The sequence below is a fragment of the Ambystoma mexicanum genome, chromosome 1p, assembly GCF_040938575.1.
Source record: "Ambystoma mexicanum isolate Mex_15411 chromosome 1p, UKY_AmexF1_1, whole genome shotgun sequence".
Lineage (NCBI taxonomy): Eukaryota > Metazoa > Chordata > Amphibia > Caudata > Ambystomatidae > Ambystoma > Ambystoma mexicanum.
The window spans coordinates 97,432,628-97,720,985 of record NC_090921.1 but is presented as its reverse complement, the minus strand read 5'-3'; positions in this window follow the sequence as shown (position 1 = coordinate 97,720,985).

The window sequence follows — 288,358 nt, the reverse complement described above, 5'->3', positions numbered from 1 at the left end:
GACTATGACACATTTTCCACATGTCTCAACAGTCACCGATGCAACTGTTACAGACAACAAGTACAGGGCAGTTACTGAATTCTGGAATGAGAAATAACAAAGGTGATGGAGGAAGTCCATTCACTCAACATGGGACAAAGTTATCTATGGACTAGGACAGCTCACTGGGAAACCTGTTGTGTTTGATCCTGTCAGTGACACCAAACCCTTACGAGGAATCAACGGTAGATGTCGTTATAGGGGATAAAGAATATTCCTTCTTAGTTCACACCGGTGCAACACGTTCGTGTATACGTGAAGGCAAGGTTTCCTTGTCTGGCGATGCCATACTCAGGGCTTCACAGGAGCAACAAGTCGTGTTCCTTTTACAAAAGAACTTCCAGTTTCCATAGGAGAATGTGACATTAATGTGCCACTGCTATATTCAAGGCAAAACCCAGTGAATATATTGGGACGAGACCTAATGACGATGTTAAACATGACAATCTCGTTCACGGAGAAGGGCATAGTATGTTCAACTCCATTATTTGCATTATTTGAACATATGCGAAATGATTAGAGCATACGCAGGACAAACGGCTATGAGAGCTGTTCCACTGGAACCAGAATTATTCACGCGTGGAGTGCGTATATTAATGGCAGGGCTACCAGGCCTTGCAGGCAAAACCATGAGAACCCCCGATGATATGATATGATATTTTATTTATATTGCGCTCGTACACAAGTGTTTCAGAGCGTGACCAAGCAAAGGGAGGGGAACAAGGGAGAACAAAAAATAAAAACAACGATCTTACTAGGCCCAGTGACATTAAGAACGCGCAAGTGCATGGAGAAGGGAAAGGGGGAAAGTGCGTGGAAGGGGGAGAAGTGGAAAGTGCAGAACAGAGGAGAAAAAGAATAAGTTAAATAAATGAATAAATACAGACAATGAAAAGGTGGTAGAGCAGCCAGTGGCAAGTGCAAGATTAGTCAGATAGGGTATATCTGATAAGTGCAGAGGAAGAGTGGGGGGCTGTATGGTTACAGATACAGAACCCAGTGCAATGGGAGGCAAGGAGGCAGTGCAGGAGGGAGGCAGGGTGAGCATATACCTGGGCCCGAAGGACAGATGGTGTCCAGGTGCACAGTGCCATAGAGAAAAAAATAGGTCAGCAGGGGAGAAGAGGGGCAATGGCGGAAGCGAAGAGGATTTTCTTGAGGTGCTTCTGGAACCGGAGATGGTTCTCCTCAAGTTTCAAGGTGGCTGGTAGGCTGTTCCAAAGGGAGGCCCCAGCCGAAGACAGAGATCTGCCCCCAGCTCGTTACTTTGAAATACGACTGACCCTGAGGGAGTTAGAGCTAGAGGAGCGAAGGGCTCGAGATGGGAGGTATTTGCGGAGGGATAGCTGAAGGTATTTTGGACTCAGGCCCCAGAAAGTCTTGATGACAATGCAGAATGTTTTAAATGTAATCCTTGCATCCACTGGGAGCCAATGAAGGGATTTCAGAGCTGGAGAGAATCGATCCCAGGGCTTGAGGCCAAGGACAAGTCTTGCAGTCCTGTTCTGGATTAGTTGTAGAGGGCGGAGAGTGGAGGCAGGTAGATGTAGATTTAGAAATAGGCTGTTAAAGTAGTCCAACCTGGAGAGAACCAGAGCTTGAGTGACAGTGAGCTTCTGGGGTAAGGAGAGGAAAGGGAGAGTACCTCTGAGGAGGTGAAGTAAGAAGTTTGACTTTTTAGAGACATCAGAAATGTGTGCAGAGATTGAAAGTGTGGAGTCAAAGATGACCCGAGGTTCTTGGCCTCGCAGGTGGGGGTAGGAGGAGGGCCAAGGGAGGCCGGCCAGAGAGTAAGGGGAAAGGATGGTAAAGGTGTACCAATGAAGAGGATCTCAGTCTTGTTGGCATTTAGACAAAGATCATTGGCAGTACACCAATTTTGAATGGCAATTAGGCAATCAGAAATGAGGGAGGGAGAGGAGGTGGTTGAGGGCAGCCTGAAAATCAGTTGAGTGTCATCAGTATAGCACTGGAAGTCTGAGCAGAAAATGGAAATGCAGTAGGCGAGAGCTGCCAGGTATTGGTTGAGAATCCAGGACGAGAGGTTAGACCCCTGGGGAACACCACAGGTAGAGAGGGAGATCAATGAAAGGAAGGACCTAAATTGGATTTAATGGAGGAAGAAATCGCTTCTGCACATATGAGGCTTCCAGTCTATTACCATCTATTTCATCTTTCTGTAATCGGTCTAGCTCCCTCCTAAACCCAAATATCTTCTCAACATACTCAAGTTCTTTCTCCGCAGTGTCCATTGTGCGAGCAAGGACATTCAAGTCCCTCAACCCTTGTGGGACATTCATGTCCGTCAAATCACTCCAAATATCAGCCAAATGTGTTCCCATCCCCTCTATCAAAATAGTCTGTTCGGGAATACTTTCTTGGACAGAAATCACAACTAAAACAGCAGATTCTTCACCCTCTTATATATATTTTTTAGCCCAGATATACAATTCTCTTTTTCGAGCTTTTGATACTGTAGCACGAGTCACTATTCTTTTTTTTTAATTTTAATAATTTTTATTGTTTAAATATTGAGTATGATACAGATGTCAACTATTTGCAGACTTTGAATAAAACAAGAACCATAAAGAAATTACATAGTAAATGATTCTGGTCGTTTGTAATAGTATTTCTATATAGTTAAGTCATTTGTTAAAGCATTTGTTAAAATCACTTACGAATTTCATATGTACTATAGTAGTTATAAACTGCATTAACATAACAAGTGGTCTAAAATTAATAGTAGTATAGGTCTACAAAGAGTGACTTATATGTAATGAATATAGAGATTAGGGGGGAGACGTACTGGGAGACAGACAAGAGACGTATAAGAATTAGGAGGGTAGAGGATAGGGGGGGGGAATGGGTATATTGGATTATTGCATCAAAATTAAACTAATCATTTCGAATATTATTAAGTACAAGCATTTCAATTTGAGTGTGAAAATACAGATAAAGATGCATATATATGGGTGTAGATTCATGTTCCATGAGCTGTTGCATTAAAACAGTTAAGATATCTGGTGAAGTAATACCACTTAGCATTATATTTGGGAATTGTGTTATGGATATTGGCCATGCACATTTCCAGTTTATGAGTGTTACAAATAGTGTTCCACCAGATTTTGGTAGTAAGCAAACTAGAGTCTTTCCAGTTGGCAGTGATGCATTTTAGAGCTATACAGATAAATAAGTCATATAGTCTAGCAGAGTTAGATGGGAAATAAGATGTAATAGCTATACTTCCTAAGAATATGTTAACAAAGGTAAAGGGCACATCAACACAGAAGATACGCTTGAGAAGCATCCAAATTTCCTGCCAAAATTTAACAGTAAATGAACATTCAAAAAACATATGCATATACGTGGCTGGAGATATGCCACATGACCAACATTTTGCATTATAATTCGGATTAGACTTAGCCAGTTTGGCCGGAGTAATGAATGCTCTATGCATGAAGAAATAGTAGTGTTGTGATATATTTGCTGATACCGATATTTGTTTGATCTTAGCAAACAAGCGATGCCAAGTTTGGTCATCAAACATGAAACCCAAATCAAGTTCCCACTTCAGACGTATAGGACATATCTTAAAAGTTGAGGTGAGCATATTGTATATTTTAGAGGCTCGAACTTCACCAACTATAGTAAGATGCATTAGTCTGAGAGCATCTGGAGTGAGAATTTCATTGGAAAATTGGGCCAGTGCATCTAGACAGGAATTAATTAAGTTGTTATAAAATTGAAAGTCCTTCTTAGGAATGTTAAATGTGATGGAGAGTTGCTGGAAGGAGAGGATACACGGGTCATCTATAATGTGTTGGATGAATCTGATACCTCTTTGGATCCATATTCTGCGGTTGAGGATCTTATTATTGATTACTATGTTTTTGTTATGCCATAATAGTGGGGAAAGATGCTTATGAGGAGTTATAGTGTGGGGAAAGAGAAAGGTTTGTAACGCTGAGATTGAAGCTTTAATAGGGTCTAACATTTTTTTAGACGAATGTTTAAATATGTATATATAGTCTGTGATGTCGTGTGGTAGAACTACTTGTTTTTCTAATGTACACCAGGTCGGGATATCAGCGGATATAGGGTCCATGAACCATTGTCGAGACTGCTTTATAAGAAATGCAAAGTGATATGACTTAAAGTCAGGAAATCTAACTCCTCCCATGTCATAGGGGGCTTTCAGTTTCGTCAGAGCAATTCTTTTGCTTTTTCCTTTTCCCCAAAGAAAATTGAGTAGAGTAGAGTAAACAGATTTGAAAAAGGAAAGGGATAATGGGACGGAAAGAAGTTGTAAGTAGTATAGAATTATGGGAGTGAGCATCATTTTGATGGTATCTAAGCGCCCCCACCAGGAGAGGTATAATGGGTGAAGGTGAGCCCGCATGTGTAATGTTGTGCTCACACTTGGGGTTTTGTATTTTTCACTATGTGCGCCAAATGAATGTGCGTTTATAAAAGAAAAGAGGCTTTCCTTTTGATGGCGATACTTGCAGATGCCGAGACTAGCATGAGTTGTTGAGAATGTCCATATAGGGATAGTAATTGTAAATTAGACAGAGGCCTGTTTAACCTGACAAGAGCTTGTTTTGCAGAAGGATTGTGCTTGGTCCATGTGTGTCGAAATGAGCTGAGTCTAACTGAAACTGTCTGCAGGATGCGGGTGGGGGGAAGGAATGAGTAAGCACAGCCTCGTGCACAGAGATAAGGACACAGAGGGGCACGAGAGAGAGCGAATAACAGATAACAGGAAACCACAATAGCAGATGTTGAACTGTTGACCGTTGATGCAAAGTCATGACTGGGAGGAACCGCCTTGTGGTGGACATAATCTATGTGCAGCAATGTATGACAATGTAAAACAGATGGGTATAAAAGGACCACGATGTGCAGGGGAAAGGGCGTCACTTTGACGACTTGCTTTGCGAGACGGTTGAACTTGTGGCCCATTCGCGAATGCTTGTGTGTTAATAAAGCAATGTTTACTCAACTCTTTTCTGTTTGAGTTTTTATAGGGTCCCTCTTGTACTGGTTATGGTGACGGCGAGAAATCGCACCCACAATTTTGGTGTCAGAAGTGGGATGCAAAGGAGCGACAGTCCGTCACTGCGTGAGGAACGCCGCGGCGGAACCGGAGAAGGAATTGATCACGGGGCCCCAACAACTGAATCCGCACCTTTGATTGCAACCAACGCGTCATCCTTGTTTTTCCGGCTCCGTCGGCGGTGGAACAGCAGGCTGTCGCCCTTCGGGTCCGGAACACTCTGGCGGGACCCTTAAGATAAGTGGTATGGACGGATGCATGATGGAATAAGGAAATAATGATTCAGGGTTTGTGAAGAGGACGGTGGTAAGTCCGTCTATGAAGAAGTAATGTTGAAATGATGATATGATATGTTAGATACGCCAGGAGGATGTATTATTATTGTTAGCCAATAGGTGCATATTTGGGAAAGGTGAGTGTTTTAGGCAATTGCGGTATACCGCCAAGATGGGTAAGACGGCTTCCCACAAGGGAGGTATAGGCAAGAGACACTATGCCCCCCTTGAAGGAACCCCTGCATTTGATATGTTGATTAAACATGGATTGAACTCGACATTGTTTTTAAGGGAGTGGTCTGAATATACAAAAGATTCGATTGAACATAATTGGCCAGATACCGGGTCCTTTGACATAGACCGCATTTCCAAAATAGAAATAGAGTTAGTAAAAAGACGGGTTAGACCCGCACAGTTTGAGGCTATACGACTATGGAGGGTAGAAGCAATGCGCAGGCGCAATGCTCAGAATAAACAAAAAGCAAAGGAGCAGAAGAGAACGGTAAATCAAAAATTACATGATCTAGAGATAAAAGAGAAGGGTGAGAGGCTAGATCAGTTGGATAGACATATGATGATTAAGAACAGTGGGGGTATGTATCCTGCCGTGCCTCGATATGAAGATGTGATAGGGCTAGAAGCAGAACAAACAACGACTGTATTATTGTTTCCAGGAGCTACAGCTCCACCGGCAGACAGTGAGGGTGAAAGGGTGGAATTCCCAATGAAGTATGGAGACCCAGATAGGTTGATAGACCATAGGAGAACGACTACTGTAGAAAAGGATAGAGATGGAGACTTGCAAATCCTTATGACCGGGCTGTATGGCATACCCCTCAATGACAGCCTAGGGGACCAATTGGGGCGTTTGACACCTTTGGAATTTAGGACAGTGGCCACTAAACTATATACCTTTCATGAGGGTAACTGTAAATTGAGAGGACAGAGTACTGCGGATCTGCCCTCAGCATATCAGGACGCTGTCGCGTTACTACCAGTGACTGCGTCCAGTGTTCAGTTATGGGGATGTATGTCCGACATAATAGCGGAAGTCATAAGGGGCGGTGTTGAATGGGAGAAGGAAAAGAGGGCATGGGAAAGAGAGGTGAGGGAAAGAGAGGCTAAACTCAAAGATGCAGACCAGGCGGGCCAAAACGTAGCTAATCGTATGATAGCATCCATACGCTCGCAGTCCATGTCCACCCTGGTGAGTCTGATGGAGGGCCTTGGCTGGCCTATACAAGTAAACGTAATTAAATATCTTCTTATTAGGGTGGATGATATAGAAGAGGAAAAGGAGCCTAGATATGTGTCCCAGTGGAATAGGATTAGGACGGAATTGGATAAGAAACTGCTATCTAATATAAGAGTGGATGATTCAGGGGCGGAAGAATGGAGGATGGCTAGGGTGGAGAAACTATTAAAAGATTATAAAAAAATAAAAGAGAAAGCTCTTAGTCATCAATCCTCTGTTTCGCCACCAGCGCAGGCCCCTGTGAGTGAACAAACGAATACGGAAAAGTTATTATTAATGCCAATGAGAGAGTGCCAACCCACCATAGAGGCAGCCACTGGTAACATGATGCGCACCTATGTGTATGTCCCTTTATCCCGAATTGAATTAATGCATATCACCAAGTCCATCCCCGACCCCCGTATAGACCCGGCAGGATTCTACAAAGAAGTAGGAAAGTTATTCAGACCAGGGTTATTTACCGTAGAGGATGTAGATAACATATTGTTAGCCATTGTCCCAGAAGAAATATGGACCCCCTTTCGTGCCAAAGACAATGATACAATAAAATGGAAAGATGTAATGGAGGCGAGTAAAAATAGGAAACTGCATGAGGAATATCCCGAACCCCTAAGGGGGCATGGCATGGCAGTCCTGAGGGCTCTAGAAAAGGTATTACCCCCATTTGATGTGAATGTGGAGAAACTGTCCGCTGTGATACAGGGTGCAAGTGAGGAAGTAGCACAGTACTTTCTGCGTTATGAAGCAGCATTCAAAGCGCACAGTGGGCTAGAGATAGGGTCTGAAACGGGCCAACGGTACTTTGCCACAAACTTTGTAGAGGGGCTCCACGGGCCAATTCAGGAGAACATTAGGAGGGCAGAAAGTACATGGATGACTAGAAACCCCCGGGATCTCCTCGAAATGGCTAGGTATTACGAAAGAGGGGAAAGAGTGAAGGGACAACAAAAGGCACGACAAGAGAAGGATTTAAAAACCAAAGTGTTGATGCAACAGTTGCATCAAGGGCCCCAAGGCAGGTATAACTACAATTATAACGGCCCGTCACAGGGCTATAGTAGCAACATGATAGGGGGCCAAGGGACAGGAAGAGGTACAGTGCAAGGAGGTGCGCTATATGGGAGGAGGGATGGGCTACCCCAAGATGTATGTGCCTTCTGCAAGAGACCCGGACACTGGAAATCCCAGTGTCCCCAGAGTGGTGGGAGAGGAAGGGGCGTACGGCCCCCTTCACAGACAACATTTGCCCCAGGAAATAGGACTGGTGGGTATGGCAACCAAGACAATAGAATGTTTAAACCCCCTCAACCCAATGCCTTTGACGGACAAGCAAGAGGGGATGTTCCCTGGCCGGCCCCGCCTCCCCCCAATCTACTGTATCAGCCACGACAAACGACACAAGTACAAGGTGTATGCCAGGGTGAAGAATGTGGAGAAGGGGTATACTATAACGATGATTTTCAGGATAACACAAGCGATATGTCCTGAGGATGCCGGAATGAGATAGCGGGAGTGGTGCAGGTTCCTATAGACCAAAGGGGGCCTTATGCCTCTATTAGGATCGGCCCCCACCGAAACTTGAGATGTCTGGTAGACACGGGAGCTGGAAACAGTTCCGTGAATATCAGAGCCGTCCCCGCTGTCCCATTATCGGATAAAAGCAAGGTATCAGTTGGATTTGGGGGAAATCCAATAAAGACTCCTGTAAGTGAAATAGTAGAAGCAGAACTTCATGGGGTAAAATGGGAGAAAGGGTGGCTGTTGACCAATCACTGCCCAGAAAACTTGTTAGGTATTGATGCATTAAAAACGCTAGGGGCCACAATATATTGCTCCCCCCAGGGAGTGAGAATGACCATAAGCAAACCTATGAGTATGATAGGAGTAATGCAAACCCTGCCCCCGGAACTCCAAGACATCCCGAACGAACTATGGGCCACTCATTGGAATGATGTAGGAGTGTTGGATGTTTCCCCAGTAGTAATCAAACTAAAGCCCGGTGCCAGGTTGCCCAGGATAAAACAATATCGCATATCACACGAGGGAGAGCAGGCACTATATCAAATAGTACAGGACATGATACGGTTAGGGGTGGTAGAGCCAACAAATGATAGCCCTTGTAACTCTCCGATCCTTCCAGTACACAAGAAAGGTGATGAAGCCGTACCCTATCGTTTTATTATTGATTTGAGAGAAATAAACAAAATAGTAGAACCCAGATATCCAGTTGTCCCTAATATTTCAAGTGTACTCACTTTAATTCCCAAAACAGCGAAATGGTTTACGGTAATTGATTTGAAAAATGCCTTCTTCAGCATTCCTATTGCCGAAGAAAGCAGGTACCTGTTTAGTTTCACTCTTCGAGATAGACAGTATTGATTTACTAGAGCCCCGCAGGGATATACAGAAAGTCCCGCCATATTCAGCCAAGCACTAAAAACACAGATGGATAACCTAGCCCTACCCGCTAACACTGCTCTGATACAATATGTTGATGATTTGCTATTATGTGCAGCCACCGAAGAGGAATGCCATTATGTGACCAGATTGGTGCTAATGCACTTAGCAGAGAATAAGCACAAGGTAGCCCTAGCCAAAATGCAGTATGTAAAACAAAAGGTCCATTATTTAGGCTTTGAGCTGTCCGAAGAGGGGCGAACCCTGTCTACTGATCGCATTGCTTTGATACAGTCCATAAAAGGTCCAGACACGGCAAAGGGTCTCCGAAGGATAATTGGTGTTTTATCCTACTGTAGGCACTGGATTCCTGAATTCTCTGTATTGATCCAGCCCATGCTAAAAGCCTTAAAAGAAGTACAAGAAAACGGCCCATTAGAATGGACACCTGAGATGGAAAAAGCCCTGACAGCTATGAAAGATGTTCTATGCCACGCACCGGCCTTAGGCACACCTGATTATACTAAGAGATTTTGCCTTTTTGTTGATGAACAGGAAGGTTGCGCTGTGTCAGTCTTGACACAGGAACAAGGGGGTAAACAGAGACCATGTGCATATTTTTCTAGCACTCTGGACTCAGTAGCTCGAGGCCTACCCCCATGCATGAGAGCAGTAGCTGCAGCAGCGACAGCCCTAAAACAAAGTGCAGGTATCATCCTAGGGAGTGAAGTAACAGTAAAGGTTCCACATACGGTAGATGTTCTTCTGAATAGAGTGCATACACAGCATTTGACTACAGCTAGACTCACACAGTATGAGATGATCCTGTTTGCCAGTAATGTAAAAATTGAACGGTGTAACACTTTGAATCCAGCGACACTGCTTCCTTTGCCCACCTCACCTGATGACATTAGGCATGATTGTGTGATTCAAATGGAAGAACACACTAAGGGTAGAGCAGACCTGCAAGACACCCCGCTGGTTGATAATGAGGGTATATTATTCTGTGATGGTTCCTGTTTCAAACTGCCAAATGGGGAGACAACAGCAGGGTATGCAGTAACTACAGGGGAACGGTTGATTGAGAGTGGGAAAGTGTGTGAAAAATCGGCCCAGGCAGCAGAATTGATTGCGCTAACGAGAGCATTAGTGTTAAGCAGCGGTATGAAAGTGACAATTTATACTGATTCAGCCTACGCGCACGGGGTGGTTTCCAGTTTTGGTAAACTCTGGGGAGAGCGTGGGTTTTTTACCTCCCAAGGTGATACTATTAAACATGCCCGATTGATTGCTGAATTATTGCAAGCCCTTACGCTGCCCAAAATGGTGGCCGTAGTGAAGTGCTCAGCGCATAAAAAAACACTGGATTATGTCACGCAGGGAAATTCTTTGGCTGACCAGATGGCTAAACCAGCTGCCACAAGGGACACTCGGTGGGAAGCCCGACAGCTCATAGTGGGGAGGGATGTGACTATGGAAGGGACGAAGGAGCGCGTAAAGGAAATCCAAGCAGATGCAACCATTGAAGAAAGACTATCTTGGCACAAGGATGATCAATATGAGGAGACGGTAGAGGGACTATGGGCACACACCAAAACGAACACCTGGGTACTACCTGACGCATACTTACCTGTGATAGTGAGCGTGGCTCATGGTCCAACCCACGTTAACGCAAGAACTATGGAAGAAGTTTTAAGTACTGTGTGGTACAACAAATGATTGGGAATGTATTGTCGCCAATGGGCAAAACAATGTGAAATATGTGTTTTATATAATGTGGGGAAAGGTGTACCGGCCCCGGTGGGCCACAGTAAGTTACCCACCTGCCCTTTTGAGGTGGTGTATATGGACTTTATACAGCTGGAGCCTGTAAATAAACATTCCTACTGTTTGGTGATGAAATGTGGGTTCTCAGGATGGGTGGAAGCATATCCCCTGCGGGACAATAGTGCCACCTCCACAGCACAATGCATATTGAAACACTGGTACTATGCCTAAGCGTACACATGGTTTATCTCCTTTCGAAATTGTTATGGGGTGCCCACCAAGTATTGGGACCCCCATATCACCTAAGAGATTGTCTGAGCAAGCATGGCCTGCATTACAACAGTACTGTATTGGGTTAACTAATGGACTGATTTCTATTAATGCACAGGTGAACGCAGTAGCTCCATCTCCTCTGATAGGAGAAGGTCACGACGTGCAACCGGGTGACTGGGTTGTTATAAAAGCCTTCGATCGCACCAGCGGACTGCAACCCAGATGGAGGGGCCCGTTTCAGGTGCTCCTCGCAACACAAACTGCGGTAAAAGTTGATGGCAAACCGCACTGGTACCACGCAAATCATATTAAGAAGACGCTGCCACTATTGATTCCTCCAGAAAAAGGAACCGACAAGCCGCAGGTTGCAAGTGTACTGCCAGATGCCAGTGACAGGTGTGCCCATCGCCTCCGATCCCGTGACGTGTATGTGCCAAGCAACGTGTAAGGACACTGTTTTGAACTTTGATCATTAGGGAGATGAACATTTGGACTCTCTTGTTGGTTTTAGCAGAATTGTGCCTTACTGAAGACGACGGGCTTGTAGCCTGAAGGGCCTTCGGCGTTCCCCTCCTGGGACAGGCACTACGAGACGTGGGACAGATCGGATGAAGGTTTTCAGTGAGACCTACCACTATTAGAGTAATAAGGAGACTGGTGCTTTAAATAGGGGATACAGCAATATCGCTAGGTTGCATCTGATACGCATACGTACCTATAATTGAGCCACATACTGAACTATGTCTACACCCGTGTATGCTGGTTTAGTCCCTGAACGGATAAGTGTATGCTCCTCAAACACAGAAGGTAAGAGGAAAATACCAGTTTGTACCACAAGAGGCAACGTTTTGTTTTCTGTATGCACGATACGTAACACGCCTAAATGCAACAAACAAAAGCCATGTACAACAGGAATGCCTGGACATGGGAGGCCTGGAGAAGATTATGGTATACACATTATGTGATGATTAGAAATGCCTAAATTGATGCTCAAGTGTGAGCAAAAGGGTGGATTGAAGGTGAGCCCGCATGTGTAATGTTGTGCTCACACTTGGGGTTTTGTATTTTTCACTATGTGCGCTAAATGAATGTGCGTTTATAAAATAAAAGAGGCTTTCCTTTTGATGGCGATACTTGCAGATGCCGAGACTAGCATGAGTTGTTGAGAATGTCCATATAGGGATAGTAATTGTAAATTAGACAGAGGCCTGTTTAACCTGACAAGAGCTTGTTTTGCAGAAGGATTGTGCTTGGTCCATGTGTGTCGAAATGAGCTGAGTCTAATTGAAACTGTCTGCAGGATGCGGGTGGGGGGAAGGAATGAGTAAGCACAGCCTCGTGCACAGAGATAAGGACACAGAGGGGCACGAGAGAGAGCGAATAACAGATAACAGGAAACCACAATAGCAGATGTTGAACTGTTGACCGTTGATGCAAAGTCATGACTGGGAGGAACCGCCTTGTGGTGGACATAATCTATGTGCAGCAATGTATGACAATGTAAAACAGATGGGTATAAAAGGACCACGATGTGCAGGGGAAAGGGCGTCACTTTGACGACTTGCTTTGCGAGACGGTTGAACTTGTGGCCCATTCGCGAATGCTTGTGTGTTAATAAACCAATGTTTACTCAACTCTTTTCTGTTTGAGTTTTTATAGGGTCCCTCTTGTACTGGTTATGGTGACGGCGAGAAATCGCACCCACATGGGGACCATTTGGATGTTAGATCCTTAAGGGTGCCTAGTAGGGTTTCAGTATTGAGTTTAATCGTATTTGGGATAGTTGGGGCAAAATGAAGACCTAAATATTTGATAGAGCTACTGCACCATTTGAGGCCAAAAGTGGCAATATCATGTTTAAGGCAGTATGGATTTAGGGGCATAACTTCCGATTTCTGTGTATTTAATTTATATCCTGAGACCTGACCAAATTGCGATAATACACTCAAGAGGTTGGGAATATGAAGTTTGGGGTTTTTAATTAATATAAGAATATCATCCGCATATGCAGCAATTTTATTTATTGAGGTACCTACTTGAATTCCCGGGATATTTTTGTTAGATCTTATCAATTCGAGAAGTGGTTCAAGAGAGAGGATATATAGTAATGGTGAGAAGGGGCAGCCTTGACGCGTTCCTCTTAGTAAGGGAAAGGAGGAGGAGGTTTGACCATTTAAGTAAATAGCGGATTTGGGGGCAGAATAAAGAAGTTTAACCAATGAAATAAATTTATCACCACACCCATGCCAGCGTAGAGTTTGAAACATAAAATTCCAGTCAACACGATCGAAAGCCTTTTCCGCATCTAATGCGATGGCCGCATAGCCTTGAGTGTCTCTTTTGTCATTGGCTGCAAGGTTGATGGCATTTAGTAGGAGTTTTGCATTGGAGGATATGTTGCGTCCTTTAAAATAACCTGTTTGGTCTGGTTTTACTAGACTTGGGAGAGAGGACTCGATTCTATTGGCAAGTATTTTAGCAAAAATTTTGCTTTCAATATTGATAAGGGAAATGGGTCGATAGTTGCTAGGAAGAGTTGGGTCCTTTTCTGGTTTTGGAAAGATGATAAGTAAGGCTTCAGAGAAGGATCCAGAGGAACATTTTTGTGATATGAAATATGCAAAAAGGTTATTGAGCTTAGGTGTTAGGAGTTGAGAAAATGTGTTATAGAATTCTGTGGATAGTCCATCTGGGCCAGGTGCTTTACCTTTTCCGAGGCCATGGATGGCTTTGGTAATCTCAAAAGAGGTGATGTCCTTTTCTAGATGAGATAGATCAATTTCGGGGTAGGTGGTTCTGCTTATGTTTTTCAAAAAGGAATCAACGTTTTCTTTGGGAATAGCATGTTCTGGAGTATATAGATCCGTATAAAATTTTCTGAAGCATTCCAAAATTTCATCAGACCTATGATGCATCTTGCTCAATTTGTCCTGAATGTGAGAGACTTGAACTTTTTCTTTCTTGGTTTTTAAATAAGAGGCTAGCATTTTACCTGCTTTGTTAGATGTTTGATAGATCTTAGTTTTATATTTAAGAATGGTACCTGCAGCTAGCTCAGTGATTTCTTTATTGATTTCAACGCGTATCTTAATGACTTGTCGTAGGTTTGATGAGTTGGTGTCAGTATAGTAGTTTTGTTCTGCAATAGTGAGTTTAGCATAAAGATCATCGAGATGTTTTTTCCTAATTTTTTTATTAATTCCTGATAGGAACATTATGTGACCACGAAGGGCCGCTTTAAATGCATCCCAATTATTGACAGTGGAGGTATCTTGATCTTGGTTTTCATTAAAGTATTGTTGAATGAAAGTATTGATGGATTGAACAGATTTAGGATCATTTAAAAGAAAATTGTTGAGTTTCCATCTGGAAGAAGCTTTGTTCATATCTGTAAGGGAGAAGGAAGTGACGACTGGAGCGTGGTCAGAGATAATGATATTGGATATCTTGGAGTCTATAATGGATCCAGATAAAGTCTTTGTAGCAAAAATATAGTCAATACGTGACAGTGTGTTGTGTGGGGTGGAGTGGTAGGTATAATCCAGATGGGAAGGATGAGATATCCTCCACGAGTCAATAAGTCCTGTCTCTCCTAGACATTTTATAAAGGATTTGTGAGTTTTGTTGGGTTTAAATGGACAGCTGGATTTACGATCTAAAAAAGGATCAAGGACCTGATTGACATCGCCACACATTATTAAGTTAGTGAAGTCATTTTTCTAAATCATTTGTTTGATATTATTCTAAAAGGATGGGTCAGGTTGTGTAGGTCCATAAATATTGAGAATAGATACTTGTGTCGTGTCAATTTGTAATTTTATCCAAACCCATCTACCGCTTGTATCTGCGTCCTGAGCAAGGATTTTGTAGGGTTGTTTCCTACTAATTAGTATTGCAACACCATTTTTCTTGGATAAAGCTGGACTAGCTATCACCTCTTTCACCCAGAGAGACTTGAGTTTCATTGTTTCTTTAAGGGATAGGTGTGTCTCTTGTAGACAAGCTACTGTTGGTTTAAATTTATTCAGGTGAGATAATACTTTGGATCTTTTAATAGGATTTTTGCAGCCCTTAATATTCCATGTTATGCATTTAAAGATCATTTAACTGGAGTAGGTTTGATATTCATACACCTTATGGCTATAGTACAGAAAAAAGCATATACCATTGTTATTCGATTGAAATTATGTTTACACCAATATTTGTTCAGAGGGAAGGAACATTGGGGGTCAGGGAGGGGAGAGAGGGGTTTGATCACGCTGTGATGGTTAGTATACCTTGGCGAGTGAATAATTTTAGAGATCAAACAGGACATGGGAAAAGGAGTTAAAGGGAGATATATATGGGGGATAGGAAACGCCTACCGAGTCGCTAACTAGGAAAAAGCGACTACCTGTGGAAGATGGACCCAAAAGAGCGCCCACCCCACATAGTTAATATCAATGTAAATTCAAAGCATTAGGTAATTAGATACTTATGAGTGTAAAAGTCAGGTGATGAAGATCCATTTTCAAGTAGTAGATGAATTAGAGGCCGCCGCTGGAGAAGAGGTGTCCATGCTTTCATTTTTGATGGATTGTATGAAGAGCCTTAGGTCAGCGGGATCATCATAGACTGCAGAGCGTCCTTTGTATGTAACTTTAAAGGAGCAAGGGTGGAACAGGCCATATCGGACATTAAGTTGTTTAAGGGCAGGCCGGAACGCCAGAAAGACCTTTCTTCTTTGTGCTGTACTTCTAGCAACATCCTGTGAGATAAATAACTTACTACCATGCCAGATTAGAGATTTACGTTCTTTGACTGTGGAGATGATAAGTTGCAGTTGAGAATATTCCAACAGGTAAAATATGAGCGTTCTTGGTGGCTGACGAGCTGAGGGAGAAATTGAGGGTTGACCAATCCTATGGGCTCGTTGTATATTAAAAGTGGTTTCCAAAGGCAAATGTAGTATGGCCGGTAGGAATTTTTGTAGGAAGGCAATGGGGTCTGTGCCTTCAGCTCCTTCAGGCAGGCCAGAGATGCGTAGGTTATTACGCCTACTTCGATTTTCCAAATCTTCGTTATGCTTTTGAAGTTCTTTGATGGATTTCTCCATTTGTGCTACCTTAGGTGATAAATCTTCAAGCACGCCAATTCTTTTCTCTGCCTCATCTACTCTGTTGATAACTCCCATCCACCTTTCATCTAGTTGCTGTAACTTAATGTTAGTGGTTTCCATAAAGGGTTTGAGTGCCCTAATTTCAGCCAGAATGGTTTCAATCGCGGAGTCTGAGATTCCAATTGGAGGTGGGGAGTCACTTTTGGGTCTTTTTAGAGTAGTTGAGGAGGCGGTGGCGTCTTTGGTAGAGGTGCCATTTTTTTGGTTTGCTTTGCTGGTTGCCATATCTGAGAAGATGATATATGTACGAGTAGTTATGGCGTGTAATTCTTTGTGGAAGATAATTATGCTGACGAGTAGTATATAATTATTACATCCATATTACTCCCAAAGCTTACCTCTGACCTGGAGAGACCAAAACGTGGAAAAGCCCAGAATAATAAGGAATATACTACCGAAGGTTGCAATGGATTTGTTGTTTAGAGCTGTTGTCCATAGATAGAGGTTTGGACCAGTGGAGCTGTAGGTATAAACCGGCTGTGTGATTATAATCCTGCTTGACAGTACAATATCGGTAAGTTGCAGCAAGAAGGCAAGGTAGTGATTAAGGTTAAAAGGAGAAATGGGTTTTTGTAGAAGGGAGGTTAACTGACGTGCTCAGTATTGTGATTTTCTGTGTGACTTTGTAGAGTAGCCTGTTCGCCCCTTTAATAACTTATAGCTTCCTTAATAAGGTTGGAGATCCATGTTGCCACTATTATACATCAAACTTTTCAGTCTTTCTTGTTAATTTTAAAAGTTATTTATTTATTTTTTTTTTCTCCTAAGCCTTTTCCTTCAGTATGCTATTATATAAAATGTTAATATGTTCACTTAATAGCTATTTCTTACTGTAATGATGTTATTTTATCCTCCAGCAGGTGGAGTTCTTGTGGAAACGTGCTTGAAGTTTAGGCCCAGCCTGCGGTGTCAGCTGATGAAGAACGCCGCCCCTCTCCTCACGAGGGGCGGTTCGCGTTCCGACGTCCTTCCGATGCGGAAGCCCTTGATTGAAGCTGCAGCGTATGAAGCCCTTCCTGACTCCGGAGCCGCGGAGAAGTTCCACCGAGTGCGAGCGGGATGTTTATAATGCTCGGTATGACGAAAAGGTAAGTTTTTTATATATTATTATGTGCCCTAATGCTATTTTATTTTAATGTGAGGCGGAGCCGATCCTCTAGGCGGCCATCTTGCCTCGGCGCCTAGCCACGCCCCCCCACGAGTCACTATTCTTGAATCAGCTCCCACCCCTTCAATCTCTACAAGTGGAGCAGAACCACTTGGAAAGGAAAGTTCAGACAAATCGCGTTCAATAGGTAGTGGAGACACTACCGCTGGTGGTGGAGACGGAATTAAATGAACGGCAACTGTCGTAAGGGTGGAGATACAGGAGGGGGGGGCAAAAATAGGAAGAGGAACCATGGCAGGAAGGGGAACAGCAAAGGGGGGAGGCACAGCAGCAGGAAGAGGCAAAATAATGGGGAGGAGGTGCAGTTGCAACAGTTCTACGTTCATTCAATAATTATTTTAATTAATTCATCTAATGCATGAAAATCCTGAGACGGATATATCTTTTGCACATCAAGTGAAACAGCCCTTTCCATACTTCTAATAGATTCTGACTGGTTCTGCTGATCATGCAATAGTGCTTTTTCTGGATTAGTCAAGTGCCTACCTGCATGCTTTTCTTTACTTCTGAGTTGCTGCATAGCTTCCTTTCTCCATTCTTTAATTACATCAAATGCTGCAGGCCTAGCCTTTTGCTTCAACAATATACATTCTAAATACTCTAGGCGAACAATTTCAAAACTACCATGAACTGGCCACTGAAGTTCAGAAACATATCTAGTTTGTCTGTGCCAAATATCATTAAATACGATCCCATCTAGGCTGTACTTACAGTATATTAAATAAGCCGGCAACCCAACAGGTGGCGCTGATTGGCCTTGTACCAAAGATTGTCTATCTCTGCAGAATAATACCCTGGAAAAGGATGACAATTTTCCAGGCATGTCAGATTACTGGTGTTACCTGGTGTCGTTTGTACTTGCAAACACAAAATTGCAAACAATATCAGGATTCCTAGGAATCAGGGCACGACTCACCTGATTTCAAATTCTAAGGAGGTCCGATCGTATTACAAAGGATCCTCGTGTTTGACGATTTCGGGAAAAATACCCGCCTCGATATCGGGACCCTAGTCAAGATGCCCTCTCAAACATGCTTGCTCACCATCCAGGGATCGGATTGTGCAATACTGTCGAGGTGTCGCGTCTCATACAAAGGGGCCCCTTCACTCTCCGATCCCGGTCTGATAGCCTTGTCTCCTGTTCAGTGAGGTGACATCAATCTTGAGGGTCCCTATTCGGGCGCCATCTGAAAGACCAAAGAAATATCGAGGCTTAGTACCATAAAATGAAATACGCCAATCACGGGTTCAAAGATACAAGTATCTTTATTTCTGTACAGATTCAAAGGCAAAATTAGATAGCTATCTAATGCACTGCTAGCACCAACAACTCGCAGTGTGTACCAGCAGACATTGTGAGGGGAGTGAGTGCAGGACATCAAAAAGCATGCTTAATTTATACAGTCCCAGTCCCTTAGTCCAGCCCTTCACCAAACTAATAAGTTACAAAATAGGGTTCATGCCCAGTTCACATGACAAATAAAACAATATTGTTTTCAGACTTAAGACATGTTTTTCCTACAGACAGAATACAATAGTAACAACTTTTTTTAACTTGGCCATGTTGATCTTTCCTTATCCTTGAGCTTAAAGTAAGTCCAGTTTCAAGAGATGAACACAAAGGGTTTCTGCCAAAGCACACAGTTTTAGTTACTTAGCATTCTGTTCCATTGTTTGAATGAGGATGAAGCTGTGGATGCAGACAGCACTTAAATTGCAGTTCATTTTGGCTACAAGGTTTCTTTGCACAGAGCAAACATTCTGCTTTAGGCAGCCTAATCCAGTTTGAGACAGAAACAGAAACTAATCAAAATGGCGGACGTTTCTAAAATGGCGACTTTCGTCAATTCTATTCAGGGCATTTTAGTCGCAGTTTTTTGTACAATGCGAATGTGCTTAAGCCAATGTTCATAACCAGATGGTATTCTGCGAATATGGTTTAACAACAGGACCAGTGAAGGCATTAGGGTGTGCTAATCAAAATGCAGACTGGCAGAAGCAGCTCAGAAAGCACCCGTGCACAGGTAGGTTACCATGTTCTGAATGGCACTGGGTAGGTGGCACTTGTGGTCTTCAGTCACTAAGAACAGGTTCCTAAGAGAAGATAGGACCAAGATTAGGATCCAATAAGGAAGGACCTTATGAAGGTGCTACTTGAAGAGAAGCAGGGTAGTTTCTAAACATTGTGATGCCCAGAGAAAACAACTAAAATCCATGTTCCCAGTGCTGTGCAGCTCGCTCCAATAGTGCAAACTGCCCCAGAACACAGAGGGCCAGATTCCCAATTAAGAGCCCAAATGAAAGGCGTTGAGAGGATGCACTTGTTTCATTTGCGCTTCTTTCTGAAATGCTCAGGTCACCCTATTCAGAAAGTTGAACTGAGCATCTCCAGGGGCTGGACTGCAGCTCAAAGATGCGCTGCCCAGCCGCCTTGCATACAATACTGTCTTGAGTGTGGTCCTGACACTAATGTATAACAGTTCACAAGCAACCAAATGGAGAGCATCTTACAGCCCATCTCTGTGAAGTACCATCCTTCTTGAGAACACATTAGTTGCTAATCTTTACTTTCATGGATTCTTCCCCTCTTTTAAAACCTGTTACTCAAAGGGATCGGAATATTTTGTTTGTAAAATAAATCCTCGCTGAAATTCAATATTAGAATCTCAACTTGTCGCTTAATTCCCGGCCATATCACCAGGGGAGTTCCTAGGTCTGGAAAAGACCCGGGGCTAAACTGATGTCGGAACTTTTGGGACTGGGGGCTAGCTAGTCTTTTGGCTGTAGCTCCTGAGATTCTATCCGGGGCTACAACCAAATGATCAGGGGCTATAGCCCCCTTAGCCCCCCCTAGCAACGCCCCTGCATATCACAATCCATACACAGCCCAGCCACACAACAGAGGGGCTCTCCCCTTAAGTCCAATGAATGGTACCAGGAGGAAAGGGCTTTTAGGAGAGCATTAGATGCTGCAAGCTTGCAGATCCAGCACAAAACACCAACTGGAAGCAACAGCTTTGCACAGAGGGTTCACTGAGCAGAAGTGTGAGGGAGGCACCTGCAAAAGGACAAGGCCTAGCCAGGACAACAGAGTCAGGGTCCTGAGCAGCAGGCCATTTCTCCAACAGACCGCCTGGTATATTCATAGATGAATCTGAACAACAGCCAATGGTTTCCTTAGTGATGGACCTGTCAAATGAGAAATTATATCGTGCCTCCTATTGCAACGAATATATGTACATTGGCCTACGCCAAGCTGCTTGTAAGCCACTTGCGAAAGAATCTGTGTTGCAAGGTCCTGACCTTAGAATCAATGTAAGCTGCCATTTTAGGTCAATCCGCCATTTTAGGAACTCTCTGTAAAGTCACCTTGTGAGTTAAAATGGTGGACAATGTCATTCCGAAATACAACATGGCTGTCTTGACTTCTGTGTGTAATTAATATGTAACTTGCCTGCAGGCCACTTATTGGGGTCGTGAACTGAGACCTTATTACTCGTGCAATGAAACTAATCTACGAGCATATGTTAAGAACAATGTATCCAAATACTGAACTAAGAACACTTTTTTAACTACATTGTATTAATGTTTGAGAAGACCTGTATGGGAAATCCCAAAATTGCTGTGTGGGCTTGTTGACGTATGTATTAAAGGCAAACTAGTTGCATGTGGATATGCAAACTCAGCATGAACCCTAGATGAGTAATGTATTAGAGGAATATTAACCCGAAGTAGGGTTGGACATCATGTTCGCAGATGGTATAAAAGAGTGACAAATTCTAATGTACAGCGTCTCTCACTGAACACACTGAACCACGCTGGAGTTCGTTGTGTTGTACTGAGGGCCGATAGCTATTATTTTTCTCTGTAACTGTTCAGTATAAAGTAAAGATCTTTGTGTGTTCCTTTATAACCCGTGTTCAGTGTATTTCCTTTTGGGGTACTCAGCCTCGATATTTTGATTTTTGTTTTCACAGTTGGCGCCCGAATAGGGACCATCAAGATTGATGCCAGATTATCGAAGGTTGACCCTCGCTATCGGACCGGGATCGGACGGTGTGACAAAATAAGGGGCCCCTTCTGAACGAGACACGACACCTCAGCAGCGCTGCACGACCCGATCCCTGGACGATTAGCTTGTGGTCCGAGACGGCATCTTGACGAGGGTCCACTTATCGAGGCGGGCAGATTTGCCAAAATCACCAAACACGAGGTAAGATTAGTTATGTAAGATTCTTTGTAATCCGATCGGACCTCCTTAGGAATCGATCAGGTGAGTCGTGACCCGACTCTTAAATAATCCTGATAATTTGATTTTGGCATATTGTATCTCCAGACACAATTATTGACCAGGTAACACCAATAATTTGATATGCCTGGGAAATTGTCTACCTGCTTCAGGGCGTTGTTCCGCAGCGATAGACAATCTTTGGAATTTAGCCATCCGGCACCACAGGAGGGGTCGCTGGCGTGTACTATGTACTGTAAGCATGGCATTGGAAGTATAGTGTTTAATGATATTTGGCACAGACAAACCAGACATACCTCCGAACGTCAGTGGCCAATCAATGGTAGTTTTGAAATCCCTCGTATTGAATATTTAGAGGCAATTCTATTAAAGAAAAAGGCTAGACCTGCAGCATTTGATGTTTTGCAGAATTGGAAAAAAGAAGCGTTGCAGCAAGTTAAGAGTAGAGAAAAACATGCGCACCGTCATAAGAAGAACGCTAAAAAAGAATTATTATATGACCAAGATAAACATTCTGAGTTGACTAGGAATATGGATAGGGCTTCCTCATTTGGAATTCAGAAAATGTATCCTTCTAAAGACCTTCATGTTTCCGAAGAATTCATCGACAAATTGTTAAATGAACGAAGGCCTGGTGCATCTGCGCCACCTCTGTATGTTCCTCTTCCTGCTGCTTTGCCTCTTCCTCCTGTTATTCCTGCTCTTCCTGCTGTTGTTCCTGTTGTTCCTGCTCCTCCTAATGTTCCTCTTCCTCCAGTTACTGTTCCTCCACCTATTCCTCCACCTCTTCCTATTGCACCAGTAACAGTACCTCCATTGAATTTGCCTGCTCCCCCTCTTCCAAGTGGTCTTGTACCGCTTATAGCTGATCAAGGTGCGGGGTCGAGGGTTGTCACTCGCAATACTGTACCGCCAGAGAAGAAACGTGATTTGATTGCATGGGCTAAGCATTGTATGGAGAGAGATGATCAAGCTAATGTTTTTGCCACACTTTTTAATATGGATAATTTTCCTGAGAAAAATGTTTTTATTGAAGGTTTAGGGATTAATTTATGTGTAATGTGGGACAAATTAAATTATACAGATCTCCCGCAAGGGTTAAGGGATCTAAACACTTTAGCGTTTTCAAGAGACACTGTTGAGAAAGTAAATGAGCATGTCCAGAGGTTATTTGAGTATAGAAAGGAGTTGGAAAGGTTACAGAATGAGGATGACGAGGGGGAAAGTATGTATGTACAGAAACAGTTCCTTCCTTGTCGTAAATTGATATCTAGGAAGCACGAATTTGTACGAAAGACACGCTTAGATGGATTTCAGATATGTCGATAACTCCAGTTGAGGTGTATGACACATACAGTCAGTATATGCCAGAATGCAGAGGAAAGTGATACAGGTAATGATAGAGTACCTACAGGATGATTGTGTAAAGAGAATATTAGTTGTCCCACAGATTTATTGAGTATTTATAAGAGAGCTTTTTCAATTGACACTTCTTCGACTGCTTTAGCGCTCGACTTAGCTCTGTTGCTTAGTAAGCGTTTGGAGTTGCCTACTTCTCAGTTGCCTATGAGAGAGGTTCCTCCGACATTTGTCCCGAAGGTTGAGATTGCGGCCGATGCTGCAGCGGGTTTAGTCGCTGTGGACATACCTGCACATTATGTATCACTGTTTGTTTATGTCCCATTCTCAAGACAGGAAGTGAATACTATAAGACAATCTATTCCTGATATTAGGAAAAATCCGACAGGGTTCTATAAAGAAATAGAGTCCATCTTGCGGTCCTCAGTATTCACCCTAGGTGATATTGATTTGTTATTGCCTGTACTCCTGCCCATAGATTTGTCGAAACAAGTTAGAACTATAGACGACGTACCAGCGTTGGGAGATACATGGGCGGACATAACTAGATTCGATGGAGAAAGGCCAGCTGGTGAAAGACCGCCCCAGGTAATACTAACTTTGCCTGACAGAATCATTGCAACATTGAAAACCATAATTCCTTAGAAAAAAATTATTTGGGACAAACTTACGGCCTGTGTCCAAGGGAAGTCTGAGGGTGCCACCGAGTTCTTTAATCGGTCTGAACAGGGATTTCAGCAGAGAAGACTTAGGCACAGAGTCTGAGAAAAGATTATTTGTGGACAAATTTGTGCGTGGATTGCTGCCCCGACATCCAGTCACAAATTATGTCTTCTGAGAGCACTTGGCAGGCAAAGTCCCAATCAGAAGTAATTCACATGGCTCAGTACTACGAGAAGTGTGTCAACAATGAAAAAGATAGAGTTGAAAAACGAAAAGGTGATTTAAAGACTAAAGTATTATTACAGCAAATTGTTAGAAGCCCCAGAGGGGGTAGTTCGCAGATTAGAGGTCAGTATGTTCCGCAAGGGAATGTGCCCTTGGTTCCTGTAAACATTAACCAGTGTGCCTATTGTCGACAAGACGGTCATTGGCGTGCACAATGCCCCGTCCTTCGACAGAGGTCGAATAACACATTTGGGAATATGGGTAGACGATCCAAAGGTCGCCTGGGTGTAGGGGGCCCTGGTAGATGTCAGTTTGCACAGGATCCTCAGCAACCTTTTTCACAGGATAATCAGACTCCGAGTGTGGATACTAGGAAAATATTTGATCATCCTTCTGCTGCATATCTATCTGAAAAGCTTCCTTTTGATGATATTCTGTTTCGTTAGGATTGCCCGAAGCAGGATTTGGAACCTACACCTATTCCCGTCAATCAGAAAGGTCCCTACGTTGAAATGGTGGTGGGAAATAGGAAACATCAGTTTCTGATAGATACTGGAGCACAGAAGTGTTCCATTGATCATTCACGGGTTCCAAACATTCCACTGTCAGGGCAAACCAATGCTTCTGTAGGGTTTTCTGGCACACCAGTTGTTTGTCCAGTTTCTTCTCCGATACCTATTTCTTTGGGTACCTTTACAGACCACTGTCCATTCCTTTTGACTTCGAAATGTGGAGAGAATTTGCTGGGGTTGAACCTGTTAAAGGAATTGAATGCAGTAATTTATTGTTCTTCCGATGGAGTGCGCTTGACAATTTCACCACAGCAACTTTCTGTCTCTCAATTCTTAACTAGACCTTTGCCACCAGAATTCAGTGATGTACCAGAGTGCTTATGGGCTGTTGACGACAATGATGTCAGTGTTTTACAGATTGAGCCTGGTAAGATAGTCTTGAAACATGGAATTGAGCTGCCACGTATTCCCCAGTATAAGATTTCAGTTGAGGGCGAGCAAGATTGAAATGCATTGTTTCTGATTTTGTGCATCGGGGGGTGATTGAGGAAATTTCATGAAGTTTGTGCAATAGTCCGATTTTACCCGTGCACAAGAAAGGCGATAATGCAATTCCATTCCGTTTCATAATTGATATACATGCCATTAATAAAGTCGATGCTCCGCAATTTCCAATTGTGCCTGATGTGGCGTCAATATTAACCATGATTCCAGCTGCAGCTACTTACTTTAGTGTTGTGGATCTGAAGAATAGTTTCTTTAGTATTCCTATACACAAGGATAGTAGATACTTGTTCGCTTTCACCTTAGGGGGACGTTCGTTTACATTTACTCGTGCACCTCAAGGTTACACAGAGAGTCCTAGCATCTACAGTAGGGCTTTGAAAGAACAGCTTCATACTCTTGAATTGCCCTCTACTTGTACATTGCTTCAGTATGTTGATGACTTGCTTTTAGCTGCAGAATCTGAAAGTGCCTGCAAGGAGGGCACTGTGTTGTTGCTTATACATCTAGCTAAACATGGTCACAAAGCTTCGCTTAAAAAGTTTCAATATTGTTGCCAGGAGGTCGTCTATTTAGGCTATCTCCTGTCAAAGGAGAGAAGAAGATTGACACCTGAAAGAATAAAACACATTTCTGGCAGGTCTGTCCCAAATACACAGAAGGAAGTTAGAGCCTTGATAGGTATGGCTTCTTACTGTAGGTTGTGGATCCGGAATTTTTTTACTAGTGATCAAACCGATGTTGGCTTTGACAAAGAAGGGCATTTCTTCGCCATTGCCGTGGAACGCGGAACACCAGCAATCAATTGATTTGCTCAAGACTGCATTATGCTCGGCACACCAAACTATGAAAAGGCCTTTGTGTTGTTTGTGCATGAATGTGATGGATGTGCTTTGGCTGTATTAACGCAGGAACATGGAGGGAAGAATAGGCCATGCGGTTACTTTTCTTCCGCCCTTGATCCTATAGCATGCGCTTTGCTAAGATGTTTGCGAGCTGTCGCTGCTGCTGCTGCATCTGTAAAACAGAGTGAGGGAATGGTCCTAGGCCATGATCTAACCCTGATGGTGCCTCACTCTGTAGATGTTCTCTTGAACCGAACCCAAACGCAACACCTCACTTCCGCACGGTTGACGAGATATGAAATGATCTTGTTTGCTCCTCACATCCAAATTAAGAGGTGTTGTGTTCTTAATCCGGCTGAACTCCTACCTTTCGCGCAAGGTACTACTTGCGGCGATGAAGAGTCACATGACTGTCTGTATACTATCGAACAAGAGACAAAGGGTAGAATTGAGAAGAAAGACACTCCTTTGAACAATCTGCAAGGAGAGCTGTTGTGTGATGGCTCCTGCTTCAAACTTCCGGATGGTACATCCACAGCTGCTTAGGCAATCACCACATTAAGCACGGTCCAGGAAACCAAGAGAATCACGCATAACTCTGCGCAGGCCACAGAGATTATAGCATTGACCCGAGCTTTGTCAAAAGAGAAATTATATCGTGCCTCCTAATGTAATAAATATATGTATATTGGCCTACGCCAAGCTGCCCGAAAGTCGCTTGCAAAAGAATCCGTGTTGCAAGGTCCCGACCTTTAGATCAATGTAAGCTGCCATTTTAGGTCAATCCGCCATTTTAGGTTCGCTTTGTAAAGTCACCCTGAGAGTTAAAATGTTGGACGATGTCATTCCAAAATACAACATGGCCGTCTTGACCTCTGTACATAGCTAATATGTAACTTGCCTGCAGGCCACTTGTTGAGGTCATGAACAGAGACCTTGGGCCTCATTACGAATCCGGCGTTAACCGAGGCGGTAAAACCGCCTGGTTAACGCCGGACTCGTATTACCATTCCGCCTCCGTGATTCCCGGAATTACCGGGGCATCACAACCCCGGTTTTCCGGGAATCACGGAGGCAGAATGGTGTAAATCCCCATTCCCATTGAGTCCTCTGGGACTCAATGGGAATCGGGATCATGGAAACACCGGCAGCATCTTGTAATGCTGCCGGTGTTTCCTCGTCCGCCTGCAGGCTGGCGGTGTTAAACCCGCCAGGTCAGACCTGGAGGGAACATCACCTCCCGCCTGCAGGGGTCGGGATCAGGCGGTCCGGAAACAACGGTGGCGGCGGGTTTACCGCCACCGTTATTTCCGGACCGCCACGGTCGTAATGAGGCCCCTTGTCTTCGTTGACCTGTGTGTAAGGGATTACTTGTGCAATGAAACTAATCCACGAGTATACGATAAAGACAATGGGCCTCATTACAAGTACTCCGGTCCGGAATTAACACTGCCGGCAAAACCATAAGGGCACCGTTTCCATGTCCGCCCAATCATGACCCGCGGCCCCGGTAATAGCACCACCCTAAACCGCCACCGTGGAAATAGGGGTCCCGTTAAGTCCGTCTGCACGGAAACCCCTGCGTTACCGTCAACACGAAACACCGTGAGCATCACAACTAGCGCGGACACGGAAATACCGGCAAAAAAATGACATAAATACCGTGATCACGGTGGCGGAACCGCCGCCACCGCGAACATGGCGTTATACACTGCCTGCTGAACTGAATCAGGGCACAGGTGCACAAAATCAGCCCAGCTGGACCTAGCAGGCCACTGGGAGCCTACAAAAGGGCCACACCCAGCCCAACACAACACAGAACCATGCAGGCAGCAGGTCTAGTAGCACTGGGACTGGGCCTACTCAACCAACAGGCAGCACTTGTCATGATGCCCGCTCCCGGGGAGACGTTTCCAGCCCGGCGTCCCCAAAAGCGAACATCCAGTCCCCAAGGAAGGACCCAGCAACCCCATATAGAGGCCCTTTGGACAGTGTCCTGGTGCCTATGGCGCCAGGCTCATAAAAGACATCAGTCCTGGCGCCATAGGCGCCAGGCTCATTATGGGAATGCTTGGGTGCACTTACCTGATGCAGACCATGCTGCAGGATCCCGGCCTCCTTGAGGACTGAAAGGAACTACTTTACTTGTGGGACTAATTTACCATCCGGGCGTGGTCGGGGAAGGATACATACCTGATTGGAGGAAGGATACTGCTAGTGTTATTCTGCTGCACAACGGCCGCCTCGAGTCCTGCCTGCCTCGCAGTTACACCATCACGTGACCTCGACCCTAAAAGACTAACGCATACACGAATGTCCTGTACTTTAGCCTACCGCATGATCCACGTCCTAGCCTCTCTGCTAACTGCCTGCTACTGAAATGTATATGTAGCTACACCATTAGGTCTCCACTCGTTATGGTATTGAAACTTGTACTTTGGAAGTGTCCCTCCCCAATGTCTGCCCACTATGCATGTCCATTTGTGTTCACCTCTACATCGTGCTCTCGCTCTAAACTCTGCATCTTAGCACGTCTATCAGCCTAGGATGCTCCCTGCGTGCTTGCCTGTAATACTACTAGGGTCAGCAACTGAATGCCTTACAACTGCATCTAACTGTATCTCTACTGTATAACTCAGGCTTACTCCAAAGTGCTGTTGTGCACCTGTACTTGTATCCACTACCTAATTGCAAATACTCCACTCTAGGCACCTCTGAGAATGTCTGTGGCCTTGCTTTAATATTGTATTGTGCACCTCTAACGTATTACAGAACAGTGCACAAACCCTTTATGATCAGGCTATCCCGACTCTTGCATTAGGATTTAACCCGTCGCATTTTAGCCTTGCTCCTCACCCAAAGTGTCGCTTCAAATGTATACTTTTTTACTGGTATAGACTCTGTTGCTTGCCTTCTTTAATGATGTATTCATGAATCCGCTTGCTTAGCTCAGCACCATTCCTTGGCAATAACCCATTAACTGACCCATATTAATTCAGTGCCTGCCTTACCAACTCTGCATCCCAGCACATTACCTCACCAATCTGGATACTGTGTCACAGGCATCTGCCTTGGTCAGCACACACTGCTCAATCCGTGAGGTCTAACCTCACCACCATGCTCCACAGGACTCTCCTTATCCTTTATTTTTGCATGATTGGACCTACTGCCTTTACTGTTCTGCCACTTCTTGGGATATCACTCTCACACCTACTACATGCCCCCTCGCCATCCTTCCTCTCCTTACCTGACACATCCGGTACATATCCCGGCCCCCACTACCAGCTGCCTCCTAGCCCGGACCCTACCATGGCCTACCCCAAGGATAACCCCCTTGCTCAGTGCTACAGTAGCAACAGAACCAATCAGTATCTTAACAATCCTGCCCTCTGGCTAGAACACTTCGCAAAGAAACCAACTCCGAACCTACCTTGCTCCCTCCTGATTAGAAATAAGAGACTTGGCTCTAGATTCCGCCCAGCTCCCACCCATAGGTACATCTCTAAGCAATCTATTCACACACCACCCCTCTCTCCTTCACATCGCAGCATGGCGAAACCCAACACAACAGCTGCCAAACCACCACAAATCAAGGGCGCCCTCATTAACGCCAGATCCCTTCCTGCTCACGCTCTAGACATCGCTGACCTCATCACAACCCACGAACTTGACTTTATTGCCATATCGGAAACCTGGCTACATGCCGCCTCTGGTCCTGCCTTAGCCCTGGCCTTACCGCCTGACTATGGCATCACGAGATGCGATCGTACCACAACCCACACCAGAGGTGGTGGTGTGGCCTTCATTCACAAAAACTCTCTTGGGCTTAGAGTGTTAACTAATTCTAAGCTAGAATCAGCCGAACTACTTTCAGTCAAACTTCCTCTCACGCCCAACCAAACCACCACCCTTCACCTTATCTACAGACCCCCTGGCCCGGCTCCCTCCTTTGTGGGTGATATGTCCTCCCTACTCCTTGACAAAACCAAAACTAAATCGCAAATTATAATCCTAGGGGACCTCAATCTAGGACTTGGGGACCCCAAAGACTCTTCTGCATCCGACCTTGAGAACGCACTGACTGACCTAGGCTTCTCCCTACACATCCAAAAACCTACCCACTCCAAAGGGAGAACTCTTGACTGGTTAGCCAGTTCCAATTGTAACATTAATGTCCTCTCCAACCCCCCCTGTCTATGGTCTGACCACCACATCATTACCTTCAACATTGAAGCAGCCCCGCGCGCCCCAACCCTATTTGCTCCGGCCCTCCCCACTAGAAATAAAAGAGACATAACGAAGGAGAAACTACTCCCACTGCTACTCCCTTCGCTCAATGCCGCCACTTACTCTTGCACTGACCCCACGTCCCTGGCAGACACCTATAATCACACTATGCTCTCTGCCATCAACTCCATCGCCCCTATTAAACTTAGAAAATCCAAACCACGTGCACATCTCAACTCCTGGTTTACACCACAGTTAAGAGTGCTCCGTAAAGCTAAACGCTGTGCTGAAAATCGCTGGAAAAGTCACCCTTCTGACGCGCATAAAGACGGCTTCATCCTCGCCTCCATCATCTACAAAGATGCCATTATCTCAGCCAAAAAGGACTCCTTTAACAACCGTATCCTCCAAGCCGACTCAAACACCAAAGAACTCTTTAAAATTTTAAAAGAACTCGAATCCCCAGCCACCCCCCCTGACACTTGCGTTAAAGACAGCAAATGGTGTGCCAATATTCAGTCGGCCCTTCTGAACAAAATCTGTACTCTCCAATCTAAAATCAAAGACAAACAAGACAGTTTGAAGATGGACAACCGTCCACCCACCTACGCAAGTGCCCCCCCCTTGACTCCCCTAATATCAAACCGTTTGCCTTCTCCTCTCTCACCATCGCTGAGGTAGAAGAAATCATCACGAGAATCAAACCCTCTAACTGCCAAGGTGACCCGTGCCCTGCTGCTATCGTCAAGGACTCGGCCCACGACCTGGCCCCATTCATCACGGCCTTCATCAACTCCTCCTTTAAAACTGGGACAGTCCCTGACAACCTCAAAGACGCTTGGGTGATCCCACTGCTCAAAAAACCAGCTCTAGACCCTAGCATACCCACTAATTTTAGACCCATAACCACAGTCCCATTCCTGCTTAAGATTCTGGATCGCGCAGCATATCTGCAGATCCAAGACCACTTGGAATCCAATAATCTCCTTGGCTCACGGCAATCTGGATTCCGCCCTAGACATGGGACAGAAACGGCCTTGATAGATTTAAAAACCCAAATTGAGATCTTGAAAGATAATGGAAAACTAGCTCTGCTTCTTCTCCTAGACCTCTCTGCAGCCTTTGATTTGGTCAATCACCAAATCCTATGCCGGCACCTTCACACTGCTGCCCATTTCTCAGACTCCGCCTCAGCTTGGATCAAATCCTTCCTGAGCAACAGATCCATGAGGGTCTTCTCACCTTCTGCAGCCGCTGACCCTGCTCCCATTCACTGTGGCGTTCCACAAGGATCTTGTGTGTCACCGACACTTTATAATGTTTTCACTAAGCCGCTCTTTGATGTGCTTGATTATCTGGGTGTCTCATATACTAACTATGCTGACGACACTCAGATACTCATTCCCATCACAGGCGACTACCTAGTTGACACTAAGGCTCTGAATAACATTTATTTGGTCATCCAGGCCTGGATGGCCCAACATGAATTATGTCTCAATGACGACAAGACAGAGCTTGTCATCCTGGGTTCACCGCAACGTCTTGGTAAGCTAGATCCGTCCTACCAGGCATTCATCATAGATGGTAACTCCATCAAAGTCTCCAAAGACACTAAAACATTAGGTTTTTACCTGGACGCCACCCTCTCCTTGACCCGACAAACTAATGCTGTTAGATCAGCGTCAGCATACACGTGCAAACTCATTGCAGCTTGCAGACCATTCCTGACCACCCCGAACAGTATCACCTTGGCTAGAACGCTCATCATGTCTAAGATTGACTATTGTAGCGCGCTATATCTAGGGACCAGCAAAGGGAATCTAAATAAACTCCAAGTCACCCAGAACAATGCCATCAGGGCAGCCTTAAACATTCCCAGAAACCACCACATCTCCGAATCTAGATCCAACCTACACTGGCTTCCTGTCAAACAAAGAATAGCACTGAAAACACTTGCCCTCACGCACAAATGCCTAGCCAGCAAGGCCCCCCCTACCTGTGCAACAGGCTCTCCTTCCACTCCTCCACCCGACCGCAAAGAACTGCTCAGCTCCATAGCCTCGCTATCCCTAGGTTCAAACTGCAAAAAGCTAAAAACCAAACTTTGGCTTTTTGATCAGAACTAGGCTCCTCTGCCTCTAGGCCTATCTGCGAACTCTTACTGTTAGATGTATATAATCATGTTTGCACATTCACTTGTATATAACAATCTTGTATGTAAATTTTGTATTTAACCATGTATGTTGACTTCCTGTATGTATATTAACCTAAGTTGCGCCCAGATGCCCTTGGGCCTGATGGTGCGCGTTACAAATAAATAAAATACAAAAATACAAGATACATACCTGGAACTTCTTCCAAGGCTATTTAAACCCCACCCGAACAGCCACACGTGCTTCGCGTTGTTCTGCATCTAGCAGCTGGACTCTCACCGTGTCTGCTCCTGCATCCTGACTTCTGCCACGCCTGCCAGCATCCTGGATCACCTGCAAAGGAAGAGAAGAAGAGAACAGAAGAAGGAAATGTCCTTACCTGCTAAATCCGCATCCCGGAGACATCTCGCCAACAAACCTGAAAAGGAAGACTTTAATTTAAAAGCTCATCGCGTCGATCGCTGCAGCGCCGCATTCCACTCACCTTTACAGGGTGCCTCCATGTTCAGCAGCGATCATCCGGATTCGCAGTCACGCCCCAGCGCCTAGGGAGAAAAAGACCAGAACAAAAGGTGAGAGAGAGAAGGGAATAAGGAAAGCTAAATCTCCATGTTAAGACTTACCTGTTGATTCATTCCCTCTTCATTTCGGGTCCGCGCCGCATCCTGGCATTTCCGGACCACGGCCCCTAAGGGGAAAAAGAGACATCAGCGTTAATGAGCGAATGAAAAGACATTACCAAAAAACGCTCATTAAAGACTTACCTGATTTCTACAAGGATTTCACCTCTCATCTCGGGTTGGTGCCTGTTCCCCGGCATTCCGTACCCCGGCCCCTATGGGGAAAAAGACACTAGCATTAGTACATTAATGCATGGACACAAGGGGAACCTCTTATCAAAACAACTTACCTGGAAGCCAAGCAAGTTTGGTTCTCACCAATCCGAAAATCCAGTGAAGTAACTGGATACCAACGCGCCCCTGCATCAGAAGCAGGATGGAGAGCTCGTCCTTCCAGACCCTAAGGTGAGACGCTATGAGAAATCAAAGAAGGGTTTCAAGGAGGGTGAGAGGGGAAAGTGGGAGGCCGATTGCATTACCCCGCAGACAGTTAATCCCCTATTTTCGCCTACAGAAGGATACTTCTGTGAGCCAGACAAGCCAGATTTGGGGGCCCGGTCCAGTCCGTCTTCCGAACCCTGCGCATCACCTTAGAAGAGGTCACAGCAGCGCGAACCAGGCCAGCGCCTCCGTGGGAGTCAGGTGAGCGTAACAGAACGCAAAGCCTTCCTACAAATTCCCACCCAGGCGCTATGGAAAGTTCTGAGACTGATCAGTTGGCCCAATTACTGGGGGAATTACAGGCCGAAGTACATGCCGCTCGTCAAGAGACTAATGCCCTCAGGAAGGAATTAATAATATCAAAGGAAAGAACTGATGACCTGGCCAGACAGCTTTTGCAAGGTCAAGCTCGGCAAACTCCTCTACCCGGTTCCGGAGTGAACCCCGCTCCTGTGGTTTCCAGTAGCCCTGTACAGATTAATCTACCTGGAAACATGCCGCTGGCCCCACCCGAACGCTTTGCTGGGGACCCCAAACGATTCGCCGTATTCATGAATCAGTGTTGTTTGCACTTCCTATGCAGACCTGGGGCCTTCCCCAATGATCAGACCAAGGTAGCCTTTGTATTGTCATATCTCAGCGGCTGCGCTGCCGATTGGTCAGTTCCACTGGTTACTCAAGATGACCCGATTCTCCGTGATTTTCAAAGGTTTCAAGCAAGCATGGAAAGGTTATTTGCTCAACACTCTCAGGGGCAGGCTCTGGATGACAAACTTCTATCCCTGCGACAGGGCAATCAGGACCTCCTATCCTATATTGCAACCTTTAATATACTAATTGTGGAAACGGGAAGGCCAGAGGATAAAAGAGTCACGTTGTTTTATCGAGGCCTTCGCGGAGAACTTAAAGATGTCTTGGCCCAAGTTGTAAATCTGCCCCAAGAATGCACAGAGTATATAGACTTAGTGGTCCAATTGGATCACAGACTTCAAAACAGAAATGCAGATCGGTCCAGGTTTGAGACCCGGGTGTTGGTCAAGACCCATGCTAATCCCAAGGGAGTTGATGTCTCTGAGCCTATGCAAATTGGAGGGGTTAAAGGACCCTTAACTCAAAAGGAACGTGAAAGGAGGCGGCAGTTAAAATTATGTCTTTATTGTGGGAATTCTGGACACTTTCTACGAGATTGCCTGGCAAAACCGCCCCGAAAGGCGGTAGGAGCCGCTGATAAAAACCATGAAGACTCTGTTTCGGGAAACGAGGCCCGCCCGACAAGTGTAGGGGTCCGCTTGCCGAGCTTGAAAACGAACTCTCAGACCTCGCATTTCATTGTGCCAATGGTTCTCGTAGATCCAGAACAGCCTAAGCGGTTGCATGCAATAAAGGCATACATCGATAGTGGGGCTATTGGAAACTATGTGGATCGTGAATTGGTCTCTAGGATTAACCTCCCTCTCCGTCCTAAAACCAGCAAAGATGTCATCACCACAGTCGATGGAACTGAAATTGCCTCTGGACCGGTAACACATTCCACTAATAAGGTGACTCTTATTGGTCCCAACGGCCATCGGGAGGGTGTTGTGTTTGATGTAATCAAGGCTCCACAGTTTCAGGTTATTCTTGGAATCCCTTGGTTAGAGACACATAATCCTCGAATTGATTGGCGAGCTAAGAGAATAACCTTCCCGGATTGTACACAAACCTGCTACCCAGAAAACCTGAAGATTAATCTAGCATCTGTAACCTCTGCCTCCATGCAACTACCTCCGGAATATCAAGACTTTCAGGACGTCTTCCAAAAGGAACAGGCCAACACGTTACCTCCTCACAGATCGTACGATTGCCAAATCGATCTGGTGCCCGGTGCACAACCCCCTTGTAGCAGGATTTATTCCCTTACCGAACCTGAGAATCTGCATTTGAGACAATATTTGGATCAATACCTAGCTAATGGTTCTATTCGCCCGTCAAAGTCCTCAGCATCATCGGCTTTGTTCTTCGTGCCCAAAAAAGAAGGCGACCTTAGAACTTGTATCGATTACCGCGCATTGAACCAGATAACAGTTAAAAACCGTTATCCTCTGCCTCTGATCCCTGAACTCCTTGACCAGGTGAAGGACGCTTGCATATACACCAAGTTAGATCTCCGGGGGGCTTATCATCTGGTACGAGTTAAAGAAGGCGACGAATGGAAAACTGCCTTCCGTACTACATACGGATTATTCGAGTACCAGGTGATGCCTTTCGGATTGTGTAATGCGCCGGCTGCCTTCCAATACTTCATGAATGATGTCCTTCGGGAACTCATCAATGTTTGTGTTGTCGTATATATCGATGACATTCTGGTGTACTCCTCTTCGGAATCTGATCACAGAAAACACGTCAAGGCAGTACTTGAAAAACTGCGCCAACACAAACTATTTGCTAAATTGGAGAAATGTGTTTTCCATACCACAGAAGTCGAGTTTCTAGGTTTCATCCTGACACCCAAAGGAGTCCGAATGGACTCATGAAAAGTGGATGCCATCCTCAAATGGCCGTCACCTAGCTCTGTAACAGGGGTTCAAAGCATGCTCGGCTTTGCCAATTTCTATCGCAGGTTTATCCCGGAATTTTCACGCGTGGTACAACCCATTACTGCACTCTTGAGGAAAAATAAACGTTTTGAATGGTCTGAAGAAGCCGAGCAGGCCTTTCAGGATTTAAAAGCTAAGTTTACCTCTGCACCTATATTGAAACACCCGCGTCCAGATCTCCCTTATGTCGTCGACACTGACGCATCCAGCCTAGCCATGGGAGCTGTCCTGTCCCAAAGAGATCCCGAAACCAACCAACTGCATCCCGTAGCATTTTGGTCCCGAAAATTCTCGGCACCCGAGGTTAATTATGCAATCACGGACAAAGAACTGTTAGCCATTAAGTCCGCTTTTAAAGCCTGGCGGCATTATCTGCTTGGCGCTCGACATACCATCACAGTGATCACTGATCACTGGAATTTACAGTATTTGAAAACCGCCAAGGCTCAGTCATCACGGCAGCTCCGATGGGCTTTGTTTTTCGCTGAATTTGATTTTGTGATTACCTATCGACCTGGCTGCAAGAATGGCAAAGCAGACGCCTTATCCCGAATTGGAATGGGAGAATCTGATACAAACTCAGAACCAGTACCAATAAATTCTGAACAGGATTCTAGGCATGACTTCGTTATAGACGCTTGAAGACATTCAAGCCAGAGTGAAACAACTCCTGGACCCTACAACCTTACAGGAATGGATACAAAAGGGATCAGACTTTACCATAGATAATGGTTTACCTTATTTCCAAGGACGCTTATTCCTGCCACATAAGGAATTACATGAACTAGTTATTTCCGGTTATCATGATACATTAATAGAGGGACACCCCGGTATTGCCAAGACAGAGGAAAAGGTGAAACGACAATTTTGGTGGCCCTCTTGGCGAAAAGATGTTAAATCTTTTGTGATGTCCTGTGGTGTTTGCGCCCAAAATAAAAGTCAAAAGAAAAGACCAGCCGGTCTCCTTCAACCTCTAGACATACCACCAGCACCCTGGCACACCCTATCAATGGATTTTATTACAGACCTGCCTCTTTGTTCGGGGTACAATACTATTCTGGTAATTGTGGATTTGTTTTCCAAAATGGCCCACTTTATTCCTTTGAAAGGTTTACCTTCAGCTTCTGTCCTAGCCAAAGAATTCCTCAAAAATAGTGTTCGGCTACATGGACTCCCATCTATACTAATCTCTGACCGGGGAAGCCAATTCATTTCCCACTTCTGGCGCAAATGTTGTCAAATGGCACAGATCGACGTAAGATTATCGACCAGTCACCACCATCAGACCGATGGTCAGACCGAGAGGACAAATCAGACCCTTGAACAGTACTTACGGTGTATGTTACAGCAATCTGAAAGCAACTGGAAAGACATTCTTTGGATAGCAGAATACGCATATAATAATTTGGTACACTCTGGAACTGGCCACAGTCCTTTTTATACTTTGTTTGGGCATCACCCTCTAACCTCAAACCTTGACTCACCTCAGAACCTCGGAATGCCTGCAGTAGAACATCTGCATTCTACAATTACTCAAGCCTTCAAAGAGGCAACTACGCATTTACAACAAGCCAAGGGAAAGTACAAGGAGAATGCTGATCTACATCGGAGTGAAGCACCTCCGTATCAGATTGGGGATCAAGTGTGGTTATCTACCAGACATTTACCACTCAAAGGGCCTCGAACTTTTAACCCAAAATATCTGGGACCTTATTCTATTACGGCAATTACGGCAATAATTAACCCAGTGTCTGTTAAACTTGATTTACCAGCCAGTATGCAAATACACCCTGTTTTTCATGTGTCACTTCTGAAACCAGTGGTACCCGGAACCCGACTACTCAAACCTCCAGAACCTATTCTAATAGATGGGGAGCCCGAATTCGAAGTGAAGAACATTTTAGACTCAAAAATGTTTAGGTCAAAACTGTTCTACCTAATTGATTGGAAGGGGTACGGACCTCAGGAGAGGTCGTGGGAACCCAGCGCCCATGTGCATGCACCTCGATTAGTCAGGAAATTCCACCGACTCTTCCCAGACAAACCAAAACCCCCGGAGGGAACAACCTTGGGAGAGGCCTTGGGGGGGAGTGCTGTCATGATGCCCGCTCCCGGGGAGCCGGTTCAAGCCCGGTTTCCCCGAAAGCGGACATCCAGTCCCCAAGAAAGGACCCAGCAACACCATATAGGGGCCTTTTGGACAGTGTCCTGGCGCCTATGGCGCCAGGCTCATAAAAGACATCAGTTCTGGCGTCATAGGCGCCAGGCTCATTATGGGAGTGCTTGGGTGCACTTACCTGATGCAGATCATGCTGCAGGATCCCGGCCTGCTTGAGGCCTGAAAGGAACTACTTTACCTGTGGGACTAATTTACCATCCGGGGGCGTGGTCGGGGAAGGATACATACCTGATTGGAGGAAGGATACATACCTGGAACTTCTTCCAAGGCTATTTAAACCCCACCCGAACAGCCACACGGAACCTCTTATCAAAAAAACTTACCTGGAAGCCAAGCAAGTTTGGTTCTCACCAATCCGAAAATCCAGTGAAGTAACTGGATACCAACGCGCCCCTGCATCAGAAGCAGGATGGAGAGCTCGTCCTTCCAGACCCTAAGGTGAGACGCTACGAGAAATCACAGAAGGGTTTCAAGGAGGGTGAGAGGGGAAAGTGGGAGGCCGATTGCATTACCCCGCAGACAGTTAATCCCCTATTTTCGCCTACAGAAGGATACTTCTGCGAGCCAGACAAGCCAGATTTGGGGGCCCGGTCCAGTCCGTCTTCCGAACCCTGCGCATCACCTTAGAAGAGGTCACAGCAGCGCGAACCAGGCCAGCGCCTCCGTGGGAGTCAGGTGAGCGTAACAGCACTGCACATGGTGGCAGTAATGGCGCAGAGGAGGAGGCATAGGCGGAGGAGGCGCAGGCGGCAACCAGCCAACCCTGCAGCTATGGCAAACCCCATTACCCAGCCAGCCCGACCCCGCCGCCAGCCAGCAATACCACGCATCTGGGCCTCACCCTGGAACCTCACCCCAGGACAGATCCACACACTATACCGGCTGGAGCGTGCAACAATCCTGCACATCACCGCCATGATTGAGGACAACATCAGCAGCCTAATTGACACCCTCACCGCCACCCCCCCCTCTTGAAGGTTGTCTCAGTACTGCATTTCCTTGGCCCTGGCACCTATCAACACACGGTTGGTGAGCTGCACGGCATATCACAACCCTGTTTCTCCAAAATCCTGGTACAGGTACTGGATGCCCTGTTGCGCCATGTCTTGGAACACATAGCCCTACCCCGCACCCTCCCCGATGTCATTGTCACGAGGTTGGCCTTCCATGCCATAGCAGGCATGCCAATTTGCATAGGCGCAGTTGACTGCACCCACGTTGAGCTGACAGTACCACGTGCAATTGAGGCGGTGTTACGCTATAGGAAACAGTATCACTCTTTGAATGTCCAGATGGTTTGTGATGCCATGCAACTGATTACACACTGCTGCGCACGTTTTCCAGGCTCATCACATGACTCAATGGTACTGCGGAATTCCACGTTGCCACGGTACATGGAACGCTATGCCGGACAAAGCACATGGCTATTGGGTGAGTACAGCTGACGATGCTACAACCCTGTCGAAGTGGTGTGTGTGTGTCCATGCCAATGAGCATTGTGAGTGTGCCGCTGTGACCGCACATGCATCACCCCCCTTCCATCTACCAAATACACAGCGGATGCCAAACATCATGAAGGAAGACATTACAAGGCACCACAATGTGCCCGTGCACACGCTGGCACAGCTAATCCCATCACTGTCCCATGAACCTTGTGCCACTGCAGACGCCCACCCTCAATTGAAACACTGCCTCAAAAGGCACGAGAGGCGTTTAAATGAGACGACGTGTATTTACTACTTCCGTACAGTGGAGTCACTCTGCCATGTGTGGACAGCACTGCACCGTGACATGCACACAATCAAATGTCACCCGCAGGGTACAGTAAACATGCAAGTTAATGTGTAGGCCCATATCCAGTTAGCGACATACATCGTGATGCCCAAAACATACCTCCATACACTGCATGGTACATATGCATGAATGAATGATGATACAAGAATGCACATCAGCAGATGAGGACATGATGCCACAAACACTGACATGTTCCCCCATCTACATCTCATGTAGGTGATGCGGGATATGCACTCAAGCCATGGATGATGACACCTGTACGGAGACCAAGGAACAGGCATGAATAGGCATACAATAGGGCACATATCCGCACACGTGGAATGATTGAGAGGACTTTTGGACTGCTGAAGGCCCGTTTCCGCTGTCTGAGCAGATCTGGGGGATCACTGCTGTACAGCCCAGTGAAGACGGGTAAAATCACGTTCGTATGTGCCATGCTGCACAATATATGCCTGCGCAGGAACATCCCAATGCCACCAGACGCAGATGAGGAAGATGGGGATGGGGATGGAGATGGGGATGGGGATGGGGATGGAGATGGGGATGGGGATGGAGATGGGGATGGGATAGCACCGCCTCCCCCTGGGGGTCCACATGATGGCCAGAGAGCACGGGATGCCCTGATTTGCATTTACTTTTGAGTCACAGCACATTCACAGAAATGCACGAACATGGTGACGACAATGAATTAATAGTTGCACTGCAAAATAAATGATCAATGTCCACACATGTATGTCTTGATTCAAAATGGTGATGTATTGATGTAATAACAACAGGGAAGGAGGTGCATTGGTTAGGGAAGCTGTACACCCGGGGCCACTCACCACCCAAACGTGCCCACCCCCACCCAGACCCCATTGTTCAAACCCCCAAAACTACCTACCCCACCACCCAAACGTGCCCACCCCCCACCCAGACCCCATTATTCAAACCCCCAAAACTACCTACCCCACCACCCAAACGTGCCCACCCCTCTCACACCCTTGTAGTCCACATGTGTCCTGCACTGCCCCACACACATGCCATCACTTCCGTGTGCGCTTCTGTGCCTGTGCAACCTTGCCCGAGGGACCCGTTAGCCTACTCGAGCGCCTACTTGGACTGACAGTAGTGGATCTGGATGGGGTGGTTGTGTTTGATTGGGCAGAATCTGGGATTGAGGGCATCCATGCCAGATTTGCTGTTGGCCAACCAACATGGCCTCGACAAGCCTGGAGGTGTGGTCGCTGCCCTCCCGCACATGGCGTGCAAGTGTCACTATAGAGCTTGCAAAGCGTCCGATGGACCTCGACAGGTGACGCACTGAGGCGCTGTAGCTCTCCCTCTGCAGCCTGGATTCCTCTAGCTGCCTCTCCACCAGCTGGGTGAGGGTAGCCTGCAGGTCCTCCATCTGCTGCATGCGGGCATTCAGTTCGGCCATGGATGGGGTGGGCGACCTCATGGGACTCCCCAGTGATGTGGGGCTGAACTCCAGCTCATGGAAGGAGCCCAGGTTTTCCAATGTGGGCATCTCCCCCTGTGGCCCCGTTTCCGAGTGCTCTTGCGGGGCACTGTTATCACTGCAGGCCGCCCCCTCTGCAGTGCTGCTGCCTTCGGTGTTGTGTTGGGTGGCCATGATAGGTTCCCGTGGCACCTGTCTAGACTCAGGCAGTGTGGAGACGGTGGGGATGTCGGTGGTGGTGGTGGGCCGCACATCTGTAGTGGCTGGTAATGTGGCCAGAGGTGCAGAACTGCCGGCAGCATCCTCCTGTGTGGTGGCGGTGGCTTGTGTACTTGCCGGTGCAGATTGGCTGGCCTGTTGTGCAGTATCACTGTCACTTGAAACGGCTGTGGGGACACAAAGGGCATGCAATTAGTGTTGTTGTGGTGGCAGATGGGTGCATCACATGCGTCATTAAGATTGTACGTTGAACAGTGTTAGTCACATGCATCTGATTGCTGGTGTATGCATTCTGTGATATTGGTTGCCATACGGATCATGATGGGTCCTCTGGCCCACACATGCACTGCCTGGGGGGGGTTGTTAATGGGTCCTTTGGCCCACACATGCACTGCCTGGGGGGTTGTTAATGGGTCCTTTGGCCCACACATGCACTGCCTGGGGGGGGGGGGTTGTTAATAGGTCCTTTGGCCCACACATGCACTGCCTGGGGGGGGGTTGTTAATGGGTCCTTTGGCCCACACATGCACTGCCTGGGGGGGGTTGTTAATGGGTCCTTTGGCACAGTACTCACAACTGCATATTTTCATGTGGCATTCATGTTTGGGCACTTACCGGCATCTGCAGGTGGGCTCACTCCTGCCTCAGCCTCCCCGATCCCATGGATTCCCTCTAGGTGGAGGACGCTGCTGCAACGCTCCTCCCATGCTTGCAGCCTCAGTGGGGAAGGGGATCCTCCGCCTGTCCCACTGCTGCGTTGGCGGTACGTGGAAATGAGGTTGCGTACCCTCAGCCTCAGGTCATCCCACCGCTTGTGTCAGTCCTTCACGCTCCTCGCTGTCACGCCCACAGCGGTGCACTTGCGTGCAGCTTTGGCCCACACCTCCTTCCTCTGCTGCTGTGTGGCATGCCGTTGGTCGGCGCTGAACAGCATCTCTGCATTGTCCACAATGTGCTCCACCAAGACGGTTAGCTCCGCCTCGCTGAAGCGCTGTTTGCGCTGCCTCTGAGCAGGAATCCTGGCAGACATGCTGGTGATCCCTTTTGGCTTCTCAGAGTTAGGATTGTGCTTGTGCTGGCTCTGGATGGCAATGGATTGTGCTTTTATATGATGGCCGCCTCTCTGTTTCCTGTTTTGGCGATCATGGTATTTCCGGTTCCCTGTCCGTGGCGGCAGAGGCGGACACGGGTTTTGCGCCACTTCTGGCTGAGTTATTTCCATTTCCGTGGGGTTTTCCGTGACGGCGGTAACAACGTTTCCGAGTCCGTGTGGTGCACGCGACCGACAGCGTGTAATCGGACGGTTATTCCGCAACCTTGCGGACACGGAAACGTTTTTACCGCCGTCACGGATTTTGCACGGTCTCGGACTGGCAGGTTGTAATGAGGCCCAATGTATTCAAATACTGAATGTAAAGCTCTTGTTTAACTACATTGTATTAATGTTTAAGAAGACCTACATGGGAAATCCCAGAATACACAGTTGCCGTATAGGCTTGTTGATATATGTATGAAAAGTAAACCAGTTATATGTGGATGTGCAAGGCTTGGCATGAACCCTAGATCGGTGATGTATTAAGTGGAATATTAACCCGAAGTGGGGCTGCACATCGTGCTCACAAAATGTATAAAAAGCCAATGCATTCTAATGTACAGCGTCTCTCACTGAACACATTGAACCACGCTGGAGTTTGTTGTGTTGTACTGAGGGCTGATAGCTATCTGATTTTGCTCTGTTTTTGTAACTGGATTCAGTATAAAATAAAGTACTTTGTATGTTCCTTTGTAACCCGTGTTTGGTGTATTTCCTTTTGGGGTACTCAGCCTCGATATTTTGATTTTGTTTTCACAGTTGGTGCCCGAATAGGGACCCTCAAGATTGATGCCGGATTGTCGAAGGTTGACACACGCATTCGGACCGGGATCGGACGGTGTGACAAAAAGGGGCCCCACTGAACGAGACGCGACACCTCAGTAGCGCTGCACGACCCGATCCCTGGACGATTAGCTTGTGGTCCGAGACGGCATCTTGACGAGGGTCCACTTATTGAGGCGGGCAGATTTGCCGAAATCACCATACACGAGGTAAGATTAGTTAGGTAAGATTCTTTGAAATCCAATCGGACCTCCTTAGGTTTTTTCAGGAGAGTCGTGACCTGACTCTTAATTCAACCCTGATAATTTGAATTTGGCGCATTGTATCTGCAAACACAATTATTGACCAGGTAACACCAATAATTTGATATGCCTGGGAAATTGTCTACCTGCTTCAGGGCGTTGTTCCGCAGTGATAGACAATCTTTGGAATTTAGCCGTCCCGAACCACAGGAGGGGTCGCCAGCATGTACTATGTACTGTAAACATGGCATTGGAAGTATAGTATTTAATGACATTTGGCACAGACAAACCAGACATGCCTCCGAACTTCAGTGGCCAATCAATGGTAGTTTTGAAATCCCTCGTATTGAGTATTTAGAGTCAATTCTATTAAAGAAAAAGGCTAGACCTGCAGCATTTGATGTTTTGCAGAATTGGAAAAAGAAGCGTTGCAACAACTTAAAAGTAGAGAAAAACATGCGCGCCGTCATAAAACGAACGCCGAAAAAGCTTTAATGTATGACCAAAATAAACATTCTGAATCGACTAGGAATATGGATAGGGCTTTCTCACTTGGAATTCAAAAAATATATCCTTCCAAAGACCTCCATGCTTCCGATGAATTTATAGATAAATTGCTAAATGAACGAAGGCCTGGTGCCTCTGCGCCGCCTCCGTATGTTCCTCTTCCTACTGCTTTGCCTCTTCCTCCTGTTATTCCTGCTCTACCTGCTGTTGTTCCCGTTGTTCCTGCTCCCCCTAATGTTCCCCTTCCTCCAGCTCCTCCAACTCTTCTTATTGCACCAGTTATAGTACCTCCATTGAATTTGCCTGCTCCCTCTCTTCCAAGTGGTCCTGAACCGCTTGTAGTCAATCGAGGTGCAGGGTCAAAGGTTGTCACTCGCAATACTGTACCACCAGAGAAGAAATGTGATTTGATTGCATGGGCTAAGCATTGTATGGAGAAGGTATCGTGAATCTCCCCCGTCTCACCTGAGATCGCTTCTTGCAGGGATCCGCAGGAAGATTCTTCTTGAGGGCAGATCGGGTTTTGTACAGGCAGGCACGAGTCTCTTCCGACTCCAGTGTGCGTTCAGTGTCCAGGATACTTGCGGGTTCAGGACGTCCAGGAAGGAAGAAGCGGTCGCAAGGGTATGTGGATTCCAGGAACAGGGTGGAAAGGAGAGGGTGGAAGCAGTGGGAATAAGGGTCCAGGAACTTGGATAACAGAAGGGTTCACCAAGCTGCGAAGTACACGTCTAGTCACTACCTGTTGATAGCGTTGAGACGTGTGGGTCCGCGGGGGCGTGGCATATTTATGGGACATACTGCGTCCGCCGTGAAGGCTGGTGTGAGGCGTATCACGTGATACGGCCATGTTGAGAGAAACAATGAATGCAAGCCCCACCGCGATAACGACCAGGAAGTCCAGAAGGGGCGTGTTCTGTGGGTCATGACAGCATGCCTCCTCTGAAAACCTGTTCCACCAGGTTTGCCCAGGTGTATGAGATGATATCTTCGGAGCAATCGAGGGGTGTTCAGGTTAGTAAGTGGTTCCCAGGTTTTTTCACTAGGAGGATATCCTTTCCACTCAACCAGGTTTTGAAGTTGACCGTGTTTATACCTGGAATCGCATATTCTGGATACTTCATATTCCAGATGGTCATCCACAAACACGGGACTAGGTCTGCAGGATTTCCGGGAGGATGTAGGGTTTCAATAAAGAAGAGTGAAAAACTGGGTGAATTTTCTTCCAGAAGTCTGGTAGCTTGAGCCGGAATGAGACTGGATTGATGACTTCTTTTATAGAAAATGGCCCATAGTACCGGGGGGCCAATTTCTTTGGTCGTAAATGTCATGGTAGTAGTATCAAGGACAACCAGACTTGATCACCAACGGAATAAGAAGGCCCTGGTCTTCTCTTGGAATCCGCATAACGCTTAGTGTGTGTTTGGGCCTTTTCTAATTGTTCTTTGGCTTCCTTGTGTATGTTGATGAGAGTTTCGATCCAGGAGTCGACAGTAGGTACTGGTGTAGGATGTGGAAGAACAGAATGTAAAACTGATGGGTGGAATCCTTGACTGCAATAGAAGGGGCTGGTCTTGACTGCTGAGTGATCGGAATTGTTGTAGGCGAATTCAGCCACAGGTGTAAGGAACGACCAATCATCCTGTACCTTGGTGGCGAAACAACAAAGGTATTGTTCCAGCGTCTGATTTACACATTCCATAGCTCTGTTAGTTTGTGGGTGATAACCTGATGAAAGAGCACATTGGATTCCTAGAATGCGACAGAGATGTTTCCAGAATTGTGAGACGTATTGAGGTCCTCAGTCTGATATGATCTTGGAAGGAAGTCCATGAAGGCGGAAAATGTGTTCCAGGAAGATTCCAGCGAGCTCTGATGAGGATGGTAGTTTGTACAGGGGTGTAAAATGAGCCACATGAGTGAACAAGTCAATGGTGACCATGATAGTCGTGTATCCCCTGGAAGGTGGTAATTCCACAATGAAGTCTGTAGCGATGAATTCCCATGGCCTTGTCGGTAGTGTAGGTTGCAGTAGGAGACCCGCCGGTCCCTTGTTATCGTGTTTGTTTTGACTGCAGATAGAGCAGGCTCGGATGCACAGTTGTACGCCAGTCTTCATTCTAGGCCACCAAAATTCTCTTTGTATAAGACGGAGACTGTTGGTGATGCCACGATGTCCGGAGTGGAGGGTATCGTGGCAGAGGTTTATTATCCTTTGTTCTAGTTTCTGTGTGGGAATGACTAGAGCATTATCTTTGAACAAATATCCGTCCTTGGTTCTCAGATTCCATGGATTCTTCCTTTAAATATCCTTCCAGAGCTCAGAGGACTTGGTTTGCATCCGGACTTCTTCCAAAAGTCTGACTGCTTGAGCTACAAAAATCGTGTGGGGAAACATCTTGGGATAGGCTCGATCTTCAATAGTTTCATAATCAGGACGTCGAGATAAGGCGTCAGCAATTATGTTTTGTGATCCAGGAACATGACTGATATTGAACTGGTACTGGGCAAAGAAGAAGGCCCCATGGGCCTGACGACTGTTCCTACACTCCAAGGATTGTAGAACTTGAAGGTTTCGATGGTCCGTGCGAACCTGGACTGGATGTTTAGCTCCCAGGAGTAGATGTCGCCATTCTGTGAAGGCTTGGCGGATGGCTAACAGTTCCTTTTCCAAGACGGAATAATGTGTCTCACTGGGAGTCAGCGTTCGTGAAAGGTAAGCAATGGGGTGTTCCAACTTGTCATCAAATTCTTGCTTCAAGACTGCTCCTATGGCGTAGTTAGAGGCATCCGTCTCCACTAGGAATGGCTGATTTATGTCGGGTTGGGCTAGGATGGGGGCTTGAGTAAACGCTGTCTTTAGGCGTTGGAATGCCTTGTCTTGAGGTGCAGACCAGAGAAAGGGAGTGTCTTTCTTCAAGAGAGCGATGATCGGTTGAACAATCGCAGAAAAGGAGGGTATGAACTTTTGGTAGAAATTGGCAAGCCCCAGGAAGGATTGAACTTGTTTCACGGAAGTGGGAGCCGGCCAAGATAGTATGGCCTTTACCTTCGAATGATCCATACCAATTCCCTCTGGACTAAGGACAAATCCTAGATAATGAACAGAAGTAACGTGAAACAGACATTTCTCAGGTTTGGCTAGGAGTCTGTGTTCATGTAGTCGTTGTAAGACTGTCTTTACATGCTCTTCATGCTTTAAAATGTCCTTGGAGTAAATCAAGATATCGTCCAGGTAGACGATGACTAAGAGAAACAGCATGTCAGAGAACACCCTATCCATGAATCGTTGAAAGACTGCAGGGACATTAGCAAATCCAAAGAGCATGACCAGATATTCGAAGTGTCCAAAAGGTGTTCTAAAGGCTGTTTTCCATTCGTCTCCTTCCTTTATACGAATCAGATGATAGGCACCCCTGAGATCCAGTTTCGTGAAGATTACAGCTCCTCTCACCACTTCCAGGATATCCGAGATCAAGGGTAAGGGGTAGCGGTCCTTGAGGGTGCATTGATTTAATCCACGATAATCGAGGCAAGGTCTAAGTTCCTTGGTGTCCTTCTTGGGAACAAAGAACAGCGAGGCTCCAGCTGGGGATTTCGTTGGTCTTATGGTGCCATTTTCAAGGTTGGTATCCAAGTATTCACGGAGGACCTTTTTTCAGGTTCGGATAGGATAAACATCCTCCCAAAGGGAATCACTGCTGAAGGCTCTGTGTCTATGGCGCAGTCTTCAGGTCTGTGAGGGGGTAGAGCCTGAACTATGGCAGTTGAAAACACATCAGCATAACTTTGAAAGGCCTTTGGGACCTGAATGATATTGGAAACCATGAGTGCCTCTTGTTGATCTGCTGAATTACTTTCAGACGATATCGAGGAGGGATCCAGGGATAAACAATGAGACCAACAATACTCTGAACCAAGAAACAAGGATCCTGCTGTCCAATCGATGTATGGATTGTGTTTCTGCAACCAGGGCATGCCTAGTACCATGGGGTAGTGGGATGATTTGATGATATCAAACTTGATCAATTCCTGGTGATGGTTTATTGAAAGTTGTATTTCCTTGGTCTGCAAGGATATGGGTCCTGAACTGAGGGGTCTTCCATCAATTGTGTCCACAGGTTGCATTACACCCTGGGATTCATATGGAATGTGGTGCTTAAAGACCCAATCTTGATCAATGAATACTGCCATAGCCCCACAATCCACCAAGGCCAGGATGGGGTAGGTCTCCTTCTTTGATAACGATAAGAAGGCTTGTAGAACCACTAGGTTGTTCTGTCCAGGAGAGTTCAAGGATGGAATAGATGTGGAGCAAACATCTCTCTCCTGACACCTCGCTCCATCTAGGATCGGGAGCTGGCGTTTCCCGAACACCGTGGAGGGGCTAGAGGACATTCTCTAACCAGGTGTTTATCTGATGCACAATACATGCACAAGCCTGTGTGGATCCTTCTCATCCTTTCTTCTGGGGAAATGGGTCCACGGAAGGCTCCTATTTGCATGGGTTCCGGGTCAGTGTCAGGGGTTGGAACAGGATCAGTTTTTACTGAAGTCTCAAGAGAACCTTTCTGGAAGGGCATCTTGGTCTTTTTTCTCTCTGCTTTTCTTTCCTGGATACGAAAGTCTATCTGCATGGCTAAATCCATAAGAGCCTGGAATGAGCTAGGCTGAGCCACTCTGGCTAATTCATCTTTTATATCCTCATTTAGGCCCCTACGGTAGAGAGTGAAACTTGCTTCTGAGGACCAATCTGCTTCCTTGGCCAATTGTTTGAATCTTGTGACATACGTTAGCATGTCCTGGGATCCTTGCCGAAAGTCAAGTAGGCGTTCCTGGGCACTATAAACCTGTTCTGGGTGGTCGAACATGGTTTTGAGAGCCTGTATGAATCCGTCATAATCATCTAGGAGGGCATCTCCAGAATTGACGAAGGGAGTAGCCCAAGTCAATGCATTTCCTGCGAGGTGTGAGATTATAAAGCCCACCTTTGCCCTGGAAGTTGAAAAATAATAGGGCTTAAAGGTAAAATGCACCAAACAGGAGTCCAGGAATCCACAAAGGGATTTTGAAGACCCATCATACTTGTCTATGACACCACCCAGTAGCACACTCTCTTTAGTAGTAGAATCGCGAGACAAAACAAATTGCTTTAATGCGGCATACTCCGCTTTTAAGTTCTGCACCTCGGTTGTTAGTTCTTGCATGCCACGCATGAGATCCTTGACGGCCTTTTCCATATCGGTTTCAATGTCGGTCGTTCAGCGTCTCAAACTGTCATGAATCTCCCCCCATCTCACCTGAGATCGCTTCTTGCAGGGATCCGTGGGAAGATTCTTCTTGCGGGCGGATCGGGTTTTGTACAGGCCGGCATGAGTGTCTTCTGACTCCAGCGTGCGTTCAGCGTTCCAGGATACTCGCGGGTTCAGGACGTCCAGGAAGGAAGAAGCGGCCACAAGGGTACGTGGATTCCAGGAACAGGGTGAAAAGGAGAGGGTGGTAGGAGTGGCAATAAGGGTCCAGGAACTTGGATAACAGAAGGGTTCACCAAGCTGCGAAGTACACGTCTAGTCACTACCTGTTGATAGCGTTGAGACACGCGGGGCCGCGGGGGCCGCGGGGGCGTGGCATATTTATGGGACGTACTACATCCACCATGAAGGCTGGCGCGTGGCGTGTCATGTGATACGGCCATGTTGGGAGAAACAATGAATGCAAGCCCCGCCGCGATAAGGACCAGGAAGTCCAGAAGGGGCATGTTCTGTGGGTCATGACAGAAGGATGATCAAGCTAATGTTTTTGCCACACTTTGTAATATGGATAATTTTGCTGAGAAACATGTTTTTATTGAAGGTTTAGGGATTCATTTATGTGTAATGTGGGGAAAATTAAATAATAGAGATCTCCCGCAGGGGTTAAGGGATCTAAATACTTTAGCGTTTTCTAGAGACACTGTGGAGAAAGTAAATGAGCATGTCGAGAGGTTATTTGGGTATATAAAGGAGTTAGAAAAGTTGCAGAATGAGGAAGACGAGGACGAAAGCATGTATGTACAGAAACGGTTCCTTCCTTGTCGTAAATCTATATCTGAGAAAGTACGAATTTGTACGAAGGACGCACTTAGATGGATTTCAGATATGTCGATGACTCCAGTTGAAGTATATGACATATATAGTCAGTATACGCCAGAAATGCAGAGGAAAGTGATACAGGTAATGATAGAGTACCTACAGGATGATTAAGTAAAAATAAAGATTAGTTGTCCCACAGAGTTATTGAGTATTTATAAGAGAGCTTTTTCACTGTGAACATTCCTGCACATTATGCATCACAGTTCGTTCACGTGCCGTTCTCAAGACAGGAAGTGAATACTATTAGGCAATCTATTCCTGATATTAGGAAGAATCCGACATGATTCTATAAAGAAATAGAGTCTGTCTTGCAATCCTCAGTGTTCACCTTGGGCGATATCGATTTGTTATTCCCTGTACTCCTGCCGGTAGATTTGTGGAAGCAAGTTAGAACTATAGACGACGTGCTAGGGTTGGGAGATACATGGGTAAACATAACTAGACTCGATGGAGAAAGGCCAGCTGATGAAAGACCGCCTCAGGTGATATTAACTTTGCCTGATAGAATCATTGCAAAATTGAAAACCATAATTCCAGAGAAAAGAATTATATGGGACAAATTTACGGCCTGTGTCCAAGGAAAGTCTGAGGGTGCCACCGAGTTCTTTAATCGGTCTGAACAGGGATTTCAGCAGAGAAGACTTGGGCACAGAGTCTGAGAAAAGATTATTTGTGGACAAATTTGTGCGTGGATTGCTGCCCGACATCCAGTCACAAATTATGTCTTCTGAGAGCACTTGGCAGGCAAAGTCCCAATCAGAAGTAATTCACATGGCTCAGTACTACGAGAAGTGTGTCAACAATGAAAAAGATAGAGTTGAAAAACGAAAAGGTGATTTAAAGACAAAAGTATTATTACAGCAAATTGTTAGAAGCCCCAGAGGGGGTAGTTCGCAGATTAGAGGTCAGTATGTTCCGCAAGGGAATGTGCCCTTGGTTCCTGTAAACATTAACCAGTGTGTCTATTGTCGACAAGACGGTCATTGGCGTGCACAATGCCCCGTCCTTCGACAGAGGTCGAATAACACATTTGGGAATATGGGTAGACGATCCAGAGGTCGCCTGGGTGTAGGGGGCCCTGGTAGATGTCAGTTTGCACAGGATCCTAAGCAACCTTTTTCACAGGATAATCAGACTCCGAGTGTGGATACTAGGAAAATATTTGATCATCCTTCTGCTGCATATCTATCTGAAAAGCTTCCTTTTGATGATATTCTGTTTCGTTAGGATTGCCCGAAGCAGGATTTGGAACCTACACCTATTCCCGTCAATCAGAAAGGTCCCTACGTTGAAATGGTGGTGGGAAATAGGAAACATCAGTTTTTGATAGATATTGGAGCACAGAAGTGTTCCATTGATCATTCACGGGTTCCAAACATTCCACTGTCAGGGCAAACCAATGTTTCTGTAGGGTTTTCTGGCACACCAGTTGTTTGTCCAGTTTCTTCTCCGATACCTATTTCTTTGGGTACCTTTACAGACCACTGTCCATTCCTTTTGACTTCGAAATGTGGAGAGAATTTGCTGGGGTTGAACCTGTTAAAGGAATTGAATGCAGTAATTTATTGTTCTTCCGATGGAGTGCGCTTGACAATTTCACCACAGCAACTTTCTGTCTCTCAATTCTTAACTAGACCTTTGCCACCAGAATTCAGTGATGTACCAGAGTGCTTATGGGCTGTTGACGACAATGATGTCAGTGTTTTACAGATTGAGCCTGGTAAAATAGTCTTGAAACATGGAATTGAGCTGCCACGTATTCCCCAGTATAAGATTTCAGTTGAGGGCGAGCAAGATTGAAATGCATTGTTTCTGATTTTGTGCATCGGGGGGTGATTGAGGAAATTTCATGAAGTTTGTGCAATAGTCCGATTTTACCCGTGCACAAGAAAGGCGATAATGCAATTCCATTCCGTTTCATAATTGATATACATGCCATTAATAAAGTCGATGCTCCGCAATTTCCAATTGTGCCTGATGTGGCGACAATATTAACCATGATTCCAGCTGCAGCTACTTACTTTAGTGTTGTGGATCTGAAGAATAGTTTCTTTAGTATTCCTATACACAAGGATAGTAGATACTTGTTCGCTTTCACCTTAGGGGGACGCTCGTTTACATTTACTCGTGCACCTCAAGGTTACACAGAGAGTCCTAGCATCTACAGTAGGGCTTTGAAAGAACAGCTTCATACTCTTGAATTGCCCTCTACTTGTACATTGCTTCAGTATGTTGATGACTTGCTTTTAGCTGCAGACTCTGAAAGTGCCTGCAAGGAGGGCACTGTGTTGTTGCTTATACATCTAGCTAAACATGGTCACAAAGCTTCGCTTAAAAAGTTTCAATATTGTTGCCAGGAGGTCGTCTATTTAGGCTATCTCCTGTCAAAGGAGGGAAGAAGATTGACACCTGAAAGAATAAAACACATTTCTGGCATGTCTGTCCCAAATACACAGAAGGAAGTTAGAGCCTTGATAGGTATGGCTTCTTACTGTAGGTTGTGGATCCTGAATTTTTTTACTAGTGATCAAACCGATGTTGGCTTTGACAAAGAAGGGCATTTCTTCGCCATTGCCATGGAACGCGGAACACCAGCAATCATTTGATTTGCTCAAGACTGCATTATGCTCGGCACACCAAACTATGAAAAGGCCTTTGTGTTGTTTGTGCATGAATGTGATGGATGTGCTTTGGCTGTATTAACGCAGGAACATGGAGGGAAGAATAGGCCGTGCGGTTACTTTTCTTCCGCCCTTGATCCTATAGCATGCGCTTTGCTAAGATGTTTGGGAGCTGTCGCTGCTGCTGCTGCATCTGTAAAACAGAGTGAGGGAATGGTCCTAGGCCATGATCTATCCCTGATGGTGCCTCACTCTGTAGATGTTCTCTTGAACCGAACCCAAACGCAACACCTCACTTCCGCACGGTCGACGAGATATTAATTGATCTTGTTTGCTCCTCACATCCAAATTAAGAGGTGTTGTGTTCTTAATCCAGCTGAACTCCTACCTTTCGCGCAAGGTACTACTTGCGGCGATGAAGAGTCACATGACTGTCTGTATACTATCGAACAAGAGACAAAGGGTAGAATTGAGAAGAAAGACACTCCTTTGAACAATCTGCAAGGAGAGCTGTTGTGTGATGGCTCCTGCTTCAAACTTCCGGATGGTACATCCACAGCTGCTTAGGCAATCACCACATTAAGCACGGTCCAGGAAACCAAGAGAATCACGCATAACTCTGCGCAGGCCGCAGAGATTATAGCATTGACCCGAGCTTTTTCAAAAGAGAAATTATATCGTGCCTCCTAATGTAATAAATATATGTATATTGGCCTACGCCAAGCTGCCCGAAAGTCGCTTGCAAAAGAATCCGTGTTGCAAGGTCCTGACCTTTAGATCAATGTAAGCTGCCATTTTAGGTCAGTCCGCCATTTTAGGTTCGCTTTGTAAAGTCACCCTGTGAGTTAAAATGTTGGACGATGTCATTCCAAAATACAACATGGCCGTCTTAACCTCTGTACATAGCTAATATGTAACTTGCCTGCAGGCCACTTGTTGAGGTCATGAACAGAGACCTTGTCTTCGTTGACCTGTGTGTAAGGGATTACTTGTGCAATGAAACTAATCCACGAGTATACGATAAAGACAATGGGCCTCATTACAAGTACTCCGGTCCGGAATTAACACTGCCGGTAAAACCATAAGGGCACCGTTTCCATGTCCGCCCAATCATGACCCACGGCCCCGGTAATAGCACCACCCTAAACCGCCACCGTGGAAATAGGGGTCCCGTTAAGTCCGTCTGCACGGAAACCCCTGCGTTACCGTCAACACGAAACACCGTGAGCATCACAACTAGCGCGGACACGGAAATACCGGCAAATAAATGGTATAAATACCGTGATCACGGTGGCGGAACCGCCGCCACCGCGAACATGGCGTTATACACTGCCTGCTGAACTGAATCAGGGCACAGGTGCACAAAATCAGCCCAGCTGGACCTAGCAGGCCACTCGGAGCCTACAAAAGGGCCACACCCAGCCCAACACAACACAGAACCATGCAGGCAGCAGGTCTAGTAGCACTGGGACTGGGCCTACTCAACCAACAGGCAGCACTTGTCATGATGCCCGCTCCCGAGGAGCCGGTTCAAGCCCGGCGTCCCCAAAAGCGAACATCCAGTCCCCAAGGAAGGACCCAGCAACCCCATATAGAGGCCCTTTGGACAGTGTCCTGGCGCCTATGGCGCCAGGCTCATAAAAGATATCAGTCCTGGCGCCATAGGCGCCAGGCTCATTATGGGAATGCTTGGGTGCACTTACCTGATGCAGACCATGCTGCAGGATCCCGGCCTACTTGAGGACTGAAAGGAACTACTTTACCTGTGGGACTAATTTACCATCCGGGCGTGGTCAGGGAAGGATACATACCTGATTGGAGTAAGGATACATACCTGGAACTTCTTCCAAGGCTATTTAAACCCCACCCGAACAGCCACACGTGCTTCGCGTTGTTCTGCATCTAGCAGCTGGACTCTCACCGTGTCTGCTCCTGCATCCTGACTTCTGCCACGCCTGCCAGCATCCTGGATCACCTGCAAAGGAAGAGAAGAAGAGAACAGAAGAAGGAAATGTCCTTACCTGCTAAATCCGCATCCCGGAGACATCTCGCCAACAATCCTGAAAAGGAAGACTTTAATTTAAAAGCTCATCGCGTCGATCGCTGCAGCGCCGCATTCCACTCACCTTTACAGGGCGCCTCCATGTTCAGCAGCGATCATCCGGATTCGCAGTCACGCCCCAGCGCCTAGGGAGAAAAAGACCAGAACAAAAGGTGAGAGAGAGAAGGGAATAAGGAAAGCTAAATCCCCATGTTAAGACTTACCTGTTGATTCATTCCCTCTTCATTTCGGGTCCGCGCCGCATCCTGGCATTTCCGGACCACGGCCCCTAAGGGGAAAAAGAGACATCAGCGTTAATGAGCGAATGAAAAGACATTACCAAAAAACGCTCATTAAAGACTTACCTGATTTCTACAAGGATTTCACCTCTCATCTCGTGTCGGTGCCTGTTCCCCGGCATTCCGTACCCCGGCCCCTATGGGGAAAAAGACACTAGCATTAGTACATTAATGCATGGACACAAGGGGAACCTCTTATCAAAACAACTTACCTGGAAGCCAAGCAAGTTTGGTTCTCACCAATCCGAAAATCCAGTGAAGTAACTGGATACCAACGCGCCCCTGCATCAGAAGCAGGATGGAGAGCTCGTCCTTCCAGACCCTAAGGTGAGACGCTACGAGAAATCAAAGAAGGGTTTCAAGGAGGGTGAGAGTGGAAAGTGGGAGGCCGATTGCATTACCCCGCAGACAGTTAATCCCCTATTTTCGCCTACAGAAGGATACTTCTGCGAGCCAGACAAGCCAGATTTGGGGGCCCGGTCCAGTCCGTCTTCCGAACCCTGCGCATCACCTTAGAAGAGGTCACAGCAGCGCGAACCAGGCCAGCGCCTCCGTGGGAGTCAGGTGAGTGTAACAGAACGTGAAGCCTTCCTACAAATTCCCACCCAGGCGCTATGGAATGTTCTGAGACTGATCAGTTGGCCCAATTACTGGGGGAATTACGGGCCGAAGTACATGCCGCTCGTCAAGAGACTAATGCCCTCAGGAAGGAATTAATAATATCAAAGGAAAGAACTGATGACCTGGCCAGACAGCTTTTGCAAGGTCAAGCTCGGCAAACTCCTCTACCCGGTTCCGGAGGGAACCCCGCTCCTGTGGTTTCCAGTAGCCCTGTACAGATTAATCTACCTGGAAACATGCCGCTGGCCCCACCCGAACGCTTTGCTGGGGACCCCAAACGATTCGCCGTATTCATGAATCAGTGTTGTTTGCACTTCCTATGCAGACCTGGGGCCTTCCCCAATGATCAGACCAAGGTAGCCTTTGTATTGTCATATCTCAGCGGCTGCGCTGCCGATTGGTCAGTTCCACTGGTTACTCAAGATGACCCGATTCTCTGTGATTTTCATAGGTTTCAAGCAAGCATGGAAAGGTTATTTGCTCAACACTCTCAGGGGCAGGCTCTGGATGACAAACTTCTATCCCTGCGACAGGGCAATCAGGACCTCCTATCCTATATTGCAACCTTTAATAGACTAATTGTGGAAACGGGAAGGCCAGAGGATAAAAGAGTCACGTTGTTTTATCGAGGCCTTCGCTGAGAACTTAAAGATGTCTTGGCCCAAGTTGTAAATCCGCCCCAAGAATGCACAGAGTATATAGACTTAGTGGTCCAATTGGATCACAGACTTCAAAACAGAAAAGCAGATCGGTCCAGGTTTGATACCCGGGTGTTGGTCAAGACCCATGCTAATCCCAAGGGAGTTGATGTCTCTGAGCCTATGCAAATTGGAGGGGTTAAAGGACCCTTAACTCAAAAGGAACGTGAAAGGAGGCGGCAGTTAAAATTATGTCTTTATTGTGGGAATTCTGGACACTTTCTACGAGATTGCCTGGCAAAACCGCCCCGAAAGGCGGTAGGAGCCGCTGATAAAAACCATGAAGACTCTGTTTCGGGAAACAAGGCCCGCCCGACAAGTGTAGGGGTCCGCTTGCCGAGCTTGAAAAAGAACTCTCAGACCTCGTATTTCATTGTGCCAATGGTTCTCGTAGATCCAGAACAGCCTAAGCGGTTGCATGCAATAAAGGCATACATCGATAGTGGGGCTATTGGAAACTATGTGGATCGTGAATTGGTCTCTAGGATTAACCTCCCTCTCCGTCCTAAAACCAGCAAAGATGTCATCACCACAGTCGATGGAACTGAAATTGCCTCTGGACCGGTAACACATTCCACTAATAAGGTGACTCTTATTGGTCCCAACGGCCATCGGGAGGGTGTTGTGTTTGATGTAATCAAGGCTCCACAGTTTCAGGTTATTCTTGGAATCCCTTGGTTAGAGACACATAATCCTCGAATTGATTGGCGAGCTAAGAGAATGACCTTCCCGGATTGTACACAAACCTGCTACCCAGAAAACCTGAAGATTAATCTAGCATCTGTAACCTCTGCCTCCATGCAACTACCTCTGGAATATCAAGACTTTCAGGACGTCTTCCAAAAGGAACAAGCCAACACGTTACCTCCTCACAGATCGTACGATTGCCAAATCGATCTGGTGCCCGGTGCACAACCCCCTTGTAGCAGGATTTATGCCCTTACCGAACCTGAGAATCTGCATTTGAGACAATATTTGGATCAATACCTAGCTAATGGTTTTATTCGCCCGTCAAAGTCCTCAGCATCCTCGGCTTTGTTCTTCGTGCCCAAAAAAGAAGGCGACCTTAGAACTTGTATCGATTACCGCGCATTGAACCAGATAACAGTTAAAAACCGTTATCCTCTGCCTCTGATCCCTGAACTCCTTGACCAGGTGAAGGACGCTTGCATATACACCAAGTTAGATCTCCGGGGGGCTTATCATCTGGTACGAGTTAAAGAAGGCGACGAATGGAAAACTGCCTTCCGTACTACATACAGATTATTCGAGTACCAGGTGATGCCTTTCGGATTGTGTAACGCGCCGGCTGCCTTCCAATACTTCATGAATGATGTCCTTCGGGAACTCATCAATGTTTGTGTTGTCGTATATATCGATGACATTCTGGTGTACTCCTCTTCGGAATCTGATCACAGAAAACACGTCAAGGCAGTACTTGAAAAACTGCGCCAACACAAACTATTTGCTAAATTGGAGAAATGTGTTTTCCATACCACAGAAGTCGAGTTTCTAGGTTTCATCCTGACACCCAAAGGAGTCCGAATGGACTCATGAAAAGTGGATGCCATCCTCAAATGGCCATCACCTAGCTCTGTAAAAGGGGTTCAAAGCATGCTTGGCTTTGCCAATTTCTATCGCAGGTTTATCCCGGAATTTTCACGCGTGGTACAACCCATTACTGCACTCTTGAGGAAAAATAAACGTTTTGAATGGTCTGAAGAAGCCGAGCAGGCCTTTCAGGATTTAAAAGCTAAGTTTACCTCTGCACCTATATTGAAACACCCGCGTCCAGATCTCCCTTATGTCGTCGAGACTGACGCATCCAGCCTAGCCATGGGAGCTGTCCTGTCCCAAAGAGATCCCGAAACCAACCAACTGCATCCCGTAGCATTTTGGTCCAGAAAATTCTCGGCACCCAAGGTTAATTATGCAATCACGGACAAAGAACTGTTAGCCATTAAGTCCGCTTTTAAAGCCTGGCGGCATTATCTGCTTGGCGCTCGACATACCATCACAGTGATCACTGATCACCGGAATTTACAGTATTTGAAAACCGCCAAGGCTCAGTCATCACGGCAGCTCCGATGGGCTTTGTTTTTCGCTGAATTTGATTTTGTGATTACCTATCGACCTGGCTGCAAGAATGGCAAAGCAGACGCCTTATCCCGAATTGGAATGGGAGAATCTGATACAAACTCAGAACCAGTACCAATAAATTCCGAACAGAGGATTCTAGGTATGACTTCGTTATAGACGCTTGAAGACATTCAAGCCAGAGTGAAACAACTCCTGGACCCTACAACCTTACAGGAATGGATACAAAAGGGATCAGACTTTACCATAGATAATGGTTTACCTTATTTCCAAGGACGTTTATTCCTGCCACATAAGGAATTACATGAACTAGTTATTTCCGGTTATCATGATACATTAATAGAGGGACACCCCGGTATTGCCAAGACAGAGGAAAAGGTGAAACGACAATTTTGGTGGCCCTCTTGGCGAAAAGATGTTAAATCTTTTGTGATGTCCTGTGGTGTTTGCGCCCAAAATAAAAGTCAAAAGAAAAGACCAGCCGGTCTCCTTCAACCTCTAGACATACCACCAGCACCCTGGCACACCCTATCAATGGATTTTATTACAGACCTGCCTCTTTGTTCGGGGTACAATACTATTCTGGTAATTGTGGATTTGTTTTCCAAAATGGCCCACTTTATTCCTTTGAAAGGTTTACCTTCAGCTTCTGTCCTAGCCAAAGAATTCCTCGAAAATATTGTTCGGCTACATGGACTCCCATCTATACTAATCTCTGACCGGGGAAGCCAATTCATTTCCCACTTCTGGCGCAAATGTTGTCAAATGGCACAGATCGACGTAAGATTATCGACCAGTCACCACCATCAGACCGATGGTCAGACCGAGAGGACAAATCAGACCCTTGAACAGTACTTACGGTGTATGTTACAGCAATCTGAAAGCAACTGGAAAGACATTCTTTGGATAGCAGAATACGCATATAATAATTTGGTACACTCTGGAACTGGCCACAGTCCTTTTTATACTTTGTTTGGGCATCACCCTCGAACCTCAAACCTTGACTCACCTCAGAACCTCGGAATGCCTGCAGTAGAACATCTGCATTCTACAATTACTCAAGCCTTCAAAGAGGCAACTACGCATTTACAACAAGCCAAGGGAAAGTACAAGGAGAATGCTGATCTACATCGGAGTGAAGCACCTCCGTATCAGATTGGGGATCAAGTGTGGTTATCTACCAGACATTTACCACTCAAAGGGCCTCGAACTTTTAACCCAAAATATCTGGGACCTTAATCTATTACGGCAATTACAGCAATAATTAACCCAGTGTCTGTTAAACTTGATTTACCAGCCAGTATGCGAATACACCCTGTTTTTCATGTGTCACTTCTGAAACCAGTGGTACCCGGAACCCGACTACTCAAACCTCCAGAACCTATTCTAATAGATGGGGAGCCCGAATTCGAAGTGAAGAACATTTTAGACTCAAAAATGTTTAGGTCAAAACTGTTCTACCTAATTGATGGAAAGGGGTACGGACCTCAGGAGAGGTCGTGGGAACCCAGCGCCCATGTGCATGCACCTCGATTAGTCAGGAAATTCCACCGACTCTTCCCAGACAAACCAAAACCCCCGGAGGGAACAACCTTGGGAGAGGCCTTGGGGGGGAGTGCTGTCATGATGCCCGCTCCCGGGGAGCCGGTTCAAGCCCGGTGTCCCCGAAAGCGGACATCCAGTCCCCAAGGAAGGACCCAGCAACACCATATAGGGGCCTTTTGGACAGTGTCCTGGCGCCTATGGCGCCAGGCTCATAAAAGACATCAGTCCTGGCGTCATAGGCGCCAGGCTCATTATGGGAGTGCTTCGGTGCACTTACCTGATGCAGATCATGCTGCAGGATCCCGGCCTGCTTGAGGCCTGAAAGGAACTACTTTACCTGTGGTACTAATTTACCATCCGGGGGCGTGGTCGGGGAAGGATACATACCTGATTGGAGGAAGGATACATACCTGGAACTTCTTCCAAGGCTATTTAAACCCCACCCGAACAGCCACACGGAACCTCTTATCAAAAAAACTTACCTGGAAGCCAAGCAAGTTTGGTTCTCACCAATCCGAAAATCCAGTGAAGTAACTGGATACCAACGCGCCCCTGCATCAGAAGCAGGATGGAGAGCTCGTCCTTCCAGACCCTAAGGTGAGACGCTACGAGAAATCACAGAAGGGTTTCAAGGAGGCTGAGAGGGGAAAGTGGGAGGCCGATTGCATTACCCCGCAGACAGTTAATCCCCTATTTTCGCCTACAGAAGGATACTTCTGCGAGCCAGACAAGCCAGATTTGGGGGCCCGGTCCAGTCCGTCTTCCGAACCCTGCGCATCACCTTAGAAGAAGTCACAGCAGCGCGAACCAGGCCAGCGCCTCCGTGGGAGTCAGGTGAGCGTAACAGCACTGCACATGGTGGCAGTAATGGCGCAGAGGAGGAGGCATAGGCGGAGGAGGCGCAGGCGGCAACCAGCCAACCCTGCAGCTATGGCAAACCCCATTACCCAGCCAGCCCGACCCCGCCGCCAGCCAGCAATACCACGCATCTGGGCCTCACCCTGGAACCTCACCCCAGGACAGATCCACACACTATACCGGCTGGAGCGTGCAACAATCCTGCACATCACTGCCATGATTGAGGACAACATCAGCAGCCTAATTGACACCCTCACCGCCACCCCCCCCTCTTGAAGGTTGTCTCAGTACTGCATTTCCTTGGCCCTGGCACCTATCAACACACGGTTGGTGAGCTGCACGGCATATCACAACCCTGTTTCTCCAAAATCCTGGTACAGGTACTGGATGCCCTGTTGCGCCATGTGTTGGAACACATAGCCCTACCCCACACCCTCCCCGAGGTCATTGCCACGAGGGTGGCCTTCCATGCCATAGCAGGCATGCCAATTTGCATAGGCGCAGTTGACTGCACCCACGTTGAGCTGACAGTACCACGTGCAATTGAGGCGGTGTTCCGCAATAGGAAACAGTATCACTCTTTGAATGTCCAGATGGTTTGTGATGCCATGCAACTGATTACACACTGCTGCGCACGTTTTCCAGGCTCATCACATGACTCAATGGTACTGCGGAATTCCACGTTGCCACGGTACATGGAACGCTATGCCGGACAAAGCACATGGCTATTGGGTGAGTACAGCTGACGATGCTACAACCCTGTCGAAGTGGTGTGTGTGTGTCCAGGCCAATGAGCATTGTGAGTGTGCCGCTGTGACCGCACATGCATCACCCCCCTTCCATCTACCAAATACACAGCGGATGCCAAACATCATGAAGGAAGACATTACAAGGCACCACAATGTGCCCGTGCACACGCTGGCACAGCTAATCCCATCACTGTCCCATGAACCTTGTGCCACTGCAGTCACCCACCCTCAATTGAAACACTGCCTCAAAAGGCACGAGAGGCGTGTAAATGAGACGACGTGTATTTACTACTTCCGTACAGTGGAGTCACTCTGCCATGTGTGGACAGCACTGCACCGTGACATGCACACAATCAAATGTCACCCGCAGGGTACAGTAAACATGCAAGTTAATGTGTAGGCCCATATCCAGTTAGCGACATACATCGTGATGCCCAAAACATACCTCCATACACTGCATGGTACATATGCATGAATGAATGATGATACAAGAATGCACATCAGCAGATGAGGACATGATGCCACAAACACTGACATGTTCCCCCATCTACATCCCATGTAGGTGATGCGGGATATGCACTCACGCCATGGATGATGACACCTGTACGGAGACCAAGGAACAGGCATGAAGAGGCATACAATAGGGCACATATCCGCACACGTGGAATGATTGAGAGGACTTTTGGACTGCTGAAGGCCCGTTTCCGCTGTCTGAGCAGATCTGGGGGATCACTGCTGTACAGCCCAGTGAAGACGGGTAAAATCACGTTCGTATGTGCCATGCTGCACAATATATGCCTGCGCAGGAACATCCCAATGCCACCAGACGCAGATGAGGAAAATGGGGATGGGGATGGAGATGGGGATGGGGATGGGGATGGAGATGGGGATGGGGATGGAGATGGGGATGGGATAGCACCGCCTCCCCCTGGGGGTCCACATGATGGCCAGAGAGCACGGGATGCCCTGATTTGCATTTACTTTTGAGTCACAGCACATTCACAGAAATGCACGAACATGGTGACGACAATGAATTAATAGTTGCACTGCAAAATAAATGATCAATGTCCACACATGTATGTCTTGATTCAAAATGGTGATGTATTGATGTAATAACAACAGGGAAGGAGGTGCATTGGTTAGGGAAGCTGTACACCCGGGGCCACTCACCACCCAAACGTGCCCACCCCCACCCAGACCCCATTGTTCAAACCCCCAAAACTACCTACCCCACCACCCAAACGTGCCCACCCCCCACCCAGACCCCATTGTTCAAACCCCCAAAACTACCTACCCCACCACCCAAACGTGCCCACCCCTCTCACACCCTTGTAGTCCACATGTGTCCTGCACTGCCCCACACACATGCCATCACTTCCGTGTGCGCTTCTGTGCCTGTGCAACCTTGCCCGAGGGACCCGTTAGCCTACTCGAGCGCCTACTTGGACTGACAGTAGTGGATCTGGATGGGGTGGTTGTGTTTGATTGGGCAGAATCTGGGATTGAGGGCATCCATGCCAGATTTGCTGTTGGCCAACCAACATGGCCTCGACAAGCCTGGAGGTGTGGTCGCTGCCCTCCCGCACATGGCGTGCAAGTGTCACTATAGAGCTTGCAAAGCGTCCGATGGACCTCGACAGGCGACGCACTGAGGCGCTGTAGCTCTCCCTCTGCAGCCTGGATTCCTCTAGCTGCCTCTCCACCAGCTGGGTGAGGGTAGCCTGCAGGTCCTCCATCTGCTGCATGCGGGCATTCAGTTCGGCCATGGATGGGGTGGGCGACCTCATGGGACTCCCCAGTGATGTGGGGCTGAACTCCAGCTCATGGAAGGAGCCCAGGTTTTCCAATGTGGGCATCTCCCCCTGTGGCCCCGTTTCCGAGTGCTCTTGCGGGGCACTGTTATCACTGCAGGCCGCCCCATCTGCAGTGCTGCTGCCTTCGGTGTTGTGTTGGGTGGCCATGATAGGTTCCCGTGGCACCTGTCTAGACTCAGGCAGTGTGGAGACGGTGGGGATGTCGGTGGTGGTGGTGGGCCGCACATCTGTAGTGGCTGGTAATGTGGCCAGAGGTGCAGAACTGCCGGCAGCATCCTCCTGTGTGGTGGCGGTGGCTTGTGTACTTGCCGGTGCAGATTGGCTGGCCTGTTGTGCAGTATCACTGTCACTTGAAACGGCTGTGGGGACACAAAGGGCATGCAATTAGTGTTGTTGTGGTGGCAGATGGGTGCATCACATGCGTCATTAAGATTGTACGTTGAACAGTGTTAGTCACATGCATCTGATTGCTGGTGTATGCATTCTGTGATATTGGTTGCCATACGGATCATGATGGGTCCTCTGGCCCACACATGCACTGCCTGGGGGGGTTGTTAATGGGTCCTTTGGCCCACACATGCACTGCCTGGGGGGGTTGTTAATGGGTCCTTTGGCCCACACATGCACTGCCTGGGGGGGGGGTTGTTAATGGGTCCTTTGGCCCACACATGCACTGCCTGGGGGGGGGGTTGTTAATGGGTCCTTAGGCCCACACATGCACTGCCTGGGGGGGGTTGTTAATGGGTCCTTTGGCACAGTACTCACAACTGCATATTTTCATGTGGCATTCATGTTTGGGCACTTACCGGCATCTGCAGGTGGGCTCACTCCTGCCTCAGCCTCCCCGATCCCATGGATTCCCTCTAGGTGGAGGACGCTGCTGCAACGCTCCTCCCATGCTTGCAGCCTCAGTGGGGAAGGGGATCCTCCGCCTGTCCCACTGCTGCGTTGGCGGTGCGTGGAAATGAGGTTGCGTACCCTCAGCCTCAGGTCGTCCCACCGCTTGTGGCAGTCCTTCACGCTCCTCGCTGTCACGCCCACAGCGGTGCACTTGCGTGCAGCTTCGGCCCACACCTCCTTCCTCTGCTGCTGTGTGGCATGCCGTTGGTCGGCGCTGAACAGCATCTCTGCATTGTCCACAATGTGCTCCACCAAGACGGTTAGCTCCGCCTCGCTGAAGCGCTGTTTGCGCTGCCTCTGAGCAGGAATCCTGGCAGACATGCTGGTGATCCCTTTTGGCTTCTCAGAGTTAGGATTGTGCTTGTGCTGGCTCTGGATGGCAATGGATTGTGCTTTTATATGATGGCCGCCTCTCTGTTTCCTGTTTTGGCGATCATGGTATTTCCGGTCCCTGTCCGTGGCGGCAGAGGCGGACACGGGTTTTGCGCCACTTCTGGCTGAGTTATTTCCATTTCCGTTGGGTTTTCCGTGACGGCGGTAACAATGTTTCCGAGTCTGTGTGGTGCGCGCGACCGACAGCGTGTAATCGGACGGTTATTCCGCAACCTTGCGGACATGGAAACGTTTTTACCGCCGTCACGGATTTTGCACGGTCCCGGACTGGCAGGTTGTAATGAGGCCCAATGTATTCAAATACTGAATGTAAAACTCTTGTTTAACTACATTGTATTAATGTTTAAGAAGACCTACATGGGAAATCCCAGAATACACAGTTGCCGTATAGGCTTGTTGATATATGTATGAAAAGTAAACCAGTTATATGCGGATGTGCAAGGCTTGGCATGAACCCTAGATCGGTGATGTATTAAGTGGAATATTAACCCGAAGTGGGGCTGCACATCGTGCTCACAAAATGTATAAAAAGCCAATGCATTCTAATGTACAGCGTCTCTCACTGAACACATTGAACCACGCTGGAGTTTGTTGTGTTGTACTGGGGGCTGATAGCTATCTGATTTTGCTCTGTTTTTGTAACTGGATTCAGTATAAAATAAAGTACTTTCGATGTTCCTTTGTAACCCGTGTTTGGTGTATTTCCTTTTGGGGTACTCAGCCTCGATATTTTGAGTTTGTTTTCACAGTTGGTGCCCGAATAGGGACCCTCAAGATTGATGCCGGATTGTCGAAGGTTGACACACGCATTCGGACCGGGATCGGACGGTGTGACAAAAAGGGGCCCCACTGAACGAGACGCGACACCTCAGTAGCGCTGCACGACCCGATCCCTGGACGATTAGCTTGTGGTCCGAGACGGCATCTTGACGAGGGTCCACTTATTGAGGCGGGCAGATTTGCCGAAATCACCATACACGAGGTAAGATTAGTTAGGTAAGATTCTTTGAAATCCAATCGGACCTCCTTAGGTTTTTTCAGGAGAGTCGTGACCTGACTCTTAATTCAACCCTGATAATTTGAATTTGGCTCATTGTATCTGCAGACACAATTATTGACCAGGTAACACCAATAATTTGATATGCCTGGGAAATTGTCTACCTGCTTCAGGGCGTTTTTCCGCAGTGATAGACAATCTTTGGAATTTAGCCGTCCCGCACCACAGGAGGGGTCGCCAGCATGTACTATGTACTGTAAACATGGCATTGGAAGTATAGTATTTAATGACATTTGGCACAGACAAACCAGACATGCCTCCGAACTTCAGTGGCCAATCAATGGTAGTTTTGAAATCCCTCGTATTGAGTATTTAGAGTCAATTCTATTAAAGAAAAAGGCTAGACCTGCAGCATTTGATGTTTTGCAGAATTGGAAAAAGAAGCGTTGCAACAACTTAAAAGTAGAGAAAAACATGCGCGCCGTCATAAAACGAACGCCGAAAAAGCTTTAATGTATGACCAAAATAAAAATTTTGAATCGACTAGGAATATGGATAGGGCTTTCTCACTTGGAATTCAAAAAATATATCCTTCCAAAGACCTCCATGCTTCCGATGAATTTATAGATAAATTGCTAAATGAACGAAGGCCTGGTGCCTCTGCGCCGCCTCCGTATGTTCCTCTTCCTGCTGCTTTGCCTCTTCCTCCTATTATTCCTGCTCTACCTGCTGTTGTTCCCGTTGTTCCTGCTCCCCCTAATGTTCCCCTTCCTCCAGCTCCTCCACCTCTTCTTATTGCACCAGTTATAGTACCTCCATTGAATTTGCCTGCTCCCTCTCTTCCAAGTGGTCCTGAACCGCTTGTAGTCAATCGAGGTGCAGGGTCAAAGGTTGTCACTCGCAATACTGTACCACCAGAGAAGAAATGTGATTTGATTGCATGGGCTAAGCATTGTATGGAGAAGGTGTCGTGATTCTCCCCCGTCTCACCTGAGATCGCTTCTTGCAGGGATCCGCAGGAAGATTCTTCTTGCGGGCAGATCGGGTTTTGTACAGGCAGGCACGAGTCTCTTCCGACTCCAGTGTGCATTCAGTGTCCAGGATACTTGCGGGTTCAGGACGTCCAGGAAGGAAGAAGCGGTCGCAAGGGTATGTGGATTCCAGGAACAGGGTGGAAAGGAGAGGGTGGAAGCAGTGGGAATAAGGGTCCAGGAACTTGGATAACAGAAGGGTTCACCAAGCTGCGAAGTACACGTCTAGTCACTACCTGTTGATAGCGTTGAGACGTGTGGGTCCGCGGGGGCGTGGCATATTTATGGGACGTACTGCGTCCGCCGTGAAGGCTGGTGTGAGGCGTATCACGTGATACGGCCATGTTGAGAGAAACAATGAATGCAAGCCCCACCGCGATAACGACCAGGAAGTCCAGAAGGGGCGTTTTCTGTGGGTCATGACAGCATGCCTCCTCTGAAAACCTGTTCCACCAGGTTTGCCCAGGTTTATGAGATGATATCTTCGGAGCAATCGAGGGGTGTTCAGGTTAGAAAGTGGTTCCCAGGTTCTTTCACTAGGAGGATATCCTTTCCACTCAACCAGGTATTGAAGTTGACCCTGTTTATACCTGGAATCGCATATTCTGGATACTTCATATTCCAGATGGTCATCCACAACCACGGGACTAGGTCTGCAGGATTTCCGGGAGGATGTAGGGTTTCAATAAAGAAGAGTGAAAAACTGGGTGAATTTTCTTCCAGAAGTCTGGTAGCTTGAGCCGGAATGAGACTGGATTGATGACTTCTTTTATAGAAAATGGCCCATAGTACCGGGGGGCCAATTTCTTTGGTCGTAAATGTCATGGTAGTAGTATCAAGGACAACCAGACTTGATCACCAACGGAATAAGAAGGCCCTGGTCTTCTCTTGGAATCCGCATAACGCTTAGTGTGTGTTTGGGCCTTTTCTAATTGTTCTTTGGCTTCCTTGTGTATGTTGATGAGAGTTTCGATCCAGGAGTCGACAGTAGGTACTGGTGTAGGATGTGGAAGAACAGAATGTAAAACTGATGGGTGGAATCCTTGACTGCAATAGAAGGGGCTGGTCTTGACTGCTGAGTGATCGGAATTGTTGTAGGCGAATTCAGCCACAGGTGTAAGGAACGACCAATCATCCTGTACCTTGGTGGCGAAACAACAAAGGTATTGTTCCAGCGTCTGATTTACACATTCCGTAGCTCTGTTAGTTTGTGGGTGATAACCTGATGAAAGAGCACATTGGATTCCTAGAATGCGACAGAGATGTTTCCAGAATTGTGAGACGTATTGAGGTCCTCAGTCTGATATGATCTTGGAAGGAAGTCCATGAAGGCGGAAAATGTGTTCCAGGAAGATTCCAGCGAGTTCTGATGAGGATGGTAGTTTGTACAGGGGTGTAAAATGAGCCACATGAGTGAACAAGTCAATGGTGACCATGATAGTCGTGTATCCCCTGGAAGGTGGTAATTCCACAATGAAGTCTGTAGCGATGAATTCCCATGGCCTTGTCGGTAGTGTAGGTTGCAGTAGGAGACCCGCCGGTCCCTTGTTATCGTGTTTGTTTTGACTGCAGATAGAGCAGGTTCGGATGCACAGTTGTACGCCAGTCTTCATTCTAGGCCACCAAAATTCTCTTTGTATAAGACGGAGACTGTTGGTGATGCCACGATGTCCGGAGTGGAGGGTATCGTGGCAGAGGTTTATTATCCTTTGTTCTAGTTTCTGTGTGGGAATGACTAGAGCATTATCTTTGAACAAATATCCGTCCTTGGTTCTCAGATTCCATGGATTCTTCCTTTAAATATCCTTCCAGAGCTCAGAGGATTTGGTTTGCATCCAGACTTCTTCCAAAAGTCTGACTGCTTGAGCTACAAAAATCGTGTGGGGAAACATCTTGGGATAGGCTCGATCTTCAATAGTTTCATAATCAGGACGTCGAGATAAGGCGTCAGCAATTATGTTTTGTGATCCAGGAACATGACTGATATTGAACTGGTACTGGGCAAAGAAGAAGGCCCCATGGGCCTGATGACTGTTCCTACACTCCAAGGATTGTAGAACTTGAAGGTTTCGATGGTCCGTGCGAACCTGGACTGGATGTCTAGCTCCCAGGAGTAGATGTCGCCATTCTGTGAAGGCTTGGCGGATGGCTAACAGTTCCTTTTTCAAGACGGAATAATGTGTCTCACTGGGAGTCAGCGTTCGTGAAAGGTAAGCAATGGGGTGTTCCAACTTGTCATCAAATTCTTGCTTCAAGACTGCTCCTATGGCGTAGTTAGAGGCATCCGTCTCCACTAGGAATGGCTGATTTATGTCGGGTTGGGCTAGGATGGGGGCTTGAGTAAACGCTGTCTTTATGCGTTGGAATGCCTTGTCTTGAGGTGCAGACCAGAGAAAGGGAGTGTCTTTCTTCAAGAGAGCGATGATCGGTTGAACAATCGCAGAAAAGGAGGGTATGAACTTTTGGTAGAAATTGGCAAGCCCCAGGAAGGATTGAACTTGTTTCACGGAAGTGGGAGCCGGCCAAGATAGTATGGCCTTTACCTTCGAATGATCCATACCAATTCCCTCTGGACTAAGGACAAATCCTAGATAATGAACAGAAGTAACGTGAAACAGACATTTCTCAGGTTTGGCTAGGAGTCTGTGTTCATGTAGTCGTTGTAAGACTGTCTTTACATGCTCTTCATGCTTTAAAATGTCCTTGGAGTAAATCAAGATATCGTCCAGGTAGACGATGACTAAGAGAAACAGCATGTCAGAGAACACCCTATCCATGAATCGTTGAAAGACTGCAGGGACATTAGCAAGTCCAAAGGGCATGACCAGATATTCGAAGTGTCCAAAAGGTGTTCTAAAGGCTGTTTTCCATTCGTCTCCTTCCTTTATACGAATCAGATGATAGGCACCCCTGAGATCCTGTTTCGTGAAGATTACAGCTCCTCTCACCACTTCCAGGATATCCGAGATCAAGGGTAAGGGGTAGCGGTCCTTGAGGGTGCATTGATTTAATCCACGATAATCGAGGCAAGGTCTAAGTTCCTTGGTGTCCTTCTTGGGAAAAAAGAACAACGAGGCTCCAGCTGGGGATTTCGATGGTCTTATGGTGCCATTTTCAAGGTTGGTATCCAAGTATTCTCGGAGGACCTTTTTTTCAGGTTCGGATAGGATAAACATCCTCCCAAAGGGAATCACTGCTGAAGGCTCTGTGTCTATGGCGCAGTCCTCAGGTCTGTGAGGGGGTAGAGCCTGAACTATGGCAGTTGAAAACACATCAGCATAACTTTGAAAGGCCTTTGGGACCTGAATGATATTGGAAACCATGAGTGCCTCTTGTTGATCTGCTGAATTACTTTCAGACGATATCGAGGAGGGATCCAGGGATAAACAATGAGACCAACAATACTCTGAACCAAGAAACAAGGATCCTGCTGTCCAATCGATGTATGGATTGTGTTTCTGCAACCAGGGCATGCCTAGTACCATGGGGTAGTGGGATGATTTGATGATATCAAACTTGATCAATTCCTGGTGATGGTTTATTGAAAGTTGTATTTCCTTGGTCTGCAAGGATATGGGTCCTGAACTGAGGGGTCTTCCATCAATTGTGTCCACAGGTTGCATTACACCCTGGGCTTCATATGGAATGTGGTGCTTAAAGACCCAATCTTGATCAATGAATACTGCCATAGCCCCACAATCCACCAAGGCCAGGATGGGGTAGGTCTCCTTCTTTGATAACGATAAGAAGGCTTGTAGAACCACTAGGTTGTTCTGTCCAGGAGAGTTCAAGGATGGAATAGATGTGGAGCAAACATCTCTCTCCTGACACCTCGCTCCATCTAGGATCGGGAGCTGGCGTTTCCCGAACACCGTGGAGGGGCTAGAGGACATTCTCTAACCAGGTGTTTATCTGATGCACAATACATGCACAAGCCTATGTGGATCCTTCTCATCCTTTCTTCTGGGGAAATGGGTCCACGGAAGGCTCCTATTTGCATGGGTTCCGGGTCAGTGTCAGGGGTTGGAACAGGATCAGTTTTTACTGAAGTCTCAAGAGAACCTTTCTGGAAGGGCATCTTGGTCTTTTTTCTCTCTGCTTTTCTTTCCTGGATACGAAAGTCTATCTGCATGGCTAAATCCATAAGAGCCTGGAATGAGCTAGGCTGAGCCACTCTGGCTAATTCATCTTTTATATCCTCATTTAGGCCCCTACGGTAGAGAGTGAAACTTGCTTCTGAGGACCAATCTGCTTCCTTGGCCAATTGTTTGAATCTTGTGACATACGTTAGCATGTCCTGGGATCCTTGCCGAAAGTCAAGTAGGCGTTCCTGGGCACTATAAACCTGTTCTGGGTGGTCGAACATGGTTTTGAGAGCCTGTATGAATCCGTCATAATCATCTAGGAGGGCATCTCCAGAATTGACGAAGGGAGTAGCCCAAGTCAATGCATTTCCTGCGAGGTGTGAGATTATAAAGCCCACCTTTGCCCTGGAAGTTGAAAAATAATAGGGCTTAAAGGTAAAATGCACCAAACAGGAGTCCAGGAATCCACAAAGGGATTTTGAAGACCCATCATACTTGTCTATGACACCACCCAGTAGCACACTCTCTTTTGTAGTGGAATCGCGAGACAAAACAAATTGCTATAATGCGGCATACTCGCTTTTAAGTTCTGCACCTCGGTTGTTAGTTCTTGCATGCCACGCATGAGATCCTTGACGGCCTTTTCCATATCGGTTTCAATGTCGGTCGTTCAGCGTCTCAAACTGTCATGAATCTCCCCCCATCTCACCTGAGATCGCTTCTTGCAGGGATCAGTGGGAAGATTCTTCTTGCGGGCGGATCGGGTTTTGTACAGGCCGGCACGAGTGTCTTCTGACTCCAGCGTGCGTTCAGCGTTCCAGGATACTCGCGGGTTCAGGACGTCCAGGAAGGAAGAAGCGGCCACAAGGGTACGTGGATTCCAGGAACAGGGTGAAAAGGAGAGGGTGGTAGGAGTGGCAATAAGGGTCCAGGAACTTGGATAACAGAAGGGTTCACCAAGCTGCGAAGTACACGTCTAGTCACTACCTGTTGATAGCGTTGAGACACGCGGGGCCGCGGGGGCCGCGGGGGCGTGGCATATTTATGGGACGTACTACATCCACCATGAAGGCTGGTGCGTGGCGTGTCATGTGATACGGCCATGTTGGGAGAAACAATGAATGCAAGCCCCGCCGCGATAAGGACCAGGAAGTCCAGAAGGGGCATGTTCTGTGGGTCATGACAGAAGGATGATCAAGCTAATGTTTTTGCCACACTTTGTAATATGGATAATTTTGCTGAGAAACATGTTTTTATTGAAGGTTTAGGGATTCATTTATGTGTAATGTGGGGAAAATTAAATAATAGAGATCTCCCGCAGGGGTTAAGGGATCTAAATACTTTAGCGTTTTCTAGAGACACTGTGGAGAAAGTAAATGAGCATGTCGAGAGGTTATTTGGGTATATAAAGGAGTTAGAAAAGTTGCAGAATGAGGAAGACGAGGACGAAAGCATGTATGTACAGAAACGGTTCCTTCCTTGTCGTAAATCTATATCTGAGAAAGTACGAATTTGTACGAAGGACGCACTTAGATGGATTTCAGATATGTCGATGACTCCAGTTGAAGTATATGACATATATAGTCAGTATACGCCAGAAATGCAGAGGAAAGTGATACAGGTAATGATAGAGTACCTACAGGATGATTATGTAAAAATAAAGATTAGTTGTCCCACAGAGTTATTGAGTATTTATAAGAGAGCTTTTTCACTTGACACTTCTTCGACTGCTTTAGCGCTCGATTTAGCTCTGTTGCTTAGTAAGCGTTCGGAGTCACCTACTTCTCAGTTGCTATGAGAGATGTTCCTCTGACATTTGTCCCAAAGGTTGAGGTTGCGGCCGATGCTGCACAGGGTATAGTTGCTGTGAACATTCCTGCACATTATGCATCACAGTTCGTTCATGTGCCGTTCTCAAGACAGGAAGTGAATACTATTAGGCAATCTATTCCTGATATCAGGAAGAATCCGACATGATTCTATAAAGAAATAGAGTCTGTCTTGCAATCCTCAGTGTTCACCTTGGGCGATATCGATTTGTTATTCCCTGTACTCCTGCCGGTAGATTTGTGGAAGCAAGTTAGAACTATAGACGACGTGCTAGGGTTGGGAGATACATGGGTAAACATAACTAGACTCGATGGAGAAAGGCCAGCTGATGAAAGACCGCCTCAGGTGATATTAACTTTGCCTGATAGAATCATTGCAAAATTGAAAACCATAATTCCAGAGAAAAGAATTATATGGGACAAACTTACGGCCTGTGTCCAAGGAAAGTCTGAGGGTGCTACCGAGTTCTTTAATCGGTTCGAACAGGTATTCTCGGATTTCAGTGGACAAGATCTAGGCACAGAGTCTGGGAAAAGGTTATTTGTGGACAAATTTGTGCGTGGATTGCTGCCTGACCTCCAGTCACAAATTATGTCTTCTGAGAGCGCTTGGCAGGCAAAATCGCAATCAGAAGTAATTCACATGGCTCAGTACTAAGAGAACCATGTCAATAATGAAAAAGATAGAGTTGAAAAACGAAAAGGTGATTTGAAAACTAAAGTGCTATTGCAGCAAATTGTTAGAGGCCCCAGAGGGGGTAATTCTCAGATTAGAGGTCAGTATGTCTCACAAAGGAATGCGCCCTTGGGTCCTGTGAACATTAACCAGTGCGCCTATTGTCGCCAAGAGGGTCATTGGCATGCCCAATGCCCCATCCTTCGACTAAGGTCGAATAACACATTCGGGAATATGGGTAGACGATCCAGAGGTCGCCCGGGTGTGAGGGCCCTGGTAGAGGTCAGTTTACACAGGATCCTCAGCAACCTTTCTCGCAAGATAATCAGATTCCGAGTGTGGACTGCAGGAACATATTTGATCATCCTTCCGCTGCATATTTATCTAAAGAGCTTCCTTTTGATGACATTCTGTTTCGTTAGGTCTGCCCAAAGCAGGGTTTGGAACCTACACCTATTCCCGTCAATCAGAAAGGTCCCTACGTTGAAATGATGGTGGGAAATAGGAAACATCCGTTTTTGATAGACACTGCAGCACAGAAGTGTTCCATTGATCATTCACGGGTTCCAAACATTCCACTGTCAGGTCAAACCAATGTTTCTGTAGGGTTTTCTGGCACACCAGTTGTTTGTCCGGTTTCTTCACTGGTACCCATTTCTTTGGGTCCCTTTACTGACCACTGTCCATTTCTGTTGACTTTGAATTGTGGAGAGAACTTGCTGGGGTTGAATCTGTTAAAAGAATTAAATGCAGTGATTTATTGTTCTTCTGATGGAGTGCTCTTGATGATTTCACTACAGCAATTTTCTGTCTCGCAATTCTTGACTAGACCTTTGCCACCAGAATTCATTAATGTACCAGAGAGTTTATGGGCTGTTGACGACAATGATGTCAGTGTTTTACAGATTGAACCTTTTAAGATAGTTTTGAAACACGGAATTCAGCTGCAACGCATTCCCCAGTATGAGATTTCAGTTGAGGGCGAGCGAGCTTTGAAATGCATTGTTTCCGATTTTGTGCATCGCGGGTTGATTGAAGAAATTTCAAGAAGTTTGTGTAATAGTCCGATTTTACCCGTGTACAAGAAAGGCGATAATGCAATTCCATTCCGTTTCATAATTGATTTACGTGCCATTAATAAAGTCGTCGCTCCACAATTTCCAATAGTGCCTGATGTAACGACAATCCTAACCATGATTCCAGCTACAGCTACTTACTTTAGTGTGGTGGATCTAAAGAATGCTTTCTTTAGTATTCCTATACACAAGGATAGTAGATACTTGTTTGCGTTCACCTTAGGGGGACGCTCGTTCACATTTACTCATGCACCTCAAGGGTACCAGAGAGTCCTAGCATTTATAGTAGGGCTTTGAAAGAACAACTTGATACCCTTGAATTGCCCTCTACTTGTACATTGTTTCAGTATGTTGATGACTTGCTCTTAGCTGCTGACTCTGAGAGCGTCTGTAAGGAGGGCACTGTGTTATTGCTTATCCATCTAGCTAAGCATGGTCACAAAGCTTCGCTTAAAAAACTTCAATATTGTTGCCAGGAGGTCACCTATTTAGGCTATCTCCTGTCAAAGGAGGGAAGAAGATTGACACCTGAAAGAATAAAACACATTTCTGGCATGTCTGTCCCAAATGCACAGAAGGAAGTTAGAGCCTTGATAGGTATGGCTTCTTACTGTAGGTTGTGGATCCCACATTTTTCACTAGTGATCAAACCGATTTTGGATTTGACAAAGAAGGGCATTTCTTCGCCATTGCCATGGAACACGGAACACCAGCAATCGTTTGACTTGCTCAAGACTGCATTATGCTCTGCACCAGTTTTGGGCACACCAAACTATGAAAAGGCCTTTGTGTTGTTTGTGCATGAATGTGATGGATGTGCTTTGGCTGTATTAACTCAGGAACATGGAGGGAAGAATAGGCCGTGCGGTTACTTTTCTTCCGCCCTTGATCCTGTAGCATGTGCTTTGCCAAGATGTTTGCGAGCTGTCGCTGCTGCTGCTGTGTCTGTAAAACAGAGTGAGGGAATGGTCCTAGGCCATGATCTAACCGTGATGGTGCCTTACTCTGTAGATGTTCTACTGAACCGAACCCAAACGCAACACCTCACTTCTGCACGGTTGACAAGATATGAATTGATCTTGTTTGCTCCTCACATTCAAATTAGGAGGTGTTGTGTTCTTAATCTGGCTGAACTCCTACCTTTCCCGCAACATAGTACTTGCGGCGATGATTAGTCACATGACTGTCTGTTTACGACCGAACAAGAGACAAAGGGTAGAATTGATTTGAAAGACACTCATTTGGATAATCCGCAAGGAGAGCTGTTCTATGATGGCTCTTGCTTAAAACTTCTGGATGGTACATCCACAGCTGCTTATGCAATCACTACATTAAGCACGGTTGTGGAAACTAAGAGAATCACGCATAATTCTGCGCAGGCCGCAGAGATTATAGCATTGACCCGAGCTTGTGAACTTTCCAAAGGGCTTGCAGTAAATATATATACTGATAGTCAGTATGCCTTTTGGTTGGCTCACAACTTTGGGAGACTTTGGTCAGAGAGAGGGTTCCTAACTTCAAATGGCACCAAAATCCAACATGGCTCCCTAATAGTACAACTGCTCTCAGCGCTTGCGCTCCCTACTCAGTTAGCAGTTATGAAATGTGCAGCACATCGAAAGATTACAGATGACATAGGGAAAGGGAATGTTTTCGCTGATCAGATAGCTAGACAAACTGCTACCGATCCCCTTACGGAGATGTATGTTTCAAGGGACACTGTAAATGCCTATGCAATGGATGAGGGTGTTGGGTCTGTACGGGATATCCAAGCTGATGCCACGTTAGAAGAATCCAAGAGGTGGGCTGAAGGCTTGGGGAAACTTGATGATGACGGGTGTTGGGTGGATATAGCGGAAGGGAAATGGCTACTCCCTGACACGTATGTAATGATGATGGTCATCATGGCCCATGGTCCTACACATGTATGTGCCCAGAAGATGACTAAAATGTTAGAGAAAGTTTGGGTAAATGATAAAATTTCGAAAATTTCCCAGCGCTACGTCCAGGATTGCATCATTTGCCTACAACACAATGTGGGAAAGGGGACAGTAACTCCAAGGGGAAGTTTTGGGCCACCATCTGTCCCCTTCGAAGTTATCCACTTTGACTTTATTGAAATGGAACGATGTGATAATAAAAAATATGTGCTGGTGGTTATCTGCACTTTTAGTAAATGGGTTGAGGCTTTCCCTGTTAAAGATGCTACAGCCATGACTACTTCAAAAACCATGTTAAGGGAATACTTCCCGCGGTTCGGGCTACCAAGAGTTATCTGGTCGGACAATGGTCCACATGTTGTCGCTGCTGTAATTCTGCAGATATGTGCGGCATTACAAATTGACAAACGATTCCATTCGGCCAGACATGCTCAGAGCGCCGGACTAGTAGAAAGACACAACGGTATCATCAAGAACAAGCTCGCTAAGACGTGTGCCGGCACCAAACTAAAATGGCCGGACGCCTTACCGATCGTGTTATTATCCATGCGTACAACCCCTCAAACTAAGACTGGGCTCTCTCCATTTGAGGTGGTAATGGGGAGACCCGCCAATATTTGCAACCTTCCTAAATGCAATTCATTGAGAAATGTTGAAAATGTATTACTTTCAGATTATTGCAGCCAGTTGACTAAAAACCTGTATTTGATTTATCATCAGGTACGAGAAGCTTTACCTGTGCGATACGAGGGCCCGGGCCTCAGTATACGGCCTGGAAGCTAGGTGCTCGTCAAAGCATTTGAGCACTCTTCCTGCCTTGCGCCTCTCTGCCGTGGGCCGTTCCAAGTCCTGTTGGTCACCCAAACAGCGGTGCAGGTCTCTGGGAGAAAGAACTGGATCCACGCATCCCACATCAAGAAACTTCCTCACCCTGTGCCGCACGTTACAGAAGAAACAAAACCTCTCGCTAATACTGCAACCAACGATCCCAAAGCAGTAAGTAGCACTGAGAGTGTGTCAGAGAATCTCTCTGAGCCCGTGAGGCTTGGGGAAGCTGCCGTTTTGTCTCCACACTCTCCAAAGGTTTTGCATCCGGAAACTGCTATTTCAAATTCGGCATCTTCACCTGTCTCTGAAACGTTGCTTCCAACAGGAAGTGACGACATATTGTTTCCGGATCAATCAGTACCGGGAAAAGTTAGGTACAATCTTCGTCAAAGAAAATAGACTTATGGCGCGGTTTTGCTGTGCATCTGATAGACTTAAGGCACGGTTTTGCTGTGCATCTGATAGACTTACGGCACGGTTCGGCTGTGCATTTGAAGAAGAAAAGGATCATCGAGGGCTTGTTTTTGCCCAAATTTGAGAAAGGGGATTCTGTTGGCTAGGGTTGTGGAAGGACTAAGAAGTCGCTCGACCGGGAGGTCGCCTGCAACGAACATTGGGGTATCCTTTTGAAGACTACAATGCCTGCTACTGCTACCGCTCGTATGGGACTTGTAAATGATGGGATGACCAATCGGGACAATGGACAAAATGCCTAGGCCCCGGAAATGTATTTCTGTGTTTTTGTAATGATATTTCGGTTTATAATAGTCACTGTCCTAGGATTGTACCTTGAGGAAATGCATCCTTTAGAATCCTTGTTGACCACTGAAAGTATACCTGCTGTTCCTACTCCCTTTGTACTTTTGCATACTCTGTGTCCTAGGGACTCTCAGCATAGACAAAGGTACCACAATAATACTCTACTACTTATCATGAATGCTAGGCATGCCATTTTTAATAAGTCTAACTGTTGGGTCTGCTCACATTTACCGCAACACGGGGATAAGGGGTTAGGTTGGTACATTCATCCTTTAACTCTGACAACTGCTTGCTATGCTTCTCTTACAGCACTGTTCTTTGGCCGTTGGAATGATAGCATCTCAGGGAACTTTGATGGCACCAATTTGAATAGTTTTGAGAAACGTGTTTTAACTCCCCTGAGATGCTCACTTTTCGCAAACAGGAGTAAACTAACATCGTTTCTATTAGGCCTTCTGATAAACTGTCTCGTCCTTTCCAATCTTTGATTTCTTTTAAGATGGCTCCAATAGGCAATAAGGATGCCATGCCTCCTTCTTACACTGTTAATCATAGTCCCGATTCAGTTTCTTTTTGCTTACAGAGGAATGGAACTCAGTCAATGGGAGATTTTCTAGGTTGTGCCAATGTTGCAAATTTGACTGGGGAAAACAGACCTTTGTATGTAGGCGAACCTGTCTACTTTGTCTGCGGCAATGTAGCATTCCCATGGTTGCCCAGGGATTGGCAGGGAACCAGTTATTTAGGGATCCTGTTACCTTTATAGCTAGTACAAAAGAAGTTTCAAAGGCTCGTCCACGGCGGGACGAGAATGGTGACACCCAAGACCAAATCTTGGGAGATATAGCAAAATCCGTTGTGCCATTTTGGGGGCAGATACCGAATTCCAAAGATATCAGAAGACTAGCGCGAGTACTGGAGAGAACCATCAACCGGACCACGGACATACTCTATAATATGACATTAGAACAGAAAGCGATAAGATTAGTAGCGCTTCGGAACCGGATGGCATTAGATGTCATTCTGGCTGAACGTGGTGGAGTGTGTAAATTAGTGGGGTCCGCTTGCTGTGTTTTTGTGCCAGATTCCTCCCCAACTATCTTCAAGGCAATACAGAATCTGCACGTCCTTAGTTCAGAAGTGCATGTTCCCGAGGGAAACTGGGATCTTAGCGCTTGGTTCTGGGACTTCTTGCGATCTTGGGGTTGGAAGCTACTTTCGGTCTTACTGATTATTTTGGGAATTCTGTTGTTCCTTTGTTGTTGTATCCAGTGTCTACCTAGTATATGTTCGATGCTAGGGGGATGTAGCGCAGAAGCGATAGGTACGATAGGACATAAAGGGCCTCATTACACGGTATGCGGTAACCATGGCGCTATTAGCGCCATGGATGCCGCCGGTATTTTACTGTGTCCGCCTTGGTGGATGGCGGAATTACCGCCCTACTCCAAGGTGAGCAGGGGCGGTAATTCCCCATTCACCAAGGCACTTCCCCATTTTTGCCCCCATAGGGCTCAATGGGAATGGGGAAGGAGCTAATTGCGGTACCGTAATTAGCACCAAGGTCCCTTTGCGGGCCCGTTCCTTAACGGCTGCTAAAACCAGCCATTGAGGTCGGGTCTGGTAAAGGGATCTCGTAGTAAGGCGGTAAGGGTTTACCGGTACCGCTGCCCTTACCGGTACCGGTAAACCTTTAACGCATAATGTGTAATGAGGCCCGAAGTGTATGCCCCGGATAAAACCTCCAAGGAATACGTGTTAGAGGAAATTTAGCGAATGATCTGATGGCAATAGATATTTCTGACAGCGATTCAGGGTGCATGGAAGATGATGTATGGAGTTATTTGCAAGGAGATCCGAAGTAGTTTAGCACTTGGCATAGGCCAAAAGGAGGGTTTGTCAAATGAGAAGTTATATTGTGCCTCCTATTGCAACGGATATATGTACATTGGCCTATGCCAAGCTGCTTGTAAGCCACTTGCGAAAGAATCCGTGTTGCAAGGTCTGACCTTAGAATCAATGTAAGCCGCCATTTTAGGTCAATCTGCCATTTTAGGATCTCTCTGTAAAGTCACCCTGTGAGTTAAAATGGTGGACGATGTCATTCCAAAATAAAACATGGCCGTCTTGACCTCTGTGTGTAATATGTAACTTTCCTGCAGGCCACTTGTTGGGGTCGTGAACTGAGACCTTGTCCTTCGCTAACCTGTGTGTAAAGGATTACTCGTGCAATGAAACTAATCCACGAGCATATGTTAAGAACAATGTATCCAAATACTGAACTAAGAACACTTGTTTAACTACATTGTATTCATGTTTGAGAAGACCTGTATGGGAAATCCCAAAATACACAGTTGCCGTGTAGGCTTGTTGACGTATGCATTAAGGGCAAACTAGTTGCATATGGATATGCGAACTCGGCAAGAACCCTAGATCAGTAATGTACTAGAGGAATATTAACCCGAAGTAAGGTTGGACATCATGTTCGCAGATGGTATAAAAGAGCGATGAATTCTAATGTACAGCGTCTCTCACTGAACACACTGAACCACGCTGGAGTTTGTTGTGTTGTACTGAGGGCCGATAGCTATCTGTTATTTTTTTGTCTGTAACTGTTCAGTATAAATTAAAGATCTTTGTATGTTCCTTTGTAACCCGTGTTCAGTGTATTTCCTTTTGGGGTACTCAGCCTCGATATTATGATTTTTGTTTTCACAGACCCTTTAAGAAAGGATTCAGTGACAAGAATGGTCTACTATGTCTCAAAACACTACTCAGATTTGAAATTGGTTATTCAGATGCAAGGACACATCCTTTTATCACTTAAAAACATTTACACTGATAGAGGGCATTCTCCTTGCATGATTTAAAGCTGTTTAAACTAACACAAGACCATTGCCCACCAGTACCTATGAAAGACACACTGCTACACTGACTCACTGACACCTCCAGTCACACTGTCATGAAGAACCCTGCCAACCAATGGGAACCTCTAATGGGGTGACCAATGGGAAGGAGTGCTTCACCAAGGTAGATGATTGGCTATGGGGAGGTATGGAGTGAATCCATTGGTCGCTTCACTTTGCTTCCATCTCAGGGCAGGGGAAGCTATGGGAGGCCGGTTAAGGGTGCTGTCCCTTGAAAGGAGACAGCCCTCCATATGAAGAGCCAGAAACACATGGAACCAATAAAATCGAATTCCTACTATTCCCAAACAAAGATGCTGTATGGGTTTCAGGGGCACAGGAGTCTGTCTGTAAAAACGGTCCCTTTAAGAGAATTGAACACTGAGCAAGGAAAACAATGTAGTGAATACAATGAATCTCTTTATCACAGAAAACAAACACCCACTCAGACATCAGAGGCACATTACATCTTTCTCTAGCCTTTACTCTGCAATCCTGCCCAGACACTAGAGGCGCACCAGAGTTCATAGCACCCATGCTCCAAGTCCATACATACGTCAGAGACAAACCAGATATTGTTTTGGCTCCAACACAAACCACAGAGACAAACACGTCTTTGCTACTATACTTGAGCAATGTATTTGTATGTTCTATGTATTAAAGCTTATAAAGCACCTTCGCTAACACGCTGTATAGTTTCATTATAATGGCACAAGCAATGTAATATGCAATTCAAGATGAAAACAAGGGAAAAAACAAGCAAAGGAAAGAAGTAAAAATGTAGTTTGTTTGTTTGTTTATTCACTTATTACGCGCTCCAGACCCGGAGGTAATAGGGCGGCACAATATGAAGATACAAGGCTTACATAGTTATACAATATGCAGAAATATGCAAATATAGTAGAAATTACAGTAGGTGCAGAGCACAGGTCAATGTGCGAATATGGCACATTACAGTAATATATAGTGTACAAATATACAAATTCCGGATCATTCACTCTATGGATCCCTCGGACTCACAGGTAGAATGGAAACATATAAGTTACGACAATTACCATATGTTGCACTACCGTGTAACAGTTAGACTCACAGGTGGAACAGATTCCACGTATGTTTCAATAGTAACATGAAGTTAAGTAAGGATAGAGGGAGAAAGGCCTGAAGGGGAGTAGAACGAAGATCTGCTTTAAGACGAGTGCAGAACAAATGCAGTGAGGGAGTAAAGGGATCAGAGGGAGAGAGTTCCAAATTGTGGGTGTCAGGATTGAGAAGCAGCAGAAACGAGAAGAGAAACAAGGAGGAATGGGGCAGCAAGGAGAAATACAGAGAGGGGCAAGCACTTAAAGACGACAACTAGGAAGTCAAACAGGAGGTGAGAAGAAAAGAGATAGACAAAAGGTAAGAGATGGTGAATATGCGTGGAGGCAGGAAGCGAAGACGGATGACACTATTCTCGATAGCACAGAGGGGTGTACGATGAGAACTAGGAAGACCGACTAACAGGGCAGCAGAATAGTCCATGTGGGAGAAAATAGGTGAACCAGTAAGAAGTTTGGTAGCAGAGAAGAATAGAAAAAGGTGAGCATACAGAGATTATAGAGACGAAGGCAGCAGACCCGAACCGTGTTGGAGGGTATCCAGTCAAAATATCTGAAACAAAACAGAGTGGTACATTTCAGAGTGGACAAAAACTTAGAAACACACAGCAACCATTTATTAATTAAATGAAGGGTAGTGAGGTAAAGGGGTTAAAATGGGTCAGGTTGGGTGGTTTTAAGGGTTAATAAACAGGGGGTTTGCGGTAGGACCCCCAAATAAAAAAATGAAGACAAATCTGTGTTTTTCAGTATTTTTTCTACAATGAAATTTACCACTCTGTAATCGTGGTCGGTAAGATCACATATAACCATGTTGGACATGTGAGAAGAGAAGGAATGAGAGGGTTCAAAAACGACAGCTATATTTTTGGCAGAGAATGATTAGGAAAGAGGTAGGAGGGAAGAGGGCACAGGATGGAGAGAGAGGAGGAGGTTGAGTATAAGCTCTAAAAAAGAGGAGCTCAGTTTTAGTTAAGATAGAGAAAGAGAGAGGTCATCCAAAATTGTATAGCAGAAGCAGCTGGAAACAGTAGAATGGAGAGAGTCAGAAAAAGATGAACATTAAAGAATATTTGAGTCTCATCAGAATAGAAGTGACAAGATAGATTGAAAGAAGAATTTCGATCAGGTAGCAGAACAGTGTAAAGGGGGAAATGAAGGGAACCGAGGACTGTCTCTAGAGCAGGGCTCAAGTCGATGCGGGTGGCAGAGCCACCCACTGTTTTTCAGAGGACGGACTAAGTCCCCCGAGCTAAAATGAGAATCACTAAATGTCCTCTTTGCATTTATGAATAAACGCCAACCTCCAGGATCTAACCACAGTTGTCAAGTCTGTTTGCCGGACACTTCACCACTGCCCCACTTCACTATATACCTGATGAAAAATAGCAAAACAAGTAAAGGTGACATTTTCCATTTCAGTACTGTAAGTTCCAGGGAACGCATTTGTATTGGTTTCGGAGTTTAAACATGCACACTTTTAGAAGAAAATATCCTCTCTTTGTTTTGTGTGTTGATTTTATGAAAGGCCAATGCTATGCAATTTGGGTGGTTATGCAAAGCCAATTTAATGAAATTTGCATATTTCACCTTGATATGCTAATTTCTGGTGATGTTGCATCTCATCGCGTTTGTTGATGAGTCGCCCCATTTTAATTTTTAGGACTTGACCTCTGGGGATGGGGCATCAGGGTATGCTATTGTAGGGCAAAGTATCAATGGTGGTAGGGTGAGAGGCTGGATAGTCAGTGGTGGTAGTCAGATGGTCTAAGCTTGCAAGTAGGCATTTATCTGAGAGTGCAACAACATTATTAGCATGAGCAGGTGTGCATAAAGCATCTGAGTATTCTGTGGGTGCAAGACATATTGGTAAGCATTTTTTAGGCGCAGCATCCAATGACAGAGAGCTGGCGATCAGACATGTAGTAGCGTCAGAATTTAGGGTGTTAGCATAAGCGGGGGAGTATTTCCCAGTATCCAGACTATTCGAAATATCAATTGTACTAGTGATATAACATGGACAGTTTACCAAATCATCATCTAGCGCATTATGGCATGGGGTACATTTTTAGCAATACCAAAGACTTTAGGTTTGATGACAGCAGTTAAATCAGGACAATAGCGTAAACATTTCATAAACATTTGCAATTTCATATGTATCAAAGTGTAGCTATTTATGGATGGGATGTTACTTTTAGTGTTACTGTTGTCTAAAATGGATACATATTAGCTTGCACATCTGCAGAAAGATAAAATGTTAAACGCACCAAACTGTAAAAACAAACATTCACGTTAATAAAATACATTGTGAATTCATGAACCTCAATATAGTGGGCGTTGGAATCCATATAAATGATCAAATAAAAAAAAAATAGTATGGTAGATTTGACCGAATTTTCAGCTGAAGGAAAAGTGCCAACAGCTGAATATTTCGATCAAATCTACCATTCGCCGCAATTGTAGTGAACAAGGGAAGTCGGAGTTGCAGGGGTAACCACCGCATCCTTGTTCACTACAATCGCATGGTAGGTTGCCGGGAAGTCCCCTGTGACCTAGAAGATGAAGTTGGGGGGAAAAAAAGATTCTTGCTGCAACAGTTCCCATGCACTTAAGTGATGGGAACCAGCATCGCAAAGGGATGGCGGAGTCGGCAGCACACAGCGATGTGTGCTGCTAGAAGGTAAGTAAGGAGTTGGGGGGAGTGGGTTGCAAGAAATGTCAGTCGGAGACAAAACTAAAAGTTCTTTTGGGTAAAATAACTTTAGGTTTTTTCTCCCGCAGACATTTGGTATTCGAACAAATCACTGTAATCCGTGGGGTTTTACAAATGAATCATAACCACAGTAGTCGGCGGCTGTTTTGCAAAGTAAACCTAGAAACTGGTTTGGTGAGGTTTTAGAAGACATGGGATAGGTGAATAAGTAACTTCATAATCTTTGCGGTCATCTCAGCTGCAGGAACCAGCCATGAGTTATATGGTCTGATAAGTATCATAGATAGATAGTAGATGTAATCTCATGATGCCTGAGAGCAATACACAGGGGTTTTGTTATTTTGTATTGGAAAGTTTCAATGGAACAGTGATCTTGGGTTTGAATTAGTATTGCTAACTCAAAGAGAAATTACTTACATAACCTTCAATACAGCTTGAAATATTTATGCAAACCATGTGCAAATTAAAAGTTAAGGCTAAAGAGATTAGGCCAGTTATTACTAGTAATCAATTATGTTTCAATACCAATGTTTAACCATGTGCTGATGTCATGACCTAGCACAGACACATCCTAAGAAGGGGCGTGTTCTACATATGATCTGAAGATGACAATTAAGATAAAACTAGCCAATGAAAACATAGTAATTGGGAAAATATGAGGTTTCTTTGAAGAGGCATTTGTCCAATCACTTGTGGGGGGTGGATTGTAATAAAGTATCTGGGAGTATTTTAACTGTTGCACACATGTATATAAGATGTGAACTGATGTGGTTTGCTGAGATTTGGGTCAGTTTGGTCTTACAATGCCAGCTAACTGCTCCCCGGATAATTGTACAATAAAACTTTCTTTATGTACAAAGCTCGCACTCGTTCAGCAGGTGGGGGACCTTGTTTGGGCTATGATAATTAGGGGCCGGTCCCACACTTTAATGACAGCTAGTCAGGTCCAACAACTAGGTTGGGTAACCTTACAATAGCAAATGTTGGTACTGGTTGAAAAGAGGGAGGGAGAGTTTGGTAAGAGTGAAGAGGAAGGGTCTAACATAGATCAGAGGTATACCGCTTTCTCTGGGAATGGTCGTCTCTAATCCCATAAGGGGCTTCATCTACCATTTGATCCTCTCCCGGTGCACCACCCATAGGGGGACTATTGTACTGTGGACAGACTTCGCTTGCTCCATGGGAAAAATCTCCCATAGGGGAGAAGGGACGACATCCACAGATTCGTCTCAACACATATTAGCTATTGTTGCAGGGCCTAGCGGTTCTCAGGAGCTTTAAGTGGAATGTAGAATGGCAGTTTGTGTTCTTGACGATAGCTAAGGACAGTGGTTGTGAAGGACATCTTTTGGTGTGAACGAAGCCTTGAGTGGAGACATTGCCAGAGCATCAAACTAAATTGTGGTCGTGGTTATACTGCCCCCTAGCGAGTGTTGGGACAACTGCAATAGAATGGCTTGGTAGCACAAATAAATATGAGAAATGAATATCCATGGTGGAGCCTCAGATATCTTGTTTATGAAGCCACCCGGTTCCCATGAGATAGCCGGAAGAATGTGTGCCTGGATAGCAACATGTTTCAAAACAGGAGTTGCAGAAAGTGTTGCAGAGTAAACTGCTACCAGTCCTGGGAACTGTCTGGATTGTCGAATTGGCCAAGCTCATGGGAGAGCATATTACTGTGTCTAATTTGCTGACTTCACTGCTCACACTCACTTCATGATTGGGTCGTTTTGGTGGGACTGCACATAATAAGTTAGACGAATTTGCTTTGCCCAATGAGGGTATGCCAGTTTAGTAAATGTTACATGTATAACTTAACCAAATCAGGATGGAGTATTTTCTGCTAACTGCACAATTAGGTCATTTGTAAGGGGCTGCACTTAAAATGGCCATGGGTAATGGGCCATCCAATAGAGCGTACTAATGTATATTGTGTTTAGATTTCTACATAAGTGAGAGCCTATAGGAAACGTTGGATTAACATGTACTTCATACTTGATGTGTTTTCAAATATTATGCTTTTTTTGCCTTTAAATACTGTAACTCAATGTCGACGGGTTGAGAGCTTTTTCCGTTTTCAGTTCTAAGGAGCTGACTGAACCTTGCGGCTGTTATTTGCATGCGTTAAAGCAATTTTTCTTGCAAATCGTACCCTCTATTATTGCTTTGGGTTGTTTTTTGGGCCTACTGTACAACACAAAGCACATGTCAAGCTCAATGAACATACCACAAGGCAAATATACGGGAGCACAACAAGCAATGCACATAATACAATGTACATTTCACAACAGAACAAATAAGTTAGCATACAATGCACATATCATAACAGAGCAAACAATGTAAACACCACAATATAATACACATTCCACAAAATGCACATACCACGAACCCCACACAATGCACATGGCAAGGCACAACACAATCACCTAAACTTAACACACTGCTCTTCCGAGAACACAGAATGATCATATCACACACCAAATAGATCAGTCTTGGTCGCAAGGAGGTATTCCATGGGTAGTTTACTTCCCTCTGCATGATGTGTAAAGTGGGGTGCCTGCTTAGAGCCCAGAACCTGGGAGCCACCCAGAATCATCACCTGGCCTATTGCTGGGGTGTATTGTATTGTATTGTATCCGGGTTATTTATACAGCGCTCTTTCCTCATTTGTATGGCCTCAATGCGCTTTGTGATTGGAACGCCGTCCGTGACCTCAGTCAATGTGGTGGAAGGTTCAAAGAGTTTAGATTAAGAGATGCTTGTGTGCATTCTCGCCGGGTTAGGATTTAGGTAGCTGGCTAGGCTCCACTAAGCAGCCCAAAGATCAGGCACGTGGGTGGGCGCTGTTGGTGGTTTTGGATACAGTGCCATTGCTGAAGATTCGATGTGTGCCTAGCTATATCGAAGTTCTTTGGCTGGTAGTTGCTGTATGCTAGTGGCAGAGGTGTTGAGGTACGTCAGGGGTTTCGGTGTGGAGGGCTATGTGTGCTACTAGACCGGAATGACCTCTGCTGATGAGGTTTCAAGACAAGTCCGATCTATGAAAGTCTCGGCAAAACAGGTCCACCCCTGTTCCTCCAAGACTATCAAGGACCACATAGACTCCCTGGCTCCTGCCCTTGCTGACTTCTGCAATCACTCCTTTGCCTCTGGCGTCTTCCCATCCCCTCTCAAACACTCCCTTGTGCACCCCCTTCTTAAGAAACCCTCTTCCGACTCTTCCTGCCTGGCTAACTATCGCCCAATCTCTATCACCACCTTCCTGGGCAAGCTCCTGGAGAAACTGGCCATCTCCCAGCTCAATCTCCATGCTGAATCTGTTGGTAGTCTTCATGACCATCAGTCTGGCTTCAGAGCTGCCAGAAGCATGGAAACTGCTCTCCTGAACATCCGTGAGGACCTTCTCTCGAACCTTGACTCTAACATTCCATGTGTTCTCATTTTGCTTGATCTCTCTTCTGCCTTTGATGCTGTCAACCATACCATGCTGCTCAACCGTCTCCGTGATAATCTGGGTATCACTGGTCAGGCTCTGGCGTGGCTGACCTCTTTCCTCTCCAATCGACCCTCCCAGGTCCAACTGGGGTCTTTCCTCTCTGACATCTTTTTCTCTACCTGTGGTGTCCCCCAGGGATCTAACCTCTCTCCCTGGCTGTTCAACCAGTATCTGGCACTTCTCGCCCACCACATCGCCGCTCTCTGCCACTACTTTCAGTGCTATGTGGATGATACCCAGCTCATTTTCAGTCTACCCTCGGCCTCCTCTTCTCCTTCCCTCATCTCTGGCACTTCTCGCCCACCGCATTGCTGCTCTCTGCCCCAACTTTCAGTGTTATGCGGATGATACCCAGCTCATTTTCAGGCTACCCTTGACCACCTCTTCTCCTTCCCTCATCTCTGACTGTCTTTCTGCTATCCAGGAATGGTGTGCCGCCAACGACCTCTGCCTTAATGCCAGTAAGACTGTGATTCTACTCATCGGCACACCCACTCCCTCCTTCCCTGCAGCTCTCTGGCCGGCCTCTTTTGGCCCTCTTCCTGCACCTACCTGCAAGGCAAAAAACCTTGGGGTCATCTTCGACTCCACACTCTCCTTCTCTCCTCACATATCCGACGTCTCTAAGAAGTCACACTACCAGCTACACCTCCTCAGAGGTATCCTTCCTTTCCTCTCCTTCCCCCAGAAGCTCACTGTCTCTAGAGCCCTGGTTCTCTCGAAGCTGGACTACTGTAACAGCCTCTATCTAAATCTGCCCGCCTCTACTCTCCGCCCTTTGCAACTCATCCAGAACAGGACTGCAAGACTTGTCCTTGGCCTCAAGCCCAGGGACTGTATCTCTCCAGGACTGAAATCACTGCACTGGCTCCCAGTGACTGCGAAGATCAAGTTCAAAACCCTCTGTATTGTCCACAAGGCCGTCTGTGGCCTTGGGCCAAAATACCTTCAACTCTCTCTTCCTAAATATCTTCCTTCTCGAGCTCTTCGCTCATCCGCCTCCAACTCCCTCAGGGTCAGCCGCTTCTCCAAACAACGAGTTGGGGGCAGATCCCTTTCCGCTGCAGGGGCCTCTCTCTGGAATAGCCTTCCTGCCTCCCTGAAACTTGAGGAGAACCATCTCCGGTTCCGGAAGCACCTCAAAACCTTCCTATTTGCCTCTGCTTTCTCTCCCCCTCTCCCCTGCTAATACTACTGAAACTGCACTGAATCTGCAACTGGGCCACTCACCGTTCTCGGTCCTTGGCCCAGCCACTCTCCCCTGCACTACGGGACTGTGTCTGTATCCCTACAGCCCCCCTTCGCAGCACTTGTCTGCACTTACTTCGCACTTGCCACCAGCTGGCCCTTGTTATTTATCCTGTTTGCTGTATGCTATTAACTCTGTACTGCACTTTCCCCTCTCCCTTTCCCCCTTGCACTTTTCCCTTTCGCTCTACCCTTTGCACTTGCGCGATCTGAATGACACCTGGCCTACTAGGATCGTTGTCTGTCTCCCCTTGTTCCCCCCCTGCCTTGTCGCGCTTTGAAACATTTGTGTATAGGTGCGTTACAAATGCCATGTCATATCATATCATATCATAGCCATAGCTGCATTCTATGATGCATGGATGTATGGCCGTGCCTGTGGCCTGTGTCCACTTACGTGGTCTAAGGTGTACGTACTGTATGCTTTAATGTAGTTCGGCTGTAGCGTTCTTTCTTTGTCCAATGTGGACGGCATGGCCTCATTGTTCATGGTCTCTGTGGAACCAAAGTCTGAGCAACGAGAGCGAGTGAGTTTATTGTGGTGTGCCTTAGCGAATGCTGCTGGCTTCTCTGTGTATTTATTGGGTAGGAGTGTTGTTGTGCATGGGGCGATAGTTTGTCAGGCTGAGTCGATGTGAGCGCTGCCTATTATCGGTGCTGTGATTGGAGGAGGAGTAGGGTTTATTGCGGTGTGCCTCAGCGAATGCTGCTGGCTTCCCTGCGGTATTAATTGGGTAGGAGTGTTGTTGTAAATGGGGGCGATAGTCTGTCAAGGTGATCCACTGCAAACGCTTCGGGCATCTTTGCTGTAATTGGTGTATAGGAATGTTGGGTGCAGCAATGTAGTTTAGATTGGTGTAGCGGTTCAGGAGGATGTTGGGAAAAGCAAGGTTGTTAGCGCCTTTCCGAATTTCAGTTGATTTTCAGTATTGCAAATGTGTAGGGGTAGGGAGTTCCAGATAATCAGCGCTTGTACGGAAAGCGAGGATCCGCCCAGCCTGGAGGTGTTGTGTACTGGGACCACTAGGGGATGTGCTGTGCATGATCTGAGACTCCTTGAGTGCTGGTAGCGCAGGATTTTGTCTTGAAAGAATTCCGGACTGGTTGTGTAGATGGAGCGGTGGGTGATGAACATGGCTTTAAAGGTAGCGCATCGACCTATCGGGAGCCAATGAAGGACTTTTAGTGTAGGGCTGATGTGTTCTCTGGGAGGTAGGTTAATGAGCAGGCGCGCAGCACATTTTGTATTCTTTAGAGTTTCTTTAGATGAAACGCTGGCGCGCCTAGGTAGAGGCAGTTTGTGTAGTCTAGGAGCGACAGGATGATGGAGTTGATGGCCGTGAAGCAGTGAGGTAAGGGAAAACGTGCCTGCGAATGACGACTACACCAGGCATGTGAGGCTATGACTGGTATAAGATGACCGTAACTATCCATATGAGGATGTACTGGCATATAAAGGCAGTGTACCAAGATTTTCATGGGTGTGCATATGGCATATAAAGGCAGTGCCCTTGTAGGGTTGGTAATTAAATGGGCTATTGTCTCCTTTAGTATAACTATGTCTTGTTTTATTTATCCTTATTGTGGGTTTTTACATCAGTGATGTCACTTCATGTGACGTTGTTATCAACAACGGTCACATGACCCTTCTTCCTGTGATTTCACCGAGATCAAATAGCAAGTGATGTAATGATGTCACTGACGCTACCCCTGGCATTTTAGTGAATTGGCGTCCCTGTAGGTTGGTGAGATAGGATGGGTAGAGGCTTTTCTGCATTAAGGGAGTTCGTCCCATGGGGCCTGGTTCAGGTCTGTTGAGATCTCCAGAGATCTGTGTGGAGCCTGGGTGCATATGTTCGACTTCCTGAAGAGTCATTTCTGCCTCCCTTCCGTCCACCGTCAATGAAATGTGTACCCCTTAGTTGTGAAATAGTGACAAGGTTTATTTATTGGGCAATAGAGTTACCCTGTAGTGACATCCTCCCCGTTGTGGGGGTGCAAGTTCAAATGAGAGCTCATCAAGACGAGTGGGCCACGTGTGGTGTTATTGTCTCCCACTTTGGATTACTAGATGTGTCTGGTTTATGTGACGTCAGGATGGTTAGTCTGGTGTGATGCAATGGGGCAGGATGTGGGGTGGTGTGATAGTGCATGATGTGATCAGGCATAGTGTGATGCGTTGGAGTGTGATATGTGGTTGGACATGGTGTGATTTGATGAGGCATAATGGGTTGTGGTGCAATGTTATGTTATGGGTTGCAGTGTGAAGTGGTAGGTGGGATGTGGTGTGTTGTATTGTGATGTGGTGGGATACCATGTGATGGAGTATGATCTAATGAGACATGACGGGATATGATGAGACATGGCGGGATATGATGAGACATGGCAGGTTATGATGAGATATGGCAGGATGTGATGGGACATGGTGGGATATGATGAGATATGGCGGATATGATGGGACATGGCAGGTTATGATGAGATATGGCAGGATATGATGAGACATGGCAGGTTATGATGAGATATGGCAGGATGTGATGGGACATGGCCGGATATGATGAGACATGGCGGATATGATGGGACATGCTGGGAAGTGATGGGGCATGGCAGGATATGATGGGACATGCTGGGAAGTGATGGGACATGGCGGATATGATGGGACATGCTGGGAAGTGATGGGACATGGCAGGATATGATGGGACATGGCGGGATATGATGGGACATGCAGTGATGTCACATGGCATGAAGTGATGTGCTTTGCTTGTATGAGCTGGCATGTGATGTGAAGTGCAATGTGAGGGGAGGGTGCAATGTTAGTCAGATGTGTTAGGGTGTGTGTCTGGTGGTGCTGTTGCATTTGTGTACATTGTGCTTTTTAGGACAGTCCACCATTGTCAATCCACTGGTTTTTCTCAGGCGGGGTCTCTGTGACCGGCATCATTTGGGAACATCCAGTTTTGTAGACAAAACCTGATTAATCCAGGCAGCCATAGATCTGTTTTTTTTTTTTTTTTATAAAAGATAAACGGAAATCTTTAGTTGTGTGCTTATTTGACAGAATTTAAGTTATTCAGAGTGTTCTGTTGGCTTCCCATCCTTTGCAGGAAACTGCTGCGGTGGTTGGGTGTGGGATAGTTGGGATACCAGGAGAAAGCAAGCACGGGCATGTCTCTCCCAGAGTGTAACACAACAGCAGCGTCGGGTGGGAGATCATTTCTGCAGCCCTCACCTAGGACAGTGTGTTTAGGGAACGTCGCCAGGGTGTGGGCTCTGTCTGTGTTGAGCACCTGTTTCGGGATTGTGGGGGTGTGGATTGACCTACGGCTAGCCACCCTTAACCTAAGCCACCGACCAAGAACCTTTCCAGCAACCCAGACAAACCACTTAAAACCTTTTGACTCTCCCCTAACATGGGATAGTTATACTGTAAGAAGCGTTGTTTGCAAAATGATGTGATGTCTGCAGTGATGCCTTGATGGTCTTGCTAGGTGTCTTGTCTACATTGTGTGCACGTCATCCTGTTACTAACAACGAACTCTCAAGCATGTACCATAACTGACACGAAGGTGTCTCTACACTGAACACCCACCACTCCTCACAAGCCACTCACACCTAAAAAATAGCAAAGCCCTTCGCTCACCCTGCACCCTCACCTTCTCTTTCACCATTGCGCTACACACTCACCACTGTGCTAACAATCACTGATGCTTACACCCACTAAGGCTGTGGTGATGTCTCTGAAGACTCAGGTGCATCAATTCAGCTGTATATTATAATAGGTTTGTCAATCGCAATCACTATTCTCAATAGGACATCTTACTCCACCAACAGGGAAGTAGATTGTGTATCGCAATAAGGAGTAAGATGACATCTAACTACAAAAATCACCTTGTCCCCTAATACCAGCCACCCGCTGATGACCCGGCACACCCAATCCGGAAAAGATTGACTGTGTGCAGTAATATCTTATTTATAGAAAATATATTTATTAATTCAAAACAATTCAGTTGTCTAAAACATGAGATGGACCCTAACCGCACAAAATGTGAACAAAAACTACTAAAACTGAATCTAAATCAACATAAACACAAGTATACAAGACACAAAAGAGTTCACATTACAACATACAACATCCTAAATGGGTCATAAAAATAGCAATCCCAACATATTTCTGTTCATCAAGCCCAAAGTAGGGAGAACATTCTTCAGGGGAGTGTTTGTAAAAATTCATAAATTTCTTCAACACCGTGTTGAGGGGGTCTTTTAACACCAACAGTGAAGGGCCATTATGCCTAAAAATAAAAACAAAACAACGGAAACTGGTTTATTACGGGGCAAAGTACTGTTGGGAGACGTTGGACCCCCACCAGGGCTTCTGGGGGTCTCGGGGTATGGGTGGCCCCAACACCTCCCATTTTGCCCAAGAAGGAAATGCAGCAGAGTCCAAGAAAGAAGCAGCATGTTCCAAACTGTTTTATTTCTGGGCAGCAACAAAAAAAACACGCACAGGGCTTTGTGCACAGAGAAAAATCCAGGCACCGTCTCAGAGAGCCTGGCTTGCAAGCCAGCTTTGTAACACACTGCAGGCTGACATCACAAAATTGGACCAGCTCCCAGAAACCTATCTCATCCTGAGATTGGCTGCTAAGTGATTGGTCAAATATAGTCCCCTTATAGGAACTCTGATCATTGGACCTTTGGACCTTCGTGTCAGAGGGCTGGCTTGGCTGCTCCTCCCCCATTCCCTAATTCTAAAATTGTTGCATTGTGAATTTGTTCTCATTAGTTTTAGCTGAGCAGGCTTTTCGCCCCTGGGCCCGCAGCGTTCAATGGCCAGAGCCGAGCCATTCTTGTTACAATTATGTTTCAAATGATGTCTGGATCTTGCGAAAATGTCTTTCTTTGCCAGAGAAAAAACACTGGGCCCTGGGTGTTCTGCTCTGAATTACTCGAATTTATGAAGAATTAAAAATGCTTGTCTGCCAGAGTTCAGTCGTTCAAAGAAAATAATCTTATCTTGCTGCAAGGCCGTGAGCTGCTCCTGGGTTTGCAAGGCGCATTCCTGAAGCCAGCACGAATCCCCAATGCGGCTGGTGATCAGTGAGACAAGTGTACTTGGCTGTAATTTTCCTGAAGCATGGCTTTACACTGTGTCATTGGCTAATGCATGAATTGATTAGTTATAGTGCTGTTAGGTTAATTCATGTGAGCATCTGCAAGCATTTAAACAATAATTCTTGTGTTTTGTAAATTCTGCAAGGTGGTACTGCCGCATATAAGGCTAGGTTGCAGTGTTGGTGAAATGGGTATCTTTCAGCATATTTGTCACCCATGGGCGCACTGGGGCCTGGTGCAAAATGATGAGTGCCCTCCTTATTCTTCCTGCTGTTCTCTCTGTTGATGTGCCTGGGGCGAGGGGGCAGGAGTTTGATCTCAATTTTCCCTCTTCAGTCCCCCCTCTGGTCGACTTGTCGACCACACCACCCTCAACATTCATCTTCTTCTGGTCAGCTTTTCTTTGTCAATTCTCTGAGGTGTCCATAACTGTTCACATAATTGTGTAGCACTAGTACATTTAGGAGCATTCTCCTTCAGAGTTCCACCACACTCACTTCCCTTTGTACTTCCTCGGATCACAGGGAGTGTCCACCTTTATTACTACTGGAACCAGGTTGCGCACTGCTATCTTCTGCCTTAGACCGGCTCTTCCTTTTACCATGTCTTTTATTTGCATTCCGATCACTTCTTCTGCTGTTCTCTCACATCTTGCAATGGATCTTGATCTTGCACAATGATGCTGCGCTCAGTACTAGTGCTACAGTTATCATTTTCAATCCACCAGCCAGTCATGATGGCATCCATGACCATGGAAACGCTAGCCAGTTCTTGTCTTTCTCTGTTCACATGTGTTTTCTGCTGAACAGTCTTTTGTGTGCTGGTACTTCATCCAATGTTGCTTCTTATTCGTTCCAGAAGTAGTTCCCCACTTTTTTCACTCCTCAGTCTGTTTCTCTTCTTCCGTTGTTTGGGCTTTTGGTGCTTTGTTCAGTCATCTCTTCTTCCTTCGGTTGTTTTCCATTTTGGGGAAGTCGTCAGGCCTCACATCTTCCTTGGGCATGCGGATTTGCACCAATGAACAGTCACCTCCCTAATTCAGTGGCAGTTTCTCTTGGTCTTTAGATCCATATGCTCAATAGTAGTCCTTAAGCACTACTATTCCTGCTCTCATCTCTCTCTTGATCTCAACCTTCTTGCATCCAACATTTACGTCCACTTCTTTTCACTGTTGTGCTGGTAACATAAGGCCGGTGCTTTCAGAGTGTTTATTGGCATAGGTCCTTCTTCATTCTTCACCCAAGTCACCATCTTCGCACTCTTGCCCCACTCCGTTAGGCACTTACCTTTTTTTTTTTCTTGCAGCTTGCTCACTGGTGCATTTGCTAGTTGTTCCTTCTGTCTCTGGCCCCATTGCTGCATACAGTAGTTCTTCATTTAGCTGCCAGTAGTTGTTCATCATGGGTAGTGTCTTGATGTAATCTTCTTTCATAGGGGATTGCCTCTTTTTACATCAATCTCAATGTTGCTGTCTTCCTTTGCAATCTTCTTCACGTTTGGAACACTTTGAGATACATGGGCGTCCTGCTTTGCAGTAGGTATTTCTGTTGCAATCAATTCTCTCAAGGCACTCAAGGCATAGGGGATTAAAGAGCAGACAGGACAGTTCTCCCCAGTGGTGCCCCTACCAATTTTGTACATGTGTGCATGTTGTTGGTTACTTCTGCTATGTGTGTGAGGTGTATGTTTTACTCCCTTCGTGTCTGCAGTTACACTGCGCTTACCTCTCCTTACTTTGGCAGCAGTCTTTTCCTCACCTTCTGACTGTTACGAACCGTTCCCAACGGTGGTCTTTTCTGCGCCGGTGGCGCTTCATGCCATCTATTCACGCTGTCACTCCCAAGATGGCGTCGCGGAATCGAATGGACGGTCTAGAACCCATTCCATCCATTGAGGAAACTCCGCCCGGTGATTTGATCACGTTACTTAAACCGCCGGAATGGAAGACTCAGCGCGTTGCTACTGTTGTTAGTGGTCACGCTCCGTAAGTCTTCGCTTAGGAGAAATACTGGAATTTCGTTTCCGAATTGGTTCCAACCTTCCACCTCCTCGCTTTATTGAAACCTGCTTGTCTATCCTCTTTTCTCTTTCCCAGGCTGACCGCAACCAATCACTGTCACTTCATAGCATTCAAGAGCTCATTACCGGTGAAGTCGCCTTCAGACCTGCTCACAGTCCGTAGGTTACCTCCCCTCTCCCTTCGATTCACATTTCATCACACAGGAAGCCCCGTTCTATACTTACCTCTCATTGTTTCCCCCTCGTGTCTATTCATTAGGAATCTCCGAACTACATCTCCCATCATTCATCCCGGGAATCTCCATTCACATCCCCCTTCGTACTCAGACTGGGTAGGTGGAGCCAAATCCCTTACATATTCCTACAACCTGTCTTCTCTTAAAACATCACTGACCTTGTTTTCTTCCTCTCCCAAAGTTCCCGCCGGGGTCGAACCTCTCAACAAACCCACCTCCGAGAATAGGCATAGCAATCGGCGAACTATCGGAGAACCTTCGGGAGAAACCCGCACGCTGAAACATTTCCACCTCGAGGCTGCAGCAGAAGTCTTGTCAAATCCCATTAACTCAATGCTCTCAAGCGGCACAGGGTTTTTTCCCCTTTACAAAGGGTTTCCCTGCCGCATCCTTCATTTGCTGAGTTAGAGGCGAAGGGAGGGTGTAACAGGTGAACTCCTGATAGCCTCATCTCACTATTGAAGACAAGGTAGGAAATCTCCAGTTGTTGTGTGGTGATGGGGGAAACTGGGTGAGCCATTACGTTCCCACAGTTACAACTAACTCTAAAGTTAACAGATAGCAAAGCCTGTGGGTAGTAGCTGGGTAGCGTTTTGACTCTCTTGGTGCTCCCTACCTCACCGCAAATTAGTATGGAGCAGCAGGTCCAACAGTTGATGTCGGCTGTACAAGCCCTCTCAGGGGAGGTCCAACAGCTTAAACAGGAAAACCAAATATTGCAACAACAGGTGGGTCGCTCAGCCCATAGCTCAGAGGTTCCCCCAGGTCCACTTCCATTCGGAAAATTCGATGGAAATCCACATGCCGTTAAGGAATACCTAGAGGCTTGCACAGTTCAGTTTGCTTTTAAGGCAGCCTTTTTTCCTACGGATCGCGACAAGGTGGGCCATATGATCGCCCAAATGACGGGCGCAGCATTAGCATGGGCTACCCCCCTTGTCACTAATAATAACCCGATTCTGGACTCCTACCCCGCCTTTTGCAACAGTGTCAAAAGCATGTTTGGCAGGCAAGAAATCACGATAGCCTCACAAGAGAGGCTGTTGGACCTTAAGCAGGGAAGTCAGGACCTCTTGACATACATTACTAGGTTTAAGCAGATGTCCGCCGACACCTCCTGGGCAGACGACACTCTAGTTACCATATTTCGACGAGGGCTATCTGAAGACCTAAAGGACGAAGTTTCACAAGTCCCCCGTCCTCACAACTTAACGGAATTTATTGCATTAACAATGCAACTAGACTATCGCCTCCAGGAAAGACAGCGAGAACGACGCAAGGGTCGTTCACAAAAAGCCTTTTCTGAAGGGACAGTCCCTCTACCCAAGACTTCAGTAACAGAAGAACCGATGCAATTAGGTTCCACTAGAGGTCCTCTTTCTCCAGAAGAAAGGTCCAGAAGAAAATCGTTAAGTTTGTGCATGTATTGTGGGGCTAGTACACATACTGTAAAGGAGTGTCCCCTTACTCCCAAAAGGAAATCGGGAAACGCCAGCGCCCGGCCGTGAGGGGAACAACGGTCCAGGGCTCTTTGACAGTTACCGGTTCCCTATTGGCCATACACTCGGATCCCGACCCTGTCCCAGAAAGCGCCATGATTGTGCTAGAAGTGACCCTATCCTGGGACAACATACGGCTTCAAAGAGTGTCTGCTCTCATAGATAGTGGAGCTGCAGGGAACTTTATTGCCGATGTCTGGGCGGCACAACATGGTATTCCGAGAAGAGCAAAACCCATAGCAATCCCAGTGGAAAGCGTGGATGGTAGCCCCTTAACCTCAGGACCCATTACTAATCATACTGGCCCTTTAAATTTGAGCATTTCTAAACACCATGAATCACTGGTGTTAGACATTATCAAAACAGCCCATTACCCGTTAATCTTAGGGTTACCTTGGTTGAGGAAACACAATCCTTACATAAATTGGGCTGCCGGCACTTTCTTCCTAGGCTCGGAACACTGTGTTCAACACTGCTTAGGATCAAACAACCCGTCCCTAAACCAATACACAACCAACCAGGGGCTCCACCAGGTGAAGATTCTTCCCCCTGTCTACCAACAATATCAGGAAGTTTTTGCACAGACAGAGTACTCCTCTCTTCCACCACACCGCAGAGATGTCTGCGCTATCGATCTAATCCCTGACAGTCCTCTCCCCTTTGGGAGAATGTATATACTATCTGCCAAGGAAAAGTAAGTACTGAAAGATTACTTACACACACATGTACAGAACGGGTTGATTACTGAGTCTAATTCCCTGGCAGCAGCTTCTTTGTTTTTTATGCCGAAAAAAGACTCTGCCGAACTTCGCCCATGTATAGATTATCGAGGGTTGAACAAAATTACAGTCCCAGACAGGTACCCTATGCCCTTAATACCTGACATATTGGAGGCGGTCAGGGGTGCACAGATATACACCAAGCTAGATCTCAGGGGAGCCTACCACTTGATACGCATAAAATCCGGGGATGAGTGGAAAACAGCCTTCCGCACCCCTTTTGGTCACTACCAGTACCAAGTTATGCCCTTTGGTCTTACCAACGCTCCCACAGTGTTCCAAAGGTTCATGGACCACTTGTTCGCAGATATATTGCTACATTATGTTATCATCTATCTGGACGATATCCTGGTCTTTTCTCCCAATGAAACTACACACGTTCAACATGTCAGAAGTGTCCTTTCCCGTCTGCAAGATAACCATCTATTTTGTAAAATAGAAAAGTGTGAATTTCAGCAAACTTCTGTCACTTACTTGGGGTATGTCCTTTCACCGCAAGGAATCTCTATGGACCCGACAAATATCTCCGCCATTAGGGACTGTCCATCCCCCAAGTCCATCAAAGACATACAGAGGTTTTTGGGATTCGCCAACTTTTATAGACGGTTTATTCCACACTTCTCTTCTCTTTCTCAATCACTTACACATTTGCTCAAAAAAGGGGTCCCATTTGTTTGGACTCCCGAAACCCAGACCTCCTTTAACGCTTTGAAATCCATGTTCACTAGAGCACCCATTTTGGCAGTTCCAGATCAAAACCGACCATTTATAGTGGAATCTGACGCTTCCCATTCGGCACTTGGAGCGGTCCTATTACAGCCGGATGCACAGAATATGGAAAGACCAGTAGCATATTTGTCAAAAACCCTCACTCAAGCGGAGCTCAACTACACAGTCTTGGAGAAGGAGCTCCTGGCTATAAAAAGAGCTTTTGAGGAGTGGCGACATCTGCTGTTGGGAGCGCAACACCCTATAGAAGTGAGGACGGATCACCAAAATCTACGAACCCTGTAGTATGCACAGACATGCAATAGTCGCCAAGCTCGATGGGCACATTTCTTTTCACTGTTCCGAATTACTTTTACCTTCATTCCAGGTAGAGTTAATTTAAAAGCGGATGCTCTATCTCGACGGGAGGGCAAGGACCATAAGAGCTTTAAACCGGAGCCCTTGTTCCCCGTTGCTAAGTTCATTCCAGTCATACATATTTTTATACAGAAAATCCGAGATCATACTCAGAGGATGTTGACGGTCAATCCAGACATTACCACTCAGCAAGAGTTATCAGTTAACAACGGACTCCTATTTAAAAGAGATAGGCTATTCATCCCCAATGAAACCCTTCAATTGGAGGTACTGCGACTATGCCACGATTCACGGATCGCTGGGCATAGAGGAATCTCCAATACCGTAGAACTGATCCTCAGGCATTTTTGGTGGGCCACGGTTAAGGAGGATATACGAGAATACATAGCTTCCTGTGCAATTTGTCTACAGACTAAAGTTCCTCGCAGACCACCTGTGGGGAAATTGGTGCAAATGCCACTACCCAATAGACCCTGGCAAATTATATCCATTGACTTTATTGTGGACCTTCCAGACTCGGACCATTGTTCCACCATTATGGTCACCGTGGATTCGCTAACTAAAATGGCACATTTCATCCCCTTTCCATCTGTACCTTCTGCCCTACATATGGCCCAAGTCTTTTTGGATCGTATCTTCTCTTTACATGATCTTCCCGACACGATTATCTCTGATCGGGGTCCTCAGTTCACCTCCCGGTTCTGGAAACATTTGTGTAACACCTTAGGAGTCTCACGTGCTCTGAGTTCGGGCTTCCACCCTCAATCTAACCGACAAACGGAACGCCTAAATCAGACGCTAGAGGGATACCTCCGATGCTATATTTCGGCAGCACAAGACAATTGGAAAGACCTACTACCTCTTGCAGAATTTGCGTATAATAATGCTGTGCATTCGGCCACAAAAGTCAGCCCTTTCTACTGTACCTATGGCTTTCATCCTTCCGTTTTTCCATCAGTCTCCCCTTCTTCCTCAATCTTCCCGAGCTTGGAGAAGCTTTCGGACTCCGTTCGACAAGGACACCAAAGGGCATTGGAAGCCTTGAAGGTGGCACAGGATTGAAGCAAGGCACAGACGAACAAACACAGATCCCCAGATCCTCCTCTTGCCGTAGGGGATCGTGTATGGTTGGCCAGGACGTTTTTGCCCCGGAGACTCATCCATTCTAAACTGTCCCCTAAGTACTTTGGACCTTTTAAAGTGCTTGAGCGGAAGGGATTGCCGGCCTTCAAATTGGAGCTACCCAGGTCATGGAGCAGGATCCACCCTACTTTCCATGTCTCTCAGCTGAAACCGGATATTCGGAACCGTTTTCATCTTGTCCCTACTGGTCACCCCTCCGATACTTCGGAGTTCTGGCCCTGAATACGAGGTATCAGATATCTGTGATGCACGTTTTCACAGGGGGTCTCTGCAGTTTTTGGTCGATTGGAAGGGCTATTCACCGGCTGAGAGATCCTGGGAGCCCGCCTTTGCGGTACATGCTCCGCGCTTGATTCGCGCCTTCTATCGCCGGCATCCGGGTAAACCGGGTGCCGCCTCCTTTGGCAGGGGGCATACTGTTACGAACCGTTCCCAACGGTGGTCTTTTCTGCGCCGGTGGCGCTTCATGCCATCTATTCACGCCGTCACTCCCAGGATGGCGTCGCGGAATCGAATGGATGGTCTAGAACCCATTCCATCCATTGAGGAAACTCCGCCCGGTGATTTGATCACGTTACTTAAACCGCCGGAATGGAAGACTCAGCGCGTTGCTACTGTTGTTAGTGGTCACGCTCCGTAAGTCTTCGCTTAGGAGAAATACTGGAATTTCGTTTCCAAATTGGTTCCTACCTTCCACCTCCTCCCTTTATTGAAACCTGCTTGTCTATCCTCTTTTCTCTTTCCCAGGCTGACCGCGACCAATCACTGTCACTTCATAGCGTTCAAGAGCTTGTTACCGGTGAAGTCGCCTTCAGACCTGCTCACAGTCCATAGGTCACCTCCCCTCTCCCTTCGATTCACATTTCATCACACAGGAAGCCCCGTTCTATACTTACCTCTCATTGTTTCCCCCTCGTGTCTATTCATTAGGAATCTCCGAACTACATCTCCCATCATTCATCCCGGGAATCTCCATTCACATCCCCCTTCGTACTCAGACTGGGTAGGTGGAGCCAAATCCCTTACATATTCCTACAACCTGTCTCCTCTTAAAACATCACTAACCTTGTTTTCTTCCTCTCCCAAAGTTCCCGCCGGTCCCGAACCTCTCAACAAACCCACCTCCGAGAACCGGCATAGCAATCGGCGAACTATCGGAGAACCTTCGGGAGAAACCCGCACGCTGAAACATTTCCACCTCGAGGCTGCAGCAGAAGTCTTGTCAAATCCCATTAACTCAACGCTCTCAAGCGGCACAGGGTTTTTTCCCCTTTACAAAGGGTTTCCCTGCCGCATCCTTCATTTGCCGAGTTAGAGGCGAAGGGAGGGTGTAACAGGTGAACTCCTGATAGCCTCATCTCACTATTGAAGACAAGGTAGGAAATCTCCAGTTGTTGTGTGTTGATGGGGGGAAACTGGGTGAGCCATTACGTTCCCACAGTTACAACTAACTCTAAAGTTAACACTGACATAGTAGGTCTTCCTGCTTGGGTTAGGGATTGTTAGTAGGGGGCACAGCGGTAATGCTCCCTAGTACACATAATTTTCAAAGGACCACCCCCTCCATTATTCCGTTCACCATTAACAGTCCCATCATGAGGATAAGAGTCCTTATTGGCTTGCCCATAACCACTTACGCTGCTGGGTCCTTGCAGCTGATGAGATGATAAAGTTGCCCGCATGAAAATCGCAAGAAAGGCGTTAATACGTTAGTACTTGTTAGTAACCTCAAGCTCCCCAAACTAAACAATCACTGAGGGCAAAAATGAAACCTCCCCCCAGACATTTCTTGTTGAGGGTTTCTCAATGTGGGTCGGACAGTATATGCACTGTATTCAAGTTGGGGAAAAGTTTGGGCTATGTATTCAATGGAAACAAGGAAATATACTTCAGGAAAACGTGCTCTAAGGGGTCTGGGTTTTCTGATAGAGTGGGCAAATTGAGTGGGAAAGGCTTCAGAATGGTTGAATGAGTAGGACTCAGGATGATGAATGGGAGGCAACATCAAGGAAATTTCCTACATAATTCTAACAACACACATAAGCAACAACCTGCATGTGCGAGGGAAAGAGAGAGAACAAAACAGTGTTACAGCTGTCGGGTGCACAAAATAGAATTTGAAACTTATTATTATCCCTCTGCTACCACAAACTATGCACACAGGGGTGTCGGTCCTATTCTAGCTACTTGTGTGCGTTGGACTATAGAATGGCCAGGTCTCCCTAACTCGAGAGTGTTCGTGTTGTCTTGTAGTTCATGAAAATCTGTTGTGTTGGCCCTGTTGATTGTTGCTCCCTCGTTGGCTGGGTGGCCACCGCTTTGTAGGGCTTGACGTCTTACACATCTAACAATGTCTGTCAGGTGGCCCAAACTAGTCCCTAGCCATTGGAATTTAGTTGTCCATTGTCTTCAGGCCTGCCCTGGGTCCTTTGTATCTGGCGAGAAATGAAAAAGAAGCGCTTGAGACCTGAGAATTGACATATTCTTCAATTTCTTGACCTAACCTCTCTGAACTACTCTTACACTATTCAGTGTCCTAGTGGGAGGAGACAAGGGTACATTTATGCACCATCCTGTCACCACCTGGTGGGCGTTCAATAACTTGTTGCACAATTCGAAATTTACCTGGAAAATGGGTAGACAACCACTATCCTGTAGCTGTATCCTTAACACATCTGGATCATTGGCACTTAATTTAGGTAAAAATAATCATTATACACTTGGATCATAAACACACAATTTAGGTGGGGGTGTACAAATGAGCCTTTGAGTCTCTGTATTTACTGTACTTTACTTTAAGCTATTTATATTGCGTGCCTTTATCCCGGGGGCATTAGGCGCTGACAAGCTAAGCAGGAAAACATAAGCTTGATATTGTAACTGCATTCTCTGCAACATTGCAAAAACGTATGCGCCCGTATGCCCCTGGGCCTGGTTGCGCTTTATAAATAAACCAAATACAAATACAAATAAGGGTGGTTAATCTGTCATATAGGGTGGCTGTGTGTCTAAATTAAGAGGATCATGTTCCTTAATTAAGAGAATCGCAGGGTTTTTAGATCTTTCTTCTATGGCTCCTCTCACAACTTCTCAGGGCATGCCCCGCAGTGAACTGCAGGCACTTTAAGCTGGTACTAATGAAATTTGCTACTAAGTATTCACTACCTGTCCCCCCCTTTTTATCTCTTTTTTGTTTTTGTTTTTGTTCTCTATCAATCCCAACCATCACAATTTACTCCCATACTCTGTATCCCACGCCATGTCCACTTGTTAAACCCTACTATGTTAATTACTCATTTAAGCCTGGCATTGTATTACTCCACTACTTTCATTACTGTTGCAGTTAGACAATATCAGGGTAATTCATAGAATTTCGCACAAAAGTGGCGCATGCCGCTGCCGCACAGTGTGCGCGTGCGAATGTCTGCGCCAGCCACGTGCGCTAAAATCGATATCCGCGCACAGCGTATTCATGGATTTCAGCCTCCAAAACCAGCCGTGGCGCAGAGTGGCGCAGCGACCCTGCAGCTGCGCCAGTTACACCCCCAAGAACGCCCTCGCGCAAAGAAAAGCCATCAAAATTCACAATTCATCGCAAAGGGCTGCGCTAACCCTGGACCAGTATACAGGGCTGCCAAACAGCAAACGGCGAGCGGGGAACGTGTATTACTGGGGTGCGCGGGAAGTTCCACACGCGATTTCAGCAGGGTACGTGTATTGCTAGGGTGCGGGGAGGTTCAACACGCGATTACAGCAGGGTACTTGTATTACAGGGTTGCGCAGGAAGTTCCACACGCGATTCCAGCAGGGTACGTGTATTTCTGGGGTGCGGGAATTTTTACATGCGATTTCAGCAGGGTACCAGTATTACTGGGGTGCGCGGGAAGTTCCACACGCGATTTCAGCAGGGTACGTGTATTTCTGGGGTGCGGGGAACTTTTACATGCGATTTCAGCAGGGTACCTGTATTACTGGGGTGCGCGGGAAGTTCCACACGCGATTTCAGCAGGGTACGTGTATTTCTGGGGTGCGGGGAACTTTTACATGCGATTTCAGCTGGGTAGGTGTCTTACTGGTGTGCGCCGGGAAGTTACACACGCGATTTCAGCAGGGTACGTGCATTTCTGGGGTGCAGGGAAGTTTGACACGCAATTTCAGCAGGGCACGTGTATTACAGGGGTGCGCGGGAAGTTACACATGCGGTTTCAGCAGGGTACGTGTATTTCCGGGGTGCGGGGAAGTTCAACACGCGATTACAGCAACTTCCCCGCACCCCAGAAATACACGTACCCTGCTGGAATCGCGTGTGGGACTTCCCGCGCACCCCAGTAATACAGGTACCCTCCTGTGATCGTGTGTTACACTTCCGCGGGGTGTGCGGGAAGTCCCACACACGATTCCAGCAGGGTACGTGTATTTCTGGGGTGCGGGGAAGTTTCACACGCGATTACAGCAGGGTACGTGTATTTCTGGGGTGCGTGGAAGAGTAACACGCAATTACAGCAGGGAATGTGTATTTCTGGGGTGCGTGGAAGTGTAACACGCGATCACAGCAGGGTACCTGTATTACTGGGGTGCGCGGGAAGTCCCACACGCGATTCCAGCAGGGTACATGTATTTCTGGGGTGCAGGGAAGTTTCACACGCAATTTCAGCAGGGTACCTGTATTACTGGGGTGAGTGGGAAGTTCCACACGCGATAACAGCAGGGTACCTGTATTACTGGGGTGCGGGCAAGTTTCACACGCGATAGGCCCTGTGCGAGTGGGGTACGTGTATTTCGGGGGTGCAGGGGAGTCCTACACATGAATTGGCAGTGTGGGTGTTCCGTCTACACCCTCCATGGCCCCTGCAGGCAGACCACACCACAGGGGACTACCCTGCACCCCTGGTCATGTCCCGCAGGCAGTCCATCCACCATGGGCATGCCCCCCCAGCCAAGCCACATGTCACCTTGCACTAGTGATCACCAACTGATTACCCCCTTCCACCCCCACCACACAGCAGTACAGGGCACCTGCCAGCAGGCATACACTCATCTCCCCCAGCACCCCCACCCCCCAGCAGTGTGGGGCACCTGCCAGCCGGCCCCCACTCATGTCCCACCCATGTCCCCTTGAACCCCCACCCCCCAGCAGTGCGGGGCACCTGCCAGGAGGCCCCCACTCATGTCCCCTTGCACACCCACCTCCCAGCAGTGCAGGGCACCTGCCAGCAGGCCCCTAGTCATGTACCACTCATGTCCCCTTGCACCCCCACCCCCCAGCAGTCAGGGGCACCTGGCAGCAGGCCCCCACTCATGTCCCCTTGCAGCACCACCCACCCGCAGTGCAGGGCACCTGCCAGCAGGCCCCCACTCATGTCCCACTCATGTCACCCTGCACCCCCACCCCCCCAGCAGTGCGGGGTACCTGCCAGCAGGCCCCCACTCATGTCCCCCTGCACCCCCACCCCCCAGCAGTGCGGGGCACCTGCCAGCAGGCCCCCACTCATTTCCCCTTGCACCCCCACCCCCCAGCAGTGCGGGGCACCTGCCAGCAGGCCCCCACTCATGTCCCACTCATGTCCCCCTGCACCCCCACCCCCCAGCAGTGCAGGGCACCTGTCAGCAGGCCCCCACTCATGTCCCCTTGCACACCCACCCCCCAGCAGTGTGGGGCACCTGCCAGCAGGCCCCCACTCATGTCCCACCCATGTCCCCTTGCACCACCACCCCCCAGCAGTGCAGGGCACCTGCAAGCAGGCCCCCACTCATGTCCCCCAGCACCCCCACCCCCCAGCAGTGTGGGGCACCTGCCATCAGGCCCCCACTCATTTCCCCCAGCCAACACGTCATGACAATCCAGATCCCTGGCCCTTACGGCCAGCCTCCACATGCCAAAGACCCACCCAAGTATTGCATCCACCCACATAGAAATGCCAATTACATGACACAACCCCAATGGCAAGTATGTAAATGAAGACATGTCCCTCACACACACACAATGGTTGCAAGTGAATCTCAAAACCCATATCATGACATGCATGAAACCAATGAGATAATACCACACATCGAAGTTTGAAGAAAAAAAATGTATTAAAAGCAACATGAATGGAATTAAAATCAAACAAAGGACAATGGAAATTAAAAAAGAAAAGCTGCATGTCTGTAAAATAATGAAAAACAACAAATCATAATCCAAAGGAAAGGTGTCCAAAGTCACAGTTCCAAAAATGAAATCCAAGGGAAAAACAAAAGTGAAAACCATTGCTCCATGGGGAAATCCAAACAAAAAAGTAGAATCCAACAGTCAACTATATACAGATGAACAATCCAGGGTCCATGATCCCAACTGAAGAAATTAAACCTATCAAAAACTCCTACCTAATAAAAAAACTATATACAAAAATGTGGTCCATTGTCCAAAAGGTCCAAAATAAAGAAATAACCAAAGGAAACCTAATACTAACTAAATAACTATTTACAAGGGCAGCGGGCAGGTCCAACGGCTCACATGTTGATGTTCCGGGCCAGGGCATCATCGAACTACTGCTCGATGTCCCGGAGGCAGTCCTCTTCCATGACCCCGAGGGTTTGCAGGGACGATGACATCTGGAACTCCAGGTCCCTGTGAATGGCCTCGAGGCACTCGGCCCGCCTCAGGGCCCTACGCATGGAGTTCTCCGCCCTGACCATCGTGAGCCGTTGCTTCTTCTGCCCGCTGCCGCTCTGCATCTATCGCATGGCCCAACCGCTGCCACACGGAAGACACTTCCCATCCAGGGTCCTCCTGCCCTCTGGCCGATGCCTGCCCCTCCGATGTTGATGGCCCCGAGCCATCATTGCTCCCACCTACAGCCTGCTCCTGCTGCTGCTGTCCATGTGCCCTGTCCGATGGTGCCTGCACATCCTCCATCTGCTGGTCTCCAGTTGTGGTGTCCACCCCTGCTGGACCGCGGACTCCCGACTGTGGCAGGGATGTGAGCTCCACCAAGCTGGCTGTGTTGGTCAGGCCAGGTCCACAGGGGGCCCTGGTGGAATCTGGTCCGGAAGACGATGTGGAGAACGACCGCATATAGCCTCCACACAGGAGGAGAGTTCCGACAGAGTGCGCGTCACATGTAGGAACCCTCCGACCAGGGCCCCTCCCAGCAGTGCCACGTCATGACGCTGCTCTTCCTGATGGCGTGCGTTCTCCGCCCAGGAAGAACGCACGTCATCACGAATGACACGCGTGCGCAACGCGACACCCACCAGGACGGATCCCATACAGTCGCGGGACCCCTCGTCCGCAGGTAGTGGAGAGGCAGGTAATATGGCACTCTCCCCTACCTACGGACGGGCCTGGGACGGGGCCTCCCTGCTGGTGCATGATGGTGCAGTCACAGGGTCAAGGACAGCGACATGCACAGGCCCCTCCGCGGTGACCTGTGCTGCCTCCTGACCCTGGCCCTGGACTGCACCACTTGCACCAGTGGTACTACCCCCACCAGGCCCCATGTGCGGCTCAGTAGCGGGATACACCTCCTCTATGGAGACCACCAACCTGGATGTCTCCACACCGTCTTCTGCCATTGGAAGCCCCTGTGGGGGCTCACCCGGCCCTTCCGCCACAGCCGTTGAGGCAGACGCAGCACCAGCCCCCTCCCTCCCGGATGATGATAATTCCTGGGAAGGTAGCTGGGCCTTGCGTCGCCGCCCAGTGGAGGCATCCCCGCCGCTTGCCTCCACAGCGCCGTCTCTGCCCTCTTCTTCGCTTGACGCTACGTAGAGGGAGACATAGAACACAAGCATCAGGGTACAGTACAAAATACCCTAGACAGGAAGCAATAACACATGAGTGGCACTGTCAAATGTCACTTCCATCCTGTCATTCCACAACACATGGGTGAATGCACACAACACACATGCAGAAAGAGTCCGTGCGCCTGCAATCAACATCAACATCCATGTAGAAGGGCCCCTGTAAACAAAGATGTTGCCTTCAAAGTCACATGCATCCATGGCGTTTCAAAGTCACACACACACACTTCTCAGGCACACACACACACACATGTGCACCATACATGTACATGCCATCAGCACCCATTCCTCACCCCCCCTCCATGTCCAGGAACAGAGACAGCCATGCATTCATGTGTGCATTCCACCTAGAGCTCCCCATGTTGCTTTAAAACACATGCACCAACCATGTGGCTCACACATAACTGGTCTCACATGCATGACCATGATGTCCCTGCACACACACATATCCATACATGGCCTATGTCACACATACAGGCAAGCATCAGACTACCAGCACACTGCAACATGCACTGTCTCACACAGCAATGCTTGGCCACTTACCGCTCAACTCCAGACGGGTCTGCCTCCGAAGGATCTGGGCATGGAGCACTGGGCCTACGCGTTCCAGGACCCTCATCTGGATGGCACTCAGGCGTGCCGGCCCCCCTCCGTGAGGCGCATGGCCTTGTGGAGGGTCCTGGACCTGAAGTCCTCCCAGCGCTTCTTGACGTGCTTGATGTCGCGGGTTGCCACCCCCTCCGCGTTGATGGCAACCACTACATCGTCCCAGATCCTCTCCTGTCCTTCCTTGTTGGCGCGTGATGTTCCGAAGAGGGCATTATAATGCCCCAGGACATGCTCCACCAGGACACCAACTTCGGTGGCAGTGAAGCTGGTGGCCCTCTGCCTCTCTGGCTGAGGGTTGCAAGTGGTGCCAGATGGTGTAGTGCCCGACATGGCAACCCCAGAGGCAGGAGTGGGTGGGCAACTGGGTCCTGGGGCTGGGCTGTGGAGCGATGGAATCCCAGTCGGGAGTCTTTTGTTCCAGTAGGGGTGGACACAGCAACTTGACCCCTGCAGATGGCTGACGTGCAGGCACCAAATAGCAGGGCACGTGGGAAGCAGGCAGACAGGCAGCAGCAGATGGCTGGTGGGAGCGTGCTCGGGGCTCTGGGGGACAGGAAAATGGCCTTCTGGGCAGGAGCGTGGTCTTCCGTGTGTGTACGCGTGGCCAGCTTGATACGGAGTGATTTGGCACGTGAAAATCTTGCACGTCAGCGTGTAATTCGAGGAAAGGCCCTTAGCGCGTAAGCGCGTCACCACACGTACGCGATATCATTGGACCAAAGGCCCTTAGCGCGTGAGCGCGTGAGCACATGTACGTGATATCATTGGACCAAAGGCCCATAGCACGTAGGCGCGTCTGTGATGTATTGTGCACGGGCGTTGCCCTTTCGCGTGTAAAACTTGCCGCGCACCCCTGAAATTCACGTACTCCCTCAACCAGATCCCTTTCACATGTGAAACTTCACGCGAACACCGTAATACACATACCCTGCTGAAACCTTGGGTGAAACTTCACGCAAACCCCAGGAATACACGTACCCCGCTCGCTCGCACAGGGCCAATATTCCTGGGGTCACATGAAGTTTCATACGTGATAGGCCATGTGTGAGTGGGGTACGTGTATTTCAGGGGTTCGCGTGAAGTTTCACACGCGATATGCCATGTGCGAGTGGGGTACGTGCATTACTGGTGTTCGTGGGAAGTTTCACCCGCGATAGGCCCTGTGCGAGTGGGGTACGTGTATTTCAGGGGTTCGCGTGAAGTTTCACACGCGATAGGCCATGTGCAAGTGTGGTACGTGCATTACTGGTGTTCATGGGAAGTTTCACCCGCGATAGGCCCTGTGCGAGTGGGGTACATGTATTTCAGGGGTTCTTGGTAAGTTTCACACGCGATTTAGCTGTCAGAGCTGGGTATGTGAATTTCGGGGGTGCACAGGGAGTCCTACACGTGAATTGACAGTGTGGATCCTCCCAGGTGTTCCCTCTACACCCTCCATGGCCCCTGCAGGCAGACCACACCACAGGGGACTACCACGCACCCCTGGTCATGTCCCGCATGCAGCCCATCCACCATGGCCATGCACCCCAGACAAGCCACCTGTCCGCTTGCACCACTGATCAACAACTCATGTCCCCCTGCACCCCCACCCCCCAGCAGTGCAGGGCACCTGCCAGCAGGCCCCCACTCATGTCCCACTCATGTCCCCTCAGGCTGATTGTTTCGATCCCCCCACTTTCACTACGCATTTCTCAGCCCTATTGTCAAACGTTATGTGACATGCCTGTGGTACATGCCATCTGTGTGATGGCATGTGTCATGTATGTGGATTGGGCATGCCACTCACAGGCCAATGTGTGATGGCTCTGCTAGCCAGCATGCAGCTAAGGTGTTGCTCTTCCATCTTGGTGTCATCAGTGTCTGACATTTTCCTCCCCTTCAAACTCAGTGACAGTGCATGCATGGGAGGGTTATAGTCATGTGGGACATGTGTCAATCAAGTAATGGTTCTGTAGCTTGTGAGGCCTAATTGTGTGCCATGGTGCTAATGCCTGTTTCCATTTTTTGTCTTTCATGTTTCTGCAGGGGATGACGCACTTGATGCTGTTGAGGGTGAGGAGATGGTGCAGACCCAGGAGGGATCTCAGGCACGACCGGGCACCAGTGTGGGACGGAGTGTGGTGGTGGGTGAGAACCCACTCTTGCTGCAGACCGTTCTCTCGAGCGGTGTCTCTGGGTGCACCTCCCCAGACCTCTTTTCGGGTGTTGATTCGGATGATGAGACCTATGTGGCTTCGCAGGTAGGTGTTTATGGGAGGGATTCTGTTCTGTCCGACCCACCTGCACCAGGGGTCCAGCCCACTATGGGGATCTCAGTGTTGGTAGGTCCGCCTTTGGTGGTTACGGATGCAGGGCCACCCTCTGCAACATCTGATCCTGTTCCTGGGCCAGCAGATCAGAGGGGGAATGCAGTCCTGCATCCTCAGGCAGTGCCGACACAGCAAGGCACAGTTCGCCTTGCCACAGACAGATGTGGTGCCCGCCAACGCGGTGGCTGTACGCCACCAGGCAATACCGCATGGGAGAAATCCATATACGGTATGGCAAACCAACAGGCAGCAGCATCTGAGATGATGGCTCAAGCTATGGAGAGGGCGGCCACTTCCATTGTCCCCCCAGAAAGGCAGATGGAGCAACTACAGCAGGCAACAGACTCCATTTGCCAATCACTCAGGGAGGACATGTTGGCGTCCAACAGGGACAGACGGGCGGCCCTGGACACTCTGCGGGAAGCCATTTCTTTAGAGTCCCAGGGCCAGAGGGAAGCCCTGAGGGTAGAAGTCTGTCACCTCAGGCAGACTCATGTGGAGCTTGAGGCTTCCACTGTCACGAGGACAGAACAGCTGCTGGAGCGGGTCACACGTAAACTCTCAGCAGAGATGCAGGCAACTCGGGAGGAGGTCCGGGCATCACGTCAGGTGGTGCATGGGGATCTCCGCACCATATTCCTCCAGAACGCGACTTTCCACACCTGCATGCTTGCTGCCATGGAGGACCAGACTAGGGCTTTGCGTGGGCTGCCTCCCATAGCACCACCATGACGTGGTGGCGGCAGCAGCACAGGATGATGAGAGCGACCTCACCGATTCTGAATCTCTCACGATACCGTAGCCGTGCAGGCCATGAGCCCATGGAGGTGTTTTTTTTTCGCAACATCCACACAGGTGGCTGTTGGTGTGCACCTTGTCCTCGGACCTCCTGGGTGGCCTCCCCCACCCCCCAGGGTCCCCACATGGCCATTTTTGATTTTTGGTTTTTGATTTTTGAGTTTTTGTTACAGTGTGTTGCCTTGTGTGGCTCCCGTGGGCATCCACTGTATTCCGGCTGGGCACATGCAGGCTTGTCCTGAGTTTGGGTTAGATGCTTGGGTTCGTGAGACACACACCCCTCCTGCTTCCCGTTACCATGGGCTTGCAAAGGGTGTGCCCAAGTGACAGTAACTTACACAGTGATGTTGGACTCCCATGACATGTTTGGGCAGTCTGTAGTCAATACTGTGTATACATTCCTAGTGCATATTGTTGTAGTATTGTACACTGCATGGTGTATTGGTGTGTGCTTATGCATCCATGTCTCCCTCCTAATTTGCAGGTTCATTCCTCATGTCTTCACAAGGCCGTCTACTTTGGAGATGGAGTTCATGTTGTAAGCAGTGCACTTCTAGATTTGCTTGGCACCAACACTGTACAGTTAGAAGTGGTCGATGTGCTAGCATCACCAGATTGTAAGACTACGTATCCTTTAACTTAGTACTGTCATGTGAATGCTATGTTTGGGGTGGCTAGCTGCATTGTATTGTGGTAAGTCTTTGGTCATGTGTGTTGTCAGTTCTACATTAATGGGAGCATATTGTGTGTGGCCATTTTCCATTCGGGACACTGTACTTTGTGACACTTGTGTCATGTTTTGGGGATTCCTTTGTTTGCTCTCACATAGCATGACATGCCATGGTGTGTTGGGTGGTGGTGCTGGGGAGGTGTTGGGTGACATGGCACTGTTGTCATGTTGTATCTTGCAAGGGGGTAATGATTTTAGCAGCATAGAAGTGTGTCTTTTGATGACACAGCGTTGGTGGTGTTTGTGTAGGTAGGGATGCACACAATGGAACACTACCAGGTGAACAATCCCAGGCTGGTATAGTTGTGACAGTTGACTGTCACTTGACTCATCATCATTGATAGTCAGCTGGTATGTGCCAGGGCTGTGTGCACTCCACAGGGGTGTGATTTTAGGTGAAGTAATTAGCCACCAGCTGCGTACGGGCCGCCTCACCCCGTGCCCTTTCCCCTCCCATGCGCAGCAGGCGTGCATGTGGTTGGGGATGTGGGGGCACCACCATGTCCACGGGCAGGCCCCGGCATGTTGCAACGTTGTGCAGGACACATGCTGCCACTATGATCCTGCACACTACTGGGGGAGCGTATAGCAACTGCCCGCCAGAACGGTCAAGGGAGCGAAAGCGTGACTTGAGCACTCCGAATGTGCGCTCCACTATGCCCCGTGTTGCAATATGGGCTGTGTTGTATCTTACCTCGGGTGGCGTGGTGGGGTTCCGAATTGGCGTCCTCATGTGGGTGCTCAGAGGGTAGGCACTGTCCCCTGGGGAGGTGGTGATGGGTATCATTAGTGGGGTTGTGACATTACTCAGTATCTGACATGCATGCATGTGCTGTGGCATTTATACTCACCAATCAGCCATGTATCGCCATGCCGACCAGCTTCTAGTTCCTGGTTTAAGGTTGACATTCTGTAAATGAAACTGTCGTGGGTGGACCCTGGATAGTTGGCATATACTGAGGTGATGATTCCTTTGGCATCACATACTACCTGGACGTTGATGGAATGCCAGTGCTTGCGGTTTCTATAGATGTGCTGAGATGCCCTGGGGGGACGTAGAGCCACATGAGTGCAGTCAATGGCATCTAGCACTTTGGGGAAGTGTGCCACCCCATAAAAATCCTGGACGACAGCCTGCCTTTCTGCAGGTGTTCTGGGCAGGTATACGTGCCTGCGTACTGATGGGCTTGCAGTCATGATGGCCAAGACCTGGTGTAGGCAGCGTGACTGCGTGGCCTGTGACACCCCCCCCACTATGGCACTTGTCCGCTGAAATGATCCGTACTCCCTGTGGCCAAGAAGTGCAGTACATTAAGGACCTTCTCCAGGGGGCTGAGTGCTTGGGAGCAGAGGGTGGGTGATGTGAGGTCATCCTCCCACTCACTGACCAGGTCGAGTATTATGTGAGGTGGAAACCTGTACCTCCCATACACGTGGTCATCAGGCATCCCAAAAAGGCTGGTTCTGGGTGTAAAAATTCTGGCCCTGACTATCCTCCTCCTCCTCCTGCGGTATCCCACGGCCACTGCTGCTAGGAACTGTATATTCATCCTGGCGTCTGAGCTTGTTTGTTGTTTGCGTGCACTTTTATGCTGCGCGGGTCGACGGACGCCTGCTTCCTGCTTGCGCACGTGTTTCCGGATTAGCGTGTCTTTTCTGGCATGTGCGTGTGGGTGTTCCGCGCATTTGCCTCCTGTACTTCCACACCCACCACAGTAATACACGTACCCCGCTCACCCAGGCCCAATCGCGTGTGAAACTTCCCGCGAGCCCCGGAAGTACACATACCCCGCTCGCCCAGGCCCAATCGCATGTAAAACTTCCCGCGAGCCCCTGAAGTACACGTACTCCGCTCCCCCAGGCACAATCGCGTGTAAAACTTCCCGCGAGCCCCTGAAGTTCACGTACCCCGCTCGCCCAGGCACAATCGCGTGTGAAACTTCCTGTGCACACCCGAAATACACGCTATTTTTGACACAGCAGGTGTCCGTGTTTGTTGCGTATCCCTTTGCACATCATTTGTCCTAGAGGGCCACAGTATGGGACATTCATCTGAGCTGTATATACGGCTTTTTGTTAGCGCCATTTTTTTAATGCGCAGGGACGCTACCGCCTGCCTTTGTGTGGCGGACATGTGTTGATGTACATAGTTGACTTTTGGTTTGTGTCGTGTGATCGCCATTTCACTGCTGGGGGGTGGGTGTGCAGGGGACATGAGTGGGGGCCTGCTGGCAGGAGCCCCGCACTGCTGGGGGGTGGGGGTGCAAGGGGACATGAGTGGGAGCCTGCTGGCAGGTGCCCCGCACTGCTGGGGGTGGGTGTGCAATGGGACATGAGTGGGGGCCTGCTGGCAGGTGCCCCGCACTGCTGGGGGGTGGGTGTGCAAGGGGACATGAGTGGGGGCCTGCTGGCAGGTGCCCTGCACTGCTGGGGGTGGGGGTGCAAGGGGACATGAGTGGGGGCCTGCTGGCAGGTGCCCCGCACTGCTGGGGGGTGGGTGTGCAAGGGGACATGAGTGGGACATGAGTGGGACCTACTGGCAGGTGACCTGCACTGCTGGGGGGTTGGGGGAGCAAGGGGACATGAGTGGGACATGAGTGGGGGCCTGCTGGCAGGTGCCCTGCACTGCTGGGGGGTGGGGGTGCAAGGGGACTCAGTGGGGGCCTGCTGGCAGGTTCCCCGCACTGCTGGGGGGTGGGGGTGCAGGGGGACATGCGTGGGGGCCTGCTGGCAGGTGCCCTGCACTGCTGGGGGGTGGGGCCCCGCACTGCTGGGGGGTGGGGGTGCAAGGGGACATGAGTGGGGGCCTGCTGGCAGGTGCCTCGCACTGCTGGGGGGTGGGTGTGCAAGGGGACATGAGTGGGGGCCTGCTGGCAGGTGCCCCGCACTGCTGGGGGGTGGGTGTGCAAGGGGACATGAGTGGGGGCCTGCTGGCAGGTGCCCAGCACTGCTGGGGGTGGGTGTGCAAGGGGACATGAGTGGGGGCCTCCTGGCAGGTGCCCTGCACTGTTGGGGGGTGTGGGTGCAAGCGGACATGAGTGGGGGCCTGCTGGCAGGTGCCCCGCTCTGCTGGGGGGTGAGGGTGCAGGGGGACATGAGTGGGGGCCTGCTGGCAGGAGCCCTGCACTGCTGGGTGGTGGGGGTGCAAGGGGACATGAGTGGGACATGAGTGGGGGCCAGCTGGCAGGTTCCCCGCAGTGCTGGGGGTGGGTGTGCAAGGGGACATGAGTGAGGGCCTGCTGGCAGGTGCCCTGCACTGCTGGGGGGTGGGGGTGCAAGGGGACATGAGTGGGGGCCTGCTGGTAGGTGCCCCGCACTGCTGGGGGGTGGGTGTGCAAGGGGACATGAGTGGGGGCCTGCTGGCAGGTGCCCCGCACTGCTGGGGGGTGGGGGTGCAAGGGGACATGAGTGGGGGCCTGCTGGCAAGTGCCCCACACTGCTGGGGGGTGGGGGTGCAAGGGGACATGAGTGGGGGCCTGCTGGCAGGTGCCCCGCACTGCTGGGAGGTGGGTGTGCAAGGAGACATGAGTATTGGCCTGCTGGCAGGTGCCCCGCACTGCTGGGGGGTGGGTGTGCAAGGGGACATGAGTGGAGGCCTGCAGGCAAGTGCCCCGCACTGCTGGGGGTGGGTGTGCAAGGGGACATGAGTGGGGGCCTGCTGGCAGGTGCCCTGCACTGCTGGCGGGTGGGGGTGCAAGGGGACATGAGTGGGACATGAGTGGGGGCCTGCTGGCAGGTGCCTCGCACTGCTGGGGGGTGGGTGTGCAAGGGAACATGAGTGGGGGCCTGCTGGCAGGTGCCCCGTACTGCTGGGGGGTTTGGGTGCAAGGGGACATAAGTGAGGGCCTGCTGGCAGGTGCCCTGCACTGCTGGGGGGTGGGGGTGCAAGGGGACATGAGTGGGGGCCTGCTGGCAGGTGCCCCGCAGTGGTGGGGGGTAGGTGTGCAAGGGGACAAGAGGGGGGCCTGCTGGCAGGTGCCCTGCACTGCTGGGGGGTGGGGGTGCAAGGGGACATGAGTGGGGGCCTGCTGGCAGGTGCCCCGCACTGCTGGGGGGTGGGTGTGCAAGGGGACATGAGTGGGGGCCTGCTGGCAGGTGCCCTGCACTGGTTGCGGGTGGGGGTGCAAGGGGACATATGTGGGACATGAGTGGGACATGAGTGGGGGCCTGCTGTTAGGTGCCCTGCACTGCTGGGGGGTGGGGGTGGAGGGGGTCATGCGTTGGTAATCAGTAGTGCAACCTGACATGTGGCTTGCCTGGGGGGCATGCCCATGGTGGATGGGCTGCCTGCGGGACATGAAGTCTCCTGTGGTGTGGGCTGCCTGCAGGTGCCGTGGAGGATGTAGAGGGAACACCTGGGAGGACCCACACTGGCAATTCACGTGTAGGACTCCCCTGCACCCCTGATTTACACGTACCCCACTCGGACAGGGCCTGTCACGTGTGATAATTCCCGTGCACCCCCGAAATACACGTACCCCGCTCGACCAAGGCCAATCGCATGTGAAACTTCACGCGAACTCCAGGAATACACGCACCCCACTCGCACAGGGCCTATCGTGTGAGACTTCCTGTGAACCCGAGATTCACACGTAACCAGGCCAATTGCGTGTGCAACTTCACGCGAACCCCAGGAATACACGCACCCCACTCTCACAGGGCCTATCGCGTTTTAAACTTCCCGCGAACCCCTGGAATACTTGTATCCCTTTCCCCCTTGCACGATCGCGTGTAGAAATTCACGCGCCCCGCTCCCCCAGGCCCGATCGCGTGTAAAACTTCCCGCGCACACACGAAATACATGCAGAAGCTAATTTTTCACACAGCGGGTGTCATTGTTTGTCGCGTACCCCTTTGCATGTCATTTGTCCTAGGGGGCCACAGTATGGGACATTCATCAGAGCTGTATATTCATGCTTTTTGTTAGCGCACATTTTGGCGCACATTTTTTTCCAGTGCAGGGACGCTACCGCCTGCCTTCGTGTGGCAGATGGGTTTGGGTCAGTGCGTGTCTTTGCCCGTGTGCTGGTTTGACCTATTAAATTCCATGAATACGTGTTGTAGGCAAGCGTGTGGGCGTTCCGCGCACTTGCCTCCTGTACTTCCCCTGTGACGGCCACATTTTCACAAGTTGTTCCCCATTCCGAGTGCTAGTTTGTTATGTGCGCCGCGCTACGTGCGCTTTCGCTGTGGTCTTAGCACACGCCGTTAGATGACCTGTGCGCCGGCGTGCGCCGCGCACTTTTTCAGCGCACATCCCTGATTTTACTCGTGCACGGACTTCCATGAATAGATGTGCGCTGGTTTCCCTGCGATATTCGCACTTGCACTGCGATTTTCGCTCTTTCACTGCGAATCGCACGTTTTCGCACGCTTGCGCACATTAATTCCATGAATCGGCCTGTAAATTTCTCCCCTCATGATCTACTCCCAAATTTGAATACCACCATAATTCTCCAATTCGTGCAGCAATGACCTCTTTCCCTGCGTGTGTTGGCTAATGCATTTGTGACAGTGCTGTGTTCAAAAGCGCTGGTGGCATTACTACTTGCACTGTGTTATTTTGTCGCCAAAGGGTGTCTGTTGGGAACATGGATCATCCACCCCTTACCCAGAGTTCTCTCCTCCCGGGGTGCAGCTCCCCGCAATTCCATGATGTGTGTCTCTCGTGTATTGTTGTACCCCACTCACATCACCACGTTCCTCACTCCTCTCAGGGCAATGTATCTCTCCTTCAATTTTCTGCGCTGTGTTCTAGTGCCAGTGTGAGAGCCACTAGTTTTGCTGTGTGTGTTTAATAATGAGATGGCAATCGTGCACCCCTAACCTTCTCACTTGTCCTGCTTTCCCTCAGTCTCATTACAGCATTTCCTAACCTCTTGACCCCATCAGTCTGACCAATAGTGAGCCGTCAATGAAAGGCACGCCTCCCCCCAAGTGCATCTATCTCCTCCTTGTGTGTCTCATTGAATTGCTCTGTGTTATTTGCGTATGCATGAGCCCAGTCTCCTCGCTGAAAAATGTGCGCTCAGAATGTAGCTGAATTTACTCTGTTTCAATGCATGCATCTTTACGCACCCACCTTTGTACCGTGCTGCACCCACACTATGCCTAAACAATCTTCCTTACTTTCAACATGTGTATGCCTGGTGTTGAACAAGTTATGGCTTTTTATGTGATTAAAATGGTCATATCCAGTCTGCTCATGATGTCACAAATGTCCCTTCCCTAATGGATGGGCTAGTCGCCCCACTGTCACCCAGAAAGGAAAATGTTTTGTTACCTATCGCCACCCCTATGCAATTATCCTCCGCAGGATTGAGAGTGTGTATCAGACACATCAAGTTTATCCTCTGCTATCAGGGGGCTGTCCTATTAAGAGTATAATGTCAATCCATTTCCTTTGAAAGGGTTGATCCCCACTGAGATGACCCCTCCCAGTCATCTAACCGGTACTGTTGCTATTGTGTCAGTGCTCTGTATGTGTGCTGACTGCTGTGCAGTGCCCCTGTGTTGTGATGCTTGTAGGTCCTGGGGTAGTGGTGCTGTCATTTGTTGTGTCTATGTCTGTACCTGTAGTGGTAACAGTGCCTCTGTTGGTGCTTGTGGTGTCTGCTGAAATGATCCCTGTATCTGTCCTTGCTGCTACTGGCCCTGGGCATAATAATTTCCCTCTGCCCCTGCATACTATTGTTGTTCCTGATTCCCCCCCCCCCATTTTGCTTTGCTCCCCCAAAATGACAGGTTCTTGAAACATGTCCTAATTGCCTGCAGATCCAGCACTGTAGTGACTTCCTCCCCTGTCCTGAAACACCCCATGGAATGTTTCCTGCATTCTGTAGTCCCTGATGTCCATATCCCCGAAATCCTCCCTGATTGTGGTGCATCTGTGGTCCAAACCTGCGCCCTCCTTGGAGTTCCCCCCCTTCTTTGAACCCTTGCTGGAGCCCACCCTGCCCCATGTATCCTCCCCACATGGGTGGTGCGTATTGTGGTGGTTGTTTATACTGCTATTGTGGTGCTGGTGCATATGAGTTGGGGCTGGTTTACTGCCTCTCCCATTGCATACTTTAAGAATTTCTTTTGTACCAACTTGGCCTCATCTGCTTTTCTCTGCCTCTGCCATTTGTTTAACCGTCTTCTCTTGCCACAATCTACAATACACACAGTCAATTTCTACCAGGCTATACTTGCTGCCTCCCTTCCATAACCCCATGCATGCTGCTCCACTCCGACTGAGCCTCTTCCATGACTGGCTGTGCTGTCTTGTTCAGTCGTTCTCTCCTCCTCCCATCTCTTCCTCTCCCATTCCCATTCCAGTGCCACCTACTCACTGGCTGCCTTCATTGCCAGCTCATCCTCCTGCTTTTTGTGCCCATGCCCTTGCCAGTCTTTGTAATTGCAACTTTCTTTGTTCCCTTTCTGCTAGCTCACATTTTTCTTGCTCCGCTATCTCGCTCCTCCTCTCTTTTCCCTCTAGTTCCCTTCCTCTCGTCTCTTTCCACTCCTTCTCTACACTCTCCCTTTCCTTCAGTTCCCCTGCTATCCCTTCTCCATGCCCTTTCCCCATAACTCCCACTCTTCCTTCCTCCTCCATTTCCTGTCTTCCCTTTCCAGTTCCTCTATTCTCTTCCTGTCTCTCACCTAATGCTGCACCTTCATTACCCGGTCCCTCTCCCTTCTCTCTTCTCCCTCCATTTGCTCTGCCTAGTCAAGCTTTTTACGCTCCTTCTCCCCACTCTCTATTGCTGGTCACTCCTTCCACCTCCCCCATTGTCTTCCCTTTAATTTTGAAACAAATACTTGTGCTGCTATTTGTTCCTCTGTACCTGTGCCTTCAACTCTGCTTTCATGCACTGCAGCCCACCCTGGCTTGCTCTTGTGCTGCTAGTGGGTTGTTCTGCACCTTCCTGTTTTTCCTCTTTAGTGTATTGTGATTGTTTGTATGTGGTGTATAAATGTCCTTCTGCTGCTTTCAGTTCTCTCATGGAATGCATTCCTTGCTTATCATTTGTGTCATCAAATATTACACTCCTGGAAGTGCAGAAGGGTGAGACCCCCCTTCCCTCTGCTAGTGCTGGTTCAGCATCTGCTGACGCCTCGCCACTTTCCTTTCCTTCATGCGCCACAGTTCAACTGTAGCCAGGCGCTTTTTTCAGCCTCTTTCCTGTGTAAGTGCTGTGTACGTGTGTCAGTAGCAATTGCTGCACGCCTCTGGAGAAGCCGCCTATGGGCGGTCATGTTCTTATTTATTTGCCTTCAGTACTTTTGAACCATTGTGCAATATGTTTTACTAACTTGTCTTGGCATGGAGGCAGTGTCCTACATAACAGTTTAAGGGGAGTCATGTCTCTGCTACCCCTAAATGCATTATGCTTTTACCTCACCTCAAGTTGAGAATTTCAATAATCCGCTGTTCAGGGAGCAAAAGTTCAAAAATAATGTAAAATGTCTCTTTTGGTTTATTTATTTTTTTCACCGGACCCCTTCTTCTGCAGGGCTCTCAACTGCCCATAATCTGGATATTTCCAAGTGGCCCCCGATGCCTTTACCCGGTTACATGTCTTCCGGTGGTCTTCAGGTGCATGCGAGGGTCCTTCAGCTTCTTTGGGTCGGCGGCAAGGGGGCGGTCAGTTCAATGCAGGGCTTGTGCAGGCAGTGCCCATCCACCAAGGGCCTTAAAATGAGCAATGAGCCTCACAGAGGGCACCAACTTGTTGGGGAGAAGTTGGACCCCCACCAGGGCTTCTGGGGGTCCCGGGGTATGGGAGGCCCCAACACCTCCCATTTTTCCCAGGAAGGAAATGCAGCAGAGTCCAAGAAAGAAGCAGCATGTTCCAAACTGTTTTATTTCTGGGCAGCAAAAAAAAAAAAAACGCACAGGGCTTCGTGCACAGAGAAAAATCCAGGCACCGTCTCAGAGAGCCTGGCTTGCAAGCCAGCTTTGTAACACACCGCAGGCTGACATCACAAAATTGGACCAGCTCCCAGAAACCTATCTCATCCTGAGATTGGCTGCTAAGTGATTGGTCAAATATAGTCCCCTTATAGGAACTCTGATCATTGGACCTTTGGACCTTCATGTCAGAGGGCTGGCTTGGCTGCTCCTCCCCCATTACCTAATTCTAAAATTGTTGCCTTGTGAATTTGTTCTCATTAGTTGTAGCGGAGCAGGCTTTTTGCCCCTGGGCCCGCAGCGTTCATTGGCCAGAGCCGAGCCATTCTTGTTACAATTATGTTTCAAATGATGTCTGGATCTTGCAAAAATTTCTTTCGTTCCCAGAGAAAAAAAACTGGGCCCTGGGTGTTCTTGTCACAGCTGCTGGCGACTGGCATGTGTGGAGGAGGTGGAAACAAGGACGCCATTAGACTGTGCCGCCACGCTCCATTTTCTACGTGTTTGATGGTCTAGTTTTTTTTGCAACATGGCCGCCGCCGATAATATTTACCATTCGTCTGTCGGCGGCTCGGCGCGTTGCAACTGTGTTTATCCTCCATTACGTGCGCTCGTTTGCTACCTTCCCGGCAGTGTTCTAGTTTAACGCCGCCCGCTACTTCCAGCTATTTCCTCACCCTCTTTCTACTCCCTGGTTCTCTCCCCCTTCCCTTGTACCTGCCTCCCTTTGTCTTGCCTAGCATTTTATTTTGCTTCCTTCCCCGTTTGCCTTTCCTATAGGATTTCTCACCTGTTCTCGCTGTGTTTTCTCTGCTCTGATCTACTTACCTACATTTCCACCTTCAAGAAGCTGGCTGCAGAGGCTGGCTGGCAAGAACAGGCCCAGTACACCATTTTCTGTAGGGGTTTGCGGGAAGAGCTAAAGGGCGAACTTGCCCAGATCCCTCGTTCTGACACCTTCTCGGATCTTCTAACAGCGGTTCTAAGAATTGATTTCCGTCTGACAGAACGGAAGAACGAAAAGAAAAAGACCCGAAGCTCTACTCCTTTCTCAGAGACACACGCTTATACCTCCTCACCTGCTACACGAACTGCCCGAGATGAACCCATGCAGAATGGGACTACCAGAGCACCATTAACTGCAGAAGAAAAGAAAGAAGAGGTGACGATCAAGGATCGCTACCCTATGCCCATCATTTCAGAAATTTTGGAAGCTGTTCAGGGCTCAGTGGTATTCACTAAGCTCGACCTACGGAATGCCTATCATCTGCTCTATATTAGGACCGGGGATGAGTGGAAAATGGCCTTTCGCACTCCCTACAGTCTGTTCGAATACCAGGTCATGCCATTTGGCCTAGTCAACGCACCCTCGATCTTCCAAAGGTTTATGGACCGTTTGTTCTCAGATTTGCTGGGTCAGAACACGGTGGTCTACTTGGATGATATTTTAGTTTATTCACGCAACCAGGAAGAACATACACTACATATGAAAGAGGTTCTACGCAGACTACAGCAACATCATCTTCTGGTGAAACCGGAGAAATGTGCGTTCGCTCAGTCCTCCCTATCCTACCTGGGATTCATCTTGTCTGAGAAAGGGATTACCATGGACCCGAAGAAGGTAGATGCCATCATGTCCTGGCCACCACCCTCATCGGTCAAAGACATCCAACGGTTCCTTGGACTGGAAAATTTCTATCGGAAATTTATTCCAGAATTTTCCCAACTCACTCTTCCCATAACCACTTTGCTAAAGAAGTCCTCCAGTCCTTTCATTTGGTCCAAAGAGGCTGATGACAGCTTTCTCAGTTTAAAGTGAAGATTCTGCACAGCCCCCATATTGAGACAGCCCGATCAACAACGACCTTTCATTCTGGAGACGGATGCTTCTGCTGCGGCTGCGGGAGCCGTTCTTCTGCAATGTGGCAAAGACCATTAATATCCAGCAGCCTACTTTTCAAAGACCTTGAGCCCCAGCCAATGAAATTACTCTGTCATCGAAAGAGAACTTCTTGCTATGAAATTGGATTGCCTAGAGTGGAGGCATTTGCTCCATGGGAGTCTACATCCTTTTCAGATACGGACTGACCATAAGAATCTCCAAATACTCAAGCAACAAGAATGTTATAACACCCGAAAAGCCAGATGGGCGCATTTCTTTGCACAGTTTCATTTTTCCATCACATTTATTCCAGGCTCCCAAAATCAGATCGCTGATGCCTTATCCCGCAGAGACGATGTTAACCAGACCTACAAAAAAGAACTGATGTTTCCCCATACTCTGATAATTTCTGGTGTGACCAATTTTTTGCAAGAAGTAAGAGAATCGCCTCTGGATGAGCTAACCCTAGGCCCTGGAAACCAACCAGTCGATACCAGAGACGGTCTGCACTTCATACGCGGAAGATTGTTCTTTCCGTCCCAAAAACTCAGACTACGAGTCCTTCAGTGGTGTCATGACACTAAGACTGCCAGACATCGAGGAGTATGTGGTACCCTAGAATTGCTTCAAAGATCTTTCTATTGGCCAAATATGGAGGCTGATACCCAGGCCTACGTACAGTCCTGTCTGGTATGTTTACAGAGCAAGCACTCGACCCTACAGCCTTTGGGGTTGTTACAACAAAACAGATCCCTCCGGGTCCCTGGAAATACATCTCAACTGACTTCATTGTTGAATTACCTATTTCCAGAGGCTGCACATGTATAATGGTAACTGTGGACTCTTATACCAAGCTTGCGCACTTCTCTCCACTGTCCAAGATACCGTCAGCCTCAGTCATGGCCGAAGTCTTCCTCAAGGATATCTTTAGGCTGCACGGGCTTCCCCAGAAGATTGAGTCAATACACCTCCAGATTTTGGACCGCCTTGTGCAACCTACTGGGTATTGAGAGAGCACTTTCTTCGGGATTCCACCCCCAAACCAATGGCCAGACCGAAAGGTTAAACGGAACCTTGGAACAATACTTAAGGTGCTTTATCAACCAGCAACCGGACAACTGGGTAGACCTGCTTCCCACCGCAGAGTTTGCATACAACAACTCAGTCCATACTGCTATTGGTGTTAGCCTTTCTATTGTACCTACGGTTTCCATCCTCAATCTATCGTACCTATTTTTTGGAGAGAAACAAACATCCCATCATTAGAGACTACACTCGAGCAGCTTAAGGAAGCCCATAACACAGCCAGACAGAGTCTACAAGAAGCCAGCAGACGCTACAAGGAGCAATCCGATAAACATCGGAAACAAGTACCTGCTTGGGATAAGGTCTATAAGGTGTTGCTGTCCACCAAGTTCTTGCCTCGTTGGGCCCGTCCATCCAAACTATCTCCCCGGTACATCGGTCCCTTTGAAATACTGTCAAGGATCAATCAAGTTGCCTATCATCTAAAAATGCCCAAGACTGTTAGGCAGATCCACCCAGTATTCCATTCCTCTCTGCTGCGCCCTTTTGTTCCTGATACCCGGAAGCAAGTAACTTCCCAACTATGGACCTTGGCCACACCAGCCTCTGATGAATATGAAGTCTCTCAAATCCTAGACTCCGGTATCACCGATGTCGCCTGGAATACCTTGTTCACTGGAAAGGATACCCTTCTGCAGAGGATACCTGGGAACCTCATTCTCACATTCATTCTCCCTGTTTGTTACTTAAGTTCCACAGACTCCATCCAGGAAAGCCAGGAGGAAAGGGCCTTCGGAGGGGGCATACTGTCACAGCCGCTGGCGACTGGCATGTGTGGAGGAGGTGGAAACAAGGACGCCATTAGACTGTGCCACCACGTTCCATTTTCTACTTGTTTCTACTTGTTTGACGGTCTAGTTTTTTTTCCAACATTATTTACCATTCGTCTGTCGGCAGCTCGGCGCATTGCAACTGTGTTTATCCTCTGTTGCATGTGCTCATTTGCTACCTTCCCGGCGGTGTTCTTGTTTAACTCTGCCCGCTACTTCCAGCTATTTGCTCACCCTCTTTCTACTCGCTGGTTCTCTCCCCCTTCCCTTGTACCTGCCTCCTTTTGTCGTGCCTAGCATTCTATTTTGCTTCCTTCCCCATTTGCCTTTCCTATAGGATTTCTCACTTGTTCTCGCTGTGTTTTCACTACGTGGATCTTCCACCAGTCATCCTCCAGGAGTGACGATCCTGTGCCTCTTCTTCCAGTGGACGTTCTCGGCACGGGTACGTTCCTCCACCCGCTTCTCCAACTGTGGACACTCCCAAGATCCCAGCCAAGTCTTTTGAGTGCTTCTCCGGCGTCTACTCACCTCCGCAATAAGGGTTTTTTTGAGCAAAGGCTTTTTCCCCTTGCAACATCTGGCTGTCACGGAGGGGAGACACTGTGGATCTCTTGATCTAGAGTCATGGTGGATTCCTTTCGAGGCAGACTCTATCTACTCAAGAAAAGGAAGCCCAACGCTCGACACACCCGAAGGAAGAAGTTGGACTATTCAACCTCATCAGGTGAGGAGGAGGAGGGGAGATCGGGGGAACTCTGTTATTTAAGTGAAGAGGAAGATATTGCTGAACCTTTAGCTGGTGTTCAGTGAGACAAGTGTACTTGGCTGTAATTTTCCTGAAGAATGGCTTTACACTGTGCCATTTGATAATGCATGAATTGATGAGTTATAGTGCTGTTAGGTTAATTCATGTGAGCATCTGCAAGTCTTTAAACAGGAATTCTTGTGTTTTGTAAATTCTGCATGGTGGTACTGCTGCATTTGAGGCTAGGTTGCAGTGTTGGTGAAGTGGGTGTCTTTCAGCATATTTGTCATCCATGGGCGCACTGGGGCCTGGTGCAAAATGATGAGTGCGCTCTTTATTCTTCCTGCTGTTCTTTCTGTTGATGTGCCTGGGGTGAAGGGGCAGGAGTTTGATCTACATTTTCCCTCTTCAGTACACAACACATCAATCATTTTCTATAGATCGATCACACTGAAAATTAATATCAGTATACCGACATACAGTAAGGCAGGCCTCCCAATAGGCCCCCCTCTACTAGTTACCAAACATGCAACACGGAACTTTCAATGGTATTTCTTTCTGGCGTCTTCTAATTAATGATTGCCTTGTGTGCCACAAATGGGACACATTTCATTTATAAACGGTGTCTAAATACACTGGGTATTTGAGAGGTCCTGTAGTAAAAAACAACAAACAGAGCTACAATACTCTGTATCAGTACCATCATCCACCATACCAATATCATGGCGAGATTAGTCAGATTCCATAGAATAACAACAATACCATTGCATCCACGGGTTTCACACGGGACACCTCAGTTCTTCAAGAAGTAGAAGGTGTAAGTTGGCAAATAAACTCAAATTGTCTAGGTATCCACGCGTGCACCTAAAGAATAAAAACAAACAAATGTTTTAAGGATAGCACACTACATTGTGTATCCGTGTTACCCTCAGCGCCCAAGGGTGATCTAATCCATAGCGTAAACACGGAACACCAAAGGGACTCCAGTGAACGTGAGGTTATGACGTCAGTGCTAGATGGATGCATGGATGCTGAGACGTCATGCATCCTGAACAAGCTGTATATTACAATGACCCCTCAAGTCCTGATAACTGGCTAGACAACAAACTCTCCACGTGGTTACCAACCATGCCTACATCGAGACGTGACTTGCACGCATTTTCCATCACCAAAGTAAATAAAGTGCAATGTCATTTCTGACTCCAGGCTCACCTGTGTGTTAGGAAGTTCAACTTCTTCCTAACGTGGGCACAAAATGCCAATAGCGATACTCTGCCCGAAATGGCACTCTTGCTGACACCGAGCTGCGTGCTCTAAATACAACGTCAGACCCGGGGTTGTCAACATAAAGAACGGCTCTGAGTAGAGCGGCCTAAAGGAAATCAACAAGGTGACTACTTGCAGTAGTAAAGCAGCGCGCCATATTCACAAAGGAAAGTATGCACAGAAAGGGCCTAGAAAAACCAAACTTTCAACCATGTAAGGGGGATGTTTCAATAAATATCACCTCACAGTTATGGTGTTGAAGGAATCTATAAAAGACCTTGCTGTCTCAGGAAAAATGTACATTTCAAATACATATAATGTATTTCATACCTAGCATTTTCACAAACAATACATTGTACCATTATAGGTCACAATATCTTTACATCTTCATATGGGTTTCGACTGGATATCCATATACACAAACTATGATGTATCCACCAAAGGCATACATGAAACACAGTATTCAATAGAAAATCTACATTGAGTTGTAAAGACATGCAGAGATCATTGTTCCAGAATACATAAAAGGGTTATATTAACAGCAGGCATTACATTGCATTATAGATATTCATGTTAAACTGACCACAAGCCAATCAATGCTCTCATTAAGCCCAAATCTATGACTTTGTAACCTCAAAATTGTTTTCTGTTCGAAATTTGATAATTTCCGATCAATCTCAGCTTTATTATTGCCACAAATCTTCTTTAAAATGAGCCATGTGGACTCATTGTGGCCATGTTTTAGTTCAACAAAATGTTTAACCAGAGGTGCTGTGATTACTTTATTCTTAATTCATCTCCGGTGTTCCACCATGCGAACCCGGCATTTCCTATTGGTCTTGCCTATAAGTAAGGCACAAGGACAAGTGATCATGTACACCACATTCTGGGTGTTTCAGTTGGTCATTTCCTTCAATTCCCACACTTAATCTGGCATAATCTGTATGGATCTGCTTTCTTCAATTTGATCGCACATGCTACACTGCCCACAAGGAAAATGTCTTTTAACTTCTGGCAGACCCCACAGTCTGGTCTGTCGAACAGGCCTGATCTGGACTTCTGTAACATCATTTCTGATTAGCATGTTTCTTAGGCTTTGACTTTTCTTAAAGGACACTAAAGGGGGCCACACACCTTTTCCATGGTACACTTTCTTCCATGTTTTCTTAATTATAGTTTTGATCTTATATGAAAAGTTGGAATATGTATTAACAAATACTGTACTTATCTCTCTGGGTGTTTTATTAGTTTTCTTTAAAAGAGCTTCACGATTGTTACTATATGCTTTTTTAGAGGCATCTTTGATCACACGAGATGGATATCCCTTCACCAATAATTTCTGAGTCAAGGCATTAGCGCTCTTACAGTAGTCCTCTTTCATAGTGCTGTTTCTTTTGAGCCTCAAGAATTGTCCAAAAGGCAAATTCATCTTCATGTGCTTGGCATGATGGCTGTTGAAATGCAACAGCGCATTTTTGTCAGTAGTCTTATAAGGTTTTATTTTTTAGTAATCCCATCGAGTGGAAAATGGTAATATCCTGAAAGTGAGTCTCAAATTCATTGATGGACCTGGTGAACTTAAGAAACCAATTTTGTTGGTTTAACCAGTCCACAAAACGGCTGGCTTGTTCCATGGAGCCATCCCATATGATTAACACGTCATCAAATACCAAAGCCACTTTATATACCTGGTGCCCGGGTATATAACAGATTTCTCAAAAAATTCAACATATAACTTTGCTAGATTAGGGGTCATGGCCAGCCCCCATGGCCATACCTTCAATTTGTTGAAAAAATGTACCTTGAAATTGAAAGAAATTCTGCGTTAAAGCAAATTCAGTGCACCATAGAATGAAGCCATTGCTTACAGGATGTCCATCTTCTCTATTGAGAAATACTTCTTCAATCACATCGAGAGTATCTCTCTGAGGAATCATGGTATATAAGGATTGGATATCCAAACATATCAATAGAGAATTGCCTGGGATGTATACTGATCACACGAGTGATCCCTTTACACATAGGTCAATGAAGGACGAGGTCTCAGTTCATGACCTCAACAAGTGGCCTTCAGGCAGATTACACATTAGCTATGTACAGAGGTCAAGACGGCCATGTTGTATTTTGCAATGACATCATCCACCATTTTAGCTCACAGGGTGACTTTTCCACAATGAATCCTAAAATGGCGGTTTGACCTAAAATGGCGACCTACATAGATCAAAGGTCAGGACCTTGCAACACAGATTTCTCTCGCAAGCGACTTTCGAGCAGCTTGTCGTAGGCCAATATTAAATATATTTATTACAACAGGAGGCACAATATACTTTCTATTTCGACAAACCCTCCTTTTGGCCTATGCCAAGTGCTAATAACTATTTTGGATCTCCTTGCAAATAACTCCATGCATCATTGTCCATGCACCCTGAATCACTATCAGAAATATCTATTGCCATTAGGTCTTTTGCTAAAATATCCTTCAATATGTATTCTTTGGCAGTCTTATCTGGGGCATACATTTTATGTCCTAACGAATCTATCGCTTGTGCGCAACATCCCCTAGTATCGAACACATACCAGGCAGACACTGAATACAACAACAAAGAAACAACAGTATTCCCAAAATAATCAATAAGACCGAAAGCACCTTCCAATCCCAAGACCGCAAGAAGTCCCAGAACCAAACGCTTAGATCCAAATTTCCCTCGGGAACATGCACTTCGGAACTAAGGACGTGCAGATTCTGTATTGCCTTGAAGATAGTTGGGGAGGAATCTGGCACGAAAACACAGCAAGCGGACCCCACTAATTTGCATACTCCACCACGCTCAGCTAGAATGACATCTAATGCCATTCGATTTTGAAGTGCTACTCATTTTATCGCCTTTTGTTCTAACGTCATATTATAGAGTATGTCCGTGGTCCGGTTGATGTTTCTCTCCAGTACTCTCGCTAGTCTCCTGATATCTTCTGAATTCGCTATCTGCCCCCAAAATGGCACAACTGATTTTGCTATATCTCCGAAGACTTGTGCTGGGGTGTCACCATTCTCGTCCCGCCGTGGGCGAGCCTTTGAAATTTCTATAGTACTTGCTATGAACACCCCATGTAACAAGATCCCTAAATAACAAGTTCCCTGCCAATCTCTGGGCAACCATGGAAACGCTAAAGTACCGCAAACAAAATAGACAGGTTCGCCTACATACAAAGGTCTGTCTTCCCCAGTCAAATTTGCAACATTGGCACAACCTTTAAAATCTCCCATTGACTGAGTGCTATTCCTCTGTATGCAAAAAGAAACTGAATCGGGGCTATGGTTAACAGTGTAGGAAGGAGGCATGGCATCCTTATTGCCTATCTGAGCCATTTTAAAGGAATTCAAAGATTGGAAAGGACGAGGCAGTTTATCAGAAGGCCTAATAGAAGCAACATTCGGTTTACTCCTATTTGCAAAAAGGGAGCATCCCAGGGGAGTCAAAACACGTTTCTCAAAACTATTCAAATTGGTGCCATCAAAGTTCCCTGAGACGCTATCATTCCATCGGCCAAAGAACAGTGCATTAAGAGAAGCATAGCAGGCAGTTGTCAACGGTAAAGGATGAATATACCAACCTAGCCCCTTATCCCCGTGTTGCGGTACATGCGAACAGACCCAGCAATTGGATTTATTAAAAATGGCATGTGTAGCATTCATGATAAGTAGTAGTGTGTTATTATGGTACCTTTGTCTGTGCTGGGAATCCCGAGGGGATAAAGTGTGCAAATGTACAAAGGGAGTAGCAACAATGGGTGCATTTTCAGTAGGCAACAAAAGTTCTAAGGAATGAGTTTCCTGAAGGTACCATAATCCTAAGGCAGCGACTATAAGAAACCCAAATATCATTACAAAAATACAGCAATACGTTTTCGGGGACCAGGCATTTTGTCCATTGTCCCGGTTGGTCACCCCTTTATTTACAAGTCCAATACGAGCGGCGGCGGTAGCAGGCATTGCAGTCTTCAGATGGAAACCCCAATGTTCATTGCTGGCAACCCCCGGTCGCGCGTTTTCTTAGTCCTTCCACAACCCTAGCCAACAGAATCCCCTTTCTCAAATTTGGGCAAAAGCAAGCCCTCGATGACTCTTTTCCTTCCTTGAATGCACAGCCGAACCGTGCCATATGTCTATCAGATGCACAGCAGAACCATGCCGTATGCCTATTTTCTCGAATGTAAGTGGCACCTGGCTGTTCCTGGTACTGATTGATCCGGAAACAATGTGCCGTCACTTCCCGTTGGAAGCAACGTGTCAGAGGCAAGTGAGGAGGCTGAATTTGAAACAGCCGTTTCCGGGTGCAAAATTTGCAGAGAGTGTGGAGACAAAATGGCAGCTTCCCCAAGCCTCCTGGGCTTAGAGATATTCTCCGACACACTCTCAGTGCTTCTTACTGCTTTGGGATCATCAGTTGCAGTATCAGCGAGGGGTTCTGCTTCTTCTGTAGCATGTGGCACAGGGTGAGGAAGTTTCTTGATGTGTGACGCGTGGATCCAGTTCTTTCGCCCAGCTACCCGCACCACTGTCTGGGTGACCAACAGGACCTGGAATGGCCCACGCCAGTGAGGTGCGAGGTAGGAGGTGCACTCAAATGATTTGACGAGCACCCAGCTCCCCAGTCGTATGCCGTGGCCCGGGCACTCGTACCTGGTGGTAAATCAAATACAGGTTTTTAGTCAATTGGCTACAATAATCTGAAAGTAGTACATTTTCAACATTCTTCAAATTTCGACATTTTGGAAGATTCCAGATATTGGCAGGTCTCCCCATTACCACCTCAAATGGAGAGAGCCCAGTCTTAGTTTGAGGGGTTGTGCGCATGGCTAGTAACACAATCGGTAAGGCATCCGGCCATTTTAATTTGGTACTGGCACACGTGTTAGCGAGCTTGTTCTTGATGATACCGTTGTGTCTTTCTACTAGTCCGGCGCCCTGAGGATGTCTGGCCGAATGGAACCGTTTGTCAATTCGTAACGCTGCGCATATCTGTAGGATTACAGTGGCGACAAAATGTGGATCATTGTCCGACCAGATAACTCTCGGCAAACCGAACCGGGGAAAGTACTCCTTTAACATGGTTTTCGCAGTGGTCATGGCTGTAGCATCTTTAACAGGGAAAGCCTCAACCCACATATTTTAGATTGTTGCATCGTTCCATTTCAATAAAATCAAAGTGGATTACTTCGAATGGGACAGAGGGTGGCCCAAAACTTCCCCTTGGGGTTGCTGTCCCCTTTCCCACATTATGTTGTAGGCAAATCATACAGTTCTGGACGTAATGCTGAGCAATTTTTGAAATTTTGTCGTTTACCCAAACTTTTTCTAACATTTTCGTCATCTGCTGGGCACACACATGCGTAGGACTGTGTGCCATTACAACCATCATCATCACATAAGCATCAGGAAGTAGCCATTTTCCATCAACCGTGTCCACCCAACACCCATCATCATCAAGTTTTCCCAAGCCCTCAGCCCACCTCTTGGATTCTTCTAATGTGGCATCGGCTTGGATATCCCGTACAGACCCAACACCCTCATCCATTACATAGGCATTTTCAGTCTCCCTTGAAACATATATCTCCGTAAAGAGATCAGTGGCAGTTTGTCTAGCTATTTGATCAGCAAAAGCATTCCCTTTTCCAATATTATCTACAATCTTTCGATGTGCTGCACATTTTACAACTGCTAACTGAGTAGGGAGCGCAAGCGCTGAGAGTAGTTGCACTATTAGGGAGCCATGTTGGATCTTGGTGCCATGCGAGGTTAGGAACCCTCTTTCCGACCAAAGTCTCCCAAAATGGTGAACCACCCCAAAGGCATACTGACTATCAGTATATATATTCAGTGCAAGCCCTTCGGAAAGTCCACAAGCTCGGGTTAAGGCTATAATCTCTGCGGCCTGCGCAGAATTATGCGTAATTCTCTTAGTTTCCACAACCGTGCTCAATGTAGTGATTGCATAAGCGGCTGTGGATGTACCATCTGGATGTTTAAAGCAGGAGCCGTCACAAAACAGCTCTCCTTGCGGATTATCCAAAGGGGTATCTTTCAAATCAATCCTGCCCTTTGTTTCTTGTTTGGTCGTATACAAACAATCATGTGATTCTTCATCGCCGCAAGTAGTATCTTGCGGAAAAGGTAGGAGTTCAGCCGGATTAAGGACACAACACCTCTTAATTTGAATGTGAGGGGCAAACAAGATAAATTCAAATCTCGTCAACCGTGCGGAAGTGAGGTATTGCGTTTGAGTTCGGTTCAATAGAACATCTACAGAGTGAGGCACCATCAGGATCAGATCATGCCTAGGACCATTCCCTTACTCTGTTTTACAGACGCGGCAGCAGCAGCGACAGCGCGCAAACATCTTGGCAAATCGCATGCTACAGGATCAAGGGCGGAGGAAGAGTAACCGCACGGCCTATTCTTCCCTCCATGCTCCTGCGATAATACAGCCAAAGCACATCCATCACATTCATACACAAACAATACAAAGGCCTTTTCATAGTTTGGTGTGCCCAAAACTGGTGCAGAGCATAATGCAGTCTTAAGCAAGTCAAACAATTGCTGGTGTTCCGGGGTCCATGGCAACGGCAAAGAAATGCCCTTCCTCGTCAAGGCCAGCATCAGTTTTATCACTAGTGAAAAATTTGGGATCCACAACCTACAGTAAGAAGCCATACCTATCAAGGCCCTAACTTCCTTCTGCATATTTGAGACAGACATGCCAGAAATGTGTTTTATTCTTTCAGGTGTCAATCTTCTTCCCTCCTTTGACAGGAGATAGCCTAAATAGGCAACCTCCTGACAACAATATTGAAATTTTTTAAGCGAAGCTTTGTGACCATGCTTAGCTAGATGAATAAGTAATAACACAGTGCCCTCCGTACAGGCACTCTCAGAGTCAGCAGCCAGAAGCAAATCGTCAACGAACTGAAGCAAAGTACAGGTAGAGGGCAATTCAAGGGTATCAAGTTGTTCTTTCAAAGCCCTCCTATAAATACTAGGACTCTCTGTGTACCCTTGAGGTGCACGAGTGAATGTAAACGAGCGTCCCCCTAAGGTGAACGCGAACAAATAGCTACTATCCTTGTGTATAGGAATACTAAAGAACGCATTCTTTAAGTCCACAACACTAAACTAAGTAGCTGTAGCTGGAATCATGGTTAGGATTGTCGTCACATCAGGCACAATTGGAAATTGCGTGCCACAACTTTATTAATGGCACGTAAATCAATTATAAAACAGAATGGGTTTACATTATCGCCTTTCTTGTACACGGGTAAAATCGGACTATTACACAAACTTCCTGAAATTTCTTCAATCACACCGCGATGAACAAAATCCAAAACAATACATTTCAAAGCTCGCTCGCCCTCAACCGAAATCTTATATTGGGGAATGTGTGGCAGCTCAATTCCATGTTTCAAAACTATTTTAACAGGCTCAATCTGTAAAACACTGACATCATTGTCATCGATAGCCCACAAGCTCTCTGGTACATCAATGAATTCTGGAGGCAAAGGTCTAGTCAAGAATTGCGAGGCAGAAGTTTGCTGTGGTGAAATCATCAAGCGCACTCCATCAGAAGAACAATAAATCACTGCATTTAATTCTTTTAACAAATTCAACCCCAGCAAGTTCTCCCCGCAATCCGAGGTCAACAGAAAAGGACACTGGTCCATAAAGGGACCCAAAGAAATAGGTACCGGCATAGAAACCGGATAAGCAACTGGCGTACCGGAAAACCCTACAGAAACATTGGTTTGCCCTGACAGTGGAATGTTTGGAACCCGTGAATGATCAATGGAACACTTCTGTGCGCCAGTGTCTATCAAAAACTGATGTTTCCTATTTCCCACCATCATTTCAACGTAGGGACCTTTCTGATTGACGGGAATAGGTGTAGGTTCCAAACCCTGCTTAGGGCAATCCTAACGAAACAGAATGTTATCAAAAGGAAGCTCTTCAGATAAATATGCAGCGGAAGGATGGTCAAATATATTCCTAGTGTCCACATTCAGAGTCTGATTTTCCTGCGAAAAAGGTTGTTGAGGGTCCTGTGTAAACTGACCTCTACCAGGGCCCCCTACGCCCGGGCGACCTGTGGATCGCCTACCCATATTACCAAAAGTATTATTCGACCTCTGTTGAAGGACGGGGTATTGTGCTCGCCAATGACCCTCTCGACGACAATAAGCACATTGATTAATATTCACAGGACCCAAGGGCACATTCCCCTGCGGGGCATACTGACCTCTAACCTGAGAGTTACCCCCTCTGGGGCCCCTAAAAATTTGCTGCAATAGCACCTTAGTTTTTAAATCGCCTTTCTGTTTTTCAATCCTATCTTTTTCATTATTGACACGGTTCTGATAGTACTGAGCCATGTGCAGTACTTCTGATTGTGATTTCGCCTGCCAAGCGATCTCAGAAGACATAATCTGTGACTGGATGTCAGGCAGTAATCCACGTACAAATTTGTCCACAAATAATCTTTTCCCAGACTCTGTGCCTAAATCTTGTTCACTGAAATCTGAGAATACCTGTTCAAACCGATTAAAGAACTCAGTAGCACCTTCAGACTTTCCTTGGACACAGGCCGTAAGCTTGTCCCAACTAATTCTTTCTTCGGGAATTATGGTTTTTAATTTAGCAATGATTCTATCAGGCAGAGTTAATATCACCTGTTGTGGTCTTTCGCCAGCTGGCCTTTCCCCATCGAGTCTAGTTACATTCGCCCATGTATCTCCCAACCCGGCTACATCGTCAATAGTCCTAACTTGTTTCCATAAATCTACAGGCAGGAGTACAGGAAACAACAAATCAATGTCACCTAAGGTGAACACTGAGGATTGCAAAACAGATTCCATTTCTTTATAAAACCCTGTCGGATTTTTCCTAATATCAGGAATAGACTTTCTAATGGTGTTCACTTCCTGTCGTGAAAACGGGACGTGAACAAACTGTGATACATAATGTGCGGGAATGTTTACAGCGACTATACCCTGTGCAGCATCGGCCGCAACCTCAACCTTCGGGACAAATGTCGGAGGAACCTCTCTCATAGGCAACTGAGATGTAGGCAACTCTGAACGCTTACTAAGCAACAGAGCCAAGTCGAGCATTAAACCAGTCGAAGAAATGTCAAGTGAAAAAGCTCTCTTATAAATGTTCAATAACTCTGTGGGACAACTAATCTTCCTTTTTACACATTCATCCTGCAGGTACTCTACCATTACCTGTATCACTTTCCTCTGCATTTCCAACGTAATATACCTCAACTGGATTTATCGATATGTCTGAAATCCATCTAATCGCATCTTTCTTACAAATTCGCATTTCCTCCGATATCGGTTTACGACACGGAAGGAACTGTTTCTGTACATACATATTTCCCTCTTCATCATCCTCATTCTGTATCCTTTCTAACTCCTTTCTATACCCAAATAACCTCTCGCAATGCTCATTTACCTTCTCCACAGTGTCTCTGGAAAGTGCTAAAGTATTTAGATCCCTTAACCCTTGCGGAACATCCACATTATTTAATCTACCCCACATTATACATAACTGAATCCCTAAACCTTAAATAAAATCATTTTTCTCAGGAAAATTATCCGTATTAAAAAGTGTGGAAAAACCGCTAGTTTGATCATCCTTCTCCATACAATGCTTAGTCCATGCAATTAACTCACGTTTCTTCTCCGGTGGTACAGTACTGCGAGTGACAACCTTTGACCCTGCACCACAATCGATTACAAGCGGCTCAAGACCACTTGTAATAGAGGGAGCAGGCAAATTCGATAGAGGTGCTATAACTGGTGCGATAAAAAGAGGCAGAGGAGCAGGTGGAGGGACAAAAACCGGAGGAGTAGGAACAACAGGTTGAGTAGGAAGAGCAGGAATAACAGCAGGAAGAGGTACAGCAGCGGGAAGAGGAACATACGGAGGTGGTGCAGAGGCACCAGGCCTTCGTTCATTTAATATTTTATCAATAAATTCATCAGAAACATGAAGATCTTTGGAAGGATAGATTTTCTGAATACCAAGTGAGAAAGCCCTTTCCATATTTTTAGCCGACTCATCCTGGTCATGTAACAACGCTTTTTCGGCATTCGTTTTATGACGGTGCACATGTTTCTCTCTACTCTTAAGCTGTTGTAATGCTTCTTTTTTCCAATTCTGCAAAACATCAAATTCTGCAGGTCTAGCATTTTTCCTAAAACAAGACTCACTCGAAATATTCAATGCGAGGGATCTCAAAACTGCCATTGATTGGCCACTGAAGTTCAGAGGCATGTCTAGTTTGTCTGTGCCAAATATCATTAAATACTATACTTCCAATGCCATGCTTACAGTGCATAGTACATGCCGGCGACCCCTCCTGTGGTGCCGGACGGATAAATTCCAATAATCGTCTATCACTGCGTAATAATGCCCTAAAGCAGGTAGACAATTTCCCAGCCATATCTCAAATTCTTGGTGTTACCTGGTCAATAATTGTGTCTGCAGATACAATGCGCCATAATTCAAATTGTCAGGGTTGAATTAAGAATCAGGTCACGACTCACCTGACTAAATCTAAGGAGGACCGATCAGTACTTCTAAGAATCTTACCTAACTAATCTTACCTCGTGTATGGTGATTTCGGCAAATCTGCCCGCCTCGATAAGTGGACCCTCGTCAAGATGCCGTCTCAGACCACAGGCTAATCGTCCAGGGATCGGGTTGTTCAGCGCTGCTGAAGTGTCGCGTCTCATCCAGGGGCCCCTTACTTTTTTTTACACCGTCCGATCCCGGTCTGATAGCGTGTGTCAACCTTCAACAATCCGGCATCAATCTTGAGGGTCCCTATTCGGGCGCCAACTGTGAAAACAGAAATAAAATAGCGAGGCTGAGTACCCCAAAAGGAAATACACTGAACACGGGTTACAAAGGAACATACAAAGTACTTTATTCTCTACTGAATTCAATTACAAAAACAGTGCAAAGTCAGATAGCTATCGGCCCTCAGTACAACACAACAAACTCCAGCGTGATTCAGTGTGTTCAGTGAAAGACGCTGTACATTAGAATACATTCGCTTTTTATACATTTTGTGGGCACTATGTCCAGCCCCACGTCGGGTTAATATTCTACTTTATACATCACCAATTCTAGGGTTCGTGCCGAGTCTCAAATAACCGCATATAACTGGTTTGTCTTTAATACATGTAACAACAAGCGTATGCATTAACTGTGTATTCTAAAGTTTCGCATGCAGGCCTTCTTAAACATAAATACAATGTAGTAAGACAAATGTTCTTCGTTCAGAATGCAAACACATTATCTCAATATATGCTCGTGGATTAGTTTCATCGCACGAGTGATCCCTTTACACATAGGTCAACGAAGGACGAGGTATCAGTTCATGACCTCAACAAGTGGCCTGCAAGCAGATTACACATTAGCTATGTACAGAGGTCAAGACAGCCATGTTGTATTTTGCAATGACATCGTCCATCATTTTAGCTTACAGGGTGACTTTTCCACAACGAATCCTAAAATGGCGGTTTGACCTAAAATGGCGGCCTACATAGATTAAAGGTCACAACCTTGCAACACAGATTTCTCTCGCAAGCGACTTTCGAGCAGCTTGGCGTAGGCCAATATTAAATGTATTTATTACAATAGGAGGCACAATATACTTTCTATTTCGACAAGTTCTCTATCTGTTTGATGGCATCAGTGGTGTCCCTCAGATAGCTCTTCATCTCAAGAACAAAAGGTCTTAAGTATAAATTGGCGAATTTTGACAAGGGTTCCAAGATGGAATTAACTCCAGGCACAATGGGGCGTCTGGGAGGATTAGTAAGGCTCTTATATATCTTGGGTAGGATGTAAAACACCGGGACTCTACCCTGTTCCCTAACAAGGCACTCATATTCTTGTTTACTAATCAATCATTTCAGATTAAAATGCCCTTAAGACTTTTTCTTTAATGATCTTCATAAGTCCAACAGTTGGATCATTGTTCAATTTTAAGTAGCTGGTCTCATCCGATAACCTCTCACATTCATTAACATAATCACTTCGATTCATGAGTACTATAGCTCCCCCTTTATTAGCCTGTCTTATAATAAGGGTCTTGTTTTTAGCAAGCTTCATGATGGATGCTTTTTGAGCACTACTCAAATTAGAGTTCTGAAGTCTATCACGGAACTCACATTTCTTGATTCCTGCTAATACTTGTCTTTCAAAAACCACTGATTCAGGGGTATATGAATGGCAGGGAGCACAAAAGGTGAACAATAGCGCAGCTCACTATAGTTGATATTGATATATTCCCCATTCTCACTGAAAAACTCATTCAGATGTACTTTGGGCATAAACGCAAAAAATTCAGTTCTGAATTCAAAAGGATCATGTGGTTTAGTAATGACAAAATTAAGTCCTTTATTGAGAATGACTTCTTCATGGCTCAAAGTATAGTTGGAGAGGTTGATTACCACTGATTCTTTTATCGGCTTCTTGTCCTGATCTGGTTGTCCCAATCCCCTCGGTTCAGACCCTGTCCTAAAAAAGCCCTCCTTTGCCTTTGTCCATTGGCCCCTCTCTGGCCTCTTCCTCTCCCTCTACTCAGGTTTTGTTCAGTATCTAGTCCCCTTGCACCTGTGCTTCCTTCATCGCTGGAACTGTAGGATGTGTCCCAAAAATGCACTTGTCTGTTATTTTTAGGAGCTTAAAACGTATTTCCAAATCTACCACATAGGGGAATGATTTTTCATGGCAGAAATAAGTGAGGTCTTTTTTCATCCTTTTGACTTTTTCTAGTGTTGTCTCTTTCTTTAAATCTATTAACCCCTTCAAATGTTGTTCCAATTTTGCTTTGAATGTTTCTAGATCTAAATCTTTCGTAATTTCTTCTTGCAATCTGTTGATATCTATCTCTATTTGTTTGGAAACCTCAGTAGCTGTGTCGATGGATAGGACTAACCAATCTCGCCCACACTTGTAAGAGATGTAGTTCCATTTCAATTTAAATTCTTTGTTGTCTTAAAACAGACGGGGCTCATTTCTTACTATTAGGCCTTGAGGAAGTGCTTGATTTTTTAAATACTCAAGCATAATAGCTCCCTGTAACTATGTACGTATAAGACGTTTCCTTAGTTGAATGGATTCATACCACTGATCATTATTATTAATACTGATCTCATTTTCACTTGTACCTAATAGTACTGATAGTGATTCTAACAATTTTTTGACATAATCCTCGCTGTATGCTAAGCATATGTTTGATGAAGTAGCCATAATTGCTGATACTGATAGAAAAACTGCTGACCATCCAGGGAGATCTCCCAGACAAGACACACATCAACCTTGGACTCTTCGCTTGAGTAATCTAGTGACCATCTTTGCCTCATACTAACAGAGGCTTCACTGTGCAAGATCCAAGAACATAACCCATAGGGCAGCCCCAGAGAACAAGAAAAAATGTGTGGCCCACTAGGATCACGCCCTCCCTGATCACTCCAACTTTCACTCAGCCTGTCTTAACCCTCCATGCTCTCTCCTTCAAGTGTTTAGCAAATATTTAGCGGGTGCGAGGGGGAAACACCCACAAACGATGCAACTAGAATTTCAAGGGGGGGCCATGTGACCCAAGAAGAGGCGTAGGGAGCTCGGCAGAAGCAATACACATGTAAAGAGGTTTTCACACCAGCAGGTGGGTGGGGGATCCTCGTTTATTTTATTTTACTTATTTATTTTGCAATTTTTATAGCGCCCCCAACCCGTAGGCGTCTGGGCGCTGTTCTTGACATTTACATAGTTGCAAGGTTAGTAAAGTGTACTTGAGAATAATACATACAGAAATTCTTGACGGTGACAGAGTAACTACAAGGTGACATATTATTATAGTGCAGTATAAGAAGTCCTCCCTCTTTTAATGGTTCTATGTGATGTTTCTGTCACACTCGTGTGCGTTGGAAGGGACAACAGCGCAGATCGGTCTTTCTAAATCGAACTGTCAGCCCCTCACGACGCACACGAGTGCGGGTGGAAAAATTACAGATACCCATTAAAAGACGGAGGACTTCTTATCTTTTTCCCGGGAAAAAAAAAATCTGCTTTTTAGCTTAATACCTTATTTCTGATGTCATACAAAGGTTTATGTATGGGAACCCAGGTTTCTGTGGTGTGGGGCACCCAAACCACATGTAATCTCTTACATTTGTTTCCAATTGAGACCACCTGCAATGAAAGTCCCACCCCGTGTAGGATCTGAGGAGCTTTCAAAGGGATACTTAGTGGCCCAGCCATCAAGACATTGTACTACACAATGAGTTGATAATTTTGCAATCGAGCAAGGGTAATATTGGAGTCCATCTAGGGACAGGGGTCTGCTACCTTTGGCTCTCCAGATGTTTTGAACTACAGATCCCATCAGCCATAGCCAGTAAAGTCAATGTTGAGGGTTCATGGGGGTCGTAGTCATAAACCTCTGCAGAGCTGCAAACCCATGAAGGGTGTGTCGTGGTACATAAACGGCACACTGTTCAGAAACACAGGAAGTGCACAGTTGCATAGGGACACCTTGGAGAAAGCAGACTCGGGCAACTTTTAAACACTCCGTTTTGACATGCCTTGTCCAACGTATTCACGAAAAGCACAATGGTATCATCCAGCTACAATCTGTTATGTTATGTTATGTTAAAGGTTCTTATAACGTGCACTGTTGCCACCTGCGTGGGTCTTGGCACTCAGGCGGATCTGTAAAGCAAGGAGGGAGGTGGGTAAGTGAGTAGGACTGAGCGGGAGAAAAGAGCAAGAGAGCTGTTATGTGTTGTTGGCAGCTTCAGTTCAGTGACACCATTGAGGTAGGTGTATTTTTCGGTTGGTAGCCACCATGTAGTGTTGGGCGAGACTGTGTTTGGTTTGTTTCGTTGTGGTGAGTGGATCTCTCGTTCCTCTGCTATCCCAGTTTCTTCTTCTGGGACCTAAATTCATCAAAAAGCCACCCGTAGCAGCCATGGCATCACATGCCCTTTGGCACTCCTCCCACAGGGCGTCACATTACTTTGATCCTAAGAACACCACAGGAAGTAATATTGCTCAGGTAAATTCATGCCTTCTGCATGTGGAAATGGCTGTTGCTTTGCGTGTCAGTATACCCTTCTGGGATGTATTCTGTCAAAAGTATTCCCTAAAAATACTCTTGTTTCTAATACCCCATGTGCTATGCTCACTAGGGGGTCATGAGTGAGCCTTTTGGAAGGCTAGCCATTCAAGTATTCAAGCTAAAATTGTGTGACATTCTCAAGCCAGTATGAGAGGGCGGTACTGTTAGGTTCTCAATGAATTGAAGGACTGGGTTGGCCAGGTCACGCTCTCCGATTAACACAATATTGAAAAAGGTAAAAGTAGATAGCTGTCAGTCACAGTGTAAACAGTGCTGAAATCATTTAAGGAGTGTTGTGGTTTGTGTGGTTCACAGTTTAATGCACAACTGCAATACATGTAGAGTAAACACATTAAAAAGCAAATGTAACAGCAACATTTTGTGTGCTTACCCTTAAATGTCCCCTCTCAGACTGGAACCTTTGGGCTGAAGAACAGTTTCATCTGGCCTATGCGGCTAGTCCAAAGTCTCACAATGCCACTGAGGGGGGTGCAGGGGTTGCAAGCAATGTCCCAGGGCACCCAAGCTGGAGGTCAGCACTGCACCTCAATGATGTCCATGATATAGTCACAAGTTTTGCAATGCTGCCATGACATCAGTGTCTTCACACCTCTCCCACTGACACCATCCTCCGGTAACAATTGAAGACAGGAGGCACTTACTGGGCTTTGGCACCCTTCAAATGGCACATCCATAATAATTCCAGTTACTCTTGGAGGGAGTGGTATTGTGACCTGATTCTGGGGTGGGTAACATATTATAAGAGTTCAAGGTCTCTTTAAGGTCAGCAATCAGTTGAGTTCAGAGCGTGTACCATCTCATTTTGCGGATGGGGAAAACTCCCCCAAATCCTGGGCCAACTTTTTGGAAGGTTCTCATGTCTTTGACTAAATGGAATGCATCTCAACATGCAATGTTCCTGGTTTTGAAGACATTTTCGAGGACTGAATATGAAGTGCTTGAAGACAATTCCACGGATGACACTGTGGGGTGCATTTAAAGGCCCCAAACAGAAATCCCTTTCATCGGAAAAGCCGCATTTAAACACTGCCACCAAAAAAACGACCTGCTTTGCTTTTATTTCACATGAGTGGCAAGCATTTGAACACTGCAAGCAAAAACGGCCCTGCTTTGCTTTCCCTGTCACATGAGTGGCAAGCATTGGAACACTATAAGAAAAACGGCCTGCTTTGTTTTTACTTCACCTGAATTACAAGAAGTTATACACTGCATCCAAAAACAGCCTTGATATACTTTTAATTCACATGAGGGGTAAGAATTTCAACACTACAATCAGAAACAGCTTTTGCTTTCCCTTTTACTTGAACTCAGCCATTTAAACACTGCAAATGAAAAACGGCTTGGCTTTTCTTTTGTTCACGTCAAATTAAAGGACCATGTGGAAGGGGGCCCACACCTGATTATCAATGGACCAACAGCAAATGCAAATTTGCTCAAAAAGGAGAAATCAAAGAATCCTGTGACTTGCAAGACAAGATTTTAAACATTTGGAAGTAAAAAGCCTGCACATGTGTGAAAAGAAAAACGGCTTTAAAAAGCACTGCTCACACAGAAAATGTCAGGGAAATATAATGGGGGTGGGGGATTTTCCCAAGCAAATGTACATTACCTTCCAACTCACAAGACTCCAGTCACCTTTGAAGAGATACTTACTACAGGAAAAACCAGTCTGGGCTGAGGCAAGAAACTTCACAATTAAAAGCCCTGCTTCCAACTGGAAGTCGCACCTACCAGTGAACCATCCCGCAATAAAATGTGATGCTGCTGAGGGCATCATAATTCCCTGCTCTGCCAGACAAGAAGGCAGGAGCCCAGAGATTTAAAAGAAAGCAAAGAGTGGCTGCAGCATGACCAGGAGGTGTGAGCTATTCCTGCACCCACCTCAAAAAGCCAACTTCAAAGTTCAAAGGGACTAATAAAAATCTCTGGTCACTGGCTGAGCCCAGAGGAAGACTAATGGCTGTGGGGGATGAAGCGGCCCTCCCACAGGGGCGGGGGACCGACACTCCCAATTGACATTAACCCTTTAAGTGCCATGGGTATTCCCCCCCCATTGCCAGGGCCTTTTTTGGCGATTTCGGTATGTGGCCATTCAATGCCTTGTAACGTTTTTGTTACATGAGATATCTCAATTTGGCTTCTTTTTTCCCACATGTAGGCAGTCGTAACGCCTCCCAGGAATCCTAGGTTTCTGTAGGGGGGTGAGAGAAAATAAGCAAAAAGGGCAAAAATGTTGGGTTTTTTCAAAAAAGGCCAATAAAATGATGTACAAAGAAGCCTGTGGTTTTTTCCTTGTAAGATCTAGGAACAAATGGTATGCTGTGTTGAATTCCCCAATTTCATGGCTTTCAAGAACAGGTTGAGTGGAAATGAAAAAAAAATATTTTAATGTGGTTATCAACTGTTTTGTGAGAGGTAGGCGATTTTGGCCATTTTTGCCAATTGGACATGCATGGACGGAATGGAAGAAAAGGTAGGAAAGCCGAATTGGAGGACAGAAAGGCATACATTTCTGAAAAGTATACAAAATTCCAAGTTTAGTAAGGGGTGATTTGCGTAGGTCAGGCAACAACTAGGTAGGGGAAAATGCCATAGATTGGGGGAAAAGTGGGAAAATTACCAAAAAAAAAGGTCTGTGTTGGACATGGTTGGCTTGATACGGCAATGGCTTCTATGAATTTTGAGAAAAGCAATGCTCTGCTACATTCCCCTGACTCTTGCAGTTAGGAAAGCACACATTTTTTGTAGTGTTTTACAAGACAAACAATATCACAAGCCAAACACTGGGCCATGGTACACAGGACTTTCATGCTCATGGCCTGAACAGACGCACTTAGCATGTGTAAATCAGGAAAACCAATGTGGTGAGGAATGGCAAGCATACATTTTTTGAAAGAGCACAGGCAGACCTTTTCAAGGGTAGGTGACTTGTGCAGGTTACAAATGTGTATGGTGCCTAAAGCAGCTACTAAATATAGGTCACATTTGGGAAATGAAAGGGTTGTGTGACAAAGGGCACCAGCAAATGGGTCAAAATGTTATGAAAACCACACAAACACAAGAAATGTTATACCTTCCTGCATTCCCACAGGTATCCCGATGAAAACGGTACCTCACATGTGTGGGTGCACCTACCTGGGCGCCAAGGGGAAAGCCTAAAACACAAGTAACCCCAAGTCTGTTTTCACACCTGAATTTCACACTCTCTGCAGACGGGCACATCATACAGATATGGGCCTCGGGTGTCCAAGCCACGAAGGAAAACAGGGAACGCCATGCATTTCCAAAAAGAGGACACCCGTGGGAATTTACAGAGGTATGATTTGCGCAAATTGGCCCAGAATGTATTACCCAGACACCCCCGCAAAGTCCGATATGTGGGAAACAAATGCATTTTCCGCACATTTCACTCAGCTCACCCATCAAAACATGCCGCCAACAACACGTGGCCTACCGTCCCGCATTCCCACAGGTGTCCCGATGAAAACGGTACCTCACATGTGTGGGTGCACCTACCTGGGCACCAAAGGGAAAGCCTAAAACACAAGTAACCCCAAGTCTGTTTTCAGACCGGAATTTCAGACGCTCTGCCGACCGGAACACCATACAGATATGGGCCTCGGGTATCCAAGCCACCAAGGAAAACAGGGAACCCCATGCATTTCCAAAAAGAGGTCACCCGTGGGAATCCGCAGAGGTATAATTTGCACAAATCGGCCCAGAATTTATTACCCGGACACCCATGCAAAGTCCGAAATGTGGGGGAAAAAACAATTTTCCGCATATTTTGCTCGGCTCACACAGGTGTCCCGATGAAAACGGTACCTCACATGCGTGAGTGCACCTACCTGGGCGCCAAGGGGCAAGCCCAAAACACAAGTAACCCCAAGTCTGTTTTCACACCAGAATTTCAGACTCTCTGCAGACGGGCGCATCATACAGATATGTGCCTCGGGTGTCCAAGCCACCAAGGAAAACAGGGAACCCCATGCATTTCCGAGAAGAGGACACCCGTGGGAATCCGGAGAGGTATGATTTGCACAAATTGGCGCAGAATTTTTTACCCAGACACCCCTGCAAAGTCCGAAATGTGGGGAAAAAATGCATTTTCCCCACATTTCACTCGGCTCACCCATCGAAATACGTTGTCAACAACACATGGCCTACCGTCCCACGTTCCCACAGGTGTCCCGATAAAAACGGTACCTCACATGTGTGGGTGCACCTACCTGAGCGCCAAGGGGTAAGCCCAAAACACAAGTAACTCCAAGTCTGTTTTCACACTTGAATTTCACACTCTCTGCAGACTGGTACATCATACAGATATGGGCCTCGGGTGTCCAAGCCACCAAGGAAAACAGGGAACCCCATGCATTTCCGAAAAGAGGACACCCGTGGGAATCCGCAGAGGTATGATTTGTGCAAATCGACCCAGAATTTATTACCCAGACACCCCCGCAAAGTCCGAAATGTGGGGAAAAAAACATATTTTCCGCACATTTCACCGGCTCACCCATCGAAACACGCCGCCAACAACTAATGGCCTACCGTCCCACGTTTCCACGGGTTTCCCGAAGAAAACGGTACCTCACATGTGTTGGTGTACCTATCTGGGCGCCAAGGGGAAAGGCTAAAACATAAGTAACCCCAAGTCTGTTTTGACACCTGAATTTCACACTTTCTCCAGACCAGCACAACATACAGATATGTGCCTTGGGTGTACAAGCCACCAAGGAAAACAGGGAACCCCATGCATTTTCGAAAACAGGACATCCGTGGGAATCCGCAGAGGTATGATGTGCGCAAATCAGCAAAGAATGTATTACCCAGAAGCCCCGGCAAAATCTGAAATGTGCCGAAAAACCCACATTTTTCACATTGTCAGGGGTTCTGGGTAAAACATTCTGGGCCGCTTTGTGCAATTTGGACCTCTGTGGATTCCTACTGGTGCCCTCTTTTCAGAAATGCATGGGGTTCCCAGTTTTCCTTGGTGGCTTGGACACCCTATGCCCAAATCTGTAGGTTATCTCCCCAAACCCTTTTGTGGTTATCAGTGGGTTAGCATTTTTCTTTTGCGGCTAGATTGGTGAAGCAACACATGTGAGGTACCGGGTGTCTTCTTTTGGGAAATGCATGGGGTTCCCTGTTTTCCTTGCTGGCTTCGACACCCTAGGCCCAAATCTATAGGTTGCCCACATGAACAAAATGGGCTGCTCCGAAAGGCTTGGGGTTACCAGCGGGTTACCCTTTTACTTTTGCACCCCCAGTAGGTGCACCCACAAATGTGAGGTACCGCTTTTCATCGGGACACCTTTGGGAACGCAAGAAGGTATGATATCTGTTGTTGGCGACGTGTTTCGGTGAGTGGACACAGGGAAATGTCTCTGAAATTGGCTGGAAATGAAGACAATTCTCAGACTTTTCTCTCTGGCCACCCACTGAAACATACCGCCAACAACACATAGCCTACCTTCCCGCGTCCCCACACGTGTCCCGATCAAAACAGTACCTCACATGTGTGGGTGCACCTACTGGGGGCACAAAAGGAAAAGGGTAACCCACTGGTAACCCCAAGCCTTTCGCCACTGCCCATTTTGTTCATCTGGTCAACCTACAGATTTGGGCCTAGTGTGTTAAAGCCAGCAAGGGAAACAGGGAATCCCATGCATTTCCCAAAAGAGGACACCCGTGGGAATCCACAGAGGTCTGCCTTGTGCAAATTGCCCCAGTTTTTATTAGCCAAAATCCCTGACAAAATGTGATATTTAGTGGGGAAAAAACACAATGTTCACTTTGTCTGGGGTTCTGGGTAATACATTCTAGGCCACTTCACGCAGGTCAGACCTCTGCATTCCCACGGGTGTCCTCTTTTGGAAAATGCATGGGGTTCCCTGTTTTCCTTGCTGGCTTCGACACCCTAGGCCCAAATCTGTAGGTTGCCCATATGAACAAATTATGCTGTGGCGAAAGGCTTGGGGTTACCTGCGGGTTACCCTTTTCCTTTGGCACCCCCGGTAGGTGCACCCACATATGTGAGGTACCTTTTTTGTCGGGACACCTGTGGGAACGTGAGAAGGTATGACATCTGTTGTTGGCGATGTTTTTCGGTGATTGGACACAGGGAAATGTCTCTGAAATTGGCTGTAAACGAAGACAATTCTCAGACATTTCGCTCTGGCCACCCACCGAAACACACCGCCAACAACACATGGCCTACCTTCCCGTGTCCCCACACGTGTCCCGATGAAAACGGTACCTCACATGTGTGGGTTCACCTACCGGGGTCGCAAAAGGATAAGCGTAACCCACTGGTAACCCCAAGCTTTTCGCCACTGACCATTTTGTTCATGTGGGAAACCTACAGAGTTGGGCCTAGGGTGTCGAAGCCAGCCAGGAAAACAGTGAACTCCATGCATTTCCCAAAAGAGGACACCCATGGGAATCCACAGAGGTCTGACTTACGCAAATCGGCCCAGAATTTATTACCCAGACCCCCCAGCAAAGACCCACATGGGAGAAGGGTGCCCAAGGCCAGGGATAGTACCGCAGATTTTGCTGGAGCCCTGGCTGCCCTGCGTTACAGCTTCTCCCCACCAAGGAGTCTCGGCAGTGTGCCAATACCTCCCCGAAGGGAAAAGCTGTAACGCAGCCCAGCCGCAACTCCAGGACAGATGGAGGTGATCTGCCCAGACGGGCCATTCCCACCCACACCACCAACAATCCAGCCCCAGTCTCACCCACCCCACTGACAGTGGACCCTAACCATAGAATAATAAAAAACAGTACTCACATAACGTTGCAGCTGCTCAGGTAGAAAAATCTGTAAACAAAACAAAAACCATGTGTTACCTATGGTCACACCAGCAACATGTAGCCCTCCCTGGGGCAGATAAGGGGGGGGCTGTCCTGCACTCCTCCCTGGCCTCAGGTGTCCCTTCCTAGGAGCAGATATCTGGTCCCAGGGAGGGCTACATGACATGGCACCCACTCCATTGCGGGTGGGGGATGGGGAGGTCAACGCCCCATCCCATTGAGGTGCCCCACAGCCCCCCCTAAAATGCGTTCCACCATTTTCCCTTTTTGCCTTTGGTAACCCAACTCCCCTTGGCGCAGAGGGGCGCATTGGTGTGCCAATCAGGCCCTGGGTGCCCAAACCTTACCGTCCCACCCACTGGGGGCCTGTCCCACAATTTCTGGGGGCCCTCACCCCAAATGGGTGGCGGGGGCACCTCATGCAGGCCTCCCTTGGCCTCCTACAAACGGCTGCGTGAGTTACACCCCCCCTCCATTTGGGGTAGGGGGGAGAGGGCCCCCAAAAATGGTGGGACAGGCCCCTCAGTGGGTGGGGCAGTAAGGTTTGGGCACCCCGGGGTCAGATTGGCACACCAATGTGCCCCTCTGCGCCAAGGCAAGTTTAGTAAACAAAGAAAATAATTCAAAATGCCAGGCTGCCCTTTAGCGGGGGGCTGAGGGCCTCCCTACACCGCTCGGGAATTTTCTCATGTGAAGAGGGGTGCACCTCTCCACCCCCTCCCCAATTGGAGGGGCGGCGCATCACATGTAGCCCTACCCGGGAGCAGATAAGGGGGCTGTCCTGCACTCCTCCCTGGGCTCAGGCGTTCCTTCCTAGGAGCAGATATCTGGTCCCAGGGAGGTCTGCATGACATGGCACCCACTCCGTTGCGGGTGAGGGGAGGGGGTCAATGCCCCATCCCATTAGAAAATTCCCCATCCCTTTGGGGGGCCCCACAGCCCCCCATTAAATGCATTCCACCATTTTCCATTTTTTCTTTGTTTACGAAACTTGCCATGGCCCAGAGGGGCACATTAGTGTGCCAATCTGGCCCCAGGGTGCCCAACCCTTACTGCCCCACCCACTGAGGGGCCTGTCCATAATTTATGATGGCCCTCTCCCCCCTCACCCCAAATGGGTGGTGGGGGCACCTCATGCAGGCCTCCCAGGGCCTCCTACAAATGGCTGTGTCAGGAACACCACCCTCCATTTGGGGTGTGGGGGAGAGAGCCACCAGAAATGTGTGGGACAGGCCCCTCAGTGGGTGGGGCAGTAAGCTTTGGGCACCCTGGGGCCAGATTGGTACACCAATGTGCCCCTCTGCGCCAAGGCAAGTTTCGTAAAACAAAGAAAAAAATGGAAAATGGTACACTACACTTTAGGGCTGGCTGAGGGGCACCCTAAACACCCAGGTAATTTTGTAATGTAATGGGGGGGTGACCCTTTACCCCCCACACCAAATGCAGGAGGGGGCAAATCATTCAGCCTTCCATGGGGGCAGATAAGAGTGGGGCATCTCTTGCAGCCCTCCCTGGGGTCAGATGCCCCTTCCCAGGAGCAGATATCTGCCCCCGAGGAGGGCTACAAGGGGTGCCCCCATTTCCCCTTGGGGTGAGGGGGAGAGGGACACTCCCCTTTTCTGTAAAATATATCCCTGGTGGCTAGTGGCCCCCCTACTCCCACCCAAAATTCCCTTTTGTTTTTGTGCATTTCATATTTAATTTTTTTATTTGGCCCCCTTCCCTGGGGGCAGATGATCAGCCACCTGCCCCAAGGGGGGCCTAACCTGCAGGCCCCATCCTTTGGGGGCCCTGCACACTTATTCTGGTGGCCCTCCCCCACCCCCCAATTGGATGGGGGGGCCACCTCATGTACTCCTGCCTGGGGGCATAAATCTGCCCCCAGGGAGGGCTATGATATGATATGATATGGCATTTGTAACGCACCTATACACAAGTGTTTCAAGGCGCGACGAGGCAGGGAGGGGGGAACAGGGGGAAGACAGACTACGATCCTACTAGGCCAGGCGTCATTCAGATCGCGCAAGTGCAGGGGTAGGGGGAAGGGAAGAAGTGCAAGGGGCTAAGTGCAAGGGGGGAGGGGGAAGTGCAGTACAAGGTAAGTAGAATAAAATAAATAATAAATAAATAAATAAGGAGGGCCAGCTGGTGGCAAGTGCAAGGTAAGTGCAGGTAAATGCTGGGAAGGGGGGGCTGGAGGGATACAGAGACAGTCCCGCAGTGCAGGGGTTGACAGGGAGGCAGTGCAAGTGGAGAGTGGCTGGGCCCAGGGTCGGGGAGTGGCCCAGTTGCAGATTCAGTGCAGATTCAGTGCAGTTTCAGCGAAGAATTAGCATGGGAGAGGGAGAGAGAAAGCAGAAGCAAAGAGGAAGGTTTTGAGGTGCTTCCTGAACCGGAGATGGTTCTCCTCAAGGGCTATAAGGGGTGGCCCCCCTTTCCACTTGTTGTGGGAAGGAGAGGGCCACCACCATTTCAGGGACAAAAAAATCCCAGCCCCCACCCCCGTTCATTTCATTTTTTTTGCCCCCTTCCCTGGGGGCAGATGATCAGCCATCTGCCCCCAGGGTTGTACACATATGTGTCCCATGCTTTGGGGGTAGGGGGGTGAGGGCTGCTTACTGTAAGCAGCCCCCACTCCCCCCCGCATTCAAAGACATCCCTGGTGTCTAGTGTGCATTGCTGCCTGTGCATCGAGCGCCCTGCGCCCGATCCGCGGGCAGCAATGCTGTCACACAGGGTGTCCTTGGAAAGGGGAGAATCTCCCATTTCCAAGGACACTATTTCTGAAAAAATCCCTGGTGGCTATGGCCCCCAAACCCCCCCCTTCCGATCAGGTTTTTTTTATTTTTTATTTTAATTATTTTTTTGCCCCCTTCCCTGGGGGCAGATGATCAGCCACCTGCCCCCAGGGTTGTACACATATGTGCCCCCATGCTTTGGGGGCTGGGGGTCGAGGGCTTCTTACTGTAAGCAGCCCCCACCTCCCACTGCATTCAAAGACATCCCTGGTGTCTAGTGTGCATTGCTACCCGCGCATCGAGCGCCCTGCGCCAGATCCATGGGCAGCAATGCTGTCACACAGGGTGACCTTGGAAAGGGGAGAATCTCCCCTTTCCAAGGACATCATTTCCGAAAAAAATGGCTAGGGTCCCCAAACACCCTCCCCCCTTCCCATCACGTTTGTTTTTTCTGTTTTTTTTTGCCCCCTTCCCTGGGGGCAGATGATCAGCCATCTGCCCCCAGGGTTGTACACATATATGCCCCCATGCTTTGGGGGCCGGGGGACGAGGGCTGCTTACTGTAAGCAGCCCCCACCCCGCCTTCAAAGACATCCCTGGTGTCTAGTGTGCATTGCTGCCCGTGCATCGAGCACCATGCGCCGGATCTACGGGTAGCAATGCTGTCACACAGGGTGACCTTGGAAAGGGGAGAATCTCCCCTTTCCAAAGACACCATTTCCGAAAAAAATGGGTAGGGTCCCCAAACACCCTCCCCCCCTCCCATCACGTTTGTGTTTTCTGTTTTTTTTTGCCCCCTTCCCTGGGGGCAGATGATCAGCCATCTGCCCCCAGGGTTGTACACATATATGCCCCCATGCTTTGGGGGCCGGGGGACGAGGGCTGCTTACTGTAAGCAGCCCCCACCCCGCCTTCAAAGACATCCCTGGTGTCTAGTGTGCATTGCTACCCGCGCATCGAGCGCCCTGCGCCAGATCCATGGGCAGCAATGCTGTCACACAGGGTGACCTTGGAAAGGGGAGAATCTCCCCTTTCCAAGGACACCATTTCCGAAAAAGTCCCTGGTGGCTAGGGCCCCCAAACACCCTCCCCCTTCCCATCAAGTATTTTTTTTTTACCCCCTTCCCTGGGGACAGATGATCAGCCATCCATCCCCAGGGTTGTACACATATGTGCCCCCATGCTTTGGGAGCCAGGTCTCGAGGGCTGCTTACTGTAAGCAGCCCCCGCTCCCCCCCTCATTCAAAGACATCCCTGGTGTCTAGTGTGCATTGCTGCCCGGGCATTGAGCGCCCTGCGCCCAATCTGCGAGCAGCAATGCTGTCACACAGGGTGTACTTGGAAAGTGGAGAATCTCCCCTTTCCAAGGACACCATTTCTGGAAAAATCCCTGGTGGCTAGGGCCCCCAAACCCCCTCCCCCCTTCCCATCACATTATTTTTTTCTTCATTTTTTAAATTTTTTTATGCCCCCACCCCTGGGGGCAGATGGTCACCTGTCTGCCCCCAGGGGTCATTATATATGTGCGCCCATGCTTTGGGAGTCAGGGGAGGAGAGGGCAGCTTACTGTAAGCTGCCCCCCTCCCCCCACATCACAAACGCATCCCTGGTGACTAGTGGGCATTGCTGCCCGCGTATGGAGTGCCCTGCGCCAGAATCTCCCCTTTCCAACGACACCTCCCTCAATCTCTGGCTTGAAATACAGCTGGAGATCGAGGGGGAGAAAGGTGAACACCCACCTTTTATTTTCACTGCAGCAGCCCGAAATAGCTGCTGCGGTGAATTTACTTTCAGTTTCACGCCGACGTGCTTTACGCACGCTTTACGCACGCTGACGTGAAACTGAAGGTAATCCAGCCCGCTGGCAGTGAGGGGGTCCTCCCCCTAACATAGCCCAGGGGTTGGATTACAGTTTTGTGTGGGATCACACAAAACAAGGTGCCAAAAAGGACGAGCTATCTCGTCCTTGGCACTGCGCATGCAATTGCAAGGATGAGATACCTCGCCCTTGGCACTGAAGGGGTAAAAAGAGTGATTTCATTTTATGCATTTTTCCCAGTACTCAGAATGAGAATTAATTGTGTTTCATGCTATTTTTTCATATCATTTCCACACAGTTTTAAAGGTATTAGTTGCATTTTCCTCAGACTTTGGGGACTGAAAGGGACAGTTAAGACTAGTTACTGGCTGAACGGAACATGTGACAATTATGAGATTTCATGAAAAGATGGAAAATGAAATTAGGAACATGCTTGATCATTTGCAGATTCATAACATTTGTACATTTTATGAAACTGACAAAATGTGCCAAATGGCCATGCTACATCGTTTGGAGTTGGCGATCGGCTTACATAATTCCTCATGACCAGCTAAAACCGCATAACTGTTTCATATGGTTGTGGCAAGTATAAGTATGAAGTTATGAGGCATAACTGTTTTCTGCCAAAACATGGTAATGAGAACAAAGAATGGTAATAAATGCAGACAGATGGTGCTCTCTTCCCTTGAACCAATCATGCCAGGGGGAGGGTGGGGAGAGAAACTTTCCTATTGGGTGTGTAGGGATAATTACAGGGTACTCGCCCTAGATTGTAAATTTAGTGATGTCATTTGTGCTATATAAGGGGGACTGTACTAGGAGACACACAAAAAAAATCCGACCAGACCTCTTGCCCTAGCTGCCCAGAGTGTCCTGGTATCTAGCTGGCTTTCCTGAATCCCAAACCAAGGCTTGCTTTGTAAGTAGCATATACCACAGCCCTAAATTGCATAAGCCCTTCATTTTTGTAGCATTGCATCCAATATTTCTCCCATTGAAACCCCCATTGAAAACCCCAAAAATTGCCATTGTAATTCAGTCACCTTCTCACAGAAGTATCTATTGTTAGCCTTGTATGTTAGCAGATCTCCTTTAAAAAACTCTCAGTTGTCTGTGTAAATTCCTAGTATTTTTTTAAGTAAATCAATTAATTCCCCCATTGAAATTCATGGTTCAAGATTGTTGAAGTTCAAAATCAACCATCTTGTCCCTGGTGTTGTATTTAATTATTATAGTCATTAAGGTGTTACCTCAAAATAATTAGTCTCCTTGTAACTGAAAAATGAATTTGTCAGTGTATTATGTGCATTACCAAACAAATCCCTATTTGCATCTGTCCGTTTAAACCCCAACTGGTTCTATTATTGTGAGCAATCCCTTTTGCCTAGAAGTGTACCTGTTATGTGCCTCTGTCCTTGTCACTGAAAACCGATGTTCCTATTGTAAGCTAAGCCCCTTCCCTGAGCTACCTGTCATTGTAAACCCAGTTTAAACAAATTTCCATTTGCTACTGTATTTTTTCCATTTGCATTTGCTTTCTCCCAAAACCGATTTCACCATTGAATCTCTATTTTTGCCCTGGTGTGCTGATTAGTATTCTATAAACTTTCCTAATATCCTAAGTGCAAGCAATATGAATTTCCTTTTATTCTGTCCCCTAGCAGTTGTGAGTAGTAATCAAAATCCTATTCCGCCATTTTTCTCTAAAACGGGTTTTCACTTTCTTTGCTAGTTTCCCATCTTGTGGTGGTGGGCTTTACCCATAATCCGATTTTCTCTCTCTATTCCTACTCCTTGCCACTGCCTTCCATGCAAAAGAATCAAGTTTACCTGATGTTTGGGGGTGAATGTTGCAGGGGGGGAGTATTTAACTGTTGGTACTATCATTTTGTGATTAATTATTCTTGTTCTGTTCTGCCATTTAAAAAAAAAGAAACAACTGTGATAGTGTATCTTAACAGTGTTGATTTGTAGAGATTATTGCATTTTGTGTTGCCACAACATTGGTGGCTGTGAAAATGTTTGATTTTCCCTTTTCATTAAATAATAAATTAATTAATATTTTATTGATACACACTGGCCTGGTTCCTAGTCCATTGTGACACGGGTGTTTGTGGAGGTTGGGTGCAAGACAGGTTGGAGACCTACTCAAAAAAGAATTAATTGTATATTAAAAAATAAACAGCATTTTATAGTGCACCACCTCCATTGTAGGGGAAGGAGTTCCATAGCTGGCGTGTGCTGTGTTATAAACCGTGTCAACACCTCCTACGATGGCATCGCCAATCCCCAGGCCCTGTGGCACTTTGTACACAGCCACAGATAGGGCCTGTACATTCTCAGGAAATATCAGAATGAAAGGCACATTGGTGGCAGAACTGGGATGGTGGAAGTTGCCACACAGCACACCGCTCCTAGGAATAGAGAGTGTGTTTCCAAATATTCTTGTAATGGCTTTGTGGATATTTTTGCAAAGCCTTCATGACAGACTAAAGGTTTTTAAAAGTGTCTATTGCTCAGTGTGTCTGCTCCTCCGATCTTCTCATCCATTTTCATCGGCCAGTGTCTGACATGACGCAGCAGAGTACTGCAGATGTTGCATTCATGGCAGTACCACAAATGTTGCATTAGTGGCAGATGCTGCATTAGTGGCAGCACCACAGATATTGCATTAGTGGGAGCACCGCAGGTGTTGCTTTTGTGGCAGATGTTACATTAGTGGTAGTACCGTCTCAGAAGCGTGTTCGGAATTCTATACGAGGGAAGCATGGAATGCTTAAAGCAGATAAGCATTTGTACAAGTATCTTTATAGGTTACTCGATATCCAGTCAAAATATCTGAATATCAAAATATCTGAGTGGTTAATTTCAGAGTGGACAAAACCACTGAAAACACAGCAACCAATAATTAAATAAATAAAGGGTAGTGGGGTAAAGGGCTTACAATGGGTCGGCAAGGGGTGGGGGATGTTTTAAGGGTTAAAAAACGGGGGTTTTGGGAGTGGGGAGCACTGCCACATTAAAAAACCCAATACAAATTGGTGTTTTTTGGTATTTTTTCCACAATGAAATTTACCACTCTGTAATTGTGGTCGTTAAAATCCCATATAACCAGTTACTCTTCTATATGATAGAAGACCAGTCATGGAATCACACATCTATGGAATAATGTATGTAGAAAAAAAAACATGCACAAATTTTCTATTTCCCTCGAGGGTTAACAAGTCATCTTGTACTGACATCTGAGACATTTACCCATGGTTGCTCATCTGCATGTGGTGTAGTGGGCATATGAGAAGGCACAGAAACAGAAATGAAAGGCTCCCCTGAGTAAGTGTTTAGAAGGTATAAAAGACATTGCACACACTTAAGATTATTAAATTGGACTGAAACATGTTCACATCTCCCCGCGGCCTAGACAAGACGTAAAGTTATTTAAACCATTTAAGTCAGCACATATTTTTTAACCCCACTCTTGATCACTCACTTTTAATGCCATCCTTTGCATGTTTTGTCATTTACTCGTACACATGCCTTTTAATTTCAAGTGTGTGTCGCGGTTTATTATACAGTCACCCTCAAGTCCGGGAGCTCCTCCCCCCACAAAGATTGTGGCGCACAATGAAAAGGTGGTAAGGCCTCCAACCCGTCTCGCACACAACCCCAACAAAAACCTGGTGCCACAATGGGCTAGAAACCAGCCCGCTGTGTATTCATAATATATTTATTCATTTATTTATTTAGCCAAATATCACAATTAGATTACATCAGCCACCAACGTTTCGGTTTCCGTAAAGGTACTGACATCAAGATTTTCTAGCACAATTAATTCCTTTTAAATCACTCACCAATACAAGAAAAGAACAGTTCATGGTACACAGTAAATTCAAACAGGGTTATGCTTTTCTCCCAGCAACTCTCACCATCCAAACATCATTTAGGCTTCATTATTTTGAATGGAAGGCAGTGGCAGGGAGTGGGGAAACAATGGGAAAATCAGATTTTGAGTAGTACTCACAAAAACAATATGGGAGTCAGAAAGTTAATGGGAAAATTCGTTTTGCAGAGCACAATGGTAAAATTGGGTTTGAATTATTTAGCAGGCCTGCAATGCGAAAGGATAGAAAGAAATGGGAAATTTGTTTTTCTATACCTGAAAAGGGCAGGCAGGGCTTTGTGATATTAGTCAGCACACAAGGGGAAATCAGTTTTGAATTAGTTAGCGCAGCTGCAATTGGAAAACAAATGCAAACAGGAAATTCATTTTACAGAGCACAATGGGCACACAGGGGCAATTTCGTTTTGGCACCTTGCATATGCACAGGGACTACTGGGCTTCCTACTTCAGGTTTAACTTGAGGGGATCAATGGGGAATTTTGTTTTTACACCCTGTGCACACATGTGGAAACAGCGATGGGGGGCAGGGGTAATTCTTTTGACTAGTATTTATAACTATACGGGCTCACAACACACTGGGAAAATATTGTTGTTTTCGAGTGCCACCAATACAGATCCCATGAATTCAATGGGGGAATTATTGATTTACTTTGATAAATATGCTATTGATGTGCACAGGAAAACGGGATTTTTCAATGGGGAAATAACTAACACAGTGCTGTAAAATATACAAGGCCTGCACACTCGATGGCTTTTTGGGGCAGTTCTACTTACAGGAGAGGCCTGGACTGGGCATCAGCGAGCATCACATTACCAACGCTTCATGATTCCTGCGAAAGGGATTGGCCAGCCTCTACTACCCTCCTCCCACCTGGGTGATGATAGGACAAGGGGACCGGGGAGTGCTTTGGCTTATCAGTGGGAGGAGAGAGCTTCATCGTCTCACTTTGACAGATGGGCTCTGTCATGTGTTTGGACTCAAAATATCTCAACAAAGCAAGTACCCTTAACTTCCAAAACATTATGTGTATGAATACATTTTTGACACCTATATTTTAAGGCGAATCAGATGATACTAGTATGGAATATGCACGTCCTTTCTGTACAGGGATACCGTTTTTCTTCATTTACTCGGGAACCATATTAAAGATAAATATGGCACTTTACAGGCATCATATGAATTATGAGTGGAATGCTTTTATCAACTTTATGCATCTCTGGTAATCACGTGTTCAACATGTTGTGTGCTTTGCCCTTAAATTGTCCCCTCTCAGACATCTGGGCTGAAGAACAGTTTTATTTTGCCTATGAGTCTAGTCCAAAGTCTTACAATGTCACTGAATGGGGTGAAGGGGTTGCAAGCAATGTCCCAGGGGAACCAAGCTGGAGCTCAGCACTGCACCCCAATGGTGTCCATGAGATAGTCACAAGTTTGCAAGGCTGCCATGACATCAGTGTCTTCACTCAAACAGACTCAGCCCGCCAGTTGAAGACAGGAGGCACTTACTGGGCGTTGGCACCCTTCAAATGGCAAATCCATAATAATTCCAGTTACTCCTCAAAGGAGTGGTCTTGTGACCTGATTCCGGGGTGGTTAACACATTATAAAAGTTCAAGGTCTCTTTAAGTTCAGCAATCAGTTGAGTTCAGATCGGATACCATCTCATTTTGCAGATTGGCAAAACTCCCCCAACTTCTGGGGCAAGTTTTTGAAAGGTTCTCACGTCTTTGACTAAATGGAATTTATCTCAACAGGCAACGTTCATGATTTTGGAGAAATCTTTCGTGGACTGGATATGAAGTGTTTGAAGAAAACTCCACAGATGACACCTCCTGCGATGGCATCGCCCACCCCCAAGCATCCGTGGCACTTTGTACATGGCCACAGATAAGGCCTGTACATTCTCAGGGAATATCAAAATGAAAATTACATTGGTGGAAGCACTGGGATTGTGGAAGTTGGCACAGAGCATGCTGTTCCTAGGAATGGAGAGTGTGTTTCCAAATAGTCCTGCAATGGCTTTGTGAATATTGTTTGCAAAGCCTTCATGATAGAATAAAGGTTTTAAAAAGTGTCTATTGCTCAGTGCGTCAGCTCCTCTGATCGTCTTATCCAATTCCAACAGCCAGTGTCTGACATGACGCCGCAGAAGTTACATTAGTTGCAGATGTTGCATTCGTGGCAGTGTTGCATTAGTGGCAGATGTTGCATTAGTGGCAGTGTTGCATTAGCAGCAGAAGCTTCATTGGTGGCAGTGTTGCATTAGTGGCAGACGTTACATTAGTGACAGTGTTGCATTAGTGGCGATGTTGCTTTGGTGGCAGATGTTGCATTAGTGGCAGTGTTACATTAGTGGCAGTGTTGCATTAGTTTCAGATGTTGCATTGGTGGCAGATGTTACATTAGTGGCAGATGTTACATTTGTTTCAGACGTTGCATTGGTGGCAGACATTGCATTGGTGGCAGTGTTGCATTATTGGCAGTGTTACATTAGTTGCAGATGTTGCATTAGTGGCAGACGTTGCATTAGTGGCAGACGTTGCATTAGTGGCAGTGCAACATTAGTTGCAGAGGTTGCATTAGTGTCAGATGTTGCATTAGTGGCCGTGTTGCATTAGTGTTAGATGTTGCATTGTGGCAGTGTTGCATTAGTGGTAGTGTTGCATTAGTGGCTGTGTTGCCTTAGTTGCACGTGTTGCATTAGTGGCAGTTTTGCATTAGTGGCAGTGTTGCATTAGTGGCTGTGATGCATTAGTTGCAGATGTTGCATTAGTGGCCAACGTTGCGTTAGTGGCAGTGTTGCATTAGGGGCAGTGTTGTGTTAGTGGCAGATGTTGCATCAGTGGCAGATGCTGTATTAGTGGCAGTGTTGCATTAGTGGCAGATGTTGCATTAGTTGCAGATGCTGCATTAGGGGCAGTGTTGCATTAGTGGCAGATGTTGCATCAATGGCAGATGTTGCATTAGTTGCAGATGTTGCCATAGTGGCAGTGTTGCATTAGTGGCAGTGTTGCATTAGTGGCAGACGTTGCATTAGTGGCAGTGATGCATTAGTGGCAGTGATGCATTAGTGGCAGATGTTGCATTAGTGGCAGTGTGGCATTAGTGGTGGATGTTGCATTAGCGACAGACATTGCATTAGTGGCAGTACCATCTCAATAGCATGGTCAACGTTGTATGCGAGGGAAGCATGGAATGCTTAAAGTAGATGAAAATGTGTACAAGTAGCTTGATAGGTTACTTGCTATCCAGTCAAAATATCTGAAACAAAACGGAGTGGTACATTTAAGAGTGGACAAAAACACTGAAAAACGCTGACAAGTAACTCAATAAATAAAGTGCATTGGGGGTGAAGTGGTTAAAATGGGTCAGGTGGAGGGATGTTTTGAGGGTTCGAAAACAGGGAGTTTTGGTGGGGACTCCCCAAATAAAATAAAAAAACAAAAAATCTGTTTTTCAATATTTTTGCCACAATGAAATATACCACTCTGTAATTGTGGTTGGTAAGATCCCATATAATTGGTTACTCTTCTATATGATAGAACACCAGACATGGAATCACACATCTAAGGAATAACGTATATAGAGAAAACATAAATGCACATGTTTTCTATTTCCCTCAAGGGTTAACAGGTCATTTTGTACTGACATCTGAGACATTTACCTGTGGTTTCTCATCTGGATGTGGTGGAGTGGGCCTGTGAGACCTTGTGCACATTTGCGCACACTTAAGTTTAAGAAATAGGACGGAAACATGTACACATCTCCCGCGGCCTAGACAAGAAGTAGCGTTATTTAAACCATTTAAGTCATTACATCTTTTTTAACCCCACTCTTGATTACTCACTTTTAATGCTGTCCTTTGCACCTTTTGTCATTCACTCATGCACATGCCTTTTAATTTCAAGTATGTGTCGTAGTTTATTATACTGTCACACCCAAGTAAGGGGGCTCCTTCCCCCATAAAGAATGTGGCGCAGAATGAATCGCTTATAATTTTTTAAAGAGTTCAATGTGCTAAGGCCTCTAACCTGTCTCACACAGAACCCCAACTAATACCCAGTGCCACAGTGGACTAGAAACCAACCAGGTGTGTATTAAGAATATAGATATTTATTCATTTATTTATCCAAATATCACAATTAGATTACATCAGCACCAACGTTGTGGAACACAAGAAATAAAACGACTTCCGTAAGGGTACTAACATCGAGATATGCTGTCACACTTAATTCCTTTTAAATAACCCAACAAAACAGAAGAAAAGAACAGTTCAAGGTACACAGTAAATTCAAACAGGGTTATGCTTTTCTCCCAGCAACCCTCACCCTCCAAACATTATTTAGGCTTGATTCCTTTGAATGGAATGCAGTGGCAGGGAGTGGGAACACAATGGGAAAATCGGATTTTGAGTAGTGCTCACAGAAACAATATGGGAGATAGAAAGGTAATGGGAAAATTCATTTTGCAGAGCACAATGGTAAAATCGGTTTTGCATTATTTAACACAGCTGCAATAGGAAAGGATAGAAGGAAATGGGAAATGTGTTTTTCTACACCTAAAAGGACAGGCAGTGCTTTGGGATATTAGTCAGCAAACAAGGGAACATCGGTTTTGAATCAGTTAGCACAGCTGCAATTGGAAAGAAAATGTAAATGGGAAAATTCGTTCTACAGAGCAAAATGGGAAAATTGGTGTTTGGATGTTTAACACAATTGCAATGTAAGAAAGAAAATGCAAATAGGAAATTCGTTTGACAGAGCACAATGGGCACACATGGGCATTTCATTTTGGCACCTTGCATATGCACAGGGACTACTGGGCTTCCAACTTCAGGTTTAACTTGAAGGAGATCAATGGGGAATTTTGTTTTTACACTCTGAATCAATTGATTTACTTTGATAAATATGCTAAGGATCTACACAGGAAAACAGGATTTTTCAATGGGGAAATAACTAACACAATGCTGTAAAATATATGAGGCCTGCACACTCTATGGCTTTTTGGGGTAGTTCTACTTACAGGAGAGGTCTGGACTGGGCATCAGCGAGTATCAGAACACACTGCTGGGACAGCAAGTGGGGTCAGTCAAGGATCTCCTCTCTTTCCTCCAAGGGGTCCCCATCAGTTTCTACGTCTCCTGGCTCCTGTCTCCACTGCAAGATTATGCTGCTCTTTGCTGTGATGTTCTCACCAGATTTTGGCAGTAGGTTACCTCTTGGAATTTGTGGAAGGACCCAGCCCAGGGGCAAACTGGCTTATTTATAGGGCAAATGACATCACAAACTTGTCATGATTCCGGTGGAAGGGATTGGATAGCCTCTACTACCCCCCTGGATGCTGATAGGACAAGGGGACCGGGGAGTGCTTTGGCTTATCAGTGGGAGGAGAGAGTTTCATCATCCCACTTTGACAGATAGGCTCTGTCATGTTTTTGGACTCAAAATATCTCAACAAAGCAAGTACCCTTAACTTCCAAAACGTTATGTGTATGAATACATTTTTGACAACTATATTTTAAGGCGAATCAGATTATACTAGTATGAGCTCTGCATTTCCTTTCTGTGCAGAGACACAGTTTTTCGTCATTTACTCTGGAACATATTAGTGAAAAATATGGCAATTTACAGGCATTATATGAATTATGATTGGCATGCTTTTATCAACTTTTTGCATCTCTGGTAATCACTTTTCATTAATTACTTTAGTTGTGTTTATCCCACCAAAATTGTTTAAGCATGGTTAACATTGATTAACTTTCACCTTCAATAAAAGCCTAGAATGACTGCTTTGTGATGTACATTGTCCATTTTATGCAATAAAATGCAATTCTCAAATTTAAAAGTAATGTGCAGTTTCACTCCTCAATCTCTCTGGCACCCACCTTTTTAAAGTTTCAATTCCCCTCTTCGGGCATATGATGTAAGCAGAAGGATATGTGTTTATATTAGCTTACCCATTCAAGGTCTAATGGCCACTAATGGCTATACCAAGTGCTGCAGAACAGACCTAATCTAATATGGTCTTCCCCGTAATTCTGATCTCAAAAGTAATTCTATTTAAGGGAAGGCACTGATGGATGAAGGCAGCCCGGCCTGCATCTTCAGGGCAAGAGGGAAGAAATCACTGTCCATGTCCCTTTGCAGCAAACAGCCTGTAAATTTGTACATCAATGCATATCAAATGGCCTCACATAAAGCCGTTTCCTAAAATCCATGCAAGTTGCTTTAACATTTTCTCTAGGGATGAGGTTATGATAGGCAGAAACCAAGTTCACATTTTGAAAGTCTGGCTAACATTTTGCTGAGCATATTATTACTCTAGAGGGAAAAAAAGAAAAATGACATTATTTTGTTTCATGTACATATAAAATGTTCCAATATACTGTGGCTGCTTGGGAACACGATTCTGGCATTCCCTTTAAGATATTGTGCACTGCGGATTCTTGAATATCAGTGCAGCTCTCCATGGATTTGTCTACATCATTGCCACGTGTCTTTCTTTCCCTTCAGCTACAATGCTTTGGATACATTTTATCATCTTCAGATTCTTAGGCCCACTTTCTTTCCTTTTTACTTAGGTTCACTGGGCCCTATGTCTGACATAATTTCTGCGCTGGCCTATTATTTTGATGAGCCCTCATAACTGATTCTGGCATCTTTATTTATGGCAACTGGAGCTATTTCACTCCACACGTGCTTGTAAATTATAAGAAATGTTTACATTGGTATTTTTTAACTGTTACCATGTTTCTTTCAACAACACGGAAAACTTATAAAACAAAATATAATAAAAAAATCAGCCAGTTAAAACCAACCCTGTTCTTCCAGGTAAGAACCAACCAAGTGTCATCATGATTGATGAATAAAAAAGCTTTCCTCTTGGCCCCCAACATTACTCCATGGAAACAGTTGTTACTACTCATTTTCCACCTGCAAGTTCTCTGCTGGAACCTATGCTTCTTATTTAATAACCCCTTTCCATAGTAGCGTCCATGTAAGTCACACTCATCTGACCTCATTCATTCATACATTCGGCCTCAGTACTTCTAGGTGCTGGGAAAAATTATGATTCTTTTGATATCACAACATCAAGTATTTTGGTTGTAGTTCTTTCTTTTATTTACATGATATAAATACAGCCAAAAGCGGACTTTGTATACAACATCATTTCACAATAATAACCACATCATAAAACATCAATAATAAATACCATCTGATAATCAATCTAAAATCTGCATAACCTCATTGTAAAATGTCACATAGAATAAAGACAATTTAAACATTTTCCCTCTGTGAAAAGATACAATTAAATGGCAGGCTATTATGCAAGTCTATGCAAAAAGGATGAGCATACTCATCCTTGGCACGTCTGGCATATAGGAAATAGGCCTGTTGCCATGCGTCCTCCAATGCTTTCTTCCTATTAGCTCCGGACTTGTCCCGTTTAACTTAATCATTCCTACACCGATGCCAGCATCTACAAAATCTTACGTTGCGCAGTGTCCACAACTTGGAACCCTCAATTTCTAAAGATCGAGCAATATTACATTTTATTTTCAAGTAGCGAGTCAATGAAAACTCTCGCTGTTGACATTACCAAATGGGTTTCTCTATGGAAATCTCTCTTCGCTTGTTTTTCAAGGGGCTTTAACAATTCTCTATTTACTATCCCTGAGTGAGACACAGTCTGAGGTTGCCAATTTTGTTCAGTAGGATTGTGTATGCTGCCATGTGATTAAATGCTCATCTAACTCCATCAGGGTTGCACAACACATTGCTCTCCTATATACCAAAAAGACTGCAATCCCCTTTAAGTGGAGAACACCAAATGACAAGGACCCAGAGAGTCTGAAGAACATTGTCAGAATGTTCCCTTCCAAAATGTCCAATGACTTCAGATAATTAACAGCCCCCATCTCTGCTGCATATAGCATGCTAGTCAAAACCTTACATGCATCCAGCAAAATAATTATTTTAAGTAAAAACCACCCTGTTTTCCAATGAATGTACTTAAGGCCCACGCTAGTTGCATAGACATTTCTTGGACATATTCCTAAATCAATGTCTCACCGGTCAATAACCCCAAATATGTATAGGCAGGTGTGTTTGGACGGTCTATTGTTCAACTTCCATATGTGATTCTGCATGGAGAATGGAGAAAAAAAATCATAATTTTGGACTTATCGATATTAAAACGTAATCAATTTTCCAGGGCATACTGACCTAGTGCCTCCAATTGGATTTCCAAGGCATAGGGAGTATAGTCAAGGAGCCAGGTGCCATCAGCATGTACCGTTTTGTGTTGTGCAGGGTTGAGTATAATGTTAACAGAAACGCTCATCATTCCCGGTTACTCTGCCACCCCTCTGGCATAGGCTAGAAGACAGTTATCTGGGTGCAAGCCCCGTAAAGATGATTAGACTCTTTGGCTGCCAAACACCGCGATTAGGGAATGTCCTACTTTTGGTGGGAGACTAAACTGTCAAGTTGTGTTCAACAGCTTATTAGGGCCTTGCTGATGAGGAAGGACCATCTGCCATGTTAGAGTCACACTGCCTAGAGTTATCACGGTTGCACGTGGGTACGATCGGTGAAGCCTTTGAGAGATGTCCACACCTTCTATCCTGATGCATTTTGCAACCTGATCCCAGAAACGAGTCCTTGTCCTCAGGATTTGGAGCATTGATGATAGGCCCGGATAACCAGTGCTCCTTTTGGTAACTATAGAAAACGGGTGTCTTGTCTCTTATTCTGAACAGAAAAGGAATGCTAGTGAAAATCCAACGTCAATCATTGATAGGAAATAGCATTACAGTGAAGGTTATCAGGATGCAGCCCCATTTGCCACCACTTCACATTCTGGATCCCCTGAATGGCACAACATTGCCACCGCACCCAGGTTTTACACGGATGTCAGCCATATAGTATCGATTTTGCTCAAGACAGAGTTGCTGATCTGTTCCACCCTTCATTTTACGTGCCCAACAATGGACTCACGTGGCTTGCAGCTCGGTACCAAGAGTGACGGTGAGCTCCCCCTCCTTGATCTCCAGCCTGAGGGATGTTCCTGGAGGAAGGTCCCCAACACTATCAGTAAAAAGAAGGCTTAGTTCTATGTCCGCTCTGTCCAGCCTGACCACCTCTGCCTGCAAAACCAACTCTTCTTCCTGACCCATCTCTTCTTCCTGTACCACTGTGTCTTCCAACACTGCCTCTACTTCCTGCTCCACCTCTCCTTCCACCTCGCTTCCTGAACTATGTTGCAGCTGTGCCCGCTTTCCCTCTTCCGCCTCACTTTCTGAACTATTCTCCTGCTGGTCCAGCTCTTCCTCCTCTGCCTCACTTTCTGAACTGACCACTGCCACAAAGTCCTCTGCTTTCCAAGGCACATCGAGGTACTGCTGAATTTTCTTGATGGAGCACCTTCTCAGTGGATGGAAGTTCAACATTTGTCTGATGCCCCTCTGGGCTTCAGGAGTAAACCTCTGCCAGTAGCGTGGAACTGGTGAACGAGGTCCCCTCATCTGCCACCAGTACATATCTTTGTAATGCCTGTCTGATGGCAAAGCACGTTTCCAGGGGAAGATGCCAGTCAGGGTGGTCACAATGAGAACACCCAAGGCCCACACATCAAGGCTGGGGTGCAAGATCAGGGTCTCTGGATTTCTGAGGCAGCAAAGTTCAGGAGCCATGTACGGGATGATGCAGGTCATGGACGGGATGTTGGAGCCAGTCAGAGATGTGAGCCCAAAGTCACTCAACTTGACACAGCGGCACTCCGGGTCCATCAGCATGACATTGTCTGGTTTGACATCCCGGTGTACCAGCCCCAGGCCGTGCATATAGTCTACTGCATTGGAGACCTGCAACACACACCTCTTCACCATCACTTCTGGAATTCCAACCTGAGGAAGACACAAGAGAAAGGCACAACATATGTGAATCACTTATATAAGCCTTAGATAGAACTAATTAGAATTGCTCGCTATAGTATTGCGCTGTATATTTATTTGTGTTTTTAGTGCATGCTCAGTCCTTGCTGATACCAACCAATGGACAAAGATTATTTCACAAAGCGATCAATCGCAAGACTATTTTGGTGCATGCGTTATGTCCAATGAAGGAGCTTAGTTCTATAGCCCCCAAGCTCGGACATGTGGAATGGCTGATGGAAGACCCAATTTGCTTTCTTTAGAAATGACCATGCCATTAATGTGGTAAACCCTAAACCCTCATCGCGTGAGCAATGCTTAATAAGAGAAGATATGCTAGAAGTAGGGCCATCACATTTAATCACTGCAGCAAGTGTGTCCCTTTTTGGCTTCCGTACCCCTGGTATCAGAAGAGAATGTAGACTCCCAACTGTTGCCACCTCCTGGGCAAAGACAAAGTGGTCCATGGTCTGCCATGCGACCATGAGCGTGGTTATGATGCTGGGGTGGGAACTGAGGAGGAGGGATGTGCTAAATTCCAGCAGGAAGGATTCACGAAGTACGCGATTCTTCGGCAGTAGCTTCAGGGCAACAGTCGCACCTGTTGGAAACGAAGGACGAAAAAGCCTGTTAGCGTGGCGTTGTCCATCAGAGTTTGCATTAACAGTGGTAATAGCCTGAAGAACTAACAATCCAGACCCAGAAAAAAAAACGCCCGAGGAATGATTGTGGCATGGACACTGAAGAGATATACCAGTGATCAGTGTGTATCTTATAAAACAGCATTGCTTACCTGAGCCCCGATGCTTGCCCAGCACCACTTCCCCATAGGTTCCATGCCCAAGCTCGCGGAGGACATCAAAGTGCTCCGGAATCTCCATGGTGACCAGGTGATCTCTGGTGAGCAATAACATGTCCCTCAGGAAGCGTTCTGTGGACACCGACAACTCTGTGGCTGCCATCTTGCTGGAGATGGAAACAAATAAGAATTCTATAAGTGATGTCCACTGGGAGATTCTGGTCACAAGCAGGTCATGAGTAATGCCGTAGGTGGCCTCATGAACCCGATCTCTTCAACTGCCCGCGTTGACAGCATGGCTTGTGGCTATTTTGGGGCAGAGGGGCAGGGTTGGATGTTGGAGATCTTAATACTGTCAAAACATCTTTGCACAGATCGGAAAACCAGCCATTTGGGATGGCACACAGCCAGCTTTTAGTGGTAATGCATTCTATGCCACAATTCCATTCAGGTCATGTCTCTCTTCAGGCTGCATTGTCACGCTGCACTGTTTCATATTATGTTGCCATATGCATTTAACTGTGACATGGGCGTGCTCAATTGGTGCAATGTTAACAACAACACATAATGCTTTAAGAGCTGCACTAGGCATGAACAAAAGACTCCACATCTCCTCAACTAGACTTCAATATAAGTGGCTTTCCTCTCATAACAAAATACAGCTAAAAATGGCCTCTTTGGCTCATAAAGCCTTAAACAATGCTGCACGTAGCTACATAATAGACAAACCGACGTGAAGAACCTCTAGTAGGCCAACAAGAACGGGAAACACTAACTGCCTTGTGGTACCAAGATTCAGGCTCACTAAGATTGGTGGTAACAGCTTCCCTGTAAAGGCTGCTAAACGTTGGAACTCCTTGCCTCATGAGTTGAGAGCAGACCAACCTTACTTGCACTTTAGAAAACGACTTATCACCCATCTCAACCTGAATGTTGGTGAGGGAGTTTCTGTCCTATAGCCTATCTCACTTCGTTGACATCATCCAGCTGTTAAATAATTTGAACATTTTACACTTCACCATGTATTCTTCCTTTGACTGTAATCGTTGACATTATCCAGCTTGTAAATTATTTCTTGAATATGGACCACATAATGTAACTGTATATAATTTGAACATTTCACACCCTACCTTCTACCCTTCCCTGACTGTAAATAATGTTTACTTTTATATATATGTGGTCACTTTACGATATATGTGTAACCTTGTAAGCCTTGCATCTTCTTACTTGCTGCGCATTGTTACCTCCCGGTTTGGTGCGCATTGAAAATAAATAAACAAACAAACAAACCTTTGGTGCATTCTGTCAGATATGGAACTTTGCTATGTGACTAACAACTAACCACCCATCCTAATTGATACCCATGCAAATTTACACCATCTAACCAACCACCCCAATTGACACCCATGCAACTATACACCATCTAACCACCCACTCTAATTGACAGCCATGCAACTATACACCATCTAACCAACCACGCCAATGGACACCCATACAACTGTACACCATATAACCACCCACTTTAATTGACACACATGCAACTATACACCATCTAACCATCCGCCTTATACACCTTCTAACCACCCACCCTAATTGAGACCCATGCAACTATACACCATCTAACCACCCACTCTAACTGGCAGCCATGCAACTATACACCATCTAACCACCCACTCTAACTGGCAGCCATGCAACTATACACCATCTAACCACCCACTCTAATTAACAGCCATGCAACTAGACACCATCTAACCACCCACACTAATTGACACCCACTCAACTATACACCATCTAACCAACCACGCCAATGGAAACCCATACAACTGTACACCATCTAACCAACCACCATAACTGACACCCATGCAACAATACACCATCTAACCACCCACCCTAGTTGAGACCCATGCAACTATACACCTTCTAACCACCCACTCTAAATGACAACAATGAAACTATATACGATCTAACCACTTACCCTCATTGAAACCTGTGCAATTATAGACCACCTACCACAATTGAGACACATGCAACTATACACCATCTAACCACCCACCCAAATACTCATGCAACTATACAGCAACCAAACATCCACCCTAATTGAGATCCATGCAACTATACACCTTCTAATCACCTACCCTAATTGAGACCCGTGCAAATATACATCATCTAACCACTCACCCTAATTGAAACCCGTGCAACTATACACCACCTAACCACCCAACATAATTGAGACCCACACAACTATACACCATGGAACCACTTACCTTAATTGAAACCTGTGCAAATATACACTATCTAACCACCTATGACAATTGAGACCCATGCAACTATACACCATCTAACCACCCACCCTAATTGAGCCCCACACAACTATACACCTTCTAACCACCCACCCTAATTGAAACCCAGGCAACTATACACCATCTAACCACTCACCCTAATTGAAACATGTGCAACTATACACCACCTAACCACCTACCTCAATTGAGACCAATACAACCATACACCATCTAACCAACCACCTTAACTGACACACATGCAACTATACACCATCTAACCACCCACCCTAACTGACACCCATGAAACTATTCACCATCTAACCACCCACCCTAACTGACAACCATGAAACTATACACCTTCTAACAAACCACCCTAACTGACACCCACGAAACTATACACCTTCTAAAAAACCACCCTAATTGAGACCCATGCAACAATACACCATATAAACACTCACCCTTACACCCATGCAACTATACACCATCTAACTACCTACCATAATTGAGTCCCATACAACTATACACCTTCTAGCCACCCACGCTAATTGACACCCATGCAACTATACACCATCTAACCACCCACCCTGACACCCATGCAACTATACACCATCACACCACCCACCCTAAATGACACCCTTGCAACTATAAACCATCTAACCACTCACCATAATTGAAACCCGTGCAACTATACACTACCTAACCACCTACCACAATTGATATGATATGATTTTTTATTTATATAGCGCCTATACACAATGTGTTTCAAAGCGCTTCAAGGCAAGTGAGGGAACAAGGGAAAATACAATTACATTCTTACAGGAAATGAACAGTAGGATGTGAAATTAACTATCGTACTCGGCCTGACGACATTTCAGATAGTGCAAGAGCTAAGACATAGATAAGGAAGGGAGGGGGAGAGTGGGAAGGAAATGGAAACAGACAGACCACCTCCGTACTAGGCCTGATGACATTTCAGACAGTGCTGGGGGGGGGGCAAGTAGGTGGGGAGACAGACGAGGTTGCTATCATAATAGGTCCAGGGACAATTCTGATTGAGTAAGTGCATAGAAGAAAGTAAGGGGAGGAGATAGGAAATGGGAGAAGGGAAAGGAGGAGAGAACAGAGAGATAGCAGTCAAAAGAGTGGAGAAGCAAGAGGGAAGATTGAATACAATTGCATAAGTCAGTAGTAACACATAATGTTGCAAGCCAGGATACAAGATGAAGATGGTAACAGCATGATTCAGGGCCACCACTAGTACAAGATGCAAAGGAAGTCCAGCATGAGAGTTGAGAAAGGGTGGCGCACCGTGAATAATTGAAGTCCATAAAAGTCAAATCCAGCATTGACCACAAGACGGTGATGGTGAAACCAGAATTTATCAAGACAGACTCCTGCAGAAGTAGGCTTGAGGGGTACTGGGGGGGAGGGCGGGAGTAGTGTAGAAGAATCAAGCAAAACAGGCAACACATGTGTGCGAGAATGGTGGGGGCACAAGGGAACATCAAGGGGGGACCAGAGGGGGTGGGGATGGCCTGTGGGGACAGAGGGAGTAACATATGTTGGTGCATGCTTACCTGTTGTCTGAGCAGGGGGTCGGGCCCTGGATGCTCCTGGTCGGAACAGGTCCAAACAGGAATTGCCCTTTTCTTCGTCTGCCCTTCGCTTAGGACACCCAGGTGAGAGGTGCCCTTGATCTAATAGTTAAGATCAGGAAGGAAGAGGCAGGGCTAAGAAGGTGGGTGGTGCTTGGACCAGGTGACCAAGATCCACTTGCACCTGCTCCCCATCTGCAAAGGAAAAGAGGCTGGAGGGATCCTTAAGTAGGGAAAAAGAGCAGCAAGTAGGAAGGCACCAGGTGGGCGGGCTTGCTAAGATGTGAAAAAGAGCAGCAGGCAGGAAGGCACCAGGTGGGCGGGGCTTAGGCCAGGTGACCTAGATCCACTTGCACCTGCTCCCCATCTGCCAAGGCTCCCCATATCGAAGGATTTGCTGGCATCAAGTGCCAGGATTGTGCAACACTGCTCTTCCTGGGTTACAAGGTCCAGCAGGTCTAACATCCATCTGCTATCGCTACCAAGAATAAACCAAGTCTGGTCAGAGTCTGAACCTTCATCAAGCATGAGGCTATCGTATATTTTTGCATCTTGTTAAGGAGGTGTAAGGCTCGATGAGGGGGGTGTGGCCGGAGCCCATGTGGTGAGGCTGTGAATTCACAGAAATCCCATCGTGATCCTTAACTGATCCTGTTCGGCTGTTATAGACAACTCTGACTGTGTACAAGAACATCAACTTGCAGAAGAAACCAACGCCCTGCTGTGGGTCTGTCATTCCGGTAGAAGGCGGACTGATGTGCCGGATTATTTGCTACTGGAAACCCAGCCCCCTCTGGAGGAAGATGGCAGCTGGGGCTGCCTTGTAGCGGAGTGAAGGAGGAGGGGCAGAGACGTGACCGCACTGTAACAACACTCCCTGTGTGCTGGTCTATCTACGGAGCGTTCACTGCGGGGAGCTGCCTGGGTCCCCGGCCGGCTGGCTGGTGGAGATCGCATGCCAGACTGAGGTACATACTGCACCCTTGCCTGCGTGCTGCCCGGATCGTGGTATTATCGGATTTGCGATTGCAGGTGTCTGATGTGAATGGCAGCGGGCAGATCCGAGAGGTGCAATGGATTGAGACCCATGCAACTATACACCATCTAACCACCCACCCTAACTGACACCCATGCAACTATATGCCATCTACCCAACCACCATAATTGACACCCATACAAATGTACACCACAGAACCACCCACCCTGTCACCCATGCAACTATTCTGCATCTATCCAACCACCCTAATTGACACCCAGACAACTGTACATATCTAACCACCTACTCTGATTGAAACCCATGCCACTAAACACCATATAACCACCCCACCTCAACTGAGACCTGTACAACTATACATCATCTAGCCAACCACCTTTACACCCATTCCACTATACTCCATCTAACCACTCACCCTAATTGGAACCTGTGCAACTATACACCATCTAACCACCCACCCCAACTGAGGGCCATACAACTATACACCATCTTGTCAACCACCCTGACACCCATGCAACCATACACCATCTAACCACCTACCCTAATTGAGACTCATGCAACTATACACCATCTAACCACTCACTCTAATTGAAACCCATGCAACTATACACCATCTAACCACTCACTCTAATTGAAACCCATGCAACTATACACCATCTAACCACTCACTCTAATTGAAACACATGCAACTATACACCATCTAACCACCCACCCTAAGTGAGACCCATGCAACTATACACCTTCTAACCACCCACCCTAATTGAGACCCCTGCAACTACAAACTCACTCCTTTTTCCTACTTTTTGGTCTTCACGCAGCATGTATCACTCAACTCAAGCACCCACTCACCAAACCCAACCCTATCCTGCATGAAGTCCACGGGGTCTGGCCTACACCCAACAACACCTGATTAGACATCGGGCACGCACCCTACAATAACCCACACTCAGGCAATAGATTCTGATCTGCTGTCTCCCTACATACAAAAGGACCCTTATGATACTCCAGACACACAGAATAACCCACACTCAGGCAATAGACTGGCCTGCAGAACACCTACACTGTAACGGTTTATTGAGAGGGCACCCTCAACACAGGGATTTCCTTCCTGTTCCACTCAAGGTGGCATGCAACAAACTGTTTAACGGATTCTTTTATTCAGCCTTACTTCATGAAACACATCTCACTGCTCCTTTATCCCGCTCACCAGCCCAGAGCTAACAATGAGCCAAGAACCATGCAGGTGTACAGGAAATATATTGGTATTTATTTAACTCAAAAGTAATAGAAATTCACAGAAAAACTTCAACCACCAATTTTTCAAGGCACAACACAGTAAACTTCTCTCTACATAAATACACCACAAAAGTGAGTTGAGGAGAACACAAATCACAATTCTTTACTTTCCACACCTTTCACTTCAATAAATAATTAGCACTGGTAAGTGAACGCATTTATGGATGTAGTGTGCGCAATTTTGATGCTCCTGCAAGCTTAAAAGGCTAGCAGTTGGATTTAAAGACTGGTACAAATACATAACAACAGTGATTCAGTGGGGTTGTTTTTCAGACCGCTGTCCCCCTACTTTCTTCTTTTTTAACAAATATTAACCTGTAGTGTTCCACCAAATGTGGAATTATTTATAAATTAATCTTTTTAGTTTAGTAGGCTATGGATCTACAGAGTTTTCACCCCTCCACTCCCACCACCTACAAAGGGAAAGGATTTAAGGCAAGCAGACTTCACACCTTTGGGTTTCCCAGGGCTCAGTTCTCCTACATAGAAAGCCTCTGTTTAATATTCTGGACAGTCAGCTGTATGTCAGGACCCTCTGGAAAGATAGTGAAGGGTCTGGTCACTCTACTCTCAAGGATGGCCTCCTGCTCTCCACCATAGGACCCAGTCAGTATTTAGGACTTCTTAGCAATAGACAGCTCCACCCAGATGCACTCTCAGCAATCTCCTCCAGTGTTTCCTTGCAGCAGTTAGATTGTAAGTTACTGCAGCACTCTTCTGACGGTAAATTTCAGTAGCTCTGACCCTTCTTCCTAGTACAGTCCCCCTTACATAGCAGTGATGACACCACTAATATTACATTCTGGGGGGGTACCCTGTTAGTGGTCACACAAATAGGATTGGACAGATACCCTTCTCTCTTCTCCCCACACCCAACCTCCCGGTCAGGGTTGGTTTAAGGGTCTGGAGTAGACATATGACAGCTTAATTTACAAGCCCTATTTACTCTCATGGCACATAGTTGCTAAACTCTAGTTATGTGGCAAAACTTCAAAATTGTACTAATAACTGCCATAGCATACATATTTCCCTTTTCAATTAATCACGGGGAATTAAATAAGACGATGGCCAGGTCTGCACCGTTTTGCACGGCCATGTGGCAATTTTCTGCTGATTCTACTTTTTCATGAAAACAAAGTGGCCTTTGCTTTCAAATGTCTGCTGGTATTTTTCATGCGAAACACAATATACCTTACTTTTTGCCAACACATACATCATGTCCTTTCCCTGGCCTTTTTACGTTAGCTGGGGTATGTTGTTCACATGTAAACTGTTTTTACTTGCACACACAAATACAAAGCCGTTTTTGTGGCAGTGTTCAAAAATCCTGTTTTTCATGTAAAAGGGACCTTTTCTCCCCAGAGCCCGCCTTTCCGGTGGTCTGATTGTTTGCTATTCATGGTGATGGGTTTGGGGGGGGGGGGTAACACACCTGCGAGGGGAATCAAGAACAGCCCACCTTTACACTAACGGTACAGGGAGTGGCATGGGCCATTACCCTTTTCTTTGGGTAATGACAGGCACACCTTTTTCACAAGGCCCTTCAGTTTTCATTTGCAATCACACATGCAAAGTCGTTTTGTGCCAGTATTGAAAAATCTTGCTTTTCACGTGAAAGGGACCTTTCGTTTAGGGCCTTTGAATGCACCCCCACAACACCCAAAACACCACGATAAAACACCAGACAAACACCCTATAATAACACACATTCAGGCAATGCACTCTGGCCTGATAAATATGGGATCTAAAAACACCCTGATGACATACCAGACATACACCCTACAATAATCCACATTCAGGCAATAATCTCTGGTCTGTTGAACACCTTTACATAAAAACACACCAGACACACACCCTAAAACAATCGCAGTCGGACAATAGACTCTGGTCTGCTGAGCATCTATACCTAAAAACATCCTGATGGCACAGACACACATACCCCACAATAACTCACACTCAACGCAATAGACTGCTCTGCTGAACCCATACACCTAAAAGCTCCCCATGACACACCAGACACACTCCCTACAATAACCCAAATTCATGCAAAACACTCTGACATGCTGAACACATACATCTAAAATCATCTTGATGGCACACCAAACATACATCCTACACTATTCCCCACTCAGGCAATAAACTCTGGTTTGCTGAACACATACACCTAAAAACACACCAGACACACACCCTACAATAACCCACACTGAGGTAATAGACTCTGGCATTCTGAACACATACAATTAAAAACACCTGATTACATACTAGACACACACCCTACAGTAATCCACAACTGGACATTAGACCTTGCACTGCTGATCACCTACACCTTAAATCATCCTGATGGCACAGACACACATACCCCACAATAACTCACACTCAGGTAATAAACTCTGGCATGATAAACACCTACACAGAAAACACCCATGTCACACCAGACATACACCCTACAATAATCCACACTCAGGCAATGAACTCTGGCATGCGAAAAACCTACACACAAATCACCCTGATAACACACCAGACACACACCCTACAGTAATCCACAATTGGACAATAGACCCTGGCCTGCTGAGGACCTACCCCGTAAAACATCCTGATGGCACAGACACACATACCCCGGAATAACTCACACTCAGGTAATAAACTCTGGCATGATAAACACCTACACACAAAACACCCATATATCACACCAGACATACACCCTAAAATAATCCCCACTCAGGCAATAAACTCTGGCATGCGAAAAACCTACAAACAAATCACCCCAATAACACACCAGACATACACCCTACAATAACCCACACTCAGGCAGTAAACTCAGGCATGCGAAAAACATACACACAAAACACCCTGATAACATACCAGACATACACCCTACAATAACCCACACTCAGGCAGTAAACTCAGGCATACGAAAAACATACACACAAAACACCCTGATAACATACCAGACATACACCCTACAATAACCCACACTCAGGCAATAAACTCTGGCATGCGAAAAACATACACACAAAACACCCTGATAACATACCAGACATACACCTTGCAATAACCCACACTCAGGCAATGACCTCTGGCATGCGAAAAACATACACACAAAACACCCTGTTAACATACCAGACATACACCCTACAATAACCCACACTCAGACAATAAACTCTGGCATGCGAAAAACATACACACAAAACACCCTGATAACATACCAGACATACACCTTGCAATAACCCACACTCAGGCAATGACCTCTGGCATGCGAAAAACATACACACAAAACACCCTGTTAACATACCAGACATACACCCTACAATAACCCACACTCAGGCAGTAAACTCAGGCATACGAAAAACATACACACAAAACACCCTGATAACATACCAGACATACACCCTACAATAACCCACACTCAGGCAATAAACTCAGGCATGCGAAAAACATACACACAAAACACCCTGATAACATACCAGACATACACCCTACAATAACCCACACTCAGGCAATAAACTCTGGCATGCGAAAAACATACACACAAAACACCCTGATAACATACCAGACATACACCTTGCAATAACCCACACTCAGGCAATGACCTCTGGCATGCGAAAAACATACACACAAAACACCCTGATAACATACCAGACATACACCCTACAATAACCCACACTCAGGCAGTAAACTCAGGCATACGAAAAACATACACACAAAACACCCTGATAACATACCAGACATACACCCTACAATAACCCACACTCAGGCAGTAAACTCAGGCATACGAAAAACATACACACAAAACACCCTGATAACATACCAGACATACACCCTACAATAACCCACACTCAGGCAATAAACTCTGGCATGCGAAAAACATACACACAAAACACCCTGATAACATACCAGACATACACCTTGCAATAACCCACACTCAGGCAATGACCTCTGGCATGCGAAAAACATACACACAAAACACCCTGTTAACATACCAGACATACACCCTACAATAACCCACACTCAGACAATAAACTCTGGCATGCGAAAAACATACACACAAAACACCCTGATAACATACCAGACATACACCTTGCAATAACCCACACTCAGGCAATGACCTCTGGCATGCGAAAAACATACACACAAAACACCCTGTTAACATACCAGACATACACCCTACAATAACCCACACTCAGGCAGTAAACTCAGGCATACGAAAAACATACACACAAAACACCCTGATAACATACCAGACATACACCCTACAATAACCCACACTCAGGCAATAAACTCAGGCATGCGAAAAACATACACACAAAACACCCTGATAACATACCAGACATACACCCTACAATAACCCACACTCAGGCAATAAACTCTGGCATGCGAAAAACATACACACAAAACACCCTGATAACATACCAGACATACACCTTGCAATAACCCACACTCAGGCAATGACCTCTGGCATGCGAAAAACATACACACAAAACACCCTGATAACATACCAGACATACACCCTACAATAACCCACACTCAGGCAGTAAACTCAGGCATACGAAAAACATACACACAAAACACCCTGATAACATACCAGACATACACCCTACAATAACCCACACTCAGGCAATAAACTCTGGCATGCGAAAAACATACACACAAAACACCCTGATAACATACCAGACATACACCCTACAATAACCCACACTCAGGCAGTAAACTCAGGCATACGAAAAACATACACACAAAACACCCTGATAACATACCAGACATACACCCTACAATAACCCACACTCAGGCAATAAACTCTGGCATTCGAAAAACATACACACAAAACACCCTGATAACATACCAGACATACACCCTACAATAACCCAGATTCAGGCAATAGACTCTAGTCTTCTGAACGCCAACACACAAAACTCCCAGGGTGATTGCCACGTAGTGCCACGAAGAGGGAGACTGCCAGAGAGGCCCCTACATGAAACACCGCATGCTACAGGGTCACGGGAATCCAAAATGAATTCCATGCATCGGAGCCCTGAGGAGAAGCAGCGTCAAAATCCCGCGAATCAGACCTCACGCGCTCTAAAAGCCAAGACGTGTGTACAACAGAGGAGCTTTGAAGCCCCTTTCAGGGCGCTGATCCCTGAACAGGTCTGTGGTGCTAGCGTGTGTGGCAGGTGCCGTGTGCATGGGGGAATGGAGAATGGCGAGGAGGGGCAGCTGAGAGCCAGGCAGTGATGGACACACTTTTCTCAATAAGCAATGGGGCAAACGGGGGCGGGCAAGGCCATACCACGGAGCGCTTGGCGGCCGTTAGAAGTGGTGCATTCGGGCGCTATGTGGTCTGTCTGTGGTGAATACGGACTGGCTCGCAGTCATGGCGCCACTTTGGGTGAAATGGTGGTGTGTTACCATCCGCGGGAAGCCGCGTCTGGGAGTGAAGGAGCCCCATAAGGACTGGTCTAGTTCGGCCGGGAGCGGCTTGGCGCCTGGGCTCTGTCATGGCACGTAAGCCCACCGCTAGCCACGGCAGAGAAGAGCCCGGGCACCAGAGGCCAGAGGCCAGGGAACCGGCCCCACTGCCTACTGGGGTGGCCCTAGCCCTCCATAGGGAGCCTGGCCCGGCCATGTCCTGTCCTCACCTGGAAGAACTCTGCGTCTAGGCACTAGTAAGCAAGTGGCGCGCATGGGTCGCGTGGGCGCTGGTTCCAGCAAAAAGCGCACAGAAAACCAGCACGATTAATATTCGATTCACGAAACGTAATCATACTTTAAATTAATGCTCTCAATTTGGACCCAGGGAAATAATAGTCCATATCCTGGATGCGGGGCTTTATCACATTGTTCGTGACCTTCTCTTACCGCAAGGCCGTGGTCTCGGGTTCAAGTCTGTGCGAGAACTTCGTGTTCGAAAGAAGGCTCTATGCTCTTGGTCCGTCTGATCAGAGGGGTGTTCTGCGCTTCGTGTGGGGAGACGTGGGTTATGGGGGTGCGATGGGGAGGTTTCAGGATCCCTCCCCCTGCCCCAACCAAGACGCATCCTAGTTGGGCACCTGGGCGCTCAGCCAATCACAGCCCAGGATGCCAATCAACGTATCCCCGTCACCCCTAACCCCAGGAGGACTGGCCACTGCCCTGTGAATGGGCTCTGGGCGGTGCGAACAGGTGACAGGCGGGGCTTGGGGGAGGAGGGCGGCCCCCGCCGCGCCTTTGTTTGACGCAGCTAATGATAATGGGATCTTATTTGGAAATTGCCTAAAACAATTTCCATTAAAAAAACACGTGCACTCCAGATGAAGGATCTTTTGATAATTAATTGTCTTTTGAAAGCGTTTAAAGAAGGGGGGCCACGAGCGAGCTGAGTGCACTGAGAGTGAGCATTTCCTTTGCAGCGTAGCGCCTCGAAGCCACGGTGAGTGTGGAAGAGAGCGCTGTGCCAGTCACTAAAATAAAACTATTGCCCCCAGCCTTGTACGTGGTGCATAGATTATGCGTTATGCTTTCGCTCTCATCTCCTGAGCCAGAGAGGGTGCCAGCTGCGGGCACCACTGAACTCCCTGCTTTTATGAGGGGTGCACCTCGCGTTGTGCATCGTGTGTTTCGCCCTCTACTGTTGCCCCGTTTGTGGCACCCTCTGCGCGCGCCTTGCGCCCGCGCATGTTTGCGCACCTTGCGCTTGCACGCGTACCCATAATGTTACCCCGTTTCCCTGTCCTTTGCCCCCATTAGTTCTCTGCGCCTTATCCCACACTTTTACGGTAAGTCCTCGTGTGCTAGTCATAGGGGGGTCCGCTTACTCTTAACACACTACCTAACACCTGTCTGTGGCTGTGCCTTGTGCCATCGCCGCTGATCGTGTTAACCTTTTGTACCCGATGCTCCGCTTTGATCATAACCAACCCTCCCCCACTCCCCACCCACCACCACCTACGTGTACCCCAAGCTATGCTCCTCTTCGTGCCCGGTATTTTCGCTCTTGAGCCCTAGCTCCGCGTTCTACCCTCTGCCTTTTTTACCGCGGTAGTTTCTTGGCACGCTAAATTCCCCGAGTGTGGCAGCAGCGACCTGGTGTGTAAAATGTGCTCACTGCGGCTGGTGCACGGCGGCGCCACACACGGATCTCTGCCTGCTGCACGTGCAGGGCGTCACACACGGATCTCTGCCTGCTGCATGAGCACGGCGCCACACATGGTCTCTGGCTGGTGCACGTGCAGGGCGTCACACACGGATCTCTGCCTGCTGCACGTGCAGGGCGTCACACACGGATCTCTGCCTGCTGCATGAGCATGGCGCCACACATGGTCTCTGGCTGGTGCACGTGCAGGGCGTCAAACACGGGTCTCTGCCTGCTGCATGTGCACGGCGGCGCCACACACGGGTCTCTGCCTGCTGCACGTGCAGGGCGTCACACACGGATCTCTGCCTGCTGCATGAGCACGGCGCCACACATGGTCTCTGGCTGGTGCACGTGCAGGTCGTCACACACGGGTCTCTGCCTGCTGCATGTGCACGGCGCCACACATGGTCTCTGGCTGGTGCACGTGCAGGGCGTCACACACGGGTCTCTGCCTGCTGCACCTGCACGGCGCCACACATGGTCTCTGACTGGTGCACGTGCAGGGCGTCAAACACGGGTCTCTGCCTGCTGCATGAGCACGGCGCCACACATGGTCTCTGGCTGGTGCACGTGCAGGGCGTCAAACACGGGTCTCTGCCTGCTGCATGTGCACGGCGGCGCCACACACGGGTCTCTGCCTGCTGCATGTGCACGGCGCCACACATGGTCTCTGGCTGGTGCACGTGCAGGGCGTCACAAACGAGTCTCTGCCTGTTGCATGTGCACGGCGCCACACATGGCCTCTGGCTGGTGCACGTGCAGGGCGTCACACACGGGTCTCTGCCTGCTGCATGTGCACGGCGGCGCCACACACGGGTCTCTGCCTGCTGCATGTGCACGGCGCCACACATGGTCTCTGGCTGGTGCACGTGCTGGGCGTCACACACGGGTCTCTGCCTGGTGCACGTGCACGGCGCCACACATGGTCTCTGGCTGGTGCACATGCAGGGCGTCAAACACGGGTCTCTGCCTGCTGCATGTGCACGGCGGCGCCACACACGAGTCTCTGCCTGCTGCATGTGCACGGCGCCACACATGGTCTCTGGCTGGTGCACGTGCAGGGCGTCACAAACGGGTCTCTGCCTGTTGCATGTGCACGGCGCCACACATGGTCTCTGGCTGGTGCACGTGCAGGGCGTCACACACGGATCTCTGCCTGCTGCATGTGCACGGCGGCGCCACACACGGGTCTCTGCCTGCTGCATGTGCACGGCGCCACACATGGTCTCTGGCTGGTGCACATGCAGGGCGTCACAAACGGGTCTCTGCCTGTTGCATGTGCACGGCGCCACACATGTTCTCTGGCTGGTGCACGTGCAGGGCGTCACACACGGATCTCTGCCTGCTGCATGTGCACGGCGGCGCCACACACGGGTCTCTGCCTGCTGCATGTGCACGGCGCCACACATGGTCTCTGGCTGGTGCACGTGCAGGGCGCCACACATGGTCTCTGCCTGGTGCACGTGCAGGGCGTCACACACGGGTCTCTGCCTGGTGCACGTGCACGGCGCCACACATGGTCTCTGGCTGGTGCACGTGCAGGGCGCCACACATGGTCTCTGCCTGGTGCACGTGCAGGGCGTCACACACGGATCCCTGCCTGCTGCATGTGCATGGCGGCGCCACACACGGGTCTCTGCCTGGTGCACGGCGGCGCCACACATGGTCTCTGGCTGGTGCACGTGCAGGGCGTCACACACGGGTCTCTGCCTGCTGCATGTGCACGGCGCCACACATGGTCTCTGGCTGGTGCACGTGGAGGGCGTCACACACGGGTCTCTGCCTGGTGCACGTGCACCAGCCACACATGGTCTCTGGCTGGTGCACGTGCAGGGCGTCACACACGGGTCTCTGCCTGGTGCACGTGCACGGCGCCACACAGGGCAAGTCTGGCGGTAAGTGAAAGAGGACAGCCGCTTCAAGGCGATTATTCACTGCCCGTGCCCCCCCCCCACCCCAACACACGTAATGTGGGTGTTCTTGATTCCCCGGTGAAATGTGCGCATAAAGACCCACTCGTTACACAGAGTGCCCCCACTCCTTATACCGCACTTTCAACCATTAGAGGAAAGGTGGGCTGTTCTTGGTCCCCCTCGCAGGTGTGTCACTGGAGACTAACACACATTACACCCCCGCCCCCAAAACCATCGCCATGAATAGCAAACGATCAGACCCCCGGAAAGGCGGCTGCGGGGAGAACAGGAACTTTCACACTCCCTCGGGGAGGAGGAAAGGGGGTGGGGAATGGGTGGGGGCTTAATAGCGAGGGATGTAAATGCACCGAAAAGTCACTCTGTACCGCCAAGAAGACCCATTCGCTTTTGCGACTCTTATTTTCGTTTCTACCTTTAAAGACCACCCGGCGCCTCCCCCAAACAATTCACGGAACCCGGGTCCGCGGGCAGCCCTCGCGCTCTACGCGGGTAATTCCTCAAAATGGTTTATAATTCCGAAAATACCGTCTCCAAAATCCAGACAGAGCCACTTCAAAATATCATTGGGTGAACTTCGCGTAATGTTTGTGGCGTTAAAAAACGGAGTAAAACGAATATCACACGTGTCCGATCCCAGACACTGAAAAGCAAGGGGGTGTCCCTCCCTGAACAGCCAATGGCCTCGATTTGACACAGCTCTCCCTAGAAGACACCACACGGCCATTTATTATTTATTTATGTATTATTGCTTTTGAAGATCTATAACATTGATAAACAAAAACATCGCATCATGATATATCGGCTGGGTACCGATATCGTGACATCGTGACTTTCTTCAGATATTCGCTCCATTTAACATGTTCCCAAGCACCCATGTGCTCGGCTCAGATACACCCATGTCCTGGGCACACGTCCTCCTGGGTACACTGCAGCAGCCTTGCACCCCTGCAATGGGACCGCGGGTGTTTGCAGGCGCGCATCACTCCTGGAAATCATTTTCCATACAGATATTCCAGACGCACACATGACGCTGCACATGTCCCGAGTGTAGAATACTAGGCACCAAGAACACATCACCTTTAAAGCAAAAGCTGCATCTAGGAGGGTGCATTGCAGCTGTATCTACGGGGTGCATTGCAGCTGCATCTAGGGGTTGCATTGCAGCTGTATCTAGGGGGTGCATTGCAGCTGTATCTAGGAGGGTGCATTGCAGCTGCATCTAAGGGGTGCATTGCAGCTGTATCTAGGGGGTGCATTGCAGCTGTATCTAGGAGGGTGCATTGCAGCTGTATCTAGGGGGGTGCATTGCAGCAATCCGTCAGGCGTGCTTTACTCGTGCTATATACAAGTACTCCATTCCCCGGACACATTTCACACCCCTCTGCAGGACAATACACGTATATTTATTTAATGAAAAGATTATTCTTTTGCTGGAAAAATAGCTCAGCAAGTTAAGCTGCGCCCCTTCCATCCGTGGACAGTCTGCAGTCACAGGGCTGCTTCCCCCGCATCACTGCCTGAGCCCAGGAGTTTTCCAGAGGTCGATACCCGAGTCCCAGTATAGCGCCCAGTATTGCCGCCATAAGAAGTGGGCGCTATATAACAGGAATTCCAGTGTATAGTAGCACGTCACCCCTTGCATAGTGCTAATGATATATTCTACCACAGGCAGGTATAGTACGGAAAATATGCCACAACGGCTGCTTGTGTTTCTGTGCAGAGCGGATGTGGCCTGGCAGTGACAAGTGCCCCAGCGCCTTGTGACCCACTTCCGGTTTGTACCCTCTGCTTGCCCAGCGATATTCGGGTAGTTTGTTGACCCAGTTTTACATTCCCTTAATGTTGCATTTGCCCAGTTTCCCTTCGCATCGCCCCGGTGTGTAAAGTGTGCATGCTGTGTTGGTGTCTGCTGGTGCACGTGCACAGCGTCACACACGGACCGGGCCTCTGGCGGGTGCACGGCGCAACACAGGGCAAGTCCGGCGGTGAGTGAAAGAGTGAAGTGAGAGAGGAGGACAGCCGCGTCCAGGCGCTCGTTCAGGGCCCGTGCCCCCCACGTTACACAGGGAGAAGAGGGGCTTGCACACCCCCGTAGGGTCTGAACAGGGAGGGCAGCAGGCGAGAGGCGCAGAGAGCGTTTTAAATGCAGAGAAAACAATGCATGTCCCGCCTCGGACACCCCCTAGCTTAGATGACGTACCCCCCTTTACTCAAGCATTTCACGAAACACATGTTGGCATCTGGTCGCCTCCGTCGGCAATGGCACACATGAGCTCAACCATAGAAGCTGCCAGAGCAAAGTCAGTGGTTATTACGTCGAAGCATCCCTCCTATCCATGTTTTGTTGTTACGGGTTGTCTTTCTGATTGAGAGAGGCTTTGCCCAGGCAATGGGTAGGGAGCCAAGGGGCCCCTCACTGATGCGACCCCACAAGGCTGAAACATGTCTCGGGTGCTTGTGCTTTCTGGCAGAGTGGGCGTGGTCTAGCATTGTAGGCTGGATGCTTCCAATTGGTGGTTTCAGAAAGATTGATTTGCATAGCATTGGTACCTTGGGTAATGGCGTGGTTGGACTATTAAAGCAATGGTGTGGAAAGGCACTCAGGTAAAGGCCAGTGTTTGTGACTGATTCATAGCCTTCCCTCCGTCAGGCGTGTTGGCTATATGTGTCAGGAATTCGACCATCCGCACAGGGAGAGTGTGCTCGCCTGGGCTTTTGATTTTTGTTTATTTAAAAGGAATGAATGATGGGAATTTAACCTCTAGAAAATATGTGGGGCCATCCCTGCACATATTTTCCATACTCACTGCACAACAGAGAAATAGTCATGTACTCTGGGAGGACACAGTTTACCAGTGCTGCCCTCCCCCGTCATATGTAGCTGTGGGTACTTTAAAAGCCTCTGGCCATGTGTAGACTGATTAGCATTTCAAGGCCCCATGGATTTGCATATCCATTGTTACACCTTGCTGGTGGTGGTAAATACTGAAGAATGTTAATTAGCAGGCCTCAGGGAAGGGCTGGGTGCAGGAAGTGACAAATGAGACCAGAGACCAACACCTCTTTGTAATGCAATGTGTCAACTTGGTACTAACCCCCATCCTTGTCATAAAAGGGCAGTAACTGTCCTGTCTGGAACCACTCCTTTCAGAGCAGGGAAGTTTGTGAATTGTAAGAGACATAAGTCTGCCTGAAACCCCCTACTTTAAAGGAGGCCCATGTTGTGACCAAGCACCACATAGGGCTCAGTTAATTAGGGAGACACTTTGATGTACAGCAGACAGGAAGATGGGTGAAACTTAGAAGTATATGTTGTCATTCTTCCCCTGTCTGTTGCCAAGTGCTCTGATCCTGACCTGAAGCATCACTAAAGATTGTTGTTGGGGACCCAGGATTGGTTAATTAAGGTAGGCTTAGCCTGCTCCAATCACTGGGGCCCATTAGGCTTTAAAAGAGGGCTGAGTCCCTCACTGACCAGATCATCTGAAGGGTTTGCAAGGTGTAAGAAGAAGGACTCATATGGATCTGAGCTGAAGGAACAGTCTACCTTTTATCTTCCGCAAGTGAAGGAAGGCCATGAGTTCCAAGAGGGAAGCAAGATCCCTCCCTTAAAAAATCTCCCAGGGAACAGAGGGAGATACTGGACTCAGGGAACCCATCCAGCAGCTCCAGAACCAGTACCCAGCCAGCACACAGCATGCCCTGCTAGGTTCTGACAGCAAGCTTCCTAGGTGGGAAGTGCCGGAGTTTCACTGGACAAAGGACAAGGCTGTTGCCTGCTAACACCCTCCTGAGGTTTGGGCAATCCGTCTTGAAAGGACACAAGCCCTGCGAAGAAGCTAGGAGGAGTGCCACTCAAACATCATCCAGTGTCCATCCTTTTAAGCACAATTTCGAGACAGTCGAGTCCTCAAACTGCATCCGGCTGTACCACTGACTGTTGTCATGCCGCAGTCACCAGAGCCATCTGAGACGCCTCGACCAGCATTTCAGATCCACCAACCAGCACAGAGACAATTATTCTTGGCCCTGAGCGACCGAGCCGGACAGCCTCCAGAAGTCCATCCAGCCTCACTTGCTGAACTGCCTGCCGCCTGGTCCCCACAGCTGTCTCCCACCACTAACTCTGTCTCATGGGCTTCGAAGTGCCTTGGAACCACTTCAATGTTGTTGAGCACCAAGAAATTCTTCAGCACCAGGTACATTGTGGTTCTGCCCACCGGTCCTTCACCGGAGGCCCCTAGTTTAGTTTATTATTTGTATAGCACACAAAACCCAGGGGTTTCTAGGTGCTTTTACTTAATAGAACGGTTACAATGCTTCAGGTCACAGAAAGGAAGAGAATATGGTGATTACAGCATGATGGAGCATATAGAAGTAATACAACACACACAAAGTGCAAAAGAAAGTTCAGGGTAAGTACATTCCTGGAGCCTACCCCATGTTGCAGGGTGGCAGCACACACATATGCAAGAGTCAATTCAGGGGGCATAAACATGGAGCCTACCCTTCAGGACAGTTACGACCCTTTGCCCCATTGGTGCTGAAACCAAATAACCTTGAACAGTAAGACTGCTTGCTTTACCAACTACCCTCCTGTCAGCATCCAGAGTGCATCCCTTTCCTTTGAGAAACAGTCTGTCCTCTGTGTTCCTTTAAAGTGTGGGTTGTAATTGTAGTGTGCTAGAACTGTCTGTTGTAGTAATAATAAAGTAGATATTTTTATACAACCTTGACTGGACAGTACCTTTTATCATTGGGTAAAAATTGTATTTTCGCTGTGTTGCAACTAACCAATGATCCACGACCTTGCAGAGATAATCCTGCCGTTGCGTCCACATTCCAAAATTGGACATGGAGGTCTTATAATTTACTAGTATTTCAATCTGTTCGGATCTCTTTTCGTGTACTAGAGGTGTGGGATTGATTGATGGTTTAGTAACCGATATTCATCCCTGGACCAAAGGTGCCCAGGAAGTTGATTTGTTACAACTTGAACATCTGTGGGGTGCATTTAAAGGCCCTAAACAGGAGTCCCTTTCACATGAATAGCAAGATTTTAAACACTGAAACAAAAACGGCATGGCATTGGTTTTTGTTTTTCAAGTAAAGTTAAAGACCCATGTGAAAAGGGGCCTACCTGTCATTACCAATGGACAAGCAAAAGAAGGAGGAATCAAAGACCCCCGTCACATGGAAAACAGGATTTTTAAACATTGAAAACAAAAACGTCCTGCATTTGTGTGTGCAAATAAAAAAAATAAAAAGCAAAAGTGGTAATAAATATCATTGCTCACAGAAAAATGTCAGGAAAACAACACACGGTGTGTGGGTTGACAAAATCAATGTTTATTATGCTTCACCTACAAAACTCCAGTGATATTTGAAGAGCCACTTTGTCTTCATGGAAAAGTCAGACCAAGGCAGACCCTGTTTCTGGCTGTGTGCAAAACTTCACAAAGGAAAACTCCCACTTCCAGCCTGGATGGTCCATCTCCCATCTAATGACCACCCGCAATAACATTTCCTGCTGAAGGTGTTGAAAGCCCACTGTTCTCCAGACCTGCTGGCTCTGAAAGCAGGGACTTCAAGAAAAGTCACACTTGGCTGGAGCACAACTAATGTGTGTGAAAATGGGGGTGACAACTTCAAAGAGCAAACTACCAACTTCAGAGAAACTCATAAAACACCTCTGGTCATAGGCTGACCCAGTGAAAACAAATGGCCGGAAGGCAGAAACTGCCATTTGTCCCACATGAATATTCACAATTAATTTCAAAGGACTATTATCATTTAGGTCTTTTTCTCAGAAACCATAATGCGTATTGATTTCATTTCTTACCATTTGTTATGTAATTTCCAGGCGATTTGGGGGATATAAAATGCATCTTCCTGTGACTCTGGGAACTGTAAGGGCCAATTAAACTAGGTGTCTGGCTGATCCGAACATGTTCCAAATGTGAGAGCTGGTAATTGGTGGAAAATGAAATTAGGGATATGCTTAATAACTTACATATTCATAACTGTTGTAGTTTTTATGGAAATGGCAGAAATGTGCCATATGGCTATGCTACATCATACGGATTTGGTGGTCAGCTTATCTAATTCTCCATGATTAGCTAAATCAGAAAATATGTTTTGTATGGCAGTTGCTACTAAAATTATGAAGTTGTGATACATAACTAGTTTTGGCAAAAAGTTTAAAGGTGAACAAAGGGGCGCTGACAAATGGGAATCGACATATGTTTCTCCAGACCCCTAAACCAATCCTGATGTGGAGGCTACGGTGGGGCAGAGAGAATGGGTAACTTCCCAATCCTAATGTCAGGGATTATGGCATGGTACTTCCCAAGATTGCCAAGATTGTAAAATTGATGATGTCATTGCTGCAACTAACCATCTGACAGCTGTAAGGAGACACCAGAGGAGATTGCTGAGAGTGCATTTGGGTGGAGCTGTCTATTTATAGGAAGGCCACAAAGCTGACTAGGTTCTATGCTAGAGAGCAGGAGTTCATCTTTGAGAGTGGAGTGACCACGCCCTTGCCCTGTCTATCCAGAGTTTCCTGAGATGCAGCTGGCTTACCTGAACCTTTAACAGAGGCTTGCTATGTAAGTGGAACTAACCCCTGGAAAACCAAATGGTGGGGGGAGTCTGCTTGCCTTGAATCCTTTGCCTTTATAGTGGGTGGGGACTGTGTAGATCCTTAGCCTATGTAACACAAATATTAATTTAATTAATTCCCCATTTGGCAGGACACTACAGGGTGAATTTTGTTAAAATTCAAAATTAACAAAGCTCACTTCCCAGGGGGCACTGAAAACTATAGCCTATAATTTAATTGGGTTATCCTTGTCCAGCTGACCCCGACTTCTTTAAGGAAGAGGGGTGTCTTTGTTCTTAAATCAGTCCAACCTTTTTATCCAGCTTCCCCAACACAGGCCTTTCAGCAAGTCTGACTTCCCAACATAGACCAAAGCAAGGGGGTACTGAAAAACAAAGCAATAAAATACCCTGTGCTTGTTTTAAACCAAATGTTTGGGTGAAATTATAATATTGATAAGTGTAATTATTTTGTGAAGTGAAATTGGCAAAAAGTGTTCAATGGTGATTATGTTCTTTTTAACTCACTTTTGTGATTTATTTATGCTGAGAGAAGTTGATTGTCTCGTGTCACAGATAAAGTGGTGTTTTCAATATTTTAGTGCTAATTTCTATTACTGTTAATTTAAATAAATACCAATACATTTACCGTACATCAGCTGATTCTTGGTTTGTTGTTAGCTCAGGGGAGAGGGATCCAAGGGGCATGACATGTGTCTGAGATAGGGCTAAAAAAAGAATCTGTTAAACAGTTTGTTGAATAACCACTTGAGTGCGGAGGGAAGGAAATCCTAGTGTTGAAGGTAGCTTCTCAATAAACCGTTACACATTATTACATCAGCAGCCCTATTACCACCCTCCCCATTTTTTATAGAAGTGGTGGGCTTTCCCACCCGCATGGTACTGTTAATACTACTAATTTGTCCCTCATCAGGAACATCAAAAGTAACCTTTTGCAGAGTGTCTGCTGTAGATATTGTGTCTGGCCTAGTTGGATTACCCAAAGCCATGCTTAAGCCAACATCACCCCTCAATGTAGGCATTTCAATGGGGTGTTAAGTCAAGTTGTGTAAGTGAGGACATAAAAAGGGTTGTTGCCCTCCCCAGAGCTCAAAGGCGACTACCCGCCCGTAGTCACTCTATGGAGTCACAAAGCACTGCTGGGTTGGTACCTGTATACAATGTAAATGATGTAACAATTACAGCACTCAAAATGCAGCAAAAAGGTAATCATTGCACTCCCTACAGATCAAAGGCTGATATCCGCCCCCAGCACAATCATGCAAGTCAGCCAGACATTGCGTGAGAGGCCTCTTCTTGTTTTGGCCATATCTGACCTCCACAGGAAAGCCTTGCATTGACAGAATCCAGGAGGTAATTCTGAAATTACTCACATTTCCTGCCCGGATTCTGTCACTTTGGAGGTATTGCAAAGGCTGGTGTGGAGTCTCCACTATGATGTGCTCCCTCTGGATGAATGGGTGGTAATTTCTCAATGCCCACACCGTTGCCGCGAGTGCCTTCTCACAATCACTGAATTTTTCCTCCACAGAGGATAAAGTCTTGCTTGCATAAGAGATTACTTTATTGACCTTGTCATGCTTTTGGTATCATACTGCTGTCAAGCATGTATTCGAGAACCCTGTCTCCAAGAATAACTCCTTGTTTTTGACAGGGTAACCTAGACAAGGTGCTTGTGAGAGACTTCCTTTGAGTTGTTTTACTGCCTCGGCTTGTTCTGGACCCCACTCCCACTTGACCCCCCCTTCAACAGATGGACCAGGGTTTTGTGACCTCTGCGTAATCCTCAATGAACTTCCTACCATAATTAGTCAGTCCAAGGAGGCTTGTTAGCTCACGCAGAGTTGTGGGGTCTTTCAGTTTTAGTAGTGCTTCCACTTTCTTTGCCTGGGGACAGAGACCCTCAGGGGTTATTTCATGTCCCAAGAAGTTGACACAGGTCCTGCAACACTGTGTCTTCTGGAAGGACAGTTTTGCTCTGGCAACCCTCAAATGGGTCAGAACATAGCGGATTTCCGGTATGTGTTCCTCCACAGATGAGCTTTTAATCAAGACATCATCCACATAGATCAGGTTACCCCTTTCACCCAAGTCGGGCATGGCCTTGTGTAGGAAGATGTTGAATTTGTTGCGGAGTTTATGTATCAGAAGGGAGTCCGGGTCCATGTGCACTGCTTCCACTGAAGGTAAAGGCCAGCTTGTACTGGTCCTCCCTAGTGACGGGCACAGTCCAGTATCCATTTGTCAGGTCAATGGCGGTGTACACCTTTGACCCCTGGATCTGGGCCAGCCCTTGGTCAATGTAGGGAAGAGGCCATCAGGCCATATGCACCCGTTTGTTCAGCTCCCTAAGGTCAGCGCAAAGTCTCCATTGGCAATTTGGTTTTAAAATCCCTGGCACTGGACTATTAAAGATGCTGTGGACTGGGCGAATTATCCCACGGGACTCTAGGTTTTTTATAATTTCTGTCAGGGATGCGAGAGGCAAGCAATATTGCTTCACAAACACAGGAGTCATCCCAGGGTCCGTGGGAATTGAAGTGGTATGTATCGCGGTGCGACCACAGTCCACAACAAAGATATCTTGAAAATCTAAGAACACCTGTTTCAACTTTTGCTTTTGTTCCTCAGACTCACAGACATCAGCGCGGTTGACCATCTGTTCACCCATCTGCCGGAAGCCTGGAAAGACTTCGGGTTTCGTGATCTCAGCGGCATCCTCCAGTTGTGTGTGGAGGTCTCTGGTTAAAGTGTTGACCTGGACAGAGGGTTTCAGGTAGGAGAGGCAGTCATTGTGGACCTGCAATATCAAATCATCCTTCCTGATGTCACAGGTCACCTCTTCCTCCCCGTAAGGGCAGGAGGAGTACACCAGGAAATTTCCCCCTTGCCGGGTGAAGATCCTGTCTGGTGGTGTTTCATTGTCATTGTCATTGTCATTGGGGATTGGTCCTAGCAGTTAATTTCCTAGATCCATGGAAAAATGTTGGTCATCAACCGCCATTCCATTAATGGTGCCTGCGCCAAGAGTGCGACTCCTGTGGTCGCTGTTATCCACCACTATTGGAATGGTGTTGTGTTCTACATTGACTAATGGTGTTGGTTTAATCCCAAACCCTGCTGTTCGAGATGGGCATTGAGATGTACATTTGCATCTGGATTTTGTAGTTTCTGTCCTCCTTTAATTTTTAAGTCAAGTGGGAATTATCTAGTCCATACTGGGATGGTGACCTCCTCTCCAATTTGAACTTCAACCACATACAGCAGCATTGAGCTGACCGAAATGCCTTTTCAGAATCATCAAAGCCCATGGGATTGCCCCCTAGTCGGGACCAGACCTTGTAATCTATAAGGTCCAAATTAATTGCAGACCGATTGAGAAGGTCACTGCCTAAATAGAATGCAGCAGGGCATCTCACACGGCCCAACAATTATGCTCTATGCTTTTGTCATCTATGGAAATTTTGGCATACACCTACTAGGCAGGAGATTTTTGGAATTGGGAGTTTCCAGTCCTATTTCCCACTTATCAATCAATTTAAATGTGCGAATGGTTGGATCTTTTGGGAGTTTCCTGAACAGGACTTCTCTGATGAAGCTCTTTCCACTGTTCAAGCACTCTCTGGCCAGAATAGGCTCCTTACCCTCATTTAACTGAATAGGGAGAAACAACTGTTCTCTTATTTTCAGAATGTCAGCTAAACATTGAGCTGGTTTTTCATCACTTTTGACCATAGGATTTGGATTTTCAGATCGGGAATTGGTATAAATTTCAAAGTATTTCCAGTGTGGAATGCCACTTGAAACTGGAAGGAAGGTTGATTTTCAGGAATGGAGAGGAGTTCCCATCACCAGTTTGTTGTCCGACAGCAATTACTGTAATACCAGGTATTTTATTATTGTGGAAATTAAACTCAATTTGATCAGATTTTTGTTCAACCATGTGGCATGTGCCATTTAAACTAACATGGTTGACACTTTGTTTTAATTTTATTGACCGGTTAGTCTGAGTCCAGAGAACCTTATTTACACAGTCTGTCAGGGGAGACAACCTCCGGAGGAGGTCATTACCTAATAGACATGGGGGCCCCTCTGGAGTCACGACTATGACCAGGTGTTTCACCTTATGTCTCCCAATTTTAATTTCCAGATCTGCAGTCCCCTTGACAGGAATTTAATTCCCATTGAAGTTTTGGAGTAGTCCAGGAAGTGAGCGAGAGGGATCTGGTGTCTCTCCCACAATCCTGAATTTAGCTGCTCAAAGGCCCTTTTGGACAGAAGAGTGGCTTGGGACCCAGTGTCCACCAGTGCTGAAAATGCACGTTGCCCTTGCACTCGGACGGGGGCGTAGAATCTACCTTCTTTCTCCTCCAAGAGGCAAAGGTAATGGGCATTTTGGGCAAGCTGGGCGGTCAATATCTTTATTTTGGACTCCGACACATTGGGGTTTTGGACAGTGTTCTGTGCCGAAGTCTGGGAATCTGTAACAAAAATTTGGCATCCTGAAATATGTGGGATTTTGGAATCCCCTTTTTCCCTTAGCTCTGTGCTGCCCCCCTCTGCCTGGTGGCAGTCAATAGAACCAATTTGTGGGGAGGATCCCTCCATCAATATTGCGTTCTCTGGATGACAATTCTGGGGTTCAGGGATGGGTGATTCTGAATCAGTCCCCACACCTTCCCAGTCTGAATTCTGGTCTCTTGGGACCCATTTTCTTTGGGGGGAATTCCCCCGTCCCGGAAGGAGAAGGTTTTCTTCCCAGAGTCCTCCAAAGATTCTTCCCCTTCAGACTAGAGGACACGGACTTCCTCCACAAAATGGGTCTTTTTGATTTCTTTGTTTCTCCTACCCACCCTCTATTTCCTGGGCTGCAGACTTTTGGGGGCAAGGTATTTTAGTTCCGGTTCCAATGTGTCCAGGGGCTTTTAACAGTTTGGGAAGGAAGCGGCTTTGCACCCCCCCCTTCCTCCTGTAATTTATAATAATTTATATAGCGCTATGAACCCTCAGGTATCTGAGTGCTGCTTATTATTACCCATGGTGTGTGGTGCTCATTTATCAACCTCGGAAGGATGAAAGGCTGAGTTTGACCCTTCCCGGATTCAAACCTGCATCAGCAGGCTCTGCACAGATGTCAAAGCCAGCGCTCTACTCGCTGTGCTATCGGACCGGACTGTGACTCCTCCTCTGGAACCGGGGGTTGTTAGGATTATTTCCTTGTCATTGTTCTGGGGTGCCAGACTCTTGGTTTGCAGGGTTCTGAGCCGTCATGTTCATATGAGGGTTCTGCTGAGCCCTCAACATGCAACTCAGATCCTGAGTGAGTTTCTGGACCTGCCGCTCCAGTTAAGACACCTGCTCTGGCTGGTACGGGGGTCGTTGCTCAAACGTAGGTTGTTCTTGGAAAGGCTAACTATTCCTTCTCCCTGAGTACCCTGGGTCCTGGGGATTCCCTTGGTAAACCTCCACCCTGGGCCGCCCCTCTCCTGGATTGAGTGGTCTGTACTCCAGAAAGCAGGGAGAGAAAGGAAGGTTGTCCTGCAGGTTGGGGTTTGGAAGGTACCGGGGGATGAAACTTAACCCAGGATTTGGAGGATTACTGCCCCCTTTAGGGAAGTTGTGAGGGAAGTTTCCTCGGGCTTTACTCATCTGGTTGGATCCCCCTGTTGGGCTGTGGGAGTCCATACGTACCGTAAGATAGGTCTATTGCCCTTATACCTGCGACTGATATAATTAGCAGAATTAGAGGTCACATTGGTGGGGTTACCTACCTGACTACCACCTGCTGCTGATTGATCAGAAGGACTTCTTTGCTTCTGATTTGGCTGGTTTTGAGAAAGTGTATTTTTAGGCCACCCCCATTTCTAGGTCCAAAATGGGGGCAACATTCACCTCCACCACCTTAGCAGCAGCAGGGGTGTTGGTTGGTTTGGGGATTTTTGGTTGATTTTTGCTTTGTGCAGGTTTTTGGACCTCATAGATCCATGTAGCCTGCTCTATTAGTCCTGTTGTCATGAAAATCTCTTACCAGCTGGGTCATTATATATTTTGGGAGAGCATGAAAATAGGTGGTTATAAATTCTCTAATATTCGTGTGCACCCACCTGGTAGTTTGCACAAAGGCGCGTTTGAGCTCCTTCACAAATTCTCTTGGGGCCTGATCCTCTCTGCACTGTAGATTGTAGGCTGCTTTGCAAGCCTCCTAGGGGTTTCTGTGTGCGGAAAAGTGCTATAAAATGACCACCTTATAGGTGACCACCTTCAGTGGTTCTTGTCTTCCAGCCCCACAAAGAAGCTGGAGTACTCCAGAGAGAACGTCCATTTGGAATAGTCTATGCTATTCTGGCTATTTCTGATGTCAAAAGAGTCCATCATCTGTTCACATAGCTCCAGATGCTCCCAGACAAAATATTTTGCATTTTTGTGATATAGGGTTATACAATTCCTAATAGCCTTCATCTGCCTAATGGGGTCTTTCGCTAGAGCTCTCTTTTGTTTATAGGCCTTCTTTTGCTGCTTCACCTGAGTCCATTTGCCCTCCCCTCAACTCAGAGCTGCTACTGTTTGAGGTCCCCTCGTTATCTTCTAGGTGATCCCTGATTCTTTGAGCTTGTGAGTTGCTCTCAGAATGGTGGGGCCTAGTTCTTTCTCCCCTGTTGTACCTTGGGCTTTCTGGGTCACTCCCCTTGGGCTCCCTCTTTCGCACACCAGAGTGGGCTTCTGACTCCAAATGATCCCTTTGGAGATGAAGCTTCTGCAGGTCTAACTCCCTGAGTTTCTCCTCATAGGAGGCTTTCTGGTCAGAGACATCAGCCATAATATTTTGGAATCTGTACAGGGACGCCCATCCATCAATCGCTGATGGGCGGTGGCCTGCCTGTTCAATCATGCTGGTACTACTAGAGTCTGGCTGCCCCATGATTCCCGGTTCTTGCGAACTGGTGCACATGAAGTTAGCAGTACCTGGTTTATACAAGGCGGTAAATGGCTTGGAGCCCCCTAGTACAGAGGGCATCACACTATGATCAGGGGTGGCTCTGTCCCTCTCTTCTTGTTTAGGTTCCCTCACTTTTTGATTTCGCCTAGTATACTCCTTTTCTGACAGGTCAAGTTTCTCTCTTCCAGCCCCTATTTCCTGACAATAGGCGAAGGCCTGAGCCTTTTGCTCTGCTATCGGGGCTTGACTTACCTCTATTACCTGCTCCTGAGCGCCACCTGCTGGTGGAGTCCACCGTTCTCCACACAGAGGGCCTCATTGTCTTTTTGTGCTGCCTGAATGGCCTGGGAACAATGAGACAATTTCTGTTGCAGGCAGTAAACCTCCTTTATCTTCACATTTGCGGCCTCTATGGCCTGCTCTAAATCAAGTCCCATTTGCCTCTTGTGTCCCATTGCTTTTTCGTACACTTCTTTTAGGTCAGTCAGTCCCTGAAGGTCTGACTCCCTTCTCTCCAGCTCTGTCTTTAATTTGCAATCTTCCTGGCCTAGTGCCTCCTTTTCCTGATACAGGGTGCCAACCTGTTCAGTCAGGTCAATCCTTTGTTGCCTTATGGCGCATAACTTTTGGTGCTCTTCATCAAATTCTGAATGAAAGTGGAGTTCTATAATAATTAATTTATTACTTTCCCCTTCCAACTTTTTGATCAGATTTTGTAACACGACTATTTGTTCTGCGCAGAACCTGTTGTATTTTAGTTTTTGATTCAGGTTCTGTATTCCAGAGAGTCAACCTTTTCCTGACACTCTACTTTTAATGCATCTAGCAAGACCTCTTGGTCTGAATTGTTTTGTTGTTGTACAGCCAAGTCCTCTTTTAACTTTTTGATGTAGTTTTCCAATTCTACCTCAGTATCTCGGCTCTTTTTCAATTTCTCTTCTACTAATTTTAATTCAGCCTGGATCTGGTTTGATAGCCCAGACTGGTTTTGTGCGAGGATTCTATTTTCTTCATATTTTTCCTCCATAACCCACATGTGGAGATATAGGTAGGCTGTGAGTAGGACCATTTTAACCTGTTCCTCTTTAATACTTGGAGTCATATACAACAAGCTTAATGCCTGATCTGAAAGGCCATCGACCTGCCACACATCCATGTTCATGGAGAGTGTTCTTCCTTTATTAAATTATTTATATAAAGGTAACCTGTATTCTGTTGATTTTTGTCTAGTTCAGGGTTATTTTTACTTTATTTTTACACACTGGCCTGATACTTAGGGTCTAAGTTTTGCTAAGGTGCTTTTACAGTGCAACACAGCTTTCTAACCCCACAAAGTATCACTACCTTGAAGGTTATCCTGCTGTTTTAAGCTGTCACGGGTGGAAATACTATCTCAATCCCGGCAAGCAAGCCCCCACTGTTTTAAGGATTTTAAAGATGCGGCACACTCCAGACCAGGACTCTTTCTACTGGCCAGGGATGCAGCGCACAATTAAAATGCTTTGAAGTTTTTTTCATTCAGATTCAATCTTTGAGAAGGCAGCCAACTCATCTTACACACCCCTTAACATACACCCCGTGTCGCAATGGGCCATGAACCAGGCCGGTGTGTAATAATTAAATATGTATTTATTTTTAATAAAAATCAAACACCTTCAATATAGGGCAGCAATCACAAGTGTGGTGATAATTACACAGGAACATGATAGGATGCACTTAGTTTAACCTTCTAGCATAAGATACACAATGCACAAATGAATGAAAGCAAGATGACTTTTCAGGTAGTATTTTCAGATAGCAACACAGTTAGGCATTCCCCCTGCAACACTCCCCCAAACCCCTGTTAATCAAACTTTGTGTGGGTGGAGAGGAGTAACAAGGAGTCGGGTATACTAGGCAAAAATCGGAAGGAGAATCCGACCTACCACCACTGAATGGGAGGCAAAAATCAGATTGGGCTCCTTTGAAAAATGAGCAAAATGGCACTCGGAATTACTGAATGGGGATTTTACAATTGCGGTTGAACGGAGAAGGCAAGAATGTGTGTGGCTGTATCAAAGAAGCAAGAAAACTCGCAAGCTACAAGGCAAGGTACTAATTAATCGGCATACAGTTTAGGAAATCGACTTTGGAAGGAAAACAGTGCAGCAAGAATCACACGTGGCAAAATTACAATTGCTTCGTTTCACAGGTTTAAATTAGCAAAACGGTTTGGAAAATGTGCTAAACAGACATAATCGGAAATCGCTTTTAATGCTAAAGTACAAAGGTCAGTCTGAGGATGTCGCTGCCTCCCTGTAAGCAGATTGGACTGAAGGAAGTGACTCAGTTTTAGTGTGTGTGTTATTGTGAGGTGCTTTGTTATACCACAGTAACTTCTGCCAAAATAAGTTATGACACAAAACCCCCATATTTATAAATGTCACCCTTATAAAAAATTAGATAGGCAAATACCATATTTATAATGAACATTTCTGTCCAAATACCAAGTTTGTGCGTTATTGCTTTGTTCTCCTGGCATTCTTTCGTAATTTCTATGAAAAATACTTCCCCATAAATTCTAAAAATTGATACACCTAAGCCTATTAATGTCGGGCATATTTTCATTTAACTTTCATAACGGTGTCATGTATGCATTTCCCAGAAATGACACTTTCATGCGGTCCATGTCCCCCATATGCTAGGATAACAAGCAGTCTCCTTTTAATGGCACCAATATTATATTAAAGCCATCCTAATTCCCCATTACTACGTCTTTTAGGTTACTGAAATAAATACTTTGATATAAAAAGTCTTTTCCATCATATGGGCCGGCTTTGTTCCCAAAAGTAGGCAGTCCTTTCAAACTCCCATGGATTCGCCTTTGATCCTAGGCAGTTGAAGCTGAAGAGAGTTGTCAGAGGAATTCACACTTTAGTGACAGGGCTGTTCATTGTACCATGCCGCAGCAATGCAGCTCAGTCTGATGACGTCGCCATTTCCCACACCTCTGGGCCTTTCATGTGGTAAAGGAACATCCTCTCCCATGGGGCTGGCACATTAGAACTGCCTGCCTTTGCAAAGACTGGTATTACAGCAATTTCAGGGCCTAGCTATGATGTTGAAGTTCTTTTTGAAGGGAAGAATACACTACACTTGGTACAATTTACTTATATTTTGGCAGCTTTTCTTCCCAACATATATAGATTTGTTCCAGGGCATGTTACGGTATTATTTCCATTAAGCTTGTACAATATCCACTCACTGCTTTGCAGGGCAGTGCAACACAGGTTCATTTTACTTTCCCTGGAGATTTCCAAATGCGATTTTCCTTGCATCTTTATTCTAAACATTTCCATAGCTCTGGTCAATTTCTAATGTCCAGGAATCTGTTCAAAACAAGGGTTCTTTGACATTGACATAGGCAAAGGGAGAGAGAAAGCATCTTGTGAGGAATTTTGCCTGTTTTACTTTGTTGCAAGAGTAAACGCTTGCCGTATAGCCTGAAACAAATTTTGTCTGCTCTTCACAGATTTTGCTTGACGCAACATGCCATTCAGTGAGGAATGCCCCCATTTGCTGGTGTACAACATGAATATGGATGAACATAGCTGTGTTTTACTAAAACCCACTCTAGGTTATGTTCAAAATGCAGATAGCACCATTTAGGCCTATATTTTAGCCTTTTTCTCTGCTCAGTTGAATGTTCTTCGTCCGCTCAGCAGAATGTGCTCCTATAGTTTTTCTGAACATGCTTATACAGCTTTGCTGAATGTGCTTGCTGCTCAGCTGCAAATGCTTCATGCCTTTGTTTCTCCATCTTTCTCTCGATTACATTGGACCATGGTCTTTTCTTTTGTGCTTTGCTTTCATCCTGTTGAGACAAACAGAAGCGTTTAGCTGTACAATATCTCTTCCTTATCGCACCCTACTTAATCTAATCTACCCCTGTTTTTCTAGACTATGGCAGCAATTCTTACTACATGCCTCCATTTTTATCGTAAAACTACAGTGTTTGCCTGTTCTACACATTTTTATACCCTCGCCAAATCAAGCTGTCAGAACTCTGAAGGATTCCTGATTGGAGTTCTGCTCAGGCAGTTGAACCCGTCGTGTAGCCGACAAGTTCTTTCTGCCAATGTACACCACAAGGATGGTAAAACAATCGCCTGAGGAGTTAATTGACCCAAAGATGGATGGACGCCACAGGATACCTCTGACCTGTAAAGGAAGGTCAAGATTAGTACCAACGTATGCACTTGAATAATTGACAGGGCAAGTTCACTGAATTAGTACCTTTGGGTTAGCAGGTAATGTTCCAATAATAAGATCTATGTCCTATGTAAGTGGTTTCACCCAGCACTCCACCAAAGTCAATGCCTAGCGTGAGATGACCAGCTGGAACCCTTAATGATATTTTTTATGTTTAAAGTTCTTTTATTTCTGAATGATGTACCCTTATATCATGCCCCTCTCTTTGAATCCCTCCCTGGTCTCACTGAACCAAGAAGTAGGTTGTTTTGCAAAGTTAAAAGATTTATTTGATGGATTTGAACAAGATATATATCACACTTTTATGAATTTGAACAATATCGAGATATCACAATATTAATATGTATACAATGATCAGCGTTGGATGATATTACAATCAACAATATCTTTAATCAGTAGAGTATGGATGAGAAGAATAATGTAGCATAGAATAAAACTTTGTGTGTGTTCAGTCAAATGCAATGATAGGAAATTAATGCAGCACATAAATAAAACTTGATATGAATTCAATCAAATGCAATGTAATCACGCTTTCCCTCTGATACTACTCAATTCCCCCTAATATGCAATATAGAGATGGAAGGAGAGAAAAAATGTTTCAGGATTAAACACTATACAAATGCGGTTTCAATCCCAATTCCCCCAGCAAGTTTAGAGAGAAACAGGATTGATTTCAAAACAGGTCAATTGCTTTTGAATGTGATTTTAAATGAATGGAAAACATACTAAAAATTGATCTAATTCTCTAACTGGGATTCAAAAGTAGTGGGGGCCACTTTGGATAGTTCCAGGAAGCCACTAGCAATGATGATTGAATGACTGGAAGATATGAAACTGAATCCAGAGGTTGAGCGCAAGAAATAGCTATTTTTACATGTGGTGAAATTGAGCCAAATGCAGATTCGCGGCAAACTTTTCAGAGCGCAAGAAATGTGATTACAGAAAAACTCATTTGAAAGCTGTGGATGTTAGATTCAATTTGACCTTTAAATTTCGTTTCTAGCATGTACGGTTCAGAAGTTATGAAGGTTTTAGTAGAGGGCAACTCTTTCAGAAAGAGTCAAGGTTTTCAAATGAAAGATGTGCTTTTGAATATTACAAATAAAGATTTTCTTGGCACTAAGGGAGGCTATGAAGATGCAAGATACCCAACGGTACAGCCACCAGAAGAGGGCGCCTCCGCTCTGACATTTGTCCACCGAGACACTTGTCTTTCTTTAGCAAATATATTTGCGCAAAGATGATATTATCACTACAATTAACAAAGGACTATATGGATGAGGGAAAGATTCAGAACAGACAAAAGAGATTCTACAATGCAGTTCTGGATATGTTTAGAATGGGTTGGATAGGATTACCTAATAATAAGAGATTGGCTATAGACAATTCTATGCTAAATACTCCAAAACTATGGTCTTGGAATAGGCCCGTCAGGATCTGGTCAAAGGTTTTGGACTGGAATTCTGCTAGCCCACCAGACAGGATTCAGGCACCCGGTTCTGCACTCAGCACGGCACTCTGGTCTCTGCACGGCACTCTGGACTGGATCTGACGGGTTGGTTCTGGAGTTTACAGCTATCTGGTTTCAGCTCTGCTCTACTGGCTTGGATCTCTGGGATCTGGCAGACGTTCTTGGCAAGAAGCAGAAAACATAACAGCCAGGCTGTTCAATTTTTGATGTGCCCCTTGGAAGTCTGGGGTTAAAATCAGGTTGCAAGATTTTAAAGGCCAAGCTGAGAACGGTTCAGCTTTGGAATTGGGCCTTCTGCTTTGAGAGTTCTGGACTCTTGTATCTGGGATCTCCTGCAGAGCACTTCGCCAGTAAATCAGTTGATGGGTGAATGTGTGTGTCTCCTAGGTCCTACAACAGTCCCTATATATGTATTTCCCAAAGGGGTGGATAGGCTGATTATACTAAGCCCACCCTCTAGGAATCCGATTGGTCAGAGTATTCCCCCTCTCCTGATTTGAGAAGAAAACCTAGTGTCATAGTGATGCTTCAATTTACAATACAGGGAAAAACCTCCCCTTTGTTCCTACTCAGAAAATCTATTTTTCATAGAAAGCATATCTACAATATCACCAACTTGCTAATAATACATATTCACATCACATATTTAATAAAGCACGTATCTGTCTGAGTCCCATCTTCTTGAGAGTTTCGGTTCAAAACGGACAGTTTCTCATGCTTTTGGTTGGTTACCGAGTGTCAGATCTGTACACATTTTTCCACATACATGCGCATGACATCTGGGCATAATCTTGTAAACTTTCATATTCCTAGCATGATCACAATTGCTACAATATCAACATTTTAGTAGTCCGGTCTCTGAATATCGCACAGGGTTCAGAGTAGTTTCAAACTGTGAGCAGCATTTTTATATTAACAACCTATAAAACACAGATTTTTCCAAGTTTTACACAGTCTTCTATGAGTCTTTTTCCAAAAAGATATTTCCTTGAAGTTTCAGATACACATATCAGTCTAGCTCCGCCTCCAAGGTTTGGCTGGGCCAAGAGCAACCTGAGCCTCTCTTCCTTAGCAGTTGGTTTCTGTTGATGCCCGAATTTGCATTTCCTTTCAGTGAAGGGAGCCTTTTGTCCCTACTCAGAGCAACAGGCCAAACTCTCCTCCCACTTCCATTAACAACTCAATGCCAGTTCCTGAGCAGAGAGCAGGAGGAAGTTTCCTTTGTTTGGGAGCACCTGGGGAATGTCTTTGAAGTCCAGTGTAGCTGACATTATTTCACTTTAAAACACAGTTTAAAATGGTCCTTTCTAAAATACTATTTACATTTTCTACAAATATCCACACAAATCTCTTCATTCCAGTCTTTTTAAAACATAGAAATTGAATTGTAACAACCCATATTGCTTTTGATGGTAAGTCTCTTCTTTTCTACAATTTGATTTTAAGACACAAGTTTTAAACTGACAGTATAAGTAATGAGAGCTTCTGACACAGGCGAGCGGCGGTACTGCGCCCATATCTGACATATTTTTCCAAGCAAGCACCTTTTGAAAGTGGATTTTTTTAATGATGAAAGGTGTTTCTCCTGACATTGTGCTTATGGGGATTCCTTAAATAGGGTGATGGTGAACACCCCACAAGGATGTTGGATCTTCTCTGCTGTTTGGGAATCATGATCTTACTCAACAGCCAAGGAAAAACAGATTTTAAAACACTTCTGGGTTTTCCTTGGAATGTAGCACTGCCTTTTCAAGCAGTTTTATTTTACTCTGTGGGCAGCCCCATGATAGGGTTTGGCAGTGGGGTCTCCTGTTTTACCATTGACATAGGCAAAATGGATTGGCGGCCTATTTTTCAGGTTTCCTTGCACACTTCTCAGTGATTTTTAGCGCGCATAAGGCTTTCCGGTGGCCATTCTGTTGTTTTTGATGAAAGCAGCACACAGTGATGTTGCAGGGCATAGACTAGTGGGTCAGAACATCCCACAAGCCCCCCTTGCGATTTGGCGTTGATTGTCCATAAATGGGAAGTCGCAAGACTGGGATGATCAGTCTCTTTTCTTTTGGTTCCAAAAATGGCAACGTTCATTCATTTTTCTCCATCAGGGGTGGATCGACCAGTTCTCCTCGCCCCGTCCTGATGTGAGTATGGAGCAATACTCCTGGCCCCTTGGATCTTTCCTCCCGATCCCTGGGTGGTCCTCCTTGGTTTTAGTCTCCATGGTTTCCAATTCTAGGATGACAAAACAAAAACATATTTGTAGATATTTCCCCACCACTATTAATGTAGTGGGGCAGACACATACATTTTGATAAATCAGGACACATTTTTCTATTGTAATTTATGGACTATATATGGAATATTTTATAGTTGGAATTCTAGGGAGCTGGAGTGACCCACTCTGGGGTTCCAGAAGACTCCTCCAGTTGCTGCAGAGTGTGCCTAGGATGGCAACACTTTAGTTTAGTTTAGTTTAGTTTAGTTTATTATTTGTATTGCGCTCCAGACCCGAGGGTATTCAGGCGCAAGGCATAAGGATATTCAAAGCTTGGTTACAACATGTAAAATACAATTATGTGCAAGTGCCGCTTGGTTACATGTTGGCACAATGAAGTTACGATATATACAGGCGGGTACATTGATGGCATGCATAGTTTTTCACAGTGGTTGGTGCATGCGGTGTAGAGAGAGGTGCCGGGCAAAGTCAGCAAGGTATATGCCTAGATGTCTGCATCTTTGAGCCAACTAGTGATGCTTTGACGGAACTTGTGATAGGATTGATTGATTCTTAGAGGGGAAGGTAGTGAGTTCCATAGGAGTGCTGCCTTGACCTGGAAGCTGCTGCCTCCTATTTTGACATGTTTGTATCTGGCGATCCAGAGGTAGTTGGTGTTGGCGAGTCTGGTGATTCTTGTGGTAGGCTTCAAAGTGAATCTGTCGGATAGGTAGCGGGGTGCTGCATTGTTCAAGCATTTGTGCGTGAGGGAGGCAGTTTTTAGTTTTATTTTGTCGTGAGTGGAGAGCCAGTTGTTGGCTCTTCTGGTGTTAGAGATATGTTCTCTCTTGGGGATTCCTAGGGCTGCTCTTAGCGCATTATTTTGTAGGAGTTGGATTTTTTTGAGGGTTTGTTTATTGGCTCCTATGTCTAGCGCATTGCAGTAGTCCAGCCTGGATAAGATGAGGGCTCTGGCTAGGGTGATGCAACTGTCCTGAGACAGGAAGGCCTTGCCTGCTCTGATCAACTTGCATGTGTATGCCGTGGCCGAGGCCAAGGCATTGACTTTCTTGCTGAGGGAGAGAGTGGAGTCCAGATAGAAACCCAGTGTTTTGACCTCCTTGGTGACAGTAATAATATTATTGTCTATGTTGAATGCTGAGTATTCGGGGCTGAGTTTTTTGAGGGTCAAGGGAGTGCCCAGGATGATGATCTCTGTTTTGTCATCATTCAGGCATAGACCGTGGGTTGCCATCCATGCTTGGATGATGAGATATATCCTGTTCACCAATGCCAAATCCTTGTCGTAATCACTGGTAACCGGTAGGAGAATGTGAGTGTCATCTGCATAGTTAGTGTAGGTGACACCCAGAAGGTCCAGATTGTCGGACAGGGGCCTGGTAAAGATATTGTAGAGGGTGGGTGAGACGCAAGATCCCTGGGGCACTCCGCAAGTTATTGGGATGGGGTTGGCTGCTGCAATAGGAGAGAAGACTCTCATAGTCCTGTTGGTTAGGAATGATTGTATCCATGCAGTGGCTTCTTCGGAGAAATGAGCTGCCGAATCCAGATGACTGCATAGGACCCTGTGGTCGACCAGGTCGAAGGCAGCTGATAAATCTAGGAGCAGAAGGAGGGCTGATTTTCCTTCATCCCGGAGTTCATCTATCTGTGACTTGAGGTCAATGAGAGCTGTTTCTGTCCCATGTTGGGGCCGGAAGCCTGATTGCCTAGTTCCTAGTAGAGAGTTGGTTTCCAAGTATTTTTGTATCTGGGAGTATGCCATTTTATCTAGGATCTTTAGGAGAAACGGCACTGTAGTAATCGGGCGGTAATTAGTGGGTATTAGTGGGTCTAGGGACTGCTTTTTCAGTAGAGGAAGCACCCATGATTCTTTGAGGTTGGATGGGATGGTATTGGTGAGAAGGATGAGTTAATAAGTTTTGTGATAAAGGGGGCCAGGTCTCTGGCTGCATCCTTTAGAAGTTGAGCGGGGCATAGGTCTCCTTGACAGTTGGTGGGTTTGAGAGATAGTATGGTATTTGGTAGTTGGTTAATATGGACCCACTTATCTTCCCCCTCTGCCAAACTGCCTTTGGGGACGCAGATTTTGTAGGCGACTGGTGAGATTTTGTCTACAATTTCAAAAGGTTCCCTCCAGCTAGGCAGACATTTGCGCTGTTTGGCTTGGTTCCTTTGGAAATTGTATAAGTAGACCCGACCTCCTACATTGTATTATTTTCTAGTAGTCTTTAAGTCATAGTGGGTCTTCATGCTGTCTGCAGATCTCTCTAGATTTCGCTGAGCATAGGCAAAAGCATGTTGAAGGTGTTTTCTTAGATTTTCAACATACTCATGAGTTATGGAGGCATTGATCAATGTCTGCTCTTGGGTTCTGTAGAGCAGATGCTGGAGAAGCACCATCCTGCGTCCAGCCATCAGCTCAAACAGTGACATTTTAGTTGCAGATGAAGGGGTAGATCTGATGGCCATTATGACAAGAGGTAATCAAATATCCCAACTTGGCCCAGAATCTGCTACCAATTTTTTTAATATACTACAATTGTTTTATTTTATCTCTCTACTGCACCACTAGAGGCTAGCCGGTAAGCAATGTGTAGATTCCTTTCTCCCACATCTTTGTCATTACTTCACTAGTGAAGTGGCTACCTCGGTCTGACTCGATCCTTTGGGGTAGTCCAAAACGCGAAATTGATGTGGTTGATCATCAGGGCAGCTGCTGTTTCTGCCTTGCAGTTTGGGGCCGGGAGACATTCCACCCATTTAGTAAACAAGCATGTCACGTTCAACATGTACTTGTTCCCCCTAGAGGAGTGAATCACGGGCCCGATATAGTCGACTTGTAAATTTGACCAAGGCAGTGTCATCCCCCTCTTTTGGAGAGGCGCACAGGGTGTGAGGGATGTTGGGTGAAATTGTGCACACAAAAGACACCCCTTCAAGTATTGATCGAGGTCCTACCCCATGTGTGGCCAGTATGCAACCTCTCTTAAGATTTCAAGTGTTGTATGAAACCCCCTATGACCGGCTGTGGCCGATTCATGGGCGTGACTTAACATCAGGCTTCGGAATGAGGTAGGGACCACCCACTGATCATGGCCAGCTAGGGATCTCCTTACCAACAAACCGTCTTGGATTCGGAACATTTTTTGGACATTTCATCAACACTCTGAGGTCCTCTTTCCCTATGTAATCGATATATGTCAGGGGAAAGTTCTCAGGGTCCTCAATGTGTTGATAGAACTTACCAATTATTGGATCCCCTTTTTGAGCCGTAATCAAATCAGCATCCGGGGTCTCCTTACTCCATTGTGCAGTTGAGAGTTCATTGTGAGGCTTTGGCTGGGACCTAGTGATAGCAGTGACCTGGATTTCCCCCAACAGGGACTCGATCTCAAGTAGATCCCCTTGGATGGCTCCGGTTTTGGCCAGCTGATCAGCTAAGTCATTTCCAGTTTTGTCTGGTCCCTCTACTTTAGAATAAACTTTGATCTTTTTCCAGTAGATGGTCATTCCATTCGAGGTGACCAGATCATCAATGTTTTGATTTCCCATTTTCAATGGTTTGTTATTAGCACATAACATGCCTCTGGTATTCCAGTTAACCAGGTGCTCCACAAACCCGTTCCGTACATAATCCGAATCTGTGATTATGACCAGTTTGTGGAGTTGATGTTGGACAGCAGTGAGGATGGCTTGATGCACAGCCATCAACTCTGTCACTTCAATACTTCGGGGACCAGTCTTGTACCCAACGGAGGGTTTTGAGGTCTCATTCACCCATGCATTCCCTACGCCGGCCACAAGTTCTTTTTCCCCGTTGGTGTCAACATGGTAAGAGCATCCATCCACATAGACAGTGGGCATTCCCTCACACTTGTCTTCTTCAAAGACTTTGTGTGGGGGAATTGAGGTATGCCTCCATGTTGTCCTTGACTTTTAGACACTCATCCTCAAGACAGTTTTCTCTGGCACAATCATGCAAGTCAGCCTGACCTTGCGCAAGGGGACCCTTCTTGTTTTGGCTTTATCTGACCTCCACAGGAAAGCCTTGCATTGACAGAATCCAGGAAGTAATTCGGGAATTACTTACATTTCCAGCCCGGATTCTGTCACTTTGGAGATATTGCAGAGGCTGGTGTGATGTGTTCCCCCTGGATAAACGGGCAGTAATTCTTCAATGCCCACACCATTGCCAGGAGTGCCTTCTCACAATCGTTGAATTTCTCCTCCACAGAGGATAAAGTTTTACTCGCATAGAAGATTACTTTATTGACCTTGTCATGCTTTTGGTATAAAACTGCAGTCAAGCATGTATTTGAGAACCCTGTCTCCAAGAAGAACTCCTTGTTTTTGACAGGGTAAGCTAGGCAAGGCGCTTGTGAGAGGCTTCTTTTGAGTTGTCTTACTGCCTCAGCTTGTTCTGGACCCCATTCCCACTTGACCCCTCCTTCAAAAGATGAATCAGGGGACTTGTGATCTCTGCATAGTCCTCAATGAACTTTCTACTGCAATTAGTCAATCCAAGGAGACTCCTTAGTTCCCGCAGAGTTGTGGGATCTTTCAATTTCTGGAGTGCTTCCACTTTATTTTCCTAGGGACACGGGTTCTACACCACTGTGCCTTTTGAAAGGAAAGTTTTGCTCTGACAGCCCTCAACTGGGTCAGAACATAACGGATCTCTGCTATGTGCTCCTCCACAGTTGGGCTTTTGATGAGTACATCATCTACATAGGCCAGGTTACCCCACTCACCCAGGTCAGGCATGTTTTATGTAGAAAAATGTTGAATTAATTGCCGGAGTTGATGTATCCGAAGGGAGTCCAGGTCCAAGTGTACTGCTGCCCCCCAAAGGTGAAGGCCAGCTTGTATTGGTCCTCCCTACTGACAGGTGCAGTCCAGTATCCATTGGTCAGGTCTATTTCAGTGAATACCTGTGACCTTGGATCTGGGCAAGCCCTTGGTCAATGAAGGGAAGAGGCCATCGGGAAGTATGGACCCGTTTGTTGAGCTCCCTAAGGTCAGCGCAGAGTCTCCACTGGCCGTTTGGCTTCAATATCCCCAGCACCGGATTATTGAAGGTGCTGTGGACTGGACGGATTATCCCATGGGACTCAAGGTTCTTAATTATTTCAGTAAGGGACTCCATTGATGCGAGAGGCAAACGATATTGCTTCACAAACACTGGAGTCATGCCAGGGTCCGTGGGAATTGTTGTAGTGTGAATGTCGGTGCGACCACAGTCATATGAGTCCACCGTGAAGAGATCTTGAAAATCCAAGAAAACTTGTTTACATTTTTGCTTCTGCTCCAGAGTCCCTCAGACATCAGCTAGGTTGACTCTCTCTTCAACCATCTGCCTGAAGCCTGGAAAGACTTCTGCTTCTGGTTTCGATATCTCGGCGGCCTCCTCCAGCTGGGTGGAGAAGTCCCTGGTCAGAGTGCTGATTTGGACTGGTGGCTTCAGGTGGGAAAGGCAGCCCTCATGGATCTGGAAAATCACTGCATCCCTCCTGAAGTCACAAGTCACATCTTCCTTACCATAAGGGCAGGAAGTGTACACCAGGAAGTTCCCCCAATGCCGGGTAAAGATCCTGTCTGGTGTTGTGTTGTCATCACAATCACTGTCAAAACAGTCCTTGGGGATTGGTCCTAACAGTTCATTGCCTAAATCTATGGAAAAATGTCGGTCATCAACCGCCATTCCAATAATGGTGCCTTCGGCTATAGTGATACTCTTTAAGTCGCTGTTATCCACCTCTATTGGAATGGTGTCATGTTCTATGTTGACTAGTGGTGTTGGGTTTACCCCCAACCCTTGCTGTTGGAGAGAAGCATTTAGATGAATATAGGCATCAGGGTATTTCAGTTTCTGTCCTCTTTTCACTTTCACTTCCAGGGAGAATTGTCGGGTCCTTTCTGGGATGGTGACTTCCTCTCCAATCTGAATTTCAACTGCATAAGGCAGCAGTTGAGCTGACCTAAATGCTTTCTTTGGGTCATCAAAGCCCATGGGATTATCCGCTAATCGGGACCAAGCTTTGAAGTTTATTAGGTCCAAACTAATGGCAAAGTGATTGAGAATGTCACTGCCTAAGTAAAAGGCGGCAGTGACGTCTCACACGACCCAATTATGGACTATGCTGTTGTTGCCTATGGAGATTTTGAGCATTCACCTGCTTGGCAGGAGATGTTTGGAATTGGGTGTTTCCAGATCCATTTCCCATTTGTCTATCACTTTAAATGTGGGAATGGCTGGATCTTTTGGGAGTTGGCGGAACATGGCTTCGCTGATGAAGCTCTTACCGTTGTTCACACACACTCGGGCGAGAACAGAGTCCTTCCCTTCATTTAACTGAACAGTGATGAACAACTGCTCTCCAATTTGCTTAATATCAGCCAGGCTTTGAGCTGATCTTTCATCTTTCTGGACTATAGGAGTGGGAATGTCTGATTGTGGATTGGTAAAGAATTTCAGAGTGTTTCCTTCCAGTGTGGAATGCCACCTTAAACTGGAAGGAAGGTTGATTTTCTGAAATAGAGAGGGGACCCCCCCATCAACAGTTTGTTGTCCTACTGCTATTACTGTCACATCTGGGATTTGGTTGTTCTGGAAGTGAAATTCTACTTGGTCAGATTTTTGTTCAACCATGTGGCAGGTGCCGTTTAAACTAACATGGTTGACACTCTGTTTTAATTTTATTGGTCGGCTAGTCTGGGTCCAGAGGACCTTGTTTACACAATCTATTAGGGGTGACAACCTTCGCAGGAGGTCATTCCCTAGTAAACAAGGGGTGCCCTCTGGAGTTACAACTATGACCGGGCGCTTCACCTTGTGTCGCCCAATTTTAATATCCAAATCCGCAGTCCCCTCGACGGGAATTTCCTTCCCGTCAAAGTTCTGAAGTTGTCCAGGAAGAAGGGTGAGAGGAATTTGTTAATTCTCCCCCCTTCCTGAATTCAGTGTATCAAAGGCCCTTTTTGACAGAAGGGTAGCTTGGGAACCAGTGTCCACCAATGCAAAGATTGTACCCTGCCCCTGTATTTGGACTGGGGCATAGAATCTTCCCTCCTTCTCCGCAAGGGGGCACAGATAATGTACATTTTTGGACAACTGATGGGTTAGTTTTCTAGTTTTGGACACTGATAGAGAAGAGATTTGGGCAGAATTCTGTGGGGAGTCTATGGAATCTGAAAAGAAAAGGTGGCAACTAGATATGGGTGAAGTTTTGGGTTCCCCTGGTTCCGGTTCTGGCCCCCCCCTTTTTGCAGGCAGTCACCAGGATGGGTTTGAACCAGGGGATTATCATGCTGTTGGTTCTGGGGTTGGATGATGGGCGGCGCTAGCTCAGTCCCCACATCTCCCCAGTCTGGATTTGAAACCTTTGGGACCCATTTCTCTTTGGGAGGAGTTCCCCCATCTCTGAAGGAGAAGATACTTTCCCCAGAATTTCTCTGAGGACCCCCCTCCTTCAATTTGGAAGATTTGTACCTCCTCCTCAAAATGGGTCTTTTTGGGTTCTTTGTTTCTCCTACCCCCTCTCTGCTCCTTGGGTGGCAGACTTTCAGGGGCAGGAGATTTTGGTTCTGGTTCCTGGGTTTCCAGGGGCTTTTTACAAGTGTGGAAGGAAGCTTCCTCCAAGGCTTTACACCCCCCTCCCCTTGTGCCTCCTCCCTGAGAACCAGTGGTTTGTCTGGGTTCTGCCCCTGTCATTGCTCTGGACCACCAGGTCCGGAGTTTGAGGCATTCTGCACCGGCATGCTCATCGGAGGGTTCTGTTGAGCCCTCAGCCTGCGACCCAGATCCTGTGCCATGTTTTGGACCTGGCGCTCTAGCTGTGACACCCGCTCAGGCTGATACAGGGTTCTGTTGTCTCCCCTGGGCTGATCCTGGGAAGGGTAGCTATCCCTTCTCTGAAAATACCCCGGGTTTGGAAAGTTTGGGTACCCCTTCACTCTTGACCTCCCCTCTCCCAGATTAGATTGTCTGGGCTCAGGAAAGTGGGGAAAGAAGGATGGATTGTTCTGGGGTTGAAAGTTTTGTGGGTACCTGAGGAAAACGTTCTGTCTAAGATTTGGGGAATTTCTGCCCTCCTGGGGGAAGTGAGGAGGGAAGTTCCCTGGGTTAGCTGGTGCTTGGTTGGATCCCCCCCCTTGGGCTGGAGGAGTCCACACATAACCCAGGATGGGTCGGGTCCCCTTGTAGCGGGGACTTATGTAGTCAGGGGAGTGAGGGGTCTCATTTGGGGGACTACCTTCTTTGCTCCCTGTATGTGACTGACCCGAGGGCCTTTTGGGCTTGGAATTGCTCTGATTTTGTGCAGGTGGGTTTTTAGGCCCCCCATCTCCAAATCTAAAATGGGGGCAACCTTCACCTCTGCCACCTTAGCAGCAGCAGGGGTGTTGGTTGTTTTGGGGCTTTTAGCATTATTCTTGTTTTCTATGGGCTTTTGCACCTCATAAATTCGGGTGGCCTGTTCAATGACCCAGTCTAGTGATCTTTTCTCATGAAAATCTCTCACTAGCTGGGTCATGATGTACTCTGGTAGAGCGTGGAAAAAAGTATTGACAAATTCTTTGCTGTCGTGCGCACCCTTTTAGTGGTCTGCGCAAAGGCACGCTTTAATTCCTGCACAAATTTTTGTGGGGCCTGATCCTCCCCACATTGCAAGTTGTAGGCTGCTTTGTGAGCCTCCTGAGGATTTCTATGCACAGTAAAATGCTTCACGATGGCCGCCCTATAGGTGGACCACCTAGAATGATTTTGGTCCTCCAGCCCCGCAAAGAAGCTGGAGTATTCTGGTGAGAAGGTCCATTTCGCATATTGAATACAGCTTTGGCTGTCCTTCAAGGGGAAAGTTTCCATCATCTGCTCAAATAGCTCTAAGTGCTCCCAAACAGAATACTTATTGTTCTTATGGTAGGGCGTGATGAGGGCGATTTGCTTTAAGGGGTCCTTAAGCAAGGTCCTTTTTGCCTTATTGGCCTTCTTAGTGCGGGTAACCCTGGTCCATTCTTCCTCTGACTCAGAGGCACTGCTCCCAGAAGTGCCTGTCTGGTCTTCTAGGTTTTCCCGGATTCTGCGAGCCGGGGAAGGGCTGGCAGAATGTGGGGACCAAGTCTCCTGAGTCCTAGAGCGCTCAAAGGAGTCTTGTGATTCCTCTTTGCTCCCAGGACTTGATGGGTACTCCCCTCCCCCACTGGCCTAGCTGGGCAGAGGTTTTCAGGATGCCCTTAGTGGGCCTACTCTCATGGAGTTTCCCACTAAATTTCACAGTACTTGGGTACCCATACCCAATTGCCCGCCCGTCCATTCCTTGGAGCTGCTGGTCTATGAGCCCCAAATTTCTGATTGGATTGAAATCTGCCATCCCTGTGGCCCTTGGCTCATGTGCGCCAGTGGACATGGGGGTAGCAGAGTCTAGGGATTGGAAGAGGTGAAGGCCTCTGGTACTAGGGTTCCTGAGGTTATGTTCAGGTGTTTCCCTTTCCAGGTGAACCTCATCTCTATCAGCCCCTGCTCCCTGTTGCCATGCAAGAACCTGAGCTTTCTGTTCCTCAATAAAGGCCTTACTAGGCTCTATCAATCTGTCTTGCATGGCTACCTGTCTGTGGAGCCTGACATTGTTCTCACAGAGAGCCTCTATTTCTCTTTGTGCTTCCTGGGTTGTTTTTGAGTACTGGGCCAGTCTTTGCTGCAGGAGGGTACCTCCTGAGTCCTGTCCATACTGGCCTGGTCCTTCCTTGCCAGAGCCTCTTCCACCCTCCTTGTGTGCTCTAACAGTTTTTGATGGTCTTTTTGGAGGTCACCGAGTCTCTGGAGGGCCAGGTGATTTTCTTCCAGTTTCTCTTTTAAGTGACGGACTTCCTGGCCTAAGGTGTCCCGTTCCTGAGCAAGAGCCTGCCTCTGTGCCGCCAGGTCGTCCCTCTGTCTTTGAAGTGCACCAGCTTTCTGGCGCTCTTCATCAAATTCTGCCTGGGTGTCCAGGTCTTTCAGGATTAATTTATTGCTTTCCTCTTTCTCTCTGTCTAGTTGGCTTTGCAGGGTGGCTACCTGCTCTGTGCATGCTCTGTTGAAATGTATCTGTTGCTCCAGCTTTTTCTGGCTCTGCAGTAGAGAGTCAAAACCTTCTTTGTACTCCTTCTGCAAGGCCAGAATTCTGGTATCCTGGTCTGCCTTTTCCTGCTGCAGGATACCCATGTCCTCTTTTATTGTGATTATGTACTGCCTACTTTCATTTTTGGACTCTTGGCTCCTCTGTAGCCTCTGCTCAGCAGAATCCAGATCAGTTTGGGCCTTTCCTAATGCCTACAGTTGCTTACTTGTCAGATCTTGGCCTTCAGCATATTTATCCTGTATGGCTCCAATATATAAGTATAGATATGCCACTATTTTGGCAATCTTGTTTTGCTCCTCCTTTGCCTTAGGGGCCATATATAGTTCACTCAGGGCCATATGTAATGGACCCTGGTCTTGCCATGTATCTAATCCTGTTGCAGTGATGTGTTCTGCGATTGCATGCAACCACACATTCTGATCCTGCTCTGTCCATTCACCTCTCACAAATAACATATGCAATAGGTGTTCTCTAGCCATATTGATCTCTACCAATGTCGCCATTCTGGAAATATTGATTTCTTTTCTGATTTACAGAAGTTTTCTTTTTGCAAAACAGACCGTTTCCTTAGAGCGTTCCATTTTGAGGGGTGCTTTTCACAGTGTAACACAGCGTGGTAGCCCAACAGGATTTATGTACCCTGTCAGTTAGCACACTGTATTAAGCTGTCACAAGTTGTATGTCTAATTCAGAAATCCTGCGCACGAGCCCCCAATCTGTAAGTGGTTTCACCCAGCACTCCACCGAAGTCAATGCCTAGCATGAGATGCCCAGCTGGAACCCTTGATTATATTTTTTAAGTCTAAAGTTCTTTTATATCTGAATGATGTACCCTTATATCACACCCCTCTCTTTGAATCCCCCCCGGTCTCACTGAACCAAGAAGTAGGTTGTTTTGCAAAGTTAAAAGATTTATTTGATGGATTTGAACAAGATATATATCACACTTTTATGAATTTGAACAATATCGAGATATCACAATATTAATATTTATACAATGATCAGCGGTGGATGATATTACAATCAACAATCTCTTTAATCAGTAGGAGTATGGATGAGAAGAATAATGTAGCATAGAATAAAACTTTGTGTGTGTTCAGTCAAATGCAATGATAGGAAATTAATCCAGCACATAAATAAAACTTGATATGAGTTCTATCAAATGCAATGCAATCACTCTTTCCCCCTGATACTACTCAATCCCCCCTAATATGCAATATAGAGTGGAAGGAGAGAAAACAGGTTTCAGGAATAAACACTTTACAAATGCAGTTTCAATCCCAATTTCCCCAGCAAGCTTAGAGAGAAACAGGAATGATTTCAAAACAGGTCAATTGCTTTTGAATGTGATTTTAAATGAATGGAAACAATGCTAAAAATTGATCTAATTCTCTAAATGGGATTCAAAACTAGTGGGAGCCGCTTTGGATAGTTCCAGGTAGACACTAGCAATGAGGATTGAATGACTGGCAGATAGGAAACTTAAGTCAGAGGTTGAGTGCAAGAAATAGCTATTTTTAAATGTGGTGAAATTGAGCCAAATGCAGTTTTGCGACAAACTTTTAGTGCACAAGAAATGTGATAACAGAAAAACTATAAGGAGTTGGAAGTTATGAAGGTTTTAGTAGAGGTTGATTTTTTTCATAAAGAGTCAAGGTTTTCAAATGAAAGATGTGCTTTTGAATATTACATACAAAGATTTTCTTGGCACTAAGGGAGGCTATGAAGATGCAAGATACCCAACGGTCCAGCCACCAGAACAAGGCGCCTCCACTCTGACTTTTTCCCGCCGAGACACTTGTCTTTCTTCAGCAAATATATTAGCGCAAAGATGATATTATCACTACAATTAACAAAGGACTATATGGATGAGGGAAAGATTCAGAACAGACAAAAGAGATTCTACAATGCAGTTCTGGATATGTTTAGAATGGGTTGGATAGGATTACTGAAGAATAAGAGATTGGCTATGGACAATTCTATGCTAAATACTCACAACTATGGTTTTGGAATAGGCCCGTCAGGATCTGGTCAAAGGTTTTGGACTGGAATTCTGCTAGCCCACCAGACAAGATTCAGGCACCCGGTTCTGCACTCAGCACGGTACTCTGGTCTCTGCACGGCACTCTGTACTGGATCTGACGGGTTGGTCTGGAGTTTACAGCTATCTTGTTTCAGCTCTGCTCTACTGGTTTGGATCTCTGGGTTCTGGCAAGAGTTCTTGGCAAGGAGCAGAAAACAGCACAGCCAGTCTGTTCAATTTTTGATGTGCCCCTTGGAAGTCTGGGGTTAAAAACAGGTTGCAAGATTTTAAAGGCCAAGCTGAGAAAGGTTCAGCTTTGGAATTGGGCCTTCTGCTTGGAGTCTTGTATCTGAGTTCTCCTGCAGAACGCTTCGCCAGTAAATCAGTTGATGGGTGAATGTGTGTGTCTCCTAGATCCTAAAACAGTCCCTATTTATGTATTTCCCAAAGGGGTGGATAGGCTGATTATACTAAGCCCACCCTCTAGGAATCCGATTGGTCAAGAGTATTCCTCCTCTCCTGATTTGAGAAGGAAACCTTGTGTCATAGTGATGCTGCAATTTACAATCCAGGGAAAAACCTCCCCTTTGTTCCAACACAGAAAATCTATTTTTCATAGAAAGCATATCTACAATATCACCAACTTGCTTATAATACATATTCACATCACATATTTAATAAAGCACGTATCCGTCCGAATCCCATCTTCTTGAGAGTTTTGGTTAAAAACTGACCGTTTTTTGCACTTTTGGTTGGTTACCCAGGGTCAGATCTGTAAACATTTTTCCACATACATGCGCATGACATCTGGGCATAATCCTGTAAACTTTCATATTCCTAGCATGATCACAATTGCTACAATATCAACATTTTAGTAGCCCGGTCTCTGAATATCGCACAGGGTTCAGAGTAGTTTCAAACTGTGAGCAGCATTTTTATATTAACAACCTATAAAAAACTGATTTTTCCAAGTTTTACACAGTCTCCAATGAGTCTTTTTCCAAAAAGATATTTCCTTGAAGTTTCAGATACACATATCAGTCTAGCTCTGCCTCCAAGGTTTGGCAGGGCCAAGAGCAACCTGAACCTCTCTTCCATAGCAGTTGGTTTCTGTTGATGCCCAAATTTGCATGTCCTTTCATTCAAGGGAGCCTTTTGTCCCTACTCAGAGCAACAGGCCAAAATCTCCTCCCACTTCCATTAAAAACGCGATGCCAGTTCCTGAGCAGAGAGCAGGAGGAAGTTTCCTTTGTTTGGGAGCAGCTGTGGAATGTCTTTGAAGTGCAGTGTAGCTGACATTAGTTCACTTTAAAACACTTTTTAAAATGGTCCTTTCTAAAATACAATTTACATTTTCTACAAATATCCACACAAATCTCTTCATTCCAGTCTTTTTAAAAACATAGAAATTGAATTGTAACATCCCATATTGCCTTTGATGGCAAGTCTCTTCTTTTCTACAATTTTAAGACACACGTTTTAAACTGACAGTATAAGTAATGACAGCTAGGACGCAGGCGAGCGATGGTACTGCGCCCATCTCTGACATATCTTTCCAAGCAAGCACCTTTTGAATGTGGATTTTTTTTATAATGAAAGGTGTTTCTCCTGACATTGTGCTTATGGGGATTCCTTAAATAAGGTGATGGTGAACACCCCTCAAGGATGTTGGATCTTCTCTGGGAACCATGATTTTGCACTTTCAATCAGCCAAGGAAAAACAGATTTTAAACACTTCTGGATTTTCCTTGGAATGTAGCACTGCCTTTTCAAGCAGTTTTATTTTGCTCTGTGGGCAGCCCCATGATAGGCTTTGGCAGTGTGGTCTCCTGTTTTACCACTGACATAGGCAAAATGGATTGGCGGCCTATTTTTCAGGCTTCCCTGCACACTTCTCAGCGATTTTTAGCGCGCATAAGGCTTTCCGGCGGCCATTCTGTTGTTTTTGATGAAAGCAGCACACAGTGATGTTGCAGGGCATAGACTAGTGCGTCAGAACATCCCACACCTGAAGATCAGTAACAGGCGTATCCTATAAAATGATAAAAATGTAATAAATGGTTAGTATTAACCAAGGAAATTAGTAGTATGACATAACAAGACAATGCCTCTTACCATATGTCCAAGGATGGGGTACTGCAGGTAGAAGTAGACTTGGAGAGGAATGGAATATGGGGAGACCTAACCTCTGTTACACAGTCCTTGTACCAATGGTGATGAAGAAGACTCCTCCTAACACCCGCTGGCATGAGGACGCCTAGCAGAGTTCCCAGGAAGCGGTCCAAGTTCCTGCGAAGAAATGCTCCTCCTAACACCCGCCGGCACGAGGACACATAGCAGAGTTCCCAAGAAGCAGTCCAAGTTCCAGCGAAGAAATGCTCCTCCTAACACCTGCAGGCATGAGGATGCCCAATGTATTTCCTGAAGCAGTCCAAGTACATGTGGGGAAGAGAGTAACAAGGTAAGGTAGCGTGTGGGTAGTTATTGGATGAGTTCATGGACAGCACGCTGAGCGGGCAGGAAGAATGTTCAAGAGTTCCAGGTCAATATCCGTGCGGGCAAAAGAAGAACCGAATCAGCAGGCGTAGCGGGTCAAAAAGCGTTCCAAGGTCGTAAACAGCAATTCGCGTACAGACAGACAGGGAGCAACACAAGAAGAATCCGTGGGGTGTAGCCGGGTAGGTAATCAAGAAAACAGTTCTAGACAAAGTTCAATGGCTGTAGAAAACAAATTCAGAAGCAGTGATTCCAGGATGGGTGGGGCATAAGTAGGAACCATGAATCATGTGACAGGGGGAAACAAGGTTCAACGTGAAAAGACACGTGACTGAATGAACGCGGAAGGACCTCATTTCCATGGTAACTTCCAATGCCGCTTCAGTTTAGTTTAGTTTAGTTTCTTTATTTGAACCGTGCGCCGAACCCTGGGGTAAACGGGCGCCAGACACTTAGAGATGGTTACAGCATAGTAAAAACATACAATACCGACAGATATAACAACAGTAAGTGCAGTAGACCGGGTTACATAATGGTCGACAAAAGGTATGAGGATAAGAGGTACATTAAGCTGAATTTCTTTTGGAGAGACATGTTTTTGTTTTGGCTCTAAAACTCCAGGAGGAAGGTTCTGCTCTAAGGTTCATTGGCATAGCGTTCCATAGTTTGGCAGCTAGGACCGGGAAGCTGGAACCACCTTCTTTTTGTAGGGAGAATTTGGGTACGGATAGGCAGTGTGAATATGGTGTTCTAGTTGGTCTGGTTGATGTGTGATTGTGGAACTTGTCTGCCAGGTATTTGGGGGCATCATTGGAGCGGCATTTATGGACGATGACGAAGGATCTGAGGGTGATTCTGCCTCGTACAGGGAGCCAGTGTGCATCTTGGCTGATGCTGGAGATGTGGGCGTGTCGTGGGATACTCAGGGCGGCTCTGAGGGCATTATTTTGCAGTACCTGTAGTTTGTTCAGATTTCGTTCTGACGTGCCGAGAAAGAGAGTATTACAGTAGTCAATTTTTGAGAGCACTAGCGCTCTGGCTAGTGTAATGCAACTGGAGGGTGATAGGAAGGGTTTGCAGGCGTTGATAAGCTTATTTTTATAAGCTGTGGATGAGGCTGTGGCGTTCACCTGTCTTTTGAGCGAGAGAGTGGAGTCTAGATAGACCCCAAGGGTTTTGATTTCTTCGGCTACAGTGATTAGGTTACCGTCTATGTTGATAGAAGCGTAACGGGGGTCTAGTTTGTTTAGCCGTGGTTGGGAGCCGAGAAGGAGGAGCTCAGTTTTCTTGTCGTTGAGGCATAGGCCATGCTCTGCCATCCAGGCTTGGGTCTCCAGGTATAGGTTGTTGATCCTGATGGAATCCTCATCATAGCACCCTGATAGGGTGATGAGAATCTGGGTATCATCAGCATAGTTTGTATATGTGACACCCAGGTTATCTAGGCGGTCAAACAATAGCTTAGTGAAGATATTGCATAGGGTCGGCGAAACGCACGAGCCTTGAGGGATGCCACAGGTGATGGGGATGGGGAGTGCTGAGGCCCCCGGGGAGAAGACCCGGGTGGTTCGGTTGGCTAGGAAGGACTGGATCCAGGCAGTCGCCTGGTTAGAGAAGGCCGCTGAGGTCGTCAGATGTTCCGTGAGGATCTGATGGTCGACGAGGTCAAAGTCCGCTGATAGATCTAGCAGTAAGAGAATAGCTAGATTACCCTTGTCCTTTGCCTCGTCCATCTGGATTTTTAGGTCCAGTAGGGCTGACTCTGTTCCGTACCTTGGCCTAAAGCCGGATTGTCTGAGGCCCAGGAGGTTGTTGTCTTCCAGGTGCTTCTGAATTTGCAGGTAGGCCACTCCGTCTAAGATCTTTAGGATGTAGGGGACGGTGGTGATTGGCCTGTAGTTGGTTGGGTTATTGGGGTCTAGATTGTTTTTTTTTAGTAGTGGCATGACCCAGGCCTCCTTAAGGCTGCTGGGGACTGAGCTTGATTTGAAGGATGCATTGATAAGGGTTGTTATGAAAGGGGCCATATTGTTGGCGCCTTCCTGGATGATGGGAGCTGGCCATTAGTCCCCTTGGCATCTGGAGGGTTTGAGGCACTTGATGATGTTTTCTACTTCTTTAGTGGATACTGGGGAGAAAGTAAAAGGGGGGCAGGTGGGTGTTTTGGGGGATGGTGGATGGTTTGTTTTTTTGGATAGATTAAGTTTTTTCTGTTTGATTTTGGATTGTAACATGGTGATTTTGTCTGCCAGGGCTTTTTGGATCCTCTCACACCAGTCTGCATCTTTCACGCAGGTTTCTGCCAGTGTAGGGGGGGATTCGAATTCCCTGAGGATGTTGAAGAGTTCTTTTGTTTTGGATTTGGCGCTCTCAATTCTGTTGTCGTATGTCTCTTTTTTGGCCTTGAGGATGGCAGTTTTGTAGGTGGTGGCTGCTACTGAAAGTTGTGTTTTGTTGGTTTGGTTTGGTGTTTTTCTCCAGGTGGCTTCTGCAGCTCGTTTGGAGTTCCGGAGGATTTTTAGCTCCGGTGTGAACCATTTGTTCATGTGGGCTGCTGGTTTGGCTTTGGTGGATTTGACGGGAGCGATGATATCTACTGCTGATTCTAGCGTTTTATTGTAGAGGTCAGCAAGTTTCTCCGCATCTAGATTGGCGTAGTTCGCGGGGGTAAGGATGTTGTCTATAAGTGGGTGGAGGTTTTGCAAGGTGATGTTGCGTTTATTCCTGGTAAGGGTTTGTGGGATGTTTGTGGGGGTGTTTGGTTGTGACTTCCCTTGGATGGGGAAGGAGATGGCGTGGTGGTCAGACCATGCAATTTGCTCGTTTTTAAGGATGGCCGTGGAGCAATTGAGATCCGCTAACCAGTCCAGGGTTCTACCTTTGTTGTGGATAGGGGCTGTGATTCTGAGCTGGAACCCTAGTTGGGAGATGGTGTTCTCCAAGGAGAGCGCATTGGCATCATTTGGGTCGCCGAGACCGAGGTTGAGGTCGCCTAGTAGGATGATTTGAGATCCTGTTTTGGTATTGGTGGTCAGGAGATCAGATATCTCTTCCTCAAATGTGGCGATGGGGCCTGGGGGTCTGTAGAGGAGGTGTAGCAGTACGGTTTGTGTAGCATAGAGTTGAAGCTTGGCTGACAGAAGTTCTGCAGACCTGAAGCTGGGCGATGGCGTTCGTCTAAGGCCAAGGGATGTTTTGGCAATGAAGGCTACTCCTCCTCCTTTACCTGTGTCCCGGTCTTTCCTCAGTATTGAGTAACCTTCTGGGATGGCGAGGGATAGAGCTGGGCCTGCTGCTTGGTGCAGCCAGGTTTCAGTGATAGCCAGGAAAGGCATGTTGTTGGCGGAGATGAAGTCTGCGATATCTAGCACATGGGCGACCAGGGAGCGGGCATTGATGAGGGCGCCCTTGATCAGTGGCTGTTCGGAGGTGTTATTCAAGATTTGTGTGGCGTTAGCTTGAGCTTGGTTGTGTGTGGGAAGAGGGGTGTGCCTTTTGGTGGGTGACTTGGGGGTTATGAACCGAGAGCCAAGTCTCAGATTTCTGTCTTTCAATGGGAATCGGTTCCAAGGAGTAGGTGGAGCAGCATATCGGCAGATCCATTCTATGGGGCTGAGGGCGCCGTTCGGCTGGTCACTGTGTTTGGGCTCGAAAAACCCCATAGTTGAGGTGTGTGAGGGATGTTGTTGGGTTAGGTGTGATTGTGGTCGGAGTTTAGGGATGGTGGTATTGTTGAGATGGAGCAGGGCGAGTGTAGCTGTTAAGGTGAGAGTGGCTAGGTAGAGGTTTGCCATGGGTGGTCAGTGTGAGACCCGGGACTTGGTGGCAATAGACTAGTTTGGGGTGGATAGAGAGCAGGTTAGGTCAAAAATAGATAAAGTGGGCAAATAGTCAAAATCAGAGCAAGGTACACTGGGCAGCAAGTGGGCGCGTTCAGAGTAAGGTACAGTCGTCAGCAGAATAGGCACAGTGGTCAACAAAGTGCGGCACAGAGTTAGTAAGTTAGACGATCACAGTTTAGGCTGAAAACATTGTATAGGCGGCTGGAAACCAATATGGTTACAGTGTATATCTAGGTTTGACATTCACAGATTATGCTAAAAACACTATGCAGGCGGCTAGAGACCGGTATGGTTACAGGGTCTATCTAGGTTTGATATTCACAGGTTATGCTAAAAACACCATGCAGGCGGCTAGAGACCGGTATGGTTACAGGGTCTATCTAGGTTTGACATTCACAGGTTATGCTAAAAACACTATGCAGGCGGCAAGAGACCGGTATGGTTACAGGGTCTATCTAGGTTTGACAATCACAGGTTATGCTAAAACACTTATGCAGGCATGTAGGTGCCAGTGTAGTAGTAGGGGCTGCCTGGGTTTGAGTAATCACGGATTAGGCTAGGAATCTTAGAGATCAGTGTGCAAGCCACAAGGACTAGATACAGGAGCAGCAGCAATACATCTCAGTCAGAGTATTGTAATGATATGCATGTTGGTAGTACCAGGGTGTAAGTAAGCCAGTAGTTATTTGGCAAGTATAGGGTGCATACAAGATACAATATCAGAGCTTAGCAGGTAATACCACTATGAGACCAGGCAGCAGTGTACAAGGGCAGGAGTTTGGCACGTGGGCAGCAGAAGGAGTGACTTTGAGTTAGTACCTTGCAGTGTGCGAACGACAAGCTGGCGGGATGGACAGCACAACAGAGGTTGCAGTGGAGAGTGTCTGATCATGAGCGCTGGTAGGCTGCTTAATTAGATATATGGGCATGAATGAGTAGGAACGGTAGCTTCAGTGCTAAACAGCGAATGTTCATGGAGTTAGAAGTACTTGGTGCAGTTAACTGAGCGCGCAGAGGAGAGGAGGAGTTATGGCTAGGAAATCTAGCCCGTAAATGAGTTATATTCTTGCCCACGTGTCGGGACCAAAGCAGTTTCCTGACACAAGCCCCTTTGGCATCATAAATTCAAAAATAAATACCCACCTTCAATTTGACTTCTATTTTTTGAGTTTGTCTGGAGTGGCCATGTTTTCATCTATTTTCTACTCTCTTCATACCTGATTGCACCTATCCTGGGAAAATGGCTACACACTTGAAGACACTGTGAGGGTAATTCATAGAATTCAGCGCACAAGTGCCGCATGCGGCTGGCGCACAGTGTGCGCGTGCGGCAGTCTGCACCAGCCGGGTGCGCCAAAATCCATTTCCGCGCACAGCGTATTCATGGATTCAAACATCCATAACCAGCCGTGGCGCAGAATGGCTCAGCGACCCTGCAGCAGCACCAGTTACACCCCCATCCCCTCCCCGTACATGGCGCACAGGCCAGTGGACCAGCATACAGCCCCCCAACCACGAATACGCCTGTAAAACTCCCCGCGCACCGCTCCGAATACACGTACCCTACTGCGCGGGGAGAATCACACACGATAGGCCCTGTGCGTGCGGGGTACGTGTATTACGGGGGTGCGCAGGGAGAATCACATGCTATAGGCCCTGTGCGAGTGGGGCACGTGTATTTCGGGGTGCACGGGAAGTTTTACACGTGATTGGCCTTGTGCGAGCGGGGTACGTGTATTTCAGGGGTGCGTGGGAAGTTTTACCCGCGATTGGCCTTGTGCAAGTGTGGTACGTGTATTACGGGGGTGCGCAGGGAGAATCACACGCGATAGGCCCTGTGCAAGTGTGGTACGTGCATTTTGGGGGTGCGCGGGAAGTCTTACCCGCGATTGGCCCTGTGCGAGCGGGATACGTGTATTTCGGGGGTGCGCGGGAAGTTTTACCCGTGATTGGCCTTGTGCGAGCGGGGTACGTGTATTTCGGGGGTGCGCGGGAAGTTTTACCCGTGATTGGCCTTGTGCGAGTGGGGTGCGTGTATTACGGGGGTGCACGGGGAGAATCACACGCGATAGGCCCTCTGCGAGTGGGGTACGTGTATTTCGGGGGTGCGTGGGAAGTTTTACCCGTGATTGGACTTGTGCAAGCGGGGTACGTGTATTTCAGGGGTGCGTGGGAAGTTTTACCCGCGATTGGCCTTGTGCGAGCGGGGTACGTGTATTTCGGGGGTTCCCGGGAAGTTTTACCCGCAATTGGCCTTGTGCGAGCGGGGTACGTGTATTGCAGGTGTGCGCGGTAAGTTTTACCCGCGATTGGCCTTGTGCGAGCGGGGTACATGTATTTCAGGGGTGCGCGGGTAGTTTTACCCGCGATTGGCCTTGTGCGAGCGGGGTTCATGTACTTCTGGGGTGCACGGGAAGTCTTACCCACGATTGGCCTTGTGCGAGTGGGGTACGTGTATTACGGGGGTGCGCAGGGAGAATCACACGCGGTAGGCCCTGTGCGAGCGGGGTAGGTGTATTTCAGGGGTGCGCGGGAAGATACACACGCGATTGACCTTGTGCGAGCGGGTAGTACGTGTATTACGGGTGTGCCCCAACGAATTGGCAGTGTGTGTCCTCCCAGGTGTGCCCTCTCCCCCCTCCCCAGGGCCTGCAGGCAGACCCCAACACAGGGGTACACACTGCACCCCTGGCCATGCCCCACAGGCAGCCCATCCACCCTGGCGAAGCCCCTCAGCCAGCCCACATGCCACCACGCACAAGTGAGCATTGACTCATGTCCCCAGCACACCCATCCACCCAACAGTGAGGGGCACCTGCCAGCAGGCCCCGACTCATTTCCCCAAGCACCCCCATCCACCCAGCAGTGAGGAGCACCTGCCAGCAGGCCCCGACTCATGTCCCCCAGCAACCCCATCCACCTAGCAGTAAGGGGCACCTGCCAGCAGGCCCCGACTCATGTCCCCCAGCACCCACATCCACCCAGCATTGACGGGCACCTGCCAGCAGGCCCCGACTCATGTCCCCCAGCACCCCCATCCACCCTGCTTTGAGGGTCAGGCCCTGACTCATGTCCCCACCCAACATGTCATGAAGATGCACATTCATGTTCACCAAAATCCCACTGCACGCCACCCCAGTCTTTACACACAATCAAGTTTCCCATCCACCCCACACTGAAAGGCCCATTACTTGTCAGTAACCAAAAGTCAAATATGCACATCAACACATGTCCGTCACACACACACACTGGGTGCGAGTGATTGTGTAAACCCACATTGTGACATGCAGTAAATCAAATAGGAAATACCATACATGGAAGTAAGAAATCAAAATGTATTGTGCACTAAAATAATAAAAATGATTCAAAGCATGTAAATAATAATAAACAAGAAAAAAGGCATGTCCAAAAAAACAAAAATTAATAATGATGACACAATCCAAATGAATCCAAAATAAAGTTTGTCCAAAACCTTCTCCACCAAAGTAAATCCAAAGGAAACCAAAATCAAAAAAATCCATTGATCCATGGTGAGGGTAAATGAAGTAAGAAAATGAAATCCACTGTCCAACTATGTACAAATATTGCAACAAGAGTCCATGAGCCCAACAAATTAAATGAAACCTATATACAAAACCCTACCTAATTTACAAATATATACAAAAATGTGGGGCATTGTCCAAGCGTCCCAAAATAAAAAATTAAAAGAAAGGAAACCTATCACTAAGTAACTATATACAATGGCGGCGGGCAAGTCCTGCGGCTCACTCTCTGATGTTGCGGGCCAGGGCATCATCAAACTCCATGTCGATGTCCTGGAGGCAGGCCTCTGTCCTGGCCCTGAGGTCTTGCAGGGATAACGTCATGTCCACCTCCAACTCCCTGCGAGTTGCCTCAAGGCACTCAGCCTGCCTCAACGCCCGACGCATGGAGAACTCCGCCCTGACCATGGTGAGCCGTGCCTCTTCCGCCCGCCGCCGCACCGCATCTATACGCTGGCCCAACCGCAGCCACACGGAAGACACTCCCATTCCCGGGTTCTCCTGCCCTCTGGCCGATGCCTGCCCCTCTGATGTTGTTGGCCCCGAGCCATCATCGCTCCCACCTAGAGCCTGCTGCTGCTGCTGTCTATGTGCCCTGTCCGATGATGCCTGCACATCCTCCATCTGCTGGTCTCCAGTTGTTGGGGTGTCCACCCCTGCTGGACCGCCGACTCCCGACTGTGGCAGGGATGGGATCTCCACCAAGCTGGATGTGTTGGTCGGGCCAGGTCCACAAGGGGCCCTGGTGGAATCTGGGCCAGAAGACGGCAGGGAGAACGACTGGTGCATAGTCTCCACAGAGGAGGAGAGGTCCACCAGAGTGCGTGACACATGTAGGAACCCACCGACCAGGGCCCCTCCCAACAGTGTCACGTTGCCACGCAGCTCTTCATGATGGCGTGCATGCTCCTCCCGGGAAGCGCGCACGTCATCACGAATGTCACGCGTGCGCAACGTGACACCCATCAGGACGGAGCCCATACGGTCATGGGACTCCTCGTCCGCAGATGACGTAGGCCTCCCCCCTACCTGCGCAGGGGCCTGGGAGGGGGCATCCCTGCTGGTGCATGGTGGTGCAGTCACAGGGTCAGGGACAGCGACATGCACAGGCCCCTCTGTGGTAACCTGTGCTGCCTCCTGACCCTGGCCCCGGACTGCACCACTTGCACCAGTGATACTACCCCCACCAGGCTCCATGTGCGGCTCAGTAGCGGGCTCCTCCTCCTCTGTAGAGACCACCAACCTGGATGTCTCCACACCGTCTTCCGCCATTGCAAGCCCCTGTGGGGGCTCACCCGGCCCTTCCGCTACAGCCGTAGTGGCAGACGCGGCACCAGTCCCCTCGCTCTCGGATGATGGCAATTCCTGGGAGGTGGCTGGGCCTTGCGTCGCCGCCCGGTGGAGGCATCCCAGCCGCTTGGCTCCACAGCGCCGTCTCCGCCCTCTTCTTCACTCGACGCTGCGTAGAGGGAGACATAGAACACAAGCATCAGGGTACTGTACAATAGTCCCCTAGACAGGAAGCAATTACACATGAGTGGCACTGTCAAATGTCACTTCCATCCTGTCCCTCCACAACACATGGGTCAATGCACGCAACACACATGCAGAAACAGGAACGGCGGATGCAATCGACATCAGCATCCATGTACAACGGCCTCTGTTTAAAATAAATGTTGCCTTACAACTCACATGCATCATGGCCCATACATATCCCATTCACACACATCACCGGAGGTTCATGCATCAGGGCTCGTACACCACAGACACAGTGGATACAAGGGTGACTAGACTGCATAAGTGAATCAACACATTGGCACGGACATGTGCCATGCATCGTGGCGTTCAAAAGTCACACACACGCTTCTCAGACAAAAACACATGTGTACAATACATGTACATGAGAGCAGGCCCCATCTCCCACCCCCCCTCCATGTCCAAGAACAGGGACAGGCATGCATTCATGTGTGCATTCTGCATACAGCTCCCCATATTGCATTGGAACACATGCACCATCCATGTGGTTCACACATTACTGGTCTCACATGCATGGCCATGATGTCCCTGCACACACAAATCCATACATGGCCTATGTCACACATACAGGCAAGTATCAGACTACCAGCACACTGCAACATGCCCTGTCTCACACAGCAATGCATGGCCACTCACCGCTTAACTCCAGACGGGTCTGACTCCAAAGGATCTGAGCATGGAGCGCTGGGCCTATGCGTTCCAGGACCCTCATCTGGATGTTGCTCATGCTGACCCGGCACCCCTCTGCATCCTCTGCCTTCACGAGGCACCGGGCCTTGTCGAGGGTCCTGGACCTGAAATCCTCCCAGTGCTTCCAGACATGCTTGATGCCGCGGGTTGCCACCCCCTCCGCGTTGATGGCAACCACTACGTCGTCCCAGATCCTCTCCCATCCTTCCTTGTTGGCGCGTGATGTTCCGAAGAGGGCATCATAATGCCCCAGGACATGCTCCACCAGGACACCAACATCCTTCTCACTGAAGCTGGTGGCCCTCTGCCTCTGTGGCTGGGGGTTGCCAGTGGTGCCTGATGGTGTTGTGTCCGACATGGCAACCCCCGAGCAGGTGTGGGTGGGCAACTGGGTCCTGGGGCTGGGGCTGGGCTGTGGAGTGATGGTAGCCCAGTCGGGAGTCTTCTGTTCCAGCAGGGGTGGACACAGCAACTGGACCCTTGCAGATGGCTGACGTGCAGGCACCAAGCACGTGGGCAGCAGGCAGGCAGCAGCAGATGGCAGGTGGGAGCGTGCTCAGGGCTCTTGGGGGCAGGAAAATGGCCTTTTGGGCAGGAGCGTGGTCAGCTTGATACGGAGTGATTTGGCACGTGAAAAAAGTGCACGTCAGTGCGTAATTCGAGGAAAGGCCCTCAGCACGTAAGCGCATCTGTGACGTTAAGCGTGCAGGCATTTCCCTCGTGACGGGTGCATCGTGATTCAGCACGTGAAAAAACAGCACGTCCGCGTGTTAATGCATGTAATCCGAGGAAAGGGCCTAAGCGCGTAAGTGACGTGACACGCGCGGGCGTTTCCCTCAGCACGGGTTAAAGGTGAGCGGGTCCTGGCAGTTCGCTGTACGTGCCTTTCATGGAGACCGACGTGTGTGTTGCTACTTCTTGTTGTTTCGCGCACCATCGCTACTTCACAGCTATCAAGGACGTATCTCTTCTTTTGGCGGGGGCATTGGCTAAGCGTGTTTTTCATTAGCACGCTAGTCTGACGGTGAGTTGCGCACGCTATTTTTCCCACTGCGGGTGCCCCTGTGTATCACGTACCCGTTTTCAAGGTCATAGTAGCCTGCGTGTCCCACGCGTACGTGTTTTTCGTGTCCTTGGGTGCCACCGCATACTGCGGGAGGTTAATTCCACACACGTGGGCTACCTGGGTGCGTGCACGGTTTTACTGCAGTTTTGGGGTGCCTGAGCATTGCATGACCCGTCACTTCATCACCGGGGTCACATACAGCCTTGCAGGTGCAGGGGTGCTTATAACATCTTGTATCCCACCCCCTTCACTCCCATTGCTCAGGACAATTGTGGTGTACACCTCCCATTGGCACTTCTCCGTCTGTGCCGGCACTACTATATCTGTGCCATGGTTGGGAGGCCTCCAAAGGTGAGGGGCACCTCAGCTGGGCATACTCCTTGTGCCGAGCGTGGTCAGGGACATGGCCGGGGTGACCAGGGAGTAGGGGGACTCCAGGATGGCCAGGGTGGTCGCAGAGGGGGAAGAGGCAGGGGTGCGCCACTTGAGCACAATGATGTGCCATGTGTTGGTCCAGTCATGCCACCACCCCCTGCGGCTCCAGGAGATGTAGTTCTTGCATCTGGCACTGGCGCCCGTGTGACCCGGCAGTGCATTCCATCGACTGCCACGGCCCAAGGGTAGTGGTAGCTGCAGGTGCAGCTGTGGACACCACCACCCAGGCTTAGGGTCTGCCAGCGCAGGCTGCGTTGGCACCTGAGGAGTCCCTGGAAGATTTCCAGCAGGTCAGGAGGAACACCGGAGGTGCACGCAGGTCTGCCCTGACCAAGACACGTGTCCCTGGGGCAGCAATGTCATCTGCTGCCCTGTCCAGGGTGTTGGCAACTGCAGGGGCAGATGCAGCCAACAACACCCCGGTTGTGAGTCTACCACCCAGGACAGTCGTGGTCAATGACCCTGGCACAGCAGATGTTGCTGCGCAGGGTCCATTCCAGGGCACCCAGCAGCCACTGGCGCAAGTCAGGCCTTCGGTCGTCCTTCAACCTGCCACTCCCTTGGTTCAATCCATCGGTCCCACTGGCCATAGTGATCAGGGCGGCATTCACCAGCCAGGGTCCGTGCCACTATCCAAGAGGAGGAAGGTTGAATCTGCAGCACAGGCTGGGACCCCAGACACAGACACGGCCTCCTTCACGTCAAGGAAGAAGCCTTTCTGCAATGAGGAACTGGACCCCCTTGTGGACTACGTGAAGGCCCACAGACGTGACATGCTAGTGGGGCCGTATTCTCATACTACAGCTGCCCATCGGAATACCCACTAGAAGCATGTTGCGGATAATGTGAGTGCATTCGGCCATGAGGTACGCACAGGTGCCGAGTGCAAGAAGCATTGGAATGACCTCAAACGCAGCGCTAAGGCCAAGCGTGCCTCAAATTACAACATGACTCTGGTGACTGGCGGTGGGCCACCACTTGAGGAGGCACTTGTTGCGGAATTCATACCACAAGAATCGGTCGAAGGAGTGGGAGAGATGCAGGACTTTGATGCCCAGTCCAGTGAGTGTTGTTGCGTGTATGTCAAGCCCATGTGTGTTTTGCCTGTGTGATGTGTTGTGCTTGACTGCCACTACATGCTATGTGTACATGGTTCTCATGTGTTAGTCATGCAATGCTTCACTGATGCGTGCTTTCTGGGCAGGATGGTGGACATGTACAGCAGACGGGGACTGTCCTCATCACCACACGTGCACCCTACTCACATATTAGTCACCCATATGCCCCTCCAGTTCATGTTCATGCTCTCTGGCCCTTCTGCATGTAGACAGGGGTGGTTTTCCTCTCAGCACTGGGACTAGGTCATTGCATGACTGACGTGCATTTGTCCTCTGCCTGCATGCGGGTACTCAACGTAGGAATGCCCCCTTGCACCTCCACCCCCCTGCACCCCAATGACACCATTGCACTGTTGTGCATCTTCTTGGCGTACTGCAATGGCCTGTTCGAGCCTCCTGTGTACAGGCTAACTTCCACCAGCCAACCTGCCAGACACATGCAGTGGGGTACATCCCCTGGTCTTCATGCAGGGTGTATCACTTGGACTGTGCAGATGGCAGATCCTCCGCAGGGACATGAGTGCCCATTCATGCTCCATGTGCATTCCATGCATGCCCCTATGTGTCCTTGCCTGGATGATCATTGTAGTACGTGTCTTGTATGTGCAACATTTCATGGGATTTCTTCAGCCATCCCATGCCCACTCTGGCCCTGTCCTCCATCACACACAAGTTTAGGGTGTGTCAGTCTGTGTGGGGCACAGTGCTCCCCCAGTTTCAGGGCCACTAACTCTGTCCAACTGGTGTAGTGGCTTTTGCACACTTGTGTGTACTACTGAGGGTTTGTCATGTGTCCTGCTTACTGTCCCATCATCATCTGCTGTGTTGTCAGTTGACTCAGATGATGCCATTCATGCTAGTCAACACTGTCTGCCAATACACTGGTCTCTGGTCAGCCTTTTGCTACCATGCAAGTCATGCCTGCAATTTCACTCAGGGGGGTGAGTTTGCTTGTACGTGATGCCTGAACTTGACCTTGCATTGCCTTCACGTTTTTTGAGACACATCATGAAGTACTTGCTTATGTACATAGTGAGTAACGTACACATGTTCTGCACTGCATCAAACCGCTTCTGAGCCGTGCAAGACCGTTCTACATGCCTACTCACTGATGCAATGTCAAATTGAACAGGCATGCATGGCAGGTTCTCTTTTTTGTGTGACATGTCTGCTTCATGTGTTGGCTTTCTGTGTGATATCCATGTGTGTGTGTGTCATGTGCTACTAACATGTGTATAAGTGTTTTTTTCTCTCCACTTTTCAGATGATGACGCAATGGAGCCAGAGGATGGTGTTGTCATGCCAGGCACAGGGTTGTCATCACAACCACAACCCGGCACAAGTTGGGGTCGTGGGGTGGTAGACCACGAGAACCCACGTGTGCTTCAGGCCATCTTGTCTTTGGCTGGCTATGAGACCAGCCCAGATGACCACTCTGACAGCCATGTCGAGTTGGATGCACATCAGGTCCAGACGTCAGGGGTGAGTGATTCTGATGTGGACACTCTTCTGTCCGCGACACCTGCACTCAGGGGCCAGACAGTGGTGGGATCTCTGCCTGTGGTGGATCGGGACGCAGGGTCACCCTCCACACCAGTCGCTGATGTGCCTGGGCCATCACGTAGACGGAGGCATGTAGTCCTGCAGCCGCGAGCGGTGCCAACCCGACGAGGACATCCGGTCCTAGGGTCCCGCAGGTGTCAAGCCCAGCAACACGGTGGCCGCGCTCCACCGAGGTATACTGAGTGGGAGCAAGACATGACTGCCAATTCAGAACGGCAGGGGGCAGCACTTGATAACATCGCTGCGAGCATGGAGCGTGTGGCCCAATCTGTGCTCCCCCCTGCTAGGCAGATGCTTCTCCAGCAGCAGGTGGCGCAGTCCACGGCCCGCTCGCTCAGGCTGGGCATGGCGGCCTCAGACAGGGCACGCCAGGCTGAAATGTCGTCTTTGCGTCGAGCAATTGCTGCTCACGCAGAGGCACACATGGAGGCCATGAGGGTTGACTATTCTTCCCTCAAATCCACTCTGGCTGTGCTCTTGATGAACCAGAGGGAGCGGGCAGAGGAGAGGTTTGCGCAGCTTGAGCGTACCATCTCGGCTGAGCTACATGCTTGCAGGGAGGTGCATCGGTTGTACAGCCAGACCACGCAGGAAGAGCTCCGTGCTACACGTGTTACCTTGCAAGAGGAAGCACGTGTATACCTAATACACACTGGGTACCTAATACGCAATAACTGTTGTTTTTCTGAAATGCGGTAAACTTGGGCTTGCCACTCACTTCCTGTCCGCGGGCTCTCGTCTCGTCTGTCTCCCCCCCCACTCCCTCCTATTCCATGGTGCTCTCTATCTCGCCTATCTTCTCTAACTGCTTCTCTATTGACTATCCTGCTCTCCTCACTAAATCTGGTAGGAAAAAGTTTAAAAAGGACATCCTGGTCTCCAACCCAGGCCTCCCTATTGCTGACACGTACACTAGTGCCTGCTCCAAGGAAACTCTCACTGACATCCTCTTTTTCGTGCCTTCGCCTGAACTATGGACCCTTCATATGGTCTCTGTGCTCTCTCCTTTCTCCTCGTCTCCCATTAATGGTGGCACCCTTTGGGATGTCCTCTTGGCCCCCTTCCACTCCTCTAAGGCCATCATTAATGTCTACGCTAATGGGACCGTCTTGGTCCAAGGCCCTCAGGCCAACCTTCACCTCTTTGATAGACGCTTCCCACGCCTCATCAACTTCCTTTCCTCTCCTGCTGTCCCCCCTCCTCTGTCCTCGGCTACCTTGCCTCTACCCTCCCTCCCTGCCCCCTCTCTTGCTCCTTCTTCACCTCCTTCTTCTTCACCTCCGCAGAGCGTACCTCTGATCTGTACCCTTCCCCGGAAGTCCTTCAAGGATGGCAACCTTCTCCACATTGCCACTCTTAACTCTCGCTCTGCCACCAAACATTCCTCTGATATCTGTCGCCTTCTTGAGGAACTGGACCTTGACGTCCCCGGTCTCACTGAGACATGGTTCACGGCCAGCTCTGTCACCAGCTTTGACACACTCCTACCTGACAGTTACAAGATCCTCTCCGTGCCCAGGCCCAACCGTTCAGGGGGGGTGTGGCCCTTATCTTCACTGAGTGGATTCCTGCCACTGTCACTCCTACGCAGACCTACTCCTCTTTTGAATGTCTTGTCTGCTGACTCTCTCTCTCTCCTAGCCATTCCCTTACCGTGGCTACTATCTATCGGCCACCTGGTCAAATTTCCTCCTTCCTCTCTGATTAGGCTGACCTCTCCTCCTCACTCCTGTCCTCAACCACTCAACTCCTCTTTCTTGGTGACTTCAACATCCACCTGGATGCCTCCTGTCCCCCCTCTGGACTCTTTCGTGACCTCTGCGACTCTCTCCCACTATCTATTCTCCCGTCTGGGCCTACTCATTCTGCAGGGCACACTCTTGATGCTCTGATCTCTTCTGACCTTCCCCTCTCCGTCCCTCTCTCCACTCCTTTCTCCTGGAGTGATCACTTTCTCCTATCCTCCCAACTCACCCTCCCTACCCCACAGGCAAAGCCACCCTCATCACTGCCACCCACCTTCTCGGTCATCCGACCCATGAAGCGCATGTCAGTTGAGGCTTTCGCTGCCACCTTCTCGCCCCCCCATTCGGCTGACTCCCACCCTGACACAGCCCTCTCCACGCTCCACTCTGCTATATCTGATACTCTTGATATCCTTGCCCCTTTCATGAGAATCCGCCTGAAGCCCAAAGCCAAATGTAACTCCTGGTATGACTCGGATCTCGTCACCCTAAAACGCAAGTGCAGGGTGGCAGAGAGGAAATGGCGTGCTTCATGTTCATCCTCTGACAAACTGGCCTGCCGCCTGCTCCAAAGGCAATACCGTCTCTCCGTTCTCACCAAGAAGAGAGCCCTTATCCAAGCCCGCATCTCTGCGGCATCTAACAATTCGGCCGAACTCTTTAAAATCTACAAGGAGCTTGCCAACCCTGCTGCAGTCTCTACCTCTCCTGTCCCCTCCCAGACCCTCTGCACTGCACTGGCCTCTCACTTCATCTCTAAAACTCAGGACATCCTGTCCTCACTCTCCTCCTATCACCTCCCTCCCTCTCGTCCCGGCTCTTCCGCAGCCACCCCTCCTCCCTCCTTCTCTGCCTTTGTCCTTTTCTCTGCTGACGAGGTTTCCAGACAAGTCTGATCTATGAAAGTCTCGTCTAAACAAGTTCACCCCTATTCCTCCAAAACTATCAAGGACCACATCGACTCTCTGGCTCCTGCCCTGGCTGACTTTTGCAACCACTCCTTCGCCTCTGGAGTCTTCCCATCCCCCCTTAAGCACTCCCTTGTGCACCCTCTTCTAAAGAAACCCTCTTCCGACCCCTCCTGCCCGACTAACTATCGCCCAATCTCCATCACTCCCTTCCTGGGCAAGCTCCTGGAGAAACTGGCCATCTCCCAGCTTAACCTCCATGCTGAATCTGTTGGCAGTCTTCATGACCATCAATCTGGCTTCAGAGCTGCCAGAAGCATGGAAACTGCTCTCCTGAACATCCATGATGACCTGCTCTCGAACCTCGACTCCAACACTCTGTGTGTTCTCATTCTGCTTGATCTCTCTTCTGCCTTTGACACTGTCAACCATGCCATCCTGCTCAACCGTCTCTGTGATGACCTGGGTATCACTGGTCAGGCTCTGGCGTGGCTGACCTCTTTCCTTTCCAATCGACCCTCCCAGCTTCAACTGGGGTCCTTCCTCTCTGACATCTTTTTCTCTACCTGTGGTGTCCCCCAGGGATCTAATCTCTCTCCCTGGCTTTTCAACCAGTATCTGGCAATCCTTGCCCACCGCATCGCCGCTCTCTGCCCCAACTTTCAGTGCTATGCAGGCTACCCTCGGCCTCCTCCTCTCCTTCCCTCATCTCTGACTGTCTGTCTGCTATCCAGGAATGGTGTGCCGGCAATGACCTCTGCCTTAATGCCAGTAAGACTGAGATTCTACTCATCGGCACACCCACTCCCTCCTTCCATGCAACTCTCTGGCCAGCCTCTCTTGGCCCTCTTCCTGCTCCTACCTGCAAGGCAAAAAACCTTGGGGTCATCTTCGACTCCACACTCTCCTTCTCTCCTCATATATCTGACGTCTCTAAGAAGTCACACTACCAGCTGCACCTCCTCAGAGGTATTCTTCCCTTCCTCTCCTTCCCCCAGAAGCTCACTGTCTCCCGAGCCCTGGTCCTCTGGAAGCTGGCCTACTGTAACAGCCTCTATCTTAATCTGCCTGCCTCCACTCTCTGCCCTCTGCAACTCATCCAGAACAGGACTGCGAGACTTGTTCTTGGCCTCAAGCCCAGGGACCGTATCTCTCCAGGACTGAAATCTCTACACTGGCTCCCAGTGGCTGTGAGGATTAAGTTCAAAACCCTCTGCATTGTCCACAAGGCCTTCTGGGGCCTGGGGCCTAAATACCTTCAACTCTCTCTTCCTAAATATCTTCCTTCCCGAGCCCTTCGCTCATCCGCCTCCAACTCCCTCAGGGTCAGTCGCTTCTCGAAGCAACAAGCTGGGGGTAGATCTCTCTCCGCGGCAGGGGCCTCCCTCTGGAACAGCCTTCCTGCCTCCCTGAAACTTGAGGGAACCATCTCCGGTTCCAGAAGCACCTCAAAACCTTCCTCTTTGCTTCTGCTTTCTCTCTCCCTCTCCCCTGCTAAATTCCTCCCTGAAACTGCACTGAATCTGCAACTGGGCCACTGTCTCCGACCTCGGTCCCTGGCCCAGCCACTCTCCACTTGCACTGCCTCCCTGGCAACCCCTGCACTGCGGGACTGTCTCTGTATCCCTACAGTCCCCCCTCCCCAGCACTTGTCTGCACTTACCTTGCCACCAGCTGGCCCTATTATTTATTTGTTATTCTACTTACCCTGTACTGCACTTCTCCCTCCCCTTCCCCTTGCACTTTTCCCTCCCCCCTACCCCTGCACTTGCGCGATCTAAATGATACCTGGCCTAGTAGGATCGTTGTCTGTCTTCCCCTTGGTCCCCCTCCCTGCCTCGTCGCGCCTTGAAACACTTGTGTATAGGCGCGTTACAAATGCCATATCATATCATATCACGGGAGGTTCTGCATGCAGACCTGCGTGTCATTGCCGCACAGAGCCAAGCTCACCCGTCCAGCAGACTTGCTGCCGACGAGGGGCAAGCTGCGCCTAGGCGTGGTCAGGCTTCTGTGCCACGTCATCCTTTACAGGAAGAGGCCGACTCGGACGATGAATTATCTTCCACACAGGTCGTGGTGTGCAGGCGTTGAGCCCATGGAGGTTTTTTTAACATCATCGCATGTGGGTGTTGAGGTTCACCCTGTACTGCCCCCCTCCTGGGTGCCTCCCTCCCCTGGGTCGTATGTGGCCATTTTTGATTTTTCCTTTTAGTTTAGTTAGTTAATATTAACTATTTGATAGTTATTTTAATTAGGTTATGTAGGTTGTTCATTGTTAGTTTAATTAGTTAATATAGTTTAATATTGTTTGTCTATTGTGCATTCATGTGACGGTGTGGTGCTTTGTGGCTTTTGAAAGCATCCACTGTCTGTTCCAGCTGGGCCCTTCAAGCTTGTCTTGTGTATCTGTTTGCAGCTTGGGGTCCTGACTCACATAGGCCACTCCTGCTTCCCTTATCCATGGGCTTGCTAGGATGGTTCGGTGTTACAAAATATTTCACAAGGGCTTTGGATTCCTTAATTACTGTGATCTGTCTGCTGCTGTGCTACTTGTGTTAACACTCCTAGTGGGGATTGGTTGCGTTTCATCCACCCCATATCTGTAATGAATTTGGGTGAGTATGTGATTGATGTCAAAGTGACACTGATGGTGGGAGGATTTTGGATATAGCTTTGTAACCTGGCCCAGTGACAACCAGCATGCAGACACACACACAGGGAACTGTCACGCCTTATTAATTTATTTCATGCCCTTTCTTCAGGAAGATGAGCCTCCACACTAACTTTGCCAGCAGACACAGGGACGACTAATACAGAAAACTGGGCATGTTCGGTGCTGCAGACGTGGGGATGTGTGCGCAAGCAGATGTACAGGGCTTGTGCTCAGACGTCCAACAGAAGCAGACGTGTTTCCAGGAGCTCCTGGCAAGGTGAGCAACACAAGGGCCCACACCGCAGACTACCTGCCACCAGGCCAGTTGCACATAGATGCTGTGGAGCTGTGCCAGGCATTGTTGGAGAAGCACACAGTACAGCTGACATGCGTTGAGGTCCAACTATCCAACTGCCTTTCCTAGTTGTCAGGGGCACACGCAGGGGCCATCAAACATATCCTCGAGTACCCCCGGCTCCATTGAAGCAGAGTAATTAGGGTGGCCAGGAACTGATACAGCGCACAGGGACAACCAGCGAGGCTCAGACTTGTGGTGAGTGCATGTCATTTGCCACGTGCACTGCCTACTTAAATCTGCGGCGGCCAGAACGCAACTTGTACTGAAGTTGCACCTTGCTATACGCGTCTAGCAGCTCACCCAGCGACCATTGTATCATGTCTGATTCTTGACCCATTGGTCTTCCATTTCCTGCACAGCCACATGCGCCGGCATTACTGCATTGACAGTGTATGTACCATTGGTGGGCCAAGCTAACGTATGGGTACATAGCAGCAGACAGGGGAGTTTGTTTGTGGAGATGTAACTTACTTTGGGGCAGGGATAGGGTTGTGTGTGTGCGTGTGTGTTGTAAACACACATTCAGATTAGTAATTCACGCTCTTTTTGCAGCATTGAAGTGCTCCTGTTACCGGACCTGAGAGTGCGCAGGCAGGAGGCCAGCACTCACCCCAGAGATAAATGTCTCTTTGGCTTTCATTTGACTGATTTGGTACAATGTGCATGATGAACATGTTTTCTCAGATTGAGTATGTGTTTTTGTGATTAGTTGTATTTTGCCTACTTTACCTTGCAAATCCACATCCACTCTCCTGCCCCTCTTTCCGGTTATCCGGAATACCAATGCCTGTCCATGCAACATATCCCTGACCCTCCTTCCCCGCTGGGGTCTCAGAGGCCTGTGTTAGTTTGACCTTGCAGGCACCCAGACCATGGAGGGGGAGGTTGGTTCGTGCCACTCCTGCGCCTGGACACCGAAGCTCTGACAGTACCCATTAGTTGTTGCATCATCCTTGCACGTTATGTACCGTGAATGGTACCCATCCTGTTGGACCATTGTTCAACTGTGCTACCTTGGTTGTTCTATCATTGTGCTTGCACATGTGCTTTGACGTTTCCTGCTACTTCAAGTCATCTACTGGAGACTCTTCCGGGGTTTTTTGGTGCCTACAGCCTTTTTCACTGGTTTGTGGGTTTGCCTACTTGGAGTTCTCTGCGATTTGGCATTTCTACCAGTCAAGGTGGCCTCTGAGAGAGCTGGACCCTATTTACATGCAAGCTGGAACATGGAGACCAAGGGGTAGGGTGATCCTGTAGCCAGGTAGACTTGAAGGAAGAAGGCTACATACCCCAGAGACAGTTGTTCAGAAGGTCACAGTGATGTGTAAGTGAGGGCCTTTTGTTGTTGGACAGTTGACTTGGCCTACAGTGTTTTGGGCACTCTGACATTGGGATTGTGGGGTACAATGTACATGATGTGTTGTGCTGTTCAATGCCTGTTCCTGTGTTGTTTTTACTTTTCAGGTGTGAGGGGATTGGTGTGGTTTGACATGCAGGGGTGTTCACATGGCCAATGTTCACATGTGATGTGTACAGGACAGTGAGGGTCACTTGATTTCACATGCATATATTGAGTGCATGTCCCTAATGACACACACAGTTGCACAATGATCCACCACACGTACATCCACACTTCCATGGCCACGGGTGCATACAGATTGCATTTTCATGCCCGCGGGGTCCCTGCAGCACATGATCTATTTCCATTTGTGTACCCTGTATATGCATCATTTGGTTGTAGATTTCATTAGTTTTATTCATGTGATTCTCAGGGTGTATGTGCAACTCAATGGCTGCTCAAAGTGCTGTGTGCTGTGCAGTGTGTTGCAGGAGACACACACAGCACACGGGTTTGGGAGTTGGGATTTTGCCATGGCCAATGTGCATGTGAATGGGCATTCAGTGTTGTGTTCATGCTACGACTGTTGGAAAGCATTTGTGTCTGACTTTGTATGTGTGGTAAGTTGTTGCTCAGTCATTTCATCTGATTCCATGTCAGGCGTCATTGTCTCGGGACACTTTCCATTTATCACATGTCACTTTGTATCTTATTCGTCATGTGTTGGGCTTTTGCTATTGCATGCCATGTCATGGTGTGGCAGACAAGGGTGATATGGGTTGGGAGGGTTTGGGTGACATACCAGGGATTGTCATGGCCTGTTTTTGGGGGGGGGGGTGATACACACCTTGCATGTGTTCCTTTTTTGGTCACACATGATTGGTTCTGTTTAAGTAGCTAGGAATGTACACAATGTAGCACTTCCGTGGCAACATTCTCAGGGTGGTAAGGTTGTGACAGTTGAGTGTCTCTTTGTCATCATCGATTGTCAACTGGTATGTGCCAGGCCTATGTGCACTCCACAGGGGTGGGAGTTTAGGTGAAGAATGTGGCCACAAGCTGGGTCCGGGCTGCCTCGCCACATGCCCTGTCCCCTCCCATGGGCAGCACCTGTGCCTGTGGTTGGGGATGAGGGGGCACCACCATGTCCACCGGTACCTCCCGCCGTGTTGCAACATTGTGCAGGACACATGCTGCCACAATGATCCTGCACACTACTGGGGGTGCATTATAGTAGCTGGCCACCAGAGTGGTCAAGGGAGCGGAAGCGTGACTTGAGCACTCCGAATGTGCGCTCCACTATGCCCCTGGTTGCAATATGGGCATCATTGTATCTTACCTGGGGTGGGGTGGTGGGGTTCCGGATTGGCGTCATCATGTGGTTGCTCAGAGGGTAGGCACTGTCCCCTGGGGAGGTGATAATAGTTGTGATTATTAGGGTTTTGGTATTTGTCTGTGTGTGACATGCATGCATGTGAACAGGCATTTGTACTGACCTAGGAGCCATGTGTCACCATGCTGCCCAGCTTCCAGGGCCCGGCTCAGGGCAGACATTCTGTATATGAAACTGTCATGGGTGGAGCCAGGGTAGTTTGCATAGACAGAGGTGAAGATTTCTTTAGCATCGCATACAACCTGCACGTTGATGGAATGCCAGTGCTTGCGATTCCGATAGATGTGCTCAGTGGCCCTAGGTGGACGTAGGGCCACATGGATGCAATCTATGGCACCGAGTACTTTGGGGAAGTGTGCCACCCTGTAAAAGTCCCGGACCACGGCCTGCCTTTCTGCGGGTGTTCTGGGCATATATATGTGCCTGTGGACTGAGGGGTGTGCAGTGATGATTGCCAGCACCTGGTGTAGGCAGCGTGACTGCATGGCCTGTGAGACCCCACCACTGTGGCAGTTGTCCGCTGAAATGACCCAGTGGCCAAAAACTGCAGGACATTGAGCAACTTCTCCAAGGGGCTCAATGCTTGGGGGCACAGGGTGGGTGATGTAAGGTCATCTTCCCACTCCCTGACGAGGTCTAGGATGATATGAGGTGGAAACCTATACCTGCCATAGACGTGGTCGTCGGGCATCCCAAAAAGGCTGGTCCGTGGAAAAGAAAAGCGGGCTCTGGCTATTCTCGTCCTCCTGCGGTGTCCCATGATCAGTGCTGCGACAAATGGGGCATTCATCGTAGCTGCATATACATGTTTGTTGTTTGCGCGCACTTTTATACTGTGCACGGGGACGCTTCCGTCTGCCTTCGGGTGGCGGACGTGTTGACGGCTATGCGCGTTTTTTGCCGTGCACGGGTTTCCCATATTCGACTCCATGAATACGGGTTGTTCGCACGGGTGTGGGCTTTCCGTGTATTTCCCTGCAGTACTTCCCCTGTTACGCCTTCTTTTTCACGCATTGTTCCCCATTCCGCGTGTTACGCCCCGTGTCCCGCCCCCTTTTTGGTGTGTGCGTGGACGTTGTGCGCTTTCCCTGTGCGCATCGCGCAGAGCGTTCGGGATATTGAAATGACGTGTGTGCCCGTGTGCGCCACGCATAGGTTTGGCGCACAACCCGAGGGAAACACGCGCAGGGACTTCCATGAATCGCACGCGCATGCGCCTGTTTTTTCACACTTGCGCCATCTTGCGCCATTATTTTCAGCGCACATTTATTCCTTGAATCGGCCCCTGTGTCTCTATCTGCTTCTTTTTCTGTTACTCACCTGGATCTTGTTACTTTTAGTGATGATCAACTGTGTGTCCACACCCTTGTATTGTGAACCAGTACTTACCTCTTTTTTCTTTTTCTCCCTATTTATGGCCATGACGATAGTTCTCTTGTTTTCACGCAAGATCCACGACTTTCATCTGTAACCAAAATCGTTATAGACAATCAAAAAGAAATGGTAATTTACTCACCTTTATATTTCTTCTTAAAATGGTCCTGTACACAATATTCCTTGTCTGGTTAACCCACTTTTGGTCAGCCATACCCCTTTCTGGTTCTTCATTATTTCCTGACCCTTATTATTGCTCTGCGCAATTTTTCAATGTCGGCTTGGAATCCTCATTGGCGCTTATTTTATGTTCCCTATTCTTTTCCCTATCCAGTTATTCATTCATCCAATCATTTCCTCATTCAATTTTCTCTTTCATTCATTTTTATTTATATTGATATATTTATTTACATACATTTCCTTTTGCATCCACATGATTTATTTTCTTTTACCTGAGCTCCTGAGCTCCTTAGTTTTACTGTTTAGAATAGATTTACTGGCAATAAATCTACCCAATGTTTTTTGCACTTTTTCCAATCCTTTTTTCGTTTATGCTGGTTGCTTGTTGCATTATTGTCATCTATACCAAAACATGTTTCCTTCCCTTTTAATGTGTGATGCCCTTAAGAAAGCATCACTTCATACTTCTTTAAGCCCTATCTAGGTATACCGTCATTTGTGATGCTACTCAACCTAAACCTTTTTATGAGAACCATTACTGTCCTTCATGATCCATTTTTATTATTCACCCCCTAATCATTTGCTATGTTTCCCTACTTTATGGCTGTCTCTAATTTCAGGGAGGTCACCTTTGCCACCTCTTTGCTCACAAATATCCGTGGTCTGAGACTGAATTCATCATATACTCTCACCACTTTTCCACTAGGTCACACAATTATCTGTAATACCAAGCTTTTTTCACAACAATAAACGCTTTAGTCTCTATTAACCAATCTCATCGGCCTTCTGCCTTGTTCATCCCTATAAATATACCCATATTCAAATGGTGCATTTCTGAAAACAAACAAAACACCCTTTTCTTTGATTACCTAAACAAAATCATCATGTTTTAGGCTTGGACATCCAATCCTTTCCTTAATCACTGGCAGGTGCCTGTTGCAACTACATCAAATTCGTCATAACACACTCTCCTTCAGAGATTGCTAATTTCTTACTAGACAAAATGTACGCTTATAGTCCACAAAAATCATCCTCAGCCTTCTAATATTGATTTACCACCTTTCTGTCTTTGCTACATGGACACACAGTCCCAATGTCTACCACTAGACCAAAAATTGTTCTCTCTTTGCCATATTAATTATTGGCACCTTTAAAATCTTGTGCCACTAACAACAATTGTGAATGTATCAGGTCATTCTATAAGGTAATCCTACTGTAAACACGTGCATTCCTCTATTTTTGAGAAGGCATTTCTTCTTTTTAGGCTAACACCTTTTATTCCTATCTATCTTTATTGATTCCGTATTTGCATATTGCTAACTCTGCAGGTGGACCGTTGTATAATAATGTGAGGGAAACATCAGTGCAGCTGGTTAAACCCCTTTATTTAGGCAGAAGTACCAGCATTCATTAACCATGATCTCAGCAGTCCTTAAATCCTGGGGCAGCTGCCCTCAACAGTGCCGGTTGCTGTGATGCCTCAAAGTCTCTAACTGGGTTGTAAAGGTCCCATCAGAGGAGCACCGGGAGCTCAACCTGCTCTGTGCCCTCTGCTCTGGTTTCTGGTGCTTCGCGCTCTTGCGACCAGGCACTTCCTGGTTCGCGCCGAGATCTTGTGAGACTTGGAGTCTCGCAATGTCTCTTCATGGACTTATTTGTACTTTATATATGGTCCACTTTACTTATACACCAAGAAATGTGTTCTTCTTTATTCAAACTGAACCATTCCTCGCACACATTGCGGCGGGGTTCTTTTTATTGATGTACTCAAAAAAGTATAGTTATGCTTTCACCCTACTATAATGACGACTGTGAGTTGTAGTGCCTGCTCCCATGGATCTATTCAATAACGCTGTGTGCTGCACAGCAGTGCCGCCCACTTGGAGGTCACCGCTCATTTTCCAACATGCTAGTTCACGTGTACTGTCAAAGTCACATAGGCGGGGTCACTGTACACCTTTACTTCCTGGTCTGAAAGATTTCTCTGGTGTGACAATTAGCGCCACTAATTCAGCAGCATGTGAGTAAAAGCAAGACGGTCGGCATATATTTTGTCAATACCTTAAACATCTCAACCTGATAAGATATCTCAGCGCGTTGAGTGCTCGATGCTGCAATCTGAGCGTCATCAATAGGTCGCAAGTTCAAATCCTTGGCAGGGCCAACTCAGCCCTTCTCCTTCTGAAGTTGACAAATGAACACCAATTTCGGTTTGGTGACATTGTATATGACAATTATCTGTAATACCAAGCTTTTTTCACAACAATAAACGCTTTAGTCTCTATTAACCAATCTCATCGGCCTTCTGCCTTGTTCATCCCTATAAATATACCCATATTCAAATGGTGCATTTCTCAAAACAAACAAAACACCCTTTTCTTTGATTACCTAAACAACATCATCATGTTTTAGGCGGTGACCTCCAAGTGGGCGGCACTGCTGTGCAGCACACAGCGTTATTGAATAGATCCATGGGAGCAGGCACTACAACTCACAGTCGTCATTATAGTAGGGTGAAAGCATAACTATACTTTATACAATCTGAGCGTCATCAATAGGTCGCAAGTTCAAATCCTTGGCAGGGCCAACTCAGCCCTTCTCCTTCTGAAGTTGACAAATGAACACCAATTTCGGTTTGGTGACATTGTATATGACTATGTGGTCTGTAAAAGCGCTTTCAATAAAGGTGCTACAACACATCATTATCACCATTAGTCGTGCACTTTACCCCAGCGGCACCTGTATCTCTAAGTCTACTACCCTGATTGATTCTTAAAGACCCGTCAAAAAAGAGAATCTTCTCCACTGCCACTATTTCTTTCTCTACCCTTGAGGGTTTATCATAAACATTCCTCCAAATACAAACAATCATGAGCTTGCTCAATTTCTGCTAGTGCCTTTCACTGCACCCATGGCAGAATTCTCTTTTTTATGTCTTTCTATTTGATCGCCAGTTTTAACACAATCCCTCATAGGCAGTAGCCCTTGGAGATACCATCCTACCCACAGCTTTTTGTAACCAGAAAGAAAAACCTACATGTTCAATACATTGGGCCTCATCACGAGTCTGGCGGTAACCCTTAAATGCGGCGGTAGCACCATTACCGCCGCATTTAAGGGTCCGGCAGATCATGGCTTTGACAGATTTCCCCCCCAGCTCTGAGCTGGGGGGAAATCTGCGGCAAAATTGCTGATTTTCAGCGCGATTACCGCTGGCGGGAAATCAGCCTGCGGTAATAGCGTGAATTTTCCCCATTGGGCCCAATGGGGAATGAGGAATTCCAAATTGGGCCCAATGGGGAATGGGCAATAACCCTTCCGCCAAACCCGTGATCCGGCACTAATAGCGCCGGTGGGTTTGGTGGGTGGGTTTCAACTCGTGATGAGGCCCATAATGTCACAAAATCATTCAGTGCCTCAATGCCCCTGGGCTGTGTGAGCACTTAAAAAATGCAAATATAAACAATAAAACAAATTTTATCACCGTACTGTCAGCCCTCATAATGGCACACTCAACGGCTGTCATCTCTATTCACACGGGGAGTTACCCCTTATGACTGGATCCAAAAATCCCCCTGTAGTGCACATGAGGCCCACCCTAATATGAGTCTCTGTATGTGCACATTCATTATATTAGTCCCATTTGCATATGGCAAAAAGTACATTTCCTCAATATTGTTTGAGCATCTTTGAACTGGAGTCTATTCTGTACTCCTTCTCTTATTCATCAAAGCCCTTCCTTGATTTGTCAACTGTACACTAGGGGGCATACTGCCTCACTTCTCAAGAATTCTCCATTCTGCATGACTCCTTGGCTACTACACATGCGTGCAAGGTGCTTTGACATATCTCATGTATAATACACATGAGAAGGTCTCCTAACCTGCCTCCGTGCATATTTTGATTGTCGTTCTGCATATTTTCGAAGTTACAAAGGTTACTCTGAGAATTTCCCTAACTAATTTGGATGCCTCCATCCTAGAAGCCTCCCCAACCTTATGGTACTGTTCATAGTGAATTTGATTTGCCTCTACTATTCCTATTGCACTTCCAATGGTGCATTTGACAATTCTTTTGCATTTATTTCACTTTTTTCTCACTTTCCCAGCAATGCTTTTCTTGCAATCCTTTTCTTGCATAAGCCTGAACTAATGCACAATGGTTAACTACATCTCTAATCATGGCCTTATTTCCAGGCCCACTAATTCCTTAGGCTGTGTCAGCATAAGATCTGACAACCTCTGGCATTTCGATAGCTCCCCCTTTGGCGTGTCTGGATGTAGTGCTATAAACGCTTTTAAGGCTACTGCCCTTTAATTGTTTACACAGCACTTCTTTATGAGCGGTAATGCTTAAATATCCTACCTTTGTCCAACTGTCATCAGTTTAGTTTTTTTGTCCCGACAGCTATAAGACCTTTACTGTCTTTTGTAGCTAATATGCCTCTTTCTGACACTTTTTCTAGTACATGTATCCACTTCTCAGCGGTAGAAGTCAAAAACTTGGGAGTTTGCACCTTAATTTACTCTTACTCATCTGGGATAGAAGTACATACTGTGATCTGGTTCGCCCTTTCTCTGGCAAGAGAAACTATGAAGCCCCAAACTCATTCTCATTTCTCATTATCTGTCTGTCCATAGTGAGGGCAATGGCTCTGCACTGCCTTCTATCTGACAATGATCTCAATTTTGCTCCCATGAGATGGCAACTTCCCCGTACTTAACCACGAGGTTGCCTTTTTAAGTTGTTCTGACTGCACTAGTGATTCTGATGCTCAAAATACAAAAATGCATTTAAATCTGACCATCTTCTTTTACATACACTGAATATTTTCTCTATATTAATCAGCTGTGGCCTTTGCAAGCTGTTTATGTACACAAGCTTGATTATTTATTTTCGCTTGTGATGCGCAAGTGCTGCATTCCTTATTCTCTCTTAACATGAGCCACTTTTAACTTGGCAAACTTTTTCTTTCTCAAGGCCGCTCCATCATGTGGTAATACTGCACTCCTGTACAGTAATCTCAATTTTACCCACTCATGTTTTGAAACAGTCTTTGCCTATGGGCATAATAAAACATAATTGCTGTTTTCCACTCCTGCTTGTGCACAGCACAGCAAGAATTTCAATATTCCTGAATATAAACAGAAAACTCTGCCCTTTGTGGGTTTATTTCTTTTCAAAAAGAGATTAACTATTGTCTATGTCAATTTCTAATTTAGCTGAAGGATAAAACCCCTTCTGTGCATTTGTTTATTGAATGCTTGCAACTGTGCATACACATTCTTTAACTACATTGTCCATAGTGCACAAATTAATTATATTTCCATACCTTTGTATATGTGTCTGTATGTGTGCGCATATGTGTTTGTGTGTCCGTTCTTATGTCAGTGCATCTTCATGGATGCCCACATATATCGATATAGTTTGCTGTCATGTTGTTTTTCTGGATGATTTTTTCCTTGAATACATGTGTTTATGAGAAACACTATTTGGAACTTGACGAGCAAGTTAGGTCAGCCGACACGTGTTTCGACCTTACGGTCGTTCTCAAGGCCAGTTGCGGTTTGCTGTGTGCCCACAGTGGGGTTCTGTAATATAAACTGTCCTTTACGGCAGTCCTGGCTCCTGTTGGGCCCTGTATGTTCTGTCTGGCGTCCTAGGCGGTGCTCTGTATCAGTAGCAGAGCACCGCCTAGGACGCCAAAGGACAGTTTATATTACAGAACCCCACTGTGGGCACACAGCAAACCGCAACTGGCCTTGAGAACGACCGTAAGGTCGAAACACGTGTCGGCTGACCTAACTTGCTCGTCAAGTTCCAAATAGTGTTTCTCATAAACACATGTATTCAAGGAAAAAATCATCCAGAAAAACAACGAACAATAAACGAATTAATCCATACTAACCAAAGTGTCAGAAATATTTATTTCACAAACTACAAGCAAGATAGCCGGGAGCAACAAACCTCTCCTTTCCAATTTACCAAACTGGGGCTTAGGCTAAACCCCAAAACCGCTCCTGTGATCTTGCCCAAAATCGCAATCACAACACATTTGGAGCTTAACACTGGCAGGTTCCACTCCTAGAGCCTAAAACCCACCTCATGTTACTTAAATGCTTTCATATTTCTTTGTAAACTGTATTTTAATATTTTTCCAAATTTGTCGTGTTTAGCTCAAAAAATGTTTATCAAATAATGTTTTTTTTCATATATTACTGTCACTTCCCATAACATATTTACTCTGCTTAGTCCAAGTACCATCTATTAGCACTTTAGCCTGCTCTAATTCTCAACCATAATATATATATATATATCACTAAAAACATCTCTTCCTCATTCAACACCTGTCTTCTGCACACATTTATTTTGTGCAATTATATAAATGGACATTTTTTCACTTCATGCTATTATTTGCACGCCAATATGTTTTTTTATTCTTAGTTCCTGTTCATAGCGCAAACTGAAAATTTGTTTTATTTAAACCAAATAACCCATGGGCATTTTTCAACCCATGCATCAATCAACACAATTATTGCCAGCTAGCCTAAGATAATCAAAGCACTGCCTCACAATGAGGCATAGTTTATGAACAGTTTCTGTGATGGTTCAAACACTATGGGCCTCATTATACGGTAGGAGGTAACCATGCCTCTATTAGCGGCATAGCTACTCCCTTTCCGCATACCGGGTGCGGGTAGGCGGTATGGGGACTCACTCTGTCATTCCGACCCTGGAGTTTCCGGTAAGTCCCCATTCCAAATACCATCCCCCATTCCCATTTGAGCCCCCATAGGGCTCAATGGGAATGGGGAAGCAGCAAATAACGGTACCACAATTTGCGGTACTGTTATTAGCTCTGAAGTCCCTCAGCGGGTCCCGTCCTTAACGCCTGGTCACACCAGGCGTTAAGGCGAGACCCGCTGAGGGACCTCGTAGTAGGGCGCTAAGGGATTAACGGCACCAGTGACCTTACCGGTGCCGGTAACCCCTTAGCGCCTACCGTGTAATGAGGCCCTGTGTCAGCATGGCTTTAAACTTTAACTGAGCCATTTCTCCTTAGTTCTAAAACTACCAATTTATTCACATATAAATCGACCTTGCTCTGTTCTCCAAACAGAGACTTGCTTCGTTTTAAAACAAAACTGACATTTATTCTGACTTGAGTGCCGCACACACCTCTGCTTATCTCATTTTCACTGCATAGGTCGTTTAACAGATTCTTTCCTTAGCAGTCAGTTATCTTGGAATTTTGCCAAGCTACGCACTTCATAGTCTACTTTTTCCCTGCTCAAGAACTCCTATAAATAAAATGTGATTCTCTGTCATACGAAGCCAAGCAGCTTCCTGAAGAGTCTGACCTCATTAATATGAAGGATTTAAACTTCTGTCTGCTTACAATTTTCTACCATGGGGCTTTTTTAACCAACTACACATTTGTCAACAATAAAACTTCTTTTCGCTTTTACACAGGAGCTGTTTCGCATACTTGCAGCTCCCTATTTCATGGCTACACAATCTTATCTCTAAATGTAAAAGAAAATCCAATGCGGTTTTATACCATTGGACATTTTTCAAGCCCTGGAAGATGTTAATATCATAAATATTAAAGGGTTTAACCTTCTGTCATCTGGCATTTCTCTATCGCAGAGCTTCCAAAGCACGCATGCATTTTTCAAAAGTGCTTCAGAAAAAAGGGAGTTTTATTTCCTACTTTTTCTTATCAAGATGGATGCGGTTTCTTACCGTATGTGGTCCATAACAAAAATCAACTTGCCTAGTTTCAACAAATTTAATAATTAACCTTTTACTTGCTGGACTTTAATTTTTTACAGAGGCTCAAAGAGAAGCAGTTTCTTCCTTATTTTTTCCATTTAATTCACCAAATGTAATTTTTATCAACATTAAAACAATGTAACTCTGTTTACTTGGATCCAAAATATATTTTTTCTCACTCATTTGCATAATTGATCACTTTTAATTCTTGCCTCAATGCCAATATTTTAAAACAATTTCAAAATGCATTTTCTTTCTCTTAAGTCATAAACAAAAATGTACAGAACACACATTGGGACATAAACAAAACAGACAACAAACACACTTGTCCAGCCACATGTACTACTCACGATCTTCTTTTAAGACTCGTCTTATCCTCTAAATCTGCTTCGATTGGAACTTAAGGTAAATCCTTTAAGACTGTCTTTAACCATTCTTGTCTTATATACATCCCGCTAACGGGCTCTGAATTAAAGCTTCTGCTAGCACTCTTTAAAGTCTAGGAACAGGGCATATCCTCATAGCGTGGCCACACTCATGACTATTTGTCCTCATATATTGCTCGGCCACTCTCAAGTCAATATCTCAATAACTCCTTAACACTCCACGTCTTGAGTTAATTCCCATTCTCTGTTACTTTTTCTAAACTACTTATATTAAACTTAAAAACATTACTCTTCAAAAATAAAATTCTTAGGGAGGTTCCCTAAAATTGGTAAATCTTGTGTCTGAAAAGACTGTCAATAAATGTATTTATTTATTTATTTATGTATTTATTTATTTGTATAGCGCTAAAGCCCGCAGGCATCAGAGCGCGTTCCAATAAGACGGGACATATGATTACAAACACAGGACAAGAGTAGACACACAAAAGATCAGGCATGGGAGCTGAGAGTGGTCGCTAATTCAGTTTATTTGAAAAGAAGGGTCTTTAACTTCTTTCTGAAGTGTATGTAGTTTGTTTCTAGTTTCAAATAATCTCAAAACATTTTTCTTAGTGGGGATCCCCGTGAGTGACTTAAGTTGTTTGTTAAAGCCGTTAAAACATTACCTCAAAAAAATAAATTTCTAAGAGTTGTCTCTCAAAAGTGACTTTTAATTATTTCTTGGAAAATTGAAAACATGTTTTTTCTATAGTGCTCTCACAGACATGGATTTGTAAATAATTAATGTAAAACATTTTTAAATTTCTTGGAACTTTTCCAAAGTTTTACTTGGAAATTTGCCAAAAATAAATAGTCCACTTCACTGGCCCTAGTGCCAAGGTCTTCTGCTATGCTATCATGCCTGCACGTCCCTTCTCTTCTACCGGCTGGGGCAACTGAAATCTGGCCTTCACCCCAAGGGACCTTCTAATTCATTCTCACTCCCCCATCGAGGTGTGATAGTATGGCTTACCTCAACCTCCTGGTTCAGTTAGTCCTGGTACATCAGCTCAGGACAAGTGGCTGGCTCACCAAGTGTTCATGAGAGTCCCAACACCCCCATCTGCTGGGCCTTGGCATCTCTTGGGATCAATAAAGAGACTCTGGAGCAAGGTCTGGACCAAGCAGGAGACTGAGGCAGTTTTTTAAGAAGACATCAGTTTATTTTCTTCCAGCAGGCAATAACCTTCATACCTCAGGGATATCTATGGAACTCTGCTCTAAAACACTGGGTTTACTCACCCTTATTTACAGTCCTAGGGAGGTGAGCTAATGGTTGGTCACAAAGACAAACCCTTCCTATCTCTGATTCGTTAAATCATATGGCATAATCAATGAGCTGTTCCTATTTCTACTTGGTGATTGGCTGACTTATCTGCCCCTCGACTGGCCCCATCTGCCACTCGAGCCTACTTTAAATTGGTTCTGCTCACTCCTAGCCCCCTCCTTTGTCCTTTATCTGAACTCTTATAAAAAAAGATCCCCACTGGTGTCATCATGACTCACAGCAATCCACCATTTTAGGAATCACCTGCCTCTGTCTGACCTATCACATAATAGTGGATTACCATATTTCTGGTCATATCTTGACACCTGGTCCATTTCAAGCCTATTTCTTTTAGTACAATATACTTATCATGTACTACTTAACAAACCTTTCATTATTTAAAACATTCTGATCACATAAACATAACTCGGTTTTTTTAATCGCTTTGCTGCGAAGTACTATAATTCTAGTTTTCTGCACATTTGAAGGCATAGATCACCCCACCAAGTTATCTACACTCGGTTTAAGGGAGAGGGGGGTCTATCTCCACTACATTCAGTTGAAGAGGGGGGATAGTCATACCTTTACATGCTGATATCATATGTTATTCCCCAAGTTTGCTCTACTAGCCAGGTAATCATTCAGCTCATGATCATCCTCCCAAGCATTTCTCTTAGATCTCGTTATTTTCTTACAAGCTTCTCTAACCATCTCATTCAATATGTCAGCATAGTTTCTCCTTCCTGCACCAACCATAGAAACATTTGTCAGTGAACTGTGTGTTTTTACATGTACTGCCTGTGTAGGAGAGAGTTCCAGTAGTATCACCCTATTCACATAATATGAGGGCATAAAGATGTCTTGCATAATCTCCATACATGACCTCCCTGCAAAGGTAACCCAGGCTTATCCATCAAAGGGCCAGGTGTCCTTGTGTTTATCTCTACAGTAGAAATAATCACCTAGGGTCTCAACTGCCTTGTAGTTGCCACATCAGTGCCCTCCTTCTGTACAGGGAGATGCACAGGAGTCTTTGCTCCATTTATGTCTACATAGTAGGCAGTATGTACTGTAATTGAGAGCAGTATCACTATGAACAGGATGCAAGTGTAAATTACGTACAGGTAAGTCCATTTACAACAATAGCTTCTTGCACATCACAGACATCTCTCAGGATCTTCCATAATGATATTACTAATAATGCTGCCCATTTTTACTCTTTTTTAAGGAAGGGAAAAATAAACTTTAAACGGGCAACATTATGCAATAGACTGGAAGCTGCTGAGTCTGCTCCACAAGTTCTCTCGGTCAGCTTTGGCTGGCTGAATATGTAATGATGAACAAAAATTCCCAGTGAAGACCACGAATTGGCCTTTTACCAGAAGACATGAAGATTCTATTTCAGTATGGGAAAAAGTACTGTAACCAGTAGACTCTTGGCTATCTCCCTCTATAGTATCATTCAGTTCTCAGTGTTCTCTCAGAGTAAAAGTTCACCTGCGCAATGATGTCTCTTAGTATCTCATTAAGGGCAGCATTATTCCTCAGATCCCACAGGAACTTTCGGACATCAGTTTGTCTCCCAATGAGATGCAGGCATTCCTCAATCAGATAATAGAATACCAAACAACCAGTCTATGTGCATTATCCGCTGATAGGGGCAAGGGGCATATGCGTTTTCCCCACTGTGCTCAGGAAGCTGAAGGATTTGCTCAATGATGGCTGCAAGCAATCTCCTCACGATTGGACCATTCTTAGGATGTTGCAGGAACAGATGACTGCTAGTAGTTCTCCCCACAAGAGCAGGGTATGCGCGCAAAATAAACAAGAAAACTGCAAGGACGATACGTGATACATTGTCATGGGGCACCACCATGGGCACCTCTGAAGATAAATTCAGTGAGAAAGGAATCAGGGAGCTGTTGCCTCCAAATTTGCCATGCTCTCCTTTATGATCAAGACTTAAATATGTCTCAGTCCAATGTCAACAAACTCCTGTGGCTCAAGAACAAATGGCTTCCCTTAACTCCTTTATAGTGACTGAAAAGAGTATCCCAAAATAAGCCGCAGTACTCTTTAATTTTAGTCGACAGCTTCTGCGTCCTTCTTCCTCATCATAGACCTAGTCTGCACGTGCTGTGGTTCTTCCCCGATGCTTACTTCCGACAGGGGTGAGGGTGAAAGAGGTTCTCCAGCATAGATTTTCATGTCTCCAAGAAATATCCAATCACGTCTGCCTGTACCTTGACTGCAGACGGTGTCACGTCTTCCACTATGAAGGGACCGTTGAAATGTGGCTCGTGTAACCTCCTTGCAAAATTTCAGATTAGGACCGAATTACTGGGGAAAATTTGGGAAGATATACCGCCGAGTGGGGCGGTAAGGGATACCGGGCACCAGTACGGAGACCAGTGCCGGTAATCCCTTACCACCCTACTACAAGTTCCCTTAGTGGGTCCCTCCTTTAATGCCTGGTCTGACCAGGCATTAAGGACGGGACCTGTTAAGGGAATTCAGAGCCAATAACGGTACCTCGATTTTTGGTACCGTTATTAGCGTCTTCCCCCTTCCCATTGAGCCCTATGGGGGCTCAAATGGGAATGGGGAATGGCTTTTTCAATGAGGACTTACTGGTCCTGCAAAGCTCAGACTACACGGTAAGTCCCCATTGAACCATACCGGTGCCAAACCCGTTATTGGAGGCAGGCATGGCGCAAATAGCACCATGACTACCTCCCATCTCAGAATGAGGCCCACAGTTTTTTTTTACCTCCGGTTGTTGTAGCATCTCCTTCTGTGTTCTGAGCTGCCCCACACCCCTTCTGCTTGAGCTAATCTGAAATGACAGAGATACTTGAGGTTATGCATGTTAAGTAATCACATAACTCCTTTCCTAATAATTCTCCTTTTATCTGGGCATCACTTCTAGTTCTAGATGGAAGTTTGAGAGGTGTCCTCATTCGCCCCCCGTCACTACTTTATGGGGAGTAAGATGGTGGTCTGAACCTAGTTGATTTCTCAACGCGTACCTTGCCAGTGGTAGACAATGCAACCATCCTTTCTTCAAGGTAAGCTTCAATTTGGTTACTCTCTCATTAATCAAGCCGTTGAGTCTCTCACAGACCCGTTCGCTTGTGGGTGATACAAATGCTGAAAGAGTCCATTAGGTCTTGGAATAACTCCTCCAATTGTGCACAGTGTGCGCCAAGCAGTAAACTTTTGACATATGATACAATTTACGACATAAAATGCGACATGTTCTACTATATTTTTGGAATGAAGCAATCCTCTGCAATAGTTGCAGCAAGGCTCTCTCTAGTAACGTGCAGGTTTACCAGTGCAGTCTTGTCACCACAATGCTTGCGAGGGGTTTAAAGAACACCCTCTCCTCGTCCACAAGTCTTTCTCATTTTGAGGTGCTTCCCCTTGAATCTCATTGATCTACTGCGATGGCTACTGGGAGTTGTAGTGCTCTAATAAGTCTGTCCAATAAGGTTGCGTGTTGCACTGGAGTGCTGTTCGTTCGTAACCTAGCCCCTCCTTTTCCAACATGCTAATACCACCTGCACTGTCGATATTACATAGGCGAAGTCACTGTACACTGTTAGTTCTTGGTCTGCATGTCTCTTGAGTGCAATAATCAGCACCACCAATTCTGCAGCCTGTGCTGAAAGGTGAGATGATAGCCGTGCACTTATCAGTACTTCTAACTCGCCATTGGTCCTGTGTTTTACCACAGCGGCACCTGTAAATCTTTGTCCATCATTCTGATCAATTCTAGAAGAACCATCAATAAAGAGAATCTCCCCAGCTGCCAACGCCTTTGCCTTAACCCTCAGGAGTTCATCATAGAATTCCTCATAATTCGAGCAATCATGTGCATGCTCGTCCTCTGCCAGTGGTTCTGCTTCAAACATGGTAGGGTTCACTATTTTGCAACTGACTATTTTAATTGGCGGATTCAATATGACTACCTCGTATGCAGAAGCCTTTGAGAAGTCAACGTGCCTTTAGGTTTTTCCAAAATAGCAAACAATGCATGTTCAACAAATAATGTCATGGAACATCCCATTACTATGATAGCAGGCTTCTCAATCGTGAACGCGGAGGCAGCCAAAGATTGTTCGCACGGAAAGTGACCCCTCATTACTGGGTCTAGAATCACACTGTAATATGCAAGGGGCTTGTACCCCAACGTGGTTCTCTGTGTAAGTACTGCTGTGAAAACAGTGCCATTCGTGTGCGAAAACAAAAATAATTAATCTGCATAATTGGGAATCCCTAAAACTGGAGCTGTGCAAATTACCTTTTTCAACTCCTCAAATCCTTCTTCCATTTCCTCAGTTCAAACAATGTTTTCCTGACTTGCCTGTGCTTTCTTCAGAGCTTGCCATAAGGACCTTGTGTATAAACTGTAATCAAAGACCCATGCTCTTACATAGTTACACGGTCCCAAAAACCTCTGCATGTGCTTTATCGTGAGTGGCTTTAAGGTTTTCAAAAGCGCCTCAGCCCTTTCCCTCATGCAAAATTCACTGGCCTATGTATAGTACTTCCTTTTGACAATACTGCAATTTCTCCTTGTCTACTTTATATCCTTTGTCTGCAAAAATAATCATCAGTCAAACTGAATCACGTCTGCACTCTTACTCTGAGGTGATAAAGACTAATATGTCATCCAGGTACTGCAACACAGCACTTCTCAAATCAATAATGCTTAAGTCCATCTGCAGGACTCTATTGAAAATCGACAGAGACTCACAGTACCCCTGGGGTAGGCGAGTACATTTCAGACGAGTTTGTCTGAACGTAAATTATATCAGATTTTGCAAGTCTTTATGCAAAGGGATTGAGACAAATGCATTTTTCAAGTCAATCATGGTAAAATATCGTGCTTCAACAGGGATATTACATAAGATTGTCGCAGGATTAGGATCTAGAGGGAACTCAGCCTCTACAATCTGGTTAATCAGGTGTAAATCATGAATTAAATGCCACAATCCCCTTTTCCTTTCTTCACAGGATAAATTGTGGTATTACACAGTGACTCTGACATCACTAGGATGCCCTGTTCCATCATAGCAGATATCGTCTTAATACCTTCATCTGCTTCTCAAGACATAGGATATTGTCGTGCTCGAGGTAAAATTGCTTCTGGTTTCAATTTAATCTTCACTTGTCAAACTCCCTTCAATAGTCCTACCTCATAGGCACCTGTTGTCCATAATGAAACTGGCACTTTCACCACGTCTTCATCAAAATACTCAGGGCGTTTCTGTGGTAACATCATTTCTGAGGAACCTCACGTTTAATTGCTCTTACCCAATAAATAATGCTCATCTCTAATACGACTTCGTCATCTGATGGATGGTCTCCAAACATATCCTCATTAGTGACATCAGTCAATCTGTAACCTTCCCCAATGGCAATCACTGTACACCATCGTCTGCCTTCATAATCATTCCCATCAAGCAAAGCCATTTCTCCTCGCACTAAGGCTGCTTGTAATACTAAAGGAAAGAGTTGCCCTTCCTCTTCACCCTTTGGTATCCTTGGCCTGATTAAGAATTCATTAGGTATTCTCATAGTTCTATCCACTAAACCTGGCAGCCATGTCAACAGAATGCGTACCCCATAATGAAAAACGTTTGGTTGTAACTCTACTCCCCAGAATGGCCACATGGCCTGTAAATGCTATATTAAATTCACTCATGTTTGGGGTTGAACACACTATGCCTTTATCAGTGAACAAAATCATCATGTTCAACTTGGTCATTAAATATCGATCTCATATTTTGACAGGTGTCTGCCTTGAATATAACAACGGCACCGACATGTCACGCTCTCCTATAGAGACTGGCACTTCTTCAGTAAAAGGAACTCTGCTTGTAGCTCCTTTGAACCCTTGAGTATTAATGGCATTTCCAGACATTGAAAATGTCTCTTCTCATATACATGAGCGTGATGCACCTGTGTCTACTAAAAAAGAAAAAGATTTGCCTCCTATATTGACGTCAACCCTTGGTTCCTCATGAGGATTGGGCATCACTGATAGCATTGAACACATCAAGTCCCCCAGTGAGCTGTCCTATTGTGGGTACATTCCCATTCCCGTTCCTGTGAAAGGATTCCCTCCTTCGACAGTGACACCCCCTGTTCTAGGAGTCATTAACTGTCCTGTGCTTGTGCTTTGCTGTATTTGCTCGGGTGACTGCTGTGACTGCCGTTGTGGCGGATTCATTATTGCCTGCTGTGTTTGAAAATCTTGTTGCCTTCTCGGCGCTTGTGGTTGCTGCACTGTTTGATTCTGAGCAAACCCATCTCCATTCTGCTGCGAATATGCAGGCGGGTTTGCTGTCCCCCCCTCTTGAGAATTGCCCTTTCTGCATGAATCCTTGACTTCTATATGTGCGAGCATAATGCCCTCACATAGCACATGTCCAACATATAGGAGGAAGTGTCCTAAATTGCCCATCCTGCATGCTTTGATTATCGTTCTGCATGTTTTGAAACCCACTTTGATTGCTCTGGAAGTTTCCCTGATTATTCTGGAAGCCTCTACCTCGAACGCCTCTACTTCCCCATGGTTCAAATCCATTATTACCTTGATCAAACTGCCTTTGGTTATTCACCTGCGGCATGCTTGTTGCTTGCTGCAAATCCGATCAGTCTCCACTAGTCGACATCGCCCATTCAATGGCATACTATCATATTTTTTTTCTGCACTAACTTTGCCTCTTCACCTTTCCTAGCATCGTCTTTCTTTTGATTCTTCTTATGAAAAAGCCTGCAATAATGCGCAATGGCCAGCTGAATCTCTGACCATGGCTTTGCTTCCATGCCCTCTAATGTCTTCAGCTGTTTTTGTACTGCTTCTGGCAGTCCTTGGCACAATATATTATAAAATACAGGTATGGATTTCCCCAAAGTCTTGCGTGACTCCAAAACCCACTGCTCTTGGAAATTCTGAATATAAACAAGATCATCCCCTCCCTGCATCTTCTTTGCCATTATAGCTCCCGTGTCAGATGTAGTCGGATACAGTACTCTAAGCACTTTCTAGACCACCGCCCTACAGTTATTGAACGATGCTCCATCATGAGCAGTGTTCAGCATGGTAACACTAGAATACCCTGCTCTTGACAAAACGTCATCAGCCCTTTCCCCAAGGATGGCAATCAGGAGACCATTAATGTCCCCTATATCTAATGTGTTTCCTCCCGTCATTTCTTCGAACTCATGTATCCATTCCCCAGTGCCAGAAGTTAAACTCGGGTGTTTACACCTTAAATTATCCTTATCCATCTTTGGCCAAGGTATATACTGTGGCCTAGCTCCTCCCTTTTCTAATGAAGGAAACTGCAAGATCCCAAACTCAAATGTTTCTCCCATCGTCTGTCTGTCCATAGCAGGGACAATGGGTCTCATTACACGGAATGCGGTAAGGGTTTACCGTTACCGGTAAGGGTACCGGTACCGGTAAACCCTTACCGCCTTACTACGAGGTCCCTTTGCGGGACCCGACCTCAATGGCTGGTTTTACCAGCCGTTAAGGAACGGGCCCCGCAAAGGGACTTTGGGGGCAATTACGGTACCGTAATTGCCGCCTTCCCCATTCCCATTGAGCCCTATGGGGGCTCAAATGGGAATGCGGAAGGGCCTTGGTGAATGGGGAATTACCGCCCCGCAACCTTGGAATGGGGCGGTAATTCCCCCATTCACCAAGGCGGACTTGGTAAAATACAGGCGGCAACCATGGCGCTATTAGTGCCATGGTTACCGCCGTCCGTGTAATGAGGCCCAATGGCTCCGCTCCACCTTCTACTTGGCAATGACCTTAGCCTGCTCACATAAGGTACCGAGTCCCCCCTCTCACCATGGGATCGCCCTCTAGGTGGATCTGGCCGCGCCAATGATTATGACACCCGAGATTTGGGTAGGTCTAGATTCAATCATCTTACTTCCTTATCCATTGAAAAACACATCAGGGCCACATGTAATGCCTTCCTCCTCCCCATGGAGGGTTTGCCTGTCCTCGTCTGACATATCCTGTCCCCAACTGGTGTGACTTCTCTCCTCTTCATCTCTATTCAGAGTCAGCCTATCTAAAGACAGAGCCTTTGGCTCAAAACTGCAAGAGGCTCCTTCATTGTCGTCTGACTGCGTACTCTCGAGTCGAACATTTTTACCCTTCATCTGTAGCACTTTCTTAGTCCTCATATCATAATAGACTTTATCGATAGCATCCCCAAAGCTTCTAGAGTCAAACTCATCCTCTAGATTTGCTCTAGACTGACCTGCTATTGGATCATGTGCTAGAAAGAACTCTTATATATCTTCCCATGCTACTACTGCATTAGGATCCATTAGCTCTTTTTCTACACGCTCAATGTTGCGTGCACTCTGCCTCCTCTTTCTTTCTAGTACATCAAACTCTCTTTGTTTCCTTGCTTCTTCTCTTACTCTTGCTTCCTCTTTTTCTTGTCATATCTCTGCTTTCATTTGTCCTTCGAATCTCTTCATCTCTGTATTCTTTCATCCCTTAATTCCTGTTCCTTCTCTTCCTCTTTCTTTCTTGTCTTTCTCGTTCTTCAATTGCCCTCTGTCTGTTGTCATGCTTTCTCTGCTCCTCTGCTCTTTCCTGCTTTCTCAGTTGCTCCTATTGATACAACTGTTCCCATCTTTGTCTATCCTTTTTGGCCACGTCTCCTTTCAATCTTTCCTCTCTTTCTTTATCCTTTTTGTCCTGTTTGTCTCAATATTCCCTTTGCCTTACATCCTCGATACTCTTACCATCGAGTTTGAGCAAAATTTGACCACCCATCCATTTGTACTGTATAAATGATAACTCACCCGTCTTATCTTTTTCTCCTTTCCATCTCCTTATTTCCTGTCCTATATCTAAGGATGTACTTGGCCGATCACTTCTCTCCTTATCATGTCTCTCCTTGTCCCTTAGGACCTTAGAGATTACATCTTTCTCAAAAGTTTTCTCTGGGCCCTCGTCACTGCTTTGTGCAGGTGACTCATATGCTGGATTACTGTACCCCATTGCTGCCTTAAGATCTCTTAATGGGTATAACCCATCATCTTTCTTACTATCGCCATCTGCTTCAGGTGCAGTGGGTGGAGCAGAAGGCTCCTCACCCCCCTCTCTGCATATATTCAATATCCAGTCTTCAGGAGGTGGCTCTTCTCTCTCCTCCAGGTACATTTTCCAGAGCTCTAAACTTGCTAATTGTTTATCTAACTTTTTTCCCATGTATGCTGCATGCAAATACGTCGTCATATGCTGCAAAACTGCCTGCGATAAGGATCACCCTTGAGGCCATGGCATGAACATTGTGTCTGCCGTCCCTTTAACGCATTCCGCACTGTAGTGTCTATGTTTGGGTGCGTGTTGTGGCAACTGTTTGCAGAGGTGTACAGGTGGAGTAATATCCTCCATTCTGACTCGTTACAATTGACTGTCAATACTCACCCTTACACTTTGCGGATTTCAAAAATACATTTCAAAAAAACAACACAATATGAGCGTGCACCAATCGTCGCAGGCTCCAAACCCACTATATCACTTTTTTTACTTTAATATACTTTTTTCACTAAACACCACCAATTCAGTTTCCACTAAATAAATAATACATTCTTAAATATGGTGGTATCACTACATATTATCCCCACCAAAAATATCGCCATACATATGGTCGTCTGTCTCGCCACAGGTGATATTTTTGGGGGGATAATTTGTGGGAGCGGGTGTTGTGGTGGTGTCACCCGCACATTTAAAAATAATGCAGGGGTGTCCCCTGCAGGGTCCATTGCTCAATATTGCCGCAAAAATATGGCGATATTTTTGTATTGCAATATTTTTTCGGGATTATTAACACATGGAACTAATCTGGTGTTTTCTTTTTCACATCTATCAATTCCTCTATTATTGTTTTTTCACCCTGTTTTAGTCACATAAAACAAACAGACCAATGGACATACTTGACCGGCCACATATATTTCAGTCCTCTCCTCAAGACCAACCTTTTCCTACCTCTAAAAATACCCTAATTGGGATGTGAATCGTCCTCTTTAAACTTGTCTTTAACCAAGTTCATAGTCTATGTCACCTGTCAATAGGGCTCTAGGAAAGATTCCTTCTGTTACGTCTTTACGACGCAGGAAACCGGGCGTACTCTTAACCATAGCACCTTCCCTCACGATACCTTTTAATTGCTTGGCCTCTCCTCAAGTCAATTACCTTAATATTTCAGAACTCAACATTCTCAAGTTACTTTACCCCGACCTCCCTCCGTTACTCGTTTTTCCCTTATCACTATCTTCACCCACTGCCATTCACAATTTTGCCACCTCACTCAGTTTTACTCACCATTCGTTTTATCAACTTCCCACTCTCTGGATCGTCCGCCTCTTTATCAGCCTCTTCAACTTTCCATTCGTTCAGCTTCCTGTAGATGCCGGGAGGAGATTCTGTCTGAAACCAGGTGACCTGTCTCACCCGAGCTTGCAAGACTTATCTTTAAACTATTTCTGCTATCTACAGGGAGCTTCATGTCCTTTCAGCTGAATGGCAGAGGTTGTGGGATATTTCCAGGACTACAAAGCCTACTATCTCAATGGATTTTAAACCATCCTCTCCGCTACCACATGAACTGGTGTACCCCAGCCCTTTAAGGCGAGGTAGCAATACCCTTGAGATGGATGGGGATGCAGAAGTTACTCAAACATCAATAATCGAAACGACTCAGGTAGTTGTCAAAAAAGGTCTCTGTTTTAATATCAATTATCTAAACAGGGAGTACAAGGGACATCAACGGACGTCTCAGCGTAAGAGCTCTCAATGCATCTTTAAAAAAAATATTCTTTTAAAGTAAAAAATCGTCATTGATGACGTCAACCTACGTATTACTAACGTCATCCTACGTGGCACACCACAAAATCCTAGTGGCAATTGTGATAGGTTCTTAAGGAACCTCTAAGTGTATGATCCATACTCGTCTAAGAGAGTGAAAAAAAGTGATAGGTTCCATAACATCAGGTGGGGCAACTATCCCTCCCCTTAAACAGGACACTACGAATGTCACTAAATACACAATGTCCCATTGGTAACACAAACTATAAGACCCTTAATCAAGCATCCTCCTACAATTGGTTGACACTCTAACCTCTGTCAGTACTTTTCCACCTACGTTAGCAGCACTCAAGCTGGCCTTCTAGGTGCTGGTGAGCTAGTATTAACCATAGCTTCCTACCAATTAGTATATTCATCTATCATCACCTCAGTGGTCTGCTGTCAATTAAGGCTTTGAACTTGCCCTTGGGAGTGTCCTTTTGCTCTGGAGAATTCAGGGGGTGAAGGCATGCTCTGCCCTCATGTGTATGTGTGGCTATCGTGTTCATCCAACTTCATTCTTCCATGTGACTGAAGACCATAAAATCAAGCTCCAGAGCATTAAAAATACTATTTTCTAATAGACCTCTGATGTCTTCCTTGTTTTTGTCCATGTCTTCTGAACAAGAGTTTTGTTCTTACACACAATTTGTATCCAATGTCTGCTCACCCCAACCTGACAAGACCTTGGCTTCTTGGGGCTCCTCCAGCCTTGCCTTTCTGGGATCTGCTTCTGTAATTCAATTACTTTTTTTTAACTGTGACACAGTAGAAAAGAGTCCTTCCTTCTCTGGTCCAGCTCTGCTATATTACAAAGTGGAAGCATCCATTCTTTACTCACTTTAATATATATGTATATGTTGGTGCATTCCACAATCTATTCACTATAAAGCTAGCCTCAAGAATACTTTGTTTGCGTTTCTTTGCATCTGTACACGTGTAAAATAACTTGATATCTTCATCATTTCTGTAGCATATGTTTCTTCATCTTGATCCTAAGATGTCACTTATTTTTGATACTGTCTTGATGCCTTATAGAATATCTGCATTCTCTTGTCTCTGCATCTCTCGTGTACGTCAGCTTAGCTTTATGTGACGGTGGTGATGTCATCACCATTCTCCCCTTCCATTCATTGGTCCTGCTTCTTCTGGGATTTCATTCAAATGGCCATGCTACTGTCTCGTATACAGGTATGGCTTTCTCAATGGGAATCTTACTTCCAGGATTCTCTTTGGCATCAGTATTTTCACTGGTACCGCACATGTCTCACACTCTGGTTCCCAACATAAAGGCAATATGGGTGAAGTGGTTGAGGTGGGGGTACTTGGCTCCTTCCTTCTCTACAATGGCTTGCCCAGTTGAGTTTACTGTCCAGAGTCACACTGAGGGAGCAGCTGCTGCTGTCCCACTTGATGGTCTCTCTGTTGAGGCTGATGTGCGGGTGATCCTTGATCTTCTTTCTGGTGAACAGCATTGCAGTTGTCTTGTTGGCATTAAGGTGATCCAAAACAAGGCGGTCAGGTTAGTGAAAAATTTGAAGAGGAAAGATCATGTTACGGAAGAGAGGCTCTCTTTACACTGGCTGAGAGTAGAAGAACGTATAAAGGTCAAGGCTCTCTGCCTGGTTCACAAGTGCCTCTATGGCACAGCGCCCACCTACCTGAAAACGAGTGTAGTGCCCTACAATCACAGGAGAAATCTACGATCAGGGGGAAAATGCCTATTGATCGTGCCCAAGTTTAAGCTGAAAACCGGGCTGGGCAGATCTTTTCTTGTACTGGCTCCCAAATTGTGGAACAGCATCCCTCAACCCTTGAGGTTGGAAACTAATCACCCCACCTTTAGGAAGGTGTTGAAGACTCACCTTTTTAGATGAGAAATCAGGTGACGATGCCTTTTAGAGGCTTTCTGGTGGTTAGTAGACCCTCTTAAATGTCGTATGTCATGTAGTATCTGTTGTGTATGTTTAAGCACCCTGATGCCCGTGGGCAACCGGCGCTCTACAAAAACTAAATACATACATACATACAAGTTGTATCCACCAGTCGCTGTACTATGTCAAGATGGTATCCGATGAAGCTTACAGATTCTTTGCCACTTCCTTTTTCGCTGAATTACTGGGAGATGACTGCAACATCGTCCGCATAGAGTGCCATGTCGGTCTTGTGGAGATCTGTCGGGATGTCGTTGGTGAAGATGATGAACAGGAAGGGTCAGAGGTTCGATCACGGTGGCACGCCTATTTGGAATGGACGTGATGAGGAAATCGCAAACCGCACCGCGACATGGAACATGCGGTCTCGCAGATAGCTTGCAATCGTCTTCACCAAGTAGTTCGGAAATCCCAAGCCAATCTTCTTGTGCAGCAGTCCCTTATGCCAGACTTGGTTGAATACTTAGGCGACATCCAAGAAGACGATTCCTGTGGACTTCTTGATGTTTTATCCGTGGCTGATGGTGTCCACCACTCTTATCAGCTGATGGGTCATTGCATGCTCCTTTCAAAATCCAGACTGTTCCTTTGCTAGTAGATTTCTTTCAGAGGCAAAGTGGCTGAGTCGGGCGATGGGGACCTCCTCCAAGAGCTTCGATAATCCAGAGAGCAGGCTGATGGGACGGTAGTTTGCAGGAACCCACAGTGGTTTGCTGACTTTTGGGAAAACGATGACCCTTGCTTCCTTCCAGAATCTCAGGAAGTGCTGGAGCATCATGCATACATTGAAGATCTCTGTGAGGTGTTCCATTGATGCCGGTGGGAGGTTCTTGATTGCAAGGTTGGTTATTCCGTTGCTCCCTGGTGTGTTGCCGTTCGCCAAGCTTCTCGGCAAGTTGTGCTACTTCAGAGCTTGTGCACTCCTTATATCTTCTGCTCCCATCACAATTCGGTCTCACAATCCAGTAGCAATCCCTGTTGGAGATGAGATGGAACTCTACCAGCATGCTGAGAAGTACAACTTCAGAAGAGCTGACTGAAGCCGCTACTAGGAAGAGCTGAACAACAAGGTCACACCAAACCCTCTGAGCACCAAGGAAGACATCAACAGGGCAGTGGAAGATTTCTCGATAGCAGCCCAGCAGGCAATCAAGAGCAGCGTTCCGAAGCAGAAGACAGCCCGATGTTCCATCTACGACCTACTGAGAGGCATCCAACAGTCAATCGTTGACACCAACTAAGCCCGACGCCAGTGCCTGAAGTTCTGCACGCCTGACCTCCTGACATGAACCAGGCCCGACGACAGTGGCAGAAGTTCTACATGCCTGATCTCCTGCAGAAGTACAAAACACTCACAAGACTCTATGCGGGAGCAAATCAGACAACATCGTGGAGAGAAGTGGGAGGCCGCAAGAGCCAAGCTGAAGGAGGCGGACAACTCTGTATGGAGAATGACTCATCGCCTGACTGTGAAGAAGGAGCCAAGCCCACCAATCCAGGGACGAACACACCTTGCATGCATCAACAAGGACAAGGCAGTGGTCCTTGCTGAGACACTGGAGGCTTCGTTCACCCCGAACAAGGCAAGTAGGCTCTCAGACGGAGTGGAGGAAGAAGTTGAGAAGCAGCTCGCAGAACACCCATGGCAGCCAGAATAGGGATTTATTTGTACCTGGCACCATGGCACAGAACCTCCCCCCATCAAAGAGGCATCCTAGTTGGGCACCTGTGAGCTCAGCCAATCACAGTACAGCATGCCAATTACCGTATCCATGTTACCCCTAACCCCCGCCAACCCCATGAGGACTGGACGCTAACATGTGAATGGGCAGTGCCAGCAGGTGAAGCGCAGGCTTTTGGCCGGAGAGCAGCCCCTGACTTCCCTTTGTTTGACGCAGTTAAACATAATGGTCTTTTATTTGGGAATCGCTTAAAAAATTCCTGTTTAAAAAAAAAAAAAAGTGCACTCCATATGAAGGATCTTTTGAAAATCTCGATAATAAATAGTCTTTTGAATGTGTTTAAAGAAGGGGAGCCACGAGCGAGCCGAGTAGTAAAGTAAGTAAAGTAAGCCTTTACTTTCAAGCATAGCGCTTCGAAGCCACGGGGAGTGTAGAAGAGAACGCTGTGCCAGCAACTAAAATAAAACAACTATTGCCCCCCTCACGCCTTGTACATGGTGCATAAATTATACGTCATGCTTTCGCTCTCATCTCCTGCTCCAGAGAGGGTGCCAGCCTGGGGCACCACTGAACTCCCTTGTTGTATGAGGGGTGCCCCTCGCGTTGTGCTGTGCACCCTGTGTCAGAGGCGTGGACAGAGTTAGGGCCTGAGAGGGCAAGGCCCACCAAAAATGCGTAAATGCCCACTCACTCGGCAGTGCTGTGTGGGAATTGACAGATGTTAACGTGCCTCCCGTGTGCCCCACTGCCTCAGCTTCAGCCTCTGGCCAGCGTGCATGTCGTGTCCTGTGCCGCGACCTCGGGTTACACGCACCTGGTGCCTTTCTTCCAGTCTTTCGCCCTCTGCAGTCTCTTCTTTTGCCCTGTTTGTTGCACTGTGCCTTTTCTTACACACGTGTACCCCCAGTGCTCGTGCGTGCTCGTTGTAAATTGTCTGTTTAACACTGTGCCCTCGCCGCTGTTTCTCCCGTGACTTTGTCACCCGTTTGTAAGCGATGCCGGCACCCACGCCCTGCATTCACCTGCGTGTACCCCAGGCTATGCTCCGCTTTGTGCCAGGTATTTTCGCCCACCTGCCTGCCTGGTATAGCGCAACTTCGGTGGGTTCTTGGCCTCCTCCTAAATTCCCGTAGTGTGGCCCCTCCCCGTTTCCCATCGCACCACCTTGGTGTGTAAAGTTAGCACGCTGTGGTGTTCTCTCCTCTGGCTGGTGGCTGGTGCACGTTCACAGGGCAAGTTCGGCGCGCAGTGCCAGAGGACATGCAGGGACGTGTGCCCCCACCAGGGTAGGAATGGGCCTTAAAATAGTCTTGGGCAGCAACAACAAAACTGGCCCACCGTTGCAAAGGTCAATTCTTTCCTTTTGTGGCACTGTTTGAATAGTACCCAAGGGTGAGTTTTTTGATAAAGTGTGATATGATATGACATTTATAACGCGCCTATACACAAGTGTTTCACTTGTGTGATGCAAATTCTACATTTCAAAGATTCTTTGTTCAGCCACACTGGTCAAATCTACTAGCTGCAGAGTGAGTGAACTCATCAAACTGGGCCAAGTTGGTCAAAAAAGTGGTCCATTTTGGCTCAAAAAACGGTCCCACGCCAGCATTTTGTGTGTTTGGTTCGGCCTTTGGCCTATTGCCCTACAGGCCAGTCCGAGCCTGGTCCCATGTCATGCTGGTGTTCTTATTTCCCACTGAAGAGTCTGCATAATCCCCCCTTACACAGAGTGCCCCTCCCTCCATGCCACTCTCTGTACCATTAGAGTAAAGGTGGGCTGTTCTTGATTCCCCTCGCAGGTGTGTCACTGGTGACTGCCACAGATCACACCCCCTCCCCCAAACCCATCACCATGAATAGCAAACGATCAGACCCCCGGAAAGGCGGCTGCTGGGAGAAGAGGGACTTCCACACCCCCCCCCCCCCCCCCGGGGCTGAACAGGGAGGGCAGCAGGCGGGGATGGGGGGTGTATTTTTTTAATGCAATTAAAAGCACACAATGTCCCACCAAAAAGACCCCTTTGCTTTATTGACCCCTATTTTCATTTCTACCTTTAAAGACCACAAGTTCCCTTTCCCCAAAATGGGGGGGGGCACCGTCTACAGGGTCTGCAAACACCCCCCTGCATTCTACGTGGGCAGTTGTTTTAAATGTTTCATTGTTCCAAAAAATGACGTATCAAAAATCGGGACAGTGTCGCATCAAAATATCATTGGGCGAATTGCGAGTCTTGTTTGTGGCGTTAAAAAACGGAGTAAAACGAATATCACACGTTTCCGATCCCAGACACTGAAAAGCAAGGGGGTGTCCCTCCCTGAACAGCCAATGGCCTCGATTAGACACAGCTCTCCCTAGAAGACACCACACGGCACATTTATTATTTATTTATGTATTATTGCTTTTCAAGATACAGACTTTCTATAACCTTTAAAAACACAAACATCGCATCATGACATATCTGCTGGGTACCGATATCGTGACACCGGGACTTTCTTCAGATATTCGCTCCATGTAACATGTTCCCAAGCACCCATGTGCTCGGCTCAGATACACCCATGTCCTGGGCACACGTCCTCCTGGGTACACTGCAGCAGCTTGCACCCCTGCAATGGGACCGCGGGTGTTTGCAGGCGCGCATCACTCCCGGAAATCATTTTCCATACAGATATTCCAGACGCACACATGACGCTGCACATGTCCCGAGTGTAGAGTACTAGGCACCAAGAAAACATCACCTTTAAAGCAAAAGCTGCATTTAGGAGGGTACATTGCAGCTGTATCTACGGGGTGCATTGCAGCTGTTTCTAGGGGTTGCATTGCAGCTGTATCTAGGGGGTGCATTGCAGCTCTATCTATGAGGGTGCATTGCAGCTGTATCTAGGAGGGTGCATTGCAGCTGCATCTAAGGGGTGCATTGCAGCTGCATCTAGGAGGCTGCATTGCAGCGGTATCTAGGAGGGTGCAGTGCAGCTGTATCTAGAAGAGTGCATTGCAGCTGCATCTAGGGGGTGCATTGCAGCTGTATCTAGGAGGGTGCATTGCAGCTGTATCTATGAGGGTGCATTGCAGCTGTATCTAGGAGGGTGCATTGCAGCTGCATCTAAGGGGTGCATTGCAGCTGCATCTAGTGGGTGCATTGCAGCTGCATCTAGGAGGCTGCATTGCAGCGGTATCTAGGAGGGTGCATTGCAGCTGTATCTAGAAGAGTGCATTGCAGCTGCATCTAGGGGGTGCATTGCAGCTGTATCTAGGAGGGTGCATTGCAGCAATCCGTCACGCGTGCATTACTCGTGCTATATATAAGTACTCCGTTCCCAGGACACATTTCACACCCCTCTGAAGATAATACTCGCTTAGGATAATACACCTAGATTTATTTCATGAAACGAGATTCTTTTGCTGGGAAAATAGCTCAGCGAGTTAAGCCGCGTCCCTCCCACCCGTGGACAGTCTGCAGTCACAGGTCTGCTTCCCGCATCACTGCCTGAGCCCAGGGGTTTCCATTGGATAATAGCGCCCAGTATTACCGCCTTTAGAAGTGGGCGCTATTTACCAGGAATTCCAGTGTATAGGAGCAAGTCACCCCTTGCATAGTGCTAATCATATATTCTGTCACAGGCAGGTATAGTACGGAAAATATGCCACCGGCTGCTTGTGTTTCTGTGAAGAGCGAATGTGGCCTGGCAGTGCCATACACGGCCCGGGCCTCTGGCGGGTGCACGTGCACGGCGCCACACACGGGTCTCTGGCGGGTGCACGTGCACGGCGCCACACAGGGCAAGTCCGGCGGTGAGTGAGAGAGGACATCCGCGTCCAGGCGCTCCCTCACGTGCCCCCCCCACATTACGCAAAGTGACCCCCGCTATATACCGTTAGTGTAAAGGTGGGCTGTTCTTGATTCCCCCTCGCAGGTGTGTCACTGGTGACTGTCACAGATCACACCCCCGCCCCGAAACCCACTATCACTATGAATAGCAAACGATCAGAGTCCCGGAAAACGGGGCACCGGGGAGAAGAGGGGCTTTCACACCCCCGTAGGGTCTGAACAGGGAGGGCAGCAGGCGAGAGGCACAGGGAGTGTTTTAAATGCAGAGGCAACAACACACGTCCCACCCGGAAGACGTGTTGTTGCTACAGCTTGTCTCACTGATTGAGAGAGGCTTTGCCCCGACATTGGGTGAGGAGCCAAGCAGCACCTTACCTTACTAATGGGGCCGCACAAGAATGAAACATGTCTGGGGGGGCTGGTGCTTTCTTGCAGAGGTGCTTTCTTGCAGAGTGGGCGTGGTCTAGCATTGTAGGCCTGAGGTTTCCAATTGGTGGTTGTACCAAGATTGATTTGCCTATCATTGGTGGTGACTGCTGTAATGGCGCGAGTGGGCTAAAACGCAGTGGCGTGGAAAGGCGCTCAGATTAATGCCAGTGTTTATGATTAATCCAAGGCCTCCCATCCGTCAAGCGTGCTGGCTATAGGTTACTCACTAAGTGGGCGAGGAGTCGCCCAGCTATGGTGTAGCTGTCGGTGCTACATACCTACCAACATCACTCTTTGGAATCCCTAATTATGAAAACAGTATCCACCAAGATCTCGCATTTACAGGCAAGGTTCCTTCTTTCACACTTTGCACGTTTTACCGACTGCGAGACAATGCTCTTTAAAGAGGAGCATGTTTATCTCAAAGAGCGTGTTTCCAAAAGCAGCTCAAAACATGTCAATATTTCTACTCATGCGATGACCCTCGCGCGACCCCTCGTCACCGTCAAAATAGAACTGTTTCGCAACTCAGCCGTGTATCGCTTTAGATTCAACATTCATATTGTGTACAGCCCAAGCTGCTAAAACATCGACCGATGAACCCTGTGTTGCCAACAGAATCTCATGGAAGCATTAGAAATCATTTTCACAGCCAAGTTATTGAGGTGGAAGGATCTGTTCTGGCGCCAGAGGTGTCATTGGCCTGCACCTCAAGCACGTGACAATGTGATGCAAGAATGGAGGGGTGTGGTCTTGTGAATGATGCACCCTGTGGACAGCTCATGCGCGTGAGCGCTCAGGGCTGTCTGTATTTACCACGTGTAAGGCTTCAGGTGATATTGAAGTCCCTGATTCATGGAAAAGTGCACTTTTCTCCCACATTTGCCGTGCGCCGAGAACGACACTGCGCGCGACCCAGCACGCAGAATGTGACGGTTGTATGGCACGGCACACTCCAGCCAGGGACTTCTTCCACTGACAATGAACGTGGCACACAATAAAAACGCTTTTTGTTTTTCTTTTTCAACCCTGGGTTATTTGAGTAGGCCCCGTCTCAGACCCACCTTAACAAGCACCCACTTTCACAATGGGCTAGGAACCAGGCCGTTGTGTAACAATATGATATTTATTAATTTTTATAGTTCAATGGAAAATCAAGCAAAATCAAATAATTGGGCAGCCGTCACCAATGGGGTGGCGATAAAAATACAAAGAATAAAAAATATGGGCAAAAGCAAATAATTGGGCAGTGGTCATTAATGGGGTGGCGATACAAATACAAAGAATAAAAAATATGGGCAAAATCAAATAAAATATGGGCAAAAGCAAATAATTGGGCAGCGGTCATCAATGGGGTGGAGATACAAATACAAAGAATAAAAAATATGGGCAAAATCAAATAAAATATGGGCAAAAGCAAATAATTGGGCAGCGGTCATCAATGGGGTGGCGATACAAATACAAAGAATAAAAAATATTGGCAAAAGCAAATAATTGGGCAGCTGTCACCAATGGTGTGACAATACAACTACCAAGATTCTCACAATGCAGTTAATTCAAACTCCTAACAAAACATACGGAAATCGTTAATTGGAAACATAAGAAAAACTGTTTTTAAAAAAATGCCAGATAGCCCTCACGTTATTCACTCCCCCTGCAACCGTCCACCCACCCCCCAAAACTTCAGCTAACTAAACTCTTCTTTATGAATTGAATGCAGTGGCAAAGAGTAAGCATGAAGAGGGAAAAATTGGATTTTGAATTTAGCCCACCACCCCAAGATAGGAGGCCAAAGAAGAAAAAGAAAACTCGTTTTAGGAGCCAAACAGCATAATATGATTTACTTGTTACTTGCACAGCCGTTTACAACTGCGATGGGATAAGCTAGTACAGAGATTCATGTTGATACACTCAAGTGATGAGGAAAGTTACAAACTACTAGCAGCACACCAAGGCAACGTGACCACAGGTAAGAAAAATCAATTTTGGCAAAAAGACAGAAATGCAAAAGAAAACATACACGCACAAATGGGAATTTAACTTCACAAGTGATTGGTGCTGACAGCAGCCAAGTAAAGGGGTTTGCTGTCAAAATCGAAAATCTGTTTCAAGGAGGAATAGAGGTGTATGCAGGTAAGATTATTGAGGAAGGGGCTACTCTTAATGGGATTACAGTTAGGGTTTTCTATGGGATGAATGCAAATCGGAATTGCTAGTAAAGTACAATACACAGGCACATTCGGTTTTTATTAAACAAATACTATTTCTATTGAGTCTATATTTTAATGGCTATAATTATTAAAGAAAGGCACTTGACATGAGGTGGTTGATTTTGAATAAAACCAGCTCATCGTGAATCTCTCTATGGGGGAATTCATAGATTTCCCAACAATTGATTAAAAAAAAGAAAATAGCAAAATGATACTAAGGATTTAACAGGCTATGGACGGATTTATCAAATAAACTAACATACACATGCTAATACAGATTTATGTATGAACAGGATGAACAGATTATACTGGCAATTTGGGACTTTGAATGGGATTTCAATTGGGTTCAAGAGTCAAAAGAGCGGTATATGCAATTTGGGAACAGGGTGATGTGATACTTACAATGTACGCTTGAGTTTGTGGTTCTGGACAGCCAGTGAGGTCTCTAAACAGCTAGGCCAAGGAATCTGGCCACCCTGGATGGCAGGGCCAAGGGGTTTGGTCACTGGGACAGCTGGGCCAAGGGGTCTGGTCACTGGGCTCTCCTGGATGGGATGCTGGACAGTTAGGCAAGGTCTGCACAGCTGGATGGGATGCTGGACAGCTAGCCAGGGATCTGGTCACTGGTCACTGGGCACTCTTGAATGGGATCAGCTGGATGGGAGGCTGGACAGCTAGGAAGGGGATCTGGCCACTGGCCTCTCTTGAATGGGCTCAGCTGCCTCTCCTCCTTTCTCCCTGGATTCTGGGGTATGTGTCTGGATATGGATAGATGGATGTATCTCTGCTTCTCTGGATCTTGAAGTCAGGGTTTCAGTGGATTGGCTCTTGTGTTCCCTGTCTCTCCCTTATATGGCCAAAATGACATCATCGGTTTTACAACCTGGGGGGAAGTACTCTGGACTTATCCATCTGCTGGGATACGGCAGTCTCCCAGTGTCTCCTCCTTTTCCTGGGCTGATTGGTTCTGGGGAAATGACATCATTTATGTGTCTGCATTGATGACGTTTCTTTGTCTCACAAAGCTACTTTTTACCAAAAATAAGTTATAGAGCAAAACTTCAAAGCTTTACCAGCCACCGCCATAAGAATCAGATATGCAGATTCCATTTGTCACAGGGAATCGGACAATCTGCTCACCAACTCTGTGCGATGTCGCATTGCCCTTTGGCACAATTTTGCCCTTTTTATACACATCCTAGTATTTAAAATTCTAACAATACCTACACATATTCCTAATTTCATCTTGCATCTTCCACTTAATTTTAGATTTGTACCATTTATAATTAACCCAGAAAAGCATCTTTCATGGCCGTTTCCATTCATCAAGTGCTAGGAAAATGAACTTAGTCTCTTTTCCTTCTCCTAAAAATCACATGAAAACTGACATAAATATACAATTACTGCTTATTCAGAATGCTGAGAAAAATGTCTTAATGTCCAAAAGTTCTTTAAAGTCAATGGGATGAATTTGTTACTGTGTGGGCGGTCCTGCAAAACCCAACAGCCAGGCCTGGGTTGCCACAAAGGGTTTTTATGATGCCCTTTGAAGTTCTTAAAGTTCCCCCTTCAGGTAGGTGCTGTAGGAAATTGCACCTTTCTGTCATGCACCAGCCCTACTGGGTTCTTTGTTCCTTTCTGCAGAAATGCCAGCCAATCTAGCGGGGCAGGGAATTTTCACACTCTTAGGCCTTTCAGATATCCTTGTGGGCCGGTTTACTTATGGATGAAACTTTTTCCATGGGAGGCAGGGCATCCTTAAAGTCAGTTCAGCTGGTTTCTGAGTTCCCTATTTTATTGAAAGGAAACCAAGTCTTGGGGGATTAATATATTGTACATTATAAAGCAAATAAAACCCACCCACATATTCAATCACATTTCTGTGCAAGCACAAGCTGTCATTGGTCATTTCATTTTTAAACGGCATTTTACTGGTTTTCAGAAGAGTAAATGTACACGTGTACATTTCCTTGCATTTAAAGTTTACAAAATGCGGTTTCTGTAGGCCATAGTTTCATGTCAATTAATCTTCTGGGGGGTTTCGCATATACGGTTGGTTTATGGACTCAAAAGGATGCTGCCCAGACCTCTTTTGATATTGACATGAGAAACAGAAACGCCATATTATTTCTGTCCATTTACCATAGTTTGAGTGCGATGGTTCATAGCAAAGTACAGAACAGCAAATGTGATGCCGTTCTGAATGTAGGCCATTTTCTGATGATTTCATTTAAAATAAAACAATTGCAGAGCCTTTCCTTGGGTGGCAGAGGACAATGCTCACCCCACATGCGCCAGGGAAAGACAGCCCAGCTGTTTTTGGTGGCGTTGTTCCAATGTGGTTTTTGGATTGAAGGGGATTTCTGTCATGGGTCTTAAATATACCCCACAAGAATAAAAAAAATATCTACACGTATTCATGGATCTAAATGCGCATTTGCAGCACAGACGCAAAGGCAATTTAGCTGTACGAGAAACGCCCAAAACACGCCCCTGCACAAACCAAAAACATAGACAAAGACCAACCTTTCCACAAAGCTCTGTGTCTACCTCAGACACAACATGCAGCACCCCAGCTACTCTGCGCAAGGTTCCATGTAAGTAACAGCTGCACCTCTGCTACTCTGCGCGATCGAGCACAGTCAAACTGTACCTGGTGCATGAGGGAGAAGGCCAACCTGATCCATATGCTGTGGGAATGCCCCAAAACAAGGATATTGTGGAACAAGGTAAAACAGATGTGTGAGAAAGCAGGCATGACCAAATATAAATGGACACCCGAGGAGTGCTTATTGGGAACTTATCCCAGATTAGCTAAGCTCAAGCACACAGTTAGACTCATGGACATAACGTGCATACTGGCCAAAAGGACTACTGCCATGTCTTGGAAAAAGCCTGCAGGACCACAATACAAAATATGGCACAGTGAAACGGAACGATGGGTGTTAGCTGAGACCAAGGCTTGGGAGGAGTACGTTGCCAGGTCCACAAATGATTCTAGCAGGGCGCTCGAGGCATGGAAAGAACTCACCAGACACATGTTTCTCCACTCGAACGACAAGCCCCCATGAATCAAAGGCCTGAGACAAACACACCCGCAGGACAGAAGAGGGCAACGTAGGAGAACTTATCGAAGATATTGCTGGCCCCAGAGGGCACCCCCCAAGCCCTCCCTATGCAACCTGATTACTCCCCCCCCCAACCTATCCCCCGGGACAAGAGGTACTGAAACACATGAACAAAGCAAGGAGACAGTTATTGTTGTTTGTTATGTTTAAGTTAAGTTAAAATGTAATGCACTTGTATATGCGAAAGGCACATTCGAAAGTCATGTAATTGATATCACTGGAAAAATGCCAATAAACAAATTTAAAAATCAAAACGGCTGTTCCCTAGCTACTCTCTGTGAGGTGCCACGTAAGGTGCCATATAAGTAACAGCTGTACCCCAGCTACTCTGCGTGAGGTGCCATGTAAGGTGCCACATAATTAACAGCTGCACCCCAGCAATCCCAGAAACTCTGCGAGAGGTTCAATGTAAGTAACGGGTGCACCCCAGCTATTCTGCATGAGGTTCCACATAAGTAACGTAACGGTTTATTGAGAAGCCACCCACAACACTGGGAGTTCCTTCCCTCCACACTCAAGTGGTGACACAACAAATTGTTTAACAGATTCTTTTCTTCAGCCCTATCTCAGACAGATAGCATGTCCCTTGGATCCAACTCCCCCGAGCTAACAATGAGCCAAGAACCAGGCCTGTGCACGGGAAATATATTGGTATTTATTTAAATTAAAAGTAATACAAATTATCATGAAAATATAAAAAACACAACTTTATCCATGGCACAACAATTACTTTCTGCAATTTCACTTCACAAAATAATTACACTGATCAATAATATATTTCACCCAAACTTTTGGTTTAAAATAAACACGGGGTGACTTATTGCTTTGTTTTTCAGACCCCCCCCTTGCATTAGTCTAAGTTGGAAAGTCAGACATAAAAATGTTAATGCTTTGGAGTATGTTGGATTTCAGACTCCCCTTACTGAAAGGCCTGTGCTGGGGAAGCTGCATAAAAAGGTTGGACTGATTTAAGAACAAAGACACCCCTCTTCCTTAAAGAAGTCAGGGTCAGCTGGACAACAAGGATTACCCAATTAATTGATGGGCTATAGTTTTCACACACAGACTGGGAAGTGAGCTTTGTTAATTTCAAATTTTAACAAATTCACCCCATTGCGTTCTGCCAAATAGGGAAATAATGAAATTAATATTTTTGGTTACATAGGCTAAGGAACTACACAGTTCCGCCCCCGCCCACTATAAAGAGAAAGGATTCAAGGCAAGCAGACCCCCCCCTTTTGGTTTTCCAGGGCTTAGTTTTACTTACAAAGCAAGCCTCTGTTTAAGATTCAGGAAAGCCAGCGGCATCTCAGGACACTCTGGAAAGATAGGGGAGGGGTCTGGTCACTCGATTCTCAAAAAATGGACTCATGCTCTCCATCACAGGTGCCAGTCAGCTTTGAGGCCTTCCAAGAAATAGACAGCTCCACCCAGATGCATCTCAGCAATCTCTTCTGGTGTTGCCTTACAGCTGTCATAATGGTAAGTTTCAGCAGCCTTCCTGATGATCTGTCTTTTCTCTCTCTCCTTCTGTCTTTCTCCTTTTTCTGTCTTCCTGTTTTTTGTGTCTCTCTCTGTCCCCTATCTTAGTGCAGTCCCCTTTATATAGCAGAAATGACCTCACCAATTTTAGAATCTTAAGGAAGTACCCTGCAATAATCCCTGCCACTAGGATTTGACTGTTACTCTTCTCCCTCCTCCCAACCCTGCCACCAAGTCAGGATTGGTTTAGGGGTTTGGAGCAACATATGGCAATTGCTATTTGTAATCGCCCCTTTGTTCTCTTTTCAACTTTTCGTCAAAAACTAGTTATGTATCACAGCTTCATAATTTTACTAGCAACTGCTATATGAAACATATTTTCAGTTTTAGCTGATCATGTAGAATTTGATAAGCCGACCACAAAATCCGTATGATGTAGCATGGCCATGTGGCACATTTCTGCCGTTTCCATAAAAAGTACAACAGTTATGAAGATGTACGTTACTGAGTATATTCCTAATTACATTTTCCACCCGCTCACCAACTGTCATATTTGGAACATGTTCAGATCAACCAGAAACCTAGTCTAACCGGCCATTACAGATCCCAGAGTCATAGATAGATGTATTATACATCCCCAAAATTGCCTGGAGATTACATAAAATATTGTACAAAAATGAAATCAATCCACAGTATGGTTGCTACCAAAAAAGGCCTAAATGATAATACTCCTTTTAAATGAATTGTGAATGTTCAAATGGTATGTCTGCTTCATCCAGCACAGCCATCGGTCTCCCTGGGCCAGCCTGTGACCAGAGGTTTATTTATGAGTCTCTTTGAAGTTGGTAGTTTGCTCTTTGAAGTGGGTGCCCCCATTTTCACACATATAAGCCGTGCTCTAGCCAAGGGTGAATTTCTTTGAAGCCCCTGCTTCCAGAGCCCCGAGGTATGAAAGATACTAGGCTTTCAACACCTTCAGCAGCACATTTTATTGTGGGGGTCATTATATGGGAGATGTGACATCCAGGCTGGAAGTGGGAGATTTCTTTGTGATGTTTTGACCAAAGCTAAAAACAGGTTTTCCACGAAGACAAAGTGGCTCTTCAAATGTCATTGGAGGTTTGTAGGTGAAACATAGTATACATTGCTTTTGTCAACCCACACATCCTGTTTTGGTTTCCTGACTTTTTCTGTGAGCAGTGATATTTTTTCTAGTTTTATCTTTTAAAAGCTGATTTTATTTGCACACACATGTGCAGGCTGTTTTTGCTTCCAATGTTTAAAAATCATGTTTTCCATGTCATAGGGATCTTTGAGTCCTCCTTCTTTTGTAAGTTAAACTGCTGCGTGTCCATTATTAATGACAGGTAGGCCCCTTTCCATATGGCTCTTTAACTTTCCTTGAAAAACAAAAGCAAATGCCAGACCGTTTTTGTTTCAGCGTTTAAATGCCTGCCATTCATGTGAAAGGGACATCTGTTTGGGACCTTTAAATGCCCCCCACTTTCCTCCCCCCATTCTTCCATGACTCTTGGTTGGGGAAGAGCAGGGCAGAGTGGGGTTTCCTTAGGCTTAATTTCCTTCATCAGTCTTCTCTTCATCTCCCCATTGTTTTCCCTTTCCCCTTTCCACCTTCCCCTTACTATATTCTTTGCACTTACTCTATCTGAATTGTCATCTGATCTAGCACGATAGTAGCTTGTTTGTTTTCCTCCCCTCCAGCACTACCTGAAATGTCATCAGTCCTAGTACGATAGTGGCTTGTTTCGTTCCTCTCCTCTTCCCGCCTCCACCTGCCCCGTACCTCTTGTTAACTCTCCGGCTCTACCAGAAATGTTGTCAGGCCCATTATGCTAGTTGCTTGTCTGTCTCATCTCCTACCCACCTTCCCCTCCTTATCTTTGTCATAGATCTTGCACTATCTGAAATTTCATCAGGCCTAGTATGATAGTATTTTTTCTCACATTCTGAATGTCTCAAGATCTTGCATGAATGTCATTGTATTTTCCCTTGCTCCCTCCATTGCCTTGGAGCGCTTTGAAACACATCGTGTATAGCCGCTTTACAAATAAACTATCAATATCAATATCAACCTGGCTCATCAATCAACTGCAAAGTGTGTCGGCAATGACAGCTTTTCAACTGATTGATGTGGACCAATTTTTCTTCTGTCTGTACTCCTTTTGGGATGCAGATCTTGTAAGCAACAGGTGATATTTTATCTACAATTTCAAAGACACCACACCAAGATGAGAGGAATTTCCACTCCTTGGCACGATTCCTTCGAAAATTGTACAGCTAAACTTTGTCACCTATTTCATACTCTTTCTTGGTGGTCTTTAGATCATAGTAGGTCTTCATTCCTTCAGCCAACTTATCTAAATTGCTCTGGCCATAAGCAAAAGCATGCTGGATGTGCTTTTTTAAATTTTCAATGTACTCATGAGTGGTGGAAGCATTTATCAGGGTCTGCTCCTTAGTCCTATAAAGCAGATGCTGTGGTATCACCATTTTCCCTCTGGTCATGAGCTCAAATGGAGACATCTTTGTTGCAGAAGATGGTGTAGAACTAATAGCCACCAGGAAAAGCAGCAATTGGATGTCCAAACTGGGTCCAGAGTCTGCCACAAACTTCTTTAAGATACTCACAATTGTTTTGCTGTATCTCTCCACTCCCTCCACTTGAGGCCAAGCGGTAGGCAATGTGGAGTTTTCTTTTCACCCCTAGAATCCCCCAAATCTTCGCCATCACTCCACTGGTAAAATGGCTTCCTCTGCCCGACTCAGTCCTTTGTGGGAGGCTGAAACAAGAGTAGATATGGTTGATCATTAGTGCAGCAGCTATCTCTGCCTTACAATTCAGGGCTGGTAGACATTCTACACACTTTGTGAACAAGCATGTCACAGTCAACATGCACTTGTATCTTCCAGAGGAGCGGATCACTGGCCCGATGAAATCGATTTGCAAATCAGACCAAGGCAGTTCATTCCCCTTATTTGTAGGGGAGCTCTTTGTGTCGGTGAACTGAGATGGAATTGAGCACACATAAGACACCCCTTTAGGTAAGTGTCAAGGTCCTGATCCATGTGTGGTCAGTAGGCATCCTCGCTCAAGATTTCCAATGTCATATGAAACCCCCTATGAACAGCAGTGGCCCCCTCATGGGCATGGTTCAACATCATGCTTTGGAATGAGGTAAGTAGCACCCACTGGTCACAGCCAGATAGGGCTCTCCTTACCAACAAACCGTCTTGGACCCAGAACATCTTGGAAAACTTCATCAACACCCGGAGATCCTCTTTATTGGCATAATTCGACTCTGTTAGAGGAAAGCTTAAGAGGTCTTCAGTGTGTCGATAACATTTCCCAATTATCAGATCCTCTTTGTGGGCAGTGATTAAATTTGCATCTGGGGTATCTTTACTCCACTGGGCTGTTGAGAGTTCACTGGTAGCCAGAGTTTGTGACCTGGTGACAGCCGCCATTTGGGGTTCACCCAGCAGCGATTATATTTCTATGAAATCCCCCTGCAGAGCTCCTGTTTCAGCTAGTTGGTTAGCCAGATCATTCCATTTTATCTGACCCCTCTATCTTGGAATGATCTCTTATCTTCTTCCAATAGATCGTCATCTCATTCGAGGACACCAGATCATTGATTGACTGGATCAGTTTGGCATGCTTTACGGGTTTGTTGTTGGCATAAAGCATGCCTCGATTCTTCCAGTTAATCAGGTACTCCACAAACCCATTCCTGACATAATCAGAGTCAGTGATTATGACCAGTTCAGTGAGTTGGTGGTGCACTGCAGTCAGGATGGCTTGACAAACAGCCATCAACACTGAAATCTGACTATTTTGGGGTCCTATTTTATAACCAGCAGAGGGTTTCCGGGGTATCATTCACCCAGACATTCCGAATGCCGGCCACCAGTTCTTTTTCCCCGTTGCTCTCAACATGGTAGGATCACCCATCCACATAAACTGTGGGTATCACCTGACATGTATCTTCTTCATACACCTTGTGTGGGGAAGTTAGGTATGCCTCCATGTTGTTGTTGGTCATTAGACAGTTTCTTGAGCACAATAAGGCTAATTGCACCAACCCTTTCGCTAGGGGACTCTTCTTGTTTTGGCCATATATGACGTCTACATGAAAGCCTTGCATGGACAGAATCCAGGAAATTATTCTGGAATTCCTAACATTCCACAGCCGGATTCTGTCACTTTGTAGATACTGGCACCCCTTCTTATAGTCCCTGAATTTCAACAGATCAAGTCAATCACAATCTGAATAGTTCAGAAATTGTTTAGACCACCAATCGAATATTGATAACTAACATCTTCATTTATTTTAGTACATATTATACAACATTAAAAAAAGCCTTCAACGAAGGTCCTATACATATTAACCTAATAACAAAACCCGTGCTAAGGCACTTACTATCTTAAAGGTGTGAATGCACCATAATATTGGCAACAGGTGCTGCAGGAAGAGAAAAAAATCAAACCACAGTTATAAAAGAAAGATTATCGGAAAAAGGGAAAACAGTCTAAACTACTGTTAATCTGTTATGCTGATACACCAGTACTGGGTAAAACTCACCTCAAAGGCGACGGTTATACCTTCACAGTTGAATTCAAACATTATTGTCTATAAAGACAGCTGTTTCTTCTTTTAGGTTTTAATACAGCCTCTCTGTATCACTGTACCATATTCTTTTGAGTGTACTTAATGTTACCATTTGAAAAAGGGACATCCTTATGATGCTTAAAGTAGGTTCAAGGAGAAAGAAAACACAAGATGGTGGCAGTTTCCTCAGATCTAGTCGACATATGTTTCGGCCATCACAACTCCCACAGTTCACCCTGACGGTGCTGTTGGTCTGGTTGGTTAAGGACGTCTTCAGGACTGAGGGGTTATTTCACGTCTAGTGTATACTTTCCAGATTCACAATTGTTTACAAAGAACTCTAAAAAAGTTAAAAACATATTTAAAAAAATGTTCATTGGTGGTTTCTATTTTAAAGGAAGTAATTTTGTTCTAATGCCCCCGTATATTGACTGACCTGTATCATGCTCAAATTTCTTCGGGACTTTTAGAAAAACTTGTCTGACTGCTCGCTAGGTGCTTATTTCAACTGATGTGGTCATTCATCATGCCTATGGGTTTATATATGCCCATATTAGTGCTTGTTTCAATTACTTTCATTGCATTCGTTATTTTAATGAAAATGTTTTTTAATGAAAAACAAATGTTGCCGTGATTCTGTACGGTAAGAAGGTTGTACCTTTGGCTTTCAGTCCGGGGCAGCTCTTGTTGGTGTTGTATTGCCGTACCTCTGTGTCTACAGCCGTGGTTATTTTCTGTCAGGCTGTTCGTAACAGGTCACAGTTACACCCACCGTCTAGAGGTTAGAGAGAGGAGCCAACTGAGAGTCTGTTTCTTTGTTAGTCTAAGTTAGGTAGAAGATTTTCAAAAGTCCATATCTTCATGTTCCCAAACCTTCGCAGTTAAAAGAACGTGTTATTATTATTATAATAACCAATTCGTGACATTAAGGACCTGTAGAGTTCAGTAAGTACTTTATGCCCCTACAAGATTTCCAAAGGTGACAGTTCATGCTTACAGACTCTCGATAGGGACCCGCTATTCTGTTATATATCTTGCTCATGGTACACCCAATTAGTAATAGAGTGTCGCCCAGCGAAAAATGAATCAGGTAACAGTTCATGCTTTCGGATTCTCAATTAGGACCCGCTTTGTTATTACATATCTCGCGGTACGCCTAGTTGGTAATAGAGTTTCACCGAGAGAGAAATGAATTACAAACAAACACACGGATCTGCTTACCTCAGAGTAGTTTAGCAGATACTATCTTGTGCCGGTAGTTGCAGCAAGAACGACAGTATCTTTCTCTTTCTGACATATCATTTTCCCATTTGATAGCGTCATCCCCCGATACCCAAAAATCCGGGAATACCCAATTGTAAGCATCACTTTGTAGATACTGCAAGGGATGGTGAGGAGTCTCGACAATGTGCTCCCCCTTTAAAAATGGGCAATCATTTCTTAGCACCCACACCGTTGCCAGGAGTGCCTTCTCGCAGTCATTGAATTTTTCCTCCATAGAGGACAAAGGCTTGATCGCGTATGAGATGACTTTGTTGACCTCGTCATGCTTTTGGTACAATACTGCTGTTTGGCAAGTATCTGAGAACCCAGTCTCCAAAAAGAACTCCTTGTTCTTTATGGGGTAAGCCAAACAAGGAGCCTGGATAAGGCTTCTTTTCAGTTGCTTAACTGGCTCAGATTGTTCTGGACCCCACTCCCACTTGACTCTGGCCTTTGATAAATGGACCAAGGGTTGAATGACATCTGCGTAGTCTTCAATGAACTTTCAACTATAATTAGTAAGTCCAAGAAGGCTTCTTAATTCTCACAGAGGGGTAGGGTCTTTTCATTTTAATAAGCCTTCCATCTTCTTCGCCTGCGTATTAAGACTCTTAGGTTTGATCTTGTGCCCTGTGAAGTTAACTCGGCTCTTACACCACTGCGCCTTCTGAAAGGACAGAACTGGGTAAGAACACAGCACATTTCTGTTATGTGTTCCTCCACAGTTGAGCTCTTGATCAAAACGTCATCCACATAGGCCAGGTTTTCTCTTTCGCCCAAATCGGGTATGCCCTTATGTAGGAAGATGTTGAACTCATTGCCAGAGTTTATGTATAGAAAAGGGGGTTTGGGTCAAAGTGTGCTGCTGTCTCCTGAAGGTAAAGGCAAGCTTGTGCTGGTCTTCCCTACTCACGGGTACTGTCCAGTAACCGTTGATCAGGTCAATGGCTATGTACACCTTTGACCTTTGTATCTGGGCCAGTTCCTGATGGATGTAGGGAAGGGGCCATCTTGACATGTGGACCCGCTTGTCCGCTTCAACTCCCTCAGGTCTGCACATAGTCTCCATTGGCCGTTTGCTTTGAGGATCCACAGTACCGGGTTGTTGAAGGTACTGTGAATCAGACAGAGTATCCCACAGGATGTTAAATTCTTAATAATCTCTGTGAGTGACTCCATGGATGCGAGAGGTAACCGTTATTGTTTCACAAATACGGGTGTTACACCTTTTCGGCATTGGCAAGTCCGACATCGATGGTCACTGTGTGGAAGTCTCCTCCTGGGTCCTCCCAATAGGGTTGTAGGTAACCATTGCAACGGTCTAGTGGTTTCACTTTGCCGGCAGAAACACGTGATTGACCACATGACATCTCTTAAGGGAAGCAGAACACCGCATCGAGGCGTCGCTTCTGTTGTATGTGATGCTCCGTAAGTTTGGAAGGGTTTATTTAGGACATTCTACTTCTTTGATATGCTTGTTCACTCTTTTGTCTAAACCTCTTTTCTTCCCTCGTAGTACCGAACCCCTGTCCTTTGTTTCCCGCCTTGGGGCCCTCAGGTTCTCCCATTGATTCTCCCGTTGCTACGGGTCGGAAGTTGTTCCACACACCCACCCGATTCAAGACCGGAGTCCGCTGTACGGAAGTGAGTTCCAAGCCTTTAATTCAATTCCCGTTCATTCCTTCTTGGGCAATTACTGACCCTTCTTTCCTTGTTAAGTGCATTTTTCCTCCTGGGGAGTCCAATGCTCACAGCCACCCGGATGGTTCAAGGAGAAGGGTGCCATTCTCAGAACCGCTGGTAGTAGTGAGCATTCTCTTTCCCTTCAAGCTTTACTTTCAAACCTCTTATCCTTTTCCCAATTACCTCTTATTCTTTCGCCCTGCAGAATTCCTTCCTCCCGCTTCGGCTTAAGAAGAATCCATCTTCCAAGAGGGATCGTCCAGGGTCTCCCGCGTCACCCATCCAAGAAGACCGCTCCCCGGCATCAGGGTTTTTTACCCCAGAGGGTTTCCCTGGGGTTCGTGCTACCCTTCACTGGTCCATATTTCCCAGTGATAGGGGCAAGCAGGGACTTCAGGGAGATCTTTCCTTTCTGCAGCTGCTGTTTCCGTCACGTCAAGGCTCGATCAGGTTAGTGGCAATCTCTACAACAGTCAGCATTAACAGTAAGCAACGCCAACTAAAAGACTGACAGGATCGAGCTGTGGCAGGATGGAACAGCAAATGCAGCAGCTGATGGCTGCTATGCAGGCTATGTCCCTAGAGATGCAGGCAATCAAACAGGACAACGCTCAATTAAAGCAACAAGTTACCAGAGCATTCTCTGAGACTCCTCCCATTACTCTAAGCACAGGCAGATTTGATGGGGATCCACACAAGCTCAAGGAGTTTTTGGATAGTTGCACTGTGCAGTTCACGTTTAAGTCCCGTTTTTTCCCAACAGATAAGGATACGGTGGGATTCTTAATATCACACTTGGCAGGCCCTGCATTAGCATGGGCTACCCCTTTAGTTACCTCAGGAAATGTAGTGTTAGACTCATACCCTGCGTTTGTCAATAGTTTAAGGTCTATGTTTAGTCAACAAGAAATTACTGTTTCTACCCAAGAGAAGCTATTGGACTTATGCCAGGGGAGTAAGAATCTCTTAACCTACATTACCCAATTCAAACAATTGTCTGCAGACATAGGGTGGCCGGATGACAGTCTATTGACCTTGTTCCGTTGGGGACTTTCAGAGGACCTGAAGGATGAGCTCTCCAAGGTCCCTCGACCGGCCAACCTGGCGGAAATGATAACTCGTACAATGCAAATCGACTACCGGCTTCAGGAAAGGGCCCATGAGAAAAGGAGACCG